This window comes from Clinocottus analis, unplaced genomic scaffold (genome assembly GCF_023055335.1).
Source record: "Clinocottus analis isolate CAN_PGR_092001 unplaced genomic scaffold, fCliAna1.0.p SCAF_3, whole genome shotgun sequence".
In the NCBI taxonomy this organism is placed as follows: domain Eukaryota; kingdom Metazoa; phylum Chordata; class Actinopteri; order Perciformes; family Cottidae; genus Clinocottus; species Clinocottus analis.
The window spans coordinates 20,187,975-20,429,380 of record NW_027176042.1 but is presented as its reverse complement, the minus strand read 5'-3'; the positions used below and the strand labels follow the sequence as shown (position 1 = coordinate 20,429,380).

Sequence of the window (241,406 nt, the reverse complement as noted above, 5' to 3'; positions counted from 1 at the left end):
GCTCATGAGCAAAGCCAACAGATCAACCAACGTCTGAAGGATTGTCTCGTGCCAGTGGACGTTGTACAAATCCACTTTCTTCAAGTCCTTCCTTCCTGCTGCTGTCAGGCTGCACAACCAGCTGAGCTCGCAGTCGACCACAAAAACACTTCAAACTATTACTTCAACTGGTGCAATATTAATAAATGTTTACTCTATTTGTATATATATATATATAATAGTGCTAATGTGGATTCGTTACTGTTTTATTATTGTTTATTTGTATAACTTTATTTATTTATTTTATTGTACTATGTGTCTCTTGTGGGCACTTTACCTGTCTGCTGCTGTAATCCTGCAATTTCACCAACTATGGGACTAATAAAGGTTTATTTTATATTAATATTGTGGATTATTTACTGTTTAATACTGTTTTATTGTTTGTTTATGTTTGCTTTGTTTTTGTTTTTTTACCGGTGCACTTTACCCGTTTGCTGCTGAAATTCTTTAAATTCAAAGGAAGATCTAATCTCATGTTTGTGCAAAACGTGAAAACGTTCATATGTTTCATATGTTCCCTTACCTACGTTGCACATTAGCGATTTCTGAAGAGGTTTGAAATCCTTCTCGGTGCAGGACCTAAATTAGATAAAGTCTCTTGCTCCGTGACCCTATTGCAGCATGTCAGCATCCAGGGACCCGCCAGAAGTAGGCCTGAGACCCAGCACGGCTCGCAGCCCACAGGTTAAAGCCACACGACGCCAAAGAAATTCTGCAAATTGACGAAACTATTTTATCAGAGATATCTAGTCAAAGGGTTGCTTTTAAAAAGGCTTAACAGTGTGGATATTGCTCCTATAGTTGTTTGGAGGGGGAGGTAGAACATCACGAATGTACTTAAATCAAAGGTCTTTTTCAAAGTGAGCCTGCAGATGTCATTGCTCAGTTGTGACGCCAGAGGGCGCCAGACTCAAGGATTCAGTTGGCTTATCGGCCCAAAGGAGCTGGCCATTCACGATGCGGCACACTTCCTTACTCTCCCGACACAGAAATACTCACAGTGTGAGGAACACTTGCACAAAAATCTGCCTGAATCTGGTTCACACAATCTGAACGTGGTGATTTTGATTATTTCAACTTCCCTCTTTAAACAGGAACATAAAGGCACATTTTAACTGCTGGAGCCCTTCCGTCCCAAAATAACCGGAGCAAGATGGAGCACTGAGGCTAATTCTGTCCGCCTGTGTGTGAACCCATGTGTCTCTGTAACCTGGATATCTTCTGGCATCAGGCGCGATATCACTATGCCAGTAACGCAGAGTCCAAATAGCAACCGGATCAGTGTTCGGACTGGTATTATTATTATGGAAGTCCTGGCATACTGCGATGCCTGCACTCCTGGGTACGTTTAAGCCCAATGAATAGTCAGGTTTATTTATTCATCTCAAGTTGATTTGATAAATGAATAGAGCTGTTGTCTCCAGGTATCACTGGTTTGCAGCCAAAAGGGGCCTCAGCCGTTCAGAAGGGTAAAAAAAAAGAGAGTAAAACTGTAATTGAATCAATTTGGAGATTTACTGTACAGACGTTTTCTGCTTTAGAGTAGCAAAACATGACTTTTTATTTTTAAATTAGTGGTGAAAATATGTTTAATTTGGTACTAATTATAATCCAATTTAAAATATAATATATATTTGCATGTTTTTCCAGTAGCAAAGTACATAATTCTTTCCGTTAAACTTGTTAGAGAATTTAAGGAATAAATTAGATTAATAAAATAAAGTGTTAACTACACACTTTCAGCTACTCAGTAGCTAATTTAATTATTAAAACAGGATAAACAAAAACTATGACAATCTATACAGACTACATTCTAGATTTATTGTATTATTTTCTTGTTAAAGTTGAAACATATTGACTTACTTAGAAAAAAGATCTGTCCCGTGAAGCACAAATTACATTTTAATTTGTAACCTTTTGCACAGAAAAGTCCCCTCTAGACTGGAGATTTCATTTTGAAGCACACACTGTATTGAAAACAAACAAAACCAGAAATAAAATGATTTATTGATATAAACACCTAGATGTTTCATGTAGTTGTCCGAGCAGTAAATTGCTGTAGAAGTCTTGGTGTACGCCTCGTCAGACTGACAATAACTTAGTCACCGTGGACCGTATCGTTGGGGAAAAGGGCCGACTGCGGACGTGGATATGGACTTAATAAAGGAGTGAACGATAAAGGCACAAAGCGACAACAATTGTTCATCATAACACAGGGTAACACTCGGCAAGAGGTCACAGGCAACAACCCTTTGGTAGTCTGGTCACCAGCCATATATACATGTTCTTCTAGGAATCCAGCACCTTCCTGTCAAAAAAAAAGAGGAGGAAACTATTCAACATCTCAAATCTTTATTTATAGTTATAGTTTTAGAAATGCTGAAAGGGTCACGCACCTTCTGCTGCAGAGGCCTCATTCCTTCTGCTCCTAATTTGGGATTGGGAGACAAACAATCAACAACAACAACAACAACAACAACAGGTGTTAAAATGTGTCAGCAGTCGCAGGAACGTCAGTAATTCATAATCATCAGAATATAAGGCATCCCAGAACAAATAATCCAGATACTTTTTGTAATATACATGTAAAAATGATTCATCCCGTGTTATATAAAAGTATGACGTCACACAGATTAAAGTTACACCATGTTGAAACTCTGTTGGAGTCGAGGTGGTAACCTGCAAATAAAATGCTGGAGCTCTGTGTCCTAAAGGAGGCTGCTGCTGAGTCGAGGAAATGTGATTAAGTTTTAAGAGTACACGAGGAGCCATCGCAGATTGAATTTATGGGTTGCTACCTCTTGGGCTCGTTCAGGGGCAGAGGCCACCTCTTCCAAGTTTAGTGCCCTCCATGTAAGGAAAGTAAGTCACGGAGAAGACAGATGTCACCTCAGCACTCTACCGATGCATCCAGCTTACTTATTGAGCTTTTTAAGAATATCCATGCTGTGCAACACAACCACAAGGAACTAAATATTGCTAGAATTAGACTCTGTATTATGTGCAAAGGTTAATCTGCACTTTGATTTGATCTTGTCTGACCTGTGAGAATGTGAATGTTGACTTATTTCTTTTCTGCGTCTGCGACCGCCGGCTCTGTTCGACACAAAGACACGTGGTTTAGCTTTCAGTGAAATGAATGAATGATCTTTTTTTTCTTTGCATTTTGAAGATAGTTTGACTTACGTTTGACCTCCAACTTGCAGCTGACGGTTGCTTCTCCGTGACTGTTCTTGGCTTTGCAGGAGTACACGCCTCCGTCGAAGTTACCGGGCTTACGGATCTCCAGGGAGCAGATTCCCTGCAGGCAGATCTGCCTGTACTTGGGGTCGTCGCTGATAATCATCTGGTTCTTCATCCATATAACCTTGGGCTATAGGGAAGGAACGGGGATAAAGTAAAGTGTTTATAGGACAACGGTTTTATAAACACAGGCAGCAGTGTTGTTTCTATTTATGTTTGTGAAAAAAAAAGAAAAAAAAACGACAACTCTTGATTGAAGTGGACACACAGCACACGCTCGGTTTGGGAGCTTTAATGGCACCGACAGGGTGAGAAACTCCTGGGGCCTCACGGGGTAATGTTACACATGTGACCCCGCTTTGTTGAAGTGTCACCCTTATGGCCTCCTCCTCCTCCTCCTCCTCTCTCCTCTTTCCGTGCTCCCTCCCTCCCTCCCTCCCTCCTCCTTCCTTACTTCAGATGCAAAGAATACCACTTCAAGCCATCTATAATATTCGCTACCGTTCTGTTGGCGGCCCGGTGGGATTATTATCGTGAGTCCATCCGCGAGGTGAGGGGCTCAGACAGCAGGCTAACAAGGCCACAGATCAGCTCAGAGCCAACACTTCGGCACACAATGGATGACTCTCAATACGTCTCAGTACGTCCACTCAACACCTCAATGTGACCAGCAGGCTGCTGACAAGAGGGCTGAGCTGAGGCTCCACCGGAGTGACGGCATAATCGAGCAAACAATGAATGCACACTGACATGTCCCGAAATAAACACGTTCGACGGCATATCTTCAAAGGACTCATTTGAAAATCCACTTTTAGGGAGTTTTTGGGCAGCAAGCATTGTAATAACGTCTTTGTATTTGTCAAACTCGTTGCGTATTTGCTGTGTGAGCAGTGAGCGGGGTTGTTCTGCCTTGGTGTTGTGTTCAATGACGCTCAGTGGAACCCAAAACACACTGAATTGTAATCAGCGAGACAAATTTTGAGCATTTTTAGAACATGGCGACTTTTTCGCTGTCCTATGAACCCTCATTTTGGCCAGCGCCGCAAGAACCAGAAACGATTAAAGCTCTTTGAACGTCGCCTTGAGAGACATCTTTCATTCTTTAGCTCCTCTTTCAGTCGGAGTCGGCGCTCTTTCACCCACGTGAGCCAACGCGGCGATGCCGACGGCCATTTTTAACGAGCCGTCAGCCGCGTGAAGAACAGACAACACAAAACGCAGCTCGTTAAGGGGAGGGGGAAAAAAAATGGACAAAAACAGAGGCAAACGGACCGAAGGGTTGAAACCCACTGAGCCAGAGAACGAGTGAAGGCTGGTGGCCAGCGAGGGAACCCACTAGCACAAACCCTGAAGAACAAAGCTAAAAAAAAAAAGCGCGTGAAACGCAGACCTCCCATCTGCAGATGTGTGCGAGCGGCCAACATCCGGGGTTAGATGTTATGCTGAAGCGGTTAGTTTTAGTGAGACAAAGGGGACAACTGTACTGTACTTTTGGGGATCCCCTGACGGAGCACAGCAGCTTGGTGCTGTAGCCCACGGTGGTGGCTCTGTCGTTCAGAGAGGTGGTGAACTTGGGCGGCTCGGTGGAGTCGCGCTCCTTGTACTCGGGAGGCTTGTAGTCGATACCTGGAGGGTGGAAGAGACACGGACTTTACCACGAAGCTCCGAGCTGATCATCTCACCGACTGACTCAGTTCTCACAAATATTTTAGGTAGTTTGGTTGGTTGCAAGTAAGCAGTACGTTAGGTTACATCTCGATCAAAAAGATCTGGCGTATATGAATGAATAGTACAATTATATTACCATTAGCCAAATTGAAACCTGCAATTTGAATAATCTCAGCTCAAAGGTTCACTCACAAGCTGCCTGAGCTGTCAGTCCTTTGATTGGAGGTTATTTAGTTGCACACATTGTCCCCAAATTTAAACGTGAAAGCGAAAGCCTGCGAGCGGATGAAATCAATGAGACGGAGGCTTCAGCGCTAAAACGGTGACAAAGAAATTCCTCTGTGTCGGTTTTCCTTGTTGGTGGAGGATCAACAAAAGAACAAGGTACCCGTCTTCAAGATCGCGGCCTCCTCCTTTGCAAGAGTCGCGTCCTCGCTTATTCCACACTTGTTTTCAGCGAACGCTCTGAACTTGTAGGTGTTGCCCATGATGAGGTCGGAGATGGTGGCGTTCAGCCTGTGGTAATGCTCCATCACGGTGAACCAGTCCTGTAAACACACAGCGGGACGAGTCAGCATTCACTGCGTCTATCAGTGGGGGGGGGCGGGAGGGAATCCTTCTATTAACTTTGCAGACAGACACCGAGAACTCACTCCGGTCTTTTTGTCGGCCTTCTGGATGGTGTATCCTGTGATTTCTGTGTTGCCGTTGTCTTTGGGTGCGGTCCACTCCAGAGCGACGTTGAAGCCCCAGGTGTCCACAATCTTCAGACTGGCGGGAGGCCCCGGCAGCTCTGTGAACATCCAGAACCACACGCGTTACGCCGACACTTTTTAAATGACATGCTGCTGCAGCCGAGGGCAGGAAAGACTGTGGCCCGGACACAAGTTTAATCACACCCACCTGGCAGGAAAGGCTGCGATCCATCAGGATCAAAACCAGACGCCCGCTCATCCGTTACTTTAATGCACATATTTTTGGGCTATTATTTATCTACGTTGCCTGTTTTTTCCTTTCTTAAACACCATGCACCTTTGCACATCGTCTAGAACAGATAAATAGGCCGCAGGTTGCCATCTACTGCGCCGCGGAAAAACTGCAAAACGATGAGAGTAAATAATGAATAATACATTTTGGGGTATACAACACTGCTAGTTTATTTATTATCTAAACGTGCTCAAGGACACACATACATGGAATGGAATTAGAACGCTAACAGTGACGCAACATTTGAATTTGAATCTGTGATGTTGGAGACAACCCGGTGCCAGTGAAAGCGACAAAGCATGTGTTGAGGAAATATGACCCTGTGTACATTAAATTTGGATTCATGATGGCGGCCACAGATGACTGATGGCGAGCAGAACATGTATTTTGGTCACTACAGCTGTGGCATAATTCATACTTAATGTATGTCTATCTACCTACCCATCTATCTACCCATCTACCCATCTACCCACCTACCTACCTACCTACCTACCTACCTACCTACCTACCTACCCATCCATCTATCTCTTAGAAGCTACTTCCAACTTTTGATGCTCCCAGTTCGCTCACCAACAATTTGCAGGATGAGCGAGGCCTTGTCCTCGAAGTCGTCCACCTTCACGCACATCTCGTACACGCCGGAGTCCTCTCTATCGGCCGTGCGGATGAACAGGATGCTGTCTCTCTCGGTGCTGCGGATGTTCACCTTCGACGTGTCCAGCGGCTGTCCGTCCTTGAGCCAGCTGACCACGGGTTTGGGTTTGCCCTGGAGAGAGAAAAGGAAAATTCAGTGAATAGTGAGAGGGCTTGTGGATTATTATTCATCCCGCCTGAACGGAACGCCGCAGTCGTCTTCCCGCTTACCGTGAAGGGGATGGTCAGGTTGATCTTGGCTCCGTTGTGAGCGACGTATCTCTGCCTGAGGAAACGTGGCAGGCGGACCTTGGGGCGATCTGAAGAGAGAGAGAGAGAGAGAAAAACACCCCACTTGTCACTAAATTATCGCTGGAGGATCAGCGACAACGCGTCACGCGGCCTGAGAGGGATCGCTCGGAGCTGTGAAGGCATTTTTTTGGTTGTGAAACAAAATGATTTCAATTGCTTCAGAGAACCACAAATCTTGAAGAAATCCATAAACCTGCTGGGCTGATGTAAGCCCATGTGAGCCAGAAGATCTTCTCTTGTGCCGCCATGGTGCGCCTGTGCTTTAAACGGTTGTGAACGTCCTAAGTCCTTTATCCCCTCGCTCAGCGGGCACAACTTTCCTTCTTTTTTTTTTTTTTTAAATGGCATGATGTGTTGAAGCAAATCATGGGACAAGCAGGGTTTTGTATAAATTATAATAAACGGTAAATAACATGTTTAGCTTCACGTGGCATTGGAGCACAGGGATGTAGTGCAAACGTCACATATATTTCATATATTTTAAATGCCTTCATAATTATTGTTTTCCATGATAAGTCAATATTAAGTCATAGTACAACATGTAGCTGTGTTTTAAACATAGTTCTTTGTAGTTTGTGTTCCTATGTGCACGCTGACTCTCACAATTGTCACATTGAGTGTCAATAACACAGGAAATTGGAGAAGTGAGAGATGTATCTGCGTGTGGGGAATCTAAATAATTCCCATCACGCAGATAGTGAGCAACTGTGAGGTTTGAAATGATACTTAAAGCCCAGGAAGTATCTCACCAAGGCTCATTAATGAGAGCGATTCTGTCCGAAGCCCCACCTGCCGAGTCCAGCGCGGCAACATTTGCCAGGACTCTAAATAAAGAAAGTGTACTGCAGAATATCGCTCCCTCCCTCCCTCCCCCCCGTGACGCACGCTGGGGAGCTTCAGTTACTCCTGCTCTTGTCAAAAACAAAGATATATTACAGCAGGAAGGAAACTGATTTGTAAACAAAACATTAAACTATTCACTGGAAGCAACATAGCGCATGTTGAGTGTCTTATCACTTCATTCGGAGCGGACGAGGCTTAATGAACTTTCTCCCTGCAAAGTCCGCGGCATGCTTCAAAATAAACATCGGATCTCTGGACGTGTCATGAGATTTTGGGTGTCACCTGAGAAGTTAGCTCCATATCCACCACCCCTCCACCCCCACCCACCCACTGGAATGTCCCAACCCCCCCACCCCCGCCCTTGCTGGCCCACAACCCCCACCTGTCAGATCACTTGTCAAATCGATCCTGGCGAAGGATCACAATGCGAACCCCGATCAGAAAGAAACCTGCATTGTTCGCTGGAGGGGCTTCTAATTTAGCCCGGAAGCCATTCATGAGCCGCTTCTATATGCGGCGGAGCGCCCGCTATGGTCGAACATCACGGACGAACGCGGGCCACTTGAAATACCGCCAGTGCGGCTGGGGGTCGGGTTGCCGACCCTCCCGGTGCCGCGTCTCCATTTTCACATCACGATGATTTGCGAGCGAGCCGAGGTAACGCGGCTCCTCCTTTTTTCAAGCCCCCGGGGGTCTAATCATCGTTTTACCGCACGGCGCTTTACATACGGCGTCTACGATTAACACCGCAAGGTGTACGCCGACAGTAAGACCCATCTACTTAACAAGCGTGTAGTTATCACGCCGTGGTGAGGCGGATCAGTGCGAGAGGGGTTTTTTATGCCGTTAACTCTTCAGGTATGTGCCAGCGGGACACGGGACAGCTGGGAAAGAAAACATTGCTGAGCTGCTTCGGTTTGACTTCTGCACTTCACAACTCCCCCTTTCCCGTAATAAATGGCTCCGTAAAGCCGAGGCAGAGCCGGGTCAAATAGTTTGTCCCATGAGCATTTAACTTCACAGATGGATTAACAAACATCTATTTGTCTTCTCTTTCCATTTGAGACCTTAGATTTGCATTTTCGGTCCCGTGGATGTTAAGATCCAGACATAACATAAAAAGATGACTCCCTTTTCTGTGACTATTGTGTCTCTATGCACTTTGTTTTTACCGCAGATGGATGCATGCTGTATGTACAGCAGCGTTCAGTACCGCTTCCCTCGGTTTGGCGCGCGTCTTACCAGCGACCTCCTTCACCAGGACGGCCTCGGGGAGGGAGACCGGCGGGCTGCGGCCGCCGACGTTGACGGCCACCACGCGGATCTTCAGACGGTCGCCGGTGGTCAGGTTCTTGATCACGTAGCGGCAGGACTTCTGCAGATCCTCGTTGACCGCTTTCCAGTCCTCGGCTGAACGGGATTACACGACAAAGATATAGATTTACAGAGCTGTTTTTATTATACGGAGGGATACAGACTGGGATGACGCAGTTTGCCGACTGTGAAAACTGCAGGCAGGCGAAGACGAACAAATCAAATTCAGGCAGACTGAATGAATTGGTACAGCTTGTTGTGCAGCTCTGGAAAGGAAATGGGGATCGTGTTTGACATACGTGATTATTATTCCAGGATAAGACATGGAATTGTGTGTTTTGCGGGTAAACAGCTTGCCCTGTCTGCTAAATCAAGCCTGCATTGAACTACTGCTGATAAGATGAGCTTAGGGCAGTAAGTCTAAAAGCAGGACCTCCAGCAGGACCACAGCAGCTTCTGAAATGCCTCTTCCCTTGTAGGGAGAAGTTAGCTAGCTCATGATATAACGGAGTGACACTTGGGGACAGCTGCAACCGATATGGCTGAACCGCATTACTGTAAAACAGCTCTTTCACATTTTGCCGGACGTCCTTAAAAAACACTTACATTATGACAGCGTATACTTAACTGTCGAGATGTAATTGTAGGTATTAGAGAAGGAATGACGCTTTCTGTACGGAAAAAAACCTTTTGAAATAAAGCTTTCAACATCATTTAAAAAAGGTCGGCTGACATTTTTTGTCAGGGTATTAATAATCTGACCCCTGCCGCGCACATGGCGGCTTTTAGTGCACATGGTTTGAGAGCAGAGCAGGACTCACTTCCATCCTTGCAGACTTCAATGGTGTATCCGTCCAGACCGCAAGGGCCGACGACCTCCGGCTGGCTCCAGATGATGGTGACCGAAGTGTCATTCTTGTCCTCGATGAACACGTCCAGTGGGGCGCTCGTGGGCTCTGCGGACGCCACGAAAAACATGAAATTATTCAACTTGCAAAATGGCAGAAAGGGTCGCAGGAGGTGAGAGGAGAAGAAGAGGAAGTGATGCAAGTAGAGTCAAGTCACTCGGAGATGGAGTTCCCGTTGGGAAGAGACCGTTACCTTTGGGTGGAGGCGGCGGAGGTGTGGGCGCTTTAGGCTCTTCTGGTGCGGCTTCAGCAGCGTCAGCTGATGTTAAACAAGCATTGGCATCATTATTGGCAGCGCGTAATGAGCAAAGCGGCGCCACAGCGTCAACTAAAATCCAGCTACGTACCTCCTGGCTCGACAATGCTCGTGTAAGGAAAAGGCGTTGAAATCATGTCAGATATTAAAAGACAAAGAGGAGCAGAACAGGAATAAGTTCAGGTTTTACCATCAGCAGGCGCCTCGGCGTCAGCGGCGGGAGCGCCTTCCTCTGCGGCTGGACCGTCAGCAGCTATTATTGAACGTTAGATATTAATAATTAGTGCATTAAGCAGGTGAAGACATGTTCCAACAGATGATAACATGTGTGTGTGTGTGTTGAGAGAGTGTGATCCAAGTGGCAGGAAGCAGTCACTGAGCACCGTTCGCTTCAAAGAAGCGGATTCTAGAAGGTATCTGCTGTGGCTCATGTGGTTTCTTTACCATCGGCGGGGGCCTCGGCGGCAGCAGCTGGCGTTTCCTCTGCGGCGGGAGCGGCAGCTGGTATTAGAGGTTAGAGGATACCAGCATTAGATATTAGGGAAGTTAGCTGTACTGTCGGAGGAGGACGGTTCAATGTTTAATTGAACTGATGTGGAGGGTTGTTATTCCACTCGTTTCTTTACCATCGGCGGGGGCTTCAGCGGAAGCAGCTGGCGTTTCCTCTGCGGCGGGCGCGGCAGCTGGTATTAGAGGTTAGAGGATACCAGCATTAGATATTAGTCAAGTTATATTTCACCGTGGGAGGTGGACGGTTTCAAGGTTTAATAATACGTAGGCGAGATCGGCGGTGATACTCTGACAGCATGTTTTACCATCAGCGGGGGCCTCGGCAGCAGCAACAGGTGTTTCCTCTGTAGCGGGCACAGCAGCTGATATTAGAGGTTAGAAGATATTAGCATTCGCTATTAGTGCAGTTATCTTTTCCTGTAGGAGGGTCAAGATTAAATACATAAATTTTTATATATATGTTAATACACCATTAGTCTGTTTTACCATCAGCAGGGGCCTCAACAGCTGCTGGTGTTTCCTCTGTAGGTGCAGCTGCTAATATTAGAGATTGGAAGATATTAGCGTTTGCTATTAGTGCAGTTATCTTTCAACTGAAGGAGATTCAAGATTTAGTAAGTTTATATATATATGTTAATACACCGATACTCTGTTTTACCATCAGCAGGAGCCTCAACAGCTGCTGTTTTTTCCTCTTTAGGCGCAGCAGCTGATATTAGAGGTTAGAAGATATGAGCATTTGCTAAGTGCAGTTATCCGTTTACTGTGAGTGGTTAAAGATTTAATACGCATACAGTATATATGTATATGTTAATACACTGATAGTCTGTTTTACCATCAGCAGGGGCCTCAGCAGCGACAGCAGCGACAGGTGGTTCTTCTGAAGCGGGCGCAGCAGCTGATATTAGAGGTTAGAAGGTTGTCACATAACATTTTGAAAACATGACATTTCCAAAATGGGATGAATAAGGTTAAATCTTTAAAAAATAAAGTTAAAAAGTGAGTAGTAGGTGATAACTGAGACTCCTCTCAGGGTATCATACCATCGGCTGCTGGCTGATCTGCAGCAACTGGAGCAGCAGCTTCATCAGGGGGAGCAGCTGATGTAGATATTAGATGTTAAATGTTAGAGGTAGCAAATACACTTCCTCATAAAAACAGGTGTTGGTGATATGCGTTATACATCAGCAAAGTGTAAAGTGAGCACGTCAAACCTTGACCATATTTGTGTTTTTAAACCAACTTATTTATGGAATATGCGTCAAGATGGAGCTTTTCCACTGAGGTATAACGGCACATATCAGCAGCATCTTCACAAGGTGACATCACACGGTTTTCGCAAAAGGGAAGCTAATGCGCATTAGAAGCGCAACAAAATCATAAAACGCTGCACGAGTATGAGTTCCTGTAGCTTGTGTGGGAAAAGAGGTCCGTCAGAAGCAGAGAGTCCAAGCAGGCGGTTTGAGAAGTAACCATGCGTGTTCCGCTGTGTGTCGGTGGCTAGGACTCCTCACCAACAGGCACCACCTTCACGCTCAGGGTGCGCGCGCGCCCGCGCGCGTTCGCGTATAGGTTGCTACGTTCTTACCTTGAAGTGCACCGACAACTATGGCTCTAATGAAATAGTTAAACAAACTACTAGTCCCAAGTTTCCTCCGCTGAGGTAACTCGTGGCATTACCGTTTGCGGGTGGAGGGGTGGGTGGTTTGGGCTCCTCGGCCGGCGGGGCCTCGGCGGGGGCCGCCTCGGCAGGTGCGGCCTCGCCCTCGGCGGGGGCCGGGGCGGCTTCGGCCGGCGCGGCCTCGGCCGGAGCGGGCTCGGCAGCGGGCTCGGGAGCGGGCTCAGCGGCCTTTTCCTCCTTCTTGGCTGGTTCTTTCTTAGCCGCCTTCTTGATTGGGGCGGGCTTGGACGGCATGTTGGCGGTTGCAGCTAATTCCCAACTCTGTTAAGTCCTTAAAACTGGATCCAATGCCATCATTTGAGCGGAGGAGGCAGGCTTATATAGGGCCCAGCAGGTTCAAGCCCCGCCCCCTAATGAATTACATGTAATAGACACCGAGCACCAAGTCTGACTCAGACCCCCATGTCTGTTTGTCTCCCTCATCAACTCGTCATAAACTGTTCTACGGCCCAATTACATTATATTTATAAACTTTGAGTGAATACATTTTATTGCACTACTTGTTGGCATTTCTTATGATTTAAATTATACATAAATTATTTTAATTTGTTTAACGTGTATACAGCAATCTTTTTTAATATATGTTTATGATGACTTATGAGCAAAGCGTAAATGAAAAACTTAAAATAAGTGTTCTTAATAATATCATAAACTGTTCCAAAACTATGACCCATTACATTATATTTTGAAACTTTGAGTTATTACATTTTATTGCACTAATTGGTGGCTTTTCTTATCTATTTATGTGGTATACCGTATATATATATATATATATATATATATATATATATATATATATATATATATATATATATATATATATATATGTATATATATATATATATATATATATATATGTATATATATATATATATGTATATATATATATATGTATATATATATATTTAAAATATACATATATTTAAATGTGTTTCTTACGTATACAGCCATCTTTTATTATTTTTATGATGACTTAAAGCAAAAAGTTTTTTTTAAAGTTACTAACATTGTATTAACAGTTTAGTTATTAGAATTAACAAAGCCAAACTGACACGAAAGACGCCACAGAATAAATATAACATGTATTTTATTGATTCCAACAACCAGTGATAGGTGGATGAAAGCCTTCAGAAACATGCTGTATCCATATTGGACCCAACTCTGAAGAAATATCCCTTTCCTCTCAAGGATGATTTCTTTGTTTCCCCTCCTCAATGATTGTTGCCGCATCCAGAATGCCGACCTATTTACAATCTTTACAATGACGTCCTGTACAAAATAGAGAAATTAAGTTTTACAAAGGATTCTTTAGAAAAAAGAGAACAAAGAAATATCAAATATTTTAAGTATTAAAAAGGAAAACATTATCTGGAATTTCCTAAACATTATTGTTAACGTGTTTTTTTCTTCTTCTCATCACACAGCAAGTTTACATGCATTTACAACACTTAGAAACCCTTAACATTTGCACGTCAGTGACATTAGATACCGCATAACATTGTTTTTAAATCTTAATTCAGTCCACAACAAGCTTTGCAAAAATATGACTATTCAGCAACCTGTATTGGCCAAAAGAGATCAGATTCCTCTTTTTATCTGCTTTGATTCCACATGGAATTAAACCGCAAAGTGCTGATTCTCGCCAACTAGTTCAGGCTCATAATTCGATTTTGACAATTATTAACTGTTTATCGTCATTCGACCATGTACAAGTTCAGTTATGTCTTTTTTTTTTGGGCCATTCATAAGGACAAAACACATGCAACATCTCCCGAACTACTTAATTTCTTTCGCTATATCAATAAACCCTGTTTGCAACACAACGCCAAACCAATCCTCCTCTTTAAGGCTCACCTGCTAAAACAAGCTCCCACTTTTGTCCCGTGGAGCAATTTGATCCAAATTAGGAACTCAGAGACAGACCAGATGAAAACACACTGCGTTTGCCCGTGAGGATTAGACATTTGTTGAGTACCAACTAGGGGTGGGGGAAAAAATCAATACAGCATCGTATCGCGATATTTTGTGTGGCGATATTGTATCGATACACGGAAGCCAAGTATCCATCTTTTATTTAATCAATTCTAAACATTTTGGTCCTAGAATAATTAAATTAATGTATTTCTTGTTGACAAAGTTTTCCTTTGGGAACAAATTTGGGGTTGGAAAAAATTGTAATAAATCGCATAACTCAATTTATCGCGATAATATCGTATCGGGACTTAAGTATCGGGACGATATTGTATCGTGGGACCTCTGGTGATTCCCACCCCTCGTACCAACACCAGTAGAAGTTGCTGCATAGTCCTGATACACTAGTTAGCAAAACACAAATCACAGCTACTACAGAGCAACAGGCACAACAACCAGTGAATGAGATGAGAAGCTGGAGCGGTTGGCTTTAATTAACCTGCAGAAACAGACCAGGGTTGGTAGTCCAATACCTGAAATATTTACAATAACTGACATTATTCTCAATTGGCATCGTGAGAGTCACTGGCCATTTGGCATCTTTTTGCTCTTCGACGTCTGTAAATCTATTTTCTTTCTCTTTTTGTGTGTGTGTGTGTGTACATGTGACCAATCAGAGCTGTGGATTAGCTTGACGTTTTGTTTTCAGCTTTAAGCAAACAGTGCAATGACGAAGCCATAAGCAGCTCCGATGCAATTTAAAATGTTAAACTTTCTTATCGAGCTGTCATAAAAAAGTGGTCTGACATTCATTTACAGGAGTTATGTACATGGGAAGTGGAGTCTGAGCACCTCAACAATGACACAGTTTGGGATGGACAGGTGGATTATTTAGACAACACTTGCACAACCACTTTGTACGCCATTTACTCCATTAGGGCTTCTTCACAAAATTCAACACCAAGAGTGTTTAAATCTTCTGCTTTTTAATGTTTCTTCGGAAAGCACTGTCTTGTATCCAAAGTGTTCTTAAATATGAATACCGTACGATGTTAACATGGGCGTACACCATACACTGTCTCTATGTAATGACTTCAACATTTCTTTGACAACACGTCCTAAATAATATCAGAAGTGATCTTCCAGACGATATTTCACATTACTTTAGCTTTTTACAGTTCTACTGTATGACACAAAACTCTTTGCTAAACTACCCTGAAACTCTACGTGATCTTTACTCAACACTAGAATAGTTCGGGACTTTGTAAAAGAGCGCCAAAAGCACCTCAATGATGATAATAAGCATGAGAATGAGATTTTTCTTTTTCATATTCTGTTGGTGAAGGGTTGCAAATGAAACTGGGCATAGGTAGCTTCAAAGTCGCTCTACTGAGACTTTGTTGAATGTGTTTTGCAGTGGAGCTGTGTGATAAGGCTTCCTTTAAAAGCACCAATTACATGATTTACATGGTTAAATGGTCATTTTCTATAAGTGTTTTTTTATACATTCATCATTGAACTTAAACCACCAACATGACAGTCAATATGCATGATTAAAGTACAGTATTTGGTTCAGTATATTAGATATTTGCACCAACTAATATAGATAAAATAACTGCGATGTAGCCTGATTGCATGTACATAATATATACAGTAGCTACTCTGAATCTGGGGGGAAAGATCTGAAACAAACACTTTCCTAGATAAATGTTTTAGAAGAAAAAAAAAACCTTTGAAAAGTATTCTAATAGCATTTGCTCAATCGGTTAAATCAAAGGGTGTTTGTTATGTTATATATTATCCCTGTGTAATATCTAATACCTGATATATACGGCAACATTGGTGACACTTGGTGACACGTAAAGCAAGTCATGAAACTACATTAAGTACTTGAAAAATATGGAACTGGGCAGCAACAAAGTGATGAACTCACATCACTTTAAATTGGTTGTGTTTTATGCAAAAGAGTATGACAGCAGGTTGTTTTTTTTACTTATAAGCCATAAAAAAATGATAAAGACATATGTGAAAACATATACTGATAATTGTATATATCATATTTTCTAATTTTATATGGTAAAAAAAGAAAAAGAGATGATAAATTATTCTGAATAATGTAGAGAGCTGAAGAAAAAAACTGACTCCTGACATCGCAGCTGGGGTGATATCGATGAAAGCACCAGTGTTCTCTGCCGAAGTCGAGATGACATTTACGTCTTTGTCCTTAAGGCATTGTTTTTGTTTCACCTGCTCAGGTCGTAAAGTTCAGGATTGCATATGTATAAGATTTGGCCTTGAAAGACTTATACAGTAGATATGTACCAAAGAACTTTGCAATTAATAGTAGCATCGCGTCATGCTGTCATACTCTTTTCCAATGTGAGTCACCATAATTGAGAAGAGCTCCCGTTGACAAGCACTCCATATCCCATGATGCATGTGTGCTGTTGCAGAAAATCACCTGAAGTCTGAAGTGCTGAGACGACTCTTAAGGATCTTTTAGCACCGATTTAAGAGAACTGAGCGCGAACGTGGTGGTGAAGGGATCTAAGCTAAAAGGGAATGTCATCCAGTCAAATACACAACAAAATAATAGAATATAGTCTTTTGAAAATACTGTATTTTGAAAATACTGTATGTAAGTTGTAATGACCTAGTTATACTTTTAACCTACGGGAATGATGGTTTAAATCACCCTATATACCTTTAGGGATCATTTGTTCCTGAATGAGTACTGCATCATCACAGTGGACAAAAAAAAACATAAAAGTTGAAGTGCTAATTGTTAAGTGTCAGCTTTGTGTTCAAAGTTTAGGCAGACTAGGGTCCTCTTTGTCTGGGGATTCAATGTAATTGGCAGCCTCTTGAAGTTTCAAAAGCATTGCCATCTAAAAACAAAGAAGAGAGAGTCGAGAAATCAGCAAGACCGAAAGAACCGTTTCAGTTTCAAGCATTTCACAGAGTGTTGAGTCTCGGAAAAGATCACAAAGTGCTGCCTTACCAGCGGATCAGATTCCATGGAGCTGGGCGGGGTCTCCTTGTGAGGCCTCTCCTCGCAGGGCTGACCGGGGCTGCTGGAGCCAATGCTGGGGGGAGGCAAGTGGAATAGCTTCGCCTGGTCTTGCTGGGCAGAAGGCCAAGGCAGGGTGCCCCGCACCCACTCCACCGGGTCCTCCCACACCGCCTTCTGGCCGTGGACCTGAAGGGTCACAACATACCAGAATGGTAAAATTAGAGCACACAAACAATCCCGTGAAAAGGGTTAGGCCACCAGCGCCTTCTTTCAAAAAGGAAGAGGCCCATGCTCGCCGGAGACCACGGACGTCTCTCTCGCTTGGTTTCTCACCTTGATGCCGTCCTTGGCCCCCTCTTGCAGGTAAGGAATGATAGAGTGGTTCCAAAGATCAATGAACCACGACCGAAACTCCTCCACCGTGACAGGACACGACAGGAAGAAGCAGGGCCCTGAGGAGACACGGGAGGGGAAAGCAGAAGAAAGATGTAAAAAAAACAAACAAACAGCTTCCTTCAGCCATGAAGTCATGCCCGGTCCTGAGGAGAGTGTGCCTCATACCAATGAGGAAGTCCGACGTGCTGTGCTTTTCCAGGAAGGCGTGCAGCTGATACCACAGTTTGGGCACCCAGTCTAAGACCCTGATCAGGTCCTCGTTGGTCAAGTTTTTCTCATCCTCCGACTCCATCAGCTTCCTGTGCAAGTAGCGCACCAGGAAGCCGTTGGCTGGCTCCACATTGTTGGAGAAGGTCACCATCCTAAGAGGAGGAAAGGCGCATCAGTGGGCGATTTCTCCCGCTACATATAGAATCAGCTTTGTCATTGTCCCTTTTATCCGTATCAACATTAGATCCTTGAGTTAACAGTTTAAGTTACTGGAATGGAGCTCTATAAGTCATACTTTTCCTTGGAAAACCCAATTAAACCACTAAAATCATGAATAATAATTCACAAGTTCTTAGTTTAGTCTTGTTTCATTTCAGTCTATATCCTCTTCCCTCATCAATGTGACAGAATCACTAAAACCAGCTGTCATAATCAGGTTGATATGCCAAAATGTTGTTAGTTTAATGATTTCAGAGTCAACTCATTCATTTAAGTTTCAGTTTTAGAAAGGGTAAAAAAGAGGATTTTTTTCTAGGTTGCAGATAACAGTGAGATGTTTGCATTTCTTGTCAAACTTCAGACTAAAAACAGCTAAATTAAGTTTTTTTTTTCTTTCTTTACAGGTATTGCAGTTTATTTTGTATGACTCACTGAGTCTCAATAACAACTAAACTCTGTCTACCATTATTGGTATTCACAGTTCTAAGTGAAGTCAAACTGTATTAAATCATGCTGTATCGCAGCTCACATTTAAACTCATTACCTCACAGTTTACTATTGACCTGCTTCAAGATGTATTTTTATTGTATTGACCTGTTTACTCCACAGAGAGCTTCAACTATAACGTCAATGTCTTCAGGACACATTCAGCCTGAATATTCAAGACGATCCTGCGGGAAAAGAAAATACTTCCACGACCGTTCCCTTCACCAACCTGAAGCTGAGATGGAGGCCGTGGTTCGCAATCATCTTCACTGGCTGATTGCTTGTTCCAATAATGTAAGGGCTGAGTAACAAAAAACACATAATAGTTAAGGTCACATTGCCTATGTTTTACATTAAATATCACAAAAATACTCTTGTAGCTATGTGGAAGGTTACCATTTGTGATATTTGCAGGTGAGAGCACCATTGACCAGCTCGCTGATGGAAGCGGGGCCGTGAATATCATCCAGAATAACCACGAGCGGCACTTCCGACGTGCCGGTTTCCCGATCCATTTGATTGGCCAGGTTGGAAAGATAAAGCTGCAGATCCTGAGGACAAGAGTGTGAAAGAAAGAGAGCCTGTAATGACAGGACACTGACAGGCGTGACGCGTCAAGTAATACGAGCCGTCGCTTTCTGTCACCTTGCATGACTGGCGGTGCATGTTGAACGTGACCACGATGCCGTCGGTGACTTCGCGGGCGCTGCGGTCCACCAGGTACTCGGCCAGCCGGGACGCGAGGTAGCTCTTGCCCGTGCCGCTCGGTCCGGACAGGATGAGACGGCGGTGCTTGAGCAGCAGACTGATGTAGTGTTGCATCATGGGTTTGGGAATGAGGGTTTCGAATACCAGGCTGTCCACACACTTCTCCTTCAGACCTGAATACAGTGAAGAAAAGTGAGAATGGACCGTGTTGACTGGTGGTTAACTTAAGTTACTCGCACCGCTGGCGACTGGCCGCCGGCTCATCCGTCTATTTTTTTGAAACTTTGTTCATATCTAAACCAAAAAGAATCTACAGTAGAAACAGGGGGAGCTTGGGCAAGAAACCAGATTTAAATCCCCTTGCGTGTCCTGAACAAGTAACATGGAGTACAAGCATTTTGCTCTGAAAATAACTTTGCATCAAGGGCCCACCAAGCCTGCAGGAGTCCAACGCTCCGCCTTAGCATCTTAGGGGCCCGAGTGTCTGAGGCTGCTCGACCAGCTGGGCCTGGCAGCGCTGGGATCATGTTACCCAGAGACCTGTCTGGACTGCCGCTGCTGCTCTTGCATTCCTGAATGCAAAAGGTCTATCAAGGACTAGCAATCTACTAAACCAGAACCTCCGAGCTCTGGTTTAGAGTGACTAATGGGCTCCGCATGTGTGCGACTCACAAACAAAAACACTGCTATAATGTCTACAAGTCACACAAACCCCGGTACTTGCGATGACAATGTTAAGCTCGTATGCATGGCATGCAGGTATTTGGCTATTTACAATGAAACAACACATAATGTTGTTGGACCGATGAGGTCATCAGCTGCCAGCTGCGGGGAGGGAGGTCAGTGAGTTTTCTTTTGGTCAGTGATGTGGACAGCTTCCAGTTAAATGTAACTGAATGCACGTCGGACGTAAAGAAGAGTTGTAAATTAAAATAAGCAACACTGAACTAAACAAGTCCAAATTTAGTCTGATAAGCAGACAGGCATTGCACCCAGCTGGGACTTGGATTAGGCAGTTAAACTCGTCAGATAAACACTTCTCAGCAGCTAATGATGTGATTCGCACAAGAAACCTGATCACGTACCCCTCAATGTGTCGTATATGCGTGTGGACACAGCTTCCGCTTAAAGATTTGTGGTTTTGCAAAGTGAAAAGATGGACATTTGAAAATGGAAGCTGGAATGACTCCAAGCAGCTCTTCTGCTCAAAAACAACTTCAGAGCACTTGGATGAGGAAGTTTATTTCATCAGCTCAAAGTCTGGTTGACGAGAGGTAAAAAAAAAAAACACTAGCCAAGCTGAGGTAGACAGATCCCTGAGGCCGTTGTTTTATATTTATTTTATTGAGTCAGTCTTCACCTTTTCATTTATTTCACCTTTTCATTTAGTTACGGATATGCAGAAAGCAGCAAAAATGATTGGCTCTCAGCCGAGAAATCTATCTGAGTTGTACAATAAACATTAAGGAAGGCAGAGTCCATTATGTCTGACAGCCTCTCCACCGCACTTAGAAGTTAAACTCCTGCCCTCTGGATTCCACCCGAGACACCATTAGCAAAACAGATATAAATGTTTCATACTCTCAGCCGTTCATCAGCATATCTCCAGCCATGCCTGCTTCTTCTCTGCTTTCTTTGGCAGATTGGAACATCTTTTACTGAATATGTTCACATCTTACTCTAGTATTTATCTGAAATGTTCATGGTAGTTATGTATTTGTGTTTGTGTGCCTTTCATCGTGTTGTTTCTATTGCTGTTGGAGGTGGAGTTTTAAAATAATCCACCTCCAATCCTAAAGCTAATGTGATTTTACCTTTCAGGGCCACGGTGATGCTACTGGGGCCTCGGGACATGCAGCGAGACGGCTGCGTCTCTGGAGATTCTCCTCCCAGCACCCTCTTGATGTGGCCCATACTGTAACTGTAGATGGAGTCCGTCGACAGGCCCAGACTAGAAGTGGGGTCCACCTTGGCTATGTACACCTGGAATCCAAAAAAAATAGAAAAAGAGAATATTGAGTAGGATTTAGTGTGATTTGACAGTGCTCCTCGTGATGTTTCAGTGCTAACGCCTGTCAGAGGTGAGACCTGGGTAATGTAAATTATAATACCTTTTACTAAGATGTGCTTTTTCATAAAACTTTAGCGTGACTCTTTCGGCACAGAGTGTGCTGTCGTGGAACTCTTTGAGGAACGGCTTGCTAAATTTATTACGACAGCTGAAACGTGCTCGTTGCAAACTGTACATTCAGTTCTTGGACATGTCACAGTGGGCAAAGTTGTCAGAAGACGTGGACTCACCTTGAAAGCCTGGCTGACTGCGGAGTCCAGCATGGGCCAGTCCATCCTGCCATTCACCCTGACGGTGCCGACGAAGAAGTCCTGCTGTTTGACCTCCTGTCGACGCAAAGTGCAGCAAGCAGGCGATACGGAGGTTTAAAAATCATGTTTCTGAGTCATGTTTCTGAAGGAGGAAAGGTGACAGAAACGTCAAACACGCTTACATCTTTGAAGACGTGTAAATCTGCAACACAAATCACCACCCGAACACGGTGGTCGTCCCTCTGCGAGGAAAGACTGAGAGAATCTGCAAAGAAGACGTCTGCCGGGGAGTAAAGACAAAAAAAAAAGGACAAGAACAGAAGTTGAAATGTAGCATCGGTGACACAAGTTAAATATATAACATATAATATTACAAAAAATGTAAAACCAATGACATTGTGTGCAGTGTGTAGTGATAAATCCATGTTTTGTAAATAATTGTTAACTGTGAGGGTTAAAAAAAAAACTTGTAGCAGATATTAAATGTAAGATATAAAATGTGTATCTGACCTCACACACACAAGCAGGCGATTATATTTAAATATGATTTTTCATGTAATTGTCATCTTTTTTTGCTTTTAGATGGTGCACATGTACAACACATGAATTATTTTGTATGACATTTAATTCATCATTTGCACATAAAGTACATTAAAGTTATTAAGTAAGTGTGTTCCTAGAAAAGCTCTCCGATAGCTTCAGTAATATGTATCTGCTAGTTATCACACTAGACAGTAATTCACAGTTAATTCATTTTGAATCAGGTGCAAGTCACATTTAATCTAAGCGCTATGCATCCGCGTATTCCACACTGGCGACACCATTCTGACAGCTTGTCGACTGTACCTGAGCTGCTGCCCTCGCTCGGCCCTCTGCTGTAGCTCTTGGGCATGTGCATGGCTACGGACTGTCTGGGGGACGAGCTTCCCAGAGCGGTGAGACCGGAGGACTGGGAGACGGAGCTGGAGGGTCCGGGAGACGGACACGGGGACAGGGTGCCCGTCTTCAGGTGGTCGTTCTCAGCCTTCAGGTTCTCCACTGTGGACTACACGGACGACATCACAGAAGTGAGGGGGGGGGGAGAGGAGGGAGTCATTTTTTATCAATCCTCCTCCTGTAGTACAACTGCAGTGGTCGTGTTTTTATGAAAGGCTCGGAATAGAAATAATGACATTGAACATCACAAGACCTAAGCAATAAACAATATAAGATGGCAGTTTGACTTCATAGCTTACGGCAGCACTTTTAACACAAACCTCGTCCTCAACCTAAAAAGTTGCGGGTTTAAAAGTTTGCCGTCCTAGTTGCTTTTACCACCTCCACAGATGAACTGCAGAAAGCCAAGTTTATACAGAGAGGACATGTCTTTGGAAGTGAAAAATGACATAAAATATCATACCTGCATGTTGGTCATGGCGTCCTGCAGCTGCTCCAGCTGATGGGCGGAGCTCAGAGCCTCCAGGCGGACGTCTGTCAGTTTGCGCTCCTTCTCCCACAGCTCTGTACGCAGCTCTGTTACCACCTTATCGTCGCCCTCCTCGTCTTCTTCACAGAGCCTGGAGATGTTCAGTTCAAGTGAGACATTAGAGATGTGAGGAAGTGGCAAGGAGCATTAGAGAGAGAGAGAGCTACTGGAAACATTTCAAATCTCAACCGGGACCTTGTTTCAGTTCTTTTTTTTGACATTGGTCCAGAAATGAGGGATCAAACTGCAGAAGGCAGTCGGTAAACAGGATGTGATGTCATCATATCGAGCAATTGCACAACCTCAATGTTCGCCCGCTAAAAGTGCTCGATTTTGTGGCCGACAACCTCGGATTGTTAGCGTGTGTTTAGTGTCTGACAACATTATGGAAATGACCGTACGGAGAAATAAAATGCTTTTCTGGCATTCTGAATACTGGACCAGTTTCAAACATGGATACAGCAACATAACATAAGTGCAGAGCACATTCTTGTAATAATCTAATCTGTATATTCACATACATTTTTGGTAATGAATCTAACGCATTCTTATGTCATCACACAAATCTAAATATTTGCTGTTGGGTCGACTAGTTTCAGAATTCCTTGCGGGGGGAGGTTTACCCTGATGATGCAGAGGATTTCATTGACAATGGAGGGTTGTTCCCGATGTGGTGGACTCGAGGGGAGGATGGTGCAGAGGATTCTGGGGTGGAAATTTCCTCAATGTCAGCATACGGCCCAGCCTGCTTGGAGCCCTTCTTGCTAAAGGCCTTGTTGAAGGAGCTGCGAAGCTGTACAAAGACGAAACAAATGATGGGTCTAAAAACTACACCGGAGTTTAATACACTTGTAGGATTATTGAAAGCACTTGTGTGAGCCGCTTCGATCAGATATGCCATGATCTCTACTGATAGTTGTCAACCGCACCTATTATCCTTCTGGTATTCATTATTTATGTTGCAACCTAGTATAATCTATTTGTATAATTATTTTTAAAACAGTGGACAGTCATGAAAACCCAACCTAAGAAATTGAAATGAATACACCAAAACAAATATAGCATATATACATTTTGTTCATACTTGAGATGTGTGAAGCAAAATACAGTTTCTGAGAAACATTTCCATTCAAAGTTTCTACAACAGTGGTACTTCTCTTCATTGAACAGTTTGACGTGTTCAGTATTACAGCACAGGTTAACGTAAAGGACACGAAGCCTGATTCTGTAATTTAACAGAACCGTTTAATAGGATCAAATATGCTAGAAGCGAAAGCGTTACGCGTTTTGTGATTGAAAAGACGCAGACGGCAGAGTTTCAAAACGTTTCACAAGTATGACTCATAACGCGCATGCAGGCTGCTGAAGGGGTATATTTACTGTGGCAACATCACTCACCTCGAAGACCTAAAATAAAAAGCAGGGCAGCATGAAGGAGAGACCAGAGTCATACTTAATAACAGACTTGGAACAAGAGAGGACGAGAGAGACACACACACACATGCAGGAAAAAAAGAGCTGAAGCTATATAATAGAAAATTATAATAGCCATAATTTCCTTATATGCATTTATATCTTTTATTTGTATTCTAATTGGTAATCTTTATTTCACACAAGCCTTTTCAGCATATTGTTTTATTTTGCCCGTATCATTTAGGATGAACATGGGACAAAAAAAAGCTTTAAATCTTGAAATTATATAACGTTAAAGGCCATCACTGGATTTTCTGGATTTAGACACGCTGAACTGTTCAATTCAATACCCACAACCATTTGATAGCGTCATTACCTTTCACGATCAACCTGAATGAAACAACGGATTCGTAAACCACTGCAAAAACAATTCTTTGAATGTATTTGTTCTCACCACACGGTGCAGTACGTTGGGACTCTTCTGATCACACGCACACACGCACACACACAATATTCCTTAACCAGTACGACGTCGAGATGCTGCCTGCGTGTTCTCACCCAGCTCTTCTTCTTCTTCTTCTTGGCCTCCTGCTCTTTAAGACTACCGACACTGGAGTGGCTGGTGTGGCTGGTGTTGCTGGTGAGGCTGGAGATGCTTTCGGACGAGTTCTGCCGATTGATCTGCAGTTCTAAAAAAAAACAGCAGAGAAGAAAGCACATTGACTAATGAGTCGGGAGCTTTTGAAATCCCACACTTTCATCTTTGCATGAATTCGTTACTTTGTTTTTACATCCCCAAGAATATTCTGTACCTTTAGGTTGGATGTCCGGAGGGGCACTGGGAGCCCCGTCCGGAGTACTGAGCGCCCCGTGAATGATTTCTTGGGCCTCGGTGTTTTTGACCCTCAGAACCTCGATGGTGTCCTTGAGCTCAGTGAGCTCAGAGTCCTGAAGGTGGAACATATCAATCTGTGTGAACATAAAGGTACTCAGCCAACATCCTACCAAACAAAGGATTGTGCAATGTGTGAAATGGATTATGTTATCAGCATGATAGATGGACTTTGCTGGTTTGTAAGTCCGCCGTATCTGTGAAAATGTTTGTTGTTTTGAACTTTGCCGTTTTGTTTTTTAAGTCTTATCTGTGTTTTTATGCGTGTGCAGCTTCTTTACACTTGTAAATTAGATATACGATCTGAATGGGATTATCCTGGCTAAATAAAGGTTAAATATATATATTACAAAATCTGCTTTCATCTAGGACGAGTGTTGAGTGGCTAAAGACAATATGGAAAATTCTACTATGGGAAAGTTTGACCCACAACTAATTTCCAGAACAATTTCACCTGACACCTGTCGCTTTCACTGACAGAATCTAACAGTGCTTTATAGTCGATTCTGTTGAATGATAAGTTTATCATCATGTATTCATTAATGGTTTGATAACACCATCGTGTCTTTAGAATGATATTCATTGCTTGTTGTGTCATGGATTAGTTTTCTCATATAGTTAAATGTAAACTGGCACACATGTCTCAGAGGGTTTAACAGTCAACACGGTGATAAATACCTTCTGGTCCGAGGAGACCGACAGGGTTTGCAGGCGGGCCGTCATCAGCGCCAAACTCTGTTCAAATGCTGCCACCAGATTAGCCTGCAGAGGAAGATACAGAAGTAGGAGGCGGAAGAAAGACAGACAGACAGAGATCGAGACAGAGAGGGTGGGTTAGGACAGCAGACAGGTATGAGTCACCGGCTGCATCGAAATCACTCTGCAGCCTCACACGCTCACAGCACATCAAGCAAATGGATTTCTTCGTCTGCTGGGAGAGGAGGGAGGGGATGGAGCAGTGGACAGCTGTGGATGATGTCAGGGATGAAAGAGGATGTTAGAGCGCTGATGGTGGTTGGTGGTGAGGGAGGGCAGGGGTGTGACAAACCTCGTTAACCTCATGGAGCATGTTTGACCTTTAGGCCGGGGTATCTATTTATCGGGTTGCTATTTTGGCTGATGATTGCGCGGCCGATTAGAAATCTTCTAAAGTCCGTGGCTGACGCCAACATAGTGAACATTTTAAGACATTGTGACATAGTCTACATGATGTTTGGTCTGAATGTTGTGTCAGATAATCCTCCCTTGGCAGCTATATTTCTATTGGGTTCAGTTTCTTCGTCTAGTTTAACAGTACAGAGCTGTGTGGCAATTTATTTTTGTTGGTACCTTGCTTATGTATTTCTTTGAGATCACATCTATCTAATCTGTGTGAATGTCACTGACCTCAACGGTTGATATTTGCGGTACCTTTTGGCCTTTAAATCAGGAATAGTCAGAAATTGGTGCTGAGGAAATGAGTTGGTTAATAAATTAGCGGATTGACAGAATCTTGATGCTCGTTTTAAAAGTGTAATAAAGCAGATATTTGCCAAATACAAGTCCACAGAAAATCACAATCAGTTGCCAACATGTCAACATGCTTCAAGGGAGGTGATGAGGTCAGTTGTGACACGGCGAAGCCAACAGAGATGTCGGATCTCGACCGCTTTGACGTCCACTCAGAATCATGCAGAAGCGTCAGAGAGCGCTCTGGGAAGCAACAATCCAACAAACCTGGCCTAGCTGCTCCACCCAGCATTTAAAGGTGCGGGTCAGCCGGGAGGCAGGCAGAGGGAAGCAGCAAGTCCAGCAGTCAATACGTCCGAGAACGTAAAAGAGAGGGGACAGTGGCGTTAGGCGTGGGCGTAAACTTCTTACAGCAAAAACATATACAGAAAGAAACACACACACACACACACCCAGGTAGGCAGCGTACACTCACTCAGTGTAACACCCGGGTTAAGCGTCTAGAAGCTGCGGGCTGACACTGTGAGAGTATCACGCTTACAGATAGAAGGATTATCGCAACAGTGGAAAGATACGAGTGGCGGTGAGAGAACTGAAAATATGCCATGCCTCCTGGAAGACCAAAGGGACCTGGTGGTTCGGGAGAGATGAACATGAACCACTGAACTGGGGACTCTTTTTCCTTCGTCTCCCGTCCTCCTCCTGCTATCAGCTATCCAATAAAGGCGTAAAATGCTTCAAGATATCATTCGAGTGTCATGATGTCCTCGCTCCCCGTGAGCCGGACCGAGGCCAGAGCTATGCATCGGCATCTAGAGTCATCCACAGCGATGCTCCTTTTCCTAAGCGAGCACGGATTCACACTGTATCTTTCCCACATCTCACCCTCACAGAAATGCCGGGCAGATACTAGATACACCTGTTAAATGGGGTTTCTGTGTTGACGTTGGTTGTGGGTTACAAAACTCGGTGACCTAGCAAAAGTATAATTTACATTTTGGATTGATCACGACGACAAAAGATCTTGCCAGCTTCCAACACAAACTAAATATCATCCAAAAAGGTGCCAAAAGGGTATCTAAATGTTTTTAAAAAAAATAAATAAATCATACATACATTGGCAGTAAGCTGCAGGGTCAAGTCGGCAACCTTTTCCTGGGAAGACTCCAGCTCTCGCCTCAACTTGCGGATTTGCTGTGGACAAATTGAAAAGTAAACCCCAGCAGTATGGAAATATATTTAAAAAATATATATATATGAAGACAACCAACATGACAATGATAAATATGCTCCAAACCAATGAAAAATGTTTAATCAATGGATGACAGATTTTTTCTCTTCCCATTTTTCTCATGCATTGGGACTTTTACAAGTTCTGAGAATGTATTTATTAAATGTTAGCAGGTCGTGCTAAATGATAAAGAATATTAGAGATAAAGCAAAATGAACGGAGTTATGAGAGCCGCAGGCATTCACTGAGCTCTGATAGCATCACCTGGTGAATGGACACGGCTCGACAGGAAATGACTGACAGACGATGCAGAGAAAAGACACAATGTGAGTTGAAGAGTTGTGGCACGTCGGCCTTACCTCCCCTTGTATCCTTTCCTCATTCTAAAGACGGCATGGTGAAAGCAAATGAACAATAAAGAGGGATAAGGGAGAGCGTTAACCTTCGGAGGGGAAAGGTATGACTCATCCACAGGAAAGAGGGACATCGCTGAACTCTTATAGAGACGGTATTGCTTAAAAAGAAACGTGGACGAAGCAGGATGCAGAATGCAGTACCAGGTCCCTAAAGGGTGAGTAACTAGTGAAGACTTCAAGGTCACTTAATAGAATGCATGCAAGGTTTTCCTGCATGTTGAAAAAAATGTCAGAGTCCACGAATCACAGCCAGAAATCTAAATGATTCTCTACAAGCTGTCTAACATGATCACTTTGCTGCTTGAAGACAGGACACAGGTCACAAAGCACTGAACACCAGCAAAAAGGAGCATTATCCCGTACATACTGGTTGCATCTACTCACCGAGGAATGGTTGGATGAAGCGTTGGACGCCAACGAGAGCACGGAGCCATGCACTAAAAAACAGAGAGGGAGGGATTTGATTTATTAAAATAAACTATTTACGCAACCCTGCTATCCCCAGCCACGAATAAAAGACGAAGGCGGGAGCATGAATTACATCGTTTTTATTACTGACAACCCTTGAGATAATGTAATATCTCTAACTCAGTCAGCTAATTAAGAACATATCCATGACAGGCACCCTGACATGAGTTAGGGATCTGATGTAAACAAACCTTTGTTATCGCATCGAAATACATTAAGAACTTGGAGTTTGAGCTAGAAAGTGTATTAAAAAGCCTGCAAGCTATCCGACAGTTTGAATTAATGGTGGAGAGACTCCTCATTCGTTTACATTTGGAGCACAGATTACGCCTTTCAGTCCTCACTACATAACTCATTATTAATCTGAAACGAATGCACCGGGACTCTCTGCTTTTTCCTCCATGAAAACAAAAGTCCTCCTGGCGTTTTCCTGAACAGATTGCGTGTCGTACGAGTGGACAGCTTTGTTTCATTTTGAGGCCACGTTGGGGGCGACTTCCCCTGCAGGGGGCCCCCGCGTAGCCGGCTCTCACCATCGTCCCCTGTTTCCCGGAAAGACCCGCACCGCATCATGCTTTTTGGCCGGTCGGCCAGGGACATGCTGCTGCCCAGCGGGGAGGAGCCATAGAGATCGCAGGCCGACTCACTGGGTGGACCGATGCTGTTGGAGCGCGATATCCTCGGGGTGCCGCTAGAAATTGGGGCAACTATCATGCAAGAGAGATGTTTTGGAAAGACAGTGAGGGGAACAGATACAGTGCAGTTCTGTGTGACAACTCACGCACTCACACACATCTAGGCATAGCATGTGTATTCTGATGACTCAGTGAAAGGAAACACTACGGTTCCACAACAGTCAAAGAGATAATTATAGCCTGACATGACTTCATCTCCAGCATAATTCTGACTTTAACTCGAGACTTTATGAGAGCAGACGAGGGACTGTAATATTCACATATAATATCACATAGTCATAGTCATAGTCCCATTTGATACCATGATAATTATGCTAATCACTTTATCCAGATGACTTGATGTATTATCGACAACATTTTCAAAACTGTAAAGTCTATGCTGGACATTCCCCTCAGTGGGAACTTAATACCGCTGCCTTCAATCATAATCTAACGGTTAGACGGAGGGCTTATCAAAGACCTCAAGTCTCATTAGTTTCAAGGCGTGGTGTTTTTTTTAGAACTTGGCAGCCAAACGGAGCGAGCAGACTCACCCACGTTGGTGAGAGGAGCTTTGCCGGAGGAGGAGAGGAGGAGCGGGCGGGTGGGAGACGGCAGCTGGGGGGGGCTATCGCTCTCGGCCATGCACACTATGTTGTGGGAGTGGCGTCTTCCCGGTTTGCCGTCGCCGTCCGACAGGCTTGAGCCGTAGCGTCTGAGGAAGAGAACATTCATTTTCTTTTCACTTTAGACAATGAAGATGCAACGCAGTGCGAGAAAGATGCTTGGGCTGTAATTGTTATGACGTACTCTAAGCCTTTCTTCGGCAAGGTGTTTCTGTCTGTTTGCAAGCTGCGAAGAAGAGAATAAAACATTGATAATAGAGATTAAACCGTCATTGGGAATGCTTGTTATGAAGATGATAGGTTTCTCTGACACTAACACTATTAATTTATAGATTTGAAGTTTTTTCATGGGTAAGAACTCTCCAGGGTTTCTCTTCTAATCCTTTTGTCTGTTGCCCATATGGCTTACTGGGTTATCAGGGCGACACACAGCGTGGGATTGCCAAAAAGTACTTTTTTTATTTTGACAGGAAAATCTTCTGAGCATCTCCACCTTGACAGACAGATTTTTTTCCCTAACAGAGCAAGCCCTCTATCTTTTAAATGACACCTCAGAGTTTTCCATTCCCGCAAAAGGCGCATAAAACATGGCTGGTATGTCTGCTGCCAAGAACCGTACAACCCAAAGTTGGATGTATTCGCAGTGAAACAGTGGTTTAACTGCACATTTTGTCTCGCACACTATCAGATGCAGCTAAAAATGCAGTTCCCTCTCCAAGTATTGTTTCAGAAGAAGATGGAAAAAGTGGCTTTTTACTTAAAATACACATATTTTGTATTTACCGCACACGTTTGATACATCAATGTTAGATATTACTCACGTCTCCGTGAGGTTGAGGGACGTCCTGCTGCCGGCTCCCCAGGTTCCCGCGCCCCTCTCATCCTTGTTGTGCATCTCAGTTCTGACAAACCTGGCGCCGGATGGCACGCTCATCTGGAGCGGCAGGGACTCCATGCTGCGGTGCATGCCGGACAGCTTGGGGTAGAGCAGGGGCGATCCGCAGAGACTCAGGCTTTCGCTGGTGTAGGAGCCGGGGGAATCGATGTGGAGCACGGGCGCCGGGCTCATGGTGAGGCGGGACGAGGTGTGGGAACCGGCCAGGTCCTGCAGCTTGGAGTAAGGGGGGACTTTGGGCGGGAGGTCCTGGAGGGTCACACAGGAGTCCAGACTGTTGAAGTTCACCTTATCCAGGTGAGCCAAGCTGGGTGGACGACCCAGAGACTTAGTGTTGAGCATCCTAAGGATCAGGCATAAAAAAAGATGTTATAATACAGAAATTAAGTTCATGATGTGTATTCATTTCAGTTTAGTTTCTGACTTCTCCACCACCAGCCATGTATAATTGTGCTTGCATTTGCTAAGGTTTTGATGTATCTGTCTCTGAGATTCCTGGCATTACATCTCAACAGTAGAATAAATCCAAGGAAACAATGTTTCCATGAGTCTAAACTGTTGGTGAGCTCTGTGGATCAACTGGAGTAACTGGGACATTGTTTGTGGGAAGAGAAATAGCTCCAGAATGTTGTTTTATGGTTTCGAATCTTGTCAGCGCCACAGCTGAAATTGTATTTACTTTCATTGTACGGTGGCGGCAGCATATAAAGCCACAGTTCTTGTACATGGTTTGATACCTAAGACCCCCGTCCCAGTCAAGTAATATCTACATAAGACACCTGGGTGTGGTGGGCGAGGACAGTTCAGGGTATTTGCTGCTGCTGGTCCGTCTCAGGCCGTGCAGCTTCATGGCCGACTCCCCCGTGGACAGAGTCTCTCCTTTCAGAGAACCGCAGTCGAGGTCGGCCTTGGCCTTGGCTCTCTCCTTCTCCTTCTCTCGGTCCGTCATGTTCACCGGGCCCGCGCTCGTCCGATTGGACATCTTACCGCCGGGCTCTTTAACCCGGGGGCCCGTGGAGGACATGGGCACGGGTTTCAGAGTCAACAGGCCGGGGTCAATGGTGCCGCTCAAGGGCCGAGGCCCAGAGCGACCGATCACGCTGAACGTGCTGGATTTGGCCGGTCGGGGCAGGCTGCGGTACTGAATGCTGTTTCGGACGTTCGGCCCCAGGAAGCCCTGCTCGCTGCTGGCATCGAAACTGTTCTTACGGCCCGAGGGCGTCCCTCCTCCCACGGGCTTCATCGGGATGCCAGAAGACCGGGGGGTTTTCCCCACAGTGGCCGAGCCACTGGAGATGGTGGCGCCCCCTGCTGTCATCACAGTGGCGGTACCGGTGGCTGTTGGTGGCCTCTTGTAGCCAAAGGAGGCGCCGGCCGTGGGTTTGACTAAACCTGACGGGGGCTTGCGGTGCTCTCCCTGGTGATCCCTTCCAGCATCTGAACGAGACCGTTGCAGACCAGCAGTTTTGAGGGAAATCCTGGATTTATCCAGGGGCTTCTCACTTTTAGGTGCTACATGAAGAAAGATATTTCATAGTTAAATAACAACAATTTGTAAGGGTTCAAACACATTTGCGACCAATGGATGTTCATGACTTTAAACCAAATTTCCATGACCAAACATTGTGAAATCTTGGCGTATACATGAACAAGTGAGAAAATTAAGTATTTAAACTAACAATGAGAATTCAAAAGCATACAGTGTACCTTAAATGACACAAATGAATGAGACAATAGCCTGATTAAAAATAATAAACATAATAATAATAATAATAAATACAGATGCCTCTATGTATGCCTGCTTATGTCTTAAAGGTCTTTCTTTGAAAAGCATATTAATTATTTTCAACTCAGCATAAATGAACATCAACATATGAATACAACACATTTCGCAAAATGTTTGGTATTTAATTTTTTTAAGGACTTTTGCAGGCCTGAAAATAACCATTTAATAATTCCATGACTTTTCCAGGTTTTCAATGACTGTAAAAACCCTGAATGTGTCAATTTCCATAATAATTGTCTTTAAATCAGGATGAGCAAGAATGTGCGACTCCGACAATGACAAGATACAGACGGATACATGATGAATCGGTAAAATTGGACAAACAAAGAAGAACCCCACTTAAATGATTGGAGCATACATTAATTATAAATCATTTCATATATCCTTCCATTCATAACAGTTGAGATGAAAAAAACATCTGTATTTACTTGGAGAGCCGATGTGCATGTGTTGACTGACTTAAAAGGTTCATATGCTGAATTAAAGTAAAGTAATGACTTTTTTTTAACCACATATTACGACCTATCCAAGTGAAATATTCAATCAAATTAAATTTGTCTAGATCATTAAATTAAAAGCACAGAGCAGGAAAATATGTAGCAACAGAGATTCAATAAAATGGATTTTTCCCTGCTAAACGGCAGTCAGTATAAATACAATCAGACTTAATGTTAATAACTTCTGTTTAAAACTAATATTAAGCAGAGGAAAACGAAATGAAAGGTCAAGAAATGTTGGTTTTGGCTCGCAATTTCAAATCGTGGCACGTTTTGTTGGGGATTAAATGAATGTAGTCGCTGCAGATGGCAGACACGGCGTCTCTGCAGGAATGTACAGTAAGTAACCGGCTTTTCTCTGAGATAATAGCAGATACGAGGCTCTGGGCTCAAAGAGGAGTTTTCTTCTTTTTTTTTTTTTAATGACAGATTTAATGGTGTATTTTTCCCTTTTGCACACTGTGCTACAAATCAAAACCTGGCTCACGCCAAGGGGTACACTTCTGCATTCATCTTGACACCGAGCAGACATCCGCCTCGGCTGCTCCAAACACAGGCTGTTTTACATCTGGATGCAGCACACGCACAGATAATGGACGACGTAGATTTAGCCGTTAAAACCAGCTAAAAGCAGCATAGATAAAGCAAAAACAAAGAAAGAAATCGGAGAGGAATAGCAGAGAAGAGAGCAGGCTGATGGAAAGAGAACCATTAGAGCTCACCTGCCACTTTCAAAGTGCACTGAGAGGTGTGGGTGATGGGGGAGGTCACGCCGACGGGAGGATTGCGGCCCTTCTTGAAACTACCAGCTTGGCCCAAGCTCTGAGGCTTCCTCAGTTCCCCTTTACACCCCGGATCTTCACCGAGGCTCGGAGGCTTCTTCCTCCACTTGCTCGGGGCCTCCGTCTTGAGACTCCCCGTTTCGTAGCTGCCGCCGTCGAGCTTGTGGACGGCTTTGCCGTCCTCGCTGTACCACGACAGTCCGCTCTCCACCAGGGAGCGCTTCTCTGCGTCGGTGCGAAGCTGCGGAGGGAGATGGGGAAAGAGGAAGAAGGGGAGAGGCACAGCGCGGGTAGCCGTCAGACACGGTCTGCGTTATCGGTGGAACCGACTGCTCTCTGTAATCTTCGTTTCATCTCAGCTGCATTCCAGCGGGAAGTGGGGAGAGACAGAGCGATGTGCCGCGAGCAGATTAAAGAAAGCCACAGAGGAGGACAAAGGAAAGAAAACGCTCCCTCCCACCCTCCCCAAAAAACTAAATGTGTGGATTTAACACTTTCAGAGATAACTCAACACTAGAATAATACAAAAAAGCCTTTATTCCTATAATAAAAGACAGTTGGAGGCTATACTGTAAAAGAAAAAATATCATGTGGTGCATTGAGGAGGTGGCACTGAGGACAAAATTGGGCATGGTGCTTCTTGGCACCCTATTAATATAATACAGAGTGGCAGATGGCTCGTTGAGTACCACTAATGTTTATTTCTCCCAAGTGAGCATTGTGTAAGTAAGCAGAAAGACAAAATGTTTACCTGTGTAAACAGGTAAAAAATCCCTTCCCTTTATCTTAAAAGATGAACACAACTATGTAAACATTCCCTCCAGGCATGTTCCAAGACATCATTTGTGTCCGACATGTTTCCCTCCCACAAAAATAGTTAATTTAGCTTGTTAACGTCTCTTACTCGTTTCCTTTAATGCACAATTCAGGAAACAAATGTATATGTGACCAAAGCGGACTCTTAACATGTGTGTGTGTTAAAGTTTTCGGGGCGCAGAGAGAAACTTTCCACCTTCCGATTAACCGTAAAAAAAAACCCACTTCTAGTGTGAAACCCTGCACATACTGTATACTTATACTGCACAGTGAAGGTCAAACATACAAGTAACAATAAGCAGAACACATATTTCAGTGAAAAAGAGGCAGGCGGGCCCAGTGTAACAACCTTCACAAAGTTCACGAGTACGTTTAAACAGAGAGTTGCGGCAAAGATGGATTACATTGTCACAGCCCGAGAGTCTCTGTAGCTTCATTTTAATGACAGATGAGGTCTGCGCTGCCTTTTTTTGTGGCCTTGTCAAAACAAAAAGGACTCACATTTAACACACAATGCAAACAAAATCACAGAGTAGAAGGTCTTGGCCTTTCAAATAAAAAAAAAGAAGAAAAAAAAAAAGCAAGATGGAAGGGAAACCAAGTGCTATCCCGGACTGTTAGGGCCGGTATTTCAGCTCACCATAACGGAGGAGCTGCGTCTGGATCCCAGCGGCGTGCTCGGGAGGGAGTTGAGGGAGGAGCTGACGTTGAACTCCTCCGAACTGAGGTTCTCCGAGCCATCACCTTCACCGTCGCTGAGCCCGCTGCTGATGGAGCTGCTCTCGTCCCACCTGGAAAACAAGACAGGGGGACCACTTAGTAAAAAAATATATATATATATAAACGACAGCCGGGTTGATTGTGCAGCGGGCGAAGCGGCAGACGTCTGAGTTTGAAGGGAGACTGGCAGCAGGAGGGACACGTCCATCTGCCGACAGTAAGCTGTCTCTGGAGGTGGCCGCATGCTCACACAAGCAGGTAATTTCAACATGGCTGCAGCTGCTTTGATTCAACTAATATTAGTGCTCCAGACCATATGTTGACCAAAGCCTCAACAGCGGATCTTTCCACATTAATGAAATAAAGTCGTTGTTTTTTTACTCCACTTATTGTATAATTGACTCGGCCGTGTACCCGTTCCAAAACTTTTCTTACTTCAAATGTTTTGATTGTGGTCCCAGAGGTTGTAATTTAATAATTCGGACAAATCCAGACTCTGTGACGACTCCATTAAATCAATGACTGTGTGAATGCAACCCTAAGCCAAGTGGTGAAAGAAGCTTTTAGCAAAACCACGCAAGATTAATCGGGAAACTCATAGTCATTATAAAATGGTCAGTTTGGACTTTTCCTTTAGAGCTAAAAGAAAAACTTTAATACATCCCAGCACAGCTAGTAGTGTTTTAAGGGGCTTACACACATTGCAGTCTTTAACGGCAGCTTCAAGGAAAACTTTACAGGATATGCCGATAAATCTCACTGAATACAAAAGTATGGCAACTGACAGCTCTGGATTTGAAAAAAAAAAAGCGGACTGGTATGCTCTGAAGAAGCAGGATGAGAGGAAATCAGAGTGACAAGCCTCTGATCCCTCCCTGACCCTTCCCTCCACCCTGCAACCAAGTCGCCCTGAAACAGATGCTGCCGGACCGGCCTCTCGTGTGAGGGAAGCAGCGACCGACCGGCCAGAGAAACTGCTCACTGGGCACCGGGGTCCCTGGAGACGCAATATTTGAATACATTTCAAATGCAGATCACTGTGCAGAGTTCAACAAGAGGTGCGGCCTCTCAATCAACCGAAACGTCACAGGAGGGTGAAACAAGGACTCAGAGAGCAGTTTTAAAATTGAAGGGGAAAAGCCATTTTGATGTCCTCTCGAAGAAGCAATAATGTCATGTTGAATTCGAAAATGACATCCCCGGAGAGCTGAAAGCGAGTCCAACTCAGATTTGTATAATTACGTTCCCCGTCATTACTACTGGCAACGACAGGTTGTAATCAAATGCATGTTGGGCTCACACACAAAAAAAAGCAAAAGTGGCACAGTGGAAAAGGTAAATTAATAAGACCCTGAGTCACTGCTCGAGCTGGACCCGTTCCTCTCCCTTTCTTTTGCGTCCCCCGAAGGAGCTGAAAAAGCTCTCTGTGGCTCTGCAGTCTGCAATTAGCAGAGGCAAGGAGCATGGACTTGAGCAGGAAAATACAGGGAGACAAAAATGGCCCGCGTACGCTCGGAATTGGACTTAATAACACAGCTGTAGAGCCGAGCCGTAAAACGGCGTAGAAGCTTAAAACCCTCGACACTTTGGCGTGAAGCATGCTGAGGCTCAACTGGACTCGCGTGACCTCAGTTGGACACGAGCAACGAGGAGAAACTCTGATGGATTTTTTTTTTTTTTTGGGGACTTAAAAATGTTTTCACGTAGCAGCAATAAAGAGTCATTTTGGATTTACATGAGGCCCAGATGTTCCTGGTATGTTCGAACAATACCACCTCTGTCAGGGGCGACGGAGCGGCCATGAATAACCCCACAGGGATGTCGGCCTCAGAAGAGGCAGGAGGGCCCGTGGGTTGTTGACATTACAAGCCTGAAGTGTCTACTCTCGGAGGTGAAATCTAGACAGGCGAGAGGGTGGGAGTCCGCCAGCAAAGTGCATACTTCATACATAGGGTGGCAATTAACTTTTTTTTGTTTTCCGTGGCGCCGCTCCAAACGTCTTCTCTGATTTGTGTGTCTTGTGCTATTATTTGCGTTTTGGGTTGCTGTGAAAATGTTTTGATTTAAGAGGAGACCGGGGAGGGGATGAGTGGTGCGGCGGAGCAAAGGGTGGGGACGACGCAATCACTCTGCAGACCCTGGATCTGGATCTCACAGCATCACTAAAAACACACACACTCAAGTTGCTGCAGGGAGACAGGAGACGCACACTGCAAAGATGGATGAGCACAAAAAAAGAAGAAGCAGAAACAGATGCACGTATAATAAGCTCATCCCCGCGGTGCCGATAAAACAGGATGAAATGGCACACAGTGAGAAGAATGTAGCTTTTCTGCATGAAAGGACGGCGAAGACAAAGCTCCCAGGGTGCATGCCGAGGGCTGAGTGAGCAGTGAAGACGTCCTCTATTATACAGATAGCTGTGGTTGTCCTCCCAGAATAAAATGTGTTTCCACAGATGTTGTGTTGTCCCAGTGCCAAATCACTGTCAACACACGACCCAGCGCCCCTCACCAGCAGTTTCAACTTCATGTCAACATAATGCACACACGTACATAACCCTTCAACAGCATCTTCAGAAGCTCAAGCAAAGAAACATTACTTTGCTGCTTCACTATATTCTCTCGTGAGAGTTTTCCAGTATATATATATTTTGTATTATTAGAGTTGCCTACAACCAAAAATGTAGCTTATCCTCTAATGTTACAATACTGTACCACTAGTCAAAAACCAGGTATATTAATACCAATAATAAAAGAAAAATGTAAAGTCAACAAATGAATATATCAGCCCGCAGTCTCTTTAACCACAACATAATAAGTTATAACACTAAAATTAAAATAAAAAGCCAACAAACGAATAAACCAGCCTGAAATCCCTTTAACCACAATGTAATCCGAATATAAAACATGTAAAGCCAACGAATGAATCCAGCAACCCGCAGCCGTATGAGCCAATTTAAGAGCACAAGATGAGACACATGTTCAAAATGTCGTAAAAAAAAAGTAGTTCAACGTGTCTCACGTCGCGTTAACCGTGGTGATGGCTCCCCGGTGACGTTACCTGCGCGTGAACGGTAACGTCCTCCGGGCTCCCGGCGCAGCCCGCAGCGGAGGAACCTTCCCGACCAGGACGCGTCCGCTCATTTCTGACCGACTTGAACACAACTTCCTTGAATGGTGCGCGTGCCGCCGGCAGCATTCACGTGCATATCCTCCGCGAGCAAAAGACCCTCTTTCTCTTCCTTCCTCCCATTCAGAGAGAAGAGAGAGAAGAGAGCGGCGCTCAGCGGACCGGACGGGCAACGCCCCCTTTACCAAAAAAAAAAAAAAGAAGAAGAAGAAGAAAAAAAAAAGGAAAAGGAAACAGACCCCGATGTTCCTCAGAGAGATGATGTCCATAAGGTATATGCTTATTACCTATATAGTGACGTGACTACTCGAAAATATATGCTTTTGCATGATTTATGTGTTTTTTTGGAGTCAAATATCTAACGTTGTAATCCGATTAGCCGAAAATATGTGGAGTGCAAGCCTGCAGTTTTACCTCAAATACTAGTAAATTAAAGGGGATTCTTTTTCCCAGTGAGGTCCAGTTAAGCCCTCATAAGACGGAGCCTATTTTATGACTTTAGCTCGCCTTTAAAAGAAGAAGAAGAAGCTATTACGTCATCCTGGTTGACTCGGCTCTGGTCTTGAGACTTTAAACTGAGAGCCGGCCTCACAAACTGAAGGTGTGGGGAAATGAAGCGTTTAGGAGTTACATGACGTGTAGGATCCAGCTGTTTGTCAGGATATCTCGACCTCTGCTGTTTTACAACTTTATAAAAATGGTGGAATACTAAATTACTGGAGTACACCTTAATGCTGAAGCATATAGCAACCTATTGTGTGTTATACTACTGTACACTGTGCAGCTAATTGATGAAGCCAATTAGCTTAAATCCTACCCGTAGGCCGACTACAAGGGGTTTTGGTAGGAGGGAGGTAATAAAAAAAAAGGCTTCTTTATCACTTTGCCACACTAGATGTAACAACTTAAGTAAAACATCAAAATTAAATACTATAATAAGCCCAATTAGCCAGGCAGTCATCGAGTGGTATTCACATGCTGCTCAGTGTCTGCTGTAGGGAACCAATACGTTCTGGAGAGTTAAGATGTATTGAGGCGTATCTTCAGATGAGTGCTGAATGCTGTTTTATTGCTCGTATGAAACACCTTAAAAGTATAACTGATGTATGGAGGGTGATTGTCAGGGTTTTAAACAACAGATCTTTGACAAGAAAAGCCCAAAATGAACTGTTCCATCTTCATTCCTGCACCGTCTCGGGCCGAGCTGGAAAAACTCCGTCCAAGGTAGAAGTCCTGAATCGCTGCGAGCTCGAACCGCAAAAAAAAGCCACAGATGACACGAGGACCTCCAGTGAGGCATGAGCAGCCTCGGAAAAACCTCCCTCTTCCCCCCCTCGCATTAGCAGTGGAACAGTCTCACAGGGATGATCTCACCGCTTCTCAGCTCCTCCAGGAGGTAAAGGAGGTCCCACACCCCGTTCACATCTCAGGCCAACACCGGATCAGTCCACTGTTTTAAGTCAAGCGTGACTTATTTCGCTTCAGAAATGTCGGGGCCAAAAGATCGTACGCGCCAAGAATCTGTTGCGGGAGATCCATTACGAAGCAGATAAAAAAGCAAAGACGTGGGAAAGTTAATATTTCAAACAGAGCAACTTATTTACCCTTGTGATGTAGTTGTCGGCTCCCTCGGTTGTTTTCCACATTCGGCCACATCTTGTAATATTAAGAGTTAGCTCATATGGAATTTCACTGTGGTTTTGCTTTTTGTTGAACTCAAACAACAGTTTTGCTGTCAGTGTGAGGGAACCAGACATACAGGCACTCAAAATATCTTTCACAGAGCGACAGAGGCTTGTTTGATAAAAGATTGTTGTGTCTGCCTCTACGTTCTGTCACTCTGATCAGTGCATCATCATCTGAAAAAGAGCCACGCTTCCCCACAAACAACTGCACAAGGGAAATGCATTTTGTCGTGGATTACATTTGCTTTTGATTTATCAGAAATATGTTTCAGATGAGTCGTTGTGGGGGTTTATGGGTATAAAAAAAAATAAAAACACAAACACGCTTTCCCCCCGGAGCTGCTGTTTGTGTTCCTTGTGAAGTATTCTCTAGTTTCCTCAACATATTCAAGTACTTTTGCTGAGTTTTTGTTTTGTTTTGTTGGAATTTACGTTCGCCACATGTTTCAAACGGTTTAAAAACGCAACCGTAATCTGAGAGAAAATACTTTTTTTGCTAGAAACGTGTTTTATGGCGGGCTTCTCTGCCTGTTGCTCTTTTTGTTTTGCTGAAAAACAACAACAATTACCGACAAAATACTTCGTTAGAACAAAAATGCAGCATCCAAATGTCTTTGACAAATGATACAAATTGTTTACAGTCTCCTGTTTATCTGTGCCGGGCCACACAGAGTGTCTCTAAAGAGCCCTGAAGTCCTGTTTGTGCTGTACACTAACAGCTGTCCTCCACTGATAACAGAGGGGCTCGCGTCCGAAACATCCTTAGCATGTGCTGCTCGTCGGGCTATTTACAAACTGTTCAAATAGAGATCTGACACATCTGTGGGTGGTCACAGATCCACGAGGACCTTTACGTTTGCTGGTCGATAAACATGTTTCATGATCTGACCTTCGCCGCTGTGGCTTTTGATCTATTTGTGAAGTCTGCCTCTGGCGCAGTGAACTGTGCTGCAATATGAGAGTCTTAAAAATGTGTTTCAAATGTTTTGGAGTAAAAAAGAGGGCAGAGACATCGAGACCTCCAAGGAAACTTCTTGATGTGTTTTATCCGCTGTTTTTTTGGGGTGATAAAGGGTTGGCTCTTCCAAAACGTGTCGTTTCCAGTTCATCCTGGAGGTGTTGGATGAGATTTGAGGTCAGGAATCTGGCACTGTCTTCAACACCAACTGTGGAAAAACACTTCCTCATGGGCCTCGCTTTGTTCACAGGGGGAAGTGTCATGTTGAAAGAAAAAAAAAGGAAATCAAAAGCATGAAAACAGGCCATAAAGTATAGGGCGTGAAAAAATGATGAATCTTCCAGCCACTATATTATTCATCGATGAAACTAGTCCATAATCAATAAGAAAACATACATTCTGAGCAGGTGGCACTACATCATATTAAATACCTCCTGTTAACCTTATAAGAGATAATAAAACAACATAATACACCTGGATGAATCTAAACTTTCCATGTGGTGTCATGACATCAGATCTCCAGCAGGGGGCACAATGAGTCAAAGCTGGGCCTCCCACGGCTACAGTTCAATGTACATGCTCTGTAAATGTGTAATAAAAAAGGAGGCACCACTTGGCTTTTAAAAGGAAAGAAAAATATCTCCTCACAGGATTGATTGTGAAGCCTTTGATGCAGAGAAAGAGCCGACATTCCTCTGCTCAGAGGATCCGATTCAACGGTACAATGTGGGGGATTATTTCAGAGAGACAGCATCACAGGCTGTTTAAGTATCATTATTCAAACAGGACGACAGATTATAAATCCTGCAGGGATTTGCTTCAGCACATCTCTGATCTTCCCCGGTGCCTAATTTTGATCCGTTTTGAGCTTGACCGTACAGCTCGGGCAAACGGGATTGGGCGTCACCACAGAGCAGCGGTGTCTCGGTGAATGGGTCTGAGTGCATGCACCATCTCCGCAAGGCCCCAGAAAATGGAGTCGTCTTCTGATTATTGGACTGGAAAATGAATGTACAGTCTGGATCAGCCTCAGACAGGAAACTGTCTCCCCCACACAGCCACAGTATAACTGATGCACACTCCATCCTGAGACCCAGAGTCTCATGCGGTGCCACATTTTCAGCCTGAGAGACTGGAAAACTCTGCTATTTGAGAAATGGCGATGCCGTATTGTCTTAGTGATCTGATTGACATGGCACTCGCACACAGAGCGATGCGGATTCAGTATCAAATACGGAGTTGAAGCGGCGCTAAATCCGACAAAGGGCAGCATATTAATCTGAACCCACCAGACTTCATTAGCCATACTTAAAGCAGATAATCTGCCACTTTTTGTACCGACTTCAAACACAGACAACAATGAAGGGAGGATGATGGATTAACATGTTCCACGTGATTCAAAATTCATAAAAAAAATATAATACAGTGAGTCAAAACGGTATCGTATTTTTCCACCTGGACGGCCGGGTACTATGCATGTGGTGGGATCCAAACTGCACACGCAGACGACCACACGCAGACATGATACAGGAGTGATTCATACTCCCTCGGGTGCTGCTGTAATGGTCCATTATTCATGTGGCTGAGGATGCTGGTGAAGGCAGGTTTTAGGGGTAAGGAGGGCGAGGGAGAGGGGGGCTTCAAGATCCAGTATTTTACTGACCCTTTGGTGGAAAATGAGAGCTCCATATTGACCCCAGATGTGTTGTAGCTGCTGACTGCGGGAGTCTCAGTCTGAGTAACAGTAACAGAGTAGGTTTCATTATGGCTCTCCCTTCAGCCATTTTGCAACATATTTAGATTTCAAAAGTGTATGACTTTTTTTCTCTCTCTCTCTCCGTGTGTGTGTGTGTGTGTGTGTGTGTGTGTGTGTGTGTGTGTGTGTGTGTGTAGTCTGCAGAGGCATGAAAACAACATCCCTTTTGCAGAGCACTAGCCCATGAAGGCCTGACCCCGAGTGGCTTCACTAAAACTGTAATCCCAGCAGCGCCTGCAGAGAACCCCGAGCAAAGAGGCCACAACTACAAATTTTGGGGCGCAGATGGGTTTAAGTGGGTCAGGAAATGTGTAAGGCTTCAATAGTTCTGCGAGCGCTCTGTGACTATACGGACCGGTCCAACCCGGGCGGGCAGGAAAGGGAAATTGACTGCAGACTGCCGGAGGCGCAGATCCAGGATCAGATGACTGCAGCGAACCCTTTGAGCGTTACAGAATGTGCTCGATAATACACAAAAAGTTTCCGCGAGCGAGCCTGTAAAACTACAAAGAAAAATACTCGCGTTCATACTGTACATGCTTCGACCTCACAGCAGATCCACTCTGTGGCGCGGGCAAAGCTTTATTATGGTTACCAACCATGGAAATGTCATTGCCAGAGGAGCAAACTAAGCCAAGGGCTTATCTACGAAATAGAGTCGTGAAGGCAAAGATAGCGAAGGAATGCAGTCAGTGCTGGTGAGGGGTAGAACGGTGGCATGGTCGCAGGCTTTTACTTTACATTTTAAGGGTTTGTTCTTTTTGGGTTAATCACACAGCAACCCAGGTCAGATTCTTTGGAAGAAAAGCCTTGATTTCAATCATTTTCTACAACCAGTGCTACTGTAGATCCCGGCATTACCAGGACACAAATACAATAGCTTTACAGGCAGACAGCTCTCCCCCACAATGCCAATTATTAAACAATCTAATTAAGTGGTTTGCATGCTGTCTTCACACCAGAGTGTCTGTTTCTCTCCCATTTTCTCTCTCTCTCTCTCTCTCTCTCTCTCTCTCTCTCTCTCTGATTTTCTCTGTCTATGTTTTTCTCTCTCTTTCCATCTCACACAAACCAGCAGTTAATACACATATAAACACACACACACACACACACACACACATCCTCCACACATGCATCCGTTCAGCCGGCATCACGCTGACACACGAGGCGGTCCGACTGTCGGTCAATGGAGGAGGTTGCCATGGCAGCACATCCCGAGCCATGTTGCCGCATGATCAGAGGTGCGATGCTGCTGAACCAGCCTCCTTCCTCCTCCTTCCTCCTCCAGCCTCGTTGCTGCCAGATAGAAGCGCAAAACGGAACGGTCCCGGTCCCGAGATGTCCACACAAAAAAAACAACCTGCTGTCACCTTGTACAGGACGAGCTATTTTGGGTTCCCCTGCACCGCGTCTTTATCCACAAGATGTGTTTTACTGTTTATGCATCAGCATAATGTATGCTAACGTTGCTCTACATCCACTGGGTGTTAACGAAGCAACTACGCGCTAACATGTTCCTTAAATTGATTTCATGAAGAGATCATATAGTTTCAGTGTGTTACTGCTTGTGCAGCTGAACAAATCAGATCATCGAGTAATAACTGTATGAATAACAGCAGCAGTAGTTTCAAGTTTGGCTACTGCACAGACCAAGATTAGCACTGAAGCTACGACGACAGGATGGAAGTCAACCAAACAGTTTTATACATCTAATCTACAACAAATTTTCCAACAAATTGAAGTTTTTGTTCATCCACTACAGGTGCAGCATCAACATGTCAAAGTATTCTAGTGTTTCAGGTTTTAAAAGAGGGTGATGAAAGAAGACATGCTGTGTTGTGGAACAAAAACAACTATAAAAGTAAGGCATGAGGCTTTGCAGTCATCAACAGCGCTTCACTGTAAAGTGCCTTTCACTGCTTTGGCCAAAGAGTTTGGAGCCAAACCAAGTTCAGACAGATATTACATTATATCTTCACATTTAAGAGTTTTCAAACTGTTAATCTTCCCAGATAAAACATAAATCTGTCAGATACAATCGTTGGGTTTCAGGGAGATGGGCCTCTTGTGAAATCCACGTTCTGCTACAAACATTAGGCTCGCGTTCATCCCATCAACTAAATGACATGATGGAAAAAACAAGTCATTTTCCTGCTTAACATCTGCCTTAGACATGAAACGCTAACCTGCGCTCACACACTGTGCAGGCGAGTGCCTGTAAAGCATCAACCATAATTGACTGAACACCATTAAAATGACACTGAATGCTGAATAGTAGTCGTATTTTACACACCAGATATGGGAAAAAAACAACTATACACATGCAATATAATCTGATTACGACTCATAAACCAGGGTTTTAAGTATGGCTTGCAATAGGGTGATATCATACGAGTTATGGTGAAACATTGCCAATATGTTTTCAAGAATGTAACCACAGGAAGCAGTTATTCTAGCCGTGGTCAGGGCTAAATAAGGTGCCACATAAAGCTCATGAGACAGAAAACTAAAAGTAATCCCTTCTTTCTACAGTTTGAAGATGCAATATAATACAACTATCCTATGATAATAAATATGTCTGTACTGTGTAGTGCTGTAAGTACAAGCAACTTTCAATTTAATACAATATATTAAAAAATAAGATAAAATAATCATTTATTAGTCCTGCAGTGGGGAAATTGTAGGATTATTACTGCAACCACAACAGAGAACATCCTTAAAATCTACCAAAGTTAATATAGAAACAGCTAGTAATACTTCCCAAAACTCCAACACCATTAATCAATGGTGAAAGCCAGAGGTAAAAGGAGAGAGACCATGAGCCAGCGGCACGCTACAAGTTGTGGAAGTGTCCGCTCTCGCGGTTGTTTGTCTGCCCCCTAGTGGCTACACGGATTATCATTGTTACATACGATAATCCGTCTGCCAGATGTGTAAATAGGCTAATATTTGCTTACATGTTAACTATAATATACATTATGTTAAGTCTGTTGTCTCTAAGATCTTCCGGCCTCTAGTGTCCAAAAGGTGACAGTGCATCTTTACGTACGGTTTTATTTATTGTTGATCTGTATTCGTAATGATAGCAACTGGTGACAGATGCATGCAGCTTCACAGAAACAAAACAGGAAGACTGCATTACTTATGAATAAAATCAGCTACTTAAATATGTTTTTTTTTCCTTAAATGGGCCAAACCGGATTACCATTGAGCTGCATGTTGCTCTGATGGAAAGATGGAGCTCTTGAGGAGATTGAGATGTATGTGGCATCAGAGTATTGACGAGGCAGACACACAGCAGCAGTGATTACTGTCAGCGTGTACACTTTGAGCCATGGATAGCCAGTCCTGTCTGGTGTGGGTGAATCAATATCCATTAGACGGCGAGCATGGGGCTGTAGCTCCATCCGTTATTAATAAACAACATGCATTGGGCCTTATTATTTCACCAGTAGATGTTGTCGTTTCACATAGTTTTGAGCGTTACAAGCATTACACATTGAAAAACAGCATTATTGACCGTCAAGAGGTCTCACTGGCTCATATTTAGGGCTTATTTCAGATCAGCGAAATGCATGAGCGAACCGGGGCGTAAGTGTAAAGGAACAGAAACGGCAGCACCTCGCCATACAGTCGATTACCAGCCGGTTTCCATGGTTACGCTGGGGGAGCCTGATCTATTTTCAAGAGCTGGCGGCTAATGGCTCTCAATGAGCTGAAGTGTGAGCGTGTGACAAGGGATGTACAGTAGAAATGAGAATGTAACACAGAATTTGCAAGAGGAAAATTAGAGCGAGGGCCCGGCTTCAAAAAAACTGGATTAACTAGTTATCTGCATCGAAAGGTTGTTGGTGTATTTCTAAAGGGAGGATTAATTCCTGATGTGGAGAGCGGCTCTCCAGTATTCCTGCAGGAAAATCAAGGATGGCTTTCCACTGAAACTAATGCAAACGCAGACCACCAAAGCATGCAAATCTGAGGGGTTCCCACATGTATCCTCCAAATAATAAGCATGCGACCTACTCAAGGTCAGATAGAAAGCAGCCCCCAGGGGGGTCTATGCATTGCTGTGTTTCGGCCGCCACAATAGCCTGTAATAACTCGTGTGACATTTCCATGTATGTACCCAAACACACCCGTAATCCTCTCCGTGTGAATGCTAATACTCTACAGCATGGGTCGGTCTTCCAGCCGTCAGGAAGTCTCACAGCGCGTCTCCTTGAAAGCATGTTTCAGGGAGCGTTGACCTCGAAGGGCTATCGCTGAGCGTGATGGTGCGTTTTTTTTTTTTTTTTATAACACGGTTACATAAAATGATTGGCAAACTTGGGCGCCTCCCGCATTCATTTGAACCACCGCAGTAGAGCTGATGCCGCGAGAGACAGAGCACAGGGCAGATTTAAATGGATTTCGATGTTACTGTGAGGAATGGACCCGCATGACATAATCCCTGTTTAATCCTAACCTCATCAGGTTTCTGATGTCTGATCTCTTTCCTCTCCAAACAAACAAAATTCTAAACATGAACACATGAAGCTCGTCATCCATTTTCATTTAATACAATGCTTTTTTTCTCTTCTTTTCTCGTTCTTGGTTGCAATCTTATGTCGTTATGATTCTCCGCTGCCTCACATTCAGATTTTAAAATGACCCATTTTTCAAACTTTTCTTTTCCATTGCTCTAATTTTTTACTCATCTAAATGTGTCTTGTTTCTTTTCTTGTCGTTACCGTAGTAAGAACGTGACCTGGCTAGCAGGGACATGCGAGCGCTCCAGGGGCTGAGCTTAAACCCCACTGCATGTGCAACGGCGATAAAGCTGCTAAATCACACTGGAGAACTGTCCTGGATTCTCTCTCTCTCTCTCTCTCTCTCTCTCTCTCTCTCTCTCTCTCTCTCTCTCTCTCTCTCTCTCTCTCTCTCTCTCTCTCTCTCTCTCTCTCTCTCTCTCTCTCTCTCTCTCTCTCTCTCTCTCTCTCTCTCTCTCTCTCTCTCTCTCTCTCACTGTCAGCTGTCAACTCGGTAGAGGGAAGTAGATAAAGACACATGAGGGATGTGAGAGGAGGGAAGCAAGGGTGAAGGTAAAAAAAAAAAGATTTAATGAGAAGGAGGAGAAAAAAGGCAGAGGAAAAAAAGCAAAGAAAAAGATGGAGAATAACAGGAGGAAGAACAAGAACAAGAAGAAGAGCTTGAATAGGACAAAGAGGACGGTGAAGAAGCTGAAGACAAAGAGGAAGGCGACGAAAGCAAATGATGAAGAAGAAGAACAAGACCCAGAAGAAAAAGGCGAAGAAGTAACAGAAGAAGAAGAGGGTGAAGAAGACAAAGAGGAAGGTGACGAAATATCAAGGGCAGGAAGGCGGGCAAAAGACAATAACTAGAAATAGCAGAGTGTGAAGAAGACAGTGGAAGAAGAAGAAGAAACTGTGTAGGACGCAGCATTCCTGTTCAGAAAAAAATGACGCATTGTCTAATTGAAGCAATTTGTTGCTTCTCAACCTGTTGACAACATCTTCAAAGACTGAAGAGTTTCTGCCCGTCAGAGATGAGGGGGCATTTATAAGACACCTGATGAGTTCAAGTCCTCCGCTCAGTGAAAGACTTCTGAAGGCCTTCTCTCGCTGTCGGCAAACAACCGCCTCTGACAATGTCACGGGCACTGTGAAGCAAAAAATAATCAGAAGCGATACCGGCAGAGACGGCTGATGAAAGCTCTTTGATAGCGCAAAACATCAGATAACAAGACGAAGCAGAAAGCCACGACGCACGAGCCCCATGCAGCCTCATTAAAATACGGAAATGCAGCAGGACACCAATCAGCATATCGCTTCCTGCGAGTAAAAAAACAAACAAAATATGACAACAACTCCTAGCTGACCTTTTTAAAGTCACAAGGTGGAAGCCTGAAGGAGGAACCAGCGTGCAGCCATCCGCTGTCACTGATTGGTCCACGTTGTCGCGTTAACAAGAGGTTTCAACCCCGGTCTTCCGACGCTCTTACCCATTGGCCAGGTTGTCGTCGTCATCATCCGGCAGGCTCTTTCCCAGAAGGTCGCTGTCACTCAGGTAACCGGACTTGAGGTCGGCGTCCTCCAACCCTTCGATGAGCTCGATGCGAGACGTGCTGTTGAGGCGGCTGGAGCAGCGAGCCGGCATCGTCTGGGCCGCGTACTGGGAGCCGGCCTTACCCGCCTTGTACCCGCCGCCCGTGGACGACGGGGCGTCGCCCGCCTGCAGACGAGGGCTGGACTGGCCGTGGCGCCACGAGAGAGGCGACGAGCGGTTGGACAGGCTGGATATGCTGCGAGCGTTGGTCTCGTCGCTGTCGTAGCCCACATTACTGCTGTCCATGCAGCTAGAGCGACACACGGAGGAGGGAGGTGAAAGGTCAGTGTGTGTGTGTCAGATTCGTACACATTTAGCCGACATTGTTGTCCGGAAACGACACAAATGCGACCGGAGCACCCAGTGAAACTGTTCGTCTCGCTCTGTCCTTTCAAAGAACCCCACGGTGTCATTGAAACGTGGCGTCTTTGAACCCAGAAACAAAGAGATGGACGCTCCGATATCTCCGTATTAACGCGGTGAAGAGTACCTCGCTCTGTCGCTTTGAGCAAGACATTCATTCACACACACACACCAAGGACTTTGAATGACCGGGCTGTCGCATTTAGAGCCACCTCTTCCCATTATTCTGAGCAGAGTGTATCACTCCTGTAAGTGGGTCAGGGTTAGAAATGTCCTCCAGATTGGCCGTGAGCGTCTTCTGTGTCTGCCGATTGCATAACCGCCATGTACCAACTCACCCAAATAAATATTGCAATGGCTACCGACCGTGGGAGTATTTTTATCCATTGTTGATGGATAATTCATCGAAATACAGGCTAACTGGTGCCACTCCAGTACTGAACCTGAAACAGGGAAAATTTCTCACGATTGAAGATAGTTACACGACATAACTTAACGGCTGAGGATTACAAGATGTCTCCTCAAGCATCCAATGAAAAGGTCTGACCAATATCAAGGGGACAATTAAAAGATGTCACAGAGAAGATAATGGATGGAGTTGATGTTGACTATTTATTGAGATCTAATGTATTTCATGTGTCACTTGGGCTGAAATGGATTGAAGTCCATTTGATTGCAACCAAAGAAAGCTGTTCAATCAAATAGATGGCTTTATATTATAACGCATGATCACAACAACATTTTTGGACAATGTCATAAAAATATGGTAATGATTATTTTCTTCTTACATTTTTGTTATGGATCCCTTAAATGAAGTCATAATCGGTTATAGTGACCAAAATGTTTACTTTTCAGAGTTTAAGGATGGCGACCTTAAACATATCAATGCCATTTCTGTTTTGTAATATTGTTTTATTATTTCATTTCTGACCTCTAGGTGGGAAAAAAACCATCAACACAGACACACAATTACCACCATTTTACCAGCGTATGAAGCTTATGACGTTGATGTATAAACAACAGCGTAATTGCACATTCAGCAGACAGAATAAATGTATTAAATAATCATGTTTCTCTCTAAGTTTATAATTTCACTGAACTTGCAGCGTTAGTTTTGGTTTGCAAAAGTCTCGAGCTTTCTTCCTCAGTTTATCAGTAACTGATGTTGGCCAGGTAACTTATCATCGGTTAATCAGCACCTTTTTTTTTGCAGGAAGCAGATGCCTACAGGAGTTAATGAACAGTGTAGACTCAACATACAATAGCAAGTTAAAACAGGTCAACAAGCTTCATAGAGCTGCAGAAGTGAGGTAGAATTTCATATAACATCTGCACACTGCCTGGTTCTTTCAAATTGGACAGAAAATCGATTCTGTGATCAAATAAAAAAATACTCATTAATGGCGGTTTAAGGAGATAAAAGCTGAATGTTGTTGCTTGTATCCATGGTCCTCAGGATATTACAACACATTATTTTATGCTCAAATGAAAAGACCTGTCCTCCACCAGTGCTTCAAGCTGTGGTTGTTGCACCACTTCTTCAATGTCTGGGCCTTTTGCCTTTTTGAGCCAAACAGAGCGATTCCTAGAATGAAGTCATGGCCATGAAACAGAGATGGACTATTGAAGGAGGATGGAAGCCAGATGTGCGCCAGGTGGAAACCCTCCAAACTGTTTACACGTTATTGTGTTATGTATTGATCCAACAGGCTTTCTGTTGCTTGTTCACATGTGGGTTTTTCTTCCCAGATTAAACAAAAGACAGATTCTCGCTCCGGGTTTTTATGATTTCATGAACAAAACAGACACTGTGTGGGAGACGGCATGATGAGGCAACATAAAGTTTTAAAAAAAGATGAAGAAGTAGAGAGCGCTTACCTATGAGTGAGCTGAGAGCCCCGCAGACTCGACATGGTATCCTCTAAATTCTGGCGGAGGTCAAGGACGTTCTGCACGGTCCGCTTCCTCTGGGACTCGGGGTCTGAGGGTCAGTCATGCAGAACAAAAAGGTTATAAAACATTTAGAGTGTCAAGATGAAGCTCAGACAACAGCTGCTGATTCACTACGGTTCGTGCGCGCACGCAAATATTTCCGCCTCTGCATGCATGCGTGTTCTGCACTATTTGTGTCTGGACTGATGTGACAGGTGTTGTCTTTGTTAGCACACAGCCAGCAGCGAATGTTTACATCATTAAGCAGACAAATTTCACTCTACGGGCTCCCCCTCCACCACCTCACCCCCCTCTTGTGCACCGTCGTGGTGCATCCCGGAAAATGAAATACTGAAAGGTTGCATCTAACTTCGATTGCCCACCAGGGCGGATGTATTCTGATGTTTCTCTTGTTCCCTTTCTCTCCAGAGCTTCTGTTTTATTGAGCATTAACTCAGAGCCATTCAGCTGAAGTTGTCGGGCTAACAATGAGCTGAACTGCAGCCAGGCGGCTTTCGCTACAGGTCAGCTTATTTGGACAGCGTTGCGTGCAATGTAAAGTGCGCAGTCAGTGGGTCATGACTGTGTCAAATCAATAGTACAGCACAATTATGTTGTTGTGTTAGCCGTAGCCAACGAGAGAAAGCACCCTGTCTTAAAAACAAAAGGAGAGGGCGCTTTCCACAGCAGTGCGGGGAGGCTAAGAAGCCCTCGGGAAGAAAGAAATTACCATTCGGTGCATTGGCTGGAATAACTAGAGGAGAGGGGAAGATGTCAGGGGAGCAGGCGATAAATAATGTGCTGCTCTCATACGAGGATGTTGATCTCATTCACAGGGGTTTGTCGAGGGCAAGGGCATCAATATCACATGCAAACATTTACACACAGTTCATACACACAACGCACATTTGCACACGTCCTTCTTGCAATCTAGCACCAAATCTACACTGAAGCAAAAGGCATTGTTTACAATAGAGCCATTGATACATTAGCTGGTTTCAATAGCATCCAAAAACATCAAAGTTATGGCCTCAATGAAAAAAACAATCGTCATCTGGAAATATGTGTACCCAGATGGTATATCTCAATGTACGACTACATGAAAATGTACAATATTGACAAGAACAGTATTTTATGATGTATGAGCCACACTAAATGTTAAATATTAAGTTGTTTGAACTTGTCTGGGCTCAGATTTTAGTAGCTTCTTTGAGCCCGGATTATATAATGTAACTTTATTCATGTGGTAGCAGACTTTTCTCAGGGCTTGATCTGAAACCGATAACAAATAGCAGAAATTGACATGACACAGAGTCATGTAAATGGTGGACACTGTGGATATAGTTTAGTTTTTTGTAAAAAGGGACTGATTTCGTACAAAGCCTCTTCCACAATAATTATTATCAATGTTCCAGTTGTCAGAAATGTGCTTCATGTTCCATTAAAAGCAATAAAAATATAAGCAAGTAAAAACATTGTGGTTTGAATAACAGTGTAATAACAGTGCCGTAACAAAAATGCTGCATGTGACTAAACATAATCATCAAAAGTGTAATGCTTTAGTTGCTAAAATTATAATTTCAATAACATACGCTGATACAGTCTCTATGCATTTTTGCAACATACCAGATAGGTTAATAATTTCCTCATGATGTTGTTTAAAATCATATTTGTCAATGCAAGTTTGTATGTGAATGTCATTTCTAGGAGGCAGGGTTGCCCCAGGGAGTCTCTCTCTTCCAACGTATACTTAGACAGGAACAAGTTTCCTGTGGTATACAAGGCAAACTCAATAAAGTCCAACACTTATTTCCACTGTAGTCCCTAAAAGTCCTTGAACCTCGGAATAAATCATTTAGTTACAGCACATAAACATCCAGCAGCCACATTCTAATTCTGGCTCACTGCTCACTTATTTATGATGAATTCCTGGCGAAAGTATTCAAACCTGCGTCCTGGACACTGAGCATACATCCGTATCACATCTGTACGTCAGTTTGGCTTCTCAACAAAAAGAAATTCTTAGTGGACCAACAACACTAAAGATTTTGTGGACTCATAAGTTGATTTATTCAACAGATCTGTAAGGCTGAGTTTCTCCTCAAAGCATGAAATAAAAGCACCACTTTAAATCTTGTGATTACCAGAAATGTGCTCATAAGTTGAAACAAAAAGCTTTAAAAACGCAACCAACTGACTAACAAGATCTTGACTAAACAAATAAACCGATTGGTCGACTAATCGAGGAAGAGGGGGGAGCCCTTGTTGTGTTCATTATTCTCTGTATTGCTGTGCAGTGACTGACAGTACTCTAGCAGCCTGCATTGCAGTGATGCCTCCAATACAGAGCAGGACAACTCTGACAGAATACTAAAGCAGATGTGAACCAGGAAAGACCGACGCATGACGTTCACAGGAAGTGATCTACGACTTCAACACGGGCCGATTAAAGTATGGCAAAATGAATTATACAGTAGCGTTGGAAGGCCTTTAGTTATTAAAAACAAACCCTGCTAAATCAACAATAAAAAGGTCCGATATGATGCATCAATTCAATCCAAATGTCCATCAACAAACAAGCTGGTTAATGAGAGGAGCAAAAGCCTTTCTCAATTTCTACAGTTCATTTTAAAAGCCTGTGTGATCGGATCAGAGTTCACATGAAATCCGACAAATCTAGAGCTTTTCTAGAGAGTTTCTAACAACGGCTAACCTCCGATGTAGCGGGTGAATACAGATGGGAAAATAACTTGTGCACTCCAATAAAAAGATAACACACTCACAGTGATGTCATAGATTACTTGACCATGAGACTGTTTTTATGTTTAAGCGCGTATGTTAATCTTACTGTACCTTTAAGAGGCAACATTTAGTGACCCTTACATGCCTGTATAGCTGGAAATAAAGCAATCCATGACCGTCATATTCTACTATGGTATCGCTGTGGGCCATTGCTACGTTTGAGATCTTGCAGGACAGATCACATTCAATTACAATGGAATGAAGTTTGCTCGTGCCCGGCTGTCTTTTCTACTCTCATCTTTCCATTTATCGTTGTAACGACCTGGAATCTATGTCAAAGTGCATTCATCCTTTTCAAGAAATTTGTCCGTTTCCATTTGTTACCCAGCAGACAATTGCTCTGCGTGAGGAGGAAGAAGACTTCAGTCAAACAGAAGTTGCAAGTATTTAATGAGATCATCGCAACCACAAACTAAAAGCTCCGTTTGATCTGAAGGCGAGTGTTTTATTATGCTGTGTTAACTCGTCTTGTGATGAAGACGACGTTCCACTACTGTACGAGAGCCGTGGTGCACAAACTTACATGGCGAGTTCAACAGATGAGCCTGTTAACTACTTCATGTCATGTCGGGAAACAAGGAGACCCTCTGTGGTCATAAATAAAAGCATCCTTTCAGCCATCATATAATGAGACATGCTGCGGAAACAGAGCACCATGTTAAGCTGCGGCCTCCAATGTATAGCCGGCTATGAATAAATAGATCTATTTATAGTAACAGAGCTGCCCACATGCCATCAGGACAAGGGAAAAGGTTTCAGTCCACTATGAATGCAACACAATAATATATCATTAAATATAATTGTCTTCATCTTGCTGATCAATTTAAGTCAATAAGTAGGATTGTGACCGTTTACCGCCTTTGAATCAACATGTTTTGTTTCCATAATGGCGTCTTTTTTCCCTTTTCATGAACACAAAAGCACTCGACTGGGATTATCATCTTAAATGATGATAATGAACTCCCCTTTTTGAGGACGAATTACTTTGAATTGGTCTTGAAAGATCATGGAGGTCAAAGTGTTCCGATGAGGAGAAACGATGCATCAGCTCGAGTTAATCTTCAGCAATCTTTATGTAATTAGGTTAAATAAAGCAGACGTGGGTGTTGTGCCGGATTCTACGGAGCATTTAGAAACGTTGGTTGTGGTTTTGACACTCAAACACCACTGATGCTGCTCTTCTGGACATTGTTTACAGCCGGTAGTTGACTTGAAGTGTGACTGATATGACTGATAGATTTCCATATGGGCTAATGAGGCATGAACAACAGATTAAAATCACCGTAGATGTGTTCATTAAGATGCAACTGAGAACATGCTCTGCTGATGAAACTGGAGCAATGGAATGACAAATAATTGAATAGTACATGAGATGCTTGTTGGTGAATAACATGTTTGAACCAGATTTGTCAGTGATATGATTTTAGGAATATGAAAAAATGCAGAGCTCTAATGCTCTAATCTTCCTGTTCGTGGAATTGAACACCTGCTATCAAAAATGTCATCAGACACCAAAAATATTGACATAAGAAAATCCAGTTGTATGCATTAAAGAGATGAATCTTCAGTTTTTCTCCACAATAGTTACTGCAACAGATTTGAGGTCTGAACTAGGAAGTCTAAGAAGTCCAATAACCTTGGAGGGGAAACTGAGAGGAAAACTGAATTCTCATAGGATCATAATTAGATACAGACAACACCTGCAGCTCAACAAGGAGGCGTGCTTTAACACACAAAGAAAAAATGATGGAAGCCATTCCAATCGCCGTCACGTGATCAATACAGGTATTATTCATCAAGCTCTGCCGACTGATGAACCAGACCTACACCTCCGGAGAGAAAGCCATTTTCTCTGCCGTAAACCATCTGTCAGCGCTCGACAGATGAATGGCGCTGGGAGGAGGCTAAATATGTGTCTGTGTGCCTAAAATGAATTCAATATGGCATGCCTTCTTTCCCCATCGCTAGTTTTATGGCAAGCGTACGTGGGGGGAGCGGGTGAACCCTGGAGTGCATCGGCACATGTTGCAGCAAACAAGAGCTTTAGAAAAGGAGATCAGTTCGCTGGTAATAATCCCCCAAACCCCTCAAGCTTTTTTTTTTCTTCATGCAATCAGCCGGCAACGCTATGATAGCAAGCGAGCATGTTTTACATTCTCAATGGCCACAGACACCTGAGCGACATGCTGGAGGAAAAAGAACAATAGAGCATCACTATAGCATTTGGCATTTTGACATACAGCTGACTGGTTGATAGGAAACCAAACTGATGCAGCATTCAATGAAAAAATATAGGAGGAGCATGCTTTGCAAGGACAACAAGGATGTCTTCTTTTTTTTTCTTTCTCTCAGTCACTGAGCTGCCTTAAATCCGTTCTAGGGTAGTGTGGGTCTGCAGGAGGCGAGTGGTGGCTGTGTGGAAAGGGGGCGTGCTGCCGAGAAATCCTACAAGCAGGGCGTTTGTGTTGTAGCACATGGCCGTCACACATACTGCCGGGGCCCTTGGAGTGGTACGGGTATCAAGACCGCTCTGCTGTACTCACCCAACATCTGACTGAAGAGCAGCTGCTCCAGGTCGCCCAGCACCGTCACCACCAGTTCCGGGTCCACCTTCAGGAAGGCCTTGTCTCCCCCTTCTTCCCCTTGGCCTTTGGAACCGGACTCCCCTCCGGCTCCGGCGCCCTGCTTCTTAGCGTTGGCCTTCGCCTTGCAGGAGAGGATCTCGTCGTCCGACTTCCCGTCCTCGGGCGCCTTGCTCAGGGGCTTCACCTCGGCGTAAGGAGCGCGAGGTATGCGGCTCTGCTTGCCCAGAGCCGACGGAGCGGCCAGGGGGCTGAAGGGCTTGGGCTTGCCCTGGAACAGCGAGTGTTCCGATTTGGATAGGTTTCGAGAGAGCGGGGCACCCCCTCCGGCACTGCTGCCGACTCCTGCCGTCTTTGGCTTGCCCATCTTGGTCTGCCCTGCCCCGGGCTTGGCCATGTCATCGCACCACTTGGGCTCATAAAGGTGCAACTTCTTCTCAGCATCAGTGAGGACAGCCAGGTTTGTCATAGACCTCTGCTTGCGGAGATTAGAAAGCACCGGGAGCCTGCCCTCGGAGCTACCCGCCCGGTAAACCTTCAGTTCACCCCTCGCTGTGCTCTGGGGGACTCCAGACTTTGCCCTCTTCGCTGGCATACCAACTCCTTTGCCATCTGCTTGGCCGTATGCCTTTGTGCTATCTGTCCTTTCCATCTTCAAATCCCCTTCTTTGCCTTTCACACTATTTCCAAGCATGCCTCCTGCATGAGACCATGGAGAAAAGCATCAGCGAGGGAGGAAACCGGCATCCGTATCAAAGCATTTTCCTTGTGCAAAAACATACAGGAAAAAAAAAATGCTTCCTCTAAGGGCAATCCTGCAGCCTTCTTTTTCTTCCCTCCGTCTCCTTCTCTCCCTCTTTTTTCCTCCTTACAGGCTGCTGCAGTTGCAGCTGTTGCAGTGCTGCCCAGGCACTCCCTTTCTCTCCTTCCCTCCCGTCTTCCTTTCCTCCGATTTTTTTTCTCCACACTCCTCCTTCCTTCAGCACACCCTCCTGCCGCTGAGCCGCGCAGCAGCGGAATGACAGCGGCAGCAGACGCATCAACGCTCCCTCCTCCCCCTGCTCTCCGCTGCCTCTCCCTTGCCTCCCACTTCCCTCCCTCCCACCCATCCTCCCGCCTCCTTCCCCCGTTTTTTTCTCTCCTTCGTTTAAAAGATGCTTTGCTGGGTCTCAGCAGAATATGTGAAATGCAGGAGAGCGATGAGAACACGATCATCTGTGGAGTCAAAAACCAGGCGCCATTCTCCTCCAGCGCACCGTGTTTTCCCACCATCTCCATCTGATTCCTTTGTTCCTCCCCTCCCCCTCCGTCACCTACAGTGCTCCCTTCTTCAATACACTCAACATGATGCATGATATGTGATGTTAGTGGATGTGTGTTAATGTCAATGGACGCACATTTGGATTTTGTAATTCCAGGCCATAGCATGATATATCATCACTGTCAAAAATCCCACATGAAACAACTGGAGCATCCAGATTATCTCTTGATCCTGTCTGAGCTTCCTTACGGTATCAATTCCAGATTAACAGTTGGATAAATCATATGCTAGGAATCAGCAGTGTGACGCTATAAATGGGCGACTGCACTCTTCACAATGATGACATGAATGGAAAAGGCTTGTGTGCATTTAACATTAAAATTTAATGAACTGAAAAAAAGATTGGGTTGTTTTTGTCCACAGCTTTGACGTGATCTTTTAAAAAGAGAAAACTTGGATTAAAATCCAAAAAGTGTATCAGCCAAATGAATGACTTCACTTCAGCAGACAGAGAGCAATGTGTCAGTATAAGCAAAAAACACACCCAAAACCACACTTTGGAAATATCTTCAAGACAGTTTAGGACAGGCGCGCACACACGCACACACGCACACACACACACACACAAACACACGCACACACACACACAAGATTTGTTTAATTGAAAATCCAGTCAGATAATTCTTAGTCATGTTTTTTTTTCTCCTTGCTAACATGCGAGTGTAATCAGAATTTAAAGATATTCCCCTCGGTCGTCTCTCAGGAGGCTCTGCTGTGCTCGCGAGCGGCGCTGCTCCATGGAAACCGCCCTCTCTCGTCGCCCGCATGTCATCTGCAGCAGACCTCGAACACAACCGCCCAAGAAACATGAACCTTCCCCATAAACGACCGTGATACAACCCTCATGTTGTTGTGCGCTCATCAAATAAAACGTCTTCTTTGAACAATCTTTAATCTAAGCCTGGCGAATATATTTCTTTTCTTCTTTTCCTACTATAAGTGACTGAGTTACCACAACACAGCACGGCTGATTGCAAGCATGCAGGATGGTGCTGATCCACTGGATATATTTGACTCATTAGCGACAATGCCCAGAGGGTCCGGCTCAGATTCTCACAATGGAATTGCACTTTTTTTTTAAAATTTGGGTTTCAGGGCACCTGGGGTGACTTATGGACCAGTGAGGTGGTTTGATCCGGCAATTAGTTTCTGGAAACAATGGCACGTCTTGTTCCTCTTCATCACGAGCTACCCTGCTGACTCCAGAACAGCTGACTGACCGTTCTCCCTTAATGCATTGAATAGCTGAAGTTATTTTGAATCATATAACTATAATTGCATAAATATGTAATAGATTATAAACTAAAATGGCCAGCATGGTAAATAAACGGTAGCAATTAACTATAACTATCAGCCTGTTAAGAGGCTACAAGTAGGCCACATTACAAAAAAAAATTATAATGTCGTGGGCTACTTTGAAAGTAGGCCGACGGTTTAAAATTAATTCAACAGAGAGGTTCATTACACAAAATAGTATTCACATTTACACCATGTCTGAATAGACACAATTCTATGATTTGGTCTTTTGAATTCACTGTAATTAAAAAAAAAGCCAATTCTTTGGGGATCCCCCAATCACACAGTTTGAAAAGAATGTTTCATAGCCAACGTCGGGGTCAACCACACCTCCTCATCAGGGTAAATGTTTTCGGTTCCTTCCTTTAAGTTTCATCAAATCACTCCTAAGATTTGACTCTTTGCAAGAAACGTTGAGGTTAAGTTAGGAGCTAAGTTTGTGAATACGACCCTTGGATTTTAGTTGGCAACAACTCAAGAATGGATGAATCCTATCAACTTTGTTTTGTGTTAAAATGTCTTCACAACTAATGGATGAATTGCCGTAACGTTTGGTCCCCATATTCATTGTCCCCAGAGCACGAATGCCAATGACTTTGGTTCTGCCCCGACGTTTCCTCTCGCACAACCTTAAGGCTGACATTTGCTGGTTTTGAGTAAAACGTCGCGGCAACTTGTGTAGATAAAAATGTTGAAACTCTGAAATCGCCACCACGTCTCCGGTGAGGGGAAGGGTGGAGCTGCATCTTTCATTTGGTCTCTTTCACATCTGGGTCTAACTCTCCAACTGGCCAGCTGAGTAATTATGTACCGACTTTGTGTGTGTGTGTGTGTTTATTGTGTGTGCATGGTATGACAGCACAGTTACACAGCTGTCTATTATATATTTCCCCGGCCAGCACGTGTGATCATTTCAGGGCTGCTCAGCTGCTATAAAAGCACCGGATTCAAGAACTTCCACATGTGCTTAAAAAGGGGAAAACCGCAGAGAACATCAATTTAGGCCCAAGGACGGTGTAAAAGACACGTGTGAAGATTGTGTTTGTGGATGATGTCGTCGTCATGTGGTAATTATTGCAAGCCAAAAGCCCCTCGATAGAGATCTAATAGAATCATTGTGTCACAGGAATGCGAGCCGCCTGAGGGACAAAGATTGACCTGAACATGTTATGAGAGTTTCTTCGTGTGCTGAGAAAGTAATCCATTCATGATGAACTCAAGCTGCTGGGAATGATAGGAGAGGTAAAACCATCTTGTTTGAACATCTGAGTGATTCATTTGCTATTTTGTATGAATCCCGGGGAAGTGAATCTTCCTTACTGTGAAACTTTAGTCATTTTAAAGTAAGATTTTTAACCAGAGCTCGAGTCTCTGCAGATGTTTCCCACTGAATGGAACCGTCATAAAAACAACACTATTTGTCATCTTCCAGCTAACTTTTTTAGTTGAAGCTTGGATGACAGCTTACAAAGACACATCTCTCTGTTCTATGGTCAAAAACTGAATGTGAGGCCGTCCCTGAGGACAAGAGGAACTCCCAGACAGGAGGTGAAAGCTGATCCTGCCATCAAACCACTCACTCAACCTCTCAGTCCTGCATCTGTCCCCCCTCAGCTGAGGACCCGGAGTCTCTTGTCTTGTCTCTCCCTGAGGAGGCTGACTGCAGGCTCTCACCCCTCTGGGTCATTATGGCAATTAGGAACACAGTTAGAGGGGTTTAAAATAGCCCCAGTGCAATTAAATGACGTAATTCTCTTTTTAAAGTCTGCATTTTGGGCGATCAAGCGACAAATATATCAGACATTAAACTTGGCAATGGGAGGTATTTTGAATCCGCTCCGTTCACAGAACATTTCTCCTCAGCTACGAGCCAGGAAGCCAACGTTCGCAAGACTCGACGTGTGTGACATAGCGTACAGTTGACAAACGGAAAATATAACACAGCAGATTTCACAATAAGAAAAGCCATAGCTAGCATTGTCACAAAATCAATATCAACATTTTCACCAAGAAAAAGTGTTTGTCGGTCGCAGCCTGAGGCAGCGAATGGGATGTGAGACGATCACTTATGTGAGACTAATTATGAGTAGTTCACATGGGCAGTGTCATGTACTCCTTGTAGCGTGTGTTGCCACCCTGTGGTGTTCAAAGGAAGAGGCATTAAAGGTCCAACGTCAGTGATATAAATGATAGATTCTGATGTTTGTTTTTTTTCATTTTACGTAGCCAGGGCATTCATTGAGAACATCTGATATGCAGTTTTACTGGAACTATTTAGAAGAAGTCTTTCAATATGAATTCATGGACCCCCTGCAGCCAATCAGAATGGAGTATTCACCCAGAACATGGTTGTGCACACTTTAATTTGTTTTTAACGGCGTCATCATCAGATCATGTGTCATATTCATCCAATAGGCCTCAGTTGTACTTTGTGTTTCGGGCGAATCACCGAATCCTACTAATTCTAAACTGAGATGATTAACGCAGTAAATAGCCTTAAAGAGCTGCTCGCGTGGCTTTGGAGTGTTATTTTAACTCTTTTGTTTGATTCGCTGAACAGATGTGCATTAGAATTTGACAGGAGTATTACACTTACTGGGTTTGGGCTTCGTTTGAACATGATGAGGCCTCTGGAAAAATATCCACAAATCTCAAACATGTTTAAGTATTAATTCTGTCTTGTTGTCACAGCTGTTACCCCCGAGTCAATAGTGTCTGCTTGCTTACTTCAATCAATATCACTTATTTAGAGTAGTCTTTAGTTATGTAATCGCTCTCTAATTGGAAGTAATTGATTGAAGAGTTGTGGTTGAATCTGCTGATGGTGAATTCCCTTCACTGAGTAAGGTATTGCTAGTTCCTTATAATAATGAAATATTAACCAAGCAAACACAGTGTGTGTGTGTGTGTGTGTGTGTGCGTGTGCGTGTGTGTGTGTGTGTGTGTGTGTGTACGCACGTCATGTTTGTACGTCAGTCTCTAGGCAACATTGTACAGAATAAAACACCTAACTTTTTATGTTTAACACAGCACTGACAGAAATGACGTAAAAATAATCAGGATGGCTCGCCAAAGACACACAAAAAAAAGACACACTGAGGAAACAGTGCTGCACTAAGAGTGCTGTGTGATTTGAGAGGAGGAGATCTCTGCCAAGAATCTGTGTTTTCCCACATAAAGAAAGAAATGAAGCACTTCCTGATGCACATAACAGGTGGTACATACAATATGAAGAGTTGGCAGCAGCTCTGGTGAGAACAACTGCCGTGCTGAACTGCGTCCAGTGTCAACATTCAGCCTTAAAGCTCGGGTGTTACGGGATAACACATTATACAATTGGAAAAACCGGGTTGTTCATCACAAAGGGGTTGAACGCTGTGAACTGAGCGAAAAGGTTTGCTTCAGTGGAGGACCAGCACTTTATAAGAACAGAGGCTGAATTCAATTGTGATGCAATAAAGTGATTACACTTTATGGACAGTCTGCTCTTATCAAGACCCTGGACAATATCGGATAGCATCCGGTTTTATTATTGAGCGTCAGAGCTTCTTTTCAATGGTTTACTGAAGTGGTTCCCAACATTTTTTGGTGCAACCTCTTGTCTCATGCATCACATGTCTGAGCTGAGGTCACATCTTTTATGTATTTTTTCATGTACTGTTGCTATTGTATCCTTCTTATTAGGATAGTTAACAGGAAATAAATGACAAGAAACAAGGGGAAACATGGGTAATCTAGTGCAACCAACTGGGGTCGTAGGAACGTGCCTTTTTCTTAAATATTCAATCAATCATCTTGCAACCCTTTAGAACTAGTCTGGATGCCCAGGTTATGAACGACTGGTTTAGAGCATCAGGTGCGTCTACATTTCCCAGTAGGGACACACATCAGTGGGAGTAGATTCAAAGAGACTCACCGAACTCGTCACAGCAGACCTCCATGGAGTCAGAGGAGCAGTCACTGAGATCATCGAGGGCGGGATCCGTGTCCTCGTGGACCTGAAACCTACAGGAAGAGAAAGGAATATGCAAAACACAAATTCAATATTGATGAAATGCGACTAAAAGTGGAAAAAAGTGGAAGCGGATGCATCATATATATCATATCTGAAGTGCCCTAAAAATCTACTGCAGTCTGTGCAACGCTGCTTATTTTTCCATCTCAAATAAGGGAAACACTGCCCTCACCTGAACCTGAAGGGAGCAACAGCGGCCATGTTGACTTTGCCTGGCTCGCTCTTCCTGCGTGGCATGTTGAACGTGGGATGAGAAGACTTTGATTTGCCGCTGGACACGCCCCTTTCTGAAGCTCCCTGGTGCTGGTAGGAGATATTCCTCACCTCTTTCTGGATGTTAGTCATACCAGAAGAAGACACACCCGGCGGATCGTTCCCATTTGCACCTTTAGTATAAAACAGACGTCCTCTTCCGTGCCCCTGCTGGACATCAGCAGAGAGCCGGGACAAGGCGTCACCCTCGGCTGCGTTGTCCACACTCTTCAGACGGTATTTTCCGAAGGTCCAGTTTTTGTTGGTGGTTCGTCTCAAGTGGATTTCTCGCAAGGCCGCCTGGTTCAGCGTGCTGGCCCGGAGGTCCAGCGTGTCTTTAGAGCGCCGGACTTCCCTCTTCGGTATCTGGGGGCTGCTGTACGCCGAGCAGGTCCCATCGCTTCGCTGTGTAGCTGCGGGGCTTCTGTGAGAATACGTGCCGGCTTTCTGCTGCAGCAGGTGGTTCTTAAAAGCGGCGCCTCTCAGCAGCTCCGCGGCACCCGAGGACACCGAGGATGAAGAGTAGGAAGGCTGTCGTCTGGCCGCGTGGTGATACTGCCCCGTGGGATTGGGGGTGCCGCCGTATTGTTGTTTGGGATCCACCTTGGTGAGAGGCATCATGCTTCGAGGGAGAGGCAGACTCGAGCCGACACCCGCGTCGCTCTGACTCTGAGATATGACTTTGATGTTCACTCCGCCGCTCATGGTTGGTGACAGTCACTGGACGGAGGCCTGGAGAGGAAACAAGCAAAGTCTATAGAACGAAATATATGCCGCGAATATGACATGTCACTATGATAGAAGGCAGCTTCAGAGAAATCGCACTATTGCAGTTTCACAAATACAATACATTGTAAAAACAGAAGACCGAATACAAATAAGAGTCATAGTGTTCCACGTGCAGCGTCCTGGTTTTGCACATAGAAACAGGTTTTACTCAAAGACTATCATCAGCTAGTTGCCTCTTCAAGTAACATCTTCTATACGAGTCGACTCAAGAGCTTCTGACAAGTCCACAACGATACGTTTACCGTATACTTTCATGAAAGAATGGTGGTTGAATGAAGATTGTGGTGTGCAGGTTCCTAAATTGTTGGCGGGAGGTTGTGGACGTCCGTCCTTCACAATGAAGTGCATGATGGATAACAAGCCATCATTTCATCTTCAAACTGAAGAATATACTGTAAAGCAGCTGTGCATTCCAGGACGTCTGCCTCACGGAGAGGTGGTTTCTAACCACAGAGGTACTGACTGAGCGAGTGGAAAAGAACATCAAAGTGACCGAAACGTCACCACTTCAGATTCATCATCTGGCAGAAACACTGAGATCAAGAACGTGAATAAAACTCTCCCTTCAATGTGGTTTACGTGCACCCTTAAGTGAGGAAGGGAAACGGCTGATTTAAGGCTTAAGAAAGAAGAAAAAAAAAAAGATGTAAAAAAAAGGTGAAGTGAGGATCAAAAGAAACCATTCCTTGAATTATTGTGTATTTAAAATGAGATTACAAAAAATAATCAAACGGTGCAACACAAAATCAATCAAGGCATCGTGAATCTCAAAAAAGACGCCATATGTTCCAACAGCTTTTCCTAATGTATTCCTGTTCCTCTCGCCACGACCTCCAGTGGGGAGCGTGCTGGGAAAGCCAGTGGCGAGCTGACACCACTTGGCACATGCAGCAGGAGAAGGGCTCCTTTCAGGCATTGCCAACACCGGCTGTCCCCACAAAGACACCACCTCGCCCACAAAGACATAAAGGTGGGGGCTCCATCGGTCCCCCGGCTCCATTGTCTCCTCCGCTCATCTAATGCTGATAACAGATGAAAAAAAAATCCCAAAAGGTAGGAGTAACTATGTCTGACGCTTCACTGGGACTCAAACAGCACTCCTCCCCTGAATGCATCGTCAGCGTTTTGCAACATCTCAACAAAACCGAATGCTTTTGCTACTTGAAGTACATGTTTGCACAGTATATTGTTGTTCTACGTCGCTACAAACCCTCTCAGACATCTACTGGAAACGTGACACATTGGTCTTGTGTCTGAATAAACACATGTGCACACACATACATAATTAAATCACATACATATAACAGTGTAGAAACAGAATTTTGTCAAATAAAAACAGCATTTAATCATGTCGTGATGCCGTTTCACCGGCAGTTATTACACGATGATATGAAATTACGGACAAAACTAGAGACGATGGGATGTGATGGGATCACAATGGATGCACCAGCTGCGAGACCAAACCAGGCCAGGGTTAATGAAGGGCGGCCAATGGCGCTTCCCCACTTGCGAGCCCCCAACTTCCTAACTCCCTCCTCCCTGCGCCCTTGCTCGGACCACACCCATCTTTTGAGGGACTCCGGAGGAGGAGCAGATCAGGTGGGCAAGCTGGTATGAATGTTGGCGTGTAGTGTTCAGCGCTTTGAGTTGTTAAATGACTAGACGGGCACTATAAAGATGCCATTTACCATCTTCAAACTCTGACCCTCCCCTCCCCCCAACACACACACACAGACACACTAACATACATACATAGAGACATGTGAATCTTAACTGTTTCGTCTTACCCGAGGAAATAAATGTCCGGCATCAGTCAGCCCTGAACACGGCGGCAACAGTACGGCGCGGTGCAGACTAACGGCCTCTCCGCACAGACGAGCGACACTTAACAGTATGATGCAGTTTACGGTAATACAATTTAGACCCGCGTGCTGCTTTAAAGTGAGCGGGGGCAAATCGATGCTGGACGAGGACGAGCCAGTGAGAGGGCTTAAGGGAAGCTCCATGTCTTTACATGTCTCCTACACTCTTCTCTGCTGTCTCCTATCCTCTTCTCTGCTGTCTCACACCCACACACTCTCTCTCTCTCACACACACACACACACACACGCACACACACATTTCAGCTATTGTGAAACAAATGTATTAGTGACTCATATTTCAGACTTTCTCTGGTGACATTGTGCTTTGTTTTCCCTCCAGGGTTTCTGTTCGAACGCGACTTTCAGCTTCTTATTTTAACATGGCAGCCTTTCAACGAGCCACCATCAAAGCATCCAGCCAGGAGACGGCTCGGAGAGCTAAAACTGCTCCAGTCCTCCAAACCTATAATCAGCCCGAGGGCCAGACTAAAGATACTCGCACTGACCAAAAACATGTCAGCGAGGGATCACTTTACGCCTCCTGAAGCCTCCAAGAGTCTGACAATACACGACACGTAAGACAGCAGAAGAGTCTATTTCCTAAATGCTAGGGACCCATTATTGGAAGATAAAGGGCTTAAAAACGTGGCTGGTGAAATCTGAGAGCCGTCATCGCTCAGTGGATCGTTACGGGCTTCTGCTAGTATTGTTTTTGTGCCAAATGTCTGTCACCTTATGAAATTGTTTCTTTTTACTTCGCTTAGCTGATTTTGGCCCTGCTGTTTCGGTCTCCGCAGGCTCCAGTTTCTCTCCACTCTAGCTGAGCACCGGCAGATAATAGAGTTGAACGAGTACATCCTCATCTCCGTAATTCAATTTTGTTTCAGGACCGTCGCACTATCTAGTTTTACAAGAGGCCTGATCTCATTCTTATATATAGCAGCATCAAGTCCCAGATTCCTGATTGTCCCGGCTTCCTATGTGCCAGCAGTTTCAGAGAGGAAATCTGTTTGGGGGCAAACATGAACTGAGGTCAGCTTACACACAAAGTGCACACAAGGACACATCCTCACACATGTGAGGATGAACATGCAAGTGGACAGAAGTAAAGCGTGGCTTTTCTTTCATTTTGGCTGGAGGCACGCGGTTATCTGACACCAGTCCAGACTTTGTGTTCCTATTGTTTGCGACGGCTCAAAGCTGCACTTTGTCTTATTGTTTTCCCTCCACCACCACACAGTTGTCTATTTGGGATGCTTTGACAACAAAATGGAAACTTAAAGCCACAGTTTTTCATATATCTTTCATATATACCTTCCATATGTAGTTTCATATTGTCTCTTCTATCTGTTTAAATAAAATGCAGTAAACAAATTATGTCCATCAATCTAGGGAATTGCAATAAGGATTTGAAGACAAATTGGTAAAGTGGAGCCGGAATAGTGTTGGATTCATCTTGTTTGCTCGTTAAAGACATTTTACATTAATTAAGACATTTTTAGCATGTTCACATTGTCACATGTTAGTGTGCTGAAGCTCAAAGCCTCACTGCTTGAACTGTGCATCCTCACAGAGCCGCTGACTTGGCTGCAGACTCTTAGTCTTGTTATTGGTTTTGTTTGACTACATTACAGCCAAAATAAAGTAAACACTGTCCCACAATCTGTTCTTTTTCTTTATGTAACACCATCTCAGACATTGAAGTTCACACGGCAGCATGTATGGGTGCGTTTCCCGCAATAGAATAATTTTCTTTCCTAATCGCATTGCACAACATCGATATTCCCTCTCCTCTTCCATGGCCCGCTGTAATACCGTTACAGCTCTCTGCAGCAGCGTTCCTCTGCATCGGGCTTCAACCGGCTTTTTGTTCTGTCTCGTCATCGCCCACAAATGTCACTTCATTCATTTTGTTTGTTTTCACGTAATCAAGATTACGATAAAACCATTAAAGACGGACATATTGTCTTTTCCATTGAAGCCCACTGTACTTTTTGTGGCACGCGAGATTAGAGCGGGCATTGAGGCGGGCGAGTTAATCTGTCGGTCCATTACAGGGATTTATCCCGTATAAGTCACTTTACGTGATTAACCGCGGTCAGTAATGCCGTGACATCATCGACACCCTGAATAATGCTTCAGGCTTTAGGCAGCTGTGTTTGAAAACACTAAAGCTCAGAGATAATCCAAGCGGAAATGATTTTAAAGGTTAAAGTCCGTTATGGGATGAGGTTATTGAACACTGCGGATGTTCTGATACATTAAAGTACCTCTGGACGCGTCATTTAGTGACGAAACAGCAGAACATGTATTGCTGATGTGAAACATCTGTCGCAGTAGAAAGAAAAGGAGCTAATAACAGCATCTAAGATGCCTCAAGACATGACAGTAGGCAAAATAAAAGGACCCTCGAACTCAGCCATCATTTGTGTTTTTTTGTCAAAATGTCTTAAAAATGTCTTCCTAAGAAAACACCCTTCAGTTGACTATTTCATAAGACTCTGAAGTTTTTTGTTCTCTAACAGTTTAGTCAACTTCCTGTTGCCAGTAGGCGGCGCTACGACCATGAGTCAACATTGGCACCTAAAATAAAAGACCTCCATTAACATCATAAAAAATGAATACTCTTTTCCATGAAACAAAACGTTCACATCCAGAGGAGAGAAAGTAAGGCACCATTACACATAGCATAAATGAATTATTAACTTTGTGATTTTATTGATTGGTTTGCCAGTAATGCGCTTGTGTCCGTTAAGCCGGGGCACGGACCAATCGGCATCCTGTGAGGAGGCAACGAGCAGCTCGGGGGCGGGGCTTAGCTGTGAGCGAGACGACACAGGGCACAGAGGGGCGACTGTTTGTTCCAAACAACAAAAATAGTGTTGTCACATCGGAGTTGGAAAACATGTCTCCATTCAAAGAAGCGCAGGGAGCGACACTGAAGGCTTTCTCGGTGGAAAAGATGTTCTCTCGACTTACTTTGGTGAAAGTTTGACTGACAGATGGTACCTACAACGAGATTTTGGAAAGTCCCCGCCCTTTTCCAAACAGACTTCTCTGTGTAACAACCACCTGGCGTCGGGTTATTGATGGGGTGCATCACGCTTTAAATCCAGGAACACAGCAATGAATCTTCTTCTGTTTCCCCTTTGCGTTTTTTAAATTTTTTTTTAATCTTCTGGACTTGGGCCCCTGCTGGTTTTCCTTCCAACAAGCTTTTTACGAGTCATTTCACACCTGATCGGCGCAGATACGATAAAGTGCAATGAACCACCTGTGGTGTGGGGACCAGGTTTTGACACAAACAACACACTCAGTGAACTCCAGGCTTCAGGCACAAAGAATAAGCTTCCTCTGTTTAAAGTGTCATATACATTAAATGGACAAACAAGCAACATGGCTTTTTGCATCCAGTACGGCTGCTTTGTTGACTCTTGTTGGTTTTGCTTCAAGCTAATGCACGGACTGATTCAATCATGCAGTGACCCAATTCTTCATTTTAAAAAGGAAAAACACAAGCCCAGAGGAGCCGGATTCCAATTTAAACTAAGAAGAGGCCTTTTTCGAACGAGCAGCGTCTGCAGCCTTGCAGCTGAGCCGGGTCAACGAGGCCTTCCGCGTTGGATATTCCAGGTTACACCGCCGCTGCTCTGACATAAATTATTTCTTTAAACCCGAGACAAAAGTAGACACATTGCCCCCAGAAGGATCAGAAAATGGGATGGTAAGCAGCACAGGATGTTGTATCGTGAGATCCCTCATGCGCCGTGAAACAACCTGCCTCTGCAGTTATGCCGCCGTTATGCAACCGACACGGTTCTCTGAAGTGAACTGAACGGGGAAGGCGGGGAAGGCACACTGCAGCGCCGGGATGAGTCAAAGTGTGGGCAGTTGTCTTTGGCGGGGCCATGGGCTCTGCGAACTGGGTCATTAGAACAGGTAAAAGAGAAGTGCGTTGGAAATGCACTTTGGAAGGGCTCCAAACTCTGCAGCAACAGCCCCTAAAATAGGACACAGGATTCGCTTCATGCATAAGAAAATAAAACACAATTTTTCACTTTCATCCTCGAGGCCTCGAAGAAAAGACTGCAGTGAGGAAAAATGTGCCGCTTTCCGTTTCTGTGTATAGATCCCATTGAGAACATGTGAATGGCGACCTAGGGGGTGAAATTAAAGAGCAAAACACAATCTGTGAGTGAGGAGTTCCTTTATAAAAGATTCTCAAGGGAATTATAATCAGTTTATCGCAAATTAGCAGTTTTTTTCAGGAAAGCGTTACAATAAATTCTTTGATATTTGAGCTTCCAAATCATCAGACCACATTGGAAAGATAACCTTTTTTTTTTTTTTTAAATAACGGGATAAATGGCACATTTAGACTGGGAGATACAAAGAAAAGAAAATGAGGATATCATAAATATCAAGTATTTGGTTTATAAAATGTTTTGTGATATTGGCCGGATTCTCAAAAACACTGTATGGATTTTGAAGTTTCCACATAAAGATCAGTAAAATATTGAATTGGCAAAGAGCATCCTCTCTCAAAGTATTAACGTTAAGCTTTAATGTTACATTGACTGTGATGGATGCAAAGGCAAAAATTGCAAATATTTTGCATCCCATACTAAATACTGAGTATCTCCTCAACCACATGGTCTATTTGAATCATTTAAAATATGTTCATATATGTATTACTGGTATGTTGTTATTGGTATACTGGGGTAGAACAAGTTCTTGAGGAATGTCATTATTTTGCAAATTCTTTTGACATTTTTGTAAATCTGAATTTTTTTGTATGTGTCCACGCAGTATTTGAAAGTAGTAAAATTGACGGTTGGCACGTTTCCATCCAAAAACAAAGCCACAGAAGGTACTTCATAACCCAAACGACCTCCGCGCCCATCTGTACAAACAAACATTTCCGACAACGGCAGAAATTCAGAATGACAGGAGTCCTTCCTTCAGCTGTCACAGTCAAAGTCACAGTTGTTATGACACATTGAGCATCTGCTCTTCTCGGTCCTGGAAGCCGTCGGCTCGTCTCCAGAGCCGGCGGAGGAAACAAGGCGTGCATTTTCATTTCCCAGCAAGCACTTTGAGAACAAAAGACAGAGAAAAGCGGTAACGCACGCCGGCTGCTGTGTAGCACAACAACTGGCAGAGCAGATGTAAATGCATGTTTCCATTCGTACCGTTAACACACCTTTAGCCAGAAGGGGAGGAAGTAATTAGCGAACAGCGTTTAAATAGTTGGAGTGAGATCCTGCGTGCAAATGGCTCTCAGTGGCACCACTGAGCTCAGTCTGGAACACTGCAGAACCAAATGTGGCCAACATCCATCCGCCTGCATCATCGACATCAGACTTCCTTTCAGGAAGCGCAGGATTCCTCGTTGAGTTATTTAAAGTGAAAAGCACAGAAAACATGTCTGACAGGAAACTGGATCCGGGACGATCCAACATGGTGTGTTTTACTTCTGAAACCTGGGGACTTGTCCCAATCTAAACTTTAAAACCGACCTCTTCACGGCTCACTATAATTATTTTTTTTGGAAACGACTTTGATCTGCCACTGTGGATGAAATAAGTTTTATTAATTAACCGTCTTACTTTTACCGTTCTACTCTCTTCACTCAATTCCCAAAAGGGATTCATAAAGTGACCTAAATAAGTAAAAATGAATGGATAAGTACAAAAGTAGTCTACAGACAAAGACTTTTTTGTTTCCTTTGCTGAACTGAAGTGAATTAAATAAGTCTAATCTAATGTTTACATGTGAGTTTTCTTATGATTTTTTTTTCAACCTTCAGTTTTCATCGTCATCCTGTCTGTTTCCCCAACTTTAGTGGAGCTCTGTGGGCGTGAACACACAGCTGTGACACACCAGCGTTCACATCAAATGCATTTTCTGATGCACCATTACACATGGAGGTTTTGTGTTACAGGACATTTTGTTGGCTTTACTTTTTTACTTCTAACTTACTTCTGTAATGGACTCCGATTTAATAATTAAATAAGGGAACGGATCAAAAGAAACTATACATCATAGGCATTGGCATCGTGAACGAAAATACAAGAAAGAAAAAGAAAAAACGCCCTTGGATATAAACATATCACATGAAAACGCTACAAAATTAAATTACTGCTCTATTGTCACATAATTCTGTCTCGCTGGAGCTTCCCTCGACTGCGTGATCTGGGTGGGAACGTCCACATCTGGCTTTCAATCTTGCGTTCGTCCTCCCCGAGAGTCGCTGAGCCGGTTCAACTTTAATCACAGTCAGCAGAAGAGCAGAGGAGCAGAGGAGCTCCGCTATGGCCGCCGCATATTAAACTAAACAGCGGCCATGTATTATGAAAGGGTTCGTGTATGCAGCCGCTGCATCCAAACAGCCTTATCACCGAGAGCCTCCTGTGTCCTTCCACCAGTGTGTGCTTCAACCTCAGCTTCAGATCCCGTAGGGGGGGGGTCGGGCAGCTGAACTGAAATGTCAGTTCTCCAGGGAGGTGCAGTGTCTGCAACGTGTCGCTCAACAGCTGTCAAGACGTTTACGGTGACATTAATTGTAACCTGGAGAACTACCCGTAAGTAGGTTTCCACAATTCAAGTTATGTAATTTCATCCGACGACACTTCAAGCGAACGGAAGTAGGACTCATTATATATTTATTTAGGAAGCCAAAGTCAATTGTAACCTTTGTTTTTTTTCTTTTAGATCAAAACATGCAGTGATTTATCGCTTCAAAAAGTTAGTCTCTCGCAACTGAAATGTGTTTTTGGACGGACAACATGAAACCGTGGCGTAACAGATCACCCTTGACCTGACATTTGCACCCGAAAGCGCTCGTGTTTGACATCCTCGCCTCTGGCAGCCGTCACAGACTGAAAACGTCAAGGCGGAAAAAAAAAGACGAAGACCCAGACCTCTGCACAACAAGGGAGGCGTCACCTTCGTCTTCGTCGCATCTTTGCATCTAATGAGACAAATCTCTGTTCCGAACACTCAAATATTGTATAACAGCTTCTGCGGGGGAACACATCAAATATGTATCGAGTTTTTTTTCCGAGGCCGTCATTTTGGGTTAGCTAAGGTGGAGCATGTCTGCCACTGGAGCGTGTCTGTGGACAAGACTTTCCAAACCAGACAAACCAACCACACACACACACACACACACACACACACACACCAACAAACACAAAGAGACAGTTGGATTCATAACACACTGAGACGTGGCATTTACAAGGGAACAAAAAAAAAAATCCTTTGAACATGATGCTCTCCGGCTTTTGAGAACATCCCATCACAAAAATGACTGTGCGTGCATGCGCTATGATATTATAACCATCATAATTATGTTGATGATATGTGCAATTTAAAATCAGCTGTATGGATTTACTGCGCAGTCGCTCAATGCAACCACAAAGCTCTCAGTGGTGTACGCCTCTGATGAGAAGCATCGGCTCTACGGGAGCAGAGCTTCTGAAGGCGTTTTGGGAATGTCGCAGGCAGTTCGACAAGAGAGAGAAAGTTCATTTTGTCACCGCCGCAATAGTCCACTTCTTACCACAAGACACTACTCCTGTGTTTTACCATAATCCAGAGTGACATTGAAGTAAGTTAAGCTCAAACATGCAGCAAATTGCACACACACACACGCACAACAGCTCTGCTTTATTGGCAATGACATCACCCGCCATTAGTGGTATTCCCAGAGCCACGCGTGGACTCCCTATCTAGAATTGAATTACGTTATGGTCTGTATTGTGTGCATTTGTGAGTGCGAAGGCCTGGGTGTAGAACGATATGCTACCAACCAGAATGTGTTGTTGTGGGTCCTGAAGGGATGTGCTTGAGGGGCTGGATTATTTTAAACAGACGCTCGTGGCTCCTAGAAGCCGATAGACTCCGAGGATCTTCTTTACTTTCCTCTCTCAAGTTGATTTTGTTTGCCACTTGGGGGCAGCAGAACAAGCAAATATTATTTTAATACATTCATTTTATGTTGGCAAACAACTGCTGATTTACAAATTAGCAACATCAGCATTTATTTGGACCTGCGTTTCTGGTCTCGCAATGAAATTCATCCTATATGCACACAGCTTTTAGCTCAGGTTTGCCCTCAAATGCTGTGTTCAGCAACTTCATCTGTCTGACAGGTGGTGCTTGGAAGGACGCGTAAAATGTTTTTTAAGAGCTGTTTCGCCAGAAAACGACACTAAAGTGATGAGTGAAAATGAACAAAATGAGTCGTAGGCTGTAAAACCAAAACAATGAGCCGAAAGACACTAAAGCTCAGAGAAAAGCTGCGGATTCAGGTTATATTTCCCTGTGGGTTCATCACTATGAGAACACACATTACATTGTGATGTGAACTGTTATTATCACATATTGCTTAGTGCAGGCGGATTGTTTATTTTCCTCCATAGTAGGGTACAGAAAGTAGTATTTTGGTGATCTTGCAGAAGTAAGTATTTTAAATTAAATGATCTCAGTTTACCGTATCTCACTGTCAACTAAGGAGATGAGTATAGTGTGAATTATGAGCTTGATGCAGTGGTAGCCGGCAGCACACACACACACACACACACACACACACACACACACACACACACACACTGAGTCAGCAGTACACCCCAGACAATTACTGGGCACATGATTCCCAGTCACCGGCAGGACAATAAAAGTCGACCGCAAAGTCTTTGCAGGAATTAGTTCAGCAGCTCGACTGTGTCCTGCCTCCCTCCGGCCTCTCTCGCTCTCTCTCTCTCTCTTACTGCAGTCACACATAATTCTGTCACACACAGGATACTATATTGTTCAAGGTCTTTCACAACAGTATAATGCCAATTGTAGTACTACACTTGCTTGTCTGATTAATACTTTTTTTTTTTTGCCAACAAGGTCATTCGAGGGAATGGAAAGTTCAGATCAATAAAATGATTTAAAGTCCATTTAATTAGAAAATTAAACTGTGCAGCCGCATGCTTCTCACTCGTCAAATACAGTACGATGTATTCTCAGCATTCAAACTCACCGGAAAAAAAGGAGGTTGACAAAAACTTAACAAGTGCGGTGGAGGCTGGAGTGATGAGCGGCCGTCCGTCAGTCCGTCCCTCTCAGGATCCCGCTCGCTAACAGCACCGCGCGCCGCTCTCTCTCTCCGTTATGCTAATTCCCAGATTGGCCAACGAACAGCAGCCTCCGGCTCGGAGGACGGGAGCATCCCAGCCGCCGTCCGATCAAAGTGGGACTGCTCCCTTCCTGCTTGCATAACAATGCTCTCGACAGATCCACTGCTGCAGTTGGTGCCTGTGGATCAGACTACTTAGACAGCAGGCACCCTCTCTCTCTCTCTCTCTCTCTCTCTCTCTCGCTCTCTCTCTCTCTCTGACTTGCAAATGGACCTGGCGCTGTTCCAGTGCAAGTAGCTCTGAACTAAAGTGCTGAGCTCAAACATACACCTGGTGAAACACCCATAAAACTGCCTCCTCTCTCCTCTCTCTCCTCTCTCTCTTGCTTACAGCTTGACGAGGGTTGCATGCATCTTTTCCGCCTGGCGCTCAGTGTCCTGAGTCACAGCCAGACCCAGTGAACTAGACTTGATTTGAATTGTCACTGCATGTTTGTAGTTGGCTCGCCTACCGGGCGCAAGCTCCCTCGGCGGGAATCTGGGCCAAAGGAAGCCGACTCGGAGGTGTCAGCTCGAGGGGAAGGGGAGGAAATAAAGGAATGGACAGGAGCGAGATGTGGTGACAGCGTGGGCTCGCACACGCTTTTCTCCTCTCGTAAGCTTTGATGTGGGTATTACAAACTGTGACTAAGACCAAGACAACCCCATCACCATATTGTGTTGTGAGGCCAAAAAATGACTCACACGATCCGACTTGCAAGGCGACAATACGAGCAGGCCGAGGACATGTGTTGGAACGCGGCTGATGTTTTAGGGCGCGCCCAGAGCGGCGTTAAACAAGCTGGTGTGAGGATGCATGGCAACGGGTGGTGATCTGTTGGTGGGTCATGTTGTATTCCCCCTTGCACATTTGAGCAAATTGCCTCTGCTTGCAGTCAAATTGCTCTGCAGGAGGACTGAAGTTCATGCGGAGAGATTAAAGACTAGAGGCAGTTTGGAAATTAGAGCCCTACATTCTCTGTGTGAAGTCAGAGACAGCAGATAAGTGAGGATTACAGTCAAGGATGTGCACTGGCTGGACACCGAAATACTCTGAAATGTGTAATTAATCTGCACGCACACACACAGACGGCACACACACTACACACACACTCACACACACACTAGACACCAACTGTGTGACCTTGATGGTTGCAAATTTCTATCTACATTATTACATCTCTCGCACATAATTGCAGCGTAATTAAAAGGTGCCGAGATAAAGAGTGAGTGGGTTCACGGGCAGGTACAGACAGCCCGAGTGAGTTGAATTGATAGCCGAGTGCTTCATCCCTCGCCCTCGCTGCTTCTTAGCCCAGCACTTCACACTCCAATACGCTCGGCACGTTTTCGGTGGATGAAGCTCGTCGCCTTTAGCGGCGGCGGCGGCGGCTTACAGCGTGCAAGAGGAGAGACTGCCGGCAGGAGAGAAATCAGGGTGTGTCTCGCCATCACTCAAACAGAATCTCTGCCCATACGGGACCTCTACTGACTAATTTGTGAAACTGCATCTCTTCGGCTCTCGTTGCAGGCAGCAGAGCGTGCCGCAGAGCGGGAGGCAACAGAGCGCGCCTTCAACCATCAAACTGCTGCTTGTTGAATCTCGCTCTGCCGTGAACACAGTTGTCTCTTATACACACCCTCTACCTCCCCCCCCTCCTCCTGAAATGCATCCAATAATGCTTCCTGGATGAATAAATAATGACATTATGTGACATATTACACACATGTGGGGATGCTTGCCTTCGTTTTCTCACACAGCGTGGACTCTCGCAACAACGTGGGCTTTAATACTAAAAAGTTTTAATTAGGCAGATTAGTGACAAAAGAAGGGGGGTTTTTAATATTTACTGAGTGGGATTTAAGTCTCTGTTGACCGCATAATGCAGCGTTTGAACAATAATACAACAAAGTAGGGCTGAAGGATTATTTTTCATTGTTTATACATTTCTTAATTTATCAATTGGTTCATAAAAGGTCAGAAAAAAAGTTTTTTAAAAGTGCCCTTCACAATTCCTCAAAGCCCCAGTTGACAGTTTGGTTATTAGACTCATGGTCAGACAAAACAAGACGTGGTTTTGAATCAGAGGTCAAGAAATTAAGCAAATATTATTGCTTAAGAGGCTGTAACCTCAGCATTTTTGCCTTTTTTTGCCAAGAGAATAGTGGCAGATTAATTTCCCGTCGATCCATTAACAACCATCAGCTCTCGAGTAAAGTTAAAAACATTCAAAAACATGCACTTGGAAATAGCTAAATGAAACGCCATGAGATTATTCTGGCAGAAGACACACACACACACACACACACACACACACACAGCGACAGCCAAAGCAGAAAGCATCATCCGCAGAGGATTAAACACTAAACACGGCGGCGCAGAAAGCCAAATACACCAACGCGGTGACGGGTATAGTCGCTATTTAAACACGGTCTCAGCGTGGAGGCAACTCACCTCCTCCAGCTCCTTCTCCTCCTCACCTCACAACTTGGCAAAGCCTCTGAGAAAGAAATGCTGCCAGAAGGGAGACCATTAGCAGGGGAGGAGTCCTGGCTTTAAGTTAGGTCAAATGCAAAAAAAAAGAAAAGAAAAGAGAGAGACTGCTGAATTCCTTCCTGTATGAGACTTTAAGCAATCCGCACTCCTCCGTACGCTGATGGATGGCTCACAGCCCAGCCTCTTATCCTCTCCTCTTCCTCTGGATTAAACCCACTGAGTCTCTGTCACTCTTCTCCTCTCTTCCTCTCTTTTTCCCCTCCCTGTCATGAGGATAATCACATGTGCACATGCACAACAAGCCAAGGCGGATGTCCACGGAGCAGAGACAGAGGGCTAGTGTTGGCCAATCGCGTGGCTATAAATAGGCTTCTTGAGTTCATCATTGTCTCTTCCTATGATGGTGAAGAGCCTAGAGGGCTCGGCGAGAGGGAGGAGGGCAGACCGAGCAGCATCACTCTCTTCTGGCTCTTACTTCCCTCCTCGTATCGACCTTAGTCATAGACCTATCGGTTTCACCTTTCCTCAGTCTCCTCTTCTGGAGGAGATATGCGAGCCGAGCTGAAGGCGCCAACATCCATATTCCATTTTTTCCCCTTCTTTTTCTCCTCCTTCATGGCGACACTGACCATCCATGTGTCTGTCACCATGCAGAGGTCACATGTGCGATGTGATCTAGGAAAGCGTGAACCCCCTCTGCACAATTGTTGAATGTCACAGTGGACAAGATAAGCAGTAAAATGCCAACAGTTTTCTCTGTGTCGTCGCTGTTGTCATAAAAACACTTAAATACTGTTGCAGTGGCAAAATTACTTTGATTCGCTGTCCACGGGGGAAAAAAAGGTGAATCTCATTATTTTTCCTGAAAGATTATGTTTTCCTTTACAGTCTGAGAAAAGAAACTCCGTTTTGGATCGTTAAAAAAACAGGTTGAGACAATTTGTCAAAGAAGAATTACACTTCTTACATATAATTATAACAATGGAATCATTTGTTTTGGGTTATCACGAGAGGATTCCTTCCTAAAATACAATTCATTTTAGAGATAGACATTTTACTAAAATGTGTATTCCTTTAAATGATCACATAAAAGAACAATAACACAAACTCACTCTTGACTGTTTTGTTAATTGATTTATGTAAACGTCTGATTCCAGTTTCTTTAATGTGAATATGTTTTGGTTTTGTTCCTGCTCTGTGATAATATTTATGAATCGTGGACAAAACAAGATGTTTGAGGATTTCCTCTTGGGCTTTGGCGGAAACAGATTTTTCACAATTTCTTGACAATTTATAGACCAATTAAATAATTGAGAAAACATCTGTTAGTTGAAGCCTTAACGCTAAAAATCAACAGACCCTCTTACTTACATGAATGCGCCTCACGTTGCACTGTGACACAGATTCTGATTTGAAAAATAAAGCGTAAATAAATCCTAGAAACCTTCAATAGTCCAGGGATATCCGTGCAAAATGTCCCAGTTGAACATTCATTATAGGTCAAGTATTAACATGGTACGGTTCATATGCTAATTGATTTATTCTACGATGGAATTTCCTGCGACTGTATTTGTCAGCTGATCATGTTGGACATACACATGATAAATAGTTGTCGAGTTAACATTACGAGAGAGAGAAACGTCTGATTGAGCGATTGCCGCCCCGAGTCACACGGCTCGCTCAAACTCATTGAGTTCTGAGCTCTCAGCAGACGTCCGCTATTGATATCGGTGCTACTCGTGATGCTTTCTGTTTCATTCACGGTGGTCAGAGACACACGCCCCAACTCACAATGACAAACAGTACATGTACTGTACTTACTGCCCTCCACACGAAGCCTGGGAAAATGTCTGAGCAAGAATCTCAAACCAACACAGCTTGTTATCACAAAGTAAAAAGGTTGATTGCCCTCCGGCTTAACAAAACATTACTTCATGTGTCTATTTGTTATCACGTTTAAATACAGTGCAGCCGCATCATACTTGTAGTTTTAAGGGTGTTTAAGGCAGCCCTTTTCCTTCATCAGACTCTTTATTTTTTAGGACAACGACACCAAACCGACGTACAAAACGTCCAAGTTAGTTTTTTTTCGGTTGCGAACAGTGGAATGCTCTCGACTCGCCAAATCAGTCATCTGACCTCAATCCCACCAGTCATGTGTTTCTCTTGCTAAATACCAGACAGATGGGGGGGGAAAAAATGAATGAATGATGTCAGAGTTGGGTTCATCACGAAAGAAGGCCACAGCGTTCACCTCCACAGAGCCATCTGATGCCTGAGAAAATAAATTCCTTGATTATAGAGCAGGGCAGTCACTTTATTTAAAAAAAATGAAGGCCGTCAATCTGGAATTTAAACTGGTGCTGTTCAAATATGATATCTTTTCCTGCGTTTTAACAAAACTTTGAATTTGTAGCTTTCGTTTTATATTGACTTGAAAAATTACAGCTGAAACTCTGAATTTGAAATGTATCGTAACAGATCAGTTGAAGTGCAGTGGGCCTAAAGGGAAACTTTGTAGATTTTCAAAGACAGAACAATACTTGAACCAGTCAATGTTCAACAGAGAGATTAATCAGCCTGCTATTTACTGATCTTTTGCTACATTACTTTTAGGTACGGAAGTCCTCAAAACAGTTCCCACTTCTTTCTATCCGGGTTCACTGAAGGGCAGACTCACCTTGAACATCAACGTGTTTTGGGCTCCTTTATAAAAAAGTTTCCTTTCATCTGTTCTTCAAACATTTAATTGACGGTTTCCAGCAGGAAGTTCTCTCTGTGAAGTTTCTCACAAATGGAGATGGTGAACATCTTTCCCTTTCAGACTTCCACCCTCCTTATCCATCAATACCGACTCTCATTATCTTCCTCCTCCTTTTCCTCCCTGCATCTCTCCCTCCCTCTCTCTCTCTCTCTCCCTCTCTCTCTCTCTCTGTGTCCTGACTCCTCCCTCGGTCCAGCCCGGTGTCCTCTCAGCCTCCCTCTGTCTCTCCTCATCCGACCAGTGTCTGCCCTCAGCTCAGTCTTTAACCACTAAACAACCACAGAGGAGATCCGCCTTCCACCTCACGACAGGTAGGTGTGTTTACCTCATGAGAATAGAGAAAATATTGTTAAATACCTCAACATGTAAACTGTATGAGAGTAGAGTTACAAGTTGTTGTTTTTACTGAGATCAAATCGGTGAAATCAAGAATAAAATGGAATGTTTAATGTTAATTCAGATGTAGAGAAAGTTTATTTCATTCAAATCTCTTTAAAGTGTTTCTGGTTTGAATACTAATTAAAATGTCCTTTTATCGTCTTAGATTTAAATAAAAAACTAGTCACGCTTCAGACATCAGGATAAGCATCAGATAAGAAACAACCTTGAGAAAGGTGTCAGCGCAGAAAAAGCTTTGCGGTGTTCCTATCGTCCTATGAAATCTCCAAACTGTGTTTTTGTTCATTATTTTCTCAAAGACCCGTTTGAGTAGCTGTACTCGAAACATCTGCCTCGCAGCGTGTTGGGTCGTCTGAGGCCACGATTGTTAAACATGCTTGATTACAAAATAAAATGCAGGGAATTTCCTGTTTACCCAGAGCGATGGAGTAGATTGCTGACTTTATGCGAGGATGACGACCCTCAAAACGCGCAGACATTGCCATAAAAAGACTCTGGTACCGACACTGGTGTGGTGTTAAAACCGTTTGGTGCTATCTGAGCAACGCCAGCAGGCATACTTTGCATTTTACAATCGGGGATGAAGTCCGCTGAAACCAGACGAGGGAAAGAAAGAGCAGCGTGGAGCAAACACCTCTCCTTTTATAGGTATTGTTGCATGTAGCCTGAAGTGTTGCGGATGGCCTCCAACACTGATCTGTGCTCCAGAACCGAGGCCGTATATACAGTATACACAGTGAATGAAATATGCGCTCAACAGGCACTCCAGCAAGCTTACAAAATGCCTTTTGGGGGAGGAAACAAGTGTGGCTGCTGCCAGAAAACCGTCTTCTTCGCAGAGGAAATGCAGTGCGAGGGGAAGAGCTGGCATAAATCCTGTTTTCTTTGCAGTAAGTACTGAAGTTTCTCAGGTAATCTGCTTTATTTGTCAGCAGACTCGCGGGCATGTAAACTATTCAGGAATCACAAGAAGTGCTGGGATGGAATGCAGAGTATTTGGCACCCGGGTATAGAAGAGTGAGCATCTGCAGGTTTTCAGCTCAGACATCTCAGTCCTTATTTGGATCCAGTGGGAACATGTGACAAAAGGTTTGCTTTTCCTTATTTGGCTGGAGGAAGGTGCTTGTACTCCTCCTCCGGCGCAGACTGGGGTTTACACGAGTCACGCATAGTTTGAGGTGATGTCACGGCTAAACGTCTGTGAGAAGGAAATACAACGTTTAGCTTGCTGTTGGACGCTTGTGAGAGAAAAGAAATAATTGTTTGTTTTGGATTTTCTTTTTTGTGTTTTTCCCCCTTTTTCTTTGTTGCAAGTGGTCTGCAAGAAGAACTTAGACAGCACAACAGTGGCCGTCCACGTGGACGAGATCTACTGCAAATCGTGCTACGGCAAGAAATACGGGCCAAAAGGCTACGGCTTTGGAGGCGGAGCCGGCACTCTGAGTATGGACACAGGAGAGGGACTTGGAATCAAGCCTGAAGTGTGAGAAAAACATCACTTCCTCCATTTATTTTCAACCATTGAGATCAGTATGAAGATAAACACTGTACAGAATGACAGAGTACATTTTATACGTTTTCAGAGGAGAACAAAAGTGTGTTCCACATGTGTTAATAGCTCTTTATAGGTTCAATGTAGCCGTTTCTCCAGCTGTTCTCTTCCCATCTTTCTCGCCTTCTTTAGATCTCTGGTTTTTACTCCACAGGCAAGCTCCTCATCGCCCTACAAACAACCCCAACGCCTCGAAGTTCGCCCAGAAATCAGGGGGCTCCGATGTGTGTCCTCGATGCGGGAAAACTGTGTACGCGGCCGAGAAGGTTGTCGCCGGAGGCAATGTAAGAAACATGGACCGACACTGTTATCTCGGTTCAGGTGGAGAATTTGTCAGTGCTTTGTGTACGTTTGAGTCTGAACCGACTCTCTGCTCTCTCTCTCTCTCTCTCTCTCTCTCTCATCAGTCCTGGCATAAAGGCTGCTTTCGCTGCGCCAAGTGCGGCAAAGGACTCGAGTCCACGACCGTCGCTGACCGAGACGGGGAGATCTTCTGCAAAGGTCTGTGTGTGTGTGGCAGAACATGTAACCTACATTATCTTGGTCCGACTGCAGAAAAAGAAGATTTGCTGAGCCAAAAATTGTGCATGCCGTTGTTTTATAAGAGGTACGTTGGATGCCATTGGTGGAGTTCAACCTCTACCGGTTACTTCTGGTTGAACTTCAACCTGCAGCACAGAAGAAAAGGTTGCTCTGATTGACTCAAGACAGAGGGGCAGCGACTCTGACCTTTTGCCATTAAGTGGAACTGACTTGTGACTCTCCACATTGAGGTTCAGTAAACCAGTTGTTTGTCTGCCAGTGTTTCATGCACCACGTTCCTCAGTCTTTGTGATTTCATTCACAGGCTGCTACGCAAAGAACTTCGGCCCCAAAGGCTTTGGCTTCGGTCAGGGCGCCGGAGCTCTGGCTCACTCCCAGTGAAGCCGAGGAGCCGCGGCGGCCCACCAGAGACGGACAACGCTCTGATATCAACGCTTCCAGGAGTCGTCAGTCGATATCCCGCCTTTTTCACCCTGCCCGTTCACTCCAGCTAAAAAAAGGCAAAGAAAGCATGAAAGCGGCTCACAACTCACAGCTTTTTGTACGAGTTCCCCGAGTAGATTTTGCTTTTCATGTTACATTTCATTCTGGATTATGACATCCTGGGTTTTTTGACTGCTCATAAAAACAAGATGTGCTAAATATTCCAAAACTAAATTCTAACTGTGTTTGGTGTGCGCATTGTGTGTTTTTTTTAAAAGGAAACCAATTAATCTGGCTACGATACAAAGACACCCTTCCTCTGTGTTAACGTAATTAAGTTAGGCAAATGTTGAGTTTGGAAAAAAATAAGAACGACGTGTTTCAAGACGAAAACACCAGGATCACGTAATTAAATAAAGCTTTCCGTTTTCCACCTCACGTCAATTGTTGTATATATGTGTCTTCCGACGCGCTTTTTTACCGAGACACAAAATAAATATCAGACAACGGAAAAAACAAACAAACAATGGTATTTTCTTCTCATTCCCCGTGATGCAAAGTTCCATGCACGACACTAATGTCATTGTTCTTTTTTTACGGCTGTGATCTGATGAAATCATTGCGTTGCTTTATGTGGTGTCGTTTGGGGGGGGGGGGGGGGGGGGGGCTTGTTATTCGTTCTGATCATCATCAAACAGAGCCAAAAGCCAGCGGTTGTGGTGAACAACGGAGTCGCAGTGCTCAGCCCCGTCTCTGCCCGCTCCGAGTTGGCACACCGGCCAGAGCGCCGGGCAGCTGTTTGTTTGTTTGTTTGTTTGTTTGTGTGAGTCACGTCGACTGCAAGACTCAGACCAATGGGATCTGTTCCAGAGCTGTCCTTTATTTACATTCATAATACGTTATGTATATATATAGATATATATGCTTTAAATGTCCTGCTGCAGGTATGAAAATACTGTGGACATGTAGTGTAATTTCCTTTAGTCCTTTACCCACCAGGGGGCAGTAGAGAGACCTGATCTCACACTAAGTGAGTATTATTAAATGTCTGGACTCTGGCAGCCCGCCAAAGTCTATTTTGGCCCGCAACAGTTTCTTAATGAACCAAAAATATTTGTACTCTTTTCAACGGGCAGGCTTGCTGGGTGTTGTATGTGAGCATTTAAAATAAACTCTACTTGTAACAGCTGTGGGATGAACACATTAATGCATCTTTAATTATAATCTGACGATATAGGCCTTTAGTAAATATGTTGTTTGCAAAGGGCAGTTCTGAATGAATGAGTACTTTTGATGTATTATATTTTCATGACAATATTTTTTGCTTTTAAGTAACATTTTGAATGTTGAATCTTTTTACAGTGTGTTTCTCGTAAAAAAATTTAAAAAAAAAAAAGAATATTAAATGAAAATGACAGCAAAAAAACAACGCATGGAAAATGAACATTTACAATAATAACTTAAAAAAGCTCGTATAACAGCGTTTAAAAATTATTCTACTGCAAAAGTGCATTGTAATCCGTTGGCATCTGAATATATGAGTCGGTGTTCAGTTTCCTAGAGACGGTCCAGCAAACACGCAGCACTTTGTTAATCCCGCTGCCGTATATACTGAGGAATTATAATCAGCTGCCACGAGCCAACAGCCTGAAACTCAGTGCCATGAATCAAACCAGCATCGGGGACTTTAATGTCCCGACTCAGCGAGGCCAAAAGAACAGCCCTGTCGAATTTAACAATCCAACTCTCCACAAAAAGATTTAGAAACAAGTAATAGAGTCACATCCTTGATGGGATTGTAAACAATGCACACGGCCGAGGGCTGGAGGCCCAGCAGGTCACAGTCACAGTGTCTCTGGGGGCCGGCAGCTCGCCAGTTATCCCTCCGAACGACCTGCAAGCAGGAGACGATGCAGCAAGTCACATATATGTTCCCACATATGTGAAGCATGTGTTCAGAGTAAAGAGCGGCACAGCGTGGAAAGACGGTATGCAATGTACGCAGGTAAGTTACCAATTAGAGGAAAAAAGTCAATAAATGAGAAGCATAAGAATGCAGATGTTCCCATAGAAGAAGTCAATGATGTAAATCATCAGCTTTGGCCTACAACGTCAAGCTATTGGGAGATTTTGGAGTTACATTTTTGATTGGACTCTCCACCGCCGTCATCGTCATTATCGTCATCATCATCATCGTCATCATCATCATCATCATCCTAACATCAAATGAAGGAAGATATTTTTGAAGTGCTGCTCTGTCTTTCCTAACAGCGAGTAAAACACACTTTTAAAATAAAGTTTTAACCTTTAAAGTTTTTAATGGAAGAAGTTTTGAAACTGAAAACATGTATTAGATAGCAGAGTTTCAAGGTGATCTGCTTCAAACTTTTCTGGGTAACGAGTATCACTGTTACACAACATTTAAAGATGACTCGCTTCACAAAAAAAACAGTCTGAAAATGAAATAAAATTTAAACGATTGGGAGTGTCTGCAGCAGAGTTGTCAGACCTCTAAAAGCTAGCCAATGCTACTCTGTGATTGGCGGGTCTGTGTTGGAGGGCGGGACATAGCGAAGGGTCAATTACATCTCCAACACAAACACAAACCAGACACACAGGATTGTGTGGATTCATGCAAGGACAACAAGTCCTTGGATTCATGCAAGGACAACAAGTCCTTGCATGAGTGAGTTGAGCGCTTACACGTGTGATCAGAGAGACAACACACAGTCGTGTGTGTTCTGCACACACACAAACTCTGAACACAAAGTGTGCACACATACAGTATGAGAGTGGCAGCATCACATGGTGCTGCAATTTGTCTATGTTTAGTTGTTGGCCGTCGCTAAATGTCTACTGGAAACTGCATTCCTGCCTTAAAACCTCGGCTTAGCATCGTCTGCAGCGATTATCCTAATCAGACCGGCGGGGCCCTGCAGTCTCAGGCGGGACGGGGCACGTCTCCAACATCACTCTCGGTAGCCAAAGACAATTTCAGATAATCATCTGCAGAAACAAGACGAGCTGTTTAGCTGCAGCCGCTTAAAGTTTGCTTTAAAATGGGGGGTAAAACATAAATAAATAAGTCAAACTTGAGCATCAGCCGTCCGTTAGGATCAGGAAAGTTGGTCGACAAGACTGGAGATCCTATACCTAGAGCTTTGAATAGATTATACATGTAAAAGAGGAAAAACAGATTGACAACTGTCTGAAGTCTGCTGGAGGGAAAGTCGTTTCTCCGGTCCAGAAAAGTTCACACACATTGTTATAAAGAAGCAGAGGGCATTGATCTGCCAACACAACACAAGCGTCACAATCACTGTTAACCTGAGACCACCCCCTCGTGTGTGTGTGTGTGTGTGTGTGTGTGTCTATTTAAGTCTCATTGTGATAGAGAGGAGGGACAAAGGGGAGAAGGAGATAAATATTCTGGAGCGCTCTTTTCGCCATCGCTTTGTGTCCGTCTGCATCCACAGCATCTACACAGGAAGGTAAGGCCGCGAGTCTGTGCTCCACTTCATCAGGTAAACTGATGGGGTTTGAGCTGAGAACTGAATTTACTCTGAGATTGATCAATTTCCATTTATTTACAAGAAAATTGGTCCTTTTGGATCAAGGAATAGGAAATAATCGGAGCGAGCACTTGACCGATCTTCCGTGAAGGGCTGCAACTAAATTATTTTCATCACGACTCGATCAGTCATTTGGTCTGCAGCATGTCATGGAATAGAAACGTTGTGCTCATAACAGGTTTCCAGAGTCCGTGGTGACGTCCTAAAATGTCTCGTCTTGTTTCGTCCAAAACCCAAAGATTCTAGTTTACTGTCAGAAAACACGGAAAACCTGCAAATATTCACATTTCAGAGGCTGAACCAGCATTTCTTTTGTGCTACGTTTACTTAAAAAATCTATTAATTTCTGTTGAGTTTCTGTCATTGATTAAGTTTCTATCAAATTAAAAAAGGTTGAAACAGAAATTCCAATACTACAACTAAAAGGACTCTAGAATTACTGTTAGTGGATTTAATAAATGATCACAAACACTGAGCATGCAATATGGATGCTATCTTTTGTTTGCAGGATGTGTACTTTTATTTTCCAGTATTGATTATAATATATAATATGCGAAAAATAAGCTGCTAATGGATAAAATACCAGACAGTACTGCTGTTCCAGTGAATATCCGACAAATCGAGATAACGTATTCAACAACCAGTGGGCATTGTTGATTTGCAGCATCGCCTTTAACAAATCGAGAGATATGAGAAGGTAAGAATAGCAACGTATAAACAGTCTATACAAATCTAAAGCTAAAAGGATAAGTTGCATAATAGTTGAGCGGATCGACAGAAAAAAGAAGTTGTTTTGATAATGCATCAATAAAATAATTTCACATGCAAAAAAAAAACAACATTTTGTTAATCCAGTATTAAAATTGTGAGGATATAATGCTTTTCATTATATTAAGTGAGATCAGAATGAATATCTTCATGTCATGAAACGTTGAAGCGAAAAAACAATCTTTCAGAGCAAACAACTCATCAATAATGTAAGAAATTGGTAGTTACAGTCCAACACATTTTCAAACGGTTGACACATTAACATCGTTGTAGAGTATGCACTTTTATTTATTGCTTTGCATTATTTATTAATAGTTAAAAAAGCATGTTCTGAGGATTGGAGGATCCTTGTGTATCCAGTGGAAGATCAGGACATGTTATATAACTGGAATAGCTAATGCTATTGGCACTCGGAGGCGACTTTTAATTTTATCAAGCAGGCCTAAAAGTCCTAAAAGTAATACAATTTAACAATTTAATGTTTAATTTACAAATAAATCATTGTTAAAGAATAATAAAAGCCACGGAGTAAAAACTAACATTCAACGACTTTAGAAGATCAATATCTATAGATGTATTTGCATTGTTGTAACACTATACTGGCGCTAAAATGGAAACCAGAGTTAAGACCCAAGTGGTCCCCAATGTTAAGCACTTCAGAGGCAAAATGTTTTATTTTTGTCTTCCAGGGGGAATTGAAATAGCCAAGATGCCTGAGAAAGCGTAAGTGGATTGTGTTTCTGTTATTGTTTCCATTTCCAAATCAGTGTCAGTATCAGTTTCATACAGCAAATAGGATTTATCCATAGAAACTATAGGGCCACAATCTATGTCCCGATATAGGTCATGGCATATCTTCACATATATATATATATATATATATATATATATATATATATATATATATATATATATATATATATATATATATATATATATATATATATATATATATATATATATATATATATATATATATATATATATATAAAATCATTCTGAAAGTGGTTTTCTTCTAGGCGTGTCATAGTTTGAGTTTTGTTTCCTGTTTTATTTTGTCCTCTGTGTCTCTGCACTTCCTCCCCTGGATTGTCTTGTCTACCTGGTTCCTGTTTGTGGATTCCCTGCACATGTGCTGCCCTCGTTGTGTCCACCTGTTGCTCGTTACCTCCTCTTGTATTTAAACCCCATGTGTATCCTGTCTCCTTGTTGATTAGTACTGTGTAGTCTGAGTCGTCCTGTCTTGGTTTCTGTTCCTATGATTGCTTTTCATTGTCTGTTTTTGGAGTACCCTTTAGCTTGTTTTTGGAGTAAATGTTATTTAAACTGTTTATGGCTTTTGGGTCCTTACTCCGTCCCCTTGACAAGGCGGACCTGAAACCTTTTCATTTTTGCTGTCATCTTTATTTACTCCTAACCAGTAACATATAGACTGATATTTACACATCTGAACAAAATCTCACATGTGTTGCCTTTCATTATAACACCAAAATGATTCAAATAGCCCAAGTGGTTGCAAAGATGCACCCTTTTTGGTTTGGGTATGCAACTTTCGAGCGGTGGCCTAAAAATAGTTTTGTTTTCTATTGGTTAAAAGTGTTTTGCAATCGGCAATTGAATACTAATGCGACATTTCTGTGCCCTCTCTTTATTTTCTTCCCACAGACCGGAGGTAAAACTTCACAAGACCCTACTCGCTAAGGCATTGAATAATTCAACAGGCACACATATTAATATTGTTGCTGCAATTAATTTTCAAAAACATATACATTTTTGCAGAGAAAATCTAAAATCTCAGCCTCTCGGAAGCTCATGCTGAAGGTGAGTCCTCGATTCCAATTTGCACAGACTGCACCATCCCAGTGAAGTTGACTTTAAAGTGTGGTACTGTATTTCAGAGCCTAATGGTCGCCAGGGCCCAGGAGGAGCTGGAGCAGGAGATGGAAGAAAAAGAGGAACAGAAGGAAAAGTACCTGGACGAAAAATCTCCTGCTGTACAGATCAGCGGCATGTCTTTAGACGAGCTGCAGGTAGAAGAACCCGCTCACTGCAGAGTCGTTCGCTTTTATAAGGACGATTTTACACTCGGAAGGCAAGACAGCTAACATTCACCTCTTCTTATCCTTTTTTTTTTTAGACGCTATGCGAAGAGCTGCATGCCAAAATAGACGTGGTGGACGAGGAGCGGTACGACATCGAAGCCAAAGTCTCGCACAACAGCCGAGAGGTAACCGAACGCCAGTAAACAAAAACACAACAATAAACAACTTAGATAATATACAAAAGATATTATAAACTCAATTTATCAAAGCTGCAACAGCAAGCTGGCATAGTGAAACAAGTCAATTATGTATCAACGCCAACATAGTTTGTTATTAGCGGATTCTACAATGGGACGGTTGAATTGATGTTACCGTCTGCAGTATGTGACCTACATCTACTTCCTCTCCTGTTTTCTCCACAGATCAAAGACCTGAACATCAAGGTCTTGGACTTAAGGGGGAAGTTTAAGAGACCCAGCCTGAGAAGGGTGAGAGTCTCTGCTGATGCCATCCTGCGCTCCCTACTGGGCTCCAAACACAAGGTCTCTCTGGACCTGCGAGCTAATCTCAAATCTGTCAAGAAGGAGGACACAGAAAAGGTAGGTTTGGGAAAAACACAGAAGTCACAGAGCTTTTTTGGCCACAAAGAAACCATCATGACTCATTCAACGACACACTGCTCGCAGGCTTTGGCAGAGGCGTTCCCCCATGGCGAGTGATTTATGTTGCACATTTGCACTTTAAGCCCTTGGCTGATTGTCAGCCAGAGTGTGAAACTGATTCACGGGCCTCCTCGGCTCGCCAAAACGAAATTAAAACCACCGGCGCAAAGGGTCCAAGCGTCACATTTATCTAAGGAGAGTGTTTGTTTCATGAAGAGGAGTGTATTATATTTCATAGAAGTGTCGTGCATGCAACTGTGCCGAACACATGGAGAGCAAACGCCACACTTTACAATCGTCTCTGTGTTGCGCTCTGTGCAGGAGAAGACGGCGGAGGTGAGCGACTGGAGGAAGAACGTGGAGGCCATGTCGGGCATGGAGGGCCGCATGAAGATGTTCAACGCAGGCCAAACCCAATGAACATCTGTTGTTACCATCGCCTCAAAGAGTGCACAATGCAGCACGACAGATAACGTCAATGTAAACTCTGAGGCACTTTTCTGGGGGGTTAGATTCAATAAGTGTTCACAAATTGTCTGTTTTGTTTAATTACTACTGAAATACACATCGCAGATGTGCGGTGTTAATAAGGCTGTAGAAGAAGAAAATAAATGTGGCATATAAGAGGCTCAAATGAAATCTATTTCCGTCTGGGTTTTTTTGTCAATTTTATATCGACAGATTCATTATTTGTTGTGGCACTCTTAGGGACCGCCTATCTCATATGCATTAACTCACTAGTGGGTCTATTTGGTTGAATTTCATTCTCTGAATATCAAGAGGTGACACTCTGCATTCATACAAATCAAATGGCTGTTGTGGTGAAATGTACAGTCTCAATGTAATCCAAGTCTGACAACTCTGAAAGCTGCTAAACATTAAAATAAAAGTTATAACAGCAACTAAGGCAGTAATTCACCAAACGGCAGGAAAACTCAAAATGCACACAGGGCACACAAAATATGTAATTCACAGTTTCTTCCATTGCAACATGGTAGCTAGCACAAGTGCTTTACACACCTACTGTGGCCTAGTGACGTGAAGACCGCGGGACTGAAGCTCAGGCTATAAGATCACTTTTTTGGCAGATGAGCAGAGTATTTTGGCCGGCTGCAGCAGCGAGGAGGTCCACACATAACTCATTATTTCGTTATTACCTCCACAAGTCTGTCCTGGAGCAACGTGAGTCTCGTGACTGGACCGTTAGCATCGTCTTGAAACGCTAATTGGCCAGCAGGGCGCGCGAGGGCGCAGACCGTTTGAATGGCCCGCTTCACTGTGAGCGGTGCGTTTGATGTGAGCACCGACAAGTGGAGGGTGCGTCACGTGCGCAGCGGGACACCTGGTCCTCTCAAAGAAGTGCGAAATGTACAAAGAAACCCACAACTGAACGGGCCAATTAAGGTAGGCCTCTGGAAATATCGTTATCCATCAATATCCACATTGATGGTGTGGTCTTGTATTAATTTTGTAAAAAATTAAACTAGCATGGGATAAATTGGATATTATCAGTGTCATTATTTTAATTCCTGGGTACAACCTTGAACGCTCTGCATGTATATTAATGTTTGTATGTATAAATTACAACAAAAACGTCCTTATATGATACAATCTTTCCAAGATGCACAAAGACATTGTAATTATATACTGTATAATACGTCTTAATCTGCAGGCTGTTTTCTCAATCAATCAATCAATCAATCAATCAATCCTTAAAACAAAAACAAACAACACATTTTCCCAGATCTCTCGGTGAAGTCATCAAACGACTTGTTTTATCCTTCACAAGTCAAATATTAATCATATAAATCTCAAATTTGAGAAGTGAAATTAGTTGACAATTACTTGCTTAATCTAGCCGTGGATTCAACTATTTATTCCAGCTATAATCCATCATATTTGATTCAGGTATTTGTTTAAGATCTAAACTGTAATATTCAAGGTGGGTTTGAGGGTTGCCACTATATAAATTGATCATTTTTATTTCTATTTCTTTTAATTCTTGTGAATGTGTTATGGATATAAAGAAGGTAACGGAGATAAGTGAGAAAGTGCAGGATGGTATTTTCACCACAAGGTGGCGGCATCACTTCATAATTAATTTTCTGACAGGTTTCAGCAATTTAGGTTACCAACTGGATTAAACTGTTGTTTGTGTCTCACTAAATTCACAGTTTATTGTGACGATTATATTAATAACAGCTCTTAATGCAGATGCTGCCTCTTGTTTGTGCTTGTATTCAATGGCCTGCTGTCTTCTCAGGGTTTAAGAGCATCAGCTCTAAGTGCTTTCTGCTGTTTGCTTTAATTGACTCCGGTGCCAGATGGGTGGGGTTTGCAACAATATAATCAGGAAGAGAAAGCTTTATTGAATCACAGAAAAGTTGTTGAGGCTTAATACTGTGACTGACTGAACACTTTTGATTTTTTTGCACTCCATTTAAATGGATAAAGCAACACCAACTGTAAACATTCAAACACATACTTCTTTCTTCTCCGTATTGAATCAAGGGATTAAAAACATACCGTGTCGTAAAGCAGAATATCTGCATTACTTATTCCTGTCAAAGGCTCATGAATGACTTCTCTGTGTGAATCAGTTTTATATTACAAATAAATCAGTTGAGTCTCTTTGATTCCACCAGAGGCAACACAGAGATCTATATTTAACTCATAAAATAGAGATAAGTATAAGCATTAATGTGTTTGTGTTGCATTGTAAAATCTGAATTACTTCCTCCTCATGAGAACATAACACAAGTTTAGCTGTGAAGATATTTATTTTGAAACAAATCTGTAGAATTTAAATAGTCCTAATTACAGACAGTATATCCAACATACCTATACTTACCTATAATTACTTAATGTACATGTTGCATCAAAGTAGGAGACTACTTTGAACCATTCAATCAAGAGCACACATTACACAAAATCTAACACACACACACGTATAATAATAATGAATTGTTTCTAAATGTTTCTGTAAAGTGGCGCTTCCCCTGGTGGAGTCACAATTAAGTGTCAAATCATTTGAGAGCTCGCTCCGCCGCTGTGAGGGAGTTGGCAACGCATTGCAGTATTGTATATCTCCAGTGCAGAGCAATGCATTGCTGACAATAGCAACAGATCAGCACCCATTCTTTCATGTGGACCCAGCTGTCTTTTACCTAATAAACAAAATTAGGGATTTAAAGATGTATCATAATGCACGTACATTTCTGAGGACTTGAACTTGAATCCCTTAAAAACGAGAATCCATGTGGGGATTAAGAGCCAATGGGCCCCTGGACACAGACACGCAAAAGGCCCCACCGCCTCTGCTACATAGGCGCAACACACATAAGACGTAACACTTCTTTTTGTAGTTGTTTTGTGTCTCTTTGTGGGCATTTTGCATCCATTTGTGTGTCCTTGTGGTTGTTTGCGGTCGTTTTGCTTAGTTCATTTTTTATTTTCATTCTTATTCTCCTGGTAGTTTTTATGTTTCTTTGTCGTTGTTTTGAGTCTCTTTGTATTGTTTGTGGTCATTTTGATTCTCTTCTTCGTTGGTAAGTGTCTCTTTAAATGGCGTGTTGTAGGCGAAGGCCAGTGGGGCCTAACACTTTGGGCCGCTGGTCCTGTGCCCAGTCGGCCCTTTCAGTAACCCATGCTTGAGTTAAGTCTCGCTCACATGATTCATTCTTTGAAAGTGAATATCTAAACCCCTAAAACATTTACTGATATAAAAACACTAACAACATTGCTTTCGATGGAACATGTTTAAAAACTTTTAATACGATTTTACATGACAAATACCGTATTCTTTTGGTTTCTGGAGACTTGACTGATCCAGGTCTCCCTCGAAAAAGAGATTTTTAATCTCAATGGGACTTCCTGCTTAAATAAAGGTTAAATAAAAAAATAAAAAATGTGACTTGACGTTCATTAGCCCCGAAGGACTTGAGCCTTAGCTTGAGACATGCTTCTACAAGATTTGAGGCTCGACTTGGGACTTCAACTTAACCACCGAAGGCTTCAAAACATCATCAAACAATCTGAAAACAAAACCAGATTTGAGGTGGAGGGGGAACTCTATTCAATCAGGGACATGTTGGCTCACCAGAGACTGCTCATGAGTCATAATCCCGATTGTGGCGTCAGAGACAATATCAACTGCAAACATTGGGAGTATCAAAAGACTTGGCATGGCCGTGAAGGGTGTTTTGGATACATGTGAGGGCAGAGAATAAAGGCGAGGTGCAGGAGAAGGTGCAGGGAGTGAGTCTTATTTTACCCTTTTTTTTCTTGGCAAGCTGCTGTGGGAATAATGCTCATCGATACGGTTGCGCAACACAACCACTTTAGAGAATAACTTGTTGCTGTTTTACGATGCTGTTGTGTCATAAATGTTTCATTGATCTGCAGAATCATTATGGTTCCATGACACGTTTCTTTGCTTGTAAATCAGAGGAGCTTAAGCCACCTCTCTGTGTGTTTGCGGCGGTTTACAAAGATTATTTCTAACCTTCCTGTTGTCTGCCAGTCTTGAGTTACAGAAACCCTTTGAGAGGAATAATCCTGCGCTGTTCAGCCGAGGTTTGGCCGAGTAAAAATAGACAACGCAAGTCCATGGAGAATGCCTGTTTTCCCATTCTAGTTAATGCCATGTGCCATCTGTTTGCAGGTATGTGCCCACCCATTGTAGACGTGGGTATCTTGCCGCCATGTGATCCACTACTGGGCTTAAAAGCTTATGGCCCACAGAGGAGGGCACAGTACAATCTCCCATTGAGGCCAGTGTGAAGCGCGCATCGCACTACCCGGGTAAGTCCGTGTGCTCTTCTTATGTCTAAACCAGTAAATTGAGACTTGGGTTCAATATAGCATTCATCATATCCTGTCAGGTTGCTGTTGGTGCAGTGTCACTCCCTCTCCTCCTTTGAATTTGGACTCACTTCTGCAGGTGTTGCGTCCTTAAACATGTCCGACACAGAAGATGCCTCTAACGAGTGAGTAAAGGGATCGTTTTGTGTGAAAGTGAAAGTGATGCCGACACTGGTGGAATCAATTGTAACTGTAATTTTTGTTTTTGGTGTGATTTTTCTTCTAGGGGACAACGTAAGTCGTTGTGTGGGTTCGAGACGAGTCTTCACAGTTTGTATTTGGAGTGTAGTGAACACTTTCAGGCGGCTGCTTGATCATTCTGACTGGCTGGACGCTACGCGGCTGCTTCGCGAGAAAAACATGAATTTGAAAAAGCATGAATATCGGTTCTATGCCGCATGTTTAGCCTAAATATCAGAAATATCCTCGCTTTTAAATTGAAACATTTGGAAGCTGGGTGTACTTTCTTCTGCGACTTTGTTACCTGCTTCACACACTTGAGCCTTGCATTCATCGTTGCTTAACACACTGCTTCTGCTAAGCTGCTGGCTTCACCATACAACGTACTGTATTTTTGGCGCGTTGGTGCCACCGTAGCAGCAGCAGCAGCAGCAGCTGCTGCTGTCCTTGAGCCCTTTTTTTTTTTTTGCCAGATTGACCTTTGTCCTCTCAGTCAGTCCTCTCTATCTGAGGCAGGAGACTGTTCACTTTGTATCAACATCCCAGTGGATCTGTCCTTTCAATTCAAACGGCGCAACAGGTCGCCATCAAAGAGCCAAAGGGTTGTGCCTCTATTTCTGTCCCCCCTTTGTGAGGCTGTCCATGTGGGCCACTGTAGCCCCCCTCCCCCCTCCCTCTACGAGGACTAGAGATGCTGTTAGAGACCAATGTAGGTCGGCTTATGTTCTCAATACGGGACCTTGGGGAAGACAGCGACACATGCACAATACCCACTTTCATTTTTTTGTGCCGGTTAGAGGTCCTCTAAATGCAGCTTGGCTTACCAAGCTAAGGTTGAGTTACCGAAAAGGACTCTGTCTAAAGACTCTGTGTCGCTGTTCCCCACAGAGGCCCAATGAGGAGAGAGATTTGGAGAACAAAAAAAACACTACGGCACTTTGACCACTTTGCAGAGAGTGCAAAAGCTAAATGCGACTGTGGGAAAGCTGGCGGCAACGATTTCCCTTCTTTAGTGATATTTAAATTGTTGTCGAAAGTTGTCTAGAATGGCTGTGCAGAAAGTCTCTATCTGCACAGCTTCATGAAACAAATTAAGGTGTTGTGTGTGTGGGGGGGGGACAGACATTGGCAGGGTACACCCTGCAGGGCTGCATAAAACTCAATTGAATTATAAAATAAAATATATCGTAGTATACAAGAATAATTCAAAAGTACAACAAAAACAAATGTGTACAAATGCTTTTAAATTGAAATCCAGGTATTGAAGGCAGTGTCAAAAATACACAGAAATCATTTTGAAATGAATGCTGTATGAGATTTTCACGTTGTTTGCTTCCTAACTGTACATGCTTGCTTTGCACAGAAGAGGAGAATGAGGAAGAGGTAGCAGAGGAGGTGGAAGAGGAGGAAGAGGCGGAGGAGGTAGTAGAGGAGGAGGAGGAGGAGAAAGAGGAGGTAGAAGGTAGTAATGCTTAAGCTAATATCTGTTTGCATGCCAGCTGTAAATAGATTACTATATTCTTAACACGCTGTTGTCAACCATGTAGGCTCATGGAAGTATTCATGTACATGTACAAACATAATATACAGTCACTGTCCATGGAAAACCATGATTCTTCCAAAACAACACATTTAAAATGCATTTTAAGGTTAAGCTACACTTCACTCTTCAATTTACTAGGAGATTAGACAGTGATGCGATATTATTCTGGCAGTATGATGTCATTCTATCTCTCTGTACTACTAATGAACTCTTATGCTGGAAATCCAGTTAGGGTTTAAATTCACAACTTGAGTTGTGCAGTTGTGGTACTTAAGGTACTTGAAATCATGTCAGGATTGCATTTCTCCGTGTCGTCTGTGGCCTTAAGGACAAAGTGCTCTGGGTGGAGACTCAGGTGAAGACAAGATGTAGTTTATCTGTGACGATGATCTGAAGCCGGGTCCTCTAAACACACCTGCATTCCTCTCTGGATGTGTCCGTCATCACCGGTCAGCTATGTCGCCTCAGGCACACAGTCGACTGAGGTCTTTCCAACTCCATTCATTATGGACAGCTTCCTCTAAACTCGAGGGCAGCAGGATTGTGAGGAACGTGTGTCAATCAACAAGGCCGCTTAATGTATTGTGTTACGACCTCGTGAACCAGAAGGGCATCGGAAGAAAAAAACATCGACGAAGTAAAAATATTGCTCCCATAACTGTTTGAATTACTGAAGGGAAGCTATTAGTTTGACTTACTCTCTTTTAATTTGGGTGAGGTTAAATTGTGGTTTTGTGGATTTGTCATTCAAAATAACACAAAATCTATTATTCACCAACAGTAATTCCTTACATAAATGTTGACATACTCGTATATCTTACTGATAATCACCTGCGGCTTCATGATTCTCTACATGTCAGTGTGAGATGTGTGACTTTGCTCTGGCCCTCTCATCTTTCAGCAGAGACTTCAGAGGACAATGATGCAGGTACGGACGGTTCCTTTAAGAAGCACAAAGGCTATTTGTTGTGCAACAGCGGAACAATTTTGCTCTGTTTTTCATGCAAGAATGATGTAATACATCACCTCATAAACTAAAGATTTTACATTGCTGGTTATTTTTCATGCGTACACAGACGAAGCAAAGCGCAAGTCAAAGTAAGAATCCTTCACGTTTTCATATCATCATTTTAAGTGAGAGACATATCAACATAAAGATATTTCCATTTTTCTGTCCTCCTCTGCAGGCATGGTTTCGTGCCCGGCTTGGCACCTCCTAAGATCCCAGATGGAGAGAAAGTGGACTTTGACGTGAGTTCATCTCAGTAATGATTGAAGTTACACCTGCAAACTGTTTTATTTTGAAAGGCCAGATTATCAGAGTTCAACTCCTCGCGGCATACTTTCAGGACATTCATCGAAAAAGAATGGAGAAGGACCTGACGGAGCTCCACACTTTGATCGAATCTCACTTTGAGAAGCGTAAGAAAGAGGAAGAGGAGCTTGTCAGCCTCACAGATCGCATCGTATGTTCATATCTCACCCGTTCACGCATTTTTAGGGTCGACGTGATTTTGTTTTGGTCTGTAAAAATGCAACGTCTTTTCCCACTTCAGGAGACGCGCAGGTCAGAGAGAGCAGATCAGATGAAGATCAGGGCGGAGAGAGAAAGAGAGCGGCAGAACAAATTAAATGTACGTATACGAAGGCGGATAACATCCTGGGGACGCACTGAAACTGTCAAATAGATCGTCTCCCTCAACCCTGCCACAACAACCCTTGGTTGTCGTACCCCAGGCACATCCCACCTATAAATCAATCTTACATTCAAGTTAACCGCATTCAGACAATGTCCCCGATCCAAACACTGTAAACTACATAACTAAAGGTGCCCTCGTGTTTCCCATCAGGAAGAGAAAGCCAGAAGAGAAGAGGAAGAGGCGAAGAAGAAAGCCGACGACGATGCGAGGAAGAAGATGATTCTGTCCAACTTGAGTTTCATTGGATACAACGTGAAGATTTTATTTAACTCTGAAAAATACACACTGTGTGTGTGTGTGTGTGTGTGTGTGTGTGTGTGTGTGTGTGTGTGTGTGTGTGTGTATATCGCTTCATGCGCCCTCTTCCTCAACAGCAGACACAGCCGGGCGCCAAAAAACAAACGGAGAGAGAAAAGAAGAAGAAGATCCTGAGCGAGCGACGCAAAGAGTTAGATGTTGATCACATGAAAGAGGACCAACTCAGGTGAAATGAAAACACGCGCGATGAATAAAATATCTCATGTCATTCCAAGTGTCATGATCGATGGCTTTTCTCGTCCGTGTTGATGCAGGGAACAAGCCAAAGAACTGTGGGAGCGGATTCGCCAGCTGGAGGCCGAGAAATTTGAGCATCAGTATAAGCAGGCGAGGCAAAAGTACGAGGTAAGGAATCGCACCAACCGGTTTTAATTGTGGGATGCAGGCCAACATACACATAGAAGAGAGATTTATGGGAACATTTACTCACGTTGTTTGTTTAACACAATAGGTAAATGATCTACCAGTTTCTCTGTTATCTGTTTTAATGTAAATCAGTCAAAGATCACGTGTTGGAAGGTAAAATAATTTACTTTTTTTTTTAAAAAGAGTGAGGAGTTAGAGGTTTAATATATAGCCTAACGACGAGCTAGCCAAACAGTTTAATAGAGTTGTTCTTCTTTGAAAGATTTTGAGATGTGAGCTAAACAGTTTGACTGAGCTTGTGTTTTTACTTTTTATGACGTCCGACTGAGTTACTAACATGCAAAATCAATGGAAATTGATTTCTTATTTCAGTAGAACAGGGAAAAGTTGATGGATTTTGCTTCAGCTAACGCTAACCGTGGCTATCTCACCTTGTTTAAACGAGCAGAAGGGTCATGTTTGGCTTCAGGCTCTTTTTTCAGACACGTTTTAAAAGCATAACATTTTGTCAGATGGTAAAAAAACAACGTTTTAGGCCTCAGTAGGCTGGATGTTAAGCTATGCTTTCCACATAATTTCCTCAGATCACGGTGCTGAGGAACCGGGTCAGTGATCACCAGAAAGTGTAAGTCTATTGTGTTATGGATACTCACACCAGAGTGCACATGTTGTGATGTTAAGTGCCTCCTAACACATAATCTACTGCATGAAAGCAAGAAGCATTTTCTTTGAGTATGACGACATATCACGTCAGTATAAAATGCAGTCCATCCCATCTTTTCACTGACAAATAACAAAGTACATTTAATCTCATGAGATCAATAAATAAAATATCCCCACATTGACCAGAAAGAAACCCACACATTCATGCATTAACAATTATAATCCAACGATATCGTAAACATTAAATTGTAATGGGCCATTCCACATAATGAGGAGTTTTACCTTTTTGTACTTCAAGTATGTTTTGATGCGAATACTTTTGTCCTACTTTTACTCCAGTAAAAATGTAAATGCCTGACTTTAACTTGTAACAGAGTATTTCTGCACTCTGTTACAGAAACATAGGTGCATCTGACATCTAATATGTATCTTTAAAACAGAGGATCGGGTAGAAATACAATATGCAAAACTGAAGAAAAATAACATCCAGGTACCCAATCAGCCAATAAGTCTGCCCTGAAGTAAACGATCACCTTGTGACCTCATCAAGTTTCCACCTCCTCCTATTTCAACTTCCCCTCAGCTTCTCTCGCTACGCTAGTCTTCGTTTGTTTGAAGCGGCATCAGTTTCCCCGTTTTGAGTCAGCTGCAGCGACGGCAAGACTAAAGTTTCCAGAGTAGCCAAACAGGACCTGGAAAACATACAAGGAGTGTTTCAACAAAGGGCACGCCGGGGTATCTGAATATGAAGCATGTCTTGAAGAAGTGTTGGGGCTTAACTGCAGGAACAACAGCTGCAAGATCTTATAACTGCTATGTGATATCATCTGTGTTGATGTAGCTCACAATAAAACGGTGACCAGAGCCCCCTGCCATCCAAACCACGTGGCTCCTTCCTCCTGATGTCGGCTACAATCAGGGGTCAGGCTCTGGAGGAACATTAACCCGTTAAAAACTGTGGAATCCGTTTCCTTGCATTTAAGTGTTTTTCCACTGTGTTTGACTCGTCGTAGGAACCCCAAATTAATTCCAATACCTGTGTTGATTGGATGTATTTGTTCAGCAAAGTCTTAGGGAGAGAAAAATGTATATCTGCAAAAAAAAAATCACTTTTAAAAGATATTTTGAATGATATGAGCCAGATTCCCCAAAAATGCCTCCTCGAGCGGTCAATAACGCACCTTTTTGGAAAGATTAGGACCTAAATAATCACAATCTGCAACAAAAATCACAATAAAACAAAGCCTTGGTCTGTTATGAAGGAGTTTCAGTCAAAAAAACTGTGTCATTTGGTTCAAAAAGGAGAACAATTTTATGCCAAAAGATTGTCTGAATGGGGCAGGCTGGGACTTAAAATGGCCGCTGGAGGATTTTCGCGCACTGTTTCCAAGAAGTTAAACAAGCTTATATGTTTTTTCCTGTAGAATATATCATTGATTTTGTAAACCAATCCTACTATAATCATGTAACTGATCATTTCAAAGAAGAATCCCTATGAAATAGATCCATGAATTTACTTTATTGTCAGATAAAACCCTAATTCATGTTCAGAAATTGCATAATGTCAAACCACTATAAAACCAGTTTCACCTAAAATGTACGCGTGTTCACCGAGAAGCGGCAGGGATCAGGTACCCCGGTAGCAACAGCAGATAAAGATAGCGGTCAGCTATTTGGTAGCAAATCCCATTACAACAGCAGACAGCTATGACAAGCTCTCCGCGGAGCATCTGAGGCCAGCAGCAGCTCTCCGTAGTCCACTGCTGGAGAGGAATGAGCTGCAATGGGACCACACATAGCATTCACCTGATCCCATTGTAAAAAAATAAATGTAACCATAAAGACAAGGAAGAGATTGTGGCCACATCCTGAACTACGAGGATTAGAGTGAGTGACTTTCAGGAGAACCATTTGTGGTCTCGTGATGTCCGAAGTTTCTTTTCTGCGACAAGAATTTCCCTAAAATAATTTAAATGTCAAATGCAGTGAGCACGAACTAATTTGCATCCCTAGAACTAATAAAATGTGTGAAGTTCATGAGAATCAAAAGATCGGAGAGGCACGCAGCTCAAAGTAAAGGGTTTCCAACGCACAAACGCAATTAGCATAAGGAGGGAAACTACTGGCTTCAGTGCGCTTTACAGGTTCTGCAGGGTGTGTGCGGGCCGATTTGCTTGGAAATCTGACGACTTTCACCTCCTTCGCAGATCAAAGGGCACCAGAAGCAAGCGCGGCCTGAGGAAGTAACGTGGGACGTCAACCTGAAGGGGAAACTGCCAACACCTGACAATAACTGCATCGAAATACTTGAACATGCATGGACAAAATTACAAACGCTCTTAAATATGGCATCTGTGAAACAAAGTGCATGCCAAGTTCATCAGAGGGGAATGGAGCAGTATGGGAGGAGCAGACGGAGGCGTTAGCAGCGTGTGTTTCTAAACAGGGATCTGACAGCAGACGTGTAACCCATTAAAATGATTTTGCTAGCTGAATAGGACACCAATGGGATACGATTTTCAATGTAATCCCAGTTCTTTGTCCTACCACACGGGCTAATTCATTAGTTCTTGTGCGTACACATTTGTGGTTGCAATGAATTAAAAGAAAAATCTTTGTTTCGCAAACCAGAAACGATGGCCTCTGTCTCTGAAGTCTTTAGATCCTTCACTTGTGGGAACGCTAACGTCACGGTAATTATACACATTTTTAAACACACCTTCTTTAATAAGGTCAAATTGCGTTCAGCTTCATGTGCTCATTATATGACCGATATAACCAGTCTGAGAACGTCAACCTCTCAGTGTAGAGTCAGTTAAAGTGCCACTAATGACCACAGAATTCCCTCCCGGCCGTTGAGGGAATGACGTGGTTTTTGAACTGTTGAGGACCAAAGTTCAAATCCCGTCGGCGATTACATAACGCAACGATTGCAACGACAGCTGCAGTGTCTGGCTCGCACGGCGTGTTCATAAGCCTCGGCAAATAAATAATCAGGGTGGAGTAAACAGAATTTGAAGGATGTGTCGCTAATCCGCCCCGCGGGCATTTTCAACCTCTGCAGCCAAAAGCCCAGAAGGGCGAGGCGAGCTCTCCTAAAAGTCCTCATTCGCCACTATTAAGGGACGATTACGGATAATTAAATCACATTCACAGTCAGCAACACAGTTGGAGCTCGAGGAGTGGATCTCTGTCAGCTTTATTATTACAATTTTTAAGGACATGTCACACATTTCAAGATCATACACACACGCATACATGAAAGAAAAAATAGATCACCGACTAAATGTGTCATATGGAAAGACACGTCACTGCTTAAGACAAGGTCGCTGTTTTTAAAGCAAACTTATGACGAGAAATAAAATACAAAATCTGATGTCAACACAGTAAAATCACAACCCATATGTTAATATCTAATAATAAAAAAAAAGCGCATGGTCCCAGATTGCAGGCACAAGCACACGTTTAACATTAAAAGACATTACAAAGCAATTAAAACTCCGAAAGACCTTTGGGGGCGAGTTTCTCTTTTGTCAAAAGGGGCTTTCAGCCATCCGTGGACGCTGCGGTTAATCCACAACTTGAACCGACTTGTGCGCCGCCGTGGTGATGTCGTTCACAAACGAGGACTTGGACATCCCTTGCTGCAGGGGAAATGGCGAGAAGAGAAGGAAGTGAGTGCACCACCTGAGTAACAAACCCCCGAACCGAACTGCACCGCGCACACGGCTCATTTCCCCAGAACAAATGTTACGCCTGAGCCGCTGCAGTCCTCGGCCGTATCGCTGAGCTCACTCACTGTCCGTTCCCTGAGAACGCCGCCTAAGCCAACCTTTCTTTCCGTTTCTCACGAATACCTGCCAGAGGCGTGGACACCTGCGAGTAGAAAGGCGCAGAGAGGACACTCCCAAGCCCTGACAGCTCTCGTCACTTTGGGGTTTTCAAGCTTCGACTCACCTTTTTCAGGACGCTCTGTAAATCTTTCTCTGACCACATGTAGAAGAGAAGCAGGGCCGCCGCTTTGCTGGATTTGGGGAGATAGCTTGAAAGAGGGGAAAACGACAGTGAAAAGAGCCGTTCGGCCGGGCGGAAATCGGAACATGCACGCGCAACGTGATCCCGTTGAGTCATAGGTAATCCCCGTACCTTCAATAATGGGACGGATTCTGAAGACTACACATTCTCTCTCTCTCTCCGCTCACATGTGATCTTACCCGTTCTGGCTGAGTGCTTTCAGTGCGTTAATCAGGTTGTTGTTTAACAGGTGCTTGCTCATCTCAGGTTCCTTCATAAGCAGGCAATTGGAAGTATGGCAGGCCATGGCCAGCGTGTCATCCGACTCGTTTCCCTCCTCGGTGCCTGCGCTGAGGATGCCGAGCAGCTCGGGGAGGGCTTTACGAGCTTCAGTGTCAAGGCAAACAAAAGCCACAGGCTGCTTAACACGAGCAAACACTCGTAAAGCCGACAATGATCGTTCATGAGCCGTGAAGCAAAAAGTACAGCGATACAGTAGATCTTAGTGCGATGCGAAAACAAGCAGGTGACAGGCTTTTTGTGCCTGTGTCTTACCTAAGGCATTGTGCAAGTTGGGGTTTTTGGTCAGGTTTCCTACCAAACCCACTGTGTTCCTCTGCATGTTGACTTTCTTTGACTTTAAAAGGGGACTGATGACTTTCAGGCCATTCAGTTTCTGCACAATCGTCTGGCTCATTACGCTGGAGATCTGTGAAGACAACAAAAAAAAAGTCAAATAAAAGGTTATCCAAACTGGTCTCTGCCTCCATCAGATGCTCAAATGTAGTTTTTTTCTTCCCGGTCAACATATTCACAATATATTCCTTCTTACGACGCTTTCATGTCCCGTGAGGTTCTGCAGGGCTCCACAACAGGCCTCCTGCGTTTCTTCTCGCTGGCTCGTCTCAAGCAGATCCAGGTACGTCTGGATGGTTTTGGAGTGGATCAGCAAACCGGCGCCACTCGGCTGCGCGTCCTCGACGACCGGGAAGTCAAAGTTTTGCTGGACGAGAGAGAAATACTTCACCGTCGAGCCACGGATTACACGGACGAAAGATTCTGTGTGTGACGCCAGGGGCAGGCGTCTCAGTTGAGAATGAATGGCTTTTTAATTTCCCTTCGTCCCATTTGTTGATATAAATAAATAATAATAGTGATATTAATTTCACTGGAGGATTTTTTGAAACGCAAGTATGTCGTGACAATGCAAATATGGTCGATGGACCCACACTTGCGTAGCGCTTTTCTAGTCTTCCGACCACTCAAAGCGCTTTGGCACCATCAACCATTCGTGCACCACAGGCTACGTGTCTTGCTCAAGGACACATCGACATGGGCGAGCGGAGCCGGGGATCGAACCGCCAATTCCTCTGATTGACAGACGATCCTGCTCACCGCCGCGCCACTAAACGTGCAGCTGAAGGCACACAGTGTCGCTCCACGCCTCTGAAAAACTACAAAGTAACGACCGGTAAAACCGCCGCGATGTCGCTCTAATTCATGGCCAAGTCACACGGAAGAGAAGCGACAATGACAGACGCACAATGGCAGATCCTGTCTAGACAAACTGAACACTTGGAGGAAATGGTTTCCTCCCAGTGTGCGCGACATCGCTACGCGCCGCCGTCCTCTCACCTGGTGTTCCGACGCTTTGCTCTGGGCGCTGAAGCAGCCGATGGGGCCGGCGTCGCCCGGGCTTTGGCCGCGGTTGGCCGCCTTCGCCAACATCGTGATCCGGCTGAACAGAACCGGAACCTCGTCCTCCAGCTGGAAGGTCAGGTTGTGCAGGATGCACACGCAGTTCTCCACCGACTGTTGCAAACGGGGAGAACGACACACAGACACAGAGATATGTAGCCACTGATTGATCTGCAGGAACACGGTAAAACCTAAATAATTGACGAGAGACGCAAAATGGAACATATTTTACTGCTTTCAGAGCACATTCATCTTTCAATGTCCCATTTTTGCCACGGGAAAATGATAATAAATAGATAGATGGATAGATGGATGGATGGATAGATAGATAGATGGATGGATGGATGGATAGATGGATGGATGGATGGATGGATGGATGGATGGATGGATGGATGGATGGATGGATGGATAGATAGATAGATAGATGGATAAATAGTTAGATAGATAGATAGATAGATAGATAGATAGATAGATAGATAGATAGATACTTTATTAATCCCCAAGGGGAAATTTGTTGTCAAAGTAGCAGCGCCAACTAAACACACAAAATAAAATAATAAAATAAAATATACATTTAAAAAATATATATACAAAAGGACTACAAATAACTGTAGCAAATACAATAACTGCAGTAAATTAGGGAAATTAATTTAAATGTAAACAGTGTGCAAAATGTGCATAACATGTAAAATAGATATATACACACAAGAATACAACCGTAGCTGTGCATGAATACACAATAGTGCATGTGTAAAGATGAACATTTGTGACACAAATGGGGCAAATTCCAAAGCCCAAAATAGTTGCATTGAATATTTTTGGGTCATCTTTCTTTTGATATCACAGCATTTTTAAAAAAAATCCACGTTACTCTACGATGTTGAGCATCCCTTGCCGGCCCCTCCGGGTCAAATATTAGTCTGTGAAGTGTCTGTGGGAAGGCTGCCTACTGGGAGTCAACGTCATGACTCAGCTGTGCCTCTTTTTACAAAAGAACTGCTCTGTGCAAACGACAATGCTCTTTGGCAGACTAACTGCAGCTTTCCCGCCATTATGATGAATGTTTTTTTTTTGGGACGTTCCACTTGAAGGTGTGACCGGTGGTGCAAAGCGATGCCGCCAGACAGAGAGAGACGGCGTGCGGCAGGAATAAAAACCGCCTCACCTTATCGTCTGGCGTCCCGGCGTCCACGCAGTTCTGAACGTAACCGACCAGAGAGTCGATCAAACCTCGACATTTCCTCATGGCCTGTCGGTTGCTTTGCTTCGTGCTGCTCAGGTTTCTGTTTGGAACGGAAAATATCGCGAGTCAGACAACGTTTCGATCGCGGAAAGAGGTTTTCTTTGGTAAATATCGCACATTGTGTTTCATGCCCATCGCTGCCACGACACTCAGTGTGCAGGAGCAGCAAGAGAACAGCGGCAATTCAGCAATTGCATTGCCCTGAAGTTAAACAATAGCAATCTTGCTCACTCAGGGAAATGAATGATACAAGTCAAGTCCAACAACTACAGCTCTTCCCTGAATGATATCGGAAGCCAGTCAGTGTTTACAAAAGAGCCGTGTGTGTTACGAATGTATTTCTCACGAAGTTGACTTAATGACAACATTCATTTAGAATTTTTCAAGGCAAAAACCCACGCTTTGTAAAAACACAGCGGCTAACTCCTGCTATTGGAGCCAACCAGTTTTTGACTGACTTTGCTTTATCACACCCAAATCATCATCATCATCATCATCATCATCATCATCATCATCATCGTCATACAACAATAGATCTCTCCAATAACAACATACCTATTTACACAATTCCCTAGTGCATGCTTACAGCTGTTGTGTATGTGTATTAATGCGTTCACTGCTCGCTCTAGTGCAGTGGTTCTCAAACTGTGGGGCGCGACCCTCTAGTGGGGCACGGAGGTATTACAGGTGGGGAGTTATTTAGATTCCTAAAATTAAAAAATAAATAAATTTATTCTCTGCACGTTAGCATCCTTAGTAATGAAGGAGCTTTGTGCTGCTGTGAAGCTCTGGGGCTTCAGTGCCTTGCTCAAGGACACTTCAACATGAAACTATGCGGAAAAAAACAGGGACCCAACCGGCTGCCTTGGTCATCTTTTTTTTGCCAAATATGAGTTGTTTTTTTTGCACATATATAACTTTATTTGCATCGTTTTAACAAGGTGATTGCACACGTTATTAGCTTTTGTCAGATGGAGCAATCTGATTCACTTGAAAGGGATTTCAATTTTCTTTAATCTATTAATTTAAAAAAAAAACACACACAAATGGAGGAGTCTCAAAAAGTTGGACCATTTTCTTTCACTGCTGTTGGGGCCCGAACATTTTTGCTTCCTCCAAAGTGTAGCGTGACAGAAACAGTTTGAGAGCCTCTCCTCCAGAGTTACCCGTAGGCGATGAGCTAACCGGAGCTCGATGACAGCTAAAGCAAACACACGGCGGCCTGACATCAGGCGCTCGGCTGGGTGTTGTTTTGCTTGCCTGAGACATCCGGTGGCGTTAAAGAAGACCTCGGGGTCCTGGCTGCTGCCGCCGCCGCTGGTCCGGTCGGGACCTGTTGTGTACGGCAGGATGGCACGCTCCATTAAGACCGGCAGAGCGCTCTTGAGCAGGTCGGGCTTCAGGCTGTCAACTGAGGACAAATTCCACAGGAGACCTGGAAGGAAAAAGAAGAAGAAGAAGAAAAAAACAACAAAAACCTCAGCTACGTCACTCATGAATTAGTTCGAAGAAAAAAAAGAAAACATTAGCGTCATGTCAGTTTTATCGGTTTAAGGTGTGTGAACAATCGACGCGTCAATCAAATGTTTTCATGACGGGAAACACTGGGTGTTGTCCACGGTGACTAAAACCAGATCTGTTCCCCGACGTTTCTGTCCCAGTGGAACTCAAATCCTCGCCTAATCATTTAATACATTTCCCCCTAAAACAACACTTAGCTCCATCGAGGTGATTTTGGCAACCCTCTGCAGCTCGGCAGCACTCACGACGAGCTCCGAGATTGACACGAGGATCTAAACAGGATTAAGTTCTCCACAAAAGTGTCTCGACTGTGTCTTGACTTTCGGACGTGGGGGCGTGTGCACACAGGGGTCGCGCCGCGTACCCGTCAGCTGTTTCCGGATCTCGACGGAGTCGGTGTCCCGGAGCAGAGCCGCGGCCTCCGTGACGCCGCCCGAGCGGTGCATCTCCTCCTTGTTGTCGTTGCTTTTAAAGGACAGGTTACGGAGGGCGGCCGAGGCCGTCTCGCTCACCCGTGAGCTGGAGCTGCGCAGCAGACCCACCAGCGGTTGGACCCCCCTGAGCTTCAACACCTGCCGGACGAGAGAGAGAGTCAGCGCAGCGATGATTGAACCACAATCCGAAATGAGAGGGACTCGTCCGCGGATTACAGGAGAGGTACTTCGGGTGAGCAGCAAGGCTGCAACACAAACGGGGGGGAAGTGAGCTGCAGCCAACCGGGACAGTTCACCCCCAAATTGAAATTACAACTCTTCCCTCTTATGTGTATCTAGACTTTGGGAGATCTTTGTCCCCCTTCTCTTGAATATAACGGGACAATCTGGCCCTCGGCAAGGTCTCTTTTCAGACGTCATGACCCAGTCACGCATGATAATCCACAGCTCTTGATGGAGGTACTTTTAAGCATAGTTTTTACATAAAACCACTCAACAAATAGCATGCCTGGTGAAAGGAAAGACATACATTTTTGATTTTGAAGATGAACACACCATTAAGATGTTCTTAAAACTGAAACCAAATGTTTTTTGTTCATATTCGAGCTCAGAAAAAGCCCTCCAATGTGCGTTTCCGCTTTGTAATTACTTGTCTAAAAGACATTCCTATGCGGGATTCACGTTACAAATCCAAGCTCGAGGAGCTGTCACAGGTATCGGCCACGCTGCGAGCCATGACTGCGTCTTCAAATACTACGGCGTTCATGCCACACGCCGAGCGAGGAATGAAGTCGGGACAAAGCACCTCCTCTTTCGCCTTGTCGTCGATGAAGGAGTTGTGCTGAATGAAGGAGGCGCCGCAGTGCTGATACGTCTCGTCCTCGTTGGAAAGATACTCGACGGCCTCCTTCATGGTGATGTCAGCGACGGCGCTGTTGTCGTTCGACCTGGAAGGAGAACACAACTATGTAACACACAGAGAGGATGCAAAAAAACAAAAAGAGAAGATTTTGTTCATATCATTTGAAATCAGGATAAATGCGGCAAACTAACCCGGAATCCTCTTTGCTCTTGGGCGCGGTCTTCGGAGCGGTCTCAATGACGGGAGACTTGGGGAGAGACTTGGTCCGGTTCACTTGGCTGCCCACGAACTGGCTGTATGACTTGGTCTGACCTGTGCCGTTCACGGCGAACGCCGGCTGCGGAGGCTGAGGCGGAGGCGGAGGCTGAGGCGGAGGCTGGGACGCGGTTTTGTTGGTCACAAAGCCGCCGGCGGTCCTCTCCGTCTTGTAGGTGCCCCGGTTGGAAGGGAGCCTCTGCGGGGGGAGCGAGCGCTGCGTCGCCGAGCGCTGCCACAGCAGATCGGTGTCGCTGCGGCTGGTGTTGCGTTGACCCGCCGCCATGGAGCCGAGAGCGGCGTAACCGCTCTTGCTCTGGTAGGCGGGAGCCGCGTTCTTCTTCGCGCCGGATCCCTTCATGCTGTTGACAAATTGCCGGTTGCCGCTTTTCTCTTGGCTGAGCTGCAGGAGCCAGAGAGCACACGTGTTGGCAACGAAAGATAATCCGGTCCCTCGGGACGGATTATTTCTGCGGCGAGCGAGCAGAGAGACGAGAGTGACCGATATGAAGATGGCAATGGAACATTGAACTGTGAAAAGGTTTCGGTGTGCGGCCCTGTGGGTCGGTTTGCAGGACGGCTGGCAGCTTCTTTGGGGGGGAACGACATGTTTTTTGTGAGGAGACGGAAAGTCTGGGTGAATCTGGAAACGGGTTTTTTAAGAAGGAATGGGAGAAAAAATCTGCTGAGGACAAGAAATCCTTGAGCCTGTTTTTTTTTTAGAATTATAACCGACGCGTCAGATAGTGGTGACATTTCACTTTGATTTATTGGATGTTAGAAGTCAGTCGTAATTCACACAGACACGGGCAGGATTTCAGAAATACAGCAGACATTATAAATCATTTTTTAAGTTGAGTTTTTTCATCTTTGAAAGTGTTTTTTCACTGTGTTTTTTAATCTGCACAGCACTTTGTGACCTTTTGTCTGTGAAATGTGCAAAATTATTATATGTTTTTAAAGTTGAAAGAATTATTTGATTTATACATTGATTGATAGTTGGTTTGGGAGAAAATCTATTTGCAACTATTTTAATAATAGCGTTTTGCCTTTTTTAAGCACAAATGCTAAATGTGCAGGTTCCAGTTTCTCCAATGTGAGTATTTGCTACTTTTAGTAAATAAAATATGTTTAGGTTTCGGACAATTATTCAGACAAAAAAAGGAATTTGTGGACACCATCTTGGCTGTTATTATGGACACGTTTTCACACTTTCTCATTCTGAAAATATTTTGGAACAAAAATAGTCAGTAGTTTCTGCCCTAATCTATATCCAATCCATCTCATGGTGTTTACAATTAAAAAATTAGTACACATTCAATGACATTCAGTTCAAAAACACTGTGATTTGTGTCTCGTAAAATGAAATCTGTGATGAAACCCTCATGGTAGCTACGGCCCTGCATCATTACCTCTACGACTGTAAATAAATTCAAACAAAACAAATATATATAGACAAGCTGCATGACTTACACTTTGAGAAAATCCATTCCCGAAGAAGAGGCCTCCACTGGACGTGCTGCTCGGTGACTTCAGAGCTTCTACAAAGATGGAGTCGTACGAAGGCGCTGAGGAGACACGAGGGAGGTTATCAGCTGTTATCACACAGTTCACACCGACAGCAATGTCTTCAATGTCGAACTTTTGTTTCCTATTCAGCTGGCGGCGAGTCTGCTCTTTGGTCAATGATTCAAGAAAATAGTATCCATGTGGTAAGAAAGAGGAATTCAAGACCTAAATCAAAAATAAAATACCATTTCCCGAGATAAAGGTTGAAAGCCTTCTCGTAATTGCCAAAGGGGGTGAAATAAAAATGAAAAAAACCTGCAAAAATAGATAATCAAAGAGCTACAGCTGGATAAAGAGCAACAGGTGGCGCTGTCCTGCAGGGCAACAGACAAGATATTGTTTGATAATCAACCAGATAAACATGCCACATTTTGTTGTGAGTTACTTATTTGGACTATTCCGAAGTTAATAATTATTATGATCCGGAAAGAAAATCCCCCTGAAAAGCAACACCTGCAACGAGAGCTCCGTCTCTATTGTCTCCGAGCTGTAATCACTCCCAGACTGCGTCATCATTTCCAAAAAAAAACTCCCCCAAAAAAAAAAAACTCCGAGAAAATTGTGTTAAAAATAAAAACCAAACATCTACAAATCTCAACAGGTTCGTCTCCAAACACAAGAGGTGTAAACGGCCAGTTACACCTGGGCCCCCCCCCCCCCTCTCCCCCTCTTACATGTCGGGGACAGAGAAGTGGAGCCGCTCCTGCTGCTGGACGTCCTGGACCTGGTCCTCCGGATCGTCTGCACTTGCTCCAGGACGCGCTGCTGGCCGGAGCGGCACTGGTGGACCGACGGCAGCGCCAGCGACGTGTCGGCCACGTTGCCGATGGAGAGGGCCGACTTCATGGGATCCAGACTCATCTTGTTTTGTCTCTCGGTCTCTTTACCTCCCAGGTGGTCCGACCGACATCCGCACGAGCCCGTCCGCCGCTGCGCAGTGTCGGGAGCTGGCAGAGGAAGTCATGAACGCGCACCTTGCCCTGCCCAGCCCTGCGCCATGAGACCGCGCCCACGCCAACACAATGCGCCTCTCTTTGCTCAACTTTCTCTCGCTCGTCTTGACGAACACGTTGCATTGGCAAACCAGTAGCGGGAGGAGAAGGAGAAAGTTACTTTTGAGTGTTTTTGTTTTAGGGAAGAAATCATAAGTAGAGCAACGAGTACATTGTGGTTGCAGACATCTATTTGTAGTTTGGGTATGCACCTTTCCCCAATGAAAGAAAAGTTCGTTTTACACGTTTTTTTTAAAGGGTTAATGGAGCAGGGAGGAGACGTAACGTTTTGCTGAACAAATGGGAATTCATTTCTTGGATTTTTCTTTTGTGTGTGTGTGTGTGCAGATATTGTGTAATTTAAAGATGTAAAGATGTCCTTTTATGTAAATAATGCTAAAGCTGAAAAGTAACTCCATCGTTGAAGTCAATGCACAGTGGTGCAGTACAACATAAACGTCTGCCTAAATATAAAGCAGTATAAGTATACATTTTTCTTAACTACAGTAGTTCAGTAAATGTATATAGTCCGTGTAAAAATGATGCGTTCATAAAGTCATATTGTTTTGGTATATTTAACTTAGGTAAAAGATGAGAGTACTTCTTCCACTCCTGGAGACCAACAGGTCAGTGAAGGCCTCATTCCTCATCTCAACATGTCACACAAAACAGACCAGATTAGGACAGATAAAGACAAATAACACAAGTGGTTTATAGAGATTATAATCTCGCGGGCGAGTCATAGTTCAAACCTGTTCACAGTGCGTCTGAGTCCCTCTTATCGCACGACTGCAGGAGGAAGAAGAAGACAAAAGGGGAATTAGTTTTATGTATTTATTTTGCAAAATAATGTAAAAGGAGGGTAATGAAATAGAACTAAATATGTGTGATATGGAGGATTTCCCTTCGACCTACCTAGAAATCACAATATCATGCAAAAAAGCTTTGTTAACAATGCATGCGGGAAACAAACATTATATACAAACAGAATTTTGAAAGGCAAGGGGTCGCGCAATCAATGTGTAAATACCAAATATTTCACCAAAATCAACCACTCGTGTAAATGATATTCTGATGACAACTTATTCTCGTCGTTCAAATAACAATACCACAGGGATCTTTTGTGACAATAACATAACTGATTTTGGTTTGTGCAACAAGACACAAAGAGCTCATTTGCATGGTGTTGTAGACTCATTTGCATAAAGCACATGTATTCAGTGCGTGTCAGGATTGGTTCGTGCGGTCTCTAACTTCACCGATTGTTTGGCGTCCCCCACTGTGACTGGCAGTTTCACTGCAGGTAGTGGCACGGTTATGGTTTACATTACTGCCTGCATGGGAAGAACATAACATGTAATATGTACCACACCCATGGGTGCTGTTGCCCTGAGGGCATGCCTGTGCCAGCTGGCATGCTGTGCCACCTCGGTCTTGTAATTACTTGTGGAAAGCCAGTTTGGAGTCCGTGTGTGCGAAGTTCACCGGTCACACAAACACACACACACACGTACTGACATTGCTCTCTAGTGGTGAATGTGACAGACACACACTCTGAGACAGACACACACACACACTCCGATAGAGACATAGACACACACAAACACTGAGAGGGACACACACTCGGAAAGAGACACACTGACACACACACACACACACACACTGAGAGACACAGACACACACAGCAAGAGTATAAAGTGTTTATTACTGCCTTCATAAATCATGCTCATCACGATTTTCAATTGGAATGAACATAAAGTGTTTTTAAAAAAAAAAAAAAAATTCTACATCTGTTACTAAATTAGGAACCAACAAGTGTTTTTCCAACATCGGAGTGAAAGAATACAGTTTTAAAATGATCAGTCATTCTTAGGCTTTTGGTGAGCTATAATACTGTTTTACAGCCATTTTAGATGATTAAGTACTTTCCTATCCTACATGAAAGAAAGTGGTTCATTGAGTTAGTCGACTGAGTGCACTGCACACTTTCTACAGCACATTTTCTACAAAAAAAATAAAAAAAAATCATCACGTCGTAAGATGATGATACATAAAGATACTTCGCAGTGCAGGACAGTGAACATGAGACATGCCGATGCAGTGTGTGTCCCCTTTTCCGTTCAATACAATCCTGAAAGCTCTGAACTGGTGCATAGGAAGTGCCACTGGAAGAGCTCTACAATCAGTCCCACAGAGAGTTAAAAAACTGACCAAAAATGTAAATCTTCAACATTCGGAGTGTCTGTTTCTTCAGTGCTGTGGAGACCACAGGGCGTCTATCTAAAAAAAAAAGGTAAATCTGCAAACATTCTGGACCCATGAGAACTCTGTCCACATCATGACAAAAGGCTAGCGTGAACATAAGAAAACACAGAAACAAACTGGTCCCGCAGAAACTACTGGATGGTGGAATGCAGGTCCGACCTCAGGCTTAATTAAGAAACACAAAACGGTCACCTTCACGACCTTCAGGAACAGCAGCAGCACGGACGTTTTATGCTATGTAACAGGGAGAGTGTTCGTTGAGGTGCATTGAGGCTAATGTACGGGCGTGAGAGGCTGAAGACGAGTATATAAAAAGTACAAAAAAAGATCAAAGCATGTGTCCTGCACTACTTTCAGAAGACGCTCTTTGGAAACTCTTTCTGCGGCGGAAAATCTAAAATCTCAAGAGCGTATAACACATTCACAGGATAAAAGCTCCTCAAACATCCACCTTGAAGCTCACATCAAGGGCTTCTTGCAGTGAGCCCCTGTAGAGCCAGTCTGCTCCCGTTTTACTCCTCGGGGTTAAAGACGCTGGGCTCGTGACCCTCTGGGGATCTCCGCTGAGCGTTGTGGGGCTGAGCCAGAGGAAAGCCCCGGAGCTTCTCCTGCAGACTTCCCACAGCCAGCCTCATCTGGTCCTCGGCGCCCTGAAGAGATTTCAGCTCCATGGTGTAGAAGACGTACAGCATGGCGGTGGTGAGCAGGATGGCGAAGCACAGCGCGGCCAGCAGGTAGAAGGAGGTACGAGGGAACGGTTGCTCCGCTCCCAGGGCCAACCAGGGCACGGCGGCGATGGCCAGCTCCAGAAACAGCAGAGCCAGCCCCATCACCCCGGTGCGTGATGCCGTGTAGCGCATCCTCTCAGCACAGTGCAGGCCCACTTTGACTTCAGTACGCGCCTCTGTCACAATGTCCACCAACTCAGCCAAATTGCCTGAAGACATGAACAAAGAAAGGCAAGGAGAGAGTCAAAAACCTTGAAACTCAGTGAAGTACCACAGAAAATAGAGGCTCCAGCCATGTGAGCAGCTCCACGAAGCTGTGTTTAGGCGCCATTTGAGTACAATACAACATTAAATATTCAATGTGCGCCCTATTAATTCAACTAATAGTCGCGAACATCAACTTAAGTTTTAATGAGGAACTTTTATTTTGTGTCCTCGTCGAGGACGTAGATGAGGACGAAGACGAGGACAAAGATGAGGACAAAGACGAGGACAAAGACGAGGACAAAGACAAGGACAAAGACGAGGACAAAGACGAGGACAAAGACGAGGACAAAGACGAGGACAAAGATGAGGACAAAGACGAGGACGAGGACAAAGACTAGGACGAAGATGAGGACAAACACAAGGACGAGGACAAAGACGAGGACGTGGACGAAGATGAGGATGAAGACGAGGACGAATACGAGGACGAGGACGTAGACGAAGACGAGGACGAAGACAAGGACGAAAACGATGATGAGGACGAAGAAGAAGACGAAAACGATGAGAACGAAGACGAAAACGATGATGAGGATGAAGACGAAAACGATGATGAGGACGTGGACGAGGATGAAGACGAGGACGAGGATAAAGACGAGGACTTGGACGAGGACGATGACCAGGACAAGGACGAAGACGTAGACGAGGACGAGACGATCCACCCATAACCGTTGAGGTGCTTCCGCCTGGACGAAAGTGATTGACCGACACTGGCGTCACTAGAGCCGCTCAGCTAGCTTGGCTGAGCTAACGTACCTGCAGCAGAGTCCTGGTTCTTCAATGTTCTTGGCCCATCACCCTCGGTCTCAGTTGGACAGTGAGTCTCCAGTCTTAATACAGAAGTCAGAGCCTCGTGGTCCGAGTACGGGAACGGATGGTCACGGACGGAGCCTTTGGTAGTCGACATGAAATCACAATACACGTCCGTTTTGGAAGATCCCTGGGAATAAAAAAAAACAAAGGGAAATGCTTTAGGGGTCAAAACACATCACAAATTAATCTGATGACTTCAACATCCTGATTGTGGGATTGGGATACTACTGTCACCCACCTTGAACAGGATGTAGTCGATTCGAATTCCTTTCTCAAAGGGAGCGAGTTCCTTTTTACCGATAAAAGGGTTGTCCGCTATTAGAGTCATACCATCCTCACATCCCTGGAAAATGTTTTGTTAAAACAAAGTAAAAGAAAACTTTACAACCCGACTCATGTCTTCATAGTCTTGACCATTAATTCTGTCAGTTATGATAACATCTAACTTGCCATCTGAATGCTTGAGACATGCGGCCACAATGACACTGCTGATACAGCTTCACAGTTTTTTGCAGAACTACTTTCTGACCAAGAAATGTTCGTGTCTTGGATGATCATATTGTCACCTGACTTTTACATACACACACATGTTTTAGAGAAGTCTAATTTAGGAACTTGTTAGCCATCTGTGCTGCTTGAGCCGTCCACGACTGTTCCAAAGTAAAATATTAATAAAAACAATTAAAATATGGCCAAAACTACAAGATAAGATCCACATTAAAAAAAAAAAAAAAAAAAAAATTAATTTTCCATTAATTTATATTAAAGTAAAGTATTTGATTAAAAATGAGAATAATCAATAGTCAATCATGGGGCTGAACTCTTTTGGAAAGAAATATGCAATTGTAATTATTTTTTGCTGATATTGCAGTTGCTATATCATTTGTAATATGAGAGTGATTGAATCTGTACCAAACTTTTTTTTTTTCTTAACTCTGTAGAATATAATGTGTGGGTCAGAATATCTCTGCAGCATGACCAGAAAGAAAGAAAGAAAGAAAGAACTGATTCCGATCAATATGTGCCACTACCTACGTCAAATTTAGCAGACTCTATGTAAGAGTCTCGGAGTCCAGTGTAAGATATCAGGAGTCTGTTGCCAAGGTCCTGAGGGTGCATGTTGAGGTCGCCACCCAGAATCACCACATCTGCTCCAACAGAGGTGTGGCTGATGGGCACAGAAAGAACAAATGCAGTCGGACCAGGGACACAAACAAGATGAGACTCAACTTAATAAGTATGTACTTCTTATGAATACTGTCAGGCACTGAAGTGTTGCGTTAAACACTTCAGCAACTCCAACTCTTTGTGCAGAAGCAACAGACAAAAGACACACTACCGAACAAACTGCTGCAGCTCCCAGGCCTGAACCACGCGGTGAGGTAGATAGGAGTCCTTGTCTCTGCAGTACTCTGCATGCAGCTGAAAACATTACACACAGTCGGCAGAAAATTGATCAACAACTGTATACGATACATAGGCAGGGGCTGAGAGCTGATGCTGGGAAACCTTACATGAGTCACGTAGACGTTTGCAGTCAGGCTGCCGATTTTTAAGACCGCCATCCCAACAGCTTTACCTCCAAACCAGTCGCCATGTTGAGCCTGATTATTGGGGGAAAAACACAATGTTACAAGACTGATTTGCTTATTGGCAAAGAGAGCGTGTAAAACACCAAAGAATCCAACATCCACTCTGACAGAGATGATGTTTGAAGGTGGCGCTCCACACTGGTGGCCTGTATGCTTAAGAGTGGTTTCTAAGGTTGTGATGATCACCTGGACGACAAGACTAAGCCCGAGTGCAGCCTGGGATTCCCTAATTGGTCCGCTATTAGAGGCACGCAACATGGTTTTAGTTTGTCAGCAAAATTATGGAAAAACTAATGGCCCGATTTGCTGAATGGAAACGTTTGCCTTCAGGGCTTTCTGCAAGAAAGGGTTCATTATAACTTCCTCAACCTAACGCAGCAGTAGCTTTGGTGCCTAAACCAAAAGGAGATTGCTGGCAGAAAAACTTCTCCCATGTGCAAAACTCTGGAACAACACAATCAAATGTTTCTAGCATGTTAAAATATTAAGTTACTAAATCATAGTACTTTGTGTGATGTGTTTTTTCTTGACCATATATGCAAATTTATTTTTGACTCATTTCACCTAAAAAAAAATCTATGTTTTTTCATTTGGCAGAGGTCTATGATATAAAAGTGCCCTTCTTGTCGGAAATAGTTTCTATTTTGTGCATTTACTGTCTTTGTTCAATTGTTCTTTATTTTAATGTTGTTTATATGTCATTGCAGTGGCACCTCTTGGTTTTATGTCTGTTATGAAGCACTTTGTAACCATGTTGTAAAATATTGCTACGTGGCTAAAAATGAGATTATCTTTTCCAACCGTTTTGCTTATCATTGTTCACTTTCATCACGTCATATTTGTAATGTACGTTACAAAACAGGTCCGTCTCCGGCTCTCTAGACTCACCATGTAGGGATAACCATTCAGTGAGTAGCGGTATAGAAATGTCTCATGGATTCTGTGTTTGGAGAAAATGGCCAATCCACTGCCGATGACTCCGCTGAGGAAAAGAGAAACAGGACATGAAAAGAAGTGGCATGTTCCACATACCAGCTTGAGTAGTATGTGATTATTGTCTAAAGAAACTAGACCCATCCCTGATTGCCATTCAGATCTACATTATTGTTAACCAAGTAGGTATTGTCTGATGTTGACATGATAATTTATCTGCTCAAGATTACATTTTTGTTGAGGGGATTAGAAAGGTGGGGCCTTTGGGTAATCTCAGTCTTGTGCTTTGGTATGGAGGTCAAGAAAGAATTAAAAAGGCACAAAAGTTAATCCTTTAGGTACTGCCTAGGCTTCACTTATAGTAGCTTTTTTTCCGACAGAGCCACTTCAGGAGCCTTTTGATAATATGAAGTGTGAATCATGAATTAAATCTTCGATTGAAATGAGAAAAGAAAGAGAAATTACCTTTTGAAGTGATGAGTGTGAGGATGACTACAGACAAGTTTCTTTTTCAAGGAGAGATAGTCTTTCTCACTCCACACCTGAAAAAAAGAAGGGATACTGTATTATTCATACAAGTGTATGACTCGAGGTCGGTCTTCATTACAAAAAATAAATAAACTAACGGAGTGCATGAGCTGAAGAAGTCAGTCGACTATGCAATCTCTGGCGTTCACCAACCTCTTGCAGTAAGACAATATCATGCTCTTCCTTGCACAGCATATTTCCAATCATGGCATAGCGCTGAGGAGTGTGTTTGCTCAGGTAGCGGATCCCCCTGAGAAAGTAAACAAAAACTGTGTTTTATACATATGTGAGGCCAAAAAACAACAACAACGGTGCATTTCGAATCGCTACAAACCACAGCCACTGACCAGCAGTTCAGGGAGAGGACCCGGACATTGACAGAGTCTGTGTTAGCCATGCTGGCGGATCAGAGGATCAGTAGATGATGGAGTGTCAAATCAGGTGAGAGATGACTGGGACAGCTCCTAATGCGACACGTTAAATTATTGTTATTAATATGGTCATTTTTGTGTTAAATGATCCAACACATTAGTGCACAACAACTTTCCAATATATATACACGTAAGCATTGTAATAGAATTGGAGTAATTCAGCCGAATTGGTATCCCGAACAGCTTTTATTAAGTAATGCGCTACCTGACCATGTGTCATGCAGCGCAGGGAGATGTCGAGTTTTTCGTTCCAAAAAGAGACAACGTCGAGAGGCGACTGCGTTCACTCTTTTCTCGTGGGAGTGAAACAATACACCAGCTCCAAACAGAGTGCTGACATGGCTCTGCTGTCTGGAGAGAATACCGGGAAGCAGCAATGCAGTGAAAACCAAGAGGGGGAGGTGGGGGTTGGGGGGTCTGGTGTCAGATGAAGGACTGATTGTTCATTGTGTTGATAAAACAACAAAAATGATCAAATAAAAATGAACAATTGCCTTTCTAAGGCTCAACATGAACCTGAAGTTGTCCAACACACCTGTCTGTGTTTATAAATACGTGTAGAGACAATACATGTCGCAGCCATATGAAATGTTAATGCCACAGACACTGAACTTTTTAACCCAGAACGTGGTAACACTTTCTGACACCTCTACAAAAAGGTGGTAAAAAGTTTTTCCACGAGAGCTCCAGCCCAGCCGAATCAGCATCAGCATACTGCAAATGTAGAGTACTTGGTACGTGGCTTTCAGACCACGTGGATTACGTATTTTGTTTCCCGGATACATTATTGAAACCGCTCGGACTGTTGTCGCCTTCATTGTCACGTGACGTCGACGTTTAGCGGTAATAATCAACCGTTAATCACTACAGGTAACCCGGGTTGATGACGTTACCTGCTGAACAACTCTTAGCAGGAGCCGTTTTACTGATGTTTGTCTCTGTAACGTGTAACTGCTAACGTTTCCGGGTGCTGTTGACTTGTTACCAAAATGGTTTATTTATTGAGCTAGCTAAGTAAACTCACCTCACGAACCTGTTGACGTCAGCTGAAGTCAAGTGGACCGTTGGACCGATTAATGTGCCGTAATGTTAGTTTAGCTTCGGAGCCAAGACACGTCCTTTAAGCGCACGAGCTAGCTAATTCTTACTGTAACTCATCCTTGGTAATAATTAACGAAGTCGGTTGTATAACATCTCGGAACACTTAACTTAGTGGAGTTTGGCCACTACCATTGCTATGAGCTTTTCCTGCCAGCGTAAAGTCAGCTGGGATAAAAAAAAAAAGAATTGTGATTGATCTCCGGTTGTGTTTTTCCCTCCAAAATAAAACCGGAAATTAAGTTTCATTCGTATTTCACCGACATGAGTCACCGAGGAAATGTATATAGAACAACATTTTATGAAGTGAATTGTTACTGTGAATATCTTAGTTAAAATGACATTTTAAAATGCAAATATTTTGCAGGCAATATTTAAATTAGGAGGTTTTCATCCAACATCCGGTTTTATTTTTGCTTACTGATAGTTTCCGGTTTGAGTTCGGCAGCCGCAATTACTTCTGGGAGATGAAGTTCTTTTTGTCAAACGCTTGGCACACGCAAGTTAAGTTAAAGTCCTTAATTTAACCCCGATGGAGAAATAAAAATACTCAATGTAAAGGAAATGGCCCACGCAAATAATACATTATCAATGCATTAATGATTTCCCCCTCTTTAATAGGGACTCACACTTTTTATAACAGGCTACAAGCCAAAGGGGTTAAAACCAAAGGGATCTTTGGTAATCGTACTTGGTCTGATGTTAAATCTTAATGTGAAAGTAACCAGTACTCACGGTATATTTGTCAGGTGAATATAGCGGAGTAAAATAAATGACAAAGTTTTAATGTAGTGAAATACTCAAGTAAATACTTACAAGAACCTCAACATTTTACACTACATGAGTACTTGTACTTGCACTAAATTCTGATTATTAATTTCAGCCAGACACTTTTGAGGTACTTTAACATTGGTTACTATGTTGTAATTTCAGTGAACCAATATCTCTGGTCCTCATGATGCTAAACCTTAGCATAACGCAACACGTGGGACCCCATGGGGGAATTATATGTTATTGCACCTTGAATTCAGTGAAATGGGTAAAAAAAAAAAAAAAATAGTCGCAAAAGCAAGATCATAAAGCCCAATTGTGGAAGCCAACAGTAACATAATATGTAGTATCTACAGGTCTAGCAGTCTGTTTGATATGACAACAAAAACAAAAACATTATGGACAAAACAAATTTACAAACATGTTTAATAAGTTTTCTGGGGGAAAATGGCCCCAAAGGCACCATGCGTCTTTTATTGTTAGATACATTTGTTTGATTACATAGTCCAACCTCTACTTTGAAGTATAAAATTGCAATGCACAATGGTAACAAAGACAACAGTAAACCACCTTAAACCAAAAAAAACAAAAAACAAAAAACTGCCCACACCATTCAGAATATGATACATTAGATATCTCATTATTAATTATCAATATCAGCACAATCACACATTATTTTCAGTGAGGCATATGGCAAACACTGAAAGTCAAAAGACAACAGAATCAAAAGGAAAACATGAATCTTGATAATGGCGAAAACATGTCTGTATAAAAGATGAATTGAGAAACCTGCTAGAGGAGGAGTGTTATTGTATCTAGCTTGTGAAATATGACATTCATCAAAGCCAGGTGCAATTATCCCGCCGCATAATATCTTAAATTTGAACTTTTATAACACAATTGTCCAGTGAACCACACAGAGTAGACACTTGTCTAGCAGGATCCACGGGAGGACAGTTATCATGCCTCTAATAGGAGTCCTGCAATACTTTTAACATCTCCATCACAGTGGAAAACGATTAATACATCTCCAGTACCCCACCCTGCCCTCCCGCTTTTTATCTTCCAACCCTATAAATAACAATCAATGGTCATACTCCACAGCACAGAGACAATAGCTCTCATTCAAGACAATTATTTTGTTTGATTTAAAAATGATTTAATGTTTAATGTCAGTAAAAAAAAAAAGAAGGAAAAAAAAGAGTCTTAAATATCAAAACTGAACTTTAATCAACGAATGCAGCTTCTCCACACATTACATCGGAGAAGAGTGAAGCAAATAAACCGACTTCACAGCATACAATCTCTTTTTTAAACAAAAGAAACAGTGATTAACTCTCCCTCCTCCACTTAAACCATGGTCTCTGTGCTGAGTTACTTGAACACAAATATGAACAGAAAGTCGTCCCCCCCCTCCAAAAAAATTCTCCTATGTAACACATATTCCTTTAGCATCCACTGACTCACAGTATACAGAAACAATTCATTTTTTTTTTCAATTAGGCTACATAACTCAAGGCAGAAAAGAAGCACTGCTGTTGCTTCATCTCGCCTTCTTGTTCTTTTAAGTGCAACCAAGCACACGTCTTCAAACGGAGAGAATTAACAGTGGATCTCGTAAGGATGGCAAAGCCCTGGCTTTATGTCAGGCTAGCATTTTACAAGGCATCCCTCGTGTCAAAAGTCAGTTATAGATAGATGCTTGTAAGACCTGATTTTTGAGCTGTGTAATAAAATGTAAAAAAAAAAAGAGAAGCAGAACCTAAATAGTACGGTAACACAATTGACCTTCTCCCTATACATGTGGACTGTAAAACTTGGGATGATCTTTAGGTAAAAACAACAGGCTACATGAAAATGAGTTCTCGCATCCCAGTTCTCTGTGGGCCCAAATACAAAAAAGAAACGCCTCAGAAGATGTCAATCTGAGAGGTTTATTTCCAATTCTTTTGGACAAAGTACACCTGTCGGACTATTTTGTGATCGTTTAAAAACAAGAGGTAGTAAAAAAAAAAAAAAAAATTTAAAAAAAAGAAGAAAGGCAATCCAAAGTGGCAGGCAATGATATAATCTTTGGAGACAAGGCACTTGCTTTCCTAACAAACCTACTGCAACAACACCACTTGGCTCTGGTTTTCCCCTTCCGTGGTCCTGTTCTCTCTGTACTACAAGAGTCTTTTCAACACATTCTCATTCCCTCAATAAAACGTTTCAGGCTCCATCAATTACCTTGGCAAAAAGTGACCCACTTCATCTAAAGCATGTTTAAACACATGGAAAATAGCTGGTTGTTCGAAAAATCCGTAATTCTTCAAAATGTATTTGCGTGTCGGCACGTTGAGATTCTTTTTTTTTTTTCCCCCTCGCAAACAAGACTTTATAAAGCATAAAATGTGTCCGTGTGAGCTCGGTCTGGCATTGTTTGAATGTTTTTTGTTGTTATTTTTTCCTGGATGGTTGAGCTGGTCGAAGAGCGATTGTGTCACGCTTTAGTCTGGCTTTTCCAAAAAACTCCCTGAGGAGCCGTTAGTCTTTAACAAGTCTGTAGACGTGATACTGAGCTCCATGTTCACTTGTGGAAACCTCAAAAACAAACGCTATACAGAGCAAGGTCTCCTGGGTGTCACGGTTTGTCACCACCTGGGGGGGCAGAGGGAAAATGTCAAATGAGAAACACGAAGCAGGCCTGTTTGGAAATACTGCAGTGAAAAACTGTTAATCGCTTCCTAAATTTGTTAAAGGAATATTTTGACATTTTAGGAAATGCTGTGATTGCGGAAAGTTAGATGAGAAGATTGATGCCAGTCTCACATCTGTGCTCTAAATGTAAAGCTAATGCCAGCCGCTGATGAGCTTAGCTTAGCATAAAGACTGGAAATAGGGGGCGAAATGGCTATCCTGGTCTGACGGTAACAAAATCCTCCAATCACCACATCTAAAGCTCACTAATTAAGACGTTATACTTAGTTTAATGTACTAAAACCAGTGTAAAATGAGCCAAGCTAGCTGTTCCCCTGTTTCCAGTCTTTGCGCTAAGCTAAGCTACACCATAAAGCTGCAGAGTGTAGCTTCTTATCGACCGTGCAGACTGGATAGTGGTATCGATCATCTTATCCAACTCTGGTCCGTCTCACATACACTTCCAGACACGTCACACTGTTCCTTCAACGAGCCGGTCAAACCGAGTGAGCGTTACCTGTAGGATCGTGAAGTTTTCAAGAACACTGTTCATCATGTATTTTTCGGGCAAGTGTTTGAGTTTGTGGATGAAGTTGATCATGTACTCGCACATAGGAGAGCGGTGGATCCTGTAAACACACCTTCCTCCCTCCAGGCGGGCGTATTCTGTCTGTAACACACACACACACACAAAGGAGTGAAAATGAGAGGCCGTGTATCTGCTGTTTGAGAGGAGAATACAGAATCGATGGAAAGCTCTTACCTCTACTTTCTCGACAACCTGCTTGCCAAACGAGCAGACTTTGGTTGAAACAGTGATCGTCATGTTCTCGAGGCTGCTGTATTGGCTGCTCACGCCGTAGAAAGAACCCGGGCCGTCCTGCATGCCGCTGCTGTTCAGGTCGGCCTGCGGACGGGAAACGTTTCATCAGAGAGGCGGTGATGAGGACACACTTGGATGGAACTCAAATGCTTGTAGAAACATGGTTTGTTTAGTTGCAAGGAAACATTTTAAGGCCTTTTATGGTGTTTTGTTTCTGTGCAGCGACTCGTTTTTTTGGGGAGGGCGAAAACTTAACATGTGCAGAGACGGTTTCCTAAAATAAAGAGAAGTGTGCAGAAGGAAGCAATCTATTGTGAAATTCCTTCTGTATCCGTTTGATCTTGAGTTCACCTTGCTAAGAAAACCATCTCTGTGTCATAAGAAAAGGAAGTTGTTTGCATACTTTGCTGCCAAACGTTGTAGTTTACAGTTATTAAAAACTCTGAAAAAAGGTTTTTGTATGCCTGTCAGTACACAGAGAAGTCATTATTAGAAAAAGCGATAGTAATGCAATGGGCTTTTGTCAGTTAAACATGAAATGTCTAGATATAATACGAGCAAAAAAACAGACAAAGTGATGTACAAATGCACAATAACAACTAAGAACTGGGTAAATAACAACCCACCCAGAATTTAACGAGGAAGAACGCATTCTGAGGGCCTTTCTCGTAAAGCTCTTTGAGCCCGCCCTTCTTCTCCGGGAACTTGTCGTAGATCTGTCGGATGTCCACGGCCTCGAGGAGCGGGTCGCTGTACGAGGGGTTGGTCTGTCCAATGTGGACGAACAGGTGTTTGCTGTACTGCAGTGGACACAGACAAAAGAGAGCAGAGGGGGACGTGAATAACCTCAAGAGCATCCGATGCAGAACTTGTCTACCAAACCTCACTGCTGTTGTTTTTAGTGTTGTACGTTAGGTATCAGACAGCTTTAGTACATCAGGACCCTTCAGACTGGGTGGGGTATGTTGTCAATGCGTGGATGAACTGGGAGACACAACAGCATACCAACGTAAAAGCCTCATGGGAGCAAGACACCGAACACGAGCCAGTCAGAGTCGTTTTGCATCTCTTTTGGTGACATTATGCAGTTGAATCAGAGCTTTTAGGTGCTTCTTCTAGTCTGAAACCTGCACCTGGACTTCAGTTTTTAGCGGCTTATTGGCAGCTAATTGTAAGCCAGAGAGCCCTTTCTGGCAGAAAGATGTTGAAGTAGTGATAGCAATACCAAGAGCAACAATATGTGTGTTGGATGGACGGATCAAAGTCAAGACTTACATCTAGGAGACTGGTGTTCAAGAGCTGTGAGAAGCTGACTCATTGTCTTTTTTCAGTATTATTTTAAGTCACAGTTTTGGATAGGTTTAGACAACCAAACTACTTGGTTTTGTTGAGTAAAACACTACATATACTACATGTACTGCAGTAGGTCAGATATGACAGACAGCATCTAATGTGGGCCGGAGTCAGGTGCAAATAGCATTGTTGGCTGGAAAGCTGGATGCATGTCTCTGCCATGCTGGATACACATTGGTTGTCCCGTACAAAGCATCGTTGGCTTGTGACTCCTGTGTGCTCATAGCCTTTGTTGAAAAAAAAAAAATCTCATCGGGATCAGAACCTAGCGGCTTTTAAATGAGCTCTGTGACTTTCTGAAAGGAAATGTTAACTTCAATAAGAGGCTCTGGCCCACGGGTACATTTTCACTCACGTTGTCTGGGTCTCTCTGGACCTCCATGAAGGCCGAGTACTCCAGCATCCGCAGCTTAGAGGAGGCGATGGTCCGGTCCTGCCACACCGGCACAGCAGTAGCAGATGGAGGAGGAGGCGGTGCCAAGGGCTCATAACCTAAATGACACACACACACACACACACACACACACACAAGCATTCATAAAAATAATTTCTGGTTTCCTTTTTGAAGCATGGGCTTTTTTACTCGATACTTACTAGGTATGGATTGTGGTAAAGGACCCGATAGGCTCGGGTACGGGGGCTGTGCAAACTGTTTGAGACTGAAAGACAACGGATGGTTCAGTGAGCCAACGAGCTCGACTTTACACAGATGCGTACGACACGTGGATCCTTCTATATGTGTATTTCTGGTAGATATAGTGAGTAACTGTTAGTGTCAAGACGTCAGCAGGTGCTTTTGCACCAGCTGGGCGTACGTCCACCTTCTTCAATTCTTCAGAACAGATGTAAAATCAATGGATTGTGCGTTCACTGATGACTCTAAAGAAATGCCGTGTATGTTTTCTTTGAATATTTCGTGCTTGCTAAGTGAACGCAAGGCATCGAAAGATGAGGAGAATTCCTTTTCCCCGTGTATTTTTTTTTTCTCAATTAAATTTGAAGCAGTTCATTCGCTCGGTGGTGGTTTTAATCAGCGCAGGAAACGTTACAGTACACTGCTGTGGAGAACCAGAGCTAGTTCTGCTTTGTGCTGGACCTCGACCAGAGGGACTTTACCCGTGGCTGGTGCGGCCGAGCCCAGGAGTCCTTCCCGAGTTGAGATCTAGAACCAACCTAGTGTGCAAAGACGCGATCTGTTAAACATGCCCTGCAACACCCACCTGACGTCAAACACAACCAATAATAGGAGTGTACTTACTCCTGAGAGGGTCCAGGTTGTCCTGGGAGAGAAGGCCAGAACTGGAGAGCAAGGAAACATTGGTAAACCTTTTTGTCGGATGAACTTGTTTTTGTTCGTCTTCTGGGTGAAATCGGATGCAATTTTCTTTAAAAATGACAAAACAATATAACAAAATATGTGTTGTATGTGTGGAAAAAAAATGAGTGGCGGGCTAACTCTGGGTGGTTGGTAGTGGGCAGGAGGCAGTGGTGGAAGGTGATTCTTTATCATACTCGGGGAGACGATCTGTGCGGACGACAGTGCTGCCATGTTCTGCAGGGCTTTGTCCTTAGACGCTTGATCCTACGGAGGGAAACGGAGGAATAACGAGTCAGCCACTAGGTGGCACTGTAACCTCAGCATGATCTACTGTTGTGTTAGTAGAGGCTTGTGGACTGCCACACTACACGCTATCTAGCTTGATTAACAACTAAAACATCTCGATTCTGCAACTGATAGGTTCGATAATCTAGAGCAAAGCTTTCAGGAGTCACAATATACTTGAAACAGTTGGGTTTAGCAATCAATTAAAACCACTTCTTCTAATTATTCTCAATAAAGCAAATGTGTTTTTGCAGCTGGGCAAAATGAAGCAAAGGGCAGGACAGAGAAGATGAAGCTGCACTGGTATTTAAGCTGTTTTGTATTCAAACTGGTATGTTACCAGCCTCCAAAACAGGAAAAAAAAAGAGAATGAAGAGAGTGCATTAGTTGGAAATGCATCGAGAAGTCCATCAACAAATTTAATTACTGCTGAATGAAAGCGGTCCAATGTTGGTGAAATACAAAGCAAAAGCTACACAAAGCCAACAAATTCCTTTTCACGGTGCATGAAACAGATTTCAGGATTTACGAAGACATTCAAGCTTTGATTTGAATACACCAAACTATTTTTTTAAATTTTTTTTTGAAATGCATCCACTTGCTCTTTTTTTTCTTGAAAAAAATGCACGTTTGGGTCAATCCTGCTATAACTTTGCAGTTTAAAAGGACAGACGTCTCAGCAGCGAGACCCCGAATCAAAGAGCGACACCCTTAATGCAAAGCAAGCAAGACTTTGTCTTCCCTATAGAGGCTGAGGGGATTACACTACATCAGGCTGGATGTGGCTGCTTCCTAAGCGTTGATTCATTACATGGTAGTAATGGGGCGGGGACGCCATGCCAGCAGAGGGCCACAGCAAGGGGACAGTGCACTGGTGCTGCCAAACAAAGCGGAGGAGGGAAGCATATTGCACAAGTCAGATCCACTTACCAAATTCATCGCCTGAATCAAAAAAGAGAGAAACCATTAGTACGGTGCAGCTCTAAATGACGTGTTAAGATGAGTTAATAGTGGTACATGGGTGCCATAATCTGATGTTTTTACATTAAAAGCCATAAAAATACGCTTGTTTAGAGGGTTTCGAGGTTCAGTAGGGACGAAGGTATTTGAAGAATGCTTCAATACAAAATGATCACAGTATTTTTTTGAACTATATTAATATTATTGGGAAAAGAAAATGTGCCAAAACGTTTGCAATACATTTGGTGATGTACATTATTATCTTATTGTATTGTTTCATTGGACAGCATAAATAAAATGAAAGTTAAAACAATACAAATTAATTCAGTCAATCATCATGTATGATGAATATTAAGTCTTTTTTTGAGGATATTCTTTCAGTAAGTTCCCCATAACAATCTGTAGAACAGGAGCACATTGACCAGCTGTGATGAAACATTTAAATCCATGGAGGTTTAATTGCACGAGCCTTCAGTGAGTTACGTCAAATGTGCAGCTGGTACGACGCCGTGCGTCCATTTCAGCCGTCACGTGTTTACTTCCTGTTTGTTCAGCTGATGCGGCAATTTATTTTTATTCCACAGTGGAAAGAGTCGCTTTATGTCAGCCAACTTAGCTTCTTAGAGAGCGGCTTGGAAACGAGTGTGTTTTTCTACTTTGCCTCGATTTCCTAATTTTCTTATTTCCTAACTTGGATTAATACTTGAACAAAGCGTTGGGACTGCACGCACATTATATTAGTTGATATCTGACACTTAAACGGGGGGGAAAATAAACGTAAGGACAGCATTGGTGTTCTGACAATACCATCATCCAACTAAGGTGAACTCAGGAAGCATGAACACAAATTACTGAACTAAATGACACGCTGAGTAAACATTCTCAATGTAAATATGTATTTGGGAAAGGGTTTAACAAGTACACAAGAGTATGAGGTGATACAAATAATAATTCAGTCAAATATGTCATGTTTGTGTGAAGGAGGCAAAATGCAGATTGTTGTGTGTGTGTATGTGTGTGTGTGTGTGTGTGTGTGTGTGTGTGTGTGTGCAAAAAAGTAAGAAGTGAGAAGAATATGATTCACTCCTTCGAGCAGAGAGGATTAAAGTCACCACACAAAGGATTAAAGTCACCACACAGGATATATGACAAGCCATGAAAAACCGACAAGCTGATTTTACTAAACGGCTGCCTGTCGGCAAATCTTTTGAGCACACTTTCCACAAAACATGTCAGAATCAGATGTATCAATGCACTGAGGCCAAGTCTTGAACTTTTATTATGCAAACTATTGACATTACACACACAGATTGAACCATTTGGTAATAATTGCTTTATCACTTCACTAAATTGTGCTTTTTTTTCTGGTGCGGCATCGAGTAAAGTCAGCAGGATTGAAATATGTCTTCACATAGTTCATAGAGTCATTCTGCTGGGATACAATGAAAGGATTGAAGTGAGGTGAACGGAGTGAAAGAGTTATCGTATAAACTCAATAATTAGCACAAAAACAAAACGTCATCGCGATGTTTCTTATCGCGATACTCAGCACATCACAACATGTTTAAAATTGCATCGCATGGTGGCTGAAGTGTCTCGAGTACGTCGCACAGTGAGGACCCCGGGGATTCCCTCCCATTCTCCATGTGAACTTATACTTTGCATTCAAAACACGTTTGGGCATTCGTGCCACTGGATGAACAAGTTCAGCCTTCCTGCTACACAATAAGTGACTTGTGGATGCTGGCGTCCACCGCCGGATTAGTCTGCATTAAAAGGGGTTAATTTAAGTTAAAGTTAGCACTAAAGAAAAGCCACATTTTCTTTGGCAATCCCACAAGTCTGCATGTTTAAGTTAATATGCAAAACAGATTTCGTTTCTTTTTTTAAAAAAGCATGAAGAGAGACCAGAGGGATCGAAAGAAACTACAAGACAAAGTCAAAAGGAGTCATCTGATGAAGATTAATGTGTTTTTTTTTGTTTTGTGAATGTTCAGTTTTGTATAAAAAAAAATTTTTTAAAACACACACATCACAAACAGACAGACACGGTAAAAGTAGAGGAACTAAAAGTATCAAAGTAGAAAGAGTTGTAGGGAAGAAAGAAGTCTTAGAGAAGTGCTGCAGAGGCCCGGCTGGCACAGAGGACAGGAACAGAGCTGGAGCGGTGTGCTGCTAAATCATCACTGGGCTCATCAGAACAGCTTGTGTGGCATTCCTCTAAAGCAGATACTGTACTTTCACTACGCGGGGTGGGAGATGGGGGGGAGGATTAGTTTTACAGTTCATGCAAGTCTGGCTTACAGCGGGGCGGTTAACAAGCTCTCATCTGTTTGTGCGGCGCATGCGTGGCACAGAAGCGGGACCGCGGCTACACGACAAGAGAACCAACTCCGAAACGACGCTCGCGCCGTCGGATTTATCCCCTCGACATGATGGACGTCGCTCGCCGAGCCCTCGTCCATTTATCTAGCGGGGGGGCGGGGGGGAGGAGCCGGCCTCGCGGCAAAGCGGGGGCTGATAGCGGTGCGCACAGATAAAGGTCGGTTAGTGCCAAGCCAAGCCTTTTTTTTTCTTTTTTTCTTTTTTTTACCAGCTCCGCCGAGCCCGCGGTGAAGCGCATACCTTTAGCTTTGACTGGATCTCGCGAGATTTTCTCCGGGCGAGAACCTGCAAGTGGCTAGAAACCTGCACAGAAGAATAGCCGAGAGGAGGGAAGAGGAAATAGGAGGCAGGGAGAGAAAAGACAAGGGAAGAGAGAGAGAGAGAGAGAGAGAGGGAGAGGGCGAGGGAGAGAGAGAGAAAGAGAAAGAGAGGGAGAAGCCGTAACCAAAGAGGAAAGAGACGCCCAGTCAGTGTTGCCGGGAGGCAGGTTTGTGGCACCTACCTTTATACCGGCCTGGTATTCACGAACTTTCTTCCGTGCTAACACCTGTATGTGACTAGACACCTAAAGGGGTGTGAAACAGGTTTTTTGAGCATGAAAACAACATGCACTCGAAGATGCGTGCACACACACACACGCACGCACGCACACAAACACACACATATATATATAGCAATACATCCGATGAAATGAACAAACCCATCAATGAACTGATCCACCCACGTGTACTGCCTGTGCAGCCGGGAAATTTCTTATTATTAGTATTTTTTTTTGGCCACCTTTGTTAAGAAAACACACATGAATGAGCCTCACTGTTGCGATGGGTGACATGTTTCGGCATAGTTACAAACATTGGCCCTTCAGTTTATTTTGAGTCAATCCCAGATACACCACCCAGCTGCTATAAATACTGACTTTAATCCAGGAGGGGGAAAAATTGAACAAAATAAGAATAAGAATACCAATTGTGTATTCATCCACAGCTGAAAATAGTCCCGTGTGTGCCGGCTGATACTACTTTGCATTTAAAAAACAGCTAAACTGTATGTTCATGACTCACTTTTTATAGATTTACAGATACGGAGGGCTTTGGTGCCACATGCAGGAAAGACAAACTACCACAGTGTTGGTTTTGGTCTTTTCACAGGATTTGTATGTACATATATAATAAAACCAGAATCATCCTTTAAAGAACTAGTAATCCACTCATATTTGTAATTAAGCATGCCATCAGGAACTACAAATCCTTTATATAACAGATGTTATTAACGGCTTTCACCCATCTGGTGTTGTATCTGTTGTGTCTTACTGTGAGTAACTAAAACAAACTCGTGCGTGGTTATTCTGATCCATTCATCAAATCTCGTTCACCTGTTTTCTTGTGCGGGTTTTGCCCGTCCTCAGCTTGATGTACCTCGCTATCAATTCGTTGCGACCTGTAACACAGGATGAAAAGGAAAGAAAGGTCACAAAAAAAGTACACGAGAGTACGCGACAGAAGAGTTCAGATTGCCAGATATGTGACAATACCCTGAAATGGCCAGCAGGTGGCGGTCTTACATCATACGTTGCGTGCGGCTCGTTCAGTAGCGTGACCTTTTCCCAGAGCTCCCCAGACCCAACGCAAACACACTTTAGTCACAGGTCACAGACCATAATAACACCTCTGTTTCCTCCAGGAGACCATATTTAAAAACGCCCCTTCTTCTTTGAAATACGGTCGCTATTAGAAAAAAAAAAAAGGCTTGATTTTCTTGCCTTACCTCAAAGTTTTCATTAGCTCGTTTCACACCTACTTATCGTCAGCTCACGTGGCCCCGAGGCCTAATTATAGAGAGTCGCTTAGAAAACAGAACCGTGTCTTTAGTGACATGGCATCTACTCTCGAAATTCTGCACAAACAGGTTGTGCAGGGAACAGGCTCCGCATTCAGGCCTTTTGAAGCGGCCCTCTTCACATTCAGTGCCGTACGCCAGATTTAAGTGCGGCCGGGAACAAACAAAAGTCATCCCCAGGTTGTGAGAAGAGCAAGAAGCCAGGGGGAAAATTTGTGTTTTTCATTTCTTGCCTTTGCCAAGTCACGTTCGCTGGGTTTCTGCGGCTGAACGTTGGGCCAGAGGGAGAGGTCGGACCGCGCTGTCATTAGGAATAATGAGCCAAACTTGCTGACAGAAATTTACACCGGCCGGTCAAGATATGCCTTCTTGAACACACACAATAGACTGTATGTCTCGGAGGTTTCAGAGCATCCAGACACATAATGACAGGAGAAACGAGTCCTGCTTTTTCGCACACACACACACACACACACACACACACACACACACACACACACACACACACACACACACACACACACACACACACACACACACACACACACACACACTCTCTGCAGCACTTGGCCTCCAGAAGGCCCTGGTTAGTGCAATTACCATAAAAGTACTGCGAGACCAGCTCCGGCGAGCTCGCGGCGCTCACCGTGCTCTCGAAAAAGCAGTCCGACCCGGCGGTCGGCCAGCAGCAGAGCGGAGCTGAACTGTCTGCCGATACTGAGCCACCCCCCCCCCCCTTCCCCTCCTCCCAACCCTTCACCCCCCCACCGCCCCGGGCCAAGGATGGACACGCCCGCTCCAGCGCCTCCGCATTCCTAGCATTCCTCTAAGCCTGTCACATCTGTGCTAGCCAGTCTGATTGGCCCGGGCCTGCGAACACAGCCAGAGCTCAGGCGAACACACACACACACACACACACACACACACACACACACACACACACACACACACAAGCTCTTCCAGCTCTGGGAGAAGCAGAGGTTAGAGCCGGGGTGAGGGCCATTAGGTTGGGGTAGAGGGGGGGGGGGGGGGGGGGGGGTCGCCGGTTAAGAGGGGCAAAAGGGGCAGCTGATGCCGTAACTCTTGGAGGAAACACAAAGCCATAACTGTCTCTGCCAGCAACTGCCACCTGGCAGCGAAGCAGCCCCCTTTTCCCAAAACAACACCACCGTGTGACCCCGCACTCAACGGACAGCAGCACCTGCTGCCGGCCATCCCCGCAGAGGATGGCAAAGAAAGAACAATGCCAGTTCGACCCCCGCGCAACTGTCACTCTCAATCTCTTCAGCAAAGGATCAGAGGGGGGGGGGGAACAAAAAAAACGCCATTGGATCGTCTCAACCACGAAGTTCTGCTACGAATTTCACAGATATCTCGTTGCAAAGTACTGCAGCATGAACTACAGTTTGACTACGAAAGAAAAAGATAAGAACTTCTCTGGTGAGGTGGGTTTCAGTGTTGTGGGTTAAAGACATGAAGGACTCCCGACATTGAGGTTGAAAACATAAGCTAAATATCTCCTCTTTTTTTGTTTAAAGCAGACCATGAAAAGATTTTTTCTAGCTTGCTTTATGGCAGAAAATACATAGTGTGGTATAATCAAAAATGTGTTTTGTTCATCTGTTGCACAGTGCAGTCTTGTGGTTGTGAGCTGAGATGATATCTACAGATTTTCTCCAAAACATCTGGTTGGTTTCGTGATATTTCAAATTGAAGCTTTTGTTTCATGTGACATACAGTTTCCTGCAGAGACACCACTTTGAAGCGAGTCGGACAAACAACTCCAGTGTTTGATTTCAATGAAATTGAATGTTAAAATGATTTGGAAAAGGAAGCCGCCAGACACATTCTCCGGCACGACTCCTTCTGCTTTTGTGGAAAGAGACAAACTGGATCGTGACACCATTAAAGCGTGTTCAACACAGCCTGGATTTTCAACCGCTGCATCCCTTATTTACCAAAAAAGATCGCCCAGTTGGCCGAGAAATTTTAGAGATACTGAAGTAAATCGGTCCCAAATGCCGCCTCATCTTTCACTTCATCAAATCCTTGAAGACCATAAAGTAAAACATATTTTAAAAGGGGGAAAAAAATCACTCTTAAAAAGGCACCAAAACAACAGCTGAGCAGAACTTATTCAACAGGCCTTGGATCACTGAAGTCAGGAGTTGATGCCTGCAGGATGTGATTCACTCACTTTAAGAAAAAAAAGAAGTTAAATCACAACCTGACAGAATATATGATTTAAAAAGTCAGGCCTTCAAAGCAGCCGCCGCATAGCGTGTGCACATGCACATTTTTATGCCTTTTCTTTCTTCTTCCAGGAACAGAGGACCCTGTAGGACTGCTTGTGTTAATCCATAACTTTTTTTGGGGGGGGGGGGCGAGAATATAAGAGGACATGCTCTCCGTGGTTGTTCGCGGCAGCTGCAGCCGAGATCTGCTCAGACTTGACGTTTGTGGAGGTCAGAGAGACGGCGTGAGGGGCTGGTCCACCCAGGAGCGGCGGCAGCGTGGGGGAGGGGGGGGGGGGGGGACATGACAGGTGCACACAAACAGACGCAGTCGTACAATCGCGGTCACAGCCTCGCTCGTCCTCGGCCTCTTACTGTCCCCACAATGGCTGTCTCTCCATCCCTTTATCACCCCCTCTTGTTGGAGCTGATCCCCTTGTTGATTGCTCAACACACGCTCGGATCGCTGCAGGCCTCCATTCTTAACCTCTTCCCCGACAGGACACGCCTATCTGTTTTTTTTCTCTTTCTTTTACTACACTACCGCTGGAATTTTCCACTTCCCACTCCGAGATAGTGAGCAAAAAGGTAATCTCTCCTCACCCCCCCCTCACCACTCTCCTCCCTCTTCCCTCTCTCCCTCTCTCCTGAAGCTTTTCTCCACCCATTTTCTCTCCCCTCCTCCCTTCTCATAACATTGAGGTAATCCTAAATTGCTAACATACTGCCCAGCCATGACTGAAAACATTCCTAACATCTCAGTGAGGGGGCTGACAGTGAAGGCCTGCTCAGTCATCATTACCCGAGACCTCCACACACGTCTTTTTACACATTCACTGAACCTGCTGCTGATTCCCAATGCGACCCTCAAAAAAGGTAAAAAAAAAAAAAAAAAAAGAAGAAGAAAAAAAAAAAGACACACGCCTCGCCTCTTCCCGCCAGTACGAAATCTTTCCCTTTTTTGTACCCAGAGTGCTTTGCAGTCGTGACTGCTGCAGGGCTGAGAGGTGTGTGTGTGTGTGTGTGTGTGTGCGCTCGGGATTTGACAGAAAACTCAGGGGAACAACATGTCAGCACAGCGCCAAAGCAAAACAAGATGGACAACATTTCTTTTGACACAATCTTCTGGAGATACTTCCTATGAACTTCGGTTGTAAAACGTGACAACTATTACATTTTTACAAGGACCGAATGCCTCTGAGCCGCAACTATGTGTTTGATTTTTCACACAGCGTGGAAATTACTTTCTGAAAGAAGGAGTGGAAAACCAAAAAGGAATCAGAATGCAAGTTTGTTTTTCTCACAGAGAGTTGTATTACAAGATAGATATCATTCTCACATCGGTTTGTTTAATATACAGCTAGACCAGCAGCCAGTTAGCTTAGCATACACACTGTAAACGGGGGGAAACAGCTAGGCTGCCTCCGGCTAAAGGTATAGGAAAAATACACATAAACCAAAATTTAAAAACATAATTTTGTAGTTATATATATATATATATATATATATATATATATATATATATATATATATATATATATATATGAATCACTAAAGGCATTGCAGTTTTGCTGAAACTATCACTTTATCTTGAAAGTAGTACGAGTCCTGAATTTCTTTTAAATCAGCACTAACACCTATTTCTAAATGAGAAAGTTTCCCATGACCTCCTTGTTTTTACGCAGCAGACCGAAGATGCAACTTGTTCATACTCCTCATATCTTCTCTCCAATTTCTTGGAGTGTCGTTCATGTTCTGGAGTGATTATTAACATGTGTTACTTATTAAAATGAAGTGCTTCTCTGAACTCTCTGTCACCCCTGAGCGACACGGACATGACTAATGCTTCTGGGAAATCCAGACAGCTCTTGAAGAGCAAAGAACACACGAGTAACAGAGAGGCGTCCCGCTCCGGCAATGGACATTTACAAAAAGGTTTCCCACCAAAAAGAAAAAAAGAGAAATTGGCAGGAACAAGTGGCATTCCCAGCGGGAGAGATGACTTGCCTTCCTTTTTGGAGGCCACTGGGAGTCTGAGGACTGCAAGGTAGACAGTATTACACAGTGCAATCGTTAACATTCCCCCAACCTCACGTCAGGGCAGCTTTTAGAAGTCTGAGGTAATCACCTTGTGAGACGGCTTCTTCTGGGGGCATGCCTTGGCCCCGCGAGCAGAACCTCAGATGACTTATTGTAAATGGAGATGGTGTTTAGTGCTCTAAAAAAAAAAAAGAAAAGAAAAAAGAAAAAGAGCAGGCCTCTGAAAGGGGTCCTGACAGTTTGCTGCTAAAGGGGGCAGGTTTGAAGGTTTGAAGGTTTGAAGGTTTGAAGGTTTGAGCGCGGACGGCCTCTTTGTTGACATTCTCATGACAAACGTATGGAGCCGGGGACACAACACCGCACTGCTAAACAGGCCTGGGGAGGTACTTAGGTAAATTGAGAGATGCCTGCAGTGATTTGTTGCTGAAGGGCCGGACAGCAATTAAAAGCACGTTGTGAACTAGTCATTTGGAAAAATATGGAATGCTTTTTTTTAACAAGAAATACCGTTTTAAGCATGTCCCTGCCGTCTGGAATGAACATTTGATTGGTTTAGTCATATTACATGTGATTTAAAATGATTCGATTCATTACTGAATCACATCAGAAAGGTTTCCTGTAAACAGGCTGAACAGGACATTATTGGATTAAGTCAGTTTTTTTTATTACAGATTGACATTTCAATTCATTTTACAATAAAACACGTTTTCAGTCGACAAAATGTGTGAAAACAGTGAAAAATGTCTGCCTATCCTTGAGCCCGGAGGAATGTCTTAAAATGCTGTGCTTTGTCTAACCAAGTCACCATAATGCACGACAAAGAAAAGCAGCAAATCATTTTTGAGAAGGTAGAAGCAGCAGATGTTTGTCATTTTTGACGTAAATAATAACTGGATGGGAAAAAGTTGTTCTGTTGATGAAAACGTCAATGGCTTTGTTGTTTGCACACTACTACCGCTCCTTAAGCACGAAGCCGACGAACAGAAGCTGCGACGGCGGCTGAGTTATCTCAGGTATGTGCTCGACCTTGAATATTCAAATCTCCCCGATGAATGAGTGGATGAGATTCAATCTCGGGGCGTGAATCACTCCGAAAGAATTTCATCTGACGTCAAAGGGCAGAAAAAAAAAACACCCAAATACACAAAAAAAAGAAAAAGAAAAGTGATTTAAAAACAAACACTAATGCTTCTAAAATATACAGCCCGACTGAGACTCTGGTGGCAATGATTGATGGTTTTTGCGGGCGCTCTGAAGATGGAATCAATTGCGAGTTTCTGAGACATGGCGGACAATAATTAAAGGGAAGGAAAGGCTTACAAAGCATGGCTCGAGGGAGTTGAATTACGATGGGGGGAAAAGAACACAATTTCACAAAACCAGAACGAGGTTTGTTGAGGACAACGGCACGTAAAACAAGAAAAGAAGAAGGCAACGCGATTCCTGTCCATCAACATTTGTTGCTGTTCAGCACAATCCCCAGCTTCAAATGCTGAATCTAATTAGGGCAGCGTGCTCTGTCTCAACAACAGGAGTGGGAAAGTGGGATCAAAATAATGAAAGACAAACACGCTCAATTCCCCGACACCTGGATATCGGTGATTCCACCGGAGACCTTGCCAACTTATCCATCTGGAGGTTTTTCGGGGCATTAAAGGCTCAACACCTGCAAGTTAATGAAGCCGCTGCAGGAAACAGCAAAACTATCCTGAAACCATATGGATGTTTAAAATCTTCAACATGCCAATGCGATGTTTTTCTTCCCCGAGTCTCAGAATCACGCTGTGCTAATTATTGCCAATTTAAGCGAGCCGTCCGGCATCAAACGCAGCACAAGCAGTCACCTACAGGCAAACAAAATCCCTCTCGCAGTGATACCGGTTTGTGCGGAAACATTACGCTCGGCGATAAAACACAAAGAGCAGGGGGGTTGTTTTTTTTCTTTCTTTCTTTCTTTTTGCGACTGAAAGTGTAGCGAGGAAGCGAGGAGGCCGTAAAACAGTGAGCATAAAAAGCGGGGCTGTAAAGGAAAAACGCGGCAGAAAAAGACAGGTGTAAATCAGACGGGGAGAGAGAGCGGCGGAGATGCTCTCAGGGCAGCTGTAACCGGCTCGGAGAGCGCTGGTGCGACTGGAAGAACCGGCCCCTGGGTCACAACTCAACAGGCACAGACTTGTTAAAGAGAGCTGCGAGTGGAAAGAAAACATTCACCTCCATGTCAAAGCTGTGACAATGAGCACAAGAGGTGTGGGGGGGGGGGGGGAAGTATTCTACTAATTCATTTTCAGGGCACTATGAAGCTTTTCTTTCAGCCACAACCGTCAGTGGAATGTGTGGTATTCTCATTTTTCCCCATTCCTTCCGGGACAGATTTCCATTGAGATGTTCTTGCGTGTTTTTATATATTTATTGTGTTATAATGTATATGTCCTGTTATATTTACAACGTACATTTCATGGAGTCCCCCGGCGAAAGCCTTTCACACGATCCGGACTGACAATAAACATCTGGAGTCTCTGGCTGGCGTCCAGCGTACTCACCATACATCTTCCCCTCGTCGGACAGGATGATTTTCCTCCTGCCGCACGGCGGGTAGATGGCGAGGGCCTCCTGGAAGCTCTGCTCGATGTCCGGGCTCCACACGCCCTCGGCGTCCCCGTCAATGGCCTTGTCCTCGTTTTCCCCGTCCAGCCCATCCTCTGGGCTACCGTTGGCGCTCCACTCGTTGGACGCAATGGTGGCGGCTCCCCCTGGGCCCGACCCCGAGCCCCAAAATCAAAAGGATCGGTGGGACACCTGTGAAAAATAATAGATCCATCAAGTCGCTTCGCTGGTTTTCATTTCATATTGATGTGAATGATAGAGCAAATGTTCGTCAGAATTACACACCGCAGCGAACGGGAGTGTCGAGAGTTTGAAAGACCGTATTTCTTTATTATTATCAAATCCCATGACATCAAATCAACAGTGATTGCAGCCAAAAAAAAAAACAATATAGCAAGTAATGAGTCTTACGATCCAGAAATGAATAAAACATTTTGGTCTCGAGTTGAAGGGCTTTTAAAGTTTAGTTATACGACATAAAATACATCAGTAAATAAACCTCTCGTGAATTTTGAAGAAAATCCACTCCACAGAACTCCATTGTTGTCTCAGGAAGGGATAATGCACAGCGGGCCGGTCATCATGGAGTAATAATCCCAGACAGGGTCTCAATATAAAGCCCGCTCACTGTTCATTAGTCCACTTATTACACGGATAAAGAAAAGAAATACATTATTTAAAACAAAATATTGATGAAAGAAACATCTCATTTATTTAAAATTGATTTTAGTGCTTCTGCCAAATACAAAATAGTCGACCCGCTGTGTGCGCGGAGATCGTAACTGCTTCCAGAGCAACATTTGTTATTCACAGCATCGCTCTGAAGTAAAGAAATAACAGACGGGAGAAATCTGGACAACCCGAGTATTCAACAAAGCTGTGAGCCACATCGTCAACCCAACACACACACACGCACACACAAACACACACACACTCTCTCTCCTGGCGATGTAAAAATACTCGCGGATCAATACGCCTCAATTCTGTATAGATTTGCAGCTGCAAATAGTCCCCAATAAAGTACTCCTTGTTCCTGTTTGAGAACCTTTTTTAAAAAACTACAGTGCCCAGCTGTTCTAGGAAACAACTTAGTCTTATTTAAGAATGAAACTCTAGATGTGTGACCCATTTTTAAGGATTTATGCCTTTGAGTAGGACTTAATGGGCTTGGGCCCCGAGAGCCAGAGACGGAAAAGTCAGACAGTCGTGAGAGACCTACTGACTCACTGCATTGTTGGTTTTGGTCTGTTCATGTCATTTGTTGCCAATAAAGATACAAAATATCACCAACTTTAATAATGTAATGCTTGACATTGTTGATCTGATCTGAAAACAATCAAGTAAAAAAAAAAAAGAAAAAAAAAAGGCGTGCTGTGTTCAACCATAATTTCATATTTTCGATAAAAGACACTTCTCTAATTAAACCAAAAATATGTGCAGCTTTGCAGTACTACAAAAGGAAATGTTATTTCTAGACGGGATCTATTGTAAAACTATTGCCACAGTTGGAAATGCGGTTCATGTGATGCCATCTGGTAAACAAATCCATTACGATGAAGAAAACCTTCTGTCTCACAACATTTCAAACAAACGCATGAGATCGATCAGACCGGATCACACGAGCCGCCATGTGTCCTGTCGACATGTTACGTGTGGAACTCAGCCAGCGCGTGACGGATCCTGAAAAACCTTTATTGGCAATATTGTCAAACGGGGACGTTTTATGAATCTTGCAAAGCCGTTCTCAGGCCGTTTACACCCGCTGCTGTTTCACCTTCATTTCATTACACGGAACTGGAAAAACCAGCAGACATCAACAGTTCAGCGCACTGAGCGGCTCTCTTATTGTTTCCTTTTTTTAAATAGATGATCCAACGCCGTTGGCATTCCTAAGCTCATTTTGACTGGATGCCAACCAGAGTAATGACATACAAGACAATATGGATTTGACTAAATGCAATTAGATTTCGTCTCCACCTTGAATAACACCTTCCACATTGTGTGTGTGAACTTCAACCTCGCTCCGTTTCTCTACCGTTTCTATTCCTCGGCATCGGCAACAGCTGTGGCCGGAGGCGGGATGTTTTTTCGGGTTGCCCGTCAGCCCGTCATGTCCAGTCTAGTGAACGCGATAGCTCAGGAACACCCGAAGCAAATTTCTTGGGGTGAACTCATTTGATTTTTGGAGGTCAAAGGTCACTTTATGACACAAAGCACATTTTTTGGTGAAAACCAGGGGGCAACTTCCACTTCTGAAAAGTGAAGCCAGGGCAGAAGAGCTTCAAACTCACATTCTCCCTGGCAATCAGGGGGAAAGTCACGAGGTGGCGAAGAGAAGTCTGATTGTATAGAAGTCTATGAGAAAACAACGTACTTAATAAACACTGTGCACAACCGCTATTTTTAAGTCTCCTCCAAGACAGCATGATGTTCATCTAGTTAATTATGATGCATTCAGAATCAAACGGAGCGTAACGCAGAGTATGCTTTTGGGCGGGGGCTCCCTTGTGATTGACAGGTCGCAACACCAGAGTCCCAACGACGCTCCTACAAACATATTCACTTCCGCTCACTGGTTGCCAAAAAACAAGATGGCGACGGCGAAAACGCTGAACTCGAGGCGTTCAAAAACCGCAATCCACAAACTAATGTGCGACGCCACGAGGACTACGACCACTTCTCAGATACAGCTCATGGCCATACGGTGTCTCAGCGGGGACAACTGTGGACTTTCTGGACGAACATGGACGTGAAGTGCAGCGTGACCGATTGGCAGAGACATCCAAACATGAGGCGATAATTGTACTTTCCTTATAAATATACTTACAGTGAATTATTTGTGTGGCTCCAAAGAAGGCCCAGAGCTGAGTGAGTTCATGTAAAGCATAATGAGACTGGAAGAAGGAATGCCATTCATCTATAGGTCACAACTTTGGCCGTCTTTGACATTTTTTCCTTTTTTTGCAGTGGTTAAATTTGTATGAATAAACAATGCTAACTGTAATTATTACTATAATTCCCCCGATTTAATTTCTCTGAACTGGCCAAATGAATTCAAGATATTCCATAAAACGAAGTTTAAAGACCTCACTAATCAGCGCTGGCCTCAAAGAATTCCCGCGGTCTGGGAACCGTGTCCCAGTGTGGTTGGCTTATGGCTGACTGCAGGCAAAGATCTTAAGTATTTTTCAAGCTGGAGCACCATCGTATTGTTCCTCAAAGGGAAGTCTATGAGGTAACCACGATCCTCCCAGGATGCTTGTGTTTCTGCTTTCTGCATTTCTGCAGATGCTGACAAAAATAAAGTATAAAAGGATGAATACAGAGAGTTATATTATACTTACATTTAGAGTTTATATGATCGAATCATTTGTTACATTATCCTTTTCAGCCGTTTTTTTCCCTCACCATGAGCCATATTTGACCTCTTTTACAAGGTTTTGCACAGTTAAATATCGCCAGTATGCTTCTTGTGAAATAAAAACCAACCAAGAAATGAAGTTTCAGTCTTAAAATGTGATTCGCTCCTTCGACTTTATTTGGAAAAATCATATCAAGCATAAAGAAAATATCTACCTCGTCCTCAAGGCCGCAAACGCGTCGCTAATTATTCGTTGTATAATTACACAAAAGCTGTGTGCCGCTGAGAAGTTTTTATTGAGATGTATTTGCGGTGATAGCCCTAATCTCCCACAGCCTCCTTTCCTTGCTTCCTGGAGGTAGAGGATTATTAATGCTTCCTTTCTCTTCTCATCATCGTGTAACAGGAATAAAAAAGATCAAAGGCGAGTAGATCATATTCGACAACGTGAAATTTATGGACGTCACAGAAACCCAAACGAGAGTTTGACAGCCATCCGCAGGTCGGGATGCTAATTTTAGCTGCGAGGGTATTGGTTATGGCGGATCCTTTGCGGACAGGGTCATGGTGTTAGAACTCAACACTGAAACTGAGCAGCTCAAGTGATCCATGTCCGTCGTCACAGATGACACGGCTGCTATCGCTCCCAAAGACTAACAACATGCGCCTGGACTTCGAGTTAGTTTGATCGTTATCTGCACCAGGGAAGAACATTTCATCATTTTTCATCTTTATACATAGTCACATAGTTGTTTTTTTTTGCCTCTACAGTTTGGTTTCATGGGGAAAACTTTTGCCCCTGATTAGTTCTGAAGCTGACTTACGAACCTCAAAAGACAAAACGAAGACATCGAAATTGGAGTAAATGAATCAATTAGTGGAATCAGAACAATTCGTAAATTGATATTGATATTTAATTGCTATTTTTCTCAAAAGAAATGCCAAAAATGATCTTGTTCCTGTTGTGTTGCGGAAGGGTTGCAAATAACAAATAATTGCTTTCATTAGCTATAATTTTCTTAATCATTAGTAGTCTACAAAATGAAAAAATTATTCCGATTATCGTTTCCAACAGCACAAGCTGACGACTTCAAATGACTGGTTTTATTAAATCAACAGGCCAAAATCGAAAAGATAATCACTTTATTGTGAAGGTTTAATGCTCTTCGTGGTACAGAAGAGCATTGAACCTTCACATTTGAGAAGCTGGGAGCAGAAAGTATGTGTTAAACAGCCACATCAACATTTACAGCAGCCTGTCAAGTAACAACAAATACTTCTAGTTTGATTCTGGTTTCATTCTGCTGCTGTTTGTTGGTACAAATTAAGAACTGAAACATCTTTAGGCACAAAGAACCATGGACATCAACACCAGTCTAACCCTTAAATACACATTTCTTTCTCAGCCTTGAGAGCAACACATGCCCTTTGTGTGGCCTGGTGTAAAAAAATGTATTTCAGGCATCCCAAAGTATTTCATTAATGAATGCACAGGTGCTGTGGGGCAACAGCTCCAGCAGAGCCGGGGCAACAAATCAAAGACGGTGAAGGAGTGAGGGAGCGAGGGAGCGAGGGAGGGGGCGGCCGCTCTATTGTTCATCTCCAATTATAGCACAGAAAACACTGCGACGCTGCTGGGCCCGGCGAGCCGCGGAGCAAGTGCCTCCGGTGCGGCGCGCCGATCCGGCGGACCTCCGCGGGACTACGAGGCTCACGGGGGCGCGTTCAAGTGAGGTGCTGCGAAAAACAGAGAGGCTCTTCACCGAGAGAGAGAGAGAGAGAGAGAGAGAGAGAGAGAGAGAGAGAGGGAGAGCGACGGAGAGAGGGGCCTGAATTCCAGACATGTCCTTATTAAGAAAGGGCTGCGAGTGCTCACTGTTTCTCCTCCTGCCTCCCTTGTGTCAACCCAACGCCCTCCCTCCTCTGCCACCCCCCCCCCACACTCCCCACACCCTCCCCACCCCCTCCCCCCCCCCCCACCCTCAGCCCAGCGCTCAGAACGTCTCTACCCAAATAAGGACAGGAGACCAGGGGATGCGTGTATGGGAGGAGTGGGTGGGTTGGTGGGTGGGTTGGTTGGTTGGTTGGAGAGCAGACGGGGGGGGGGGGGGGGGGGGTGTATGTGGGGTGGGGGTGTTGTCCAATTTAGGCGTCCACTTTGGGGTCTGGAAAACAGTGGGATTGTTCCAGCTGGAATGCAACATCAGCAGTGAACACGCTCAGAGCTCAGACTAGAGGCAGGGCATTGTCAGCGGAGCCGGGTTGTTTTCAATACATCCTCTCGTGGAGTCACAGGATTCAAAACCCGGACGATAGCCGCGATACAATCGAGCGGTAAATAAAGTCACGCCGACAGTTTTACGGGGATCCGATGCAACAGCTTGTTTGACTCAAGATGGAGGCCGTTCGGGGTTCGGCTCTCTGACTCGATTTATTGAAAAGAATTGGAATTAACATGTTGATTACATTAGAACAGCTGTTGTTGAGATACTGTAGTGTCACTTGGAGCTGCGTGTGTGTGTGAGAAACTCACAATAGAGCGATGACTCGCGCAACAAAATGATCCGCAGATACTCGGAGATGCTCAAGTGAACACATACGGTCGATTGATCTTATTTTTCAGCTTCTCAAATGGAGGATTTCCTGTTTCTCTTCTCTTTATTTGATCAGCCTTGACTGTCTTCAGGGTTTCGGAGCCAATGGTTGAATTAAAAAAAGAACGCAAATTAGCCGATACAACTTTTTCCCCCAGTTTTCATACAAACCCAAACGAGATTAATCGAGATGATAATCTCAAGATTAATGGATAATGAGATCAATTGTTAGCGGCAGGCCTCGCCCCGAGCACTCGCTCTGAGCGCGGGACTCCCAGATGGGAGGGTTTACTGAAGGATCTCGATTGACTGACACGCTGTTCCCGCATTTAACACAAAAATCCGGGCCACACCTCCCCTCCTGCTCTCCGGGAGTCCGGCCACGAGACGAGAGCGCCGCGCTGCAGAACTCCAGCGCGCGGCGGGAGGAAACAACGCCTGCAAAAGCGCCGCGCCTCGCGCGTCCATTCAAAACGGCGCCACTCATGCAACCACAATCCCCCCCCCCCCCCCCCCCCCGACCCCCGCTTTCCCAGCCCCGAACAGAGCGATCCCATTGCAGTCTGTTTTCAGCAATCGGCTTATCTCTGCTCCGTCTCCATCCACGAACCGAACCAAGAGTTTATTGGCACCGCGCTCAGTTTCCCCCTCTCTTTTTTTTTTTTCCCCTTTCCCTTTCTCATTTTCTCTCTTCCTAGACGGGATTGTGTGCGGTGAAATGTCCCAACGAATTCCAGTAATTCTACTGAGTCACTGTGAAGCTGCCGGGTCACATGGAGGAAATCGGTCGGTATTACCTAAACCTGGGGAAGGGATTCCATCGCAGGCATTTGTTAAAAAAAAGGTGCCACAGAGAGGAGGAAAGCCCTTACAAACACCTACAGGCAGGAACACAAACAGAGACTGTGTGTTTTAGTAGCCGCTCGTGGGCAGCGTTGGCATTCAGGAGGCGACACGATAACGCTGATGCACTCAGATGCTTGTTTTTTTTCCCTTCTTTTCTTCACATTGCCACATTTTTATTCCTCTATTTTTATCTCCCGCCGAACATGAGATCATCTCAGTGCTCTCTGATGCACCGACCAGATGGGCTTCTACTCCAGCCGTGGAATTCAAAGACTACAGCGGGGCAAGACCTTCAGTCAAAACCACTCGGTCACGTCGCGGATTTCTAAGGCCTGACGGCCACATCGCTTCTCCAGACGTCTGGTGAGAAAGGAAGATGCGTCCGACCTCCCAGACGCTTCTGACCCAACGGGATGGATCGTAGATATTCGGAGACTCAGCATCCCGCCGGGAGAGTCGGTCGTGCGAGAAACAACCGAATGTGCCCAGCGTCCGATCAAAAGTCGGACGTTTTTTTGCTGTCAATTTCAATCTCACATCTCGTGTTTGACTTCGACTGCCGCTCCACAAGTCAGAGAGACTCGCGTTTTAACGATGTCAAGAACAGACGTGACCTTTTTGATGTTACTCGTTAAAAAGACGCTGTAAATACCAAAAGGCGAGTCAACAAACGAACAGAGGCAGAAAGGTCTGCTGCATTGTGGGACGGGAAGCGGGAGCATGAAATGACCGAACGAGGCTCCCCGCGTTGATGCACCTGGTCCACCGGACTGAGGATGAGCACGAGGGCACATTTGGTGCTCGGTGTTGAACAGGAAGCTGATACAAAGACATTAGGGAGCTCACGTTGCTCACGTCCGTTGTGACTGAACCACAGAGTTAAAGTGTTTATCTTCAGTCTGCTCAAAACAAAGCAGTAACCTGATTAAACAAGTTAACGTTGTTCATATTTGGGGTTTTTTCTGGAGATCAGATCATGTAGACTTGTAGATATCTGGAAGTCCTGCTGCTAGTTTACAATTTTCTACCTTTTTAAAATCGGAAGACTCCAACTTGGTTATTCATCCATTATATATACTTAGATGACACTGAGCAACCATTTTTTAGCTTTGTTTCGGTCTAAATATCTGTCTCTTTAGCCGCTAAATGCTCCGTGATGTCACCAACGAATAGCGAACTGTGTCTCTCTGCTATTTGGTGCTGAGCAGGTCGTATTCAGTGACACAAAACAGGGAAGTTGCGTGCAGGTCGTAGAACCAAAACAATGAGTTCAAAGACCTTAAAACGCTCTGCAAAGCTACGACCATAATCCCCCCGTGGGTTCTTCACCACAAAGGAGTCCTTTCATGTCGCACAAAGTCATTAACATACACAAACGCTGATTAGAGCACGATTGAGGAATTAAAAGTATTTCAGAAACAAAACATTCCTGTGACTCGCTTTGACAAATTCCTTCATGATATTTCTGGTCCCGTCAAACACGTGAAGCTCGGCCTCCCTCTCTTGTCCGGAGCTCCGAACGCCCGCGTTACCGTGACTCAAGTCTACTGACTCATGTCGCAGATTGTTAACAGATTCCCTTCAAATCTGTCTGTCCCACTGTTTGTGTTGGTCTCTCCATCACATGCCTCCTGGCCTAATGTTCGTACCGCCGTCTGTTTGTTAACCAATGCACTACGAGACTCGTCGCTTGTCTTGAAAAATGCAGCCTTTGTTAGGCTGCAGCTCGAGTCAGGACACTTGTTGGCAAAGAACAGACCCCTGCTGGCAGCCGAAATACCCCCTCGCCCTCCTCCCGCCCCTCCAACCCCCTGCTTAGCTAAAAGTTAAACACACCTCCACCAACATAATACACACACACACACTAACAGATCCACAAGCTGAAACTCTTCCACACGTCTAAGGGTTGAGGGGCACTCACAGATGTCACAGAGAGGCATCCCCCACACTCACACACACACACACACACACACGCACAGACACGACGACAGCCACACAAACACACTCTTGACAGGGGAAACAACAGGACTTGGTGGCAGAAAGAGCAGCTGCTCTCTAGGGTCAGATTACAGATAAAGAAAACATTTTAGGGTCCGGGCCAGGAAAGCTGCACTCTGAAGGGAACCGGAGACGCTGCCTTATTCCTCCTGACACACACAGACGGACACACACACACACACACACACACACACACGCACACTCGGATGCATTTGCAGCAGAAATCGCACATGTTTAACCCTATCAGCGTTCTTGAGAAATGAAAAAGGCGATAAGCTGGTTTGAGTGTCTGCTCAAAGTTTGCCACAAGTCCCTTTTTCAGACTCATGAAAGCACGAGCCCAATCCCCCCCCCCCCCCTCCCAAAAAAAAAGAAAATCTCCCCCCTCCCCTCTCCCTCCCGTGTCTGTGTTTGGCCCTAATAAATTCTCTCCAGCTCCTCCAATAACTTCCTCCTACTTCCTATCTGGCACGGCGCTCAGGAAACAATCAGAGCTGAGAGTGAGAGGAGGGCTGGACAGCCAACAGCTCACACGGCAAGAAGGCAGAAAGAGAGGCAGAGGGAAAAGTTGAGACAGAAAGACACACACACACACACACGAACACACACCACATGCTCCTCTTGTCAAGTCAAACATTTGCAGTTTGATACCAGCTGCATGCCCAAGAAAAACAATAATGTTCAGAGCGACGTCTCGCACGCAAGAGGATGTGTGAAAAGCGATCCGAGTTGGACGAGCCCGACGTATATTTTTCACGCCATATGAAAGTCCCCGCAAACTGATTTTTATTTGTTGTTCTCACGTGATCAGATCGCGGCGCCTGGAAACAGGCTAGCTCACTCTGAGGTAAGGAGAGGTTACTGGTTTCCTAAATGAGTCACTGATGAATGGGTACCACACGTCGAGCCGGAGCATGAACACAAGGCACGATTCATTCATTCATTGTTCGGCTTGAGCGCCGCTGCCTATGTGGTCTACCTTGGATTGTCACACTTTCAGAGGGTTAAGCCTCAATCCAGCTGAGGAGGGAAAGACTGACACAAAACGGTTAAAGTGCGCCAGAATGCTTCTCTCTGTTTCTTTTTTTTTTCTTCTTCTTCTTCTTAAAGCCTGAATCAGCATTTTAAATCGGAAATTTTCCAGAGAAAGTAGCGGAGAAGCCATTCTAGCCTGAATTGGTCATTTTGTGGTCGGGGGAGCGGTTTGAAGCCATAATCTGTGAAACCTTTAAGACATGCGTAACTTTTGCAGCAGAATGCGCCAGCCAGTAACTCATCCAGCCATATAAAATCATGGAACAAGGCATTAAAAGCAGCCGCGGCTTTGATCGGGGACATACAGTGGGGATTTTCACAAGGGGAAATTATGATTAGACATAAAAATCGGAACCAGAGAGAGGAAACTTGTTGTACTGTTACACATTTAATGGAAGTTCATGCACTCGTGGAGGCCCGATCGCCCACAAAAATCACTCGGACACCTGTGTTGTTTTATATTAGGAGCCAAACAAATAGCTCTGTGCTGCAGAGGGAGATCATCCCCCAACCCCAAAACACTCACAGCAAAAGGATTAAAGGGGTTTCACATGAGTGCCCTTGGGTCACTGGAGCTCCAGTGCGACAAACAGGCCTCACACACACACACACACACACACAGACACACACACACACGTCTCTGAAACAACAGACGGGCTCATGAGCCTCATGTTATCTAGAATGGAGGCTGGAGGAGCCACAGACGCTGGCACACACACCCACACAGGCTGTTTTTTTGTGTGTGTGTATTTTCTGAGCTCTTCCTCTTTGGAGAACATTTGTGTGGAACATCAGTTCTAGCAGCCGGTCGCCAAGAGAAAGAACAACTACGACGTTTAGCAACTTGGGGACAACCGATACAAAGAGTACACTGTTCTAGGCCACTCCCCGGCTCCTCCCCTGAGTGGTCCGAATAGGAGGCCAGAAAAAGCTTATCTGTTAAAACCTCATGGTTTGGAGGATATGTCAACATGTGCAGTGCATTAACACGAATACAATGTTTATCAATTTGCGGAGAGGGAAGTAACCGGGGTATGTTTAAAGATATACTTGGCCGGCGCTAGTGCGTGCAGCATTCAGGTCGTATCCCCGTAATAAATAGCTCGGGGCACAACGCGCTCCTTCGACGACACGACTTTAACCCGACCCGCCGCTAGTTAGCGTCAGGCTGCATATTGTCCTCCAGATTGCCATTAATGCCCTTCTGCTGAGAGCTGCAGGCTTTTTCTCTGAGGCCCTCTGTGTGCTCGCCGCGCAGACATAAGTGGTATTTGTTCGGATCTGGGTTGACAGAGGGGCAAGTGTCCACCATTTGGACGAGCACTTCTGGGGATGGTGCTAAAAAGGCGGCCAACGTCTGCACAAATGGGCAAAAAGCTCATTAGCCGCCCTGCTGTGGGTTTAACACAAACGGGTGAAGCCGCTCGCTGACAAACGGTCAACAGACCCTGCTGCCGAGCAAACACTCTGCAAGGGAGGGATGCACCTTTGCAGGAATCGGCAGACTGTTTGAAAATGCCTCCACAGTGTCTCCGCAGAATTGTGAAGGCGCTTTTAGAAAAGCTGAAACATCAGAGGATAGCATATTTATTTTGTTCCGCCCCCCTCATGAAGAAAGCACATGCTCATTAACTCTTCCTTCCCGACCAAAACGGCCCCGAGGAACACAGCTGGGGAGTAAAAAGAGAGAAAACTGCCACTTTAAGGGGATATTACCCCGAGTAATCTAATTGACCTCTATGACATGAGCGAAGCTGTAAAACTTTCCCCTCGAATTTAACTCTCACACGGCGTTCATGCTAAATCCGCAACGGCTTAGGAACATAAAGTGCGTTCAAGGAGAGAGAGAGAGAGAGAGAGAGAGAGAGAGAGAGAGAGAGAGAGAGAGAGAGAGAGAGAGAAAAGACCACATAGTACATTGGGAGGCCTGATGCATTCATGCTGCATGAAAACAATGAAGGGGAATCTGTCGGAGCAGCAGAATGCTTAATCCTTTCCAGATTTACCCATCAGCATTGAAAATCTATTATTAGGCATCTTGGCGTGTCTCATTTACCAAAGACACATTGTTCGCTCGTTCTGGTTGGTTGTTTCGTCTCAGAACATCACTTCCACATGTTAATAGAAAGTATAGCTCCAACTGTGGATTTTGCCTCTCGACCACGGTCGAACATGCCGAACAGGAAAAGAAAACGTCCAACGCGATAACCGATCGTCCTCTTTATTCGCGCTGCAACGAGAGGTCGTATCTGCAACGCGCCGGCTGCCTTCAAGAGAACTCGTATTGAGACTCACAGCCTGTGTTTCCCACACAAACTTGGTGAAAATATTTCAAAAATGTATAAAATATTGAGTGGAAATATGACATTGGACTAGTTTGAGGAATGCCGCCGCAGTAAAAGCACACAGCGAGAGACCAACAGCGGAGAAACGTTAACAGGTTATTCTGCTCGCTGCGAGCAACCTGACAGACTGCATTCTGTAAAGTCAAAGCCGATGACTGTCCGACTTTACAGACCAGCATGTTCGATATTTTTTTTCTATTTATTAATAAACCAAAACGTTTGACTTGGTCAGACGACTTTTTTTTTTTTTTTAAATTTAAAAATCTACTCAAGCATGAAGTAACAACACTGAATATGAGCAGGTGTAGCCGGAGGTGGCATTCATATAATTATACAATTAGCTCGCATACATATCCATGAATCTCAAATCCTCACCTATGAATTATGTACTTAGGAGGACTTTGCAGAGTATCACCGCTTGCTCTGCTTGTTGGCACGAAAGACAGAAGTAAAAAGGAAAAAAAAAGAAAAGATAGATAGATAGATAGATAGATAGATAGATAGATAGATAGATAGATAGATACATCTTCTTTTTAAATTCAAGATACTAGTCTATAACTAATTATCTATGCAAAGGATATTAGGTTTGAGTAATTTTTGGCAAGCCCTCAAAAATGTTTTTGCATCCGTCACATATTTCTCATTGCTTCAGAATTTCTTCTAAATTGACAAAAGTATAAACCCACAGTGTCGTCCGGATGTTTTTTTCCTGTGATTAAGCTAATACACTTAGCACAGGAGGTTAGGGTTTTTTTTTTATATTGACATATCAGAAATGATGTAACAGAAATCCCTTTTGGGTATGCAGACGTGAAGTCACAGGTCCACGCGCTGGCATCACTTCATATTTGCCATTTGTTTGTGTATTTGTTAATCTGCTGATAGCTCTGGGTCCATGAATAACGTGTTGAAAGGATTTAAACTAGCACTCTGGATACATTGTGACAGATCTTGATGACCATGTCTGTCTTTGAAGGAGATGGAAATGTTGTGAAAAAGGAAATGTGTTTTTATTAAATCATAAATAAATAAAAAAAACTCAAGAGAAACAACACCTTGGTTTAAACAGGATATTTCATGATGTATTGATTTTGTTGTTGTTGTAAATGTGTCTTGTTGTTCTGTGTCTAATCAATGCGTGTGTGTGTGTGTGTGTGTGTGTGTGTGTGTGTGTGTGTGTGTGTGTGTGCTGGTGAAATAACAGGAGCACTCCCCTCCACTGAACCATGATGACAAACCCAGAACTTGTCTTACCTTCGGGACGCAGAGGTCCAAAACCAGACAGAAGTTGTGTATTCCTCCAAATCGGTTTGTGTGTGTCCGTCTCTCCGTCTCTCCCGCTGTTCCTGTCGGTAAAACCGTTGGATTCCTCTTGAGGAACCAGGCTGGAAGTGTCGGGGGGATCCAGGTATGAACTGAGCGAGACAGAAAACAAACATATTGGCCCCACTTCTCTGCTGTCAAAAAAAAAAAAAGCGACGCTTTGTAATAGTGTGTGTATGTGTGCGAGCGTGTCAATGGGCTACCGGTGGAAATCTGATTGTACAGAGCCTGTCAAAGATATCCATGCACACTGGGAAAGTCAAACACAATAGGCTTTCAATCTGCAAATGTTTTCTTCCCTCCCAACGAAGGGAGCTCCGCGGAAAAATGTAAAAAATGACAATGATCTGAAAACTTCACGGAGACCAGCGGCATGAAAAAAAAAACTCTCCCAGAGAAAGAGCTCTAAACCGAAAGAGGGAACACAAGTGGAGAACTTACCTTTTTATTTTTAAATATATAATCTGGCAGTCACCTTCTTCTTCTCAAGTGAGAGCAGCTGGTCAGTTTGGTTAGTTTCTTTTAATTTGGCGCCTTGTTTTTTCCCCCCCGTAATATTTCTCAGAGGTTTGACAGTATAAGTGGAATGTTAAGTATGACTTTGGTATGAAATCAACGCACTACACTGGAAAACGAAGGGGGAGGAAAAAAAAAAAAAAAAAAAAAACGAAAGAGAGACTCGCGAGGAGGAGCCACTGGTGCGCGTCAATCAACGAGCTTGGGGGCAGGACTTCCCTCGAGGCTCCGCCCACCCAAACCCTGCAGCCCGAGCTGCAGCTTCCTGCCCGAAAATCAGCCTCTCCACACACATACAACACCAGCCTGTATCGTGCATCAACCGAAGTACAACCAGTTTGTAATGACTGGTACTATCGTGAATTGTACACGTTTGCAGTGGTGGAAGAAGTACTCTGATTTTTTTTTATTGAAGTAAAGGTGAAAGTGTGTAGAAGTACTCTGTTACTAGTAAAAGTCCTGCATTCAAAACTTCACTTTAGAGCTAGAATGTGCATGTAATATTGCAGCTTGCACAAGTGAGGCTTGTCTTAACAAATGTATATAATGCTGTTTAATCTATAATAATATACGATATTTGTTCATTATATTTTGTATTACTAATCTGCAAAGTATATATCATTTATACAGCATACATATAGTATAACATAGCAATCATTTGGAATATAATTACCTTAAAAGTGTACCAAAAGACAGTATTTTGTGTACTTTGTTAATGATTTCTCCAAATGATCATCCGCACCATGAACATGTTCAGTGATTCAAAAACTAAAAATAAATAGAGATTAAGTCTGATTCTCCAGCTACGAGGCATTTAACATATTTGCATGTAATGGAATAGTGCAGCATTGAAAATACATTCAGTGTACACATCATATCGCTTCAATAAGTGCTGGAACAAGCAGATCCAGAATATAAACGTGACACTGTCACAGTGAAATTAAAGGAAATAAAAAGGTCAAGATGTTATGTTTGTCTGAAGTGTAATTCATTTATATGATTTTATTTAAAAATTTAAAAAAGTTGGTGCTGTGCCAGACGTAAACCCAGACGTATCATTAACTGCTGACATATTTGCATAACATAGCACTCTCTGACTCACTCTGAAGGTGACTCACCTTTGTTAATGAAGTACTTTGAAATGTCAGGTATTTTATTCAAGTAAAACATTTCACAGACTTTAACTTTGAATGTATAATTAATTCTTCTACTTCTACTGATACTCAAATATATTTCCCAGCTCGGTGCACATACTCAATACTGTGGGATTATTAAATTGAATAAACATGAAAGATACTGCATGTATTTGAAGTAAATCTGTGGAGGGAAAATCTTTCACGACTGAAAACGCCTTCATCGGCGTGAGCAAAGTGAACTGAGAAACCTTGAACACACGTCCATCCTGCAACAGCTCCTTCTGTTGGTCAACAGCATGGTTGCACCGTTCGCAGTCGGCTGCGTATCCATCCACCGAGGAGGCACGAAAGCAGAGCTGCTGTATGTGCAGATGCTGTGAACATGACTCACTCTTACACGAGATGCACTCAGTATATTACCGTCTGAGTATGATAACTGTATTCTTGGCAGTTGTTCCACCGGAATGCCCTATGCAGAAAAAAAGACAATGAGGGAAGAAGAACTCACCTTGCAGCATCTGTCCAGAAGAGCTGCCAGCTTCGGGCTTCGTTTAATCTGCGAGTTTGGACGACTGCCTGAGCAGGTTCAGGCAGAATACACACCTCTTACATGCTCTGAAGGCCCTTCGGCTCAAACAGGTTTTTCCTCTCGAGTGAAGCTCAACTACTGCAGAACAGCGTGGGTGTCTTTCAAAACCCACAACTCGAAGGAGCCTTTTTGATTATCTGCCAGCTCATTGAGGAGGATACAGTGCTGTCATAAAACATATTTGAAAACCTACAGTGTAGTCCAGGAGTTATGGGGGATTTTCTTTTAATATAGTTTGTCATTCAGCGCTGACAAAATCCATGTTTTTCTTTTCTTTTTTTTTTTTTTTTTTTTTTACAGACAGGACATGCAGCTGAGAGAGAGAGAAGATGGAGTGTGAATTTGATGTATGGCGGTTGTGGTATGTGTCTTAACCGGTTGGCTGCCGGAAGCCTAAAATCATTTAATTACCAGCTGCGACAGCAAGATTAGTTTTGTTTTATTGTGAGCCTGAGTGAGTCATTACGGCAAAAGTTGTGACACAGTTGTGACACTTTAATGGTGAGTAGTTGAGATTTAAATTAAGGCTATTTTCAAACGTGTGTGTAGTCCAAGCAAGGGAGCCGAAAGTAGGGGTGTATGAAGTGGGGAAGGAGCCCTTCTAACTTCCTAAAATGATCTCTAGTTTCTATTATTAAATTCTATTAAAGTTTACAGAACATGCATTTGGTACAATATATACAATCAATGGTGACTTCAAGGAAATGAATTATAGATTGCTAAATTTATTTGACCATGTACAAAAACAATCTTATACGAGGAGAAGAAATGTACAAGATTCAGCTGCAGTCCCTGAGCAGGTAGACACAAACACTCACAACTAACGCAATTAAAGGTGCAGTGTGTAGGATTTAGCGGCATCTAGCGGTGAGGTTGCAGATTGCAACGACTGAAACTTCTCCCGTGTGCCAAGCGTGTAGGAGAACTCAGATGGCCGCCGCAAAAGCAGGAAAACCTCAATAGACCATTTTGAATTGACCGTAAACTAAAGAAAACATACTTATTAAAAGTATATTATCTGCCATTGTATCCTCCAAATACACACTGTTCCTTTAATATAAATACAAGTTTGAAAGCTTACATGCTTTCTTAAATAATATTATTACAATAAGCCTAGAAATGCAACAAAGGCAGTGTTCAGAAATATAAATACATTTTATAAAATTTCGGAACCAAAAAATACAAAATTTAAAATCCTGCAGTAGCTAAAATCATCTGAGGGAGGAGAGAAATCTTCTCTATTTTGTCAAATTATCACATTACAATGTTAAAACACCAAATACAAGAACTAAAGACATTTCATTTTTGAAATAATAAACTTCTATGTCACTTTAACAATGCCGGAAACCTGGAATGTATCTGTCAATGTCTATAGAAAATGAACAATGAACAGTTGTTAAAGTTGTCATGAGACTTAATGCATGTTGTCCTTGAACTAAAAATACTTTCCTTATTCTTTTAAAGCTATGAGTTATTTTGTGAGAGAAGCAAGGTGTAGATTTTTAATAATTTCGAATAAATTCAGATTTGTGCCTCAAAGTAACAAAACATTCTCATCATGACTTAATTTTTGGTGTGCTTGCATTTCACAGTCACATGTGACACAAGACATTAAAACCATTTGGTATTTTTACACAGCAATACAAGACGGCACAAGAAACAAACCCGAAACACATTTAACATCTTTGAATGATGTTAGTGACCCTTTGTTTTCCAGGTGTACCATCATCCCCTTCAGAACCCTTCGCTCCTCAGTCACTGGGGTCCTTTGGACGGGATGTGTGTCTTTCTGTAAATCACAGAACTCCTGACGTTTCCACTGAATTCCCAGGACAAAAAAAAAACAGGACTCTGCTGTGTCGTGCGGTGCCAGATCAGATGACGATAGGAGGCCGAAGCGCAGCAGCGGGTATCGTCACGATCGAGGAACCTCCATTCGCTATCGCCGGCAATCCCAGGGAGCGTTAGAAGGCGAGTCCAAAGAGTTGTCGTGACGTGGGCGTGTTGCATACTGGTTTCGGTGTAAGAAGACAACTGGGAATCTTTCTATTATTCGCAGGCGATTTTGCCGTCGAAGCTGGAGAGTGCGATGGCGAAGGCCTGCACGGCACACATCGGGTAGTTGAAGTCCAGCGTGAAAATGTCATCGGCTATTCGTCCAAACTGCATCACAATGTAGTCCACTGAAAAAGACATGGAATTGTTAAAATAGGTAGGTATATATATATATATATGTGTATAGTTCATAATAGGTAGACTCTTAGGAATAAGGGTTCTTCCTGAAATGCTGAGGTTCTATCCAGAACCATTGGCTTTAAATGGACCTCTTTCTGGAGAATGTTTTTTTTTCCTCAATTCAGGGTTCTTTGTAAGACTTAGCGTTCCATTAAGTACTCTTTACTTGAGAGATGTTCAAGGATTGTTGAAAGCATTGGCGTTAAAAGAGAATACACAACACAATTGTTGTGTGTTGGGCTGCACCACATCAACCACGGCCTTTAGGGATTTAGATGAAACTCCTGGAATATAGAATGGTTCTCAGTAGAAATTCCCGGTTGTGTTCTTGTGAGAACTAGAAAGTGGAAAGCTTCAGGAAAGAACTCCCGAGGAGAGTTCTGGGTAGAACCATTACCCAATAGTAGGGCTGTCTGTGAGGGTTCTAGATGGAACCATTACCCAATAGAAGGACTGTCTGTGAGGGTTCTAGATGGAACCATTACCCAATAGTAGGGCTGTCTGTGAGGGTTCTAGATGGAACCATTACCAATAGTAGGGCTGTCTGTGAGGGTTCTAGATGGAACCATTACCCAATTGAAGGGCTGTCTGTGAGGGTTCTAGATGGAACCATTACCCAATAGAAGGGCTGTCTGTGAGGGTTCTGGATGGAACCATTACCCAATTGAAGGGCTGTCTGTGAGGGTTCTAGATGGAACCATTACCCAATAGAAGGGCTGTCTGTGAGGGTTCTAGATGGAACCATTACCCAATTGAAGGGCTGTCTGTGAGGGTTCTAGATGGAACCATTACCCAATAGAAGGGCTGTCTGTGAGGGTTCTAGATGGAACCATTACCCAATAGAAGGGCTGTCTGTGAGGGTTCTAGATGGAACCATTACCCAATTGAAGGGCTGTCTGTGAGGGTTCTAGATGGAACCATTACCCAATAGAAGGGCTGTCTGTGAGGGTTCTAGATGGAACCATTACCCAATAGAAGGGCTGTCTGTGAGGGTTCTGGATGGAACCATTACCCAATAGAAGGGCTGTCTGTGAGGGTTCTAGATGGAACCATTACCCAATAGAAGGGCTGTCTGTGAGGGTTCTGGATGGAACCATTACCCAATAGAAGCGCTGTCTGTGAGGGTTCTAGATGGAACCATTACCCAATAGAAGGGCTGTCTGTGAGGGTTCTAGATGGAACCATTACCCAATAGAGGGGCAGTCTGTGAGGGTTCTGGATGGGACTTTCCCCAGATGGTTCTAGATGCAAACGTTCATGTTGGGTTCTAGGCAGAATCCTTTGAAAGGATTTGAGATTGAACCTTTACAAAATATTTAATCAGGAATCAAAAATGGTTCTCCAAAGAGGACATCTTGGACAACCCCAATTAACATCCTTATTTCTAAGAGTTAATACATTTTGTGATCAGATCGGCTCATGAAACAAGAGGTACTTCTAAATAAAACCTTTTGGCGTAAAACTACATTTTTTGTTTTGTCTTTTCTAAAACTAAGCTTGATGCTTATAAACGAGTGCCTTGATGAACAGTCTTTAAATGTTGGACCCGTGTCTGTATCTATGAGACAAAATGTTATGAAAATAGTTATTTGTGGTCTCCTCATAAATATAAATCTCCTCATTTCCAAACAAAACTAAAGAGTATAAGCACTTCTACCTCATTATTCTTTGTAACTTTACAAGATTATACATCTGTGTGAGGTTGAGGGACTTGGCAGTAAACTGCTTTGTGTTTCTTGGTCTCCTAACATCTCGTTGTGAGGACAGACAATGTGGGCACTCACAGTCTTTGCTGTGGACTATCTGGAAGTTCTTGATGGAGGCCTGGGTGACCCTCCCGTTGAAGTTGAGCACATGGGACGAAGATTCGTCATTCCACACAGGCGTCTTGTTGTGAAGCTCGATCAGATTTTCCATTCTTCTATTCTGGTGCCTTATCAACAAGCCGTCACATTCCTGCGAGGAATTGGCAAAACTTAAGTCAGGGAAAAAAACATCAAAGCGTAATAATATTTTACATGTTGTCCTTGTGTTGCTCTCATATTAAACAAAAGCTGTGAGCAGTATGTATATAATCTGTTGACGTGTTGCATAGCAGCAATGGATTCTGGGATGCCTGACTTTGCTAATGACTCATCTGATGGTAAAAATAGCCGCAGTCTGAAATGCCTCCTTGATAATCCCAATTAGACATTGTTATATAAATACCAACGATATGAATTGTACCACACAGTGAGACCTTGGTGAGATGGGCGGTTCGGTATGTCATTCTGTAAATTCTTGCAGTTTTTTGTGTTTTTTTACTCAAAGTACATTCTTACATTTCTTGGCCGGAGAGGTACTCGCTCGTTGTTCTTGTCCATTCCTGGAATAATAATCGTCATCCTTCTTGGTCCTTTCATCCCTAAAACATTTGTTTCCTGATGCCAGAAATAAATCAAATCAGGATTATTTTCAAAAAATGTTTTGCTACTTTTGCATTTAAACCAAATGTACACTTAAACTGTATTCATTTAATTCCACATAGATCATTTCTGGTGAGCGGGCTAATAACTTACGTAGATGATGCCGGCTAGCTCCTGTCGTGCATTAGACATGTCTGGAAGAGCTCTGTCTGGATTCAGAGCGTTGTCGAACACGGTGAACTTAGTCCCCATTAAATTGGACCTAGACAATAAAATGAAACAATTGGAAGCTCACAGTAAAAGAGTCCTCATTATTTGGTATTCAACTTTTAAATAAATTCACGATTCTCTCGATGTACCTCAGCTTTCCAACAAAATTCTCTCCACCTCTGGATAAATCTGTGGCATCAATGGAGATGAGGTAATTTGAAGTTCCACATTTCTTTCTTTTCCTGCCGGCCAACAGGAACGTCTACAAAGAAAAGAAAAGGAGACAAGTGGTCGAGTTGGATTAGAAAAAGGACGAAAGAAAAAAAAGCAATGTCATGTAAACAAATCGCTGAATGTGCACACAAGGACGACTCATTCCCCCCCCGACCTTCTTTCCGTTGTCCAGGTGAAAGTAATAGGTTGGGTAGAGGCTCTTGTCCACCCCTCTCTGGTCTCGAGTCACTCTGCATTTGATGGTCACGCCCTGCGGAGCCGGCTCCATCACAAACTTCTCCAAGTTGTCAAACTCAATCTCAGGTGACGGTGATCTCGCCTGGCCAACAAGCAATACTACGTTAATGTGTGTTCTCTCACATTGACATAAAACGTGCTAAAATGTCTGTGTGAATTGGGACATTAGTGAAACCTTTTTCTTCTTCCCTTTGCCCTTTTTCTTCTTGGATTTTTCTTCTTTTTCTGAGTCAGAATCATCAGTCTCTTCTGCCTTTGCTGAAATATACAACACACGTTCATATAGTTAGATGCCTGCCAGTGACTCAAAAGTAGGATCAATGTCCTCGTGAACGTGCCTTTCTTCTTTGTCTTCTTTTCTTTTTCTTTGTCTCCGGTTGTTTGGAACAGGGATGTTGAGCTGGCCGGTGATTTCTTCTTTGATTTGGTCGACTTTGTCTCCTCTTCGCTGTCCTCACTGTCGGATTTGGCAGCTGCTCAGGAGACACACGTGAAGATAATTTGTTTTAAAAATCTGCGAGAACTCTGAGGCAATAACAACACAACAGGTTCATTTCCATTAAAGGAGGGAAAACAGTTTAGGAAAGGGCCAACCGTAAAGTTTTGAGCTGTGACAGTTCATCAAAATGTAATCACCTTTCTTCTTGCTTTTTGAGTCTTTTTCTCCGTTTATCTGGAACATTGAAGCTGGCTCTTTCTTCTTGTCCTTCTCCTTTGACTTTGACTTTTTTTCTTTTCCATCGGAATCTTTGTCCTCTGAAAAGTGGGAATTTAAACAATGTTATCTGTCCTCGAATGTGATCTACGAACATGAAGAATGATGTGAGCGCACACTGAGAAATGTAATCAGGCAAAAATAATGTACATCCCATTCCTTTGTGTGTTAGATAGTGGAAAAACAAAACTGTAATCAACCAGCAAGCAAGGATTTGATGCGGGGACAGATTAAGAGCAGCATTTAGTGCTCTCCCTCTTTCTTCTAGGTTATTTTTGTCCAATTCTGAGCACTTGAGAAGGTGAGAGGGATTCAAACGTCACCAGAGCCGCCCACACCGGACCGCTAGCTTTATGTTTGGACCATATTGTTGTAAACCAAAGGGGAACGCTGATGAAGCACACTGGAAGGTAGACTGACATCTTCTGCAGATGTCTTCCCCGCTATCACTCTGTGTTTACATGCGGAGGATAGAAAATAACTTAACTTGGAAGATATCGCGGCCAAAATCTACGCTTGTGTCCTCAAAACCTCGATGACTCTCGCGATACTGTCAACGCTCACGCTTTAATCCCGTTTCCTCAAAGACAAAATCTGCCCAAACATGAACTCATATCTTGACTTGCTGACTGATCACTGATTAAAGTGGTGCCTGTATAGTTTGTGATAAATGGATTTAAGGAATTGTAGACATGTGGTTTACAATCTGCTTGGGTAAGCGCTTAAGCATTGTACAAATTTCTCAAATATGTCAAATCATTGTTTAAGATAGCCTTGACTGGCTTAGTCTAGTCATACTTCTTCTTCTTCATACTCCTTCAGCTAAATAGTGACTCAAACAAATTACAAGTCTGATATCACACATATAAATACTGATGTTGTATAAGAAACTCGCTAATAAAAAAACATACGCGTATCAACCATAAAATAGGCTTCTGGTATAATGAAATCCATTTCCATGATTACAAAAAACTCGAGCACCTGGCTTTGCTTTTACTCAAAAGGAACAAAGAGACACGAGCTCAAGTCGGAGCAGGTATTACTGAAATGACTGACGGCTGATCTGAGGTGGAGGAAGGTTAAGTTCAGCTCAGAGGCAAAAGCTCTGGAGGCGATCCAACCAAAGTAATGGAAAAGAGCAGCAACACTCTGGGCCATGTTACATCGTAATTCAGTGTTAAAGTGATAATCAAGTTCTATCTCTGCACGCACCGGTAATCAGTTTGAATATAGCTCGTCGAGGGAATAAAGAGACTCCCGCTGCCCACACGGTAAAAGACAGGTGAGTCATGTTCATATAGTTTTTTTCTTTCTCTGCAAATGGATACTTAGTGACATTAGATTAGTTTGAACAGATCGTTAATCGGATGTGCTGGATGAATATTTGAGGACTAAACTGGTCTACAGTCATGCTAAAAGAGTCCGTGAGGGTGTAAGTCAGTACAGCATAGGCCGTAAATAAGTCACGCGGTTTGCAGACTGTCAAGTTGACGGCTCAAGTTTGTCATTTTAGCCGTAGCCATCTTGATTTTAGGCTGTGACACAAGAAAGGGGAGCTAAGTACAACTGAACGCTAAATGAGACATTTTTAGGTGGGAAAAATGTTACAATGGACTTTCATGGACTAAAAAACACTATGAAAGGGTTAAAGTTGTGGGATAATAACACGGACCCCTCCCAGAAATGCTGTTGTGACCTCCAAAACTGCTTCTGTTTGGAGCAAAATGTTCAACTCCAACTGACACTAAAGTGGAGAAAACCACAGCTACACTGCCGGCGTATTGAGCTGTCAATCACAAGGTGACCACGCCCTAAAGCGTAGCCTGCTTTATAGGCTATTTTACTCTGAATGGGACCATGAAGAGAAGACTCATGATTGAGACCATAAACTCTTCCTCAGAATGTTTTCAGAGGCAATAAATCAAGCGAGAAGTCGAGTCATTTTCTTATAGACTTTTTTTTCGGCCCCTAATGACTTTTTGACAAAAAGACAAGTTTCAAGGCGCTTTCCACTGGCGTCACTTTTCCGAGCCAGAAGTTACCGCCTGAGGCACTCAAGTGCTTTGAGCTAAATGCTAATGTCAGCATATTAATGATGCTGAGCAGATATATTGTTGGCCATGTTCCCAATCTCAGTTTATCGTGGTAGCATGCTAACATTTTCTAATTAGCACCAAACACAAAGACCAGCTGAGCATGACGAGCGGCGTCAGTTTGGAAGATATTTGGTCATAAACCAAAGTGTTGGACAAATGAACAATTGTGACCGGATGATTCCACTATGATGAAAAGTTATCACAATTTCCCACTGATGGGGGAACATGGATATTAAACGAAATGATGGAGCGACAGGACAGCTCAAGGGAGTGAGGAGAGCTCATCCTCTGGGGACCACGAATGTCTGTACTAGGTACATTGCATGGCAATTTATTCTAAAGAGCCTAAGAAATGCTGTCTGGACCGACAAACCAGCCTCTGTGTGTAGCCAAATGTGACGTCCACTTTCAACTCCAACTGACACTCAAGTGTAGAAAACCACAGCTTCACATCTCAGCTGAGAAAAGACTGAGACGTATTCAACAATTTGGGAAAACACCTATAACTTCATGCGTCTCGCATCCTTTTCTCCAGGTCTCCTGCGCAGTCAAAGTGCTGCAAAAGGGGCCACAGGAGTTGTGTTAAGTTAAGCAGAGTAGCTGGATTAAAAAGATTGTCAGGATTCGACCGTTTTAACGACATTTTCCCAAGCCGACCGCTTAAGGGCGAGCGAGTCACTTGATTGCCGTGTTTTGTTGTCTGCGTTACGAAGTCAGTGTTTCCACTCACTCACCATTACACAATAAAATCAATCCTCTTAACAACATTAGTCTGGTTTCATAACTGTTGTTCAGTGCTCATGCCGTCACAGAACCGGCTGCCTGCTTCTTTGCCATACCTTTAGATTTAGATTTCTTTTCTTTGGCAGACGTCGCAGTTGAGGAGCTGTCTTTCGTTGTCTTTTTCTTTGTCTTTTTTTTGGAGGCGTCTTCATCATTGTCATCGTCATCGTCGTTGTCTGAGTCTGAACCTGCAGAGAGAGGTGTAACACATATTCAGTTGTGTTTGCTTACGCAAAATATATTGGAGTAATCTTCTCAGAGGCTTTCACGCGCCACCAATGTACCTTTCTTCTTTTTTGGAACACTTTTGACTTTCTTTTTTGGTTCTTTCTCTTTTTCCTTTCCTGTTTCTTCTTTCTCTTTTTCTGGTTTACTTTTCTTCACCTTCTTTCCATCTATAATGTTGATAAGGAAACAACAGTTCACCAATGTGATACGATCAAAGTAGAGACAGAGACTTTGTTCTCTGCTTTCTTCTGAGGAAATGCTCAAACTGTGATAATCTCTTTAAGCCCTCACTTTGGATGGCAGGACTTTCCTCGTCAGAAACATCTTCCTGCTTCTTAACCTTTGTTTTTTTGGGCTTGGCTTCTTTTACATTCGTCTTGGCTTCTGTTGTGCCATTTGTCTCCTCTTTCTTCTTTTTTAACTTCTAAAGTTTTCCTGTTCAAAAAAAGAAGAAAGAAAACAGATTAGAGGCTCATGGCTGAAGAACAAGAGGGCAGAGAATAGATGACATGGACTGGAGACAAAATAAAAACTGGGAAACAATATGGATATCTTGGCATTATCACTAAAATAGACATTTCTTGAACGATCTGAAGATTTAAAGATCTTAAAAATAATAACTTACCATTTAAAAGACACATGTGCAGGGAAGCGATGAGCAAAGCAAAGAAAACATATTGTTACAAGTTCTAAAGCAATTAATATTGTTGCTATAGTGTAACATAGCACTTGTTATTATTTTGTCCAATGGTGCATTCAATTTTTATCAAAAATATCCTTATTTCATACTGTCACAGCGAATCCTTAGAACAGGTCCAGGTAGGAACAATGATGCACTTTCCTGCATTTTCTAGACCTGAATAAGTACCTGAGTACTGTCTTTGAATCCACATTACGTAACACATGCAGAAATAACACGTTACAAAACAATTTCATGTCATTTTCTAAAGCCTCCTCCCGAGTACTGACAACACAAATCCATCACACTCTCAGCAAATTGCGAACAAACTTTGCATCACATGTGGTCGAGGACACGAAATAGCAGGGCAATCATTTTATGAAATAAATAAATGAGGTGCAGCCGGGGAGAAGGATATATGAATGAATGAATACATGAGTTAACCACTGAGAAAAACATAAGGAGAGTCAGAAGATGTCACTTTTAAATTTTTTTTGTTATTCTGTTTCTAAAATAAACTGCATTTTCTTCATATTCTTTCTCAATGTAAATCTCTCCAGTTTGCTTTTGTTCCTTCATCGCCCTCAATACAAGCTTTCATCTTTTCCGCTTCAAGCTCAAGGAAAAGCCTACCATTTATTTATCTATATGAGGATTGTCATACAGCGTACAATAATCTGATGTTTCCATGTTAGAAGTGTGAGGAGTCTGAAGACTAAACCAACAGCGTGTCGCTGAGCCGAGACACATAGAAGGAGATCAATGGGATTGCGTCCAGCAGAGACAGTAAAGGTAATCCTATTAGATGTAGATCCTGCGTGGATGGAGGTCTATTTCTGTTCTCACACAATCCACAACTCACCGTTTCTGAATTCATCACATTGTAATTCATTGTTGTGTTGAAGTTGGCAAAGTGAAGAAAAAAAAAATCGATCTACTCAAAGGAGATATTGGAAATGTGTAATTCAATTGTAGAATCCTTTAAAGACAACTTAAATTATATATATAAGAAATGTTTTGTTTAGTTCTGTCCATTGTAAATAATGAAATCATATGAAAACATTCATACACAGAGCATTTGCAAATGATCGGTTATTACTTCAATCAAAACATAAGTTTTTAAAATAATGTTTGTGAAACTCCATTATGACACCGTAACGCCTCGTTTTTGTAAATTCGGGACAAGCTGATACATTACGTAATTATCACAACGCACTGAGAGGATTTAATGAACACATTATGGAATTATGAACCAATAATCATCTTCAATACTGACTAAAAACAGACCAATTGTTTTAACCCACGTCCTGCGTTTGATGATCGCTTGACTAGGAGCTAAAACACGGCCGTTCAATCGTGGATACATATGCTCATAGTGAAAAATGGATTGAATATAAGCATTAAAAGTAAATGCAGTTGCATTTAACATGGACGTCACTACAGTCGCACTGTCAGGGATTACTGAGCGCCTTCAATCCCTCATGCATGCTTTTGCAGATGCATTGCTCAATGCACTGAGACATCTTCCATCCAGGATGCAACTTAGTCATAATGAATGAGGATGAATATATGCTCTGGCTGCCTTTGAAAGATGCTTGGTGATTATATTGTCTGTGTTCGATCTTACGCTCAAGAAATACTTCCCATGCTGGCTTTTGTACACGGAGCAATATGTGGGTCAGATATTGTCAACATCATCATTCCTCTGAATGTCTTTGTTCCAGATGTCAATAACTGAAGTATTGTACCTCACAAATTAAACCCCTATAGTCTAAATTCTGCATGTAGTCCAATTGTAAATATCGAAATAAATTACATTTATTAAATACAAAATGAAAAGTGTTATTCAACTATTGATAAAAGTACAATGTATCCCATGTCTCTCTCTCTCTCTCTCTCTCTCTCTAAATATAATTTCATGTCATTTTACATGTAATAACATCATATTTGAAAATCAATCCAAATAAAAATCCCCAAAAGCACAACCGCCCCCTTTTACCTTCTCTGCAGACATGGCGGGACCTCTGACTTCAGCGCTCCCGCTGCTTTTCTTTGTAGGGTAGAAAATTCAAAAAGCAGGCTTCTCAGCGGAGATAATGAAAGAGTAAGAAAGCCCTGTACTCACTGAGTCGCCATCAGCAGAAAGTTGTTAATAGGATTTATGTGTAAAGCCATCTGCTCTGTAGAAACACGTCAACGGGAGAAACCAACAAAGGCTCGGGAGGAGGGAGAGGCCTTGTTTATCGTGCGCCGCCACTGTCCATCCACAGACCAACAACTCCTGTTTGCATCGGGGATACTCATGCTCGCTATGACAATGACAGCAGCACTTAGGCAGCACTTCGATGGCTCTTACTGATAGCACTTAGTAGTTTGACTTTATTTGAGAAATTGTTCTGTCTTGATTCTTGTTGTTCCCACTTCGTACTTACGGTTGAATGCACTTATTGGAAGTCGCTTTGGATAAAGGCATCAGCTAAATGACATGTAATGTAATGTAAAGCTATAACAAGATGTTTGTCCTTTTCTCTTTCCGTCTCCCTGACTGTACTGCAGGTCAGACTGCTAAAGTTTTCAGTTTCAAGAGATGCATTATATTTTTTGCCAATTGAAATAAAAGAGTCACCTGAACTTCTCGCTGTGGCGCTGGCGCAGAATCCTCCAGCTCTTGTATCCTGAGGCAAAAACAATCAAATGTGCATGTTAGTAATGAAATGTAAAGATAATAGTAACTAAGCTGTTGTGCTTAATCACAATAATTCCATCCTATACAATTTTTTTTGTGTTATTTTGGTGCCGACAAAATATAAGGACGGCGTCAATTTGTTATGATTACATGTGTTATTATGGAGAAGGATGGTAAGTAACAATTAGTCTCACTGTCAATGTATATATGTATACATATATATATATGTATATATGTATACATATATATATGCAGGTGCATGATAAATGATATCCATATTTCACTCCAATATTTTTTTTCCATGGAATAATTAATTGATTGTAAAAAAAAGATGCTGATTCATTTTCTGAAGTCGGTCCGCATAACAACAAGTGAAGCTTTCCCAGGACACTCATTGGTTTAGCACGACTTGGCTCATACGAGCGGAAAGTGGGTGTGGTGAAGCGGTAATTACTGTTCAAAACGTTGCGAGGATTCAGGTAGGAGTAATATGAGGATCATATCCAACACTTACATGGCCTCATTTGACAAATGCTTGGACTACACACACACACACACACACATTTGCATAGATTCTGTGTTGTTGTGTGGTAATGTTGACGTACCCGTCTTGCGTCCAGGCCTCTTTCGCGGTGTGATTGTGGAGGGGCATGGCTGGTGTGGAAAGATGCTACATCCAGATTTTGAGCGAACACGAGAAACAGAGCGTCAGACAGAAGTATACCCAATTGAAGTAATAGTTCTGGAAAAACAAAAGGATATTTTAGTGTTTTTAGTGTCTTTGTTCGAACATCTGCTCGTTTGAAACAAGATATTATTTCATGACACTGCATTTGGAGAACGGCCCCACAAGTCAAAGGTATCACAACAAACAGAACCCATTTTATGAACCAGTACGTTGTCAGAAACCCTGTGACAGTCAACGGTGGCCAGAGCGGTCAAGGTAACGCGATGATTGGTCTGATTTATTGATCTGATTTATTGATCTCAGCAAGCCCTTGTGAATAAACGCTTACCACTTGTGTGTATTGCAACATTGGATAAACAAATACAACTACGGCCGTCTCCATCTTCAGCTTTTTATTTGGACGATCATTTGGTATATCGAGGTTTTTCTTTACGCAATATAATATAAATATGTGTGTACAGATTTCACATCTTTTATTTTTGGCTTTTTACTTTTTCAGATCTCACTCAAACAGAAACATTTCTATAACTTTACTCTCTTTTTTTTTTTTTTTTCTGGGTTCGTCTCCCCCCGCAGGATTTGGGTGATCTGTTTTCTCCTGAGGGGTGAAGGTTATAAATAAGAGAAGTTCCTGTAAATTAGTCTGTTCCTGAAAGAGTAAGTGATTTACTCTTTCAGATGACTAATTTACAAAACTTTTATTATATATAACTTTTGTGAGTTATTGCTCACAAAATTGAAACGCCAGAAGGGGTTGTGTGAATTAAGTGAGTAAAGAATACTTGAATATTTCCCAGCATTCTTCTTCCTTTTCAAAAGCTGCTGCCTCCAATACTTTCACTGACGTTCAACCTGTCCCTCTGACTTTTGACAATTCATTGGTACCAAACCGACAGATGGTAAACAGGTGTTTACCCCAAGTTAATTCCAATACTAGTGTCTATTGTATGTATATGTTTAGCAAAGTCTTGGTAAAAAAAATTATATGTGTAAAAAAAAAATCACTTTTAAAAAATATTTTGATCGTAACTATAAACATCTTGCATGATATGAGCCAGCAGACACCTTTTTGGAAAGACCTAAAGAATCGGAATCTGCAACAAAAATCACAATAACACAAAAGCCTCGGCCTGTTACGTACGAGTTTCAGTTAAAAAACTGTGCCGCTCTGTTCAAAAATGGAAAGATTCTGTATTTTATATCAATTTTAACCTTGAATGTATCGTGTGAACATGAAAAAAAAAAACATGCATGAATGCAATCTCTCACCGAGTATGTTGTGGGTTTTCTTGGCAGCAATGTAATGGTCTGTATCCAGCTTGAGGATGTCCACAAGGCTCAACACAAGCCCTGCACCCCAACCGAGGGGTCACATGACCAGACTTCTAAGAGGCTTTTTAACAAAGCAACAGGTTCCCCCCATCGGCCACACAACCGGGATGCTCGACCCTTCAGTGGGGATTACTGTAATCAGCTACTCACCATCTGTGAGCATTTCTGTGGAGGTGTTCAAAAAAGAGAAATACTGGTGGAAAGTTTCACAGACACAGGTTAAATACAAACTAAACAAGGATCAAAGAGCACAATGCACAATTTGCCTTGGATTTAGATGCGGTTTACGGCCAGAAGGTCGATGTTTGGATTCCAGACAAGCTGGGAAAAGGTGAAAAAGTGTACAATAGTGTGAGTGTACAAGGCAGGGGGATGTTACGAAAGTGTGATTTCCTCAGTCGACCACCAGATGCTGCTGTGCCTCAAGAGACAAAAGAAAACAAGGCAAGAAGCTGCTGTGAGACACCAGGGGGCACATGGAGGTACATGACTATATACATATATACATACATACATATATATATATATATATATATATATATATATATATATATATATATATATATACATATATATATATATACATATATATATATATACATATATATATATACATATATATATATATATATATACAGTTCGGAAAACATATTTTTACAACTACAACCTCAAACTCTATCTTCGTCCTGCCTGGTTGCAAAATCTGAGCTGGCAAGAGGAGATGGGAGGAGAGGAATCCCAGCTGAAGGGCACAACAACACATGTGATAGGAAATCAAGAAAAGTGTTGTGTTTTGTAGTTTTATAAGGCCAGGCCTTGTGTTTCTCCACATCACTGTGCCGCTCACGCTGTCCAGTTTGCTGACTGTTGAAAAGGGTCTCGAGTCTAGACTAATGGCTTCGCTGGCATTTCTGCAAACGTTTGACAGTAACATGGCAGTTGGCAGGCGGCCTAAAGAAGGCCAGCGACCTCAAGGGAGCAGCGGAGAAGCCATCGAGATCTTAAAGAGACAGAAACTACAGTGTGCTTCTCACCATACGTCGCCTTTCCGATCTAGTTTTGTGTCAGGCGTGTTTTACTACAGCGAGCAAGATGGTCAACACTGCTGAAGCAACGAGAAGCAGCAGGAGTGGAGGAGAGAGCCCGTAAAACCAGCTCTTACTACACCAACAACTGTAACAACAAGCCTGAATGAAATGAAAACACATTAATCAAAGCTATGGTGAAACGGGGACCATTAAAAGCAGTTGTACAAACACTGAACCAGGGTGAATTATGTTAAATACATAAAAGGTAGAGCTTTCAGTGGCGTGGCCTGTGTTCGAGAAAGGGGCCAGTATGACGATGATATTTTAGTTCAGCCGTAGGTTGAGTGATGAAACGGCACGTTGTTGAGGACGTGAACTCGGTGGCACTGTAAAGCCAGGTGAATCATCAACCCAAAGCGGGCCCGTATCTCAGGAAGGACAAACAATGCGGACAAAACAGGAAGTTCTGGGGTGAAGGAGTCCATCCCCAGTGGAGGGATCGTACGAAAGAAGACAATGGCAGGAGGTGTTGTCCATTCATAATAAATGGAAAGATGCGAGGCGGCAGTCTCATGGGTTGAAGATAAAAATAAAACTCACAATCTGACTCTGCCCATTCAACAAGGTCACATCCTGAGAAATGAAGAGAAGCGTTCTTAAAGGAGCTTCATTTAAGATTCGAAACATTAATGTAGCAGCTAAGCGCTACAGTAAAGATATAGTGGAGTAACGTGGACCTGATCAGATAGTTGAGTTGTTCTCTCTCCTGTATGTTTTGGGATTCAAGCGTCTCCTTGCTTTGTTGCTAGAACTGGGCCGACCCTGCGTGCTTTTAGTGCATGTCAGTGCATGCTCGTACATGTGAGCGCGCTCCACTGGTTAGCTCACGGCTCTGCACTGCCTCCATACAGCGATACAGCTGATAGCGCTGACAGCGTCGACGATGGAAGTGCAGCTCCCACGCTCTGATTCCCCCTCAGGTGAACACTGTTCACTCCGTCAGCACTTTTGCTGTAGTTCGCGCCGTTAGCGCTGTTAGCACAGTGAGCTATGAGGCGCCGGCTCGCCGTTGACATGTTGAGAGGCGTTGGTATGCAATCGAGATGGTCACAATCTCGGAGATGGTGCCGGAAACGATACACATTTTGGGCCTGAAGGTTGGTATTCGAGAAAAGGCCCCAATCTAAAGGGTTCAGACTCAACTCTTCAGGCTCAGCTTTGAATCGGCTGAGTTTCAATTAGCGTTACTTTGTCAACGTCAGCTAAGATACTGGAAATGTTGATAATGTAAATAACTCTCCGCTAACAGTACTTATCACTTGATTTTTTGTTGTTGTTGAAAAAGCCAAGATGGCAGCTGGACGGCCACAAACATTGCTGCACAGCTTGAGAATATCTTTTATTCACACTCAAACACGTTGTCTACCACACTCGGTCCCCGGAAACACCCTTTTTCTGAGAGCTCTTACTGCGTGCATCGTGAATAAATATGAATTGTAATCCCTTTGACCTATACTTTTTCAAAATGCGCAGGCTGTTGAGTGTCATTTGTTGTGGAGGTACCCTTTGATACACTGAGTTGTTAAACTTGTGTGAGAATTCTAAGTTGTTGGTGACTATATGACAGATCAAAGTCTGCATGGCGGCCATGCATGTCTGATTCATTTTTCATGGCTACTTGACATGAGAAGATTTTTTTTTTAAATCCTAAATATTTGCACATTTAATTCTCTTCGAACTTAATTTCATACAGTTTACTTTTGCGATGTAATTTTGGAAAAAAACAACTTAAAAAGGGTATTTTCTCCGTAAAGATACAGCTGATCAAGTGAATGAAATGTCTCACCAGAACTGCACATAAACATAACGCTTAAATTAAACGGCTCCTCTTATATGAGTACAGTCCCCCTGAAGGGTCCCCTGGGTTTCCAACTTTGTTAACTGTATTAGCATTTTCTGCTGCTGTCTCAGGGACTAAGATATCAAGTTTCTATTCCTCTCAGCACAAAATTATCTCTTTACTTGCACACATGTGGTTTCCACTGGACCGGAGGGTTGGTTTGGTAAGAAGAGAGGATCCAAGAATGAAACAAAAGTTCCCCATGAAGGCTCCAGCAGCAACGTCCCCAATCTAATAAAGAGCAAATTGAGAACATCCCTTCACTCACTTTGTTCCTTGTTAATAAAATTGTATCAGCAACATAATAGGGGAATATATTATGGCTGTACACAGCGCATTACTTGCCCTTATTGACCCATAAGAGAGAATACTCAAGATATTGGAAAAAAAACTTACAATGTTTGTATTTATTTTTCCATTTAAACGAACAAGCTCTTGGGAAAACTTTTGTTTTCTCGTAAGCAATATGATCTTAAACACGTCGGTTGTAGAAATATGAATTGTAATGACACAGCTAAAAAAAAAGTCACACTAACAAAGCATGGTATACCAGATGGGGTCTGTGTGTTAAGGCGGGTCGGGCGGGGCGCCGACATCACCGCAGACTCCTGACGCACTGAGGACAGTGGAGAACCAGAGACCTTAGACACTAGTGTTTATCCACAGAGACTATTGAAGGCAACTCAATCCTCAAAAGTACACGAACATGGATGCACATGCATACAGACATATGGGTGAATGCACACATCCATGTACACTCTGAGGGATTAAGTAGAAGTGTGAGTGATGAGCTGAAGACTTATGGGCCTTCGTGGACTAATTACATATAATATATAATGTATCAAACAGCTGGATGATAATGTTTTCACGCGTGTTCTTGGCAGTGTCCTGCATGTAACTTGTAACCTTGTTTACTAAGAACTGTATTTTTATGACCTCTGAGAATGAGCAGTTGTTTCTTATCGTTTTTACATCTTACGACAGGTCATGTGATCTTTACACCCTTGTGATTGTGTAGATGGCTGTGGGAAAGGTCCGTGTGCTTCTGAAGTTGTCTCAAACCTTTTAAACGGTTTTAGTCCAGCAGGAACCAGAGACGAAAGACAGTCTCTCTCTCATTTCAGAAAGTTTAAATAATGCTTGCTATGGCAGGATTTCTGTTTGTACTGTCATCAGTCGTGTCATTATTTAACTTCTGGGCACACTAGGGGGAGGAAAACATGTGTGTTGACAGGTATCATTTCACACAGATCTCCTTCCTGCCTGCTCCTGGCATTGCACAGCGCTCAGAGATCTGTGTCCTCCATGTGACACCTGCACAGAGAGGCTTTACAACAAGCCTACCCTCGTAACATGAGAATAACACTGGGGAGGGTTAACTAAGATGTGAAACCATGGGTTGCGTTAACCTACTTTTGTGCACGTACTATCAGTGGGGGCGTTATACTTTCCAATATATGTTGCAAAGGAAAAAAAAAAACAGGGCAAAAGAAGGAAAAAGCACATTCGGAGCTCTCTAAAGTGTGTCGAAGGAAGAAACGTGGAAGGTCAGATGAGATTCCCTGAGCCACAATTATGAACGGCAAAGCAGCCAGAACCTTGTGTGAACTGTAACACAAGCGGAGCTGAGCCTCGTGAGAGCTTGACACACATCTGAAATGGAGGACAAAGTATCCAGGAAATAGTGCTGTCGCTTGCGTTTCCTATTCTCTGGGTGTCTGCGAGAGAAACCAGCCTCCCCTGAGCGATCCAGACCGCCGTGGATACCGAACAGACCAACAGATGCCTCAACTGCTGAGCTGGCACGAGGTGCCGTTTACCCTGAGAGCAGAGAGTAAAAGTCCTGGGAGCGGTCACTGCCCGGAGTCCCAGAGAGAGAGAGAGAGAGAGGGAGAGAGAGAGAGAGACAGGGTGACAAGAGAGGGAGTACAAAGAGCCATCGCTCCCCTCGCGGACTTGTCCACTGTTTTTTTTTTTTTTTCTTTCTGAAACAGGCAGTGCTCTTTTGAACCGGTGCCAATAGAGGCTGACCCAAATCCCTGCAGCTGAAACTTTTACAAGCTCGGCGTTCGTGAGCAGGAAGAGAAAGACAGAGTTAAGAATTGTTTGCAGCTCCTCTGCTGTCTTCTTTCGAGCTGCCTGAGATGTCAGCCCAACGATACAGGCTTGGCTTTTTTTTTTGTTTTGTTGTTGTTGCACTTGAAACTACAAATCCTTCAAGAACGTCCACAGGACACGTCCTGAGGAGAAGACGACGCGGGCAGGGAACGGATTTAAAGTATATGTATGGACATAATTGCTTTAAAAAAAAAAAAAAGGAGTTAGTGACGTCACACAGGAAGCTGTCTTGGATATTGCCTGAGGAAAGAGACTAATGGGTGTCTGTGGCACTCTGTGGCATGGAAACATTTGGCGATTTAAGCGTGGCGCTCTATCCAGGACTCAGGGATTGGATTATTTAAGTGCTGTTCTTGTATAAAACACTATCTTTGGATTTGCTTTTTCACCCAGAGAGTGACCCTTTCCCTGCCCTTGTTTTCCCTTCAGAGCTCCATGACACAGTTTGCTACTCTGGGATGTATTGTGGTAAACATCCCACACCACTGCTACGGTCCGCTATGTTGACAGTAAACACTGGTTTCCTTTCACTGCAACAGTCCAAACCTAATCAGAACCTCAGTGGGTTTTGTTCTTTTCTATGGAACGAATAACAACACAGGCAGGTGCAGAACAACTGAAGACGTCCGGAGTGACTACCGAAAATGGGAACTATGAGGCATGTACTAGCTGGGACTGATGCCAACTGCTGACAAAAGGCTTTATGGCACAATTCTGAGCTGTTTGGCAAACTGTGGATAAATCTGTCAAACCTCTTGGCTCCGTTACAGCACGTAAGTACTCACTTCTGATGTCTTTACCTGGGTTTATTACCCCCCCTCCCCTTTCCCAGTCAAAGTGAGATGTCTATTTGGTGACATGTGATCTCCAGCTTGTGTGACTGATTCCTCCTTCGTGTGTTCACAACTCAAGTCCACTTTTCAAACGCAGATTTCGTGTCGTTCGTGGGACGGTGTGAGCGGCGTTCTGCGACTTTGTGATTTCTTTTCCTGCCTCCCCCTTTCTCCTTGCTGTCTCTCCCTCTTGGCAGCGGGGTGAAAGTGGGCAGGGAGAGAGAGAGAGAGAGAGAGAGAGAGAGAGAGAGAGAGAGAGAGAGGAGGGCATGGCCCAGAAACGGCTCTCAAGCCCCAGCCCCTGTTCAAGTGGGGTTGCTCGCTGGGACACCGCTCAGCCTTTCCCTCGTCTTGCAGGCGAAAGAGAGGGATGTTGAAATGCATTCTTGTCTTTTTTTCTCTTTTTTTTTTCTCGCCTCAACCCTGGCCTAATTCTCTGCGGGTGAACTCTAGCCTGACCTGTACACAAAAAACTCACCTCCAGGTATTTCAAATTTTTGATTTCTGCTTCTGTTTCGGCCTTGATATTCCTCTTTGTGCGTAGGGCATTTCTTTGGCACTTGTGCACTTCTTTGACTGCCACCCTCCAACACCGTACACGTGTCTGCTTTGCTTGCACCGAACACGAAGCCTCAGTCTTCCCAGTTTCTGTTGGGTCGAGACACGCGGGGGATTTAGTTTGAAAGTATGTCGTCTCTCGGGTTGAGTGCATTAAGAAATAATGAACAAAGCTTGTATGTAGTTTCCGTAATGAGCAGTCTGTGTGCATCGCTCTGAACGATAAAAACACATGCCCGGAATCAAAAGACATTTTAGTGGTTGTGTAACTGCCTCTTAAAGTATGAGACGAGTAAAAAGTAACGTAAATTACTGCAAGTCGGAGCCTAAAGACACAACAACTCCAGTGGCTCGATCAAACAACCCCCCACCTTCCCCCTCATAAGTGATAATTGCCTCGAAGTTTCAGAGCGAATTCTCAGAGATAAAAAGGCATTTAGCCCTTTTTACCAAGCATTTTGGTTTCTGCAACGAAGGTGCGAGGAATCTCCACAAAATACCTTCATCTGTATCGCGGCGGTTGTTCACCGTTTATTTGACCACAAAATGTAAAAAAAACAAAAGTCTCCGACATCGGTGGAATAGGCATCAAAAAAAATAAAAGGGCCTTCATATTTGCCAACTTACAGGCCAATAATATACATTTCTGACGTGTTCTCGAATGCTGCGATTTGATAGACCTGTTCACAAACCAGTATGAACCAGATCCCCCTGTTGTAAGCATTGTTCTATACATGCTCACGTTGTGAGATTGCAGTCTCTCGGTTTCAGGTCCAGCCTCATCGGTTTGGGTTTTGGACACAAGAAGCACGAAAGCTATAAAAACACTCACAAAAATGACATGTTTTTTTTTTCCTCCTCCTCTACAGATTATTCTCCTTTATGAACCGAACTTATTGCAAACTGACTGTTGGAACTGTGTGAACGTTTTGGCACATCGCGCTCGGTGCGCAGCTGTGTAAGGTTTTGTTTGCATACCGTAATCTATCGTGATAACGACAGTTGTACACAAAGGGCGAGCGACGGAAAGAAGCAGGGAGGGCAGCAGCGATGATGGGCAGCAAGAGAAAAATTAACTTATTTCCTGCCCCCCCTCCCCCGCCCCCCGCCCCTCACCCCCCACCCCTGTGGTTATCCTCAGATGAACTTGCATGATGACATGTTGTTTGGAGAGTCATCTCCTCTACAGTGACTCTGTGGTTGCCAGGATCAAAGTCTCTCATTTTTTTTAGGTGGGGGGGGGTTGTTGCTTTTATCAGGTCAAACTGCATCCCCACATTCAGCTCTTCCTGTTTGTCAGCGAACATGTTCTTGGGCTATAAACAGCATTTGATCTGATTCTTGAGACCGCGGCCGTTTTACATGAACTACCACTTTTAAACTGTTGTAGTTTTGAGCAAAAAGCCACGAGACACCCATCTTGAGATTAACATCTGGAAGGCCCAGATGTTCGACCAGTGTCCTTGCGTTTCTTTTAATGTGTGGAATATTGGATTGGCAGGTTTCCCCCTTGTGACACGATAGACAGAGCCACGTATGACAACTGAATTTCACTCTCACTCTTCTGAGACCGGCTGAACATTCAAGGCACTCGCTGTATTGACACCAAGCTGCGGACTTTGAATACAACAAACCATACAAAGTGCTTTCTACGACTTTTTTCTCACCCTGGTCTCTTGACAGAGTAATTGTGTTGAGTAAAGATCCATCTATCATACTTCACTGAGTCGTGAACAATAAACAACATAAACACTACTAATAAATCCCCAAAGAACTTCACATATCATGAACATACTCATAAAAATGTATAGTGGCATTGCCCTTTTGATACACTGTGCTTTCATCAGAATATGTTAGTTAGTTTATGGAATATGGAGCCGCAGAGGACTGTAGGTTTATTGATGGATGAATGTCATGATATTATCGGTTATAATTCTCTCAATTTGTTTTTCCAGGAAGAACATTAGTAATTTATAAAATTATCATTATTAAGTTCATAATAGCAGAGTGGATACAATTACTTGTCTGGATTCAATACGCGTGTACTTAAAAAATAATAGTTCAGTTAGTCTATGCCTCATTGAAACTACAGCTGTAATCATAATGGTTAGTTGATAACGTAATTAACAATATTGATATTTTTCTCGATACCTTTTATAAAATTACAAACAAACAATTCCATCAGTTAAATTCCTCTTTAACTTTGTTTATTGTGTTTTTTTTCCCCATTTCCAGCAAGTGAATTTGACTCAAAATACAATACATAAATACATAAAAGAACACTTGAACTAAAAGACTGTGAAAACGCAACCAGATCCACCGATGAACCAAAAAAATCCACAAAGCCCAACATCTGCCACCATGACATCGTCCGTGTCAACTGAAACAAAATCATTGAAGAGGCGCTGGATTATTTACATAACATTATCATACACGTATCAACATTTAAATGTATAAAAATCACAGTCCTGGTCAATATCGGTACATTGGGACACCTCTTATTGAAGCTAATTTGTGAACGACGTTCTCAATAAAGACGCTGGCCTGGGAGATGGCGGCGCTAAACTCCTGCTGACCGGAGTTTATTAGGCAGGCTGCATCACAGATGATGAGATTCAACTGAAACCACGAGCTCGTGTAAAACATAACCAGTTGCCCAACATATGGACAAAGTCTGCTTTCGCGAACAAAGGACCTTTCTCTCGATGTGCGATCACCTAGCTCACATTGCACTGAGCATCTGGCAGCACGCTATGCCGCCATGCCTTATTGTGTGGTATCATAGCCCCTTTCTGACATGGCATCCTCTCATTGCTTGGCTGCCAACACTCTCCTCCCCCCTCGGCGGCGGGTTCTGCAATGCTGCGTCTACAGCATCACCCCCTTTTTTTTTTTTTTTTTGTGTCTGTCTCATTGAGATTCAGCTTGGCACGCAGACAATGCCCATTTCTTGGCACCTAATATCGGAGGGAGCCGCTCAAGAGAAACCAACCTCAGTCTTTTTCCCCCCTCAGAGTCGTCCCCCCCGTACACCGCCGATCATCATGGACCAACGGCAACTTGTAATCGGTATATTTGCGCCTTCATCGACTAATTTCTTCGCCGCCCGGGCGTTCGGCAACACGGATGTCTTTGATAAGTTGAACGTTCGCCATTGAGACGAGTCGCTCACGGCTCTTGAGCAACGCTGAAAGAACAACCGACGTGCCAGTCAACGTATCGCTGACACGGCCAGAGTGAGTCTTACGTGAGCGTCACGGATTGATAACCTTGAATGTCTTCGTTTTACTCCGCAAATGAGCGGCCATTTTCTTATTATCAGCAGCGTGCGGATGTACGGTTGAGAGTCAAACCATCACTTCCGGGTGTCAAAAAATAAATAAAAAAGAACGTACACTTAAGTTGGAGCCACCTTATCAAAAGGATAGCAATGGAGATACTATTACCTCGAGTACAGCTTTGGTTAAAAGGCACAATCACGAACAGGATATTTGGAAACAATCAAGGTAAGAACGGATGCTTAAATCATTTAATGAAACAATGGCAACACATAACTTGTGTGTGTGTGTGTGTGTTTGTTGATTGTCTTATATTTAGTTTGCATGTTTAGGTACTTAACATAGATAAGCAGGTATCAATCCGAGCATTATTCTCGACGTTATCAACCACACAGTTATGGTCCATCCCCACAACAACATTTTGTTTGAAATCCACACAACTTCTTTTTGTATACAAAGTTGAACCCCCCCCCTCCCCCTCCCCCCCCCACGCGCTTCTCTCCATCCAGTCTGCGTTGGCCAGCCGGTTAGAGGAGTTTGATACCATTTACCGTCTAATTAATTCAACATCTCAATTAAGGCCTCCCGCTCTCTGATGCCCTTGTGCCTTTTTCATTTTGCCCAAATGAGCATGCCCTGGCAGCGCAGCCGCACAGCCTGCCAAAACATTTCAATCACTGTCGGCATTAATTAGGCCAAAGAGGAATTCAGAATGTTAATGAACTGCCCAGCCGCTTTTCAGCGACCACGGTTCACATGCTAATTTATGCAAAGCGTCCTATCCTTTGCATGGGTTGACCATCGTCGTCTACCAGTGTCTGGGGCCAAAGGGAGGCTGTGTCGGGGCCCAGACAGCTCTGCCCAGCTTGTGTCCCAGACTCTAAAGCTGGCACAGCAGACCTTTTTTTTTCTTCTTCAATGGACTTGAAGTGGCTTTCACACTGAGCAAAAAAAGGCAATAATCTGAAGTCAAACCTGCAGCTTCTCCATTAAAACTCTGAGCGAAAAGAAAAATTGCCAGTGTGCGACTGTGAATCCGCACTGATCAACTCTGTGAAATGATTTAGGAACAAGCAATTCCTTCAGTATCTTTATTTGGAGGCAAACAAAGTCTGTTTCATGGATAGGGAATGGAAGGAGGAAGCAGAAGTTAACAGGTTGCACCACAGATGTTGGGTACGGGTGCCAAACGACTCCCTAAAATGGCCGAGGTACTGCCATCTTTCTCCCTTTGCTCTCTGGTTGTTGGGACAGAAGGGACTGAACTAGGGAGGGGGCTACTTTTTCAGTCTGTTGGGAAGCGCAGCCGCAACACGCCAAGTTTAAGAATGAAATAGGTACTAGTTCTTGGAACAGCTGCCCTTCATTACGAGCCAGTTTCCATGAAACTAAACTCTCTGTGGTGACAAATAGTATTTCATTGTTGATGTGCACGCCATTAAGAAAGTAGCAGTGTATCCGTCACCTGTAGTCCTGTAACAACGGCCAGATATATGCACACTGAATAGCACTTACATTACCGGAGTAGCAGACTGGTGAGAGTCTGGTGAGCCGAACCGTGGTTTTACAACTCAGGCTACAATGCGGTGAGTCTGGAGAGGAAATTGCTCCGAGAAGGTAATTCCTGACAAAACTGTTACCAGACTACCTGATTTCATGAGGGGGGGGGGGGGGGGATCTGAATAAAGTTGTTCTCCAGTGGACATGTGCATGCAAGTATTTTGAATGCAATGCCAGTAGCTTTCTACAAAAAGTTCTTTAATCGCTCTCTATTTTTGTCTCACAGTTCCACCGACATGTTTCCACGGCTCCCTGCGAAAGCGTCTGTCCTTAAGGCTGAGGTAGTAGATTGAATAGTTGTGGGGTTCGTGTCCTCCCTCTGAGATAACTATACAGTCTACTGTCTTTCCTAAGGAGACAGGTTGATCTGCTGTGAACACGCGCTCTGGGGAGGAATAAAGAAGCAGATATAAGACATAAGCTGTCCCCTAGTTTTTAGTTGACAGCAACTATCTGGTTATTGGTTAGTATATGCCACAGCTTCTTAAGGAAACAACATAAAAAACATGTTTAGAAATGTGACCTCACCTTTGAGGAGAAGACTGTGGACACAACTTCGACTTTATCTAATTAGGAGACACAATGATGGCGCTGGAATAGACCAGTTCCAGCATTATATTGTCATATTATAACAACATGCACTGACGTTAGCACGTGTTTAATTGTTTTTGAGGCCATTTATTGGTGGCTGAAGTTGAGCCTAGCAAGGTGAGGTAGTAGGTTGTATAGTTTGTGGGATCGAGTAAATCCTACTCAGGTGATAACTACACAGCCTATTACCTTCCTTGAGAGGTACAATGAGTGCTTGGAATTAAGCTCGCTCACACTGAACGCGTCGGAGCCACTCTGATGCCATCTCGTGGCCAAAGACTATCATCGCTCTGGAAATTGGACTTAAAAAAAACACTCTCGGGAACTCTATGGTGTGTATCTGCGACCATATTCACAAGACATCCTCGTGATGAAAGGACCTCCTGGAAACTTCGACATGTAAGATGTGTGTCAGTCTTTACTTGGGGACTCCCAAGTTTTGTCTCAGAGAAGTTTGAGGCTAAGACCTGCAGCCGTTATTGTGCTGCCGGTAATGTGTGTCATTGCATGAGTGTTTTGCAGAAAAAACGAATAATAAAATGTTTTAATGCATATTTTGATGATGGTATTTGATAATCAGAGGACATGAGGAGATGCACAACACTGTATGCTACTTTGACACCTTAGTGAGCTCATTAGGGGCACAATAAATAATCACAAACTGCATTAAGCACCTAAATGAGGAAAATGTATGGTGATCACTGGATTATCCTGTGTTACACAGTATATTGTGAGAAATTACCTCATGAAAGAATTACAATTTTTTGGGATGGACTAGAAAAAAATAATAATCACATATTGATGAAGTAATGCCAGATACAAGAAGTCAATATTTTACTTTGTTTCATGGATGAAATCAATGATTCAGTTTATAAAATATCTAATACGATATTTTTAAAAACATGTTTACAACATGGCATATAAGTTTACTGCTTTATTTATTTTGGGGTATCAGGTAATGTTTTGGTTTAACCATGTAAAGCATTACATAACTGTACCATTGAAACGTTCTACAACACTAAGAAAAAGAAAAAGAGGGAGATGGAGATTCATAATGAAATTGTAATAAAAGTATAAAAGGTCTGCGGTCAACACAAGGGGCTTGATGAGACTAGAAACATCATCATGCAGACTAGTCTGCTTTTACAGCTTCATTGTGGACACGCACGCTCATTTTTCTTTCATTATATCCGAACATTAGCTTTTTACTTCTGTCAATACATTCACGGTTAAAAAAAATCATTTAAGTAAATTATCTTGCTGAGCAAAACACGCAAGTATCATAAATTTGTGTTTGTCACAGAGCTGATTTTTCTGCAAAAATATAAAATCCAATGGAAAAACGACACTGGCTTTTCTTCAAGAAAATCAGGGTGATGCAAACTTCTAAGTTAGTCTGAAAAAAATGCATCATCTCTGCAGCTCTTTGTAGCGCCCTTGCATTGTTTGGATTGAGGAAGTGGGTTGTAAGGTGTAAATTCTCACTTACAATGAGGAAATGAAAAAAGAGCCAACTATGACACAACTGACCACAAACCTGTAAATGTCTAAAGATAAAATCTTCATAACATACAACAGAGTTTCTTAAATAACAACTTAAGTCAAACGTCAGTATAATTAAATAAGTAATGGGTCAAGAACAATGTTTCAGACATCTTTTAATTGAATAAACATACTTGTAAAATCATGAACAAGTGTCAACATTTTATTCTGAGGCTGCTGGTTTGGTGTCTTTTTTCATTCCACTGCGTGTGAGTGGTGATCTCCTTGTGACGCTGTGCTTCATAATAAAATTATACAATCTAAAAAATGCAACGCATATTGCCAACAGATGTCGATTTGCCACCAAATAGATTTCTAGTTGGATTTTATCCTTCAATTTCGGAGACGTACCTTCGAGATTGCTTGTTAAAAAATACATCAGCCGCTCAGTAGTTCATGATGCTGATATTAAAAAGCAACTGACCGCAAACATAGAATCATCTGTACGGTGCATGCAATTCAACGACTGTCAGAGATTAGTCCACTCGACTCTTTGGTCATCTTTGAGGTGGCATTTTGTGGTGTTGTTGTGTTAGACCGCAATTTCCAGAGGAGGAATCAATATTATGAACAGATGTCTGCCACGCAACTCACACCTGCCTGATTCAAATAAAACACCGCAAGTCTTAAAAAACGACGTTGTATTTTTCCTGACAAGTGTACAATTCATGTCACCTAAGTGATAGTCACGTTCATAATTTTTCAGTGAAGTTAAGTATTTTTTTTCAGTGTTCTTTCTGTCAAAAAAGGATTTGAAGAACTGGAACAGAAACAAAACCGACAACAGTGAAGTGAAACTAAACGAAAGCTTTTCAGACAAGTGGAAGTTGCCCATTTTCTCTAGAAGACAGTTTTTCGCAACAACCACACACACATGCCCACACACACATGCCCACACACACGTACCCACACACACACATGCCCACACACACATACCCACACACACATGCCCACACACACATACTCACACACACATGCCCACACACACATGCCCACACACACATACCCACACACACATACCCACACACACATGCCCACACACACATACCCACACACACATGCCCACACACATGCTCACACACACATGCTCACACACACACATACCCACACACACATGCCCACACACACATGCTCACACACACATGCTCACACACACACATGCCCACACACACATGCTCACACACACACATGCCCACACACACATGCTCACACACACACACACACACATGCTCACACACACATGCTCACACACACACATGCCCAGACACACATGCTCACACACACATACCCACACACACATGCCCACACACACATGCCCACACACACATGCTCACACACACATGCCCACACACACATGCTCACACACACACATGCCCACACACACATGCCCACAAACACACATGTTCACACACACACATGCTCACACACACATGCTCACACACACATGCCCACACACACATGCTCACACACACATGCTCACACACACACATGCCCACACACACATGCCCACACACACATGCTCACACACACATGCTCACACACACACATGCCCACACACACATGCTCACACACACATGCTCACGTCTACAGGACACACAAACAATCTTGAACATTGCAGATAACAGAACTTTTTGTGCAAACTGCTGAAGATGTGCTTATTGTACAAATACACAGAACATCATCGTCATTCATGAAAAATATAGCCTTTGGATTTCCATACAGTTCACATACTGTAAGAGCCATCCTAACCTTTCACACAATGGCAATATGTTGAAATGTTTCATTATGCTCGAGAGACAATCGAACCTGCTCCTTAAGAACAAAGAAACAAACGAGGAATTCTTGCGCTACTCGTTATTGGCCACGCTGTTCATGTTACTGTTGCTGAGATTGTTGTCTGTCGTCTGGCTGCTCTGAGGTCCTTGCTTTTCTTCTCCGCATACAACATACTGTCTCCAGAGCTTCAGGTACGCCATCTTGATCTTTTGTATCTTGAACGCGTACACGACAGGGTTCACAGCCGAGTTCGCGTGAGAAAGCAGGATGCCGACGTAGAACGACGTTGCGGGCACGTCATTCAGCTTAAAGTAAGCAATGCAGTTCATAATGTGGAGAGGGAGCCAGGACAGAGCAAACAGAACCAAGACCAGAGACAGAGACCCTGCCAGCTGCTTCTCTTTCTGCAGGTAGTTCTGAGACTGTTTCTGTGGACCGTTGCCTGGTTTCTCTCGAAGGTTTCCTCGGATGATGCAGAAGATGTATCCGTACAACACAGTCATCACCAACAGAGGTGTGAGGGTGCAGAGAAAGAAGTTGAAGTAAACCAGGTAGGACATGGGGATCACGGTAGTAAACTGGCAGACAATAGTAGAGTTGACTGACTCAGACAAGGTTTTGTGGTTGGACCATCCAAGCATGGGAGCAAAACTCAGTGGTGTCGCAACAAGCCAACACGCTGCAACCACAAGCCGAGAATGTCTCTGTGTTACTGTCCTTTTGTACCTAAAAAGAACAAAACATGATTGATTTAACTAACTCTTACAAACTATATAGACAATCATCATAAAGAAATCCTTGCGATGTACAGTAAATTAGTGCCTGTCGGCCATGCAAAAGGGTCAGAAATGAGGTTGAAAAAAGTTAAATACATCAATAGAAACCTTGTGATTCAAAGCCGTACTTAGTAGGACTATTTCACGTTTCTCGGCACAATACACAATCCAGAAAAAGTCTGACCTGAGAGGGATGTTCACCCGGAGGAAGCGGTCCACTGCAATAGCCGTGAGACACAAAACTGAGACGAGGGTCAACAGGACGACCACGCAGCTGATGAAGAGACAGCCGTGGAACGAAGTCTCCAGGCGTCTGTCCACCACCACGGCCAACGGGATGGCCACACAGCCAACCATGAAGTCGGCCACAGCCAGACAGACAATAAGGCTGAAGGTGGGCTGTTGAATGCTTTTACTGGTCCACAGCGCCAAAACAACCAGAGCATTACCAAGACAGCAGCTGACGGCGATGAGCACCTCCAACAACGTGTAGATGACTTTGCCCACATCCATTGTGAATCCTCTCCGGCTGATGTTTGGTGCTTAATGGCGTCTAAACATTCTGTGAGTCAGAACCTGAAGGAGCTGTGCCGTGCCATTTATCATCAATCTAGGTATTGTGAAACCTTTGAGGAAGTCTGTGGTCATGCTGGTTTTTTTTTCTCCTTTTTTCAAGTTGCGATGACACTCGAGGATACTTTCCCTGTAAGCTATGCTTCTGTTTTTTTTCCCACAGGCTTATGTAATTATACTTGTTTGTAATGCAATGTCATTATCATTACCAGCTCGCACGCTTGTGGACACAACAGAGGATCTCTGAAGCCAATTTGTTAAACCAGATCTTATTTAGGGGTTTCACATCAAAGGGAAATGAATACATATGCATGCACCACTTTTTTTTAAAGTTTCACTTCCCATGTAGACTGTTTTGTGTACGTTCACTGGACACAACCCAAATAAAAAACAATATAATTCCACCTTATAATGTCACAATAGAAAAAATGTCAAGGCAGTACTTTTGTCATGAAGATAACTTCCTAATTTCTTGACAACCATTGGAAAAAGATGCATTCCCATCAGCTCACAAAAGCAGCTTGAAGTCATCTACAGCTGCACAGACATTTTAAGTTTTGGAACGATATTGGAGGAGGTAATCCTATCAAAGCTAAGATTCGGACACACGGGACTGAATAGCAAAAGTAGGAACAGACAAGTATCATTTTTGTCATGGAACTGAGGATGTGGAGCGAGTTGTCATGAAGCGTCGGATATACAACTCTGAAAGAAAACTTTTCAAACGTGTCAGATGGGAGGTGGAGTTTGGAGGGAGTTCTGGCAGCGAGCCATGAGCGCTACAGGGATTTGCTAAAGATACGAGGCGAGGCCGCAGGATTTAGTTGTGAGTAGGTTTGTTTGTTTGTGAAGTAGTTGGGCAGCTAATTAGCAATGTTTTGTTGTTTTGCTTTGGTTTTGTTCCATTGTTTCGTTTGTTTCTTAGCTAGTTAGAACAGTTGTTCCTGAATCTGCACACTCCGGTACAGTAGGTGGTGATGCACCTCGGAAAGTTGGTTACGATCCTCCAGTCAAATTTATTGAAGAAGAGCATGGGAGACGGGAGGCTTCTCCTCCTCAAGAATAAGATTAAATCGGCTAGCGGCTCAGCAGATATAGTTTATTTTGTGTATTTAATTGATAGACCTCTGGAATGAGCAGTTTATTTTGTGTTTGTTGAATTAAAACCTCTTAAAACCTGCAGAACTGACTGTAGCCTGGGATTGCTGCGCTGCCCCTCATTTCTATGTCCTCTGCATCGTCCCGTTACAGTTAGGATCGCCTTGTTTTGAAACTACCACGCTGAACCCTCTGCTAGGTAAGTTAACCACATCCAAACTCGGTCAACACTGTTGGGATCTCACTATGTGGTTGAAACAAAGGCCTACGAGGAATTACAGAAGCCTGAACTGGTTTGAACCACACCAAAGATATAGTTATAGTGCGTTTGTGACCCTATTTGTTTTAAATAATACAATTATTGTCTCAGCATGAATGGATCCCACGTATAACTCAGCTGGCCTGACAGACAAAAAAAATATGCAAGCAAGCAATTTTCAAAAGTACCACACAAATACTGCTAAATATGAAAGTGATGGCAACAGTAACACAAGGAACTGTTGTTGATGAAAATGCTTTTATACAAGCAGTTTTATCCCTTCACAACACTCAACAAAGAAGAAACCACGACATCAACCACCACACACACACACACACACACACACACACACACACACACACGTGTCCTGCTGTAGAGGGAGCGGATCTGTACATTTAATATCCCCGAGTTATTTTTAATTACGCTCCAATCAGCTAATTTGAACTCTCGCATCCTTGCGGAAGTTGACCGATTAAAAACGGCACAAAAGGAGACAGAGTAGCGGTGGAGTCATTATGTCGGAGTGAAATGAATTCTGCACTAAGCTGGGATGGGTGAGGATGTTGAGAATGATTTTATTAATTGGAACCGGTAACAGAAGCTGTACTGTCATGTAATCCCTGTGGCACATGCGCTCGCTAGCGGATCCCTGCCAGACCATAATTACATTCATTACGTCTGTTTAGAGCTAATGTTTCGTGGTGTGGTGCTACAAAAGGGTGTCTTCTGTAGAGGAATATCAGTGGATGAAACGTAGATATGGAAATCTATGATGGCATATGTCTAATGCAGGGGTAGGCGTGCTGTTTTTTAACCAATGGCGGACTCGCAATAAGAGTTTTTTTTTTAAAAATTTTAATGTTGAAGTGCATTCTCATCCCCATGCCAAATTACCTCTTTCACAGCCATTAGCTCCTGCCCGGTCTGTTATTAACATTAGTTTGATTTATTTATCCCCCCAGCCGCGTTCCACGAAGACCCGCCCCGCTCTGCCTCTGACGTCTTCTTCACTGAATGTGTTCGGGTTTATTGCTGATGAACAGGATTGTTGGAAGCTTGATCGGGTTATTGATTTCAACTCCGATATGAATGTTTGGAATGCAATTACAAAGTATTGATTATGGAAGGAACATATTTGCCAAATATCGCTGTGCACACTGCCTATATTGATGAAATGAAATGTACAGATCTGTTGGAGATTCAGATTTTGTGTCATTAATTAAATGTAATGTGCATAATGATAAAATGCACACAGTGATTAAGAGGAATAATAATTTAAAAAATGGCAAATGTTTTACAAGCTAAGGCCCTTTTGTGTGGCAACCAAATGGTTTCAATGTGTTTCCAAGGGTTGACCATCAATACTTGGTGGAACAATAAAACGTAATTTCACAGTGTTTTTACATCCATTGTTGATGTGTAACCGCATGACTACAAAGGGAACCTTTTCACATTACTGGATCGATGCGAGAGGGGGAGAAAAGAACAAAGAAGAAATGGTGCAATCACAATAAAAGTGCAACAGATGCAGCGTAATGCTTTGTGAGTGCTGAACCGATTTGTGTGATGCGGCTGTGTTTTTGACATTGATCGCCGCTGCGTCTTTAGATAATGCATTGCACTGGAGCGGCTGAATGCAGAGCCCTCTTCAAACTGATTCAGTGTCTGCTCATGAACCGTCTAATGCTTCGGTCAGAGCCTGAGATCATACGTCCAAAAACAACATCCTGAGTCATCGCTTTCTTTTTGAAAATCAGACAGAGTATATTTACTGGCAGACATTTGCCTCCCTAAGCGACTGAAGACCATCTCATTGATTGCCTGCTCAGTGATTCTTGCTGCCAAAAAGTTTGTATAAGTAATTGAACATTAGGATCAGATTCCTAGCTGCATTTTACTCTGAAGTGTAGACGTTATAGAAAGGTTTCAGAGGAAAAAGGCGTCATTGAAATTAGACATTTTTTTTTATTAAAGAAGCACCACGTAAATGTGTTGGTTCAAAATAACATGATGAAAACATTAAAGGGTTTTGTCGCAGATGTTACTGCATTGAAATATGAATTTACTAAAGTTAGTAGATGGGACAATAACAAATTGAACCCCAATTGCCGTAACACCAGTTTAGCCATGAATCAATTTTATTGATGTTGCATGATTTGAAGTGTGACACGACTGCAATTTATGTCGTCGGTCATACTCAAGATGATAAAATCCAACGCGAATTGAAAATGTTTATAGGCAAGAAAATCTGCGTTTCATCACTCTTTCAGTGAGCGTGATGAAACACATTTAAAGGAGGGGGTTGAAAGCCAAACCATCTTTGTTTATTAAACCTAACAAAGTATATTGCCTAAACGTAGCGTAGTTTTGTTTCAATTTCCATGCAACTCTGTGTTTCCAAGCGCGAAAATAAGTTTCTTTCCATGGGGACATAATTTTTGTTTTACTTTAAATCCCGCAGGTTTATCCGTACAAAAACCGAATGCTGGATCCAGATCTTGACGCATAAATACCTCCCACCGTACCTTCCACAAGCCGGACTTCAGCTACCGCATGGCGCACAGACACCTCCTCCACCCCTCCTCCACCCAAACCAATCTACTCAACCCCATCCCCGGACAGTAAGGAGCACCTCCCCCACCTCCTTCACAGGTCACAACTCATCACAACCCTTTAACTGCGATGCCTCCACCCATCATTCAACAACCTGTCATGTCCTCATGCTCCACCGTCTCTTCGCTAATCATCACCAGCACGCGTAACGCTGGCAACATGCAGAGCAGCTCCTTCTCCTCCTCTTTTCTCCAGACACATCCTCGAGGGACTGCGGAAGATGGGAAGGAACCTCCACTCCAGCCAAGATGGCTGACATTGACCAGGATCGTCATTGCTACAACACGCGTAGTGGGCGTGGCCTCAAAATCGGACAAAATCAACTATGAGCATGCCGACGGTACGAGTGGCGGGCCCTGAAGGTATCGTCATGGTTGGTAGACCGTGAACTGACGGCGACAGGTGCTTTCGCTCACCTGCCAAACCCTCAAACACTAGGCACACTATTTGTCGAAGAGCTCTTTTTGTTCTGAGAAGAGTTTAGTTTAGCCCAACGGGAGGTGATCGCAGAAGTTCTGCTGCTTTTAGACCAGGCGTTCCTACATAGAGACCGACGGTTTTTCAGGATACTGGACACAAATCACAGAACATATTGGTCGCTACTGTTTTTATTGATGAACTCGTAAGTTTGGTTTGGGAAAAAATTGTGTCGAGAACAAGCAGGACATTTTAGTTAAACATTGAAGTGATCAGTGCAGTCCGATTCACTAAATGTAATCTCCACTCTCTTTCAACAGAGGTTATTTTTTCTGGCATCGAACTTACATGCTTTGAGCAATGAAAATGTAAAAAGATAAAATCAGCTCAAGTGCACATCCATTTTCAGCTGAGAGCTTTTTTCATTAGTAACACCCTTATCGAAATGCATCCTGTCAGTTATTAAGTAGAGACCACAGCTGCTCTCAGAAACCACCCACGCACGCACGCACGCACGCACGCACACACGCACACACACACACACACACACACACACACACACTCACACACTTAATGTGAGCAAAACTATTGCTGCAGGGTACTGCAGATTGCAAAGTCCCTCCCCTCAATTTTACGAACCGTTTTTATAGACTAGTGAGAGAGGAAAAGAGAGGGCGAGCAAGGATGTGGAGGAGAAGTGATATGCTGATATCCAGTCTTGCGCAAAAGCTTGAACAACATGCTGAGGATTAATTGTTCAACATCCTTTCTGGAGCACAAGGGACACGCATTGTGTAGACGTGGCAAAGAGAAAAAGTACTTCTTTCAGCCGGAGAACATACATCATGGAAGATGTTTTTGATGAAACTAAACCCAAAGTGGAGGAATGAAGTCTTAACAGCCCATTTGATTTTTTTTGATTTTTCCAATCTGAGCCGAGGTAAGCTGTGAATTGTAAACATGTCTTCTTCTCCCGGGATCAAGCGTCGGGAACACGTGGACATGATGTACATCTCCATTGAGACCGCTATTGCGCTGGCCTCTGTGGTGGGCAACGTGGTGGTGGTGCTGGCTGTGTGTGTGAACCGGGCTCTCCGCAACACCACCTTCTGCTTCATTGTGTCTCTGGCCGTGGCTGATATCGCTGTGGGGGTTCTGGTCATCCCTCTGGCGGTTGTCATTAGTCTGGGATTTAAAACTCAGTTCTACACCTGCCTCTTCCTGTCCTGTCTGCTGCTGATCATCACTCAAAGCTCCATCCTTTCTCTGCTGGCTATCGCCATCGACCGATACCTGCGCGTCAAGATTCCCACCAAGTGAGGAACCTTTGTTTGTCGGCTTCACTTTAAAGAGATGTGATTGAGTTTTATTTAGACATATTGACAGTAGTCAATAGTCAGTAGTTTGGTTAAGATTGTGTTAGATGTGGTGTGAAAAGCATTACAGGAACAATTTGCTGTAATTGTTGTACTGTTTACGGTAAGAAGAATAAAATATTTATGGTTGAGAGCAATAGGAAGCGGTCAATTTCATACACACTATCTATGATTGGTTGTGATTGCCTGTTCTAATATGTCATAGCTTTCATGCTAAACATAGCCTCTGAATTATGTACCGTAACTGACATTTGTGCTATTTATTCACGGTTCTATTAATACATCATTCCACGGCATGCAATACTAAAATGTACTACATTTTACTTATTTTACCCACAATCACAAAACTGTTTCTCAGGATCAACATATTGGTGCATTGAATTCCTTCCTTAAACAGAAAAAACCCTCAATTTATTGATTATCGTTCTATATCCAAAGTCACCCTGATAGTAGTAAGAGTTTCCTTTTTTATTGCTTTTTGCCCCAGAGAGCAAAATTGATGCTTTTAGCGTCAAGAGGAGGTGGCTCCCAGTGTCTGACATGGCCATATATCTCAGTCTGCTTCAATGTAAATCAATGGGCTGGACATCAAAAGCTTTTAGGTAAATGAAAACGTCCCTGTCCGTCTTAATAACTGACGTAAGCAGAAGTTTGTTACACAACTTTGGCAGTCGCCCATACTACTTTTTGTTTGCTGATTTCATAGCTGGCTTCTGAACAATAATCTATGCACGTCAACAAAAAAAAGAAAAGAAAATCAATGCGAATGTAGAAAGGCATTATGCACATGCATTTCAGTTATTAAATATCAATTTGTCTTCATCTGTCTTCCAATAACTTTGCTCAGGTACAGCACCATAGTGACCCAGAGGAGGGCCTATGTGGCCGTTTGTCTGTGTTGGATCCTCTCCTTCCTCGCTGGATTGGTTCCAATGATTGGATGGAATAACCGCAATGCTCAAGGAAACCTCAGCAGTTCCAGCGACATTGTCTGTGAATTCACCGGGGTCATGAGGATGGACTACATGGTGTACTTCAATTTCTTCGGCTGGGTGGTTGTGCCGCTGTCCTTAATGATCGCCCTGTACGCCGAGATCTTTTGGGTGATCCGGCGACAGCTTAATCGGCGCGCCGAGGCCACGTGTGACGGAGAAAGGTACTATCGGAAGGAGCTGAAGCTGGCCAAATCTCTGGCCTTGGTGGTCTTTCTCTTTGCCGTGTGCTGGCTGCCAATACACATCATGAACTGCATCGTATTCTTCTGCCCAAAGTGTACCATACCCAAGTTCGCCATGTACTTTGGCATTTTCATGTCCCACGTGAACTCGGCACTCAACCCGCTGGTCTATGCGTTCAGGATAAAGCCGTTCCGGGTCACGCTGATCAAGATCAGTCACCGCTGCATGTTGTGTAAGCCCGCGGTGCCCACCCCGTGTCCCACCAGCACACCGGCCCTGACGGAGAAGGTGGATGCACACCTGTAACGAGGACTGCAGCACCTCTGTGGCGGACAGCGGGGCGGTGCACCAATGGCACTCTTGGGATTACGCGACATTCAAAATATCAACCTGTTAACAAACATAAAAGCAAAGCACTTCATTGAGACTCGGGACAAGTTCATTTCTGATCCTTTCTTAACTTATTGACACAGATTGATTTTCAAGAAATTGTGCCTGCAATCCACAAAACATAACTTGCATTATTTGTTTTCACTTCAGGTTTCCTTAATTGATTCATATTGAATTATAATAAATATGTCAAGATAATAAGTGATGCAACAAACATTTCATGTTCAAAGAGCTCGTTGGGAAATATACCAGAATAAACATGCACAGCTTCTTCATTTAATATGCCAACGTTTCATTTATAACAATGCAAATACATTACACACAAGACTAAGAATCTACAGCTATGCTTAGGCATAGTGGTGCTTTGAGCTACATGCTAACATGCTGGTGCTAAGCAGGTATATTGCAAGCAGCAGCCTCCAGTGCTGAGAAGTTATGGCAGCGCTAAAATGCCGATAAACGCAGTTTCTCATATGAACACTTGAGGTTGACTCCAAAAGCGAGCCCAATTTTAAAACGCTGAACTTTACAGCAGAAATGAACACGTTATTTAGACGTAATCATGACATGACCGCTTTAAGTGACAGGTGGTCGCCGTCTCAGGAGGCTAGCTGCTAGCAGTCCGCTCTGCTGCGTCATCTGGGCCCGCCTCAGCTCCACCCACAATCCACCTATTTGCTGCAAAAGAGACGTTGTCCATATTTAATATCCATCTTAGTTTAGTGTGTTAGCATGCTAGCATTTAATAATTAGCACTAATAATATCTGTTTTGCAGGAATTTTAAGAAAAGTCAGGAGCTCACCAAATGTATTGGGATTCTCCCTCTGGGCACCTGATACGTCGGTACTTTTTAATCATGACTATATTGTATATGACTGACGGACAGCTTACTATAGCATAGCGAAAAGGGAGATTTTTACTTGGCACAAAACCTTTCATCGGATGTTTGAGTTCACATAAACAAAAGCAGAAGAGTCAGAATAGAAATGTATTGGGTCGCATCAATAGAGAGGACAGTGTGTTCTGACATTTAATGTATTAGTGAAAGCCATTCATTACACAGAGAAGGAGACGGACCCTGCCTAGAATGCAAAGTCATAATGAAGTGACTGAACCAAATGACACAGAACCCGGACAACAATAAAAGCAATCCGGAAATTAGTCTTTATCAAATGCTGACATCACATCAGCTAGTTTCAGGCATATTTCAATAGCTGTGACAGACATTTGAGTAAATTACACAGAGAGCTTTATGCTGAAGTGATTTATTCCAACTCTAAAGCTAAAGCTTCGGCTAAAGCAGTTCTGCTTTGTCATCAGTTTGACTTCTGTCTGGTTTCTGTCCATGTGACAGCACTTCCACTCACAGATCTTAATAGAAGATGAACATGTTGGTTTAGAATATGCATGTATGAATGTTTTTTGGTCATTTGATATGTGGGTTTATTTTTCTCATATTTATGCCGCGCCTACCTGAGACGTTCACACATGAACCTGCTGGCGTCATATCAAAACGTATGTTACCATCTGTCGCCTTCATCCTTGATGAGGGATTTAAAACTGCTGAGTGTGGTCTAATCCCCAGCCCTCGTCTTAGTGAGGGAGGTGCTGCATAACCAACCAGCTTTTATCACCTTTGCAACACACACTCCCGTGGCTGGTGGCCTGTCGAACGCTGAAGGGGCAAAAGTATGGTGTAGCTGTGGAGACAAAAAAAAAAGCCAAGAGTCTGAATTGTGAGAGCATCTTATCTTCTTCCTAAACTGATCTTCTTTGAGGTAAGACCCTTTACATTTATCTGTATTTTAATCTCCAAAAGCAATATTATATTTTATCTTTTTGATATCCTCAGACAGCAGCAGCGAACCACTCTCAAATGGCTGACACAGATGAAGCTGATGGTGGCCAAGACCTGGAGGCCCCGGAGGAAGATCTGGATTCCGAAAACGCAGCCCTATTACACTTCGGTAAATACTTTGAAGCCCAGCATGCGCAACCTTGGGAGCAGTGGACCTTCAGAGAAAAGGCTAACTTTTATATGGACCGCATATTCATTGGGTTCTTGGGCATTTCTCTCATCGTTTTACTCGGAGAATTTGGCTATAAAATGTGGTATGTGACAAACGTGAAGAAGATTGCAGAGTTTGGTTTAGATGTGGTGGCCTCTCTGTTCGGCTGGCTCTTCGCCCAGGACAGGCAGGAGGAGCTTTTTGAATTGTAGGTTGTGAATGGAAGGGGATGACTTCATCATGTTTTTATGTTTTCTACATTGAGGGTATTACAAATGCCCAGTAAAGAAGTATAGCTCCATCTCAGATACAGAAATGTATTGATGATGATTTCTAAACTATGTTTTAATGGTGAATCCATGGAAATAAATAATGCAATCCACTGAATCCCTGTTTTGTCATGAAGTATACCACACACACCATTTTTTGAGTCTCCGCCTTCTGAGTGTGTCACTCTTTTGTGTATTAATACCTTGGTTAGGGTGTCCCCTCCAGGCTGAACACAGTGCAACGTGCGTTGTAAAATTCTCAATCAGTGTCAAACTGTGTTTAAAATAATAATATAATTGTTTTTACAGCAGACCCAGAATATATGATATTGGCATTTACATTGAGTTGTAACTACTACTGTAACTACTTTTACTTTAGTAAAATATATCAAAACTTCTGGCACCACTGTAACAGATACAATGATGATTTGTTAGATAAACTATTGACATACAAGATATTTTACACCATTTTACAAGCTGACAGAACATTTATTTGTGATAATTTTAACATGTTTAACGGCCATTTCATGGTTCTAGCAAGGATTTGCTTTTATTTTTATTCATTCATTCATTCATAATAAATTAAGAACTTTGATAATAATTTGGATGTTAAGGTTGTTTTCTTTTATGATTTTTTACATTATGTTTAAATACTGTAACTACATTTTTTTCATTGTACTTACGCACTATCACTTTCAATGCACGATTTTGTACAATATATTTGCACAGTACAACAGTAATTACTAACCTACTTAAGTAAAGGATGTGAATAATTCCTCGAGCACTCAAGTTTAACAGCCTGTCGTCATTGCGGATTATTTCAATGCATTGACCTACTTACAATAATAATGCAAAAACTATCAATAATAATAAAATAATGCAATTATTTTAATAACATACTATTTATATTCAGAAAGTTGTAATTTAGATACTAGATAAGCAGTGCTTTAGAAAATAATAGAATAAATAGATGCATTTCTTTAACTCATGGAGTTAAACTCGTTCTCATTGGTTGAGAGAAATGCTGACGTCAGAATGGACCAATGAAATCAACACGTTAAAGTCCTCAGATAACTTCCGGTTTATCCTCTTCCTTCTTTCCGGATTTCTTCTTAGCGTGACCGACGTTTCGTGTCTGTTTAGACTTAAAGTAAGTCCGTATTTGATTGATTTAACAAGCGTGTCTCAATTAGTTGACGTCAAACTATGTTTTTAAATGCGACAGGGTTTGGTTTTAGTTACTGTAAAACGTGTCGCTGCGGGACAAGAAGCCGCTGTCACAAATGCAGGGCAGATGGCGTCGTTAGAAAAACACTAGTCGCCATGTTTTTTCTTCTTCTTTATATCACAAATAAATCGCAGCGGCACAGCGTGACACTGCTGAAGAGATAACGTTACAATTCAAAACGGCAAAACTCTTTAACAATTTACTTAATGTGTGTAACGTCACGTCAACATGTGGTAACATTAAGTTTAACGTTGGTTCCAAATTAACCTGCCCAGTGGAGAAAGCATGTGTTTGAGTGGGCTTTGTCAGGAAGTACAGCACGTTAGTAAGTTAGGGTACTTTTTCGTAGTTTAACAATCATTCAGTAACATTACATAATCAGGCCGCTGTCATGCATTATTCCACAGTTAGACCTGAAGTGAAAAGTCTGTTACTAAATGAATATATTTAGGCAATATATAAAGAAATGTGACTGGTACTGTTTTCCTCTGTCTTCAATGTCACAACTTAGTGTCCCATTTGTTGAGAAAATAACTGAATACATCAACTTGGGATTGAGGATGTTTTTGCAACATTTTATATTTCAAACAATTGAGAAAATAATCAATTATCAAAGAAATTATGTTGCAAAAAATGATATTGCCATTTAGTTATTTGCACAATTCAACACTTGAAAAATAGTGACACACAATTTAATTAGTCACAGTTTATTTCGTCAACAGTCCAAACCTCCCAAATAATGAGACAGGAATTGCATCATATCCTCATCAGCGTGATGATTTGAAAAGCAGGAATGTTCGACAATTTAGCTTTAATCACTCATCAAATTTCTGGCTGCTTGACTTCATGAATGCATTTCTTCGCAAATTTGAGAAGTTTGTTAAATTTACCAAAATAAATTCCTGTCTTTAGTTATTTAAGGTGTATTTTTGCTCTTATTAGGATGGACAAAGTTGCAGCAGCTTTTAACACATGCAAGCCTGTAGGTTGATATGCGGCTAGTCTTATTATTTTACAATGTCTGTCGCACAAAAATTGTTAATTTTGTGTCTTTGTCCATCAATGCAGAATGCGTTACGTGGCCGCTTACCTCCTGGCTGTGCTCGGTGGAAACACCAGCCCCTCTGCAAAGGACATCAAGGCCATCTTGGGCAGCGTAGGAATTGAGGCCGATGACGAACGCCTATCCAAGGTAGGCCATTTTAAAAACACCAATTTATGCAATTTCAAAAAAAATTGTGCCTTAAGTTGAATCTTATATTTTTCTATCTCTGCAGGTCATTAGTGAACTTAATGGGAAAGACATCAATGAAGTCATGAACTCAGGTAAAGGCCTTGTGGTGAACATACACTGAAGCTTTCAAGATGTTATACATGGAAGAGCGCTAAAATGAGTTTCTTTCCTTTGTCCACAGGCCTCTCTAAGTTAGCCTCCGTACCAGCAGGTGGTGCTGTGGCGGCTCCTGCCGCCGCTGCTGGGCCCGCAGCTGCTGCTGCTGTTGGTATGTGTACTCCCTTCATTCTTAGCTTAAATTTGATAATTGTCGATGTTTTTAGTTTCTGGGTGAGACTTACTTTAGGTTCTAAATTGTATCATCTTGTATTATTGAATTTTGATTGCACTCGCAATTGACTCTGGCCGCATTTAGCAACAAAAGTTGACTATATTGGACGTAAGTGCTGCTAAATATTCTTCTTGGCGTCTATCTAAAGTATTGATGGATGTTTTTCCTCCCTCTCATTTGCAGTGGAAGAGAAAAAGGAAGAGAAGAAAGAGGAATCGGAAGAGTCAGATGAAGACATGGGCTTTGGACTCTTCGATTAATCTGTGTTCTCTGTTAAAAAGCAATAAAAATGTAAAAGGTTTACACATGACATTGTCTTTGTGTCCTCAATAATTGGTTTAAAATAGCTCTCACAAATTGTATTGCTATTTTAAAGGATATTACCATTTAAGGGTTCACAAAATAAATTATCTGGCTTTCCGGGTTTGATGTTAAAAAGTATTTTTGTCATCCGCTAAAAATAGTCCAGACAGACCGGACAACCAGTCATTAGGCAATCGGGGCCTGTGCATGTGGTCAGTCTGTCCCCCTGTTGGCCAAAACCACATAATGGCTCCGGCTTAAAGGGAGAAGACTTGATCCAACACAGAGACGGTCCCACCACAACTCAAAAACCCGCTGCCACGTTGCAGTTTATGGACCGTTTGGTCATGTATTTAACGGTCAATGTATTGTAATGGATTTAACACTTCATTAACATTGGTATTATAAGTAAAACGGGCCTGTTTAACAAATCAGAAGGGAAACAAAATGCTGTTTTTATATGTAATAAATCACAAACTCAAGATGTTGTGGTCAGACAACTCACAGCTTCGTTTCTAGTCATACAAAGACTGACTTAAGTTTAAATATTTTTCAAGGGTATCAATAAACGGGTTCTGGTCAAGTGAAGTTCCTCAATGAGCAAGGATTCAAGTAATCTGCATTTAGAAGTTTCTCAATGGAAAAGTACTTTGAAATGAATATAATGGCTGCAATCCAGACGCCGAACTGGTAGTGCAGCAAGGCTGTCCTTAACGTTCGAAACTGTTTCAGGTATCTGCCTATGATGCAACATTTGCCCTGATATGCTAGTCACTGGATATGTGGTGCATATTTGATTCAATTTGTAGGACGGCTCTTTTAGTCACTGAACTGTTGATCAATCCGGAAATGTGACCGTATTTTTCCAGGAACTGTTCACCGGCACTTCTTTTTTTTATATCAAAGTAAATAAGTTTAGGTCAAGAAAGAAACGGACACCCTGAGCGTGAAGAAAAGTTATGAATTCACTTCCCACTTAACACCAATTCAAATGGCAGGGAGTAAGGACACAAGAACCATATTTGATCATTTAGCAATCCCTTCATATTTTTCTCAAGTCGCTTAACCCCGCCCTCTTTTCACTGACGTACATGTACATGTGTTGCGTAGCGCTCACTGTGCTTCCGTGTGCACAAGGATCCCTTGTGAGCCCATTAGTTCAGGCTGGGAAAAGGCCTGCAGGGGAACCTGTTCCTCAGGTGAGAGCCATCGCTGCACGCTTTGAGCACGTAACCGACAGACTGTCACATCTCATAATTACATCACAGCTCTCTTACAGATGCCGCCGGCAATCTTTGCAAATATTATACACACAAAGGCGTCTGATGTTTAGCTGATCAGCCCACACTGTGCATTCAGTACCAAGACATGTTCATTTCAGTCTTGAAGGAATGCTTTTTTTTTTCTTCTAACTTTTATCCGTGTCGTTCAGAAGATATGTTGGAAGACTACAGAGGCGTGGCACTCAAGGTCTTGTTCGTTCTATCACACACGTACATTTATAAAAATATATATGTATATACAGATGCTGTATACACAACTCAACCAACACCTACAGCTCTATTAAAGGATACTCCTAAAGCAAATGCAGCATTAGACTCCAGCTGTTAAATGTGACTCATTTTATTAAATGTCACTTTCTCTTCTAGAGAAAGTAGAGGGAGTGTATTCCTTAGAATAAAAGTATGTTTAACTAGGAAGGTGCATATTTCAGGCGAGTGTACCTGCATTGTGTGACTGAATCTATATAACCCTGGGCTGAAAGGCGTCGTTAAACACGCTTCTTTCGAACTCAAAACTCAAATTTGCGAACAATCAGCCCAAAAGAAAAACATAAGCAGTGTGTCGTTGTGATGAACTGTTAGCCGTTAACCAAACACACCGACCAAAACATCAAGTGAGCAAATTGTTTTGCCCCACGGTGTGTCTGGGCGCAAAGTGATGTATGGTTTCATAATGACAATAAAACAAAAAGAACTTGAGCATTAAATTAAACATTTTATTCAGCATGTGATATGGATGCCAGCATTCATATCAACAAACAACAATGTGTGACATTTCAGTCTCACTATTACACAATCCTAAAAATGTAAAACAAATTGCACAGAGTCTAGCTTATATACAACAATTCATTGCGTGTTTGTATCTCTACAAATCAATGTCAAGAACATATAGAATTAAATAGTGGATTTGTAAAAAAAAAAAAAGAAAGCATCACATTATTGTCATTGTAGAATCAACTTTTCTTTTTAAATATTGCCACGTTTTAAGACTGTTTTGTATTTCAGTTTGAAAAGTAAACATTTAAATCTACCAAATCCATTCAACGTGTTTTGCTTTTCTATCAGAAAACATCTTGTTGCAGAAAAATTACAATTTTTCTACAACAAAACAGTAAAAGTCAAAAGAATATACAAATGAATATCAGCTCTACATGTGTGTTTGGTTGTGTTTGTGTTCTTAAAAAGAGGAATTCATAGTTGCAACACACAAACACACCCTAACCACATCTGTGGTGCCGAAAAAAGTTAAGCGCTTTACTTGCTAGAGTGTTATTTTCTTTTTTCTTTGCTCGTCTCAGTTGTCACAGTCGGACACCGGATGATCTGTACACGCCTGAGAAAGAGAACAAAAACGTTAAACCAAACCACCTTTTAGTGACTGTATATGCTCCGCCATTTTCACAGCTGTGCTCCACTTTTAAAAAAATATATAAACTGAATCATGTTCAGATTAAATATTTTAGAAAAAAGAGCACTAAACCTGTTTATTTCTAAGGTTTAGTGTCGTTTGATTCCTACCTGTTGGTATTCAAATCGATCGTGGAGATAGCGGTAGCCCAGGCCGGTAATGTGGCCGATGTTCTGTTTGGAGAGGCCGGCAATCCTGGCTGTGAAGTCCAACGTGAAAGCCAACTTGACGAGCTCGGGCGCCGTCGGTAGGACGGTGGGAGGATTGTGGGTCGGCGACGCTTCGGTCTCCAGGTACGCATCGGCCAACTTCTGGAAGGAAGAGTACGACATCCCAGTGAAGAAGTTGCTCAGGGTGGGGTTGTCTTTCAGCTGGAGGAGGAGGAGGAGGAGGAGAGAGGACGAGGAGAGGAAGGTAAATACACAACACTTTGTCCTTTCAGGGATTTCACTGCTCATTAACAGACACTAGAAAAGAGAAACACCATGGAATCGCCTGTAAAATACATACGTATATATTTTTTTTCTTCTAATATTCCAGCAGGTGACTGTTCAAACCCCTTTTTTCGTAATCAATTAATCTGCTGATTATTTTAACAATCAATCTTTAAAAAAAAAAAACAGCTGAGAAATGTTGTTGAATCCTAAGTTCCTGAAAGCCCAAGGTGATGTCATCACATTGCCTGATCGACGGCCAAGATACGCTACAAGTCACAGGGCACGCTGTGTTTTGATAGCAGACCTCGTGACTCTCCCTGCGCTGCCATTATCATGACTGCTGCACGCCCTCCTACTGTCGAAATGGCGATGAATGATTTAACTCGTGCGGAGGTAAAGATCAGAACCAGAAAACGTCTCGGGGACTCACAGAGACTCGCAGGTTTGATGATGTACAAATAAATAAAATGGTGACTTTTCTCTTTTAACACAACACTTGTGTCATGGAGTACTTTTTATGACCTTGACTTTATGACACCGTTCATGGTTTATTGATGCCTATTATGTTTATTGTGCTTTTGCTTCTGATTCTCTCTATAGAAACTGCTGAAGCCTCAAAATACTTCATTCATACTGCATTCATTAACTAATGACATAGTCTCTCATGCATAAGCCCAAGCATTTGAAGCCAATCGTCATGTAAATATTTGCCAAATTATAATTTTAAAAAAGCTAGACAGAGTTTCAGCGCCTCAAAACAGAAATGAGTACCGACCTTGTCGTCGATGGCATCCCCTTCCTCCTTTGTCAAAGCAATGATCCTGTCGATTACTTCCGCTGAGAGCGAACAAACACAAGGGGAAGAACGATGAATGTGCTGAACAAGTCATAAAGTCAAGGGGATTCATTTCATCTTTGAGTTATTGTAGTAATATAGCACAACTAAGATGTAATAGAAATGACATTGATACACAACTTGCACTGCTCATCATATGACACACGACATTTATCAGAGAAATGCTGTTTAATTTAACCGATTGGCTTCGTTTTATCACAATAGTTAATGAACTTTAACATTGAAGCGATACTTTTCCTTCACAGGACAAGGCTCACATGTCCCAGGAACGAGTGGACCAAAGAACAAGTTCATAGCTCCGTTATTTATATTTTTAATCGTGTTTTATTGGCAATTTCCAGAATCACCCAATTTTTAGCCTTTTTTAAGGGTCTCCCATGGTACCCGTTTTTTGTTTTATGAGAAGTTCTATAGGGTAAAATGAAAGAAGAGTACTTCCACTTGCCTTGTATTGTTGTATTTGAATACATTTTGAAGAGTATATTGTACTATTTTCAACGTTCATGTTCTAGGGTTAAGGCTGCGCTTGAAATTGAAAGTAAAAAGAAACGGTTTCTCACCATCAGAGAGACGTTCAACTTCCTCATTGACTTGGACCTCGTGGACAATCTTCTCCAGTTCCTCCGTCACCTTCTCGTAGTAATAGTCTGTGGATTCCACGCTGACGGCTGCAAAGAAACAATTGAATCAAAAATGAATCCTATTTGCCGTTTCTTACCATGACACAAATACAGTCAACCCGTCCAGTCTCGTTCAATCATTAAAAAAACGTACCTTGAACTCGAGTGATGTCGGCGGGGTTGAGATCTCGACCCGCTTTGTTTGATTTCGTCAGCGAGATCCGCCGTTTGGAGAACCTTCTCCTCATGGATTTCCTTCTCAAAGACTTCTTTCTCTGGGAGTTGACGGCCATCGTGGGCACGCAGCCGTCCACAGTCTCGGAGGCCTCTGCTTCCGAGGAGGCCTCGGTTATCTCCGGAGTCCCGTCCTGCTCGTCGTCTTTCTCATCAATATCCTTCCGAGAGAAAATACCCAAGAAGCTTTTCCAAAGCGAGGGCTTCTTGCTCTTCTTTTTCTTGCTCTTCACGGGTTTCTCGGATTCCTCCGGATGAGTCTCGGGCCGCTCTGGTTTGACGGCGGAAAACGTCCTGATCTCCCCGTTTTTTAGTCCGTTGGCCAGGTGAAAAGAAGGGTCGCTGGAATGTCGTCTTAGCTTTCTCGGCATCGTCACCCACTTTTCTCTCCCCCTGTCCTTCTTTCCCCCCTGACACCCGTCGTTGAGGCTGATGCTGCGCTTCACGTACACCTCCAGCAGGCGCATCGTATCCTTGTGAGGAACGGAAATCAGCTGGCTGGTATGAGGCCATTGTGTGTTTGTTTGTGTTTCCATGGTTGGACAACTACAAGAAAAAGAAAACATCACACATATGGTTAACAGTACTTGCTGTCAGACAATAATTGTGCACTCAGCAGACAGTTAGCTCTTTGGAGGAAGCCTCTACGGCCATAACAGTTAGTGGATCCATTGAATCTGCAGAAAAAGAGCTTTGTCGCAGGATTTGCTGCTGTTACTGCAAATTGTTTTGCGCGATAATATAACGAATACATTTGGGACTAGTGAGTGTTAGCCAAACAAATTTATTTGAACATGCCAAATTGGGCATTTCCCCCTATTTTCTGACATTGTATGGACCAACAACAGATTACTTCATGATGAAAATAATCAAGTTAATGATTAAATAAGTTGGCTGAAAATAGAATAATACATATAATCAGGAAAATAGTCAGCAGATTAATTGATGGATCAGATTGATAGATCAAATGAATAAGTCGCAGAGGTTGCTTTTAAGTCAATTCCTTTCCCAATTATTGTCTTGTTCAATTGATTACTTATATGGCCTTAAAAACATATTTAAAAACCTTAATTCTCTAAAGCCCCCGCCAACTTATTCAAATAACTTGTTTTGTCAGCAGAGTAAAACCTTAAAAAAAGGTATTCAGTTTATTACCGCCGGAGGAGCTGAAACAACTTAAACATATTACTTCCACAATTAAAAGTGAATAACTAATCTCGTTGGTTTTACCTTTAAAACTACATATTTCAGCGAAATACTTATTTACAACTTCTTTATCACGTGAACCAGACATAATCCCGCATTATATTTTATGACAGTGTGCTAGTTTATGGATGTCAAAGCCGCAGAAACGTTCTCAAACTGCTCTAAAAAATCACAAGGAATAAGAGGAACGCTGAAACGAAATCAAGAGATACATAAATGCTCGTTGTCACTCAAAGTTCCCGTTTCTTTGAACTCACCTCTTCTCCTTCAGCTACAGTAGAATGGCTGAGCTCCCGGTGACAGAGACCCGGTTACAGTGAGGACTCACACGTCGTGTGGTGTGATATAACTCCCGGTGCTTCTACCTGCTCGCATTCTCCGCCCATGTTTTGACTTGCCTCGTCCCTCCTGCCTCACCTGCAGCCGCAAGTTTCTGAGGGAAGTGGGCGGAGGCCGGGAAATAAAAACGCTTCCTGCTCAGCGCGCGAGCTCGCTTACGTCATGTTTTTACACTTGTTTTTGGTTTCGCCAGAGCTCCTCAATTCTGCTGTCAAACTTCCCCTCACGGTCGCCTGGCCACGTTTCACAGGAAGTAAAAGCGGTAGTCATTTCCTATCAGAGGCTGGTCTACTTCCTCGTGTCTTTCTAGGCCAGTGGTTCTCAACCTTTTTTCAGCGATTAACCAACGCAAAGCATTTTGGGTTTGGAAAAGAAATAAATAATTAAAAAAATAATAATTTTATATATATATATATATATATATATATATATATATATATATATATATATATATATATATATATATATATATATATATATATATATGCTTCTATGTATATATATGATTATATATATATATATATTTACACACACACATACCTTAGTTAAATAACATAGATGTATATGTTTGAATAGTTATTAAATTACTTTTTTAAGAGGATTTTGTAATCCATGCTAATTTAATATATATATATATATATATATATATATATATATATATATATATATATATATATATATATATATATATATATATATATATATCTCAATTCTCAAGTACCCTCTGGGGTGCCTTCAAGTACCCCTATTTGAGTAACCTCACACTAATGAGGTTGCAACCTCTGTAGAAAAGTAGCTATGATACAGAATTACACAATAAAAAGGAGGAGTATAGGGCTGCAACTAATCATTATTTTCTTGATTAATTGATCAGTTGTTTGGTCAATAACATAGTGAGTGCCGATCAGTGTTTCCCAAAGACCAAGATGATGCCTTCAAATGTCTCGTTTTACATATTCAGTTCATAGATGAGTAACACGTCAGTTAAACCGATTAATCGATGACTAAAATAGTTGGCAGCTAATTCAAAAGTTGACTAATGAAGGCATTGTTGCAGCTGTAGCTGAATAAGTGTAGGAGTTTTCCATTACAACACAAGCTGCATACACCATCCCCAATGAGCATGCTCCGTAATGTCCGTGTTCAGTTAACAATGACCAATAGTCAACATCGATTGATTCATTGATTATCTCCCCGGGGGGATATTGGTTTGCAGTTCTGCAATGAAAAACACACACAAAGAACAACAAACAAATAAACAGAGATGGCACATAGCAAAAGCCAACAGTAATACTCCTCAAGATGGTTTTTAGTGAATAACATAGCCAGAGGCTTTTGTATTTTATTGGTGGTGTGCTGGGGAAGAATCTTCATTGAATATGAAGTTGACAAAAAAACGGTACATTCAGCTTGTGTAGTAAGGTGTCAGGTTACACATTAAATTGTAATTGAACTATTCCTTTTCATCAAATCTTTTGCATTATCCGTATTGGTTTTATGTTTAATATCTATCTTTCAGCTTTATGAGGACCATGTTGGACATAATGTTTAGAGGTGAATATAGTTTGACATCACTTACGTCAGCATCTTATCGTCTGAATAATTGCACTTTTTTAGATCAATAAGTATATTAAATCAAAAGGCATTAAAAACTGTAATAGGCTTACAGTCGGTGTATCGAGTCAGACTGCGTATTGAATGGTTTTGTTTTGTCATTTTAATTTCATGGTCAATTCAGATGCTGCAGTTCAATCGTGTTGCATTATGCTGGGAGGTGTTTCTATCATGTCTCGACAAAAAATAACATCACAAAGTACAGTACCTGTACATATAGTTAGCTTCATAAATATACAGGTACAGCAGGCTATAAAAAACATGGCAATATTGATTCATTTGTACATATTTATTACGATTAATATCCATTTATTTTTTTTAAAGTGTCCCAAATTCTCTGAAAAGTCCATCAAGATGACAACAATAACAACATAATTATATATTTCGCCTCATTTGCAGCGAGAGAGAGATAGAGAGAGATCCCTCCAGACTGTTTTGCACTTTTGTAATCTAATTACTCTTTTATCACGAGCAACCCGCCGCCAGAAAACTGACTGAACGCACCAAGCTTTTATGACTCGGACAAGTTTCAACAACACTTTGTCACGACCTTTTTTCTCTCCAGCCTGCAGATATAAACTGGGATCGGCCTCATCTAGTTGTGGGCCAAGAGTTCCAGAAAGTAGTAGTAAAACTTCTGTGTAAATAGTTTTACTCTTGACCTACTATTTTCATACAGATGAGTGCTCTCTTATCTGACTTCTTTACTGGAAACATGAGGCGTTTTCTGGAACCGAAAGCAACATTACCAGTTGCTTTTTTTTGTTTGTGCTGCGTCATAAACGGCAGCAGACGCTAGATCGATCCCTGCGAATGTGTCTCAATCTGTCTCAGCTTGAATATCTCTCCCTCATATTGCGGATCTTTTTTATTGTCATTAAGGAAACTGTTTTAAAACAACTTTAAATACTTCTTATCATGTTGAGCTTGATCCGAGACACAAATGACTGTTTTTTTTTCACATTGATTGCAACATTTACATTACATTACATTACATTTAATATAATAACTTACAATAAGTGCATTCAACCGTAAGTACGAAGTAGGAACAACAGGAATCAAGAGAGAACAATTTCTCAAATAAAGTCAAACAACTAAGTGCCTAAGTGCTGCTGTCATTGTCTTTATTCAAGGTATAGTCGAAAAAGATGAGTTTTTAGTTTGCGGCGGAAGATGTAGACACTTTCTGCTGTCCTGATGTCAATGGGGAGCTCATTCCACCATCGAGGAGCCAGGACTGCAAACAAACTGGACTGCAAACAATCCTGATTTTGTTGAGTGTTAAGTTCGCAGCGACGGAGCGACAAGCTGATTGGCTGAAGCTGGTGTGTACGGTTTCACCATGTCCCACCATTTAGACAGAAAGTATTTTTTAACGGTCAATTAATCCACTTTTTGTCAGCTTTCGTTGGACAAACTGCTAACTCCTTTTATAAAATGTCATTTAAAACTGCCCGAGGACATAAATTTAAAAAAAGAATCCATTCCTGGATGTAGTTTGCTTGTGTGTAGTACCACAATGACGCCACAAGGGGTCCGCCTAAACTCTGTGAAACAGCATCGTCTCTGTGGAACAACAAATCCAATCCTGTCCCCATAAAATCAATATTTATCAAGCAGGCGTGGACTGTAACCAAGTACATTTCACTGGAGTATTGGCATGTCATGCTGCTTTATACTTCTACTCTACTATAAATGTACTTTGTACTCTACACTATTGATTCTGACTTTACAGATTCACATTTGTCATACAAAACAAATGGTGAGCCTACAAAATATAATACACTGTTATAGATATAATAACAGATAGTGTACAAGATAGTTGAAATGAGGTACAACAGCTACCTCGTTTCAACTAAAAAAACTCACAGGAAAACTGAAACTTTTGATACTTTTTCATTCAAAGAATGCCGATTATGTACTTTTAGCTAACGGAGATTTTCAATGCAAATCATGCAATCATGTAATCATGCATTTTTATCTTGCAGTATTGGTAGTTTCACTGAAAGAGTAACTGCACACAAACATGCTTTTTTTAAAGCTCTAAACTTAAAGATATGATTGTAATGTAATAAAACACATCAATGCTGGTGTTAATATTGATATTTCTTACCAAACTGTAGAAGCTCAGATTACAACACAAAGCATTAATATAATATCAAAGAATTAAGAGAATGATTCTTTACTCGCCTTGCTCTCCCAGTTCATTTTGAGATTTTAAATCAACCTTTACAGAACGTGTTTACATGTTTACGTACAATGTAACAATACAGTTAACAACTACATATTTAATTGAATATTTCTTCTGGAAGCTTTGGTTGACCTTCACTCCCACGCATTGTGACTCTCTAAAATGGCCGGTGCAAAGATTTGTGTCAGTCCCAGATGTGAAGGGCAGCCCGTGGTCACCTGACAGCAACCCCATCTGGTCCCGGGTGATACTTCAGGGCACCTTGTTCATTTTTTATGGCCGTTAAGCAGGACAAATGCGGGACTCACGTTTCGTCCCACAAAGTCTGGCCATTGACCTCCGGGGCTGGCGCACTGCGGCCGAGCGGCCCCCGTGCAGCTACCCGCCATAAATCTTTCTCTCCTTGAATTATTACTTGCCCTCTCATGGGACTCCCCTTTCCAATCTAAAAAAAAAAATGTTTTTATGGGAACTGGTGCATCCAGGCAGAGCAGAACGGAGCTAGCTAAGTATATTCAGACGGATAGTGGACATTACAACGGCTCCATTAATGTCCACGCCCACAATTATGAATTACCTGCTCAACATGCGTCATCGATTTGCTATGATATTCATAATAATGCCGTGTTTGATATATCACGAGGTGGACATCACACATGTTACTTTCAGTCACTTTGAATTATTAAAAACAAACTAAAATGGCTTTTGAATAATTGAAGTTTTTCAGGAACAAAGTCCTTCTGCCTCAAACTCTGCATCAGTATCACGAGAGTTCCTTGTTATGTCACCAAATGGAGAATTAAAGAGAATCTGTTGATGTGTCATATAGTTTTATATTTCCTAACCGCATCTAAACCTTCGCTCATGAATACAAATCATTAACAATGAGGAAGGTCAAACTTAAACTGGAAGTGTTGAGATAACGCAAACAAGACAACAGCACATTGCTCTATCTGTTATCTTTGCTAGCTGGCATTAAATCAAGAGGTTTTTTTGTTTTTTTTAAACAGCTGGGCACTGCAGTTTTTAGCAAAGCTTTGTCATAAAGTATACCGTGTAAGTGTTGGCGCCTATTTTCAGTCCTGGATCTGTCAGTATTCACAGCAGCAGGATGGTGTGAATCTGAGCAAAAATAAACCACAGCGGTCGTTTAATGAAGGAACACTGAGGCCGAATGGTCTTCTTTTTTCTTTAAGTATTTTTGGTCAACAATACACATCAATAGCACAGAGGAAGAATATATATATATATATATATATATATATATATATATATATATATATATATATATATATATATATATAAAGCTCTAATGACCAACAATAACACAATAACAATAAGCTTCGCAAGGTGTAAAGTTGAAATCTGACAGCAAATAAATGGGAGGATGTGCTGGATGCCTCAGTGATATCAGGGATTTCCAGCATGGGTGAAGCAAATTAAACTTAAAAATAAGAAACAATGACTTCACGGACAAGAAGTACTTTTCTAATCCCACTGTCAGGACCGCCCCAGTAAGAATCAAGGTGTGTCCACATGTCTGTGTCATCAAATCAGCCCTGCAGTCAATAGAGAAGCACAGTCAGTAATGCAAAACCCATGTCTGAATGTTCTTGGTCAGCAAAGTCAGGGCACAGAATCAATGGCTTAAGTAATTCTGTAGGTGAGCGGCTGCTGAACTTTGATCGATATCAAACCCGCGAGGAGCGCTCCGCCGCTCAGTGTTACACTTCCGTGCTCCGAAGTGCCGCTGCCTTCGCTCTTTCATCAAAAATGTAATGGCAAGGTCACGACGGCGCCGATGGAAGCCCGATGCCGCCGCCTGCCCTGTCCCGCATCCAGGAGAGTTACCGTCACTCGAAGAAACACGAGACTTTCGGAGGGACTTAATCCAAAACACAAGCCGCCCCGGTTCCAACTTTGACTTTGCCCTCTGCGGGGCGTGAACTACAGGACGCGGCCTTTTGTCTGTGCGGGTCTGCAATTGGCTTATAAACGCGTCTGCTGACAAAACAGTAACCCAATCTACTGATATGAGCCTGGCTGCCTGAGCTTTTTCGCGTGAGACCCGTCCGATGTCTTTTCCTCAAAAGCGGGACACGGACTCAGAGAGTGCAGAGAAGAACGGAGTCCTGCAAGGGTGGTATTTTTAGATCCATTAAGGGTTGCATTGTACATGGCCTGCTGTGTCACAGTGATTGGACACTCGCATCGGGTCGTTGGATGGATTTCTTGGGATGAATCTTTATCGAATGGCAGGATGGATGTGATCTCTCCGTAGAACACCCGATGAATTATAAATGACAGCATCACATTAGCTCTGACCTTGCCGGAGCTCTACCTGTCTGCTAAAATGTTATCGGGGCCTCGTCTTCGGGGTATCGCCGAACGATCAGTGGCCGGCAGAGCAGAAGGGTCGCCCGTGAGCCAGCGACTAGACGAACAGGCAAAAACACAGCCAGTATACGTCTGAGCAGGAAATGACTTGGACAGCTTCGTCTTATTGAGTAAGGAATCAGCTCAGAGATCCTTAAAAAGTCACACAATGTGCCCAGATCAAAAGAAGACATTGTTTCAGCGCATTGCCTGCCGGTATGCCCTTGATGGGGACGGTTTGGGACAGTTAAGTATCAAATGAAACCGCCAGCCCCCAGCCTTTGGAGGCCAAGATAGATAATCTCATAAATCATTAATTTGGTCTGCATATTTAATTTGCTTTGTCGCCATCACATTCAAAGGCATTGTCGAGCTCACGACACAAAAATGCCCCAATGTCATAGTAAGAAAAAGCTCATTTGATCGACATCCCCAACGATAAAAACCAAAAGTCAACATGTCAGCTTTCCATCTCCTGCTTTTCTGCACATTTTGACAATCTTTTATTTTTTAGCTGGGTTTCACCCGCCTCGTTTCCTAATTAAATAACAGTCGTGTCACAGAAACACAGCGAAAAAACGTCTGCCCCTCCAGCCTGCCATCTACACCAGAGTTATATATTTATATAAAAACACAGTAAAACCATTTTTCTTCCCTCTTGTGATGCGATACGTTGGACTCACTTGGGGAGAGTATTTGGATGTGGGGAGAGAGAGAGAGAAAGAGAAAGAGAGCGCGAGAGGCCATCATGATATCATTCCAGAGAAGCGGCAGTGAGAGGGCGTTTTAACAACTCGCATGAGGTGATAATGAGTGTTCAGCCCTGCAGCAAAGCACAGCGACACCTCCATCCATCACATCGCTGTTATTGTTGAACAGAGAAACAGTTTAGAAACCACAAATTCTCTCGATGTCACGAGTCCAATTCTTCACAGAAATCACCAGAGGGAAACTTCACACAGTTAGGATACATGTTTAATGGAAGGCACTCTTTACAGGATAAATAAAACATTCTGTCTACTGTTCAATGTTGACACGTACGGTAACAGTCCTCAAATATTAAGTGCTTCATAACAGTAAAGTGCTGAGTACCAACGTGACTAACGGGTGTCACCTTATTGCATTTAACTTTAATTAATTAGTTATTGCTCTTTCCAGAGGTGAAAAACATTTGTTTTTTTTCACCCACTTGTCATCATTATTGCATATTGTAGGATTATTAGAAAGGCATTGATTGTGTTACATTTACATCCACTGCCATTCCTGTACAAGCTGTATTTATATTTAGAATATATTCACATACAGTACATTGTCAAGATCGAAATGTGGCATGCATAAATAGAACCAATTTCCTGATTATACACACCTCATCACTTCCTGTGTCATCATTTCACAAATCCAGTTGAAGCATTGGCTTTCCCGATCACATGGAATATATTGATCATCACAAGACGATTGAAAGACTATAATATATTTAGGTACAATGAATATGTCAAACTTTCAGTTACTGATAATAAGTGAGACCTTTTGTTGGGTACACTATGCCATGCATTACAAATGAGATGGTAAATGGAGAAATGGTCAAAATACAAGTGTGCAAAGTTGTGTTATTTTGGTCTTTGTTTGAATGGTTTGGAATCAAACAGAGAATTATACACAAATCATCTCATATTTCTATGCATTTTGGGAAAGGTGCTTTCCCCGCCAACAGCTGATGCAAAGCTCCAAAAGTACTCAAGAGATATTGATAACATAAGCGTCCAGTGCAAATAATTGATATGGTTTTTTAAGAGGGTAAATTCACATTGTGATAATATCAGGTGGTGATAATCTGGTGCAAAATGCCAAATAATATGTTGGATGGAAAGTAAATTGTAATTTTAAAAGCTGCATGCAACTACTAAATCTTAGTGCAAATGTATATTTTGCAGCTACGAGAGCAATAGCAGACGTGCAACTACTTATTGCACAGATATTGTTACGCTGCGTCATGTGGAGGAGTGCTGCCGGCCGAGCGTTCACAACTATAGATTTGCTGAGAAGACAATGTGTGCACTCTTGCCTTACACGGGACGCATTCGCCTGCCCTTGAACATCTTGCCAAGTTCTGTCGAGCTTTTGCTGAATATGAAGAAGGGAGGACGAACTATGAGCTCTGAGTATACTTTAGACAGTTGTTTTCTTGTCTTTGGTGGGATGAACGTGCCGTTATTCCGACCCGCCCGGATAATTCTGGTCAAAAAGTACAACTTGTTTGTTCTAACCGTTCACATTTCAAATGTGACTAGCACGAATGAGCCATCACATTTCTCTTGAATTTGCACTGGATGAAAGATGATAATTATACTGTTCTTCTTATCAGAGTTAACTGACGGATTTGTTGCTCAGTTGTGTTAATTGCACTTTGACACATCCACAAGCAGACAGACAACTTGTGTAAAGGCTGTCTCACCACACAGGGCCAATACTGTCTTAATACTGTCATAATACGCGCTAATGCCGCCATGTCCGGAGTACAAAACAGTGAGAAAGGTGAACTCACCACCAGATATGTTTTTCATGCCCTTAAAACATAAATATTTCCTCAGAGTGTGCCGTTTTTCTCATTCTGCCAGGTGCCGTTACTTTTGTTCAAAGAGGGTGTGCTTCCATACTTGTTTGCAGCGGACATTTTCTGAGCAGCCTCTGCCGCTGCGTCCAGCACCAGTTTCTCATCCTGCTCAGTCTCACGGTGGTAGAAATAGTTAAAGTTGGAGACGATGACGGGGACGGGCAAGGCGATGGTCAGGACACCGGCAATGGCACAGAGGGTGCCGACCATTTTGCCACCCATCGTGATGGGGCACATGTCTCCGTACCCCACGGTGGTCATTGTCACCACGGCCCACCAGAAGCCGTCGGGGATGCTAACGAACTGCGTCTGGGGCTCATCCACTTCTGCAAAGTAGATGGCACTTGAGAATAGGATGACTCCTATAAAAAGGAAGAATATGAGCAGCCCAAGTTCCCTCATGCTGGCTTTCAAGGTCTGTCCCAAGATCTGAAGCCCTTTCGAGTGTCGGGAGAGCTTGAAAATTCTGAAAACTCGCACCAGACGGATGATTCTTAGGATTGCCAGGGACATGTTCTGGCCCGAGTTCAAATCCTCATCGGGGGTCGTAGCCAGCTCTGTTCCGAGGGTGACAAAGTAAGGGATTATAGAGACGATGTCAATGCTGTTCATGATGTTATTGAAGAAATCCCTTTTGCTGGGACACACCACGAAGCGGACGCCAACTTCAAAGCAGAACCAAATGATGCAAATAGTCTCCACGATGAAAAAGGGGTCCATTAGATACGCAATCACGTTCTTAGTGGCGGGATTAGGGCCGCTCTGGGTCCCGTTGATGAGTTGGGTTAAACCCGGGGTGAAGTCGTTGTCCTCCCTGAACTCCGGCAGAGTCTCGAGGCAGAAGATGACGATGGAAATGACGATGACGAACACAGAAACCAGAGCGACAGATTTGGCTGCACTGGAGCTTTCCGGGTATTCAAACAGGAGCCAGAATTGCCGTTGCAGTTCGTTGGTGGGCAAAAGAACCTCCGGCTCTTTGATGAACCCTTCGTCTTCGCGGAACTGCTGCATCGCTTCGTGACCCAACTCATAGAAAACCATTTCATTCGCAAAAACATCTAAAGGAACGTTGGCTGGTCTGCGGATCCTCCCCCCCGACTGATAGTAGTACAGAACACCGTCAAAAGACGGGCGGTTTCTGTCAAAGAAGTACTCGTTTTTCATCGGGTCAAAGTAGCTTATCCTCTTCATGGGGTCGCCGAGCAGCGTCTCTGGAAACTTATTCAGGGTGCTGAGCTGGGTCTCGAACATCAGGCCTGACACATTGATGACGACCTTCTCGTCTTTTTCCTCGACAAAGTTCTTTTCAAACAAGTCTTCATTCTCGAAGCAATCCCTCGCCACCTTACTGAAGACGCTGTCGGTGGGAGACTCGCTGTTGATCAGCAGCTTCAGGTTCGAGATCAAACTGCAGCTGCTGGAGTTCGCTTTAGCGGTCAGAGTCGGAGGAGAGGACGGCGACAGCCCTTCCGGACCTGAGTGATGGCCACGTCGGCCTCTGCGTGGCGACTGGTGAGGAGAGCTGAGGCGGTGGGTTAACAGATTCTGATCGGGGGCCTCTGACGGGGGTGACGTCGGGTACCCGGAGTCACTCGGGTCTCCCAGGTGGATGCCGACATCGTCCATGTTCTCAAAATTAACAAGCGGCACCTCCATCGCCTGTGCGGTCCACTAGCTCCGCCTGTCAGCCCGGCCGGGTAGCAGGAGACCGACTGGACGCCTCAACCAGGGCCACACTGAAGAACCTGGCAGGGTCTCCCTCCTCCTGGCTATCATTCAGGCAGCCGTACGCTACCTTTTGGAGTCAGTCCTCTTTGTAATCTGTTGAAGAAGAGGAGGGGGGAAGCAGTTATGTTATGTTTTGTTATGTAGTGCGATACAGTTTTGTGGGTAAAGGGATTTTTCTGTCAGCTCGTGTTTGCATCAGCACAGAACTTGTCATCTGATATTGTGCTTCCACAGTTATTCCCCTCTTGCAATTCTCTCCAATTAACTAAGTGAAAACACAAGCTCTGCAAGTTCGGTTGGGAAAATGGCTTACAGGGGGTATGGCTATTATTGCTGATCATGCGCTAAGAAATGTAACATGTTTAAAAATCCGAGGTTTCATTCACGACTGGAAGCAGAAGCTCATCAAAACCAAGACCCCCCCCTTCGATCTCTCCCTTTTTTTGGGCAGTCCGTCATCATCACGTTGAGTAGCGGTTTATCCTTCCATTTGTGTGGTTCAGACGGGTAACCGAATCCTGACACACGCTTTCCAGCTGCAACCTCTGTGTCCACTTGACACCGAGGGCCCTGCGCACGCCGAGAGACTCATCTGGTTCTATTTCCACTTGCGTTGGAGCAGATAACGTCACAGCCCAGAGTGTGGGACTGTGTCTCCTTATCTAAGGACGTTGTGAAGCGGCTCGTGCAACAACAAAAAAAAAAAATACACATTGATTGTGCCGTGTCTGCGAAAGTTTACCGAGTTCGAGAAAAAGGACACTTGAAGATGCGTAGAACAGAAAAGATCTTCACTTTAAAGACACTTTTAATTGTTTCTTTAGGCGACGTCTTGCTGCGAAATTGCAACTCAAATCTTCCCACTGAACAATTTGGCCTCATCTCACACAGCACATAAACACCCACTGGCATCAAATCACAACGCTTATCACCCGCAAATTACATGCAAATATACCTATAAGTGCGTGTAAAGTTGAAATCCAGCTGTGTGCAGATGTCCGCACCACTCACCGGGTCTCTGCAGGCGTTGTTGTGCCCTCTCTACTCTCCCTCGCAGCGCCGCTTTGATCCCCCTTTCAATCTCTCCCTCATCCAGACTCACAATCAAGAGTGCCTCTAGCTCTATTAAAGCTCCCATTAGGTAATCTAACACCCTATAGGAAACCAGAGAGGCCAGAGGTACCCACACACAATCACAAACTTACACCCGCACACACACACACGTACACACACAAACAAACAGAGACAAACGTGCAGGAAACTCACTGTATTTTGAATGTGGGGGGTAACCTGGGCTTCGTTCTCCCTGCTCCCTTCTCCGCCAGTGGGGTAAGTGAGGATGTTATAGGGAGCTCCCTGATAGGAGATTTACCCCGCGGGAGCCAATCACTGCTTGACGTGGGCGACGGCAGAGTGGGACCCACTCGTTCCCCCTCTTTCCTGCAGAGTAAGCATCCACATGCGGGATCATCCAATCCACCCTCACCTTGGGGATTAGAGTGAATTCTTCCCCTGTTACAGCACTTGTCATAGCTCTCGACACCTGCGGCAGCGCACATGTGCCCGAGGGATTCAGCTTTCTCTTGTTTACATCCTCGGTGATGCACGTTGAGGCAAAGTCTCATTCACATCAATATCCTATATCCAATATCCAATATCCTTTCTGAATCTTCCCTCAAATCTCAATCAAACTTTAAAAAAAAAAAAATCCTTTTCAAAATGTGTCACGTATGTCTGTGATAGAATCCATAAAACACATGCACCTACCTCTTCAGAACGACAAGAATAGGCGCGACACTAAAATGAGTGTCATTGATAAATACTTACCTAGAGGTCGGTTATTCTGGGCAGACTTTTCCCGTAGAGGTGTTTAGTATCGATTTGTAAGCATTGAGAGTAAAAAAACATCCCTTTTCAAGACACAACTCCTGCAGATGTGTCTTCTTAAAATATATTTCTGTGGTCCCTGCCAACTCCAGCACCTCTGTGCCTGCCAGCTATTGAAGGTTCGTCAGATTAATACAGTGGCTCTGTGAAAAAGTGTGACGAGCCTAATTATTAAAAGGTCACGTTCAAATTACGGAAAGGCTGCGCTTCCTTTTTTTTTTTTTGTTTTAAGTCCTGCTGAAATCTCTCGAGGAGCTCAAACTTTAATCAAAGTTTATCTCGCACTTTTTCAGAAGGGCGGCCAATTTGGCATCACATTTTGAATATTGTGTTACCTGAGAGAGAACCAGTTGCCTGGTGTCCCACATCATTGCCCCGTCTCCCTCTCCTCCCACCGCAGCCCGGGTGGGAGGGGGGTTTTGGCTGTAACACTGCGGCGCGAGCAGCATCACTGCAGGCACGGGGCTTCAAGGTCACAGAAGACTGTTTTAAGGACTTCGCCGTCCACGCTTCGCCATACATCATCACACAACAGTCAACCTCCAGCAATCTCATTACGGGTCCTCAGCGGGAACACCGCGCACATGTGCACCGATGAATATAAAGTTCACGTGTTTGCACCTGAGATGAACGTCCAGGGTTGCCCCCCCATGCGCATGGAGAGTTCAGGGTCGCAGGGACGCGCACGAGCGCACAGTCAAACATCACTCAGCTGACTCGACACGCTCCTTATATATATAGGGGGGTAATTGTCTTTTACTGTTATGATCCTGCCGTTTAGAAGGCAGTCGGCTGAGTCATTACCCGACACTTCGTAATGGAATTTGCGAAGAGAGACAGGAAGACAGACAACGGGGCGACCGTACACTCTGCTCGGTCCGAGAGGGTAAATAATCGATCCGTTCCCCTGCTCGACGATTTGTGTGGGTAAAGGAGGGAGAGGTGGCTGTAAATGTGCTACAAGACGAGGTGGACTGCAGCCACTGCAGTGTCACTTGTCCCAGGGCTCCTGACAGCGTACCAGAAGGATAACGTCCCTCCTTCTGTCCTTCTCTGCAGCCCTCCATCCATCACCCCTCCCTGCATCCCTCCCCGCGTCCAGCCTCAGCCTCGACGACACCATCACCTTCCTCGTTAACAGACTGTGCCGACAAAGCAATTTCACCATCAGCACGCTTACGCATGAACTATACTGACACATCAGTATAAACAGCTCACACTTTTATAGAGCTCGACTTTGAGCCATGGACGCCTGACATAATTGACTTTTTTTCTGAACAAATAAACTGCATGATGTTAATTAATATCCTCCTCTCTTTTTCTAGTATTACTCTGCTTACAAACCCCTGATATATATATATATATATATATATATATATATATATATATATATATATATATATATATATATATATATATATATATATATATATATATAGTATTTTAAGCTTGCCTGTCCAGATACCCAGATACAACAGATGAAAAGTAGCCCTTTAGCCAGTTCTGGCATATTTACAGCAATGTTGAACCACTTAATAAATAATTGAACAGAAAGACTCTCAAGTATTAAGTAACACATATTTTATATTTGGAGCCAATTTCTTTTTTTCTTTTTTTTTTTTACCTTTTCATAGATTGTTGGGTGGTTTAATCTACAAAAATGCATAGCATGTTATTATTATTTTCTAATATAAACTTCAGTTTTCTGTTGTGTTTTTGTCTTCTTGTATTTAGCAGCGATAGCACAGAGATGAAATGAGAGAAGGAAGAGGAGGGATGACATGCGGCAAAGATCTCTGGTCGGGCTCAAACATTGAAACGTTGTGAGTACGTGGTCAGCGTCTTAAAAGGAAGCAGCAACTCATAATCTGTAAATCTATAAAACTACTATCTCAAGCTGTCAAATACATCTAGCGGAGCAAAAAGTGCATTACTCTCTGAAATTTAGTAGAGTAGTATATAAAGGAACATCAATTGTAAACACTTCAATAAAGTATCAGAATTTCACTTAACCCTGCAAAAAAACTGTGGAAAATACACATATACATACATATATATATATATATATATATATATATATATATATATATATATATATATATATATATATATATATATATATATATATATATATTATATATATATTTTAGGTATCAATAACAATGTTGGCTCATTGCCAGGTTGGACCTGCTCCTGTTTGAACCACTTTGGCCAAGTCATGTATTACTCTCCATTTCTTTTGACTTTTTCGATGTATTTTTACGCATATAAGTCACTTATATGATTCCTTCACATCACCTTAACTATTTTCTCTACACATTAGATTTGATGTGTTCTTTTTAAAAAAAAATTCCATGAGAGTATCACTCAGTATTATCCAGCTCTGCTCCGATTGGCCCAGTCAAACAGATCCCGAGCACCTGAGTGTTCGTGTCTATAGCTTTGTGATATTGCTTGTAGTGATTGGTTATGTCAGATGATGAAGAAGCTCTTGTTGGATTCAATTTGCTGGCAGCTGTGCAGATGTTTTGTCTGACTTTCTGACCCAGCACCTGTTGGAGTCTTCTACATGTTGCGTTCGCTCCACTCTCCGTTTGTCTTCGTTCAAGACAAAGTAACAAAATATGCGGTCGACTCATCTCGTGCACATGATGCAAGTAATTCTACCTCAAAAGCCCATATGCTCATCCATTAAGGATGACAGGATTTCAAAGTGCATGTCAGGTAGCACGGATTAGATATTCCAGCCTGGTAATCTTATAGCAGTTGTAAAAGCAGCTGGTTATTCCAGTCTAGTAATCCTATATATTGCGGCAGAGGTTCTCCTCATTGCAAATACCATACAAGGTTGGGTCAGAGGCGCACAAGGGCAAAACAGGCACAGGAGAGAAAACCCCCTTCAGTGTTCACCCAAAGCCTCGAGAGGGCCACAAGTTCATCTGGATTCAGTGTCAAACAAGTCATCAGGGTTTCTCGAGCACGGGCTCGGGATCTCTTGTGGCTTCACTTGATATCTCAATGAAGTCACACCATAATATCAGAGATTCTTTTGATAATTTCATTAAAATAAAAAGGTTTGCAACACTGTGTCTATTCTTTTCAATTCATGTGGACATTCCTCTGCGGTCCATATAATAGACTAGAATAAATAGAATACAATATACATAAAAAGTACAATAAAAATAGATTCACTGCAGGGGCTTGTGGCTTGAACATGTAATTGCAATATCCCCACTTTGAGTTTAAAAAAATATAACTTAAAGTTTCAATGAGAATACAAAACCCTGTTTCAAGTGTTCAGGTCAAGACAGACAGCAACAACAATGATAAAAGACATAAAACATGTGACGCAAAATCTTAATAAGAGAAATGCAATTAAAAACATTTTAATTGAATCTATAAAAACACCTGAATGGCACCTTAAAACATCCCAAACCATAAATATATCTAAAAGTGCAACAATAATTTATTCAGACAGATTAAGAGTCTAACAATATAACACTGAAAGTGTTTCTGTGCCTTAAATTCACCTTTCTTGTTGCGTGTCCTCTTTCCGGTCCTCTCTTCACTATCAATATGAAATAAAGTTAATAACTGCCTGAATAAAGAGATAAACTAAAAACTCTGTGTGGGTCATAAAAAACCTTCCCTGTCCTCCTGAGTTTAATACATACTTTAACAACGTGTTACCTTATATAATACAATATACTGTAAATGGTTCACTGTAAAATACTTTACTGCAACATAGTTGATCACATATTACAAATCCTTAAAAAAGGAACAATAATCTGCTGTGTATCATAGTTTGTGTCTGACCATGTTTTTCACCAAGTTTGAAATTCATAACATGACGTCTAGTAACTCTCCCTCATTGAATGAATATGCAAATACATGTTTGTCTATGAGCACCGGAGGTTTCACGTCTCATTGAACCCGGATCAACTTCCAGACGAGTCGTGAATTAGAGATGCTCACGAGTCATTTTCTTGTGACTTTATACTTGATCTATTAGCATACAGTATCAGCATTGATTTGTTGTTTGACCTTTTACACGACCTCTTTAAAACAGTCTACATTTAAAATATGGATATATAAACTCAGGGAAACAAGACAATATTGCTGACACGCAACAACAACGAACATCTTTTACAGCAACAGTTAGACCGTATTGCATAATTACACAAGGTACTAATGACAGTTTATAATCTACTGATACTTAACTCATCAATCTCGCCTCTCAAACTAAGTCAAGTCGCGTGCGACTTAAGTCCAAGTCCCCATCTCTGTTGTCGTGTCACGAAGACCTGCTTATCGGTACGCGTCTATAATTCATATTTAAGGTGATCACAGAAAAAAATGTATCTCTTCAGCAGATCAATAAAAAAACTCAGAGTGTACGTCAATCTGCACAGTGATGATCAAACATCCAGAATATAACAGGCTGGATCAGCTCTTCTGTCAGTATGTTGTAGAAGGAATACTAATTATTAAAAATAGTGTTCTTTGTGTTCTGTGAGGGCAGACTTTCATTCATTGTTTGGACGAAGGATTTGCCCTGAAGCCGACTCCGAGGACTGTTACTCCACTAAGGAGATTATGCAACACAGGAGATCAGCCCGGAGAATCACCCTCATAGATCACCAGTGTGGACTAAATACTTCCGACTTAATTGAAACGTCTGGATTGTTTCCACAACCTCACTAATCAAAAGACAAGTGCTAATCTTGGATGACTCTTTGGACCCGACACGGTAGGGGAGGAGGCGAGCATTCGCGAAAAACCAATCAGAGAGCGGGACACGACGTTTAACACTGCAATCCTCAAAGGTTTAAAACTCACTGATTAAATTACATCCATTCATTTTTTTTTTTTGCTGCACTTCTTCTGCTCATAGAGCACAAAAAAAAAACATATTTTAGCATCAACTTGCAGTTGCCGTGACACACCGTAGATTCCTTCAGAGCACGATCACATGCGCAATCCTCCAACCGGCAACCCCACAGCGAGGATGAATGCCATGCACCACCCACTATGGTGACAACAACATTGCTCACCGGTGGACGGGGAGGATCCACGGCCGCCGGCGCTCCAAGCTCATCCAAAGCCTCCAGAGTTAGAGAGCGTCCTCCTCATGTTCCCGTATGGCCTGTTGTGAGGTACAAAACAATGCAACATGGAGGAATTATCGGTGAGATTTATTAGGTATAAATCAAGCGGCTGTTTTTATTTTACATTCAACCGTTGAAAAATACTTTATAAGTTATAAATGTTCTTGATTAATAAGCTTGAATATGATGCGTTTCATGATTGGGTTTTCATTCTTTATAAATTATGGATTCACCATGTGTGAATTAAGTAATATATATATATGTATATATATATATATATAGAAAAACAATTATTAAGGACTTATTGATGATGCACTAATGGTTGACATGTGCTTTATAAACGTGTTTTAATACTGCGAGTCATGAGTTATTCAGGTAGTTATAGTCAATAGTTAAGTATTAGTTAAGTATTTCGTGTGACCTCATCTAAAGTGAGGAATATCTTTGCCTTACAAAGTATTAATAAAAAGCCAGCAGTGCCGCAAAGCTAACACACGTCTCAGTTATCTTCTCAACAGAAAAGGGAAATAGACGCAACACAAAGTAATAAAGAACATCCATAATGGTGCCCTTCAGTGGCATGAGTGTTGAGTTTGTTTTATAATTTGCTGGCACGTACATATGATTGATTATGAGTATCTGGCTATCACCTGGATTGATCTACTTACAGCTGAGGTGGTGCGTGCCTGTCTCAGGACCTCCGCAAGTGGCACGCTTGCTAGCTGGCTAGCTAGCAAACAATTCACAGCTAGCTAGCTAGCTAGCTAACAAGACTAGACACTGAAATTGTGTTTATGAAGTGCACACTAATGAGTTACTAATGAGTGTTCATGTTGGAACAATGCTTTATACATGAGGAATTAAGTGTTTGCTCATGCTTTACTAATGCTAAAGTTATTATAAAGTGTTACCGAAATAATAGTTGTACAACTACTATTGGGACTGCGAATAATCAGAGCATGTGTAACCAAATACTAGCTTTACTAGTTACATTTAAAAAGGCATCTATTTCAAAACTGTCAAACAAAAAAAAATCAAGGTTTATAACTCATAATTGGATTAAATGTGCTTATTCAAATATCAAAACGGTTTAAAAGCATAAAATTGAATTTACCTTGTTATCCAGCAGTGAAAGAAGCTCGTCTTAACCCACTCGTGGATCCTCTCAGATTAAATATCCGAACAGACCACGGCAGAGTCTTAAGGAGCAGTTGTAAGTCTCTCTAAAGAGAGAGCTTTTGACAGAAGGCACAGCAGATATACAGTTAAACACTCCAATAAACAGCACAGATGTTTTTAACAACAACACGGTTCAATCGATTCGATCCGTCTGAGTAGTAAATAAACACATCATCAACAAAGTCCCCGTTCACATCGTATTATTTCAACTTTTGCACAGGAAGCACGCAACGCCTTTATTCTTTTTAGACTCTGCAGTAATGCATCAAGAGCAACACAATCCTCACGACCTTCGCATGAGGACGGTAGAGGCCACTGGACACCTCCTTTGTCAGTTCTTTGTCATCTCAGAATAGAAACGCTGTTTCCTTCACCTGTCTTTTCCTCCCCTTACCCACCACCACCACCAATGTACCGAGCCACAAACTAAAAGTACACTTTGGTTTGTTCTGGCTCGTTTTTGTCATTGTGAGTAGAAAGTCCTGAATCTGTCCATCTGCCTGGCAGGTGCTCTCTCTTGGCTCTCTATCTTCCTTCTCACGGGTGCGTAGCATCCACTGGTCACACGCCAGCTTTTGGGCGTGCGTGTTCACCTCGCTGCCCTCTCTCTTGTCCATTTAGTCTTTGTTAAAAGTCAGCGGGGTTTGACGATTAGGGCGGCCAAAAAGCAACAATGAGAAGGCCGTGTTTATCACAGGGCGTCACTTAGCTTTACTTGGTGTCTGAAAATATATGTACAATTTCAAGACTTTTATTCAGGTGGAATACATACACATATTTCATGGATACAACAACGTTTTGCCAGCAGCAGATCAAACCTTTTACTCGACTAGTAAAATATATCTCAACACCTACTTGATGGATCGGCACAACATCTATCACAACACATTTATGATGATCCCCTGACTTTTCATCCAATCAAATTCAATGCTTAATTATTATTATTTTTTTTTACCATTACTGTACTTAGGAGTAACAGGTATTTGTGGTTGATGACACTGACAGACATTCAATGATACAATGAACATATTTAACCAATTGTAAATATTATATTTGTGAATAATAATAAAGATAATGTCCATTCTCTTCTAATTTGAGGCTAATATATGCTTTGAGACCACAGTGAAGCTCTAAAACCTGCACAATAACCATCATGCAGTCCCTTGCTGTGAGTCTCCTGGAACAACATTTTTTTTTGGGCTTATAAAATATTTTTTGCACCCAAATGCTTGTGCTGCATACTCATGAGGTCTCTGGTTGACCTGTGCAGGCTCCATGTGTTATTATGTGCAGGAAACTGATACGCCGGCATGTGTGTGTGTGTGTCTTGAAAGTGTTGAAAAAGCCCGGGTTGCTGCCATGTCACTGGGGACAGACGGACAGGTTCTGTATTCAAGTCTGAACACGGGTATCTTTTTGTCCAGTGGAACATTGTCGGCCATTGTTGCCGCGCTGTGGCTGCATGGGGATGGAAGAACAGAGAAGCAACACGTCTTTAAGATTGCAGAGGGGATGGCTCTGGTTTTCACACACTGCAGTTTGTGTTCAATAAAAAAATGAATGGGTTAAACGTAGTTTATTGATAAGCAGGTGTATTCCTGCTGTGATGCTGTAGGAATCACTGCCCAACAATATCATTGCTGGTGTTTGAAATATTACATTGTTTTTTTGTTTCATTCTGTTTGTTAGTTGTGGATTATTCTTTGCTTTCCACCCCTTGTTCTATGTGTATAACTAAAATGACCATCATCTAAAAATGTTCACATGTCAATTGTCTGAAAAACATCTGTAAACGTCTAATTGATGCCTACTACCAATAAAACGTCTAATTGATGTCTACTACCAATAAAGAAAAATGATTAAAAAAAACAAAACGAAGTAATACTTTGAAGTGTAATAAATAAGAATAGCGTAATTCCCTCCATTCTCAAAAGATTTTAAACGTCTGTTAAGTCACAATCTAGCGTAACAGGTAACACAATGGGGATGGAGGCCATTTTTACATATTTGCAACATTAAGAACTGGGTGTCTGTTTTCACAATCCCCATAAAAAAACAATGTTTAACACATAAAATAGAACTATGCACACACTTCTAATAAACAGCATTTTATATGCTATTTTGGACACGGCCTAATTCCTTTGTTTTCACTGGAATATAAATCCTAAAAAATCAAGCAGGACAGGAATGGATTGCCACTTTAAGGCTTTCTTCACCTCCAGGAGGTTTCTACTGCCTCACTCTCTTTGATCAAGCATGAATAATGAATGAAGGCAAGCTGCTAAACCTCCTTCACTATCTCTCCCCTCCCTGTTGCACCTGACATGAACGATCCGGCACCCAGGAACCCCATTATGTCAGCAGGCAGCCAGCTCCAGTTTCTTACATCATGATACGGACGTTCACTTTTTTTGTCATTTGATTTAAGGGTCAGGCAGTACAGAAAATATTTAGCTGCATTGCAGTTAAAGCTGCACTGATCAATATGTTTATACATAGACAATGGATCAAATGACGGAGTAATGTGAGAGGAGCTACGAGAATAAACCTGGCAGTGTTTTGGAGTCTGATGTTTTGGTTTTATGGCCTGACACTTCACAGTTTTAGTTTAACGCTAACTTGTTCTGCTGACTAAGTGACGAACACATGAGAACTGATTTGACGGATAATCATGTTTTTTTTTAGTTTGTCAATTTTGGCAACGTATATTTTTTGCTTTATTTCAACCTGTTCTGGTAAGAAATGAAGCCATAAATAAGGAGTGAGGTGCTCCGAACAAGATGCAATTCATCCAATTTAACTACAGTATAATATTTTTGCAATAAGTGAAAGTAAATAAGTGAACTTTTCCCAAAATTTGTATCACTAAAAGCACAGACAAAAGTAGTCAAGCACAGCTACAGCAAGCACAATGGGTTAAAGTTGTGTGTTGTTCGTATATTTGGCATGTCTTTTTTACATTTACACTTTATTGAGCCTGAATGACGATCCACATCTTGAAGTTCAACTCCAGGAAGTAGATGAACGGTTGAATGTTTACCAACCATTAAGCTCAGGGGGGTTTACTAAAGAGACAGTGGCTAAAACGGAGCGTTTCAGACACAGGGTGACGATACAGGTGTATATCCAGACAGACGCGATGATGCGATTTATTTTACATTAAAGCATGTTAACAAATTCTAGTAGAAACCCAAAATACAAGCATATGAACCTGAAAATGCTTTAACGTCTCATTTAAGGCGTGTACCTTTCTAGGACCTCTGATGCAAGTTTTCACACACACACACACACACACACACACACACACACACACAGCTGGTCTTCTATCTCTGTGGATTTGGGCGAAGGAACACACTCAGCGTCATCCACACAGCGATGACGAGGCCGAGGCGAGAGGCTCTCTCTCCATCAAGAGATCACTGCATACATAATGAATAAGCTGCGTGAGCGGAGTGGGACACATCCACCATCACCCTCCTCCTCTCTCTCCCTCCACACACACACACACACACCCCTTACACACAAACACAAAAGGAGACGCCGCTATCCTGCTGCTGCTGAGCTCATTTTCTGTTTGTCATTTTAAATTGGACTGCTTATCGAGCACATTTGAATGTCCTCGTTTCATTAGGATTTATTTCCTCTCCAAACGACTCCGCTGTGTTCTAATCTTTCTGATAAGACAGTTTTTTTTCTTCTTCCTTTCTTCCCATATCAGCCGTGACAGCGTTTTCTATAAAAAGGGAACATGCATTACTGAAGTGATAAGCAGAAAGAAGCCACGTCATTGCCAACATACACGAGGAGGCAGGAGGAGGCGGAGATTGGGAAGCTAAACAAAATGCAGCTGATGCGTTAAAATATTTCCGGTTTGTTCTCTGGGCACAAGCTCAGAGTTGGAAATAAAAGGAGACGGAGGGGGAGACGGGCGTGGGAGGGGGGGGGGGGGGGGGGGCCTGGGACTGAGCGGTTGATAAAATATTAACTCACACAGGATATTTAAAGCCTCTGACATTCTTCCCCTGGTCGACATGTTAGAAAACGGCCTCCACCAGATGTAGCCGGCAGCAAGGATACGGCACCTGAAGATGATGAGCGATCAAGAGAAACGATCCAGATGAAAGAGTTACTGGAGTCACTTTCACTCATTCCATCGCATCGGGGTGACGGCGAGTTCATTGTTTCTCCAGTTTAAAATGGAACTCGATGTGCGTCTTTTGGCCGTCACATTTGATATACAAGAGAGAGCTGACGGCCATTAAGTGTTTTTCTTGAATGCTACTAACGGGCTTTCACGTCTGCGTTCAGCTTTCATGGACATTCACTGAATTGTCTCCATTTATGAATGTTTTCTGTTGGTGCTGTGCAGCGTTTTATGCCCTTTAAGTGCTGCTTTCTACGTGGAAGTCCTTGTGACGACTCTGCTATTTAATTGAATTATTGCAGGTCCATTTTTCATTTAATTCACCAACTTAGATTTTTGGTACAACTTTTTTAGAAGAACCATTTATTAAGTGTTACGTTGTAGTGGCTTTATTGTTGGTTAGTAAATAACCTGCCAATATGTTACACACTGACGGGTCTCAGGTTGTGAGAAATCCCTTTCACCGGTGTTTATATTTGGCGATAATGCAGTTAAAAATGTTGCTAATCGGTTATTAATATTACATTCTAATAAACTGTCAGTTTCATACGTGTTAAAAGAATAAACCTCCCCTCCCACCCCCCCACTGTCTGTCCATTCAGCATTTAGCTGAGTCAGTTTAGCTGAACATAAGAGAAAGAAACACAAAGTGTAAAGTGGTGTTTTCACTGGAGGGTTTAGCACCAGGACAGCCAAACCTCGCCTCCCGAACTGAGATTAAAGCTCGCCCGCGAGGATGGCCCACGGAGTCGCTCGACCCCTCCACGCCTCGGGTCAGAAGGCCCGCGAGTACCACACAGACACCGCGCGTTGACACCTGCTCGGGAAGCTTAACGGAGTCCTGCAGCCTGATAATCCCCCCGGGTTTCCTGTGACCTCTTCCCACTTTGTTTATTCAGCTAACCTTGTTGTTATGTAAAAGATTTTCCTCTCCTCTCCTCTCCCATCGTACTGGTCTGGTCTTTCATATAACTTCATGTGTCCTGGTTGTGTGTGTGTGTGTGTGTGTGTGTGTGTGTGTGTGTGTGCTTGTAACCTCTGGAGCATCTGTCCAGCTTGTGCTCTCACAAGTTCACCATCCCCGATGAGGAGGGCTGGCTGACCTTAACCCAGCCCGTCGGTCGCACTGACGTGTGTGTGTGTGTGTGTGTGTGTGTTCATGCTATATGAGTGTATTGATCCCCTGTATGACTCTGGGGTGAGCAGGCATGGACATGTGTCCCTTTGTGTCTGGAAACCCAACACTCCCGTTACTTATCGCTCCACAAGAAGAGACTCAATTAACGATTAGACGGATGAAAACATGCAGCGAGATCATGCAGAATGAATCCAGATTGTTTTGCGTGGTTTCAAACAGCAATGGAGGTTTTTATTGCACGTCTTGCTTACTATAATTCTTTTGACATTTGCAGCTTTCAGGTACTTTTCATTATAATCCAGTGATTCCTAATCTCTCTCTTTCTTTTAACCTGTTACAAAAGTAACACGAGACACTTTTATTTGTCACATTTCTGATATCCGAGTTGTTTCCCCTCTAAACTGTTCTGCGTTATGTGAGAGTTTGAACCCTAAAGAGATAAACTCAACAACTATTCCACAAAAGTAGCACCGGTTAGAGAAATGTTCAAAATATGAACATGGATTTGTGCAGCACAACTTCCTTCCTCTCCCAATAATCATCAGACCAAACATCAGATGTATCCCGTGACCCTAAAAGGGGGCTCCACCCCCTGGTTGGGAAACACTGATCTTAACTAGAACTATAAACTAGTTTAAACTTGCTCCACCTCGGGCAGCTACAACAGAAAAAGGCAACTTACACATTGATGCATCATATTAACAATGTAATATCATACAATAACACATGCATATACTAAGAGAGGGCACAATAAGTATGTTGACTTTTGTTACCTGAAGTATTCTGGGAGAATACTTCTGTACTAACTTACTTGTGATTGAGTATTTTTTGATTCTTCTTTCGGTAAAGATACAATTTAAAGTCGCCTTTGAGCAAAAATACTGCGTCTCCGTGTCTTAGAGTCTGAAGCACATCGTGGCTTTTCCACAACACCACCCCTAGAGGGCAGTAAAGTCGCTCTATTCATTTCTCCTCCTCCTCCCTGCACAAACAAGGTTCCACCTCCAACTGAACATCCATCTCCATGATTTTAATCTTCACTCCGAGCCAAAACAACTTGGACTCCGACACCCTGCTGCAGTCTGCTAAAGAAAGCAACTACTCCAGCTCCGCGGGGCTGGCCTGCAGGGCCTCCCCGGGTGATGACTGGGTTGGGGGTGATATCAGGGCACGAGTTAATGAGCGTAAAAAAATATATGAACACCTCCTAATAACGAGGTGTGGTCCGGTGCCCCCGTCGGATTAGCGGCAAGTCCCACGGCGCTCGGCTCCTAATTACCGGCTGGTGAGAACAGCGCAAGCCTGTGTGACTGCTCAACCGTGCTCCTGTGGGCACGCCACCATCCCTGACAAACCATTTACACACACACACACACACACACACACACACACACACACACCCCTCCCTAACAACAACAACAACAGGCATCAGCGGCCACCTGCAGCAGGCCTCTATTCCTGCTGCCGGTGTCCTTACTTGGGCTGCTCCATCCCACCTGCCTCTCCCTGCTTTCTGATCGCTGCACTGCATCGGCGGATCAAAGCAAGAATAATGACTACAGCAGAGACGTAGCCACAGCTACAGGCCTCCCCCCCCCCCACCACCCAAGCCCCCGAGTGTCCCCGCTCGCAATGCAGAGCTGTAGTTAAACCCGGAGCGGACTAAAGATAGCAGCAGGCAGCGCAGGGCATGACAGCAGCTACCTCGCTAAACTGTGCAGGTGTGGATGGGCCCGCGAGGGGAGCGGAAAATCAACCAGAAGACAAAAACAGAGCGTCACGGCCCCGAGACATCTGCTTGTGTTATCAGCAGAATGGACGGATCTTAAAAAACGAAACAAACAGGTTTGATCCCCCCCCCCCCCCCCCCCCGCATGTGGCTGGTTACACATGGACGCCGTGCTGCCATGAAAAGTTCACCGTGAAGGATTTTTTCTATTGGGATTTCTCCTCCTCTGCCATCTCCTTTCCACGCCGTCTCCTCCTCCGCTCACGTTCATCCTCCTCCTCCTCCTCTTCCTCCTGCTGCTCTCTCTTTCTCCAACAAAAAGGCTATTTATAGACCCCCCCCCCCCCCCTTCTGCTCTCTCTTTTAACTGCGGGGAGCATACACCGTGCACTTAAAGGGAGGAAGAAGCTGAAGATACCAGGAGACGCTTGAAAATGTCCTCCGCACTGCCCGTGGCTACAAAGATGCTCGGTGTCCTAAAAATAACAACAAAGGGGCCTCGGAATCGATTCATGGCGTTTTGCATCAGCGCAGACGCTCTTCTGCTAAAATTAACTCCTCAAATCACGTCGGTGACTAAATACCTTGCGCAACAATGTGAAGAAGGCCGCGGAAACATTTGATGCATCTCCTCCAAGACGTCTCGAAAATGACTCGGGCAATAAGCGGTGACACAATAAAAACACACTGACCACAACATTTCATTTGAATTATTATTGGCTTCATTATTGATATTACTTCGTCAGGGTTATGATCATTTGGAAGGAGTATATGCATCTTTAATTTCACATGTTTTTCTTGTCCATAGATTGTCCTTTTTGTCTTGTAAAGTGCAGATAATACTACGTTTTGAATCCAGACTTCACATACAGTATATAGTACATGGTTTTTGCTCCATCATCCATTGGTTATTATTTACATTATTCCCTCACATTTCATTTCATAGAAAGAAAATCCGTTATCCACTGTACCAACGTTGATGGATGTTTTCAGGCCTCTATGATATGGGGGAGGATGGGGAGGATGGGTGAACAACTGTACATATTGTTTCAGTGGATGCCACACTACCAGGCTCTGTGGGTCAAATGGGAAAAAAGAAATAAAAAAAAATGTCCGTCCTCAAACACACATACATGCATTCAGATTGCATATTGATCTTCTTGTTTCCCATGTGTATGAGTGTTTTTTGTTTTTTGTTTCTAAGCGTGAGTTGCCTCAAAGAGCTGACATCCGCACTTCAAACCAACAGAAGTTCAGAAAGCTCACTTTCACATTCAGCCGACGTGCGAGTGTTTGACGTCCAGCGGCGGAATATTGCAAAGTGTTTCTCTTGTGGTTCGCTTCAAATGCGGCGTCAGCTCTCAGGATCGACGTGTAATCGGTGCCAGAATAAAACACTCTGTATTTAAACCTTTAAAACTACCAGCTAGTAGTCATGCTCTGCATAGATTTCTCAGTGGATTCACTGTTGGGCACCCTTTTCATGGAGTGGATTTGCTGGTGGGTCCCTCAGCAGGTGAGAGATGATTTTCTTTTCTTTTTTCCCTCGAGGCTGTGGTGCTCCTTATGAAGCAATACAACATCTTTTTTTTTTTTTTTTTTTTTTTTGAATGGACTTTGTTTTCACTGAATAAAAACATTGAAACACAGATTAAATCTGCGGGTCTACAGATGAGGATGATTCTACTCGTCTTTGTGCTTTAAGCGGACATAACTGTCGATATATTCAACTCGTGAGCTCCAGTGTGTTGAGTTGCTACAATGGATTTGGCAGAGGTATAGTGACGTGCCCGATTTCAAAACACAACAGGATAAATGTTGCATGTGTCTGTAACATTTACCACTAACGTACATGAATAGAAAACAAATGGAATGCAGACAATAAAAGATACAATGCATTTGCATGCATAGACAAATATTTTTGGTCAGACTGTGAGTGATTTCTTTTTTTTTTTTCCCCCACATATACAGATATATGCAAATGGCTGTTTAATAAATGCAGCTGTACAACCAGGCTAAGACACTGACATTCAGTGGTTCTCTTTCTCGCCCATTCACACACACACACACACGCGCACACACTCACTCACTCACTCACACAACTCCTAGCTGTGTATCCACACACCCATAACAATACTCAACTGATGATCAACTAGATCTGGGTTGGACTGTGGAGGTCCATTAAGTTTCATTCTTTTAAAACAAACAAAAAAAACAAACATCTTTGTTCTCCACACTGACCCCTCCTTCAAAGGATTATGGGAATATTGCTAAATAATGATTTAATCTGGTCCTACCTCACATCACAGACCATTTTAACATCTCAATCCACCTGCATGCCACTTTCTGCAAGCTTACAAGTAGAACTGCTCCACAACCCCTTTCAACGCAGACACAGATCTGGACAGAAGGACGACGTCAGCAGCCTCACGTCAGGCAGGTGGGCGGGGCATCCTGAGCGCGTATCGGCAGCGATGGCGTCAACACGTTTTGCTACCGCAGGTTAAAGACCGGAGTGAGCAGAATGAAACCCTAAGAATAAAGATCCTGGCGTGACAGACATCATGGAGACAGTTCTTGCTACCGGCCTTCTCCTAATCCCTCACCTTTCTAATTACCTAAGCCGTCTGTGAAAAGATGAAGAAAGGCAAGAGTCCCCCCTAACCACCTCCTCCTCCTCGGTTAGCCAATATATCTACGCTGCTGCTAATCATCACTTCCCGTATTGACGTTACTGCCTTTGACTGTTACCTTGGCAGTGTTGAGCAAACGGTGGATGAACGTCAGCTGGACGCGATCCTGGAATCAGAACCTCGTTCACGTTCCGATGCCAACTTTTTAAAAGACAGATTGAGCTTCTGGCATCACCGGCCTTCTCAGAGGACGGCCAGGCCGCATTTAAATGCTGAACAATTTAACGCCAATACGATTGTCTGACTCCGGTGTGTGGGGACGCCACCGTTTCGGGACGCCGACCTGCCTTTCAACAATTCATTCACAGAAGACATTCTTGTACTGGAGGGAAGCAAACGTTTTGGAACCTAAACGTGTGTCAGCTCCGCTGGAAAAACCCACTGGCGGAGAATGCGCATTTTAATGGCCTCGCGAGAGTGCGTCTCTGGCATTCGCAACGGGAAACAGGAGAGCGTAGAAACTGTGCTCGGAACAATTATTATTGTCGTTGAAAATAAAAAACATGGCAATGATCTGCGCATTGTGGAAAGGCTCTTGCTTTCTCTTAAACATTGCTATTTGAAGTTGTATTCTCCCATAAAGTTTGTGTACTGTATATGTGTCTCGTCTGCATACATATATTTTATATAAGTAATACATATATCTATTGTCTTAATTACATTTTTTTTTTTTGTCTGGCTTCTTCTTGGATCTTAAATGCATGCGTCTAGGAATGTTTTTGAGGTCATGCAACACTAAGATTAGCGTAAAACCCAGATAAAAAGGCAGTTCGGGGGAGGAAGCATTGTTCTACACACAAATCCTTACACGGTTGCAATGTAGACCATGAGCACATGGTCATGTGACCAACCTGTGAAAAGGACACTGCGAGTCTATCCCAACTGCAACTGGGATCGAAGTTTAAAACTAGAGTGGGAGTTTGCGGCTGAAGGTCACGGCCCAGCTGTTTTCACGGCAGCCCGGCGGAGGTTTAACGCAATGAACTTCTACATGGAATGTTGGTATCGAGGAGGACGCCGCATCCTGTTAAGGGCGGGACTTTGCCTTATGATTATTCCTTAAGGAATCCTCTAACATACAGCTTAAGGTTCGCGTGACAGCTACCTGCAGTCGGCCTTTTTTTTTTTTTTTTTTAACGTGTGGGTTTTTTGTACAGAAGGCAGTGTACAGACGAATATACGGTGGTGCGATGAAGCGAGTGGCAGTCGAGAAACACACGTGGAAATTCTCATTCAGATAAAAATGTCATGCAATAATCTACTGGCTATATGTTTACCGCTAACAGCACCTACCTACCTACCTACCGGCTATCGGTAAAGTCACAGTTAACCTAATATTTGAATACGTACTGTGTGTGTGTGTGTGTGTGTGCGTGTGTGTGTTTGTGTCTATGTGCGAAACTGTGAAAAACAAACAAAACAAGAAGAAACATTCAAGTTGTCCTCAAAGCTCTGCAGTAAGACCAGTTTTGGGTGAATGGAAGGGGGAAAAGCTTGCATTGCAATACATACAGTAAGACCAAAGCAGTGAAAAGTCAAGGCCATTCTCAGTCATTCATCAGATACTGATGTCTGCTGGGAAAAAAAGGTGTCGAACCATGAGCTAAGCGCCGACGGCTGTCATTCATCCTTGAAATAAACGTGGTGTGCTTCACCACCAACCTCGTCACAAGTCGCCCACGGGCTGTGTAGAGCTCGCTTCACGCTCACGCATCCTCTTATTTCTGAAACATGGTATGTAGCGTAAGACAGTTCTCGCTTCGTTGGCTCCGGGAAGCAGCATATGTAGCGCACAAGTAGGGCTCTTCGGAAAAGCGCATGGCAGAGCGGCGTGCCGGGGGAAATGAGGGGCCGAGGGACGGGGACGAAAGCGGCGCTGGTGTGGCTCTTCTTTTCTTCTTCTTGAAAGCAATACTTCGGTTTTTGTTTTTTCACTTCTTGCCTTGTTTCTCCCTTCGTCGTCTCTTTTTGTGCACTACTATTGGCTACTGTTGTGAGCAGGACATTGTTAGGCATTGTTATTCTTTTTTGTTGTTGTTGTTGACAGCCACACACACGCACACACACACATACACACAAAAGAAAACCCAACTCCATGCAGAAATGCTAAATTTGAAATTTCACTCTGTTGACAGGAGTTTTTTAAGGGCAAGTTGTGAGGAGGGAAGACAGGATGAGTGAGGAGTGAGCGGATGGGTCTTTGCTGGGTTTCTTCATCCCGCTGTCTATCGTCATCAGCATCCTGAATTCTATTGCCTTCATCTTTTTCCAGCACACGTGCGATGGGAGGCCGTACGCCTGTCCCGTCCAGTTGCTCAACTCCACATTTCCCGCCGTGACGGGGGGAGGAAAAAAACAGAAGAAGGAAAAAAAAAAAAAGCAGAAGACTACACGTCTGTGAGCATTTTGGTGATGTTTACATAGTTTGTGTTGGCCAGTGTGCAGTTGGCCGTCTTAAGGTTCTCCTCCTGGATCTCCTCGCGGCTGTTGTTCACCGCCTCCTGGATCTCCATATAGTCAGATTTGCTGATGGTGGAGCCGCTCCGGCTCTTCTTCAGCTCCTCGGCCGAGTCGGTTTTGGGCACGTTGACCTGCAGGTACTGCGCCTGCTCTTCGCCTTCGGTCTCGCGGTGATAGAAGTAGTTGAAGTTGGACACGATGACCGGCACGGGCAAGGCGATGGTCAGCACGCCGGCGATGGCGCAGAGGGAGCCCACGATCTTGCCGCCGATCGTGGTCGGGACCATATCGCCGTAGCCCACCGTCGTCATTGACACCACCGCCCACCAGAACGCGTCCGGGATGCTTTCGAACTGCGACTCGGGCTCGTCGGCTTCGGCGAAGTAGACGGCGCTGGAGAACAGGATGACCCCGATGAAGAGGAAGAAAATGAGCAGGCCCAGCTCTCTCATGCTGGCTTTCAGGGTCTGACCCAAAATCTGAAGCCCCTTGGAGTGACGGGAGAGCTTGAAAATCCTGAACACTCGCACCAGGCGGATGACCCTGAGAATGGCTAAAGACATGGCTTGCTGACCCGCCTGACCGTCGTCGTCTGGCTTTTCCGCGAGCTCTGTGCCGAGAGTGATGAAGTAAGGGATGATGGCAACGACATCAATGATGTTCATGATGTTGCCAAAAAAGCCCGCTTTGCTGGGGCAGGCAAAGAAGCGCACCAGGAACTCAAAGGAGAACCATATGATGCAGAGAGTCTCCAGGATGAAGAAGGGGTCGGTGAAGTAGGTGGATGTATAGGTGATGATCGTAGTGTTGGTCTCGGGATAATAGATTTCAGACCTGTGCATATCGTCATCGTCATTGCGGAAAATAGGGAGGGTCTCCAAGCAGAAACTGACAATAGATATCAGGATGACCATGACAGAGATTATGGCAATAATCCTTGCAGGACCTGAGCTCTCCGGGTACTCAAACAGCAGCCACACCTGTCTCTGAAACTCATTGTCTGGAAGAGGCCGCTCCTCCTCCTTGACGAAGCCCTCGTCTTCTCTGAATATCTCGATGGCCTCGTCGCCGAGCTCGTAGAACCGAATCTCCTCTGAGAAAATATCGAGGGTGACGTTGACCGGCCTTCTTAGCCGGCCCCCTGATTGGTAATAATACAATATGGCGTCAAAGCTGGTTCTGTTCCTGTCGAAAAAGTACTCGTTCCTCAGCGGGTCAAAGTACCGCATCCTCTTTTTGGGGTCCCCCAGCAGAGTCTCGGGGAACTGGGAGAGGGTTTTGAGTTGAGTCTCAAAGCGCAGCCCTGAGATGTTGATGACCACCCGCTCGCAACACTCGTAGTCGGCCTCCGGGTCGTAGTCCCCCGGGTGCGCGGCCGCCTCGTCGGAGGGGTCACCGGTGGCGACAGTCATTCTGCAGGCGGAGGAGGCCTGCACTGTTCAGCGAGTGCGGGTCCTGCAGCCTGGAGAACTGCAGGCAGGGGCCAGGAGAGGGAGGGGGCTCGACACCGTACAGACCCGACGGCCACAGGATGTCACCTAGGATCTGACTGCATGCGGAACAGAGGAAGCAGAGACAAGACAACAAGGTCAGGTAAACCGGAGACATGATTCAGCGCTCAATACTTCTGCCAATAAGTCCGGCGCTGTCAGGAATGAGCTTTTAACAACGGAAGAGAGATAAAAAAAAAATGTAAAAAAAATGAAACCACTCTCTGAAACAATGTCAGCAGGTTGACTTATGTAAAGTTTCACTGTCCGAAGATGGCAATGGATGCAACAATGAATCGGCTCGTGGAAACTTGAGGCTGACAGACCACGCTCCGGACTCGGGCAAATGAATATGCAAATACGCATTCCGTCTTGCATATAAATTGCTTCAATGCAGGTAAACTCGGGCTAACTGGCACATAAAAACAGACAGACGCTCGTGAATTAGGACACTGATCTGCTGCAATGGAATGTCTGGGACTACCCTTTTGTTTGCAGTAAAGCCATACATGAATATATAGCAATGCAGCAGGGCACCCGATTCATACAGGCAGCATCCTGTCTCCAATATCATAGGAATCCACTGCAGTCTGAACACAAATGTATGAGACGCTTTTTTTGAGATTAACTGCTGCACAGAAGCAACACACGCCTCGCACTAACCGACTTCAGTTTAGTTTTGTTGAAGCATTTTAGTCTGGAAATGGTGCCTGTCTCTGAAATATTCAAAAACATCTATAAATAATTTATCCATGGAAGGAAATAGGTTCCAAGAGAAACACTGTATCTCTTTTCTGCATCATCTCCACTCAGGGTGGCAGCAAAAAAAAAAAAATCTGTATGAAACATACAAATCCACAACTGCAGGCAATACATATTGCTTATTATCACGTTTTTCCAGATCAGTGCATTAACAACAAAATGCCAAGACTTGAAAACACATATATAAATATATATTCGAAATCAGAGATGGTAAGCTGCTTCATCGTGATCTCCAACATACCTGCAGGCATCTGTTTCATATCTGGTGTGAGTTGATGCTCCTGGTACCAGGAAGGTGGATAACCAGCTGCGACAAGCAGGTCTTCAGAGCGGGGGAAGAAGAAAAATCCAATGTGGGGCAGTCGATGCTATTCACCTCATGTTGTCTGCAGCATCCTTGCGGTGTACACCGGGTACAGTATGTGCGGGTGTGTCCTCGCTTTCCCCTCCCAGACTCCTTTCCTCCGGGTAGGCTGCCGTGGGATGGCGATTGGCAGCAACAAAAAAAAAAAAAAAAAAAAAAAAGGGAGGAGGGAACCGATCAAGGAGGTGCTGGGTGCTTCCCTTTCTACCCGAAGGTGCTGGGATCAGCAGAATGATTTGCCTCCGCCGTTGCCCTCCACGCCAGCGTGACTGTGACGAGCTGTCGCTGCGGACAGCCGCAAAGGTAAACGCTCCCGATAAGGTGCTCGGAGAGGCAACATCTGCAAAGGGAGGGACGGCGAGGCGAGGAGGAGGAGGAGGAGGAGGAGGAGGAGGAGGAGGAGGGGGAGGTGGGAAGGGGAGGAGGGCGAGGACTTCATAAAAGGAATACCGTCTCATGAGCAATATTTAATAATTAGACTCGCTCTGGGACACGTGCGTCAAAAACGACTTCCTCCTCCTTCGTGTCGGTGTGAGAATACACCTGCAAAGCGCTCAGCCGATGTACATGTTTATGGCTTCTTCTTTTTTTCGGCATGCCACGTTAAAAAACATCATCAAGACTCCCCCGTGTGTGTGTGTGTGTGTGTGTGTGGGAGCGCGCGCGCGCGCGCCGCAGATGCGCTCGTGCAAGTGCGTCCAAACGTTTGGTGCACGCGGACGCAGTCCTGAGTGTCTCCTAATAGCCGACACGCGGACCAGAGAGCGACTTGAAAAGACATGCACGGACCGTATAGTGGGGCATCGAGGTTATGCATTTACACAGTGAGCCACACACACACACACACA

At 43.2% G+C, this 241,406-nt stretch overlaps 15 protein-coding genes and 1 long non-coding RNA gene across 21 annotated transcripts; 5 read left to right on the top strand and 11 right to left on the bottom strand.

Moving 5' to 3' along the window:
- Positions 1–2,027: 2,027 nt before the first annotated feature.
- On the bottom strand, positions 2,028–12,681 carry mybphb (myosin binding protein Hb). Its single transcript, XM_068594038.1, has 12 exons — positions 12,394–12,681; positions 9,861–9,995; positions 8,968–9,135; positions 6,802–6,890; positions 6,508–6,703; positions 5,604–5,743; positions 5,339–5,498; positions 4,772–4,908; positions 3,226–3,412; positions 3,082–3,135; positions 2,436–2,467; positions 2,028–2,347 (listed from the first exon to the last, which is right to left on the bottom strand). Exons 1-10 carry the CDS (start codon positions 12,626–12,628, stop codon positions 3,104–3,106), a joined length of 1,479 nt encoding a protein of 492 aa, XP_068450139.1. The 5' UTR covers positions 12,629–12,681; the 3' UTR covers positions 2,028–2,347; positions 2,436–2,467; positions 3,082–3,103.
- Positions 12,682–13,464: 783 nt separating this feature from the next.
- Positions 13,465–75,873, bottom strand: nav1b (neuron navigator 1b). Its single transcript, XM_068593551.1, has 33 exons — positions 75,674–75,873; positions 63,909–64,720; positions 63,638–63,726; positions 57,066–57,803; positions 51,667–51,769; positions 49,322–49,675; positions 35,710–35,860; positions 34,194–34,494; positions 31,968–32,700; positions 31,115–31,531; positions 30,478–30,519; positions 30,222–30,382; positions 29,527–29,700; positions 28,910–28,962; positions 28,469–28,492; positions 27,995–28,072; positions 27,146–27,154; positions 26,108–26,191; positions 25,350–25,506; positions 25,096–25,226; positions 23,748–23,917; positions 23,059–23,215; positions 22,506–22,704; positions 21,842–21,939; positions 21,639–21,734; positions 21,152–21,320; positions 19,275–19,510; positions 19,026–19,180; positions 18,859–18,930; positions 17,880–18,076; positions 17,652–17,770; positions 17,307–17,504; positions 13,465–17,193 (listed from the first exon to the last, which is right to left on the bottom strand). The coding sequence occupies exons 2-33, from the start codon at positions 64,691–64,693 to the stop codon at positions 17,110–17,112; spliced, it is 6,534 nt and encodes a 2,177-aa protein (XP_068449652.1). The 5' UTR covers positions 64,694–64,720; positions 75,674–75,873; the 3' UTR covers positions 13,465–17,109.
- Positions 75,874–81,293: 5,420 nt separating this feature from the next.
- csrp1b (cysteine and glycine-rich protein 1b) lies at positions 81,294–84,419 on the top strand. The gene is made up of 6 exons (XM_068594106.1): positions 81,294–81,380; positions 82,229–82,358; positions 82,783–82,951; positions 83,175–83,304; positions 83,428–83,521; positions 83,868–84,419. The coding sequence occupies exons 2-6, from the start codon at positions 82,250–82,252 to the stop codon at positions 83,942–83,944; spliced, it is 579 nt and encodes a 192-aa protein (XP_068450207.1). The 5' UTR covers positions 81,294–81,380; positions 82,229–82,249; the 3' UTR covers positions 83,945–84,419.
- Positions 84,420–90,102: 5,683 nt separating this feature from the next.
- Positions 90,103–91,649, top strand: tnni1b (troponin I type 1b (skeletal, slow)). Of its 2 annotated transcripts, none has more exons than XM_068593861.1 (5): positions 90,103–90,147; positions 90,225–90,356; positions 90,464–90,553; positions 90,791–90,967; positions 91,355–91,649. In XM_068593861.1, the coding sequence occupies exons 1-5, from the start codon at positions 90,139–90,141 to the stop codon at positions 91,448–91,450; spliced, it is 504 nt and encodes a 167-aa protein (XP_068449962.1). In that variant the 5' UTR covers positions 90,103–90,138; the 3' UTR covers positions 91,451–91,649. The 2 variants fall into 2 exon arrangements, with proteins under 2 accessions (XP_068449962.1, XP_068449961.1); XM_068593860.1 differs by having other exon boundaries at positions 91,352–91,649.
- A 6,809-nt stretch (positions 91,650–98,458) lies between these two features.
- Positions 98,459–103,288, top strand: tnnt2b (troponin T type 2b (cardiac)). The gene is made up of 10 exons (XM_068593859.1): positions 98,459–98,544; positions 98,693–98,714; positions 98,804–98,867; positions 98,966–99,082; positions 99,173–99,250; positions 99,467–99,568; positions 99,691–99,800; positions 99,889–99,979; positions 100,585–100,625; positions 102,871–103,288. Exons 4-10 carry the CDS (start codon positions 98,984–98,986, stop codon positions 102,908–102,910), a joined length of 561 nt encoding a protein of 186 aa, XP_068449960.1. The 5' UTR covers positions 98,459–98,544; positions 98,693–98,714; positions 98,804–98,867; positions 98,966–98,983; the 3' UTR covers positions 102,911–103,288.
- Positions 103,289–103,838: 550 nt separating this feature from the next.
- pkp1b (plakophilin 1b) lies at positions 103,839–113,198 on the bottom strand. The gene is made up of 13 exons (XM_068594376.1): positions 112,934–113,198; positions 112,164–112,258; positions 110,627–111,093; positions 110,379–110,520; positions 109,504–109,711; positions 108,879–109,053; positions 107,541–107,658; positions 106,313–106,489; positions 105,510–105,680; positions 105,233–105,386; positions 104,878–105,064; positions 104,621–104,705; positions 103,839–104,307 (listed from the first exon to the last, which is right to left on the bottom strand). The coding sequence occupies exons 1-13, from the start codon at positions 113,118–113,120 to the stop codon at positions 104,233–104,235; spliced, it is 2,241 nt and encodes a 746-aa protein (XP_068450477.1). The 5' UTR covers positions 113,121–113,198; the 3' UTR covers positions 103,839–104,232.
- A 1,739-nt stretch (positions 113,199–114,937) lies between these two features.
- smpd2b (sphingomyelin phosphodiesterase 2b) lies at positions 114,938–122,106 on the bottom strand. Its single transcript, XM_068593391.1, has 11 exons — positions 121,827–122,106; positions 120,719–120,835; positions 120,525–120,621; positions 120,309–120,385; positions 119,799–119,892; positions 118,833–118,922; positions 118,658–118,740; positions 118,354–118,486; positions 117,557–117,661; positions 117,262–117,445; positions 114,938–116,453 (listed from the first exon to the last, which is right to left on the bottom strand). The coding sequence occupies exons 2-11, from the start codon at positions 120,766–120,768 to the stop codon at positions 116,029–116,031; spliced, it is 1,338 nt and encodes a 445-aa protein (XP_068449492.1). The 5' UTR covers positions 120,769–120,835; positions 121,827–122,106; the 3' UTR covers positions 114,938–116,028.
- Positions 122,107–124,675: 2,569 nt separating this feature from the next.
- On the bottom strand, positions 124,676–141,247 carry LOC137796355 (transcriptional enhancer factor TEF-5-like). 4 transcript variants are annotated; one of them, XM_068594249.1, is made up of 14 exons: positions 141,125–141,247; positions 133,847–133,911; positions 132,977–133,039; positions 132,715–132,777; positions 130,060–130,071; positions 128,983–129,108; positions 128,785–128,825; positions 128,643–128,699; positions 128,121–128,185; positions 127,882–128,018; positions 126,800–126,973; positions 126,114–126,257; positions 125,868–126,020; positions 124,676–125,311 (listed from the first exon to the last, which is right to left on the bottom strand). In XM_068594249.1, exons 1-14 carry the CDS (start codon positions 141,129–141,131, stop codon positions 125,198–125,200), a joined length of 1,221 nt encoding a protein of 406 aa, XP_068450350.1. In that variant the 5' UTR covers positions 141,132–141,247; the 3' UTR covers positions 124,676–125,197. The 4 variants fall into 4 exon arrangements, with proteins under 4 accessions (XP_068450350.1, XP_068450351.1, XP_068450352.1 ...); XM_068594250.1 differs by lacking the exon at positions 128,643–128,699; XM_068594251.1 differs by lacking the exon at positions 132,715–132,777.
- Positions 141,242–155,304, bottom strand: LOC137796357 (uncharacterized). Its single transcript, XR_011078581.1, has 3 exons — positions 155,132–155,304; positions 154,622–154,782; positions 141,242–141,380 (listed from the first exon to the last, which is right to left on the bottom strand). It is a non-coding gene; the product is annotated as an uncharacterized lncRNA (long non-coding RNA).
- Positions 155,305–158,907: 3,603 nt separating this feature from the next.
- tulp1a (TUB like protein 1a) lies at positions 158,908–170,096 on the bottom strand. The gene is made up of 14 exons (XM_068594802.1): positions 170,045–170,096; positions 169,386–169,428; positions 166,366–166,498; positions 166,131–166,241; positions 165,903–166,034; positions 162,889–163,008; positions 162,591–162,725; positions 162,428–162,510; positions 162,170–162,334; positions 161,931–162,043; positions 161,725–161,833; positions 161,488–161,586; positions 160,951–161,122; positions 158,908–159,114 (listed from the first exon to the last, which is right to left on the bottom strand). The coding sequence occupies exons 1-14, from the start codon at positions 170,089–170,091 to the stop codon at positions 158,981–158,983; spliced, it is 1,596 nt and encodes a 531-aa protein (XP_068450903.1). The 5' UTR covers positions 170,092–170,096; the 3' UTR covers positions 158,908–158,980.
- Positions 170,097–176,503: 6,407 nt separating this feature from the next.
- LOC137796281 (adenosine receptor A1) lies at positions 176,504–195,576 on the top strand. The gene is made up of 3 exons (XM_068594123.1): positions 176,504–177,278; positions 191,811–193,695; positions 194,603–195,576. The coding sequence occupies exons 2-3, from the start codon at positions 193,340–193,342 to the stop codon at positions 195,237–195,239; spliced, it is 993 nt and encodes a 330-aa protein (XP_068450224.1). The 5' UTR covers positions 176,504–177,278; positions 191,811–193,339; the 3' UTR covers positions 195,240–195,576.
- On the bottom strand, positions 186,715–187,947 carry LOC137796731 (adenosine receptor A1-like). Its single transcript, XM_068594831.1, has 2 exons — positions 187,604–187,947; positions 186,715–187,369 (listed from the first exon to the last, which is right to left on the bottom strand). The coding sequence occupies exons 1-2, from the start codon at positions 187,930–187,932 to the stop codon at positions 186,715–186,717; spliced, it is 984 nt and encodes a 327-aa protein (XP_068450932.1). The 5' UTR covers positions 187,933–187,947.
- Positions 195,577–198,647: 3,071 nt separating the features above from the next.
- On the top strand, positions 198,648–200,705 carry rplp2 (ribosomal protein, large P2). Its single transcript, XM_068594200.1, has 5 exons — positions 198,648–198,752; positions 199,899–200,022; positions 200,108–200,156; positions 200,246–200,332; positions 200,579–200,705. The coding sequence occupies exons 2-5, from the start codon at positions 199,900–199,902 to the stop codon at positions 200,653–200,655; spliced, it is 336 nt and encodes a 111-aa protein (XP_068450301.1). The 5' UTR covers positions 198,648–198,752; position 199,899; the 3' UTR covers positions 200,656–200,705.
- Positions 200,706–202,888: 2,183 nt separating this feature from the next.
- LOC137796773 (apoptosis facilitator Bcl-2-like protein 14) lies at positions 202,889–207,395 on the bottom strand. Of its 2 annotated transcripts, none has more exons than XM_068594886.1 (6): positions 207,000–207,395; positions 205,457–206,082; positions 205,243–205,350; positions 204,602–204,663; positions 203,500–203,760; positions 202,889–203,314 (listed from the first exon to the last, which is right to left on the bottom strand). In XM_068594886.1, the coding sequence occupies exons 2-6, from the start codon at positions 206,070–206,072 to the stop codon at positions 203,276–203,278; spliced, it is 1,086 nt and encodes a 361-aa protein (XP_068450987.1). In that variant the 5' UTR covers positions 206,073–206,082; positions 207,000–207,395; the 3' UTR covers positions 202,889–203,275. The 2 variants fall into 2 exon arrangements, with proteins under 2 accessions (XP_068450987.1, XP_068450988.1); XM_068594887.1 differs by having other exon boundaries at positions 203,500–203,700.
- An 8,451-nt stretch (positions 207,396–215,846) lies between these two features.
- Positions 215,847–217,532, bottom strand: LOC137796092 (potassium voltage-gated channel subfamily A member 10). The gene has a single exon (XM_068593775.1). The coding sequence runs from the start codon at positions 217,530–217,532 to the stop codon at positions 215,847–215,849; it is 1,686 nt and encodes a 561-aa protein (XP_068449876.1).
- A 17,197-nt stretch (positions 217,533–234,729) lies between these two features.
- On the bottom strand, positions 234,730–240,873 carry LOC137796312 (potassium voltage-gated channel subfamily A member 2). The gene is made up of 2 exons (XM_068594183.1): positions 240,436–240,873; positions 234,730–239,491 (listed from the first exon to the last, which is right to left on the bottom strand). The coding sequence occupies exon 2, from the start codon at positions 239,352–239,354 to the stop codon at positions 237,870–237,872; it is 1,485 nt and encodes a 494-aa protein (XP_068450284.1). The 5' UTR covers positions 239,355–239,491; positions 240,436–240,873; the 3' UTR covers positions 234,730–237,869.
- Between the last annotated feature and the right edge of the window lie 533 nt (positions 240,874–241,406).

Coding starts and splice junctions, on each gene's coding strand:
- rplp2 (XM_068594200.1), top strand. CDS start 199,900: ATGCGTTACGTGGCCGCTTACCTCCTGGCTGTGCTCGGTGGAAACACC. Junction 200,023..200,107: donor ATGACGAACGCCTATCCAAG/GTAGGCCATTTT, acceptor CTATCTCTGCAG/GTCATTAGTGAACTTAATGG. Junction 200,333..200,578: donor CGCAGCTGCTGCTGCTGTTG/GTATGTGTACTC, acceptor TCTCATTTGCAG/TGGAAGAGAAAAAGGAAGAG.
- LOC137796731 (XM_068594831.1), bottom strand. CDS start 187,932: ATGGATGTGGGCAAAGTCATCTACACGTTGTTGGAGGTGCTCATCGCC. Junction 187,370..187,603: donor CGGGTGAACATCCCTCTCAG/GTCAGACTTTTT, acceptor TGTTCTTTTTAG/GTACAAAAGGACAGTAACAC.
- tnnt2b (XM_068593859.1), top strand. CDS start 98,984: ATGGAGAAGGACCTGACGGAGCTCCACACTTTGATCGAATCTCACTTT. Junction 99,801..99,888: donor ATGAAAGAGGACCAACTCAG/GTGAAATGAAAA, acceptor GTGTTGATGCAG/GGAACAAGCCAAAGAACTGT. Junction 99,980..100,584: donor AGGCGAGGCAAAAGTACGAG/GTAAGGAATCGC, acceptor TAATTTCCTCAG/ATCACGGTGCTGAGGAACCG.
- LOC137796773 (XM_068594886.1), bottom strand. CDS start 206,072: ATGGAAACACAAACAAACACACAATGGCCTCATACCAGCCAGCTGATT. Junction 205,351..205,456: donor CGACATCACTCGAGTTCAAG/GTACGTTTTTTT, acceptor GTTTCTTTGCAG/CCGTCAGCGTGGAATCCACA. Junction 203,761..204,601: donor GGGATGCCATCGACGACAAG/GTCGGTACTCAT, acceptor CTCCTCCTCCAG/CTGAAAGACAACCCCACCCT.
- tnni1b (XM_068593860.1), top strand. Junction 90,357..90,463: donor TGTCTTTAGACGAGCTGCAG/GTAGAAGAACCC, acceptor TTTTTTTTTTAG/ACGCTATGCGAAGAGCTGCA. Junction 90,554..90,790: donor TCTCGCACAACAGCCGAGAG/GTAACCGAACGC, acceptor TTTTCTCCACAG/ATCAAAGACCTGAACATCAA.
- LOC137796355 (XM_068594249.1), bottom strand. Junction 133,040..133,846: donor AAACCCGCACAAGAAAACAG/GTGAACGAGATT, acceptor ACACCCCTTTAG/GTGTCTAGTCACATACAGGT. Junction 128,019..128,120: donor TTTACCACAATCCATACCTA/GTAAGTATCGAG, acceptor TGTGTCATTTAG/GTTATGAGCCCTTGGCACCG.
- csrp1b (XM_068594106.1), top strand. CDS start 82,250: ATGCCTTTTGGGGGAGGAAACAAGTGTGGCTGCTGCCAGAAAACCGTC. Junction 82,359..82,782: donor TAAATCCTGTTTTCTTTGCA/GTAAGTACTGAA, acceptor CTTTGTTGCAAG/TGGTCTGCAAGAAGAACTTA. Junction 83,305..83,427: donor AGGTTGTCGCCGGAGGCAAT/GTAAGAAACATG, acceptor CTCTCTCATCAG/TCCTGGCATAAAGGCTGCTT.
- tulp1a (XM_068594802.1), bottom strand. CDS start 170,091: ATGCCCCTCCACAATCACACCGCGAAAGAGGCCTGGACGCAAGACGG. Junction 166,035..166,130: donor TGTTCCAAAAAAGAAGAAAG/GTACATTGGTGG, acceptor CTCTCTCTGCAG/GTTCAGACTCAGACAACGAC. Junction 159,115..160,950: donor GATAGTCCACAGCAAAGACT/GTGAGTGCCCAC, acceptor TGTCTTTTTCAG/TGGACTACATTGTGATGCAG.
- LOC137796281 (XM_068594123.1), top strand. CDS start 193,340: ATGTCTTCTTCTCCCGGGATCAAGCGTCGGGAACACGTGGACATGATG. Junction 193,696..194,602: donor CGCGTCAAGATTCCCACCAA/GTGAGGAACCTT, acceptor AACTTTGCTCAG/GTACAGCACCATAGTGACCC.
- LOC137796092 (XM_068593775.1), bottom strand. CDS start 217,532: ATGGAGGTGCCGCTTGTTAATTTTGAGAACATGGACGATGTCGGCATC.
- LOC137796312 (XM_068594183.1), bottom strand. CDS start 239,354: ATGACTGTCGCCACCGGTGACCCCTCCGACGAGGCGGCCGCGCACCCG.
- smpd2b (XM_068593391.1), bottom strand. CDS start 120,768: ATGGCTAACACAGACTCTGTCAATGTCCGGGTCCTCTCCCTGAACTGC. Junction 118,487..118,657: donor GAGCTGCAGCAGTTTGTTCG/GTAGTGTGTCTT, acceptor TGTGCCCATCAG/CCACACCTCTGTTGGAGCAG. Junction 117,446..117,556: donor TCGACTACATCCTGTTCAAG/GTGGGTGACAGT, acceptor TTTTATTCCCAG/GGATCTTCCAAAACGGACGT.
- pkp1b (XM_068594376.1), bottom strand. CDS start 113,120: ATGAGTCTGGATCCCATGAAGTCGGCCCTCTCCATCGGCAACGTGGCC. Junction 112,259..112,933: donor CACTTCTCTGTCCCCGACAT/GTAAGAGGGGGA, acceptor GTGTCTCCTCAG/CGCCTTCGTACGACTCCATC. Junction 107,659..108,878: donor AACGCCACCGGATGTCTCAG/GCAAGCAAAACA, acceptor CGTTCCAAACAG/AAACCTGAGCAGCACGAAGC.
- nav1b (XM_068593551.1), bottom strand. CDS start 64,693: ATGAGCGGCGGAGTGAACATCAAAGTCATATCTCAGAGTCAGAGCGAC. Junction 25,507..26,107: donor CGGTCTCCTCGGACCAGAAG/GTATTTATCACC, acceptor ATGTTCACACAG/ATTGATATGTTCCACCTTCA. Junction 21,940..22,505: donor GAGCGAGGGCAGCAGCTCAG/GTACAGTCGACA, acceptor ACTCCCCGGCAG/ACGTCTTCTTTGCAGATTCT.
- mybphb (XM_068594038.1), bottom strand. CDS start 12,628: ATGCCGTCCAAGCCCGCCCCAATCAAGAAGGCGGCTAAGAAAGAACCA. Junction 9,996..12,393: donor CACCCCTCCACCCGCAAACG/GTAATGCCACGA, acceptor TGGCGTCCGCAG/AGCCCACGAGCGCCCCACTG. Junction 3,413..4,771: donor CCGTCAGGGGATCCCCAAAA/GTACAGTACAGT, acceptor CCTTCCCTATAG/CCCAAGGTTATATGGATGAA.